The following is a 206,329-nucleotide window of genomic DNA, read 5'->3' as shown; positions in this document are numbered from 1 at the left end:
ATTCGTGAATACAGGACAGCTAGTTGAAAACAATACTACCTACGCCCGTTACAGTAGTTCTTCAGCTTTGTCTTGTTAAAAAGCCTTAGGTATTTCCAGTATTGCCTTGGTAGCTTTGTACAGGAGTCAATCCGTCTCTTTGGGGCCAGTATCTTCTGTATGTCTGCCAATAAGACTGCAAATATCCTGTGGAAGCGAGCTAGGTATACTGGAGAGAGTGAAGAACAGTTGGAAGATATGGGTTGTAGCAGAATTGAGCCCGATATTACGGATCCTATAATAACCATTAATTATGCATAATTGTCGTTAAGCTTACTCCTTAGTGCTGACAGGGTCATCCTTGCTAGTGTGGGGCGCGTTCTACTTTTAGGACAAGGTCTACTCTATACAGAGTCTGGATTAAGGCCGGCTCAAGTGCACCACCTTCCCAGCATCAAATACTTCTTTTCATTCAATACATTGCATATCCCTCTGGTCACTAGCCACCCTAGCTTCGCCGTTATCAGATTCAGTGGAGAACTGCGTGTGCCAAAACACCACATTTTGAGAGAGTTTTAAACTCACCCTTCGTCTGCCTCCTACTTACCAGTAGATGGGACGACAAGACGACAGTTCCTGCCAGTGTGCGGTCAGTGTGCTGTGCCAGATGTCCCGTTTGATATTGAGAATGATGTGTCGCATACAAACATTCTTCCACCTTCATCCTTTTTGGTCAGGCGTATTCGCTCTGAAGAAATGCAGGTCTTCCCAGTTAGCCTGGTTAGGCGCATGGGTTCTCTACCCCTGATCTTCCTTTGTCTTAAATCTCACGCCTGCTTGGTGTTTTCTGGAATAAAGTCCACAGCGAGTACCCAAGAACCGTTACTTTGTCTTGGGGACATTATCAACCACGGTTCAACAAGCTTGCCCAATCGCCTAGCGACGGCTCCTGGGCTAACTCTCTTGCTTCTTGCATTCCTTTAAGATATGATAACCCCTGAACTCGTGTTCTTGAGAACGCGAAAAATGTGCGGGAAGCGGTTGGTTTGAGGATGAAGGAAGGCAATCCGCGTAACCCACATAATCCAGGTATTCAGAGCAGCCGAGGCCACCGGCTAAGATTTCTCGCTACGCTGGGGACCGCGGTCGTTCTGTAAGACCTTGTAGCTTGTAGATGAAGATCAGCGAGTATTTGAAAAAACGTCGACGGTGTTTGGTCAGGTCGGGTGTGCGGTGCTGTGTTTGACTAAAGAAGGGTATATGCCATTTGGCATTGGATTAGGACATCTTGAGCGTTTAGCCATGTCAGTTGAGGTGGTGCCGAGCTTGTATAGGAGTTTGTACCTTGCTCGGCAGTCGGCAGAGCTACGTATCCGCCAGACTCCGAGGACGGGAAATAACCCCGCCTGCTTATCAATCACTTATCGGTCAACGACATCATAGCGCGGGCGTTTTTCTTTAACGCAGCGTCTTCCTACCTTCTCGGTCACCAAATTGGACTTCTTGACAATATCTCGACATAATTGACATCTCCAAGAATCATGCCCTCTCAGAAAACCATGCGGGCAGTCGGTACATTCCCCTCCCTTCCCACCTCCGCTATCACCAGACTTACGCCCTGCTCCTTCAGCCATAAAGAACGGCAAAGGCCCCGCCGACGCCCTCTACATCGACAACATCCCCGTTCCCGAGTATGGTCCCTCGCAGGCCCTCGTCAAAGTGAAAGCATTTGGTCTGAACCGCATGGACCTTCTCCAGCGCGAAGGCCAGTACCCGGTTCCCCCTCAAGCCCCCGCAACCCTGGGCGTCGAATTCTCCGGGACAATCGCGGAACTCGGTGACGGCGCAACGGAGGATTTCAAGGTTGGAGATGAGGTCTTTGGCTTGGCGTATGGTGGTGCCTACGCGGAGTATATTGCCGTTGCGACGGGGATGCTTATCCATAAGCCTAAAGAGCTGTCATGGGAGGAGGCTGCGGGTATTCCTGAGGTACTTATCAATCTGCATACCTACGCTGTCTAGGACTTTCGCTCCGTGCGTTAGGTACTGACAATGTGCTTAGACGTGGATTACGGCAACCCAAGCTCTGCACCTCGTTGGCGCCTTCAAACCCGGGAACTCCGTCCTCTGGCACGCAGGCGCCTCCTCCGTCTCAATAGCTGGAATACAGCTCGCCAAAGCCGCCGGTGCGTCCGCGATCTACGTCACAGCAGGCTCCGACGAAAAGATCTCCTTTTGCGTGAACCAGCTCGGCGCGACGGCGGGCTTCAACTACCGGACTCAAAACTGGGCCGAGGAACTTTCTAAAGCCACAAATGGCCGCGGTGTCGACGTCATTGTCGACTACATTGGTGCGGGCTATTTCCAGGATAACTTGAAGAGCGCGGCACTGGATGGCCGGATTGTGAACCTTGCGTTCTTGGGTGGAATCAAGGTTGAGAATGTGGATATCTCGTACTTTTTGAGGAAGAGGATTCGCTATGAGGGAAGTACGTTGAGGAGTCGGGACGAAGAGTATCAAAGGAAGTTGAGAAATATGGTCGTTGACAATGCGCTGGAGAGGTTGCGGAATAAAGAATTTAAGGTGTTTGTTGAGAAGGTGTTTAGGTTTGAGGATGTGGTTGAGGCGCATAAGTTGATGGAGAGTAACCAAACCAAGGGGAAGATTATTTGTACTATTTAGGTAGATCGCTAGTATACACACATATTATATATATATCTCATAGATTCTACGCGATGTCTCAGCCGATATCTCAGAAACGCGGTAAAGTTGGAGTCATCTATATTTTATATTCATCATATATACATCTCATAAGTGACCAGCACCATCCATCATCCATCTAAACGATAACCTTGTGTTTGGCAGGCTTCTCGTCCTCCTCGCCGAAGATGTTAATGTTCCAGCGAGGCTTGTTAGCCACATAAGGTGTGTTGTAGCGGCGGCGCCCCTCGCCAAGCTTGGAGACCTTGGCGAGCTCCTCCTTGGTGAGCTCGACCTCTTGGAAGTTCTCGGCGATGCGTGAGGCAGTGACCGACTTAGGAATGACCGAGTGGCCGCCCTCCTGAGACCAGTTGAGGATGACCTGGGCGGGGGTGACGGTCTTGCCGAGGCGCTTAGAGGCCTCTTCGGCGACGGCCTTGACGTCGGGGTGGGCGACGAGGAGAGGGATGTTGAACATGTTGTTACCGAAGGCCTAGTTTGTCCATTAGTTCAGGCTGCAAGAGCGGGGTACAACGCTTCCAGGGACGTACCGAGTAAGCAGTGATGTGGATGTTCTTCTTAGCGGCGTACTCGATCAGGTCGTTGCTCTGGAGAACGGGGTGACGCTCGATCTGGTTGACGGCAGGGACGACACCGGTGGCGTTGATGATCGCCTCGAGGTGCTCGACAGTGTGGTTGGAGACACCAATGGCGCGGGCCTTCTCCTTGGGGAGCTTGGTCATGGCCTTCCAGGTGTCAACGATAGAAATGTTGTCATCGATCAGGACGTCACCGTCGGGGTGGTCGCTGCTCTCATCCAGGGGGAAGTAGTTGTCGCCGGTCTTGAAGGCAACGGGCCAGTGGACGAGGTACAGGTCGAGGTAGTCGAGTTCGAGCTCCGCAAGGCAGTCATCCAGGGCCTTCTCAACAACGGCGGGGTCGTGCTGGGTGTTCCAGAGCTTGGATGTCTGCAGGCGGACTGTTAGTCTAGTCGTTCAAACTAGCTGTTCTGGGTACGAAAATAGACCTACGATGAAAATGTCCTCACGCTTGAGACCAGGGATGTCCTTGTAGGCGCGCTTGATGCCCTCGGCGACCTCGCGCTGGTTCTGGTAGATGGTGGCCAGGTCAAGGTGGCGGTAGCCGACCTTGAGGGCCTGGTAGACCGCCTCGCCGACCTGGCCGGGGGCGGACTGCCAGGTACCGAATCCCAGCTGACTGGGTCATGTTAGCGATTACCAAAACCTCCATACCGAGAATTCGAGGATACGTACGGGATCTGGGCACCGGTGCTAAGCGTAACCTTCTTGCCGAGAGACATTGTGTCTGTGGATGGATGGATGGTGGATGGATGACTGGACGAAATGAGAGGAAGCAAGGATGCAGAGAGTTGTAGGAGAGAAATTGGGAAGGGGGAGAAGGGGAATAATAAAAGGCTGCGCAGCTCCGGTGGGGTTAACATTACCTTGGAAGCCATCGATGCCACCGTGGACGCCGGACAGTCCTCGATCCAGGTCGAATCCTCGTTGCGTCTCGATCTTCCCCGCCAACCGATACTGTACCCCTCGGCGGGGTTCACCAGATGGCATCATAGGTAACAGCAACTTTACCCCTCAACCATCCCGTTACAATCTCAACCATCCTTCCCAACATGCAGCGTCTCTGTCAGTATCATTCTCTTGTACCCTTCAATGAATCTCTACTGACCCTCAGCAGTCCCATCTACATACTTTCCTGTCTTCCTACGATGTCAGTCGGTAGACACCACTCCGCGGGGAAACAAATATCCTTCCCGATGGGGAAATTCTCCACCAATATCCCGCACGGATAATTGTGTCTTGCTCGGCATCCAATCAATCCTTCGGTCTCTCGCTCGGAGTTATCCCGGTTCTTCTCTACAGGCGGTTAAATTGGTCGATTTCGGTCCCTCTCTGCGCTTGCACCTTCTGAGCCTGTGATGGCGATTCGGTTGATTTCCATTGCTCTCGACCCGAGTCGCGACATCCCACCCTGCGCCCACCCACTATCCCGGGGCAACTCCAAGCTGCCGTCGAAGAAGGTTCAGGAAGGTTTGTCGAGAGCTATTCGACCTACGCTGGAACGAGATTGTTAAGCTCAGTGCCATACGGCGCCGGACAGCGCCGTCGTAGGTCTTCCACGTGGCCATGCCTTGCCTCCCGCTGCGCCATTAGTGAGAAAGGTGCACGCCGTTGGTCCTTTGCACCGTCACGCCCCTCGGGTCGGCAGTGGTGGGTTACATTATTGATCACTGAACGCTCGGTCGATCTTGCCGTCGGCTTCGGGAGTAGTCCCCTCCTGGTCTTTTGGTACAAGTAGGCCGATGCTGTTCGGTTCATATGCAAGGTCCATTACGCTATGTAACACTTTTGTAATCGCGGTAGCCAATCACCCAGTGTGAGGAACTTTGGCTTGTCAGCTGCCTCAGGCTTCACTTCAGTCTTGACATAGTCCCAGTAGTGGGCAAAAGGACAGTTGCTATCTTCACGTTCTTCTAGTATACTTTAGCCGCGGCCTCCCCTCTACAACCATCAGGGCCATATCAGCTACCATATTACCCGATCTAAGGGCGTTGTGCGGATATCCTGGTTAGGACGTCAAAATTGGCCCTAATGATCAAGCAATCTCAGGAGAAGCTGAGAAGCTGGAGAAGCTGGAGAATTGACTCTCGTTACACTGAAGTCGGCTCTGCTGGGTACTATATTGTTTAAACTGAACTAAGTCTGGGCGATGATAAGGTTTAAGGGAACTACTCCGATGCACATGCACGGTCTGCCTTCAGAACTGCGTCGCTTTTCTCTTTCCCTGCCCGACAATAAGATTGTATAGCCCTTGACCTGAATTGCTCGTAGGTGGGAAGCAAGACTTCATGAGTTAGTTGAGCGTCAGAGCGCGGGTGTCCAAGAAGATCTAGAGGCCGTGAGGGTGACGCCGACTACTTCGCGTTCCGGTGGCTCGTCATCCGGCGCGGAAGCCTTACGAAAGGATGCCAGTGGGCGTACAGGACATCCCAAGCTTCTGTCTTTCTCAAGTCGTCCTGGTTTGAGTGGTTTATGGCTGTGATCTCACCCATCACAGTCGCAAACCATGCGAAGCCTTAAATTTCTGATTAGCTGAATGGGGTCAGATACCGGATCTGTATGGCAGTATCTTACAATTTGGTCAGTCACGGCTCTATATCAAGGGCTCGAAGAAAGGCGGTATTGACACCATAAATTTTCCCTTCACAAAGCCTTGACTAGTGCTATACGAACAGGGTATGCTCGAGCGCGTGGCTAGATAGTAGCATTATGTTGACGATGCTGCTGTATTTATTCGGCACGTTCCTGATCAGCTTGCACAGCCAGTAAATCAGTTGCGAATCATCGAGATGAGAACGATTTACTGAATTCACTCCTTGTCAGTTCTCGCCAAAAGCTGTGAGAATATTCACCTTCAGTATGACCTCAAGTCTCTAGCCAACCAGGAACCGACGCCAGTACGAATGCAAGAATAATGCAGGCATTCCATCCCATTCTTTGTAGAAATGGATTTGCGCGGGTACTCCCAACCGTCATTGTCCAGCTCAAAATCACTGTATGAGCAACTATGTCTGTAATGCTACACATTCCCAGTACGACCTAGAGTAAGCCGAGTATTGACGATGCGTACGAACACCATATTATGTCACAGGCTATTGCCTGGGTCTTGGTTATCGGCAATGCCCTCAACCAAAGGTCTAAACAAGGTTACATCTCTCTGAACCACGGTTTGGAAAAGTCAAAGTGTTGACGTATGTCCAGGGTTGATAAAAGGGAGGAGAGAGGGTACATGTTTCTGTCTTTTATTTGTTTCTCTAAGCTTGTGATATTCGTGAATACAGGACAGCTAGTTGAAAACAAACTACCTACGCCCGTTACATGTTTAATAAAAAAATTTAGCTGAATGAGGACATTAAGTTCTATGTTCGCAGGTCTAGTCGAGGTCAATGAATCAATATTGGTTAAATGAGTGCAGTGGGCTTATAGAATCTTCTCTCTACAATCACATAGCAAAGGTGTGTCGAGTTTCAAAGGCTCAGAAAAATGAGCATCACTTGATTATTATCACTTAATTATAGATGGCACTTGAAAGAGACAAATGGAGTATATCGCGTATGCTGGATTTAACAATAGTGTGCGCTCTTCTGGATTAGAACGAGCCTAGCTACTTTTCCAGTCAAGTACGTCAAAATATACATAGGAACCCACAGAGCACAAGTACAACACTAGAATTTAAGCTCATTCCTTGAACAAGCCACCAAACTGCCTAATCACCAATCAAAATGCAGAGCTGATGAATATCGCCATATGCCAATTTCTTGACACTTTCGGTATCTTCATCATCGCATTGCGTAGCCCCAATTTCCTATGAAACCGAACAGGAAAGTGAGCACGTGCCGGGCATTATCAGAGTATTTCAAAGCCGATAATTGTTATAAGGAAGAACAGAAAGATGGAATCAATCAGGTCGTCTAATTTGCATTCCGCAAGTTAAATCCATTGAATGCTGGCTTTGCTGTGCCCCAAATAGTGTCTGGTTGTGATACCGTTCCCGAACATTATGCGAACCACAATGCTGGTGAATCATCTGTTGCCTTGCGATTTTGCACTCATTGGGACTCATGCCGGAAGGAATTGCGGTCTATACCCAGTTCTCACACCTCTGGACACCAAGTCAGTAGATGATACATCGTATTAAGCTGTAAATAAGGAATATCTAATGTTTGTTGCCCATTTGAAGAAGTTCGTGTTCTAAATATAAAGAATGAGATTGAGCGCCCAGAGCCGAACCACACTATTACAAGAAAGGACAAGCTCAAGAAGATGAGCCAATAATTGCTCTTATACTGTGGGCCACAGAGAAAAAGAAAGTGCTTCCATTGGCTCTCAACCGCCAAGCACTCGCCATTCGCCCTTATTATTGCTCCATCCCTGCCGAGCGTCACAGATGCGCGTTCCAGCTGGCTGCTTACGTACGTGCGGCGCTGCCCAGCAGGCCAGGCGTCAAAGGTGGAACTCCCAAATGGGTTAGTGACACGGCGACCTGGACCTCGACTTCAGCCAATTTCATCCTCAACCCATGTATCATTTATTGTCATAAGGTCTTCTTCCCAGTCTCCATCCGAACGTTTTTCGCCAGTTCTCTTCTTTGCCGTCCATTGCGCCCGCCTCTCTGATCCGCGGAGAGGTTCGTCCTGATGGCCAAGCGGCGACTCTTCCGTTGGCCAGCCCCCCGGACCACTGGCTTGACGTTCCTCGCTCTGCTGCTGAGCAGTCTCACATTATTTCTGTACGGCGGGGGCTCATTTCCAATGACGCCAGTTCAGCGAGGTTCGTCTTTACAGAGTGCGCAGTCAGTCGACAGTACTGACGGCGTCATCGCAGCGCAAGAATCGCTTCACGACCAGGTCATCCGTGAACTTGCCGAAATCACAGCGACATACAGCAATACAAGTCGAGTCGGGCTCGTACTAGCAGCTACGCAATCTGAGGACTTGCAGTGGCTTCTCGATTACTGCAGGGAGCGGTTCGTCTACCCCTAGAATCCCAAGCAGAACAGCGAAGGACTGACTTGTGTTACTGTTTCACAGCGGCCCCGATACGATCCCTTTCATCTACAGCACCGACGAGAAACCGGACCCGCGCCTTCTCCTTCCACGCACAACCCGCGGCCGCGAAGCAACCGCCTATCTGTCCTATATCGTGGATCACTACGATAAACTCCCGCCGTACTCGCTCTTCATCCACTCTAACATCAACCAATGGCACAACGATCTTTTTGGCCCGTTCACCAGCAACGCCCTGCGCAATCTCCGTCTCGAGGCCGTGGATGCGATGGGATACGTCAATCTGCGCTGCCAGCATGACCCTGGGTGTCCGACGAGCGTGCACCCGTGGAGCCCGACGCAGATCGATATCGAAAAAAACGATATCCGCGCTTTTTTCCCGGAGGTATACCAGACGATCTTCAATGTCCCTGCTGAGCAGGTACCCGAGCATATTGGGAATGTATGCTGCGGGCAGTTTGCTGTAAGCCGCGAGCGCATCCTGCAGCGACCAAGGCATGACTACGAGCGGATGTTGAAGTGGGCGGCGGAGACGGAGCGCACAGACAGTTTTGGGGTTGGCTGGGTATACGAGAAGATCTGGCATATTATCTTTGGGATGGAAGTTATTTAGTATGTCCCGTTCGCATTCTTTCTCCATCCACTTGCTAACCAGCTTGATTGCAGCTGTCCCCGCTACGAGCAATGCCGCTGCGACGTTTACGGATGGTGCGGCCCACTGGCAGACACAGGCGAGACACTGCAGGCAGTGCGCGCCCCAGCTCCGGCCTCATAAAATCTACCTACGTAATATAGACGACTGACGGAACCCATTTTACCCCTTCACTTGCTTTTGCATTCTGAATAGTTCGAATTCCCACTTGCTTATTTCTTATCCCCTTTGCGTCGACTTGACCTAACTTTGTATATTAAGTACCTATCATGAGTGAGTCCGGACGCATACGCTGCATTACATTGAAACGGTGTCTGGCGAGTTCGGAATGAAAGAATGAGAATGTGCATGACTTGGATAGTGTTCGTGGTGGTTATACCCCTTGCCTTTACCTTATTTCTTCGCTTGGGTAGATAGCTAGATAGCTTGTTTAGCTCAGATAGGACACGAAAGATTGGACATTGACCGTCATTTTCATTGGCTCGTCATACTATTCCTTTTACTGTCTGGCATCCGCCTCAGGCTCCCCATTTATAGCCCTCTGATGTCTCGCCCCATCAAACCCCCCATCCAGCTCAAACACTTTTCCTTCCTCAACAACCCTTTCTGACCTCTTTTCTCCCCTGGCCGGTACCGCAACTCCCGAAACCTCATGCACATTCTCACTATCCAGCATTGGGACATCAGATTCAGATGGCTGAAATGCTGGACGCGGAGGCAGCCGCCCTGCAGAAGGCGTGGTGGTGAAGAAGAGTGTATCGCCTTCTCCGTCGCTCGGTCTACCGCCTGGGAAATTCGAAGACCCGTTAGTTCCTGGTATTAGTGCTGTTGGAAGAGGCAATGAGGACGGATTCGATGTGCCAGCTGTTAAGGAGGAGGGGAACGTTGACAATGGACGATAGGTACTTGGTGAGGACATGGACGTTGTGGCGGTTGAGACAGGGCGGCGTGGTATCGATCCTCTTCCTGTTCCAACTCCTCCTGCTCCTACTCCTCCTCCTACTGCTGCTGCTACTAACACCGGCGCAGAGCCCTCCGTTGGACTCGTGCTCGGGCTTGTGTTGTGGTTGAGGTCTTTTTCCTCGTCCTTCGACTTCGCCATGCCGGCAGCCGCTGCACCACTTGAGAAACCCCCGCCAATGACAACAGCATTAGCGTCTTGAATAACACGGTTCTTCCTCTGCTTGCGGAGAAGCAGCCAAATGAAAACGATAATTATGAGCACGCCGATTACCGCGCCGACAACGATACCTGCTATTGCGCCACCGCCGAGGCCCGAGCCGGCGCTGGAGTCTGTCACGGTATCTGATGAGGTTGATGTTGGGGTGCTGGTAGTTGTTGCGGTTGAGGTTGATGTAGATGTCGGCGAGACACTCGCGCAAGTATACGAGCCCCGAAAGACCTCGCCCTCAGCCTCTTCTGTACCAGCCTGATTCAACGCATCGATGCCCGCACAACCAGCCGAACCCGTGGAAACGATATCCGATTCCCCGCCAACGCGTTCAAGTTCTTCGAAGGATAATCTGCAGCAAGCATCAGCAACAAAACTTACAGAGCCGCAGAAATAGCAGAAAGAGACCCGAGTACCTGTTAAACCCGCCAGCCAGATGCACACCCCCCCGGACGACCTCCAAACTATCCATCACGAGATCCACGAGCGCATTGTTCCCCTGCACCTCTAGATCCCCGCCTATACTGGACAAACTACCTAGACTCAGACGATTCAGTTGTTCGTTCCCTGTGACAGTGACTGAGCCGCCGACATCCTTCATATCCGGTATAGAAATGCCGACGAGGTCCGTGGACTCGATAATCAGATCCTCGCTGATGCGCTCCAGTCCGTCGAGGGCTAGAGTCCCTGATGCAGAGGGAGCGATCGTCACGCTTCCGCTTATGCTGCTGCATCTGTCGAATGCCGAATCTGCGGATGCTTGTGAGGATATTGTTATAGAAGCGCCTGAAAACGTGGTTGTTAGCTGGGTCATTGAAGGGGAAGAGAGGGTTAGACGTCTGTACAGGATTGGGCTGAGACGGGCACGGGGCCCGTAAGCGCGTAGAGGACGAGTAGGGATAGCATTGGCATGGCCTGGGGAGACTGTCAAGGAAATGCATCATGAGCTCAGGACAAGATGTGATGCCTGAGGGGCTTGCTTTTAATTTGAATTCACTGCAGTCGACGGGACTAGGACTTTAGCTCGCTTGGCTGCACTTGGACATTGTTGATCTGTTCTTGTATTCTCCAGAAACTAATCTCGCATGAAATTTTAACCTGATACTCAAGCTTCCAGCTGAATGGTTACTGAGAAGGCGTGCATACGACCAAGGCTCACTTCAGAGGCCGACTGTCTAGGGCTACTGTTGTGGAACAGCGGTGCCTGATGGAACAGAGGAGCTTTGATGTAAAGATCAACAACCGCACTGCCTCGCTGGTTGACCCACCTACCTCTGCATCTGCCACTCTTATTCCAGGGTCCTGCTTAAGGACCAATGGTACTCCCACGGGGTAAAGCGTAATCCAGTTGCGATTGAGTCGCGACCTTCCCAATCCGATCTATTCTTGTCGGGACCCTGATTGCAACTCCGCACGGGTGCATTAAACCAGGCAACATCATTTCTGGGCCTCGGCTCTCGAGTCTACTAGTATTGGTCAAACCTACTCCTACAGTGCAGGTGACAGTCCTGTAGACAATGTCACTGTGCTGGTTCGGCTGGCGCTCTGCCGGTGCAGGATTGTGGCTTAGCCATCCAATGTCTAAGTCAGGTTCTATTTTAGCACACATACAAGGGCTTTTTCCGGATCGTGGGGTGGCGGTTATTAGTGTAACCAGCGCAGAGACGAAGCTATCTTTTAGGATTTTGCCGGGTGAATTGCCGCAGAGGGGAATATACGAGCGCGCGGACACGAGCGAACTGACGGGATTCGGTGTCTGGGTGGAGAGTAGAGTGGAATAGTGGACAACTCAGAGTTAAAATCCAGCAGAGAAGTTTTAACGGCTAGAAGGCGCGAACACTTTTAAGTTGGAATGGGGCTGCCGAGACGAAAACGCTGAGTGTTGCAAGGCTTGGAAACGCCACGCGTGATTGTCTAATTCGGTTATAACGGAGAAAACCCGGACATCAAGTGGCTTCGTTGTGTAGTCACTATATCCAAGTTGTATCCGAGCTCTGCAGTAATAATGGGAAGGCCCAGAAATTTCGAGAGAAAGAAATATATATATCTATAAGACACTTAGGAACCGAAGAGAATAGAGGGGCCGTCAGAAACGCGGGCTCCAGCTACTGTCGAGGGTATGAAGCTCATTCCACTCAGCTTCCAGCTGGCGGACAATCCAGGCTGTTGGCCAGCCGATTCGCTTTTCCACAGATTCGAGGAACTCAATTGATCCCAGATGCTCAGCTGGGTGTCGGAGGCAGAACCCATCTATGTGCTGTTAGCGTAGCATGGATTCGACGACCGCAATGCATACATCGATGTAGTAGATGGCAACCCATGAAATAGGCGTTGATAACTGTTTCGTTTGACTTTGACAATCCGATCACGTTGACAAGGTGGTACGCGATAGTTTGCTTTAACGGTCAGATAATGCCAAGTAAAGTCCAACTCAGAACGAACCTCTTCTATACGCCTAAGTCTAGCCCGTTCATAGTCCACCACAATCCTCTGGTGGTTATTTGAAGTCGCAAGGATAATGCGACAGGCGTGGTAGTATTGTAGGCCAACGACTAAACAGTCAGTATCCATCGGTCCAGAAACGCGAAAGGCGTACCTGCTGGCGGAGACACCAACCACAACTCCGGGAAAGGTTTATTTTCCCCGGCATTGGCCTCCTGGTGCTTCAACGGCTGCCAACTGATGGGCTTTTCTCGATACCACTGGTCAACGCAGTCGGATAAGTACTGCCAATCGCTCTCGGTGAAGATGTATCCGTTCGGTTCCGAGCGAAGCTGAATAATTCTCGCGCACAGGAAAATGATTCTGTTGGCATAAGCTGCATCATCCATTCGCTGGAACACCGAAGAGCGCTCATAGTTCTCTAAATTAAGCTGCATGGGCTGATATTCAACAAGACAAGCATATATAGCCTGCCGCAGAAATTGCCAGCTGACTGCCTCCGCCAGCCCCCCTGAAGACGCCGATTTGGACATCGTGTTCAAGAGACGGGTAGATCCCAGCCAGTGACACTTTTCGTCCGTGGCCCGCTCCAATTCCTCGTAGACACGCAGAATCACCACGGTGATCAATATGTTGTCGTCGTAAAACCCTTCGGCTTTGGAAAGCGCTCGGATGAGCATTTTAACGCATTGACTGTGGTACTCTGCGGCCTCCCAATCTTCTGACCCAGACATGATCGCCGCATGCCGCGCGGAAAACGCCAAAATCGCTTTCATGATCATTGGCACCTGGAGGGCTCTCCTAGGAATCTCAGTTGAGAAATGCGAGTTCTGATCGCAGACGTCAAACTTAACGGGTCAGTGTATATCCGACTCGCCAGGATACACAAACTTACTCTGGGAGCTAGGGTTTGGATGAACGAGCGGAGAAGAGAAGCCTCGCGCGTCGTCATGGACGAGATGGAGTTTTGGCGAGGACTGAGAGAGCTTAGAGACGGTGAAAAGTCGGCCCAGGTACTCACTGATGGCAACGGAGAGGGTCCGTTCGCGGGCTTTGGAGAAATACTGATGGACGATATCGTTCGCCGCTCATCTGGACTGGTACCGGCTAACTGAACTAATAGATGCTCATGATTGCCAGGCTGGGCCATATCCTCGCGCGGACTGGGTGTGTGAGGGATCTGTGCTTGTGACACCACCGACGCCCCATCAGAATGAAGTTGGTTATTCCTCACGACATCGGGTATAACATCGAAGTCGGGATCTTCCGCAGATTCCTCAACGAACATTACTAAACATATCAGTACCGATCGATAGAGCTGGAGACGAATTGAGAAAATACAGGATTGGGGAACCTTCACCCACGGCTGCCGGGAAGACCACGCAAGCTCGAATTTGGATGAGGACCCTTGACACTTCTGGTATACATGGCGGACAGTTTTGAAACGGAAGGGGGGGTCAAGACGACACGCCCGCGATAGCCGCGAGCATTCATTACATGACGAGGCACCTTCACCAATAGTGCATTTAATATGGCGGAGACGACAACGCTCGCATCCCCTACCGATTCGCATGGCAAGGAGGGAGCTGAGCGTCCAGCTAAGTGGAAAGTCGATGATGGCAGTTACATCGGCGGGTAGAGATACCCATCGATACAGCTGGACCGAAGATAAAGTTAATCAAAACGATACAAGGAAGATGGACGATAAGGCAGGGGATGAGCAGGAGAAGTCTAGGATGACGCTGAAAGCCGGCTCCTTCGTGTCTTTCGACTGCAGCGGTTCCCCGCAATCCCCCGGGTTGCTGAGTCAGCAAGCACCCACAGTCCTGATTGGTGCCCTCACCGACCCTCACCTACTCGGACAGCCTCCGAGACCTGATCGAGTCTTGTCGCTGACTCTCTGCAGCGCTACTGGACATAGCTGAGTTGGCAGGATGACTATTGTGGCGTCGATTGAGTCTGGCCGTTGGAACTCACTCAAACCGTCAGTTGCGATGTGGTAGTTAACGACCCAAAAGCATTGTCTCCAAGCGCACTGACTCGCAAACGTGTAGGTATCGAAACTGGAAATCTGTTTTACAACACAGGTAAGACCCGGCTTGACTCAGACAGAGGGCTGCACTGCGTTTGGCTCCCGTTCAGGCTTCAGAGCACGCGATATCTCGATAAGGGTAGAGCCTAGGAGATTTATCTCCTTGGAGCACCAGGATTTCCATTGTTTATATTTTGGATGCATGGGCTATCGCAAGCCCGTCGGTACGCTATACCGGGTTCATATCGTTCCAAGAAAATCATATTTCTGGAGGATTATGGGTTGGCGCCACGAAGGACCGCCCAGCTCTGTGACCGCAACTGGGTTGCAGTAGTCCGATGTCTGTTCCTTTCGTCCAAATTCAAACGGTGGGACGTGCTACCGTCCGTGGGATTGTTAAGAGGCTGACCGTCAAGGTAACCGAACCATATTCCATAAAGATAAAATCTGGGAACGCTGCTCATCTGCGTGCTGATTAGTGTGATTGCGTCGGGCGTCTAGACATATTAATGTACCTGAATGATACGCCATCAGGGACATCCTGAGGCGTCCGTTGCCGCACGGGTCCCAGCACTGCATCGTTACAGCTGTCGCCATTGAGACGCGGTCATAGACCACCAGAAGCCTTATCGACACCGTCGCCGTACGGAGGATACAATTATTGATTTTTGAGGCCGACTCTACCGGTTTGCTCCAATGTTGCTTTCAATGCGAGGGTGTTCTCGACTGTCGGCTGGGATCGTATGTCTTTTGCCAATCCATACTAGAATGTGAACGAAACGATAAAGGACAAAGAGAGATAGCGATGCTAGACTGCTGGTATATCATACTGCTTCTAATTCAGGGTCGAATGTGCCTGCAGAGGCCGATTGTCCCATCGACGAAGGACGTTGCGTTTAATCGCCGCGCCCGTTCAACATCACGATCTTTAGTCGTTATACAAGGCTTACATTAATATTGGGTCCTCAGATACTTAATATTAAAGCCTGGTATGCGCCTCGGAAAATGAAAACCGAAATCTAATGAGTCCCTGCGGTCAGTAAGGGTACTGAGGATCGTATGATGTCGCAACGCGGTGGAAGCGGAGACCGGGTTCCAGATCTGATGCCCCGACAACAGGCTGAGGACTCGGCGGAAAACATTCTTGCATGGACTATCGCTGTATCTACTCTAGATCCAGGTCCACGTAGAAAATCAAGCATGATCACAGTAATTAAGGACACGGGAGAGTCGAGGATCGTTGGGTGCGGCTCACGGCCCACTGATCGGCCATCTTAGGTACGCCTCCGCGTTTGCAGGCAAAGAATTCTCCCTCAACACCTCGACAGTGTTCAACTGTTAACAACTGGACTCCTGCGCCCCTCAGGATGCAGCGGTTCGAGCCGCCATGACGAACCGTGACCCCGATTTCCGCCATCAACTGGGCAGGTTCCGTCTCCAAGTCGATCCCCCTCCATCCTCGCAGCTGCCCCTCCCGACCTCGTCCTCAACGCCCGCGACTTCGCTTCCCTCGCCGTCAACACCGTCGACGGCCGCTCCTCCTCCGTCTCTACCGCATCGTCTCACATCCCGTCCCAAGCGCGTCTCAACCGCCTGCGATTTCTGCCGCAAACGGAAGAAGAAATGTGACTTTCGCTATCCTAATTGCTCCGCCTGTACTCGAGCCGGTGTGCGTTGCACCATCGCGCCGCCCGGCCCGCAAATCACAAACTCCGTTCCCCGCGACCAGCTTGAGCGGCTCCAGGACCGCGTACAATGGCTAGAAGAGATTGTCCGGCGCAAGACTGGTGTTGCCGTTGCGGACAGACCGACTGGCAGCGCGTTGGACGAGGATGGCGACCCGAATTCCTGGCACCAGCTGCCTGCCATCTTGATCAAGGTTGATCCTAGCAGTCCGCAAGACGCTTCCACAGTGGGAGGGTCTACAAGCGGTCTCGACTCAGGTGCGAGTCCAGCGTCAAACGATCCGTCGGCAGTGGGAACTGAGCTTCCCAATGTTGGTGAGATCTTTCGCGACAAACTCGAACACCGTCGCCCTTCCATGGCCCGACCGGTCGTTTGCGCTTCCCCATTGCACTTTCTCCGACTGGCATCGTTAGAGGAAGCTGAGCGGGTGGCTGGGCAGTACTTTGATAGCATGGGGTATCAGTATCCATTTCTCCACCGTGCCGAGTTCTTCGACAATCTTCGACGGATCTATGCTGGCGAAATCCTCAGCCCGGAGGTGCACCATAGCTATCACATCACCATCGGCATTTCCTTGCTTATCGGGTCTGCGGAGGATGCTGAGACGAGGGCTATGGAGTTTTATCGTGCAAGTAATAAAACACTTTCCATAGCTTTGCACAACGAAGATCTTACCGCGCTCCGCGCACTGCTCAGCCTGGCTCTTTATACCCTGTTCGCGACCACCGGTCCCAGCATCTGGCACGTCCTGGGCACCGCTCTACGACTAACTACCAGCTTAGGTTTACACAAAGCACGGCATCCCACCAATCTACACGATGACGAAATGACCAAGCGCGCCTTTTGGAGTCTTTACAACCTGGATCGACTGATCGCCAGCACATTAGGCAGGCCACTGGGAATTGCTGACGAAGATATCACCGTATCCCTACCACGAGAGTTGAACGACGACGGAACCGAAACGCCAGGAGCCAGCTCCATGACCATTCCAATACAGGTCATTAAGCTGCGCCGCATCTTCTCCCGAATCTACCGTTACCGTAAGCCCTCCTTGCCAAATGCTCCGAACAGCACAGCCTTACTAAAGAGTCTAATGCCTACAGTATACAGCACAAACCAGCCTCCACCAACCCCCACCGAGCTCTCCATCAACCTCCGGCACTTCCGCCAAGAACTTGATGAATGGCGCAGCACCAGCCCCGTCTACCCGCCAGCCCTCCTCTACTCAACCAGTTACTTCGACTATCTGCATGCCACAACCCTTCTTCTCCTTTACCGCCCCAGCCCACGCAACCCAACCCCGGACCAAGCGAGCATCATCAGCTGCGGCAACGCCAGCATCGCCGTGATCCGCTCCTACTGGGAAAGCTACTGTGCCGGTAAACTGAAATGGATTTGGCTCACGCTCAGCCAGCTCTATTTCGCTGGCATAACGATCCTCTGGTGCCTGAATCGAAACTTCCACAGCGTGAACGAGGGGCTCGGACCCGTTTGGGAGCCAGACGAGTTGATGATGCGAAGAGCGATTCAGGCCGTCGTTGTTATCCTCGAGGCTTTTGGGAAACGTAGAGCTGGAGTTGATAAACTGGCTGAGACGTTCCGCGCGCAAAGTACCACTATCTTCAGCCATCTGGCTTATCAGCGGCAGCAGCAGCAGGCTATGGTGCCTCCGCCGGTACCTCAACCGCAGCCGGTGGTAAATCCAGTGTATATGGCGCCGCCAGTACCGCTGGCTCCGGTTCTGGATGATGTGTTATTGGTTGATGCCTCTAGGACGATGCCCGTCATGGATCCCCAGATGGCAGAGCAGTTGTTTTACTCTTACGATTGGTTTCAGGAGGAAATGGCGACCTATTATACCTTATAGAAACTCCTGAATATGGAGCGTTGGATATGGCTGCTATGCCATGTGGTCTTGTTTCCCGAACAATGATGCGATATATACACAAGATTACCTTAGTTGGTCTAAATATTATATACAAATCTCTAGTTTAGATCGAAGCGTAATTAATTATTCCCAAGTGGTAGGCCCGAACCGTTCATGGGGTGGAACAGTCTTCCACGGCGTGCCGCGACCATCGGCCGTTCTCATGAAGACTTCGTTCCCCCACCACCTCAGCGGCCCAGCAGGTAGCATAATACAAAAAAAGATAACGACGGTGGAAACAGCGACGCCTGAATCTAAGGCTGCGCTGAGGACATAGTCTGGTTATTGTTAGCCGGCGTCCACATTTTTGAGGAAGAAAGCTTGAAGCAAGAGATGACGTACTATACTTCGACCACCAAGCTGGACGTTTTCGCTTGACAAGACCGTTGAAAATAACATTGACAACCCACCATGACGAAAAGTTGATCCCTGTAGCAGGCGGGACCATGCTCATTGCGCCGAATGCGACGGGCCAAGATATGTAGTTTACTGCCTTCCAGCGGCGCCCAAGAAGGTACGTGATAATGACAACCACAGGACCGGCTAGGAAGAACCAGAGAAGATTCCCGTAGATTTGGCCTGGGCTGAAGTTGCGGGCAGGACCCAAGGCGCCTGGTTTGGTAATGTCAGCTAGTTAAAGGTCTATAGATCAGGTTGTAGAATTCACTACGTACCCCATATCAGAGATGAGGAGAATGTGACTAGACCGTGCGGACAAGTGAAGCCGCCGTCAGCATGCGGGGTGCAGATGCCGTCGAAACGGGTGAGCATGAATACCGTGACGCCGCATTGCACGATTGCGCCAATGAGCGTAGCGAGACCCTGCGCGAAAAAGAGGGTGCGCGGTGCAATGTGGAGGTAATGCGCCAGTTTCATGTCTGCGACAAATCTGGAATTGCATTTAGAGAAATTGGGGACACATGATAATGGACTGTTGGTACTTACTCTAGTCCCTGCGAGACCGTCACATACCCGTAGAACTTGAAGGCCATGTTGGCGACAGGCTTCCCGAGAAAGGCATACCCACCGATGAACTCGGTGATTAGATTCAGTTGGTTACTCGTAATGTTCGTCAGGGCTTTAATGATGCCCACGGGGATGAAATATATTATCGGCAACACGAAGGCAAGAAGGATGCCCCAAGCCGGCAGGCGCGTTTCCCATACCTCATTGTTCACAATACTGAGTATGAACATCAGAAGGCTTACTGCGCCAAACCACCACCAGGGAACTGGGGTATATGATTGCATGAGCCGAGAATGAATATCTTTTTTGTGTCGCCCACTCCATTGCTGAAGTAGGTCCTTTCCATGGTATAGAGCCGTGTGAACGAATATCCCGGTGAGATTGGCAAATGCCACGCCATAGGTGACGGCAAACCCAGCGGGTATGAACATCGGTGAGTAATTTCGATAAGCCTCCACGTTGACGGTGCCATTGTTGATGTTCATCACACGACGCGTATCGTACATGCGACCAGTGTTATCGAAGGTGTTGGAGTCCAGGAGCGGCAGGTAAGCGGAATACCATGTGTTCGTATAATAGATGATGGGAACAAGAATCCAGAAAAAAAAGACAAACGATCCCATAACGTTTAAACCTGCCCAGAAAGGAACTAGGAGAGGGCTGTCGTTGGCGAAGACAACTTGAGACCAATCCAAGGTCAAAAGCGACATTCCCAATCCGGTTTTCTGCCCGAAAAGCTGATTGACCACAACATTCTTTGGTGCTATCCAGCACACGAAGCTGAACATACTAAGGGCGGTAAACAAATACCCCGGAAGGAAATACCAGAGGCCGCCGCCAACGAAGACAAGGAGGAAGAACTTCTGCCGCGTGATTGTCCATCCGTCGGCGACTTTGTTGGATTTTGAGTGCAAGGTAGAAAGAAGGGCTGCATTGGACAGAACCTGCGGCCAGATCATAGTCGCTGGTTCCACGAGCCAGCGTGAAACCATCCCAGCGACGCCGAACCCGAATAGTTGGGTCGTGATGCAAAAGAGTACCTGAAAGCCGCCTTGCGACGGCATATGGTAGAATTTGACCATTGCCTCAATGACCTGAGTGGCCGCAGCTGATCCAAAGGAGACATTGGCCATTATCGTGATCAGGGCATGCTCTTTGATGTTGAAGCGGCGGTCTGGATTGAGCCAGCCCAATGGCATCCATTTCGCCCACGCACAGCCGATTGGATATGCTACCAGCTGAGCGACCAGCGCGCTAATTCTGACGCTAGGTTGCCGTAGACTAAAAAACTGATTCAATCCACTTCCGATCTTAAGATAGCACTCTCAGTCAGCTTTGGAAAGTGAAAAAGTGAGAGGTCAAACCGCTGAAGGTGCGCATACAACTGTGAAAAGAATACCAATTATCCACATTCGGATCGTATTGAGAGGCAATTCTACGTCATCTACAGGCCGAACGACAGCTCGCACCTCCGGGAAGGGCGAATCGTCCGCCTCGTAGGGGAAGATCTTCTCCGCATCGTGGTCGTCAAGGACGGCATTTCTGTCGACTGCGTCATTGCTCTCCACGTTATTAATCGGCGATTCCTGTGAAACGTGACAATTGTATCAGTACTTGGCCTGCAGAAGGCGGACTCAGACCGCTGAGATATTACTCAATGTAGTAATATCATGAATCAGGCGTTGTCTCGCAGTTGACGAGAAGCCCAATGAAATCGCATTGAGAGGCAGGATGCAACCCACCTTGCACGAGCCTCCGCTAAGAGGCTTCGCTTCACTCTCCCGCATCATCCATGACACGCCGAAGCCGGCGGATGAGGTCCAGCGCTGGGAGCGCAGGATCGAGACCTCTGTTGTGGGTTATCCGAGAACGAGCCAGGTGGAGTCAATACCCCTGGGTTGATCGTTGATCACCGAGATCAACGGGGCCGTCGGTAATTGGGTATGGTAATTATCGGGTCGGAAGGATCATATAACGTTTTCGGGTTGTGTTGTTGCCGGTGAGACTGGGACGGTTGTCAACTCAGGAACGATTGGGGAGTGGAAAAAAGAGCCTGCGGAAGATGAGATGCCGTGCCTGAGGCCGCACATCCTCCACCGCTCTGGCTGTTACACAGTCGCTTGCGTTGTGGCCATTAAGAGTCGAGTTCTTCTTCTACGAAGATTTGTATCTATGCATACGAGGCTCCAGCCATGTAACACGAATACGGCTACTTCTAGCATACTGATAGTCCACATTGCACGCCATTGCAAGCGAGTCCCAGTCCGATTTGCGAGACCCGGTCCCAGTCGGAATGATCCGCCCGTCAATCTTTTCCTTCCAGTTTAAGCTGGCAGGCTGCTTGGATTGGAACCACAACCAGCCGGTCATTCGCCATTCATTGACCTCCCTTTGGCAGAGTGGACTGATGGCGGGCCAGAAATCCGACTAATCTAGCAAACGAAATGCAGAGGAGGGATGCTAATATGAGCCTTGACCATCAATCAGCGGATACAGCCGACCGTCTCCATCCGCATCGATAAACCCCACGGCGCGATGTCGGAACAGGAAACTGACAATCAAATAGGTTGGAGACTCTCTGTTGCAATGGCATTCCGGCGCTGTCCTCTTATTTCCACCAATCTACAAATCCCTTGCTGCTCGTTGACGGCTCATCTTTTCATTAAATCTCTATATCTTATTCGTCGAGCCTTGTTCCAGGCAATCCGGGATTCGTCATATTATCACTCCCTGAGGTATTCATACATATAGAGAGCATCGCGGCGTTCATTCTCGCTAGGTAACAAGAACACCAAACGCCATGGGAGACTGCACCCATCCTTCCAGCAGTGTCCCGTTCCCCCAACGGCCAATCGTTATCCTAGGTGCAGGAATTATAGGATGTGCGACGGCCAGACAGCTTCTTCTCGACGGCTTCTCTGTGACCTTAGTGGCTGAATTCCTTCCCGGTGACCAAAACATATTCTATGCCTCAGCTTGGGCTGGAGCAGCATGGCATGCAGCGTCTGGCATCAGTGCCGATCACCGCTATATCCAGGCTGTTACCCACCGGCATTTATTGAAGATGGCGCGAGACGAGCCTGACTCTGGGGTCTGTGTCGTTGACGGCCGTGAATACGTCGAGCAACCTCCTCCCGAGAACTCTTCCGCCTGGGGGAAGACAGTGCTTAATAAGGTAAGGAGCTCTGGCGAATATAGTTGTCCTTGTCTAAAAACGGCGTAGTTCCATGATCTCAATCCGGGTGAATATCCGCCAAATTTCAATTGCGGGTGGGCTTACGAAACTGTGGTTACTGATCCCTCACGACACATGCCCTGGCTCAGGGGAAAGATTATATCCCTCGGGGGCCAGTTCGTTCGCAAGCGAGTTGAGTCTTTGGAGGAATTATACGTCTTATTTCCCGAATCGAGGATATTCATCAATGCGAGCGGTATTGGAAGCAAGTATCTAAGGGACGTGCGTGATGACAGATGCTTTCCTGAACGTGGCCAGAATGTGTTCTTCCGTACGAGCAACTGCAGAAATCTCTACTTTCGAAACGGCAAGGAGTACACATACATTATTCCTCGACCGTTATCCCAGGGCGTGATCCTGGGAGGGGTCAAGCAAAGAGACACTCTGTAAGCTAGAAAACCTAGTATGTGACTCGTTTACTAATGACAGCAGGTCACCAGAAGTAGACATGGAGATTGCAAAGGATGAAATTGCCCGGGCGCATCGTCTTGCCCCTGAGATCGTACCCGCAGATCCACCGGAAGAGTCCCTCAGCTATATCATTGGAATCCGTCCTTCGCGAGAAGGAGGCTTTCGACTGGACTCTGAGAAAATCGGGGACCGCACTGTTTTGTCAGCATATGGGTTTGGGGGTGGAGGATACGCCTTTTCATACGGGATTGCTGACGCCTTGGTGAGGATGGTAGAAAAGGCAGAAAGAGACCACATTATTTGGTGATACTGCCGTTATGAAAAATGTCCCACGTCAAACCCGCTGCTGCCAACGCTGCGAGACACGTCGTTCGAAGTGGTTGTTGTCCCAAAGAAACTGATTAACCACACCCTCCTTGCTCTTCCCAGAAACTGCTGTTTCATGACAAGGCAGCACTGCCTCACATGCCCGCCATACCAGCTACTTATTCTCCGGCCTTTCTCTTTTTCCCAGCCACATCCCCTTGGCTGAACATTGCGTCCAGTTTTTTCTGTCCTTTCTCTTGTTTCTCGACTTTAACCTTCTCGGAAACAGGCGGCAGACCCTGAACACGCAGCTTTGCGTCTTCTAATAGTTCAACTTCCCGCTCTCGCTGTTTCTTCACAGTTGGCACGGACCACGAATTCGAAGTGGCCGACTTGTACGCCAGTTTATACTTGGACCCTTCAAGGACGGTCTCATATGTGTTGGCGTCGACCTTCTTAACATACTGGGACCATCATGAGATACAGTCCTTTCAAGCTGAAAAAAACAGGCCTCTTTGCCGCTCAGAAGTACCTGCGGGAAGGGATTTCATACCTGATGCCCAACAATAAGCCAGTGGTACTCTGTTCCAACGGGCGCACCGCTACCCTTTGGAGCCTTCCTCGCTCGTCTCTTATTAGTCCTATAGTCGATCCTCCACAGATCCGGCTCCTCCTTGGTCTCCTTCCAGATTCCCTGGTCATAGTTCCAAGTGTGCGAGCCCCCAACTGCCATTCCAGAATAGTATTTCCCATTGTATGACTTTAGCGCATTGTAACCACCAGCAAAGCCCCGTTTCTTCTCCGTGGCAGTCTCTTTATCAGCTGAATCGTCTTCATCTTCAACAGCAACACGTTCTGTTTCCTCAGGCATCTCTTCGTCTGTCTCTGGGAACGTCCCTGATGACTCGAATTCGCTAGGCTCCATTGGCTCCTCTGGATTGTCTGTTAGGTCGTCAGAGCCTTTGAAACTGTTTTGTTCCGCGTCATTTCGCTGCGGGGATTCCCCTTCCTGGTCTGGAGATAAGGGATAGGTTTGTTTTTCGGGTTGCGGTTTCGAAGCTCTAGTTCTGCGTTTCGGCGGCATTTTGTCGATTTCGTTCGGTTGTAAAGGTACAGAAATCTGGTTAATAGATAGCTTGGAATTTCATCTATAAGTGCTCACGAGAAAGCGTTCCTGTTCAAGTTAAGGGGGGTTTCTGCACATGACATGGCCCTGTTGTCGTCACTATGACATCCTTCATAAACAGCTTGAGAAAGACTTCAGTCAACTACTTTACTTCCCTATGAAGTCCTAAATATAAGAATACTATAGCTACCCAACACTGTATTCTATTGGAAAACAAAATTTGTACATATTATATTGGCCTTCGCTTTATCATAGGTCAGCAACTCTTTTGAAGGAGGAAGTAGACAAGAAGTAGTATGCCACTCGTCGATTATATTCCAACACACCGTATACGGTCGCGCTTTGATTGACTGCTTGCCCCTGACCTTTGATTCCAGCTGCATTATAATGCGAGATCCTGTTGTGATCATGGGAGTAAGGTATCTAGGGCAAGGCTCGATCTCAGCCTATTATCTGACTCTTTAACTTGCCCTACATAAGTCGACCGAGGACTGATCTAGCCCCTTCAGGGGATGAAGATCATTCCGATTCATACCAGCATGTTATTCGCTGTATTACAAGCCGGTTCGCTACCGTATTTGTCTAAAGGTGTCTTATCATATACCACTCTTTGGCTGTCTCAGACTGTAGCCTGGAGCCTGATTTTATGAGTGTATGCCAGCACTTACAATATGCATATTACCTGTCACGGACAGGTCGCTGACGGCCTTCTTCTCGAACAGAATATACTCTGATGCTTCCTACTCTGTCGTGTGTCATGGTAGGCCATGATTGCCTAGGTGGTGGCAGCATTGACCTTGAGTCTATGGCTGGGGTTGCGGAATATAAAGGTCCGAGCAGTTCCAATACCCAAGATACTCAGACAACCGAGCCATAGAGGAAGAGGAGGCAGCTAGACTGTATTATGAACGTCAATGCAACGTCCGAGGACGATTGGATGTATTGCCAATTATTCGGTACGTTTAAGCATTGCGCTTAAAGTCCTAGAATGAGGGTGGGATGCGCGGCGGCAAGATTTTATTTCTAGAAAAACGATTGTTCCAGCGCACAGTGCAATTTCGACATCTCAGGTTCACTACGCTTGTTGTCACGAAGCACAATCATTCGAATGGGTCGTTTGTAGAGATATATAACGTATGTTCTACTTCTTATAACCTCTTATATGATGATTCGGCAGGGTGAATAATTGAAAAAGATTGGGGCATGGATTGCTAGTCATTACGCAAAGGGGAATTGCACTGGAGAATCCCCAAGGTTTCTTTACGACCTGTTGAGGAGTGAATGCAGCCATTCTCACTGCGGACGCTGAGTGCCAACCTATGTATGTATGGAATGTCAAAGCGTATCCCAATGTCCCCGACTTCAGAAATAGCGGGGAGTGCCTCCGACGTATCAGACAAGGACCCGACATCGTACGTGGTACATGGGATCAGACGCTTAAGTCCACACAGAGAGTAGCACTATCTCCACGCCGGTTCTGTGGGAACTTGGCCATTGCCTAGTGCTAGTGATGTAATGCCACGCGCCGGACTGCAATACCACTGCTTGTGTCCTTTCGGAGGCATTGCAGCGATGAAATCCGAACACTCTGGGCGACAGAGCTGTACTCGGAGTAGTCCGTATAGTATGGTTACTATGTATATGCAATATTTTTCAATTAGCTCTGACATCGACTATTGAAGTTTTCTTGAGGTTTCCGCTGGTGGTCAGATAGGCGCCGGGCAGAGATGCGGGGGTACGAGTGTATATATTCCGACCGCTGAAATGTTATGTTCTTATACCCAGGTCAACTTTATCTCAACTCTCAATGCTAAGGTTTCTTCTAGAGATCGCCTTCATATGAGCTAAGTGGTGTGGTGGTTTTGCCACTTCGGTGTGCTGGGTGCTGCGCTGAGCATCATCTCTGCTTGCGGACATTCTCCATCGTCGATCTCGCATCTCTTCTTGTCAGTTGGAATCCAGAACTTGTGTTGACCTACTCCATGCGGAGTAATCTTAATCCTTGAGTCCTGTGTCTCTTGTCTTTGAATCTGGAGATTCCATCGTTTGCGTCATTCGCCTCTTCTGGGTCTTCCAACTCAATCTCTTCTCCCAGTATTTCCGCCCTTCTGACGCCTGGCACTCTCTGCTTTGTTTTGAGCTCTGCAGTCTTTTGTTCAAAAATTGTTGCTGTTTTTGTTATTCTTTCTGGTTGCGGGCGAACCCCTCAGCTTCGCACAACCCAAGCCGCTCCGCCGCCGCCAACCACCTCGACTCCCGCCTGCTTCTCAAGTTTCCTCGCTCCGCTGCGGTCTTGCCAGCCCAACAATCAGCCCCTCCTTCTCACATCCCACCATCTTATACTTCCTCCGCCCCTCGCGATCGGTTCATCTATCTTCGCCTGGAGCTATGGAAGGCGTCGATTTCCAATCTGTCCTTAATAAGGGCAAGCAGATGGCCTCCAACGTCGCAGCCACGGCCACCAACGGCAGTACCAATAAGAAGAGGAGAAAGGGTACCGACTTGAAGCCCATCGTCACCAGCGATTCCGCGACCCCGGCCGATCAAACAGGCCCGACAAGCGATAAGTATGTCGCCGTTCTTTGCTTTGTGTTCTTCTCTTCATCGTGTTACGTTCTAACGATGTCATGAATTAGTGTCCCGCCGTCACGATCTGGCTCCTCGTCCTCCGAAGAAGAGATCGAAACTACCGCCGAGGAAGAAGATTCAGAAGATTACTGCAAGGGCGGTTACCACCCGGTCCAGATCGGGGAACTCTACAATAATGGGCGGTATGTAGTCGTGCGCAAACTGGGATGGGGTCACTTTTCGACCGTCTGGCTCTCTCGCGACACAACAACGGGGAAACATGTCGCGCTCAAAGTCGTCCGATCGGCCGCTCATTATACCGAAACTGCCATCGACGAAATCAAATTGTTAAACCGCATCGTCCAGGCCAATCCATCTCACCCAGGACGAAAACATGTCGTCAGTCTGTTAGATTCTTTCGAGCACAAGGGGCCCCACGGTGTTCATGTTTGTATGGTATTTGAAGTGTTGGGCGAAAATCTTCTGGGCCTGATCAAAAAATGGAATCACAGGGGGATTCCCATGCCCCTAGTGAAGCAGATTACCAAACAGGTGCTTTTGGGTCTAGATTATCTGCACCGCGAATGCGGAATCATCCACACCGATCTGAAACCGGAGAACGTTTTGATCGAAATTGGCGACGTGGAACAAATCGTCAAGACCTATGTCAAAGAGGAAGCGAAGAAGGAGCAAAAAGAGGACAACCGCAACGGTCGGCGGAGGCGCAGGACGTTGATCACCGGGAGTCAGCCATTGCCTAGTCCTCTCAACACCACTTTCGAATTCAAACACAGCTCGCAAAATTCCCACAGCAGTCTTAGCCAGGTTATTAATGAGTCGCCAGGTCAGACCTTTCAAATTTCGGAAAACTGGACTATGCTGATTCAACAGGCACATCGGAAGCCCCTTCAATGCGACAGCTGCTTGGCATCAAGGATGAGGATGAGCAACAAAAGCAAAGAGAAAAAACTGCGTACGTAGAGCGGCTTCTGGAGGGAACTTCACTAACAGATGATAGCGACCTGTTGGAACGAGAGGTTTCTGGGATCTCGCTTGACAAGCCCTCAAGCGATGAAGATATCGACTGCGGCATTATTTCCGTGAAGATTGCGGATTTGGGTAATGCATGCTGGGTGGGCCACCACTTTACAAATGACATCCAGACACGCCAATATCGTTCGCCCGAAGTCATCTTGGGATCCAAATGGGGTGCCAGCACCGACATCTGGAGCATGGCTTGCATGGTAAGTTTGCCGCAATTTTCCGTGGCGACAACTAACTCGCCCAGGTTTTTGAACTAATCACCGGTGACTACCTGTTTGATCCTCAATCAGGTACTCGATACGGCAAGGATGACGACCACATAGCTCAAGTTATTGAGTTGCTCGGGCCATTTCCCAAATCCTTATGTCTCTCGGGTCGATGGTCACAAGAGATATTCAATCGCAAAGGCGAGCTGCGCAATATTCACCGACTCCGCCATTGGTCGTTACCCGATGTACTACGGGAGAAGTATCACTTCTCAGTGGCACAAGCCAAGGCCATTAGCGATTTCCTCCTGCCGATGCTGGAAGTGCTACCGGAACGACGGGCCAATGCCGGCGGAATGGCATCTCACGAATGGATGAAGGATACGCGAGGAATGCAAGAGGTCGACTTGGGCTTGACGCCCGGCAGTCGAGGCGAGGGTATCGAGGGATGGGCGACGGAGGTGAAGCGAAGATAGGCGTTACGCCCAGATTGACTCCGATATAACGACACTATATGTCTCGAGCGACGATTTTCCTTCATTTTGTGATGATCTCCTTGCGCATTTTACCACATCTTGGGCCGACGGCGAGTTGGTGCCTGTCTATGATCGCTCCGTACATTCTATAACATCCTCTATCCCCCTCCCCCACTCTGCTCATTCCTTGCCCATAGAATCTGCTTTCCCTTTCCTCTCCTCCCTATTTCGCCTGTCTAGACGCCCTACGATGGTTCATCTATTCCCCGCGATTTCACATTTACGGTTCGAAATAACTGCTGGTATGATAGCTGTTCTATGTACGGGATTTGAAATTTCTGAAGATAGGGCAGCAATCAATGATCTCGCTGAGATGCTGGATGATTTCTTTGCAGATAAGGTTTCACTTCATTAAACGTTTACATTTACCGTATCATCATCACCATCACCACCTTCTGAAACCTCACTAGGCAACTCGGCAGGAAACCACCCAAACCGGCCGAAATCTATATAGAACTCCCCCATGCTGTCGCTCGTTACCTCAACGCCCTCTTCGCGGAGAGCCTCCGCCTGTCTCTCTGCGCTCCCGGGCCCGCTAGCGGAGTAATAGTCAGCTATGTGGTCCTATTGTGGTGCCTTTCTCATGCATATTCTCTCACACGGATATGAACAGAGGTCAAACACACCGATGAGAAATCATCCCCTTGGAGTTTACTACTCGCTGCCACGGCACGTTCCCGCTGTGGAAGTACTCCCCGCTCTCCGGGGAAGGGAGGTGCTTGAGACAGATACCTACTTGACGGGGGCGTTTGGCTGCTCTATATATCAGTTCTCATCCTGACAGCTCCTGTCTATGCTCCCAGCCCTTTGAGGTGGGAGAGCGTACGTTCACCTAGTAAGAGAGCGATATGCCCGTAGGAGGTTACTTTTCCGGCGGGGATCTCGCGCACGGCTGCGTAAACGGCGTTGAACCAGTGCTCTGCTTCCTCTGTGCGAGCCATTTTTATCTTGAATTTGGCTGCGATGAGATTGATGACAGTTGTTTGAGCGGGCAAGCCTGTAATGGTGGATTGGTGATATCGTTGCCTTCGAGGAAGTAACACCACCACACGCACTTCACGAATGACCGATGTAAACAGCGGGCTTATAGACTTAATCAACCCATTCACCTTGGGGTGTCGTAAACATGCACTTGCTGATTTGTTGCTAAAATCCCGTATTGTGAAATTATATACTAACATACCATACCGGAGAATCGTTGTCCCGCCGTTGCTCGCCTCCGCCGCCAAGCCAAACCACCGGAGATCTTTCAGTCGAGCTCATTTCCAATATCAACTACCAGCTGAAAAGCGAAACACCAGCTACAATGCCATCCTCCTCATTAGCCGAATATCTGGCAAAGAATTACCTTACTGCGGACCCCGCGACCCCCACAGATCGCCCCAAAAAAAAGCGCAAGAAGACCAAAGCCACCGAAGTAGAATCACAAGGGCTCATAATTGCGGACGACGACCCACCCGATCTCCGGAGCACGGCTACGCTGAGTTCGAAAGATAATGATGAGTACGGACCTGTTGTGACAGGCGCGCGAAGCGCAGAGTTTCGCAAAACCAAGAAGAGTAACTGGAAGACTATTGGGTCCTCTACGAGCACGGGTACGAATACAACTGCAGCTACGGGGCAAAATGCTGGGCGGGACGAGGCAGACGCTATATTAGCGGGTGCGATGGCCGAGGAGGATGCGAGGCGGGCGGCGGGTGATGAAGACCCGATGATTGTGGACCAGGACGATAATGAAGACGATGGAGGGCTGCGAATGGAATCGGGCGCTCGCGCGGGTCTACAGACGGCGGAACAAACAGCGGCTATGGTAGCAGCGCAGCAGAAGAAGCGAAAGGCAGAAGAAGCGCAATATAAAGGGAAACACGGAGACGCACAAGAGACCATATACCGAGACGCCTCGGGACGGATTATCAACGTTGCGATGAAGCGGGCTGAAGCGCGGCGGTTGGAGGAGGAGAAGCGGATTAAGGAAGCGGAGGCGAAAGAGGCGCTCATGGGTGATGTGCAGCGGGCTGAGAGGGAGTCTAGGAGGGCGGCGCTGAAGGAGGCAAAGGTCATGCCGTTGGCGCGGACGGCGGACGATGAGGAGCTGAATGAGGAGCTGAAGGCGCAAACTCGGTGGAATGACCCCGCGGCGCAGTTCCTGACCAAGAGTACAGGGGGTGGCAGAAGCAAGACGGGGAAGCCGCTATATAAGGGGGCATTTCAGCCAAATCGATATGGAATCCGGCCCGGGCATCGGTGGGATGGTGTGGATCGGTCGAATGGGTTCGAGAAGGAGTGGTTTGCGGCGAGAAATAAGAAGGGGAGGTTGGAGGCTCTAGAGTATGAGTGGCAGATGGATGAATAGTTACCTACCTACTTGGACTTATACTGAACTGTCATTGTCGTGCTGGACACGACCCAAAACATAATAGAGAAACAAGCATGCAAGAACCTCGGCTATACTGACCAGACCTTTCACTGTATGGCCGCCTAAACGGCGACCTCAGGCCTGATGGTTGAAGTGGTTCAATTTTTATGGTTATACCAAAATGACGAGCTGCTGTCATCGGGCAGTGCAATATTAACCAAGGCTCGGGAAGGTGCAACCAGGAAGCGCGTGGTAAGTTTACAGACTACGCCAAACTTCAGTCCCAGATCTAGATTCGAGGAACGAGCAGACTAGAAGGTATGTGATTGCACGACGCAGGTGACAGTGATCAGCTGCAGTGAGAACGAGACAGACGCATGATAAGACAGGACAGTCCAGTCGGACGGGAATGCTAATCGCATCATCCCTTACCGCATGACATCACACAGCAAGTGACAAGGGGTAGCAGACAACGTGCCTGAGGCTATGGCGTCCAGTTGACACTCGTTGAAACAATAATCCTCGGTTCCCTCGGTTGAGTTGACGAAAATAAGAGTTCGACCAAATTCCCGAGAATAGGTGAGGGGAAGTAGAGGGCGGATTCCATTGGCAGTGGAAGGTGCTCGATTGATAGGCTACCGTTATCAGTATCATGGATGACTGCACCTGCCGCAATCAGCATCGCCTCCTCCTGCCTTGCCCGCCCGGACCTCCTGGCGATACGGGGGGGTGGGTGATGATAGATGATGGGCAAGGTCATGATGGCTAAATTCCGGGCTGACGTCTTTGACCCTGACCCTGACCTTGACTTGCCAAACAAGGTCCCCGACTTCAGATCTCTTTGACCCAGTGGTTCTTTCTTCTACCAAGTACCCCATTTCTCTCTTTGACGACAGGCTTGGTGACTGGTTCTTTGTGACTCACCCGATCTATAGGCGCAGTCCCAAGCGCCATCCCTACTGAGCCTCGCTTCATTACTCATTCGGCCTTCTGCTCTTCGCGCAGGCATCCTCTTCCTACTCTATCTTCTGGCTGTCACCTAATTCAAGGCGCATCCGACGGAGAACTTACGAAACCTACAAGAACTACGGCCCGCTTCTGTACCTCGCATACTGTCCTTCGAACCCAGCCAGCCCCAGTATACTCACGCCGCCATGTCTGGCTCGTTCAATAACAGCGACTTGCGCCAGGCTGGCACGGCGGCCAAGCGAGTCCACGACCACAAGGCCAAATGGGTTCATGGCGGCCGTTTCGCTCGCCCTGGTGCTGCCGCTCCTAATGGTGTCCTCCCAATAACTCGACCCGCAAAGCAACAGTCGTACGAGTCCCCCAAGTATACTTGAATGGCGTGTATTAGTCAGGCTAACGAGCGCAGAACGTCATGGACCCGACGGCAACGTCTACGCGACGCACAGCACAGCTCCACACTTGCGAAGGTCAATTTCCGGAACGATGTGCGCGAGGCTCTCGACGAGGCGACATCCGAATCGTCCGGCGTAGAGGATCATGACGTTCTCGCAGTTGCAGCGACCATTCCCGAAGTCTACAAGGCAGAAGGCCCGGTTGACCTTTACGAAGTATCGGGGGAGACACTGTTCAACGCCGTTGTCGACAAGGCGGTGGAGAAGTTCGAGATAAAGGAGACAGAGAAGTTGGTCAAGGAGTATGAAGTTATAACTCGTGATCATGAGCTTTCCATCGGTTACCTTGCGGATGAGGACGAGTTCGAGCTGGTTGACCATGTCAAGCTTTGACGATTTTTTCTTTCTCTTCCCCCCTGGCGTTTGTATTATCGGTGACGGGCACAGTGGCTTAGATATCTTGATTCGCATGGTATGATTTTGGTGTCTTTGGCGCTTCTGTCTTTTTCTCTCGGTCGATGCATGCTGCGTTGTTGATCTTTGCAGTCATTTGGCGGGCGGTACCAGCTGTTGCGATCTTGCCGGTGTGCTATTTAATTATACCGATCAGAATGAACCAAAGTAATAGCCACGTTTTCCAGTGCGGCGTTTGTAGACGGAGTAGTGAATAGTCGATTTGGAGAGAGGGGAACGTGAAATGAGGGGAAGGTGATGCGATCGCTGCCTCAGTCCCGACCGCGACATAGGGACCTTTGAACGATACTGTAGTTACGGTCACTGATAGCTAAGGTCGATGAAAGTTGGCAGTAGTATTATGATAAAATAAAGGCATCTTCGATTCTGATTCTGGAGTTGAGTTAAGCAGACCTGAATGCAGTTGCTAGGCTGTCCAGGATTGTTTACCGAAGACAACCAAAACAAAGGAACGGAAAAAGTCTCGATCCTGGAAATCCTCCGCAGATCAACCTCGACGTTCCGCACGTTCATCACCCATCCTTTGATGTGTATCGGTGCAATTTCGGTTTTCATCTGCTGTCGTAATGGATAAACGAACAGCTGAGAGTCCGATGGACTTCGAGTGGCAGTCCAGAGCTCCCGGTGATGTGACTTCGCCATTTTACCAGCTCAGTATGCAGCATGACAATCAGAAGAAGCGTGCGTTCCCATTAAGACTTCTCAATAGACTAAACTTACCATCACAGGTTCACATAATGTATTCGACTCCCCCGAGAAAAAACAGATGCCTGCCCTTCGCGAGCCCAACTCCCAGCCCTTCCTCTTCTCGCAAACGAAACCCACAGCACCCGGGACGCCGAAATCCGTATTCGCCCAGCCAGCGTTCATGACACCGCGGAAATTTGACCTCGACTTCTCCTCTGGCGCCGAAAATATGTCATCCCCGGAGAATGCAGACAATGACGATACACCCGAGCAGCCTACGAAGACAGGCCATCGGAATTCTCTTTTCGGCATGTATGGACGCTTTGCGCCGAGTCCGGGCAGAGGCGAGATTCCTCGATTGAGCCACTATTCTAACGCAGCAGCGCGACGGGTTCAGAAGAGGCGATTGCGGAATAAAGCGTTGGATCTACGGGTTCGCAGGGACAGTGATGATGAGAGCGACCGACCGAGTAGCAGCGAAGGGCAACAGAAGGTGAAGCATAAAGGCGGCCACAAAGACAAAGCGCCGTCGTCGCCGACGTCTACATTCAAGAAATTCTTTACCTTGGTGGAGGCTCATCCAAATGTCCCGAACATCCTCTCTTGGTGGGCACAGCTCGCCCTCAACTTTTTCATCTTTTCTATGGCTGGATACGTCCTTTGGGGAATAGTTTGGACTATACGGGCCGAATTCGACCAGGCCGCTGAGGCCGCGTCAGATACGATCCTAGCTGAGATGGCGACCTGCGCGAAGGACTACGTTGATAATAGGTGCGGCGGAGGAGATCGACTACCGGCTCTGGAGACCGTTTGTGCGAACTGGGAACGGTGCATGAACCGCGACCCGGCCAAGGTTGGGCGGGCTAAGGTGTCGGCGCAAACCATGGCGATCATCATAAACAGCTTCATCGACCCGATCAGCTGGAAAGCGATCGTAAGTTTCATTCCTTCACCGCAAGCCAAGCTAACATGTGCAGTTGTTCTTTCTTGCTACTATATCGACCGTCACCTTTGTCAGCAACTGGTCCTTCCGCTCGTTCAGAAACCGCTACAATCATGACTTCTCTCCTCAACCCCCCGACTACCAGCGCCAGCCATCTGGCCAGCATCATCCGCTACCGCCGCAGCTCCCGGGGCAGCATACTCAGTTTGGATATGGGACCCACCACCAGGACGATCCAACCGGGTTCGTAAAACAGGACGTCCCATTACTCCTCGAGAACCATCCCCAGGCTATGAATATCACCGACCGTAGCCGGGAAAGATCGAGGAACCCCCGCACACCAAGCCCTGTCAAGCGGGGAAGAAAGCTTCTTTAATTTCATCCATAACATTAAAGCATCAGCGACCGGACCGGGCGTTTAATTGTTACCTTCGGTGTATTTCTGTTTGATTTTTGGCGATAGAGTCGGGTTTCGGAACAGGGATTTATCATATCATGAGAGCACTTCATTTGTACATATTCAGCTGCATCGACTGATATTCTATTTTTCTTTCTCTTTCCGCGTGAGACATCCGGCAGTAAGGTCGGTTTGACAGGCTACACTAACCTTGTATGATGCTACCCAGCAACCAGGGCCGAGTGGATTGATCCCATCACGGACTACGATATACGGTGAAGGCGGGGCGATATGATTAACACGTGCCCAACCGTGAGCAAGTACTAGCTTTCGAGACGAATATTGACCCTTATGGCGGCTTTAATAGCTGGCGGAGAAGATACAGCTGGATGTATGATCATCCTCAGCGAGCCCTCATTCAAGAACTTCACGCAGACCTACTGCAGCCGTCACGGTTTAGCTATTGCTTCTGCTATGAGGTCGACAAAATTGTTGACGACAAAAAACCATATACAGATACGGTTTGCTGGAAGAAAGAAGGCCAACAGATTAATTTCGACATGGCGACTGTGTCTTGTGCGATCACTGTGGTTACATGGCTTAGGGCCAAGAAGCGCTGATCGCCCGATCAATATCGCAGCCCAGTCCATCGTCCAACCACGGCCCTGGCCGTCTTCTGCAGCATTGTAACCCAAGCCCTGCAAACTCTTGGACCGATCTCCTCCGCGAATCGTTCTCACGCCTCCAAATATTCCACCTGCAGCCAGAGGAGAGCTCCTCTGTTATCTCCTCGCCAGCGGGGAATATGCCTGATAAAGAATGACCTCCTTCCTATATCGCGATAGTCGAGGTAGTATGGCACGCGGCATAGTGCCTTGGCTGGCTCAATCACGGGGAGATGCTATATTGTCTCTGGCCGTGTCTAAAATCTATATAAGGCCGGTGAGACCCGTGAAAAACTTCAGCTATCATCATCGCCTTTCTCGATTGTCCTCAAGTCCCTCATTTCATAATGAAGCTCTCAGCCCTATCTCTTCTCTCCGTGGCCTGTGTGGCAACAGCGTCACGCCATGGCGCCGAGACAATGGAGTATCTCATGTCCCTGAAGCAGCAATCTCGAGAACGTGCCCGTGTACAGGGTCTGTTTGATATCAACCGCTACCCCGACGAGGGAGCCAAGAAATGCACGAACGGCAAGGCAGGAGAGTACTCTTGCGAGAACGTCGACCTCTTGTCCTTCCTCAGTCACCAGGCTCTGGGTAGTGCCAACCGTGAGGGTAATGATGTCTGGGGTGAGCACTCAACGTCCGTCGCCAAGAGCTGAGCTAACCGACGTAGGCTGGACTTCTGCTGAAGGTCGCGAGTTTGGTATTGTCGGTCAAACTGACGGTGTTGCCTTTGTTGAGATTCTTGAGGACGGTAGCCTCGAATATGTTGGACGCCTGGGGACTCAAACGGTCCCATCCACGTGGCGCGATATCAAGGTTATCGGTGACCATGCCTACATTGGCTCCGAGGCTGCAGGGCATGGGTTGCAAATTTTCGACCTCAACAAAGTATGTTAGCTTCCCATTTCACAACGAGCGCTTGCTGACAGCCATAGTTGACAACTGCGTCTAGCTCAAAGCCGACCGTCTTCTCCACAAAGAGGGACTTGACCGCGTGGTACAGAGGTTTCGGAAGCTCTCATAATATCGTTGCGCACGAGGAGACCAATATGATCTATGCTGTTGGAACAGCCCGCAACCTCAGCTGCGCCGGAGGCCTGTGGATGGTCGATGTGTCTGACCCAGCCAACCCTACCTCGCCGGGTTGTGCCAACGAAGATGGTTATGTGCATGATGGTAGGTTGAGGGATCTGCGCAGTTGAGAGCACGAGCTGACTTACTCAGCCCAATGCGTCATTTACAAGGGCCCGGATGAGAAATATATCGGTCAGGAGATCTGCTTCAACTTTAACGAGGACACACTCACCATTGCCGACGTAACCGACAAGAAGAACCCGATTCAGATCTCGAAGACCCCCTACGTCGGCGCCAGCTACACTCACCAGGGCTGGCTCGTTGATGAAAACGACCACTCCTACCTCCTCCTCGACGACGAGCTCGACGAAATGGACGGAACGGGCTCCGCCGCTAACGGCCACACCACCACCTACATCTTCGACATCAAGGATCTCTCCGCACCCAAGCACACAGGTACCTATCAGTCCCCCGTCCGCTCGATCGACCACAACCAGTATGTCGTCGCGGGTCTCTCTTACCAGTCCAACTACGGCAGCGGTCTGCGTGTCGTCGATGTCAGCTCTGTCTTTGAGGACCCGACGGCATCTGGCTTCAAGGAAGTCGGCTCTTTCGACGTCCACCCCGAGGATGATGCAGTTGGCGGTGAGGTGGAGTTTGTCGGGAGCTGGAGTGTTTACCCGTTCTTTGCGAGTGGGCATATCCTGCTCAACAGTATTGAGCGCGGTATTTACTCTCTCAAGTATACCGGCCCGGCCGCGGAGAACTAGGTAAACAACTGCCGAAGCCAGTGAGCCTGTGATCTCTACGCACGAGCCCGGCAGCCTACGAACTGTCCCTTGATCAGGTCCCTAGGTATGAAATTTAGGTAGCAAACTCCTCGGAGCAGACTACTGCTCCGGCAGTCCGGAAAATTCGGAAACATCTGAAACATTCGTGCCCTTACATGTCTTTTTCCAACCCTCATAAAGTTCGGACCCTGTTACAAATATAATCCTCACCTCGGTACCCCGGCACTTGTCGCATCGGTAGTCAGTTTGATCTCTCCGATTTGGATCGCAGATTCAACACTCTGACTGTGGTCGCCCAATCGTGTCCCTGTCGTGTCCCCGCACTTCTTATGGTTGCCGGACTAGGGCACACACAAAACTTAGTAGACCCTGCATGAGACTACAATGCCGTTGAAATACCCAAAATTGTATAGTCGAAGCAAGACTAACATCGCTAATAGCGTATCGTTGTTGTCCGGTCTCGGAGATCAGGGCTGACTTGGCTAGTTCCCGCTTGCCGAATTTTTGGACATGTCGCAGTCTAGTCCTACTTTGAGACACGAACGCCCGAGATGTACCCAGTTGCCTACTGAAGATGTATCGAGATCCTAGGGAAAAGTCAAATGGTACTTGTTGGAAGTTGTCCTTGCCTCGGTGATCCTTCGTCTGTGAGTGCGACAATGGGGTATAAATATCCCATCGACCCTGGCTAGGGTGGACTACACAGACAGCAGCAGAGGAAAGCCTCATCCTAGCTAGCCCAGTCCAGCCCAGATAGACTCTGCCCGGTGCATTGAGTTATTCATTCATTTGATTTGCTCCTTCATTCTTTGATCACAAATCACGCATTACTCGTTCGGTATGAGATTCCACGCCATTCTCCTCGCGGCTCTGGCCTCCCTCGCCATCGCCACGCCCCTCCCCAGCGATACCGATGTCTCCCTCGAGCGCCGCCAGAGCATGAACTCCAACGACCTCGAGAAGGGCGACTGCAAGTCTGTGGCATTCATCTTCGCCCGCGGCTCCACTGAAATGGGCAACATGGTACCTAGCGCCTTCCCCCCAGATTAGCAACCCTTTTCGGCAAACTACTAATAGTACAAAGGGCTTCGTCGTCGGCCCCGGTGTCTGCAGCAATCTAAAATCCACCCTTGGCTCCGACAAGGTCGCCTGCCAAGGCGTCGGCGGCGCCTACACAGCGGGTCTGATCCAAAACGCTCTCCCGGCAAATACTGACTCCGGCTCCATCAACGAGGCCGTCAAGATGTTCGAGCTCGCCGCTAAATGCCCGGATACTCAGATCGTGGCAGGAGGGTACAGTCAGGGCTCTGCTGTTATTGACAATGCAATCCAGAAGCTCGATGACAGTACTAGGGACCGGGTTAAGGGTGTTGTGCTGTTTGGCTTCACGCGGAATCTCCAGGATAAGGGCCAGATTCCCGGGTACCCGAAGGATCAGACGAAGGTATACTGTGCAGTGGGTGACTTGGTCTGCTCTGGCACGTTGGTTATAACCGCATCACATATGACGTATGGTCTGAATGCCGGAGATGCAGCGAAGTTTTTGGCGAGCCAGGTCTCGGTTTAGAGGCCATCTCCTCTCTTTCTGTGCTATGTGTTTGATGGATAGCTACTGGCTGGGAGCTAGTTGCTCGCTGTGAACCAGCAGCCTACCTATCTACCTTGGCTCAAGTCGCACTCTGAATGAATGATGACTGGCGGGTTAGCAGGTCTCGCTCGATCACCTCTCGTTCCTGTCTTTTGCTTTTTGGTTTACTTTCGATTCTACTGGCTGGCAAGCTATGCAGAGCATATCCATGCTGACTTTTACAACCAAATTATCACAGTTTTTCTTTTTTTACGTGTCATTTTACCATGAAAGCTATCGACATTTCCACCGGCGAGGCAAGACTATAAGTCAGTAAGATGAGAAGAGAACGAATGCTTTGTATGTTAAAAGACCGAATTGGACGCAGTAACCTATAATTTGACTTTGATCAACTAAGAATATCCAGTAAAGAGCTAATAATTGGCCTCCATTTTCAGGTCCAAAGCCTTGCTAGTAGAGTCAGTATAGTAACCAGCTTCTAAAAAGTTGAAGAGCCTATGGCCCAGACTTTGAGCTTCAGTCCATGCTTTATCCTACCCCAAATACTATACCGAAGTGGCGGGACTCCTAGCTTCATACCCTTTTCCCTTCCATTTTGACAGTGCTTCAAATCTTGGGCTTGGGCTCTAGGAACTGTGGCACAACAATTGCTCACCTCGAATTTCTGGATGGGTCTACGCTAATACTTGTCCTCTAGTATCCTGGCGTCTTAAATAGGAGGGCAGATGGGCAAGCTTTCTCTGCGGTTCAAGCTATATACGTGCTTGCTAGTGACTATATATCTGACCTAACCGCGTACCCGCGGACAGATGAACTAGCCTTGCTTGTCTCAAGCGGACTGAGAGGAAGGAACTCTACTAAGTGCCTCAGTTGGCCTTCACTTTGACTTCCTCGTGGCAAACTGGCCTGGACCGAGTCAGCCCTATCTCACCTACCAGACCGCATAGCTAGTCTAGGTATCTTGACAAACATCATCACTCTCCGCTACTGACATTATCTCAGAGGAGGATGTGAACATGCATCTACTGGCTTGACGTTCCAAATGCAGAAGGCACCGAGAGGTGGAGGGAGGCCTGGTGTTCGACGAAGATACGAGCCATCGGAGTAGGGAGCTTCTAGACATGTCTAATTAATCCTTGAATCTTGCCCACCAGATAGAATAGTTATCATTGCAGAAAGGAAAAGCTTAGACCTCGTATGGGAAAACAGCCTGTCTCATTCTCAATGTTGCGACTCTTCCCTTATAGACAATGGATGCCCAGGTACAACTACTACAGCCCACAAATCCAACCACAACCATCTAAAATAACGGGACATATTCCTCCTCAGCCAGCGGTAAAACCACAAGAGGATATAATAATTGGATCGCATACGCCGCCACCGTAGCCGCCGCGTATCCCCTCCATCGCCCGTCGTCGCGAGAATCAGCATAATCATCACCACATACAAAAAGCATCGGTATCTGCGTTTTATCCAGATCACCAGTGTCAGATATGGATATTATCCCCTTGATTCCAAAATTCTCGCTGCACCTATCACGAAGCCACGCATCCACCACCAGCTTGTCGGCGACGGCTATCGTCCCATTGCGCACTACTGGTCGTGTATAATCTGGCCTAACGGGCTGAGAAACAGCATTTTGCTTATTATAGTTGCGGGGAATCCGCACTTATATTCCGCCTGCACAAATACATCATCCGCGACACCTGGGTACGCATAAACCGCCCTTTCCTCTGGATACCACTCGAACATCTTGGATAGGTAACTGGTGATCTTGCTGGGAACGCCGAGGGCGGGGTCTGCAGCTAGTGCGGGCGGCTGCTGTGAGGAGACGAGAATATCCTTCCTGGGTGAGAGGAGGTTCATACGGTTTGGATCAAGGCCGGGTGACGCCGGCTCAAAGGCAGACCCAAGTGCAAAGCCAACCACCCCCGGAACCCCCGTTCGGGCATGCGGACTACCACATCACCGACTTTGATATTGTTTAAGCTACAAGGGATCCCGTTGCCTACCGCTACGAAGAGCCCGACTTTGAGGGAGACGAAGGTGGCTTTCAATTGCTTGTATGCCGTCTCAGCCGCATCATATTGCCCCCTTCGCGGGAGTCGGTGGCAGAGTCAGAATTGGGACAAGATAGTAACGACGTTATTCCGGCTTATTTTGTCCAATTCGTAGGTGTTGGTGTCAGAAGGTGTAGTGTTTACGGATGTTTGCCATACGCGTGGTCGAACATTTCGCGTGCTGCAACGAACTCCAGTCTTGAAGGACAGATCCAAGCAATGATAATGTCTGCATTCAGTGGCGGATTGGTCATTTTGGGCTCATATTATGGTTTGAGTCAAGGGTTAGGGAGAGGGGTGGGATAAGAGGAGATGCTGTCTCGCTGACGCTTGCTGATATTAGGTGTACAGCTAAAAAGCTACCGGGAGGGTTTAGAGGAAGACCAGCAAGAAAGCAGAAAGCAGATATGGCAGTTCGATGTAGCCTACACTCTTTATACACTTGTTTGCAGTGGGCGGTAGGGTTCGTGCCCATTATGAGATCTTTCAGTTCATGGCTTGGATGGCCGAACAAAGCAACGCAAGATGGAGAAAGCAAAGAAGCCGTCACTAAGAGTTAATTCACTACAGAACATAAGAAATTGGACCCATCCTAGTCTATCAGCGCACCTGCTATCTCAGGACGAGCGTATACCCTCTCCTAGCACAGCCACCTACCTCCTCCCCCGAGCCTGCACCAAGCTCTCCGTACTACTCCCGCCAACTTCATGATCATGCCATTTAACTTCCGTCTCGGTCGTCAACATAATCTTCCCCTTCCCCTCTCCATTGATATCACGCTTTCCAGCCCCTGAAGAACCACCCCCCTCGCCTGCCTCAACGGTCGTGGCGGTGTTGCTTCCGTCATGGTACATAGTGCGTCTCGACCGCGAGAGCGCATCAAGGTCGTATCCCCAACGACTGCTCGTTCCAGGGCGCGCATGGTTATTGTACTGCCCGCTGCGGCTGTTCGTATTGAAGAGCTTCGGCAAAAGACGCATGAAGAGCGGTTTCAGGGCTGGTGCGCAGGCGGCAACGAACGCAAGCCCGACTTCGATTGTTGAGAGGCAGAAGAGCACAGAGTAGGTGCTGTCAGCAGGGATGTGGCGGTCGAAGTTGTCAAGAAGAATGACGCGGATTATGCCTGCCAGGACGGTTCTGCAGTAGTGACTTATCAGTATACCAGAGATCCGGATAGAAGAGGAGGAAGAGAAGGGAATGGTTTACATCAGCCCGAATGACAGAATCCCAATGAGCATGATCTTCTGCTTCTTTGCTATATGCAGATTATACACGATCCACGTCGGCATGAGCAGGACGAGAAAGTCTGTAAAGATGGAGACAGACGCCGTCCCCGTGACGAAGTCGGCAAAGTTGATGCACCTTTTGTCCGGGTACGAGTCCGGGTCCCAGTTCGATGCCACAGGGAGGCAGTTGAACGTAGTGATCAGGAAGGTAGCCACGGCCGCGATGGCATTCAGCACGAGCAGGGCGATGATCGTTCGCCGCACAGCCTTCTTCTGCCCTGTCAGGCGGAGAAGAAAGAGCAGGATAGAGGTCTTGATGAGGGCGAGGATGGGGTTGTAGAGCAGCTCTGTCTGTACTTTGTCAGGCCTGATTCCTGATGTGCCCTTCGATGGGAATGGAAAACACCTACTGCATAGGAAAATTTTGCGCCTGGTGTCGAGTCCCAGTCCGACGGGACGTCCCAAATGTGGTAGCCGACGTAATTGTATTTAATCACTGCGATTTTCAGTTCGATAGTCCTGCCGGAGTGGCCGGGAGAGGGAGAGAGAGAGTACCAAAGTACGAAGTGACAGTCTCGCCCCAGTATAGAATCTGCAAACCCCTAAGTCATTTTCAGCTTCCTGGGGAGACAAAGACTCTTACCCCGGCCACGCATATTACCCAGTCGTCTGTCTCTATCAGCATGTGGGAAGGGCCACGTCGCTTGGATCTGTAGACGCTTACCTGCGGCAAACGAGCGCGTCCACAGACGGATATACGCCCGCAGCAGAACGGCGACAGTCGCAACGGCTGGAAAAGCAAAGATCATGCCAATCGCCTGCACCTGCAGGTTATCGTGGGGCAGATCGCCCGTAGCGGTTGTGGCCATGGCGAGAACTAAGTCCCTGATGGGTTCAAGCGGCAAGGATCAGCATGATATATACTGGCGGGTCAGGAAAGGGAAATCAAGAAATACACAAATGATCCAGACAATGTCCCGTTTATGCTTGAGATTGAGGACAGATACGATTTTCCTGTGCGGATTCGCCTCCGCACTAGGTTCTGGGGGCCATTAATAAGATGAATGACAGCGATATGGGAAAAAGCTGGCATTTTTGTCCTGCCGTTACAGAATCGCTATCCAGACCAACTATATCCGCTAATGCAAGCCCAAAGACAGGTCCGGGGTTGCTTCCTTATTCAGGTGCGCGATGGACTTGACTGACTAGGGCTTGCTTCTACAAACCCTCTATTACCCGGGTGCCAGGGTACGTTTGTCAATGCAATCCTGCTTATCTTGACTGTATTGAGGCGAACAGAGCTGAAGAGAAGTCCATAAATTAGGGACCTTGACGTCCCAAAAATTGCAGAGTAATGGCAAAATCTGGATTCCAGGGCTTACCTGATGCCAAAGCTTGTCCAAATCCACAGTCTAGGTTCGGGGGAAAGATTGGAGGACTAGAGAACGGATCCGTTAGGTGCATAAAATAAATTAATATACATAACTAGTGCCGGTCCGGTGCTTCATAAGTCGTTTAGCGCATGGCTTGACTAAGTGACAGCCCTAGTCTAAGCCCCAAGTGTCTAGGGCTCCGGGCAGCTGTTCCGATTTCAGTTCACCCTTGGCAGTTCTCATATCCAACTCCGTCGAGAACTCGATTTTACAGGCCGGTTGCGCCGGGATATGCTGCCTTGGCTATGCATAGCACGAGCAAACTTTGCACGTTGTGCAGACACCCACGTGGTGGTGCCATCACAAAGTGGAGGCAGGACTTAGATAGCGTCCACGCCGGCACTGACCATGAGCAGACCATCTGTTAGCACCTCGCGTAGCTCGCAACCTCAAATTTCCTAGGCGGCTCTGGCTCTACTTAAGCCGGTCTTTCTCCGGACCAGTGGTGTTTCTCTCCCCTTTCTTCCATCGCGCCGACAAGATGAAGAACGTAGTCTCGAAGCTGGCCATTCTGGCCGTGTCAGCTGCGGCAAACGCATCGTCCTCCACTCTCTTCCCCAGCGAGACGGTGCAGCTGACCGATGCTGTCTTGAACAAGGTTGCTTCAACCTACAACACCTCCGTCTCGGACCTGTTCAGGTTCAGCAATGCGTCGGCCAGTTCGAGTCTCTCCAGACAGAGCAGGCACAGTTGCAAGCTCATGCCGGGCGACGAAGAGTGGCCTAGCGCCCTGGCCTGGGAGATCTTTGACCTTCTGCTGGGAGGGAGTTTGATCAAGGCCACTCCGCTAGCTGCATACTGCTACCAGGACTGGCCCGAGTACGACGCAGACAAGTGCTCCGAGATAACCACCAACTGGATCATCTCAGACATCCAGTGAGTCTCTTCTTCAACTTCTTCTTCTTCTTGAGAGCGAGCACCATAATAACGACAACAGCATGGACGACCCAACCTCTATCATGCTGCCGCTCTACGAAGGCCGCACCTGTTTGCCTCCAGGCTATAACTACACAGACACCTGCACGCAGGGCGGGTACCCAACTTACGTGGTCAACGCCACGACCGTAGCCCAGATCCAGATGGCCGTCAACTTCGCGCGTAACCTGAACCTGCGGCTGGTGGTCAAGAACACTGGGCACGACTTCAACGGCAAGGCTGCCGGGAAGGGTGCCCTATCCATCTGGACTCACTGGTTGAAAGACAAGGCCTTCTATCCCGAGTATCATGCTGACAACGGCTACATCGGCCCTGCAATCAAGTTCGGTGCTGGTGCGCAGGTCTGGGAGGCGTACGAGTTCGCCAACGAGAACGGAGTCACTGTCGTTGGTGGCGAGGCTGTGACTGTTGGTCTGGGAGGTGGCTACACTGCTTCTGGTGGCCATTCGCCCTTGAGCAGTTTGTACGGCATGGCTGCTGACCAGGTTTTGTCTATGGAGGGTACCTCCCCGCCTTTTCTGAGCCTATATCTACCCACTCCCTACGCAACACGAGATAGCTAACGAGATGACAGTTGTCCTCGCTGACGGCCGCTTCATCACGGCTTCCTCTACCCAAAACCCCGACGTTTTCTGGATGCTCCGCGGCGGCGGCGGCAGCACAATCGGTGTAGTCACCTCCTTGACCGTCATCGCCCACCCGCAGATCCAAACCACTTCAGTGACTTTCAACTTCACCATCAATGACTGCCCCAGCGCCGCGGCCTTCTGGAGCGGTGTGTCTGCGTACTTTGACAACTTTGAGACCTTCGTCGACGCCGGCACATACGGGTACTACTACCTCGGAGCGTCCGCTATCGAGCTCGGCACCGACTACGCCGGGTCAACAGATTACTACTTTCGCATGGAGTCGTTTATTGCGCCGAACATGACCCTTGCGCAGACGAAGGCACTGCTCAAGCCTTGGTTTGAGGTGCTCGATGGGTTAAATATCTCGTACACGCCGTGGTATAACCATGCTGATAACTTGTGCGCCACGCTCCTCATTGTCCTTGTTCAGAATATATGCTAAAGAATCCATGTACTCTTACAGCCACGATGTCTGGGAAGTCGCCTTCCCCCAAGAATACGTCGGCACTGCACTCGTCAAGACCGCATCTCGTTTGATGCCCCGAGATATCTTCACGAACGACACTTCCCGCGCCAGCCTTTTCGCCGCCCACAAGGACGCCATCGATAAGGTAGCTCATCCTCTCCCCCTTTTTTGTCTCTGTCTCTTCCCTTCTAGTGACACATGACAGGGCCTTTTCATTGCCGGCTTCCATCTTTCAGGCACCGGCATCGCCATGACACCCCCAACCGACAACAGTGTCCTTCCCGCCTGGCGTGACGCGCTCGCCCACGTCATCGTTGGAATCCAATGGACCTCCGATGCCGACTGGGCTACGGTCTACAACGCCTCCACGGCCGTGACATCATGGATGGACGTGATGCGGGCTATTGCGCCGGACTCTGGGGCGTACATGAGCGAGGGTGATCTGCTGGAGCCAAACCAGACGGAGGCCTTTTACGGCGCAAACTATGAGCGTCTATATGCCCTGAAGCAGAAGTATGATCCAACAGGACTGTTCTTCGCACTTACGGCTGTGGGCGCCGAGGACTGGGAGGTGCAAACGACAGATCCGGTGCCGGACTCGTGGAATAATAATGGGCGGTTGTGCCCTGTCTCGTAGGGGTTTTTCTGAAAGAAATCGATGTTGCAATGTATATTTTTGTATATTGTCTGCAAACAGGAGCTGATTTACGGTATCATTTCATTTGCTTGTATATTATCAACTTAAATTGCCTCGGGCAGCTTAGGCACTAGTTCGGAAGCAGAATCAACATGCTTCTTCAAGATCTCAAATAGAAGTCGGAGGAATAACACGTTGGAGGCTAGAACTTATTTTAGGCCGAAACCAGATCTGTCAAGTACATGCATATCAGTACTGCTGCCGATAATGGAATGGAGGGAATAGAGGCGAATGAATGCATCGACAGAATAATAAAGCAAGAGAAAAGGGGCATTCTTGTAGTCCTTGGACTTTCAATCAGGATGCAGATTATACTGCTTTGGACGACATCTAGCGTCTCTTCTTTCCAACCCAGCATGAGCACGAAAGTGTCCTTGATCAGTCTCCAACCTATCTACAAGCCTTACACCCAGTTTGCAGGCCTCGCTTCTTATATGGCCCTAAACGCAAACATAAGATCTCATTAATTCTAGTAAATAGACCTTGCTGTTCTAGCACAAACGAGGACAAACTCAGTACAGCACATATTTTATAGCTCCTTAGTCTACCGAGTATTCCATCACCCGTTCTTTTCGGGTCAAAGAGAGATTTCTGTGAACAGAGAGAGAATTAAGTCTTTCTCTTTACCCACCTTTCAGCAGCACAAATTAAATGAACCCAGGCTCCATGGAGTTGTAGAGGGCCACTGTCTTGCGTTGGCATTTGCGTTTCTGAATACCTAAACAGCCATTTCCCTCCTTAGATTGACCTCTTGGTGTATGGTGTAGTACCCTCTTCCTCTTATGAGTCAGATTATCTGCAACGACTCTTGCCATACTCCAATATCTGCTTTCATATCTGCTTTCAGTGTGGAGTTCCAGGTGTATACGTAGCCACGGCGGTACCCGCTCCTCCTATTCATGCCCCGCGACAGGGAATGAGAGTCTCCGCAATATAAGCACCCCTTGAAGATTAGAACAGAACTGAAACAGCCCGTTATCGATGTCCAACAAGGGCACGAGTCTGCACTATCTTGTCTACCAGAGAGGACCTCCTCTTACTAATCAATATCCAGCACCTCGCTCGTCCAATCATATGAGGCAATCACACCGCCATAGGCGGATTGCAACTATCTATATATTAACTGAATTATCTACTGATATCGAGAACATTCTTTCTTGAAGCCTTTGAAAAGGCATAAATAGCCTATACAGATTGTAGTTAGAAGAGGAGGACCCTCAAGACCTTCAATGCAATCGCTCGTTACATATATCAATCACATGACCAAATCGACGCTAGCAACCACCTCCAGAGCCGACATATCTATACTAAACACTGCATGCCAACATAGGCAACCGGATGGACATACAGGCAATTTACGCGGCTGGCAACGGGTAATTTCGAACATTCTGACTTTCAGAGTATCACGCGGTGGAGGATAAGGAAGCTGTCAAGCTCTGACATTATATACAGCGCCAATGTCGACGGATATAAACAGGATCTTCCACCGATTCACAGAAATGTTATCCCCATAGTACGAGTTATTAAACCAAAGGTCATGCTCATTAGTAATTCATAACCTCTCCGCACCTCCCAACAGGCCGATATGGTGACTTCTCTGTTCGGAAAATAGCTGGACCGAGTCAGACAATCCCCGTCAACCTCTAGTCAACAGTTTAGAGAGCAGTAAATTGGATGTGGCCAGCAAAAACAAGTCATAGTCCGCTGCCGGAACACAGCCACTCGATAACTTCCACGTGGCTGATGTTAAATGCCTCAAGAGTCAGGGATGGATCTTCAGGTCTATGACTCTCCGAGTGGGATGCCCCATATATCTGATACGTGGCGGTGTTGCGGGAGAAGCGTGGCTAGTGAGGGGTTAGAGCGATTTGATTGGACGGTATCTGCGAAACAACTCGCGCCAAGCCCAACTTGCAGCCTGAGGCTAGGTATAGCAGTAATAGACTATACCCAGGGCTTGCCTTAACGCCTTGACCACAACCAGGCAGTCAGAGCCAACTTGTAAGGATTCAAAGAAAATCAAATGATTAGAATAGAATACAAATATGAATAAACCTCTGCTGCTTCTTTTTAAAGTGATTGCTTAGTATCCACTATCCTGCAGTTCGTCCCACCAGACGAAGCAAAGCCACAGGGTGCTGTTAGGGCCGTTTATGCTGCTGCCTATTCTGCTGCATTTGATAGCGAACACTAGCCACTGCACTATTGACAGAGCCCCATAACAGGTGGATGCATCCGTTATTAGCGCCGCGTCTGGCTCCTGACGTTGTCCCGCGGTGAATGGCTGTGCTCGCCCTGTAAGGCCGCGGACAGTGGTGATTCTCCAATGTTCTATGCAAAATTCTGTATGGAACCGGCGCGTGCACAAATATCAGAACAGGGGTAAGGAGTTTGGAGACGAGGTGTCCAACCTAGTTGTCATGGTGTGGGACTGCGCGTTTTCGGGAGCCTGATGCCCCTCTCTGTAGCTGTCCCTCCGTGTTGGAGAAGATTATTTAAAGCGCGTAGCCCTCCTCTTGTTTCCTCTCTCAATTGATATCCTATCATCTCCTACCCATCAGTTGGTACAATCTCCTTGCACAGAAACATGTCCTACTACGGCGAAGCCCGCGACTACTACGGCGAACGCCCACCGGCGCCCTACGAGCGACCCCCCTATGACCGCCCTCCCTACGATGGAGCACCACCCACAGAACGCCCTCACTACGAGCGCCCCCCTTACGAGCGCCCTCCGTATGAGGAACACCGCTCCTATGAATCCCGGCCTCCCTACGAGGAATCCCGCTCCTATGACTCCCGCCCGCCATACTCCAGCCCTCCCTCTGCCCGACCCCCTTCATACCCCCCGCCCCCTCTCCCCATAGGCTGGATCCAAGAATGGGAGCCTAGGGCTCGCCGGGCCTTCTACGTTGAGACCGCGACGGGTCGCTCAGAGTGGACGCTCCCTGATGACGTTAGCTACGGCGAGGCGTCCCGTTCTGGCCCCGGGGAGTACTACGCCCCTCCACCTCCTGCTCCAGCATACCCGCCTCAGGAGTATGGCGCCCCGGCGTACCCGCCCCAGGACCAGGGATATGGCGGAGAGTACCAGAAGGAAGAGAAGAAGCACAGTGATACCGGAAAGATCCTAGCAGCGGGTGCAGCGGGTCTGGCAATTGGAGCCGTTGGGGGTGCTATTCTGGGGCATGAGCTTAGTATGTCTTCCCTTTTCCTTCCTCCCCTTTTCACTCCTTCGTTCGGAATCTGAGGTTGGATGTACGCACGGTGCTAACAGTTTGTCACAGCTGAGAACAGCGACGAGGAGCACTCGCACCATTCCGATGACGAGCCGCACTACTCAGACGACGGTGATGACTGAGGGCAGATTTAGCTACGCAGATCTGTGGCATTCGAGGACTGAGGTTGTAATATTTTAACTTCTATATTCTATCTAGAAATATTGTACCCTCATCTTTTGCAAGGCAAAATCCGCTGGATTTGAAAAGAACATCTTCCATTCCAGAAGACTATGTAGTGGTTTGCCTAGGCTTCATCACCATCCTCTTTACCCATGAGAGTACTTCCAGCGCAAGCGCTTATCCTTGATCCGTCCGTAGTCGGATCTATATATCCAAGGCGTTAAGGAGACCTGTTAAACCCCTAAAAGATATTTGCAAAGTATCACAGTGTTTCTTGCTTCAAGTTATCCACGAAGGGGTCTCACAGGTCAACCTCATTCTAGACTCCTCATAGACTGGTAAAACGACTTCCAGCGATAGTATTCAGAGTGCCTATCTTGTGAAGTATCCCGTGAGGTGTACTGGCATGTTACTCATATTTTTACTGAACCGCGTTAAATGTCATCTATCCGAGCCATCTATCATAGCGTTTAACACTGCCTTGAGGGAATCCTGATAACTTCGCGGACCTGTTTGAGTCAAGGCTGCATGCAAATATTGCCATACGGCCTCACCTATATTCCAGTGTTCTGTGGACGTGGCCGCTGCAGTATATCCTATTGAAGAATAGTCCTATATTTACCGGTTCAACGCTTTGGGCACTCCGTTTATATGGTGAGGGCCGGCGCAGAGCAGTCCGGAGAAGATTTAAGGTTTCCAGAATTGGTATTATAATGGACCAGAGAAAAATCCGCGGGCCTCATCAATAAATTGAGACTGCACGCAGTTGTGATATGAATCGACGAGAAGTCAGTTGTGACCTGCGCCTATCTACGTTCAGTGCTATAGTTGCTTTATAGTATCTGGCAAGGAGTCGATATCCAGTACGTCTTATCAGTCGAGGGCTTGATCTGTATTAAGTAAAGTAACAGAGAGAATATGTATTACTACTGGTATAGCTGACCTCGATGACGAGTATACTTGTTTAGACGTCTTGAGCTTGCGTGGAGAGAATCAATTCAGAATAGTAGATATTGTCCCGACAAATGAGTTGACTACTACGATTCCCGATCAATTGGTATCTCAGCACGCAGTATCTCGTTTTGGTTGCGGTGCTTGTCGCCTGTGTCAGTCAACCATGATAGCCCGCTGTGGAAAGCGCTCGGAATGTCTGTTCTGGGACACCCAACTGAGCTGCGGATCAACACCTTTGATATAGATCCAACTGTAAGGTAGAGCTGAGCCAAATTGGTCTTATATTGACGAAGTATAGAACTGTATATCTCCAGACTCGGCCGAGTCATTACGAAGATGTCAGGTCCAACCTCAACTTCGACATCAGGGCATTAGCGAGAACTAGCCGCCTCTGCAAGGATACTTAGTGCTTGCCATCTACCGTACGTACTCGTATAAGACGATGACGCGGCAGCAGCTCTCAAGCGGCTGACGGCGCTCTAGTGACAGACTGCTCAATACTGAATCTGCTGTAGTTGAGGGCGAAGTAGTTCGGAAGATGCTGCAGCAGGCTGTGCAGGAGGATCGTAGTAGGGAGGGGACTCTGTGGAAGAAGTCCAACGACATGTAGGCCTACATGACTCATAATGCAGACGCAGAACGAGCTACATATAGTAGTTACGAATGCCGAACCTTCCAGCTCACATATCTTGAACCAATAATTGACTAGACCGAGCTTGCCGTCAAGGTTGAGGAGTACGCCGACTCGGTGCTGAACGGGAAGAACCCCTGGGCACGGGCATATCCTGGATAGTCCCTTTGATGCGTACTGTATGCCATAAAGCTGAACTGGTTTGATCAGTGGGAAATATACGAAAACGACTTCCTGAGAAATCGGATGATGATGATTTTAGAAGAGAACAATACACAACAAGATCGTCGTTAGCCAGGTCCACCTGAATATACTTTTCAATCTGCCTTAAGGTCTATGCCAAGTTGAATGGTGGCTGCCTTGTAGAGGGCACTTTGTGGGACAAATATAGTTGGAGCCTAGCTATGCTCCTATATAAGGGAGACTGTCTGATCTGGATGATGTCATCTATCCCGTCCCTGTCTCCCAGCGTACCCCGCAACTAGAGCCCCTCCCCCTTTTATCTTTCCACTGGATACACTGGTCAGAAACAGCTACCTCTGAATAACTATTGAGATGCCCAAATACGTAAGCCATTGGCTCCCATCGTACACTCTCACTTTGCAGAACTGACTCTTAATAGACCGCGATCATCAAATACGACAGCCGCGAGGCCTACCAGCAACATGGAAGCCAGATTGAACAGATGTATTGCCTTAATCCTCTCACAAAGTATTTTTTTTTCCAATGAGCGCTAATATCTCCTGTCAGAACAAAAGACTTTTTCGCAGCAAAAGGAGCCACTGAGCAGACCCCGTTCTTCTCGACGAGGAGCATGCCGCCTACGCATCGGACGTCGTATGTACCAGACACCCACGTTTCTGAAAAGCAAAGCTCTGCTAATATCGTGCCGGTAGATTCGTTGTTCCTGATGGTGTTTCGGCGGATGAGTTGAAGAGCGCTGGACTGCCAGAGGGTGTGCACTGCGAGATCAGCCAGGCGTAGGTAGTGGTGGCAGGTGGAAGCCGATGAATATGATTACTTTCTATTTTAGTCAAATATTATATGAAAACCATTTAGCAGACCATGGGTATCCTGCCGTGGCTCATATCTAACATTCCGTCCGTCAACCCGTAGCTACTTCCAACATAAAATCTGGCCATGCAACAGCCCAAACCACCCATCCTCATGCGCAACCCACTCCCTCCACCCTTTCGCAATGGCGAGCAGCTCCTCCTGACTTGCAAACCCGTCGCGGACGGCCCCCTCGCTGAACCCCGAGCTCTCCATCCGCCTCGCCATGCTCTCGCCCCAATACTCCCGCTCACCAGGAGTGCTAAAGCACCAGGTTCCCGCGCTCCTCTCGATCCGCTCCCTCTCAAAGCCCGCCTCCACGGCCCATACATGGATCTTCCGTCCAGGATGCGGATTCCCGCCGTTTGCGCTCGCCATTCGCCCTGTTAGATTTAGCCAGTCCTGGATCCCTTGATTGCGCGGATACCAAGACATGGTGTCCGACTCGCGCACGCTCACGATCCCGCCTTGTTTAACGACACGCCGCATCTCGCGGAGTGCTTGCACCGGGTCTCTGATGTGCTGCAGAACCTGGTGCACATGTACGACGTCAAAGGTATCGTCATCGAACTGCAGCGCGTGAATATCGCCGACCTGGAAAGTGACGTTGGTGATCCCGCTTGAGGCAGCGAGGGCCCGCGCAGAGTCTAGCGGGTCGGAAACGTACTCGATCCCGGTGACGTGGCCCGTAGGCGCGACAAGTCGAGCGAGGTCGACGGTTATGGAGCCCGGGCCGCAGCCGATATCGAGGATCTTCAGGCCCGGCTGGAGGTGCGGCAGGAGATGCGGGGCGGAGTTCTGGGCTGTGCGCCAGCTGTGGGTTTGCAGGACAGAGGGCGCGTGATTCGTTGTGTAGGTTGTCATTCTGCGTGCGGTAAATAGGATCAATTGCTAAATCGGCACTTCTCGGGACAGGAAGGGACAGCGTCCAGGACGAGAGGTGCAGAGGTGGGCGGTGTTCTGTCTAGTGGGGAGCTAGGTACAGCTACGGGGGCAGCGGGGCCTAGGCCTCGCCGCCCATGACGTTCCATGCCCGGCGAGCAGTATTCCTCTTGAATACTACAAGTTGTAAAACCGATCGAACTGTTCAAATCCAGACTTCTCGGATCTGCATGGCTTCTAGTGACAATTGACCATATTCCAAGATGTAGAGCTAGAAAAGTTCGGCTATCATTATCTCCATGATCAGCGTTGTTAACCGGATAACGTAGGCACCTCGAAGAACCGCGCCCAACTGTCATGTAATGGGACGTACTTAGATGGATCTTCCGATGTAGACGTGCCGTACGTACAAGAAGGAATCGCTGGAAAGGAGAAAGGAAAAAGGGATTGCTGTCATGAGGAAGTCTTACAGATGGCTCACCGCCTTCAGGACAACGTAGGCCTTGGCCGAGTCACTAAGGTCTTAAGGTCCTTGCATAGGCAAAAAGGACCCATAATATGTCACGAAAAAAAAAAAGAAGAGCGAAACGAGGGAAAAAGAGAAAAAATCATAATAAAATAGAAAATCTTACCAACAGCAATTGACATGAAGACCACTGAGATCCAGCTGCGATCCTGGGCGCCCTGCATCGCTCAGTAAAACTCCATTGGCTGCCCGGCAGATCATCCACTCCGAGATAGGCAAGAAATCACTAGACTGCAGAGCAAACTGCAGAAGAACATCACGTCTGGTTCTAATCGGCAGGGAGGCGTCTTATTATTCAGCAATCAGGTATCTCTGACGAACTGCAACAGCGGAGATAATACCCGCGGGCTAATCGAAGGCTTGCAGTTTCACGTTCAGCTACTGGAGGCTGAGACCGGAGGGTAGTGTTTCAGAAGCATGAGATAAGATTAAATCCATGGGAGTTTGCATGTGTCTTTAGATTTAATGATCTTGATAACCCAATTGAATGAGAGCTTACACCGTCTGCATCCCATGGTCGGTTTTTTCGGCCTGCCCGACCGCGCTGTACCTACCGTCAGCGCTGGCCTTGTCGTGTAACGGCCCGACCACAAAACCAGCTCCCATGGGAGACGTGCGACCTCAGTCCTTGTAGTCTCCATCGCCGGCAAACGTACCGAGTCTGGACGGGCGGCCGCCCGTCCAGATCGTGGTATCGGGGATAGAGCCCGCTAATCCATGGATGGTGGTGACGCTTATTAGAGGACGATTATAGTTGGTTAGCAGGACGCCTAATATAGGTGAAATCTGTCTCGGGAGCCTCTGCGTCTCGGCGCCAAACGATTTTCTTCCTCAATTGGGATATCGTGTGATTGGCTTGGAGATAGTGTTTGATCGACCGCCCCGGCGGATACGAGATTCCTTCTTTAGTCGGTATCGCCAAGCAATAGACGGTCAAGCGAGGGAACGAGGAGCCGTCATCGCCCGCCAATACTATCCGAGCAGGACGGCTCGCTGGCTGCCTCGTACGAAGCGCATCGGGGACCATTTCGAGGGCTTCGCCGTGCTAATTTTGCTAATTTCCAGGTAGAAAAAAATTCCAGGTAAAAGAAATGATGGAGTCCCCATATAACATACCCCGGTTGTGCTAACCAGGTGCGAACTAGGTGCAACTAGGTGCTAGCCAGGACGAGCACAGCAGCACAGGCCAGAGGCCAAGACAAGATGAAGCCTCCATTCATGACGCCCCCAATCAAGGACGATCATCCAAGCCGGATGATTCTCGAAGGATTGGGCGCTGAACGCCTTGTACGACCTTCTGAATGCCGAAGAGGGGTTCTGTCTCGGTCTGACTGCACCGCACATTCCACCCTGAAACAAGCTGACCGACCACGTTGTCCACGTTGCACGGTTATCTTCTTCTGCGCCATGCATCTCACGTTTTATTTTTATCGGGCTCGAGAATGTCGTCAATGTCGCCAGTCTTTCAAGACCGGCCCGAGTGAGACAGAGACCCCCTCTCCTTCACTGGCGCTGCCCTCCCACTCCTTTCGAACCGGGAATTCAGGCAATTCCACTCGAGCGACGTGAGCAGCGCAACTCAACTCAAACCGCCCAGCTGCATCTGCAGGGGCTTAGCGAGCCCGGTCGTAACGGCACGAGGGGAACGGCGAAACCAACTGCGCCGGACGCAGCCCTCCTCGCTTCTTCGAGCCTATCTTGTCGTTGCCCTCGACACCCCTTGCTTGCCTGAGAGCTGAATCTGAGATGCGCCAGCCAACCGAATCTGATAAACCCTGGCAGATTCAATGCCAGACGACAGGGATAGAAACATGTGCACCGTAAACCACGCAGGGACGCACCCCTCCCCCGGGCTCGTTCCCCCGGTCGTGCCCGGCTCCGTCCAGTCCTCGTGCATTCCCCATCTCCATCGCCCATTCCCGCCCCCAGATCCCACGTTTCTCGCACGCGGCCGCGCGTGCTGAGAGAAGTTGCGATGGGATTCTGCAAGGACGCCTGCTCCCAGACCGACCTATCGGAGAACATACCTAAACGAAGCGGCCCGTTACACAGCGCAAACCTAACCAGTCTTACACTTACCCTCCGCCCTGACTCACTGGACTGACTGGTTTCCTCTTTTACCAACCAGTCGTATTACGTGAGGATTTTGCTAGGCTCGGCTGTTGCGGCTGATTGAGGCCAGACCTGCATGCGGTGTATGCATCCATGGATAGAAGGCCTGCATCGCAGGCCCCGGTCGTGGGCGCTCGCTGGGTATGGCCCCGATGTGTAGCTAGCTAGCTGAAGAGCTGGACCATCAACGCTGCTTATTGGCTCCACTCGGACCGTGGGAATGCGAGGAATGCGAGTGAGAGATGTCAGGGTCCACTTTGGGAATTTGGTAGAAGCCCTCCTGTCTTGTCATCCCATTTTTACCTTAAGGAAACCGTTGGCGGGGGGGTGGGGGCTTCTCATCTAAGCTCGGTTGAACCAAACGGTGGAATGTACCGTACCCGTAGTCAGCGCCCCCTGTCAGGTTAGGCGGGCGTAAAGCACTGGTCTAGGTAGGCAGAAGAGCTGGGGCTGGGAGGAAGGATTCCACCGGTGATCATCGATGTTAATGATCCTGGCTCGGTCGATTGGGAGGCGCAGCCGTGCATTCGTCGTATGTCTCATTTCGTCAGTCTGGGTTTGGTTTAAAGGTTCGTCTTATCCCGAGTTTCTACGTCTGAAACCATACACCATTCATATCCGCCGGTAGCAACAAGTCAACACAAGACATCGCAAGAGAAAAAAAAATAACAAAGATAATTATCTTCTCACAATGACAGAACCTCGCCGGCGCTGGACGGCTGCTGAGGACGCGCTCCTCTGGGATCTATACCAGGTCCAGGAAAAAGGTATGCTTGCACGTTCCTGCCAGTCTGCCTTCTGCAGGCCAAACTGACTAGTCTCACCGTACTGACGGTCTGCTAGCACCTACCGGTAAATGCCAGAAAATCAACTGGAACGAGATCGCGCGACACATCCCCGGCCGCACGAACAAGGACTGTCGGAAGCGGTACTATAATCGCTTTACGGGGGGTCTGCGAAAGGTATACTCGCCCGTCCTTCCCTCTTTACCGTGGAATCAAGTCAGCTGAGCAATATCAGGGCTCATGGACGCAAGAAGAAGACGAACGGCTCTTCCGGCTGGTAGAGCGGTATCAGTACCGATGGGCGACGATTGCGCAGAAGATGGAGACGAGGAATGCAGACCGTACGTACTTAGGCCTCTGCCTAGCGGCCTTGCTAATCTAGGAGATGTAGAATGTTCGAAGCGCTGGCATCACTGCCTGAACCCAGAGCTGGAGCGCAGTCCATGGACGGTGGATGAGGTACGTTATATTTCATATACTGGCTGCATTCTTAAACTGCGACGAGACAAGACCTGACATGCGAGCCAGAATATGGTCCTGTTATCGGCTGTCAACACCCATGGCAGCAGCTGGAAGGATATCCAAAAATGCCACTTTCCGACGAGGTCGGCGAACAATATCAAGAACCAGTGCGTGCAGTCAATTTTTCCCTCCAGCGAGACTTTTATTGACCAAGGTGCTTGACTTCAAGATACACCATCCTTTCCCGAAAGAATATCAGCCTTGCCCCGGCACATCTACACCCTTGCTGCGATTCACCATCGCCGAGCAAGTCTTCGCGCCGTCCTCCTTCAACGCCAACATCAACACCGCAGGTACCCGGCAGCAGACAGGGAAGCAGCTACGATCCTTACGACTACGGCTCGCTCTCGTCCACGCCGCAGCTCTCGGCGACCGACTACCTGCCCGCGACGCCTGAAGCCCCCGCCGTGAGTTTCGACATGGCCATGGGTGCCTTTGGTGATTCGTGCGGGTACATGCCACAATACCAGCCCTCACCGTCGTTCTACGCGAACTCACCAGACGGCTCAGAGCTGATGATGCCCGAGACGATGGGGATGAGAATGAGATACGATTTCCGCGATGGATTGGAGCAGGAGGGCGTTCGGTATCCTGGGCAGGAGACGTTTGGGTATTGAGATTTCTGTAATCATTGGCAGCTTTGACAGCTTCGTACAATCATTATTCGTTCATTAATAGAAACGGCTAGGTAGACTGAAGGCGTTCCTGACAAGTTTGCTCTCAACAACACCGATCCATGTAGATTGTGGAATGTAGGAGATACCACGACACCGACGCGCTGCAGCCTTATCCAGGCCAGGGAAGCACCGGCGTGCTAGATATGCACCCGTTGATCTTGGTACTAAGAGGCATACAGCAGCCGACACTCTGACCATTCAGTGCAGACAGTCGTCGCTGGGGTATAGTACCACACTATTCTATTCTGGAGAAAGGAAGAAAAAGGGCGCGGCCGGTTCGCGGCGCTGAGTTTTATAGCAGCAAGCTGTGGGTCGGTCTAGCCTGTTATAGTTAGTCTGCTTTAGCCGAGAACAGGCCTTTGTGTTAGCCTCAGGCGTAAACGAGTATACACTTGTCCTGCCATGTTGACCACTCTGCTACAGCCATTATCTATTTTGCTCTTGCCTGGTGTTACAACGACCTCTATGTAAAAAATTCCGATTGTCTAATTGGTTAGTATTCAACAGCTGGCGACACGAGAGCACTATCTACAAGTGCTTACAACCCGAATGAGCTGCAGCAACGCTTCTTTCTAATTGTCGTGCCTACCGACGTCAGTACACAGTACAAAGCGCGCGATGATAGCCATATGTATCACTTTGCCGTTGCTTAGGCAAGCCTGTGTGCTGTCTGCTCTGTGGCAGCAACGTCTGTTATACCTATTCCTGATCCTACCAACCAAGACTGCCGCGAGAACAAAACATTGCCTTCACCAGCCTTCACCAGCCTTAGCGCAAGAGGCCAGATATGCCGGTGGGCAGCTACTAGAGAGCGGAAGTTGAATTTGTGGGCTCTGATTTTGCTCTATACAGGATACTGCGAATGCAGCAAAAACCTGACGCCCTTTGTTACTTCCTTGACCAGTCAGCGGCATCTCCATTGAGTTCTCTTGTGAACTAGGGCTATTCTTCCGCTGGACATAGGTACTAGGAGGCCCCTCATATCCAAAGCCCTTTATGATTTTGGCAGTATTCCCGAAGTATAGAACATTACAAGTCCTTGCAGCAAAAGTCATGTACGCTGCTAACCTCACATCCATAACATCTCACTCTCCATCCTTCGCGACTATTTACTAATGGAGAGATGGCAGCCTATATCCTAACCTGCGCCTTTAGGTCAGACCTCTTGCCAGTGCTGACCGAGGACACATTCCGCCGCATCTGCGCCAAATTCGCCGTCAACCTTCACATCCTGGGCTTTGGGGCCTACGACGTCAGAACGGGGTATATTGCTACCACCAACGAGTGGCGCATCTGTAATTGTTATCTCTGGTTGGGATCAAATGTTGAGCTCTGTGGGACTGTACGACCTTCGTGCCCTGTTCGACAGTTACGTTCTATCCGAGACCGTTTTGGCTCGGTAGGTGGTGGAGTTGTCCGAATGCCGTCAGGCTATTCCGGGCTGGGAAGTATGGGCTATTCATGGGACACTCGAGTGCGAGACGCGCTTAGCCAGGGATCACGTTCTGGGCGAGATCTATTGAGTGATCGCTTGGTTATAGGGGTTGTCGATGAGAAGGAAAAAAAAAAAGAGCCCGAGGCACTGGGGTTGAAGCTGCATTGGTCAATCTTCCAGTTCCGTCGCTGTATGCAGCACGTTCATACCATACCTAAACACAGGCTTGGTCTCTCTGCTGAGCCGTCAAGTGCACATAGTATTTAATGCTCTCCCTTATTCTTGTCCTGCTCTAGACCTATTCTGCAGCTACATAGTCTTTACCCTTTTCTTACGGGAAGAACAAAGAGCCCACGTCAGATTCTTTTCTCTCGAGTGGCTTGTATTGGAAATAGAGCTCTGGTGTTAACCTAATTCCGCAGCTATGTTGGAGTTTACCTCCACCAGAGACAGAGGGCTTTCCATCTCAGGATATTTCTGTACTCTTTTGAGTATCAAGCCTTCTTCTCAAGTTTTCTTTGAAGAGCATAACCGCTTTCCCGTCTATCATTACAAATGGTATCCTCATTCTTCAGAATAGATTCATTGACTTTAAACCCCAGACAGTCCACTAGGAAAATGGACAGGACTCCGAAGAGCCCTGACAGGATCTATCTTTATTTCTTGCCGGTAACCCAGGAGGGTAATCGAGTTGACGAAAGCACGACAAGTTGGGACAGTTATAAAGACAATTGCAAGGAATCCACTGGTCTATATTGCATAGGACGGTTGTCTTGAGCCCTTTGAGGATTTAGAGAGCTCTGAGCTAGTGGTACGCTCGTATGACTATAGCGAGCCCAGAGTCTGGAGTTCTAGAGAGACCCTTGGCCAGACTTTGGTGAGACCTATAGCCGGTTTGGATGATAAGGATATGCGTGTTGTGCTCCACTGTGTTGATTTTAATTCTTGTTCTTTTTTTTTTTTGGCAGCTGTCGTGCTCTTATACAGGCGCACGACGAACAGTCGCCGAGTCCAGCGCATCCAGCAGGCCCATCAACGCTCAATTCTTGATTCTGCGTTCGCTTTCACGAGGCAATAGATATCAGCCCGGAAGGCATTGTGCGCTTCCTTAGATTTTGACTTTTGAAGCTGAGAGGTCGATTATCGGGGAGATCCACTTCGACACTTAAATGACAAGACGATACATCTAGATCTTACAATGATTTACAATGGTTTAAGGAAAAGATGAGTGTTATGATTTATTCAGGTGTAGATATAAAACTATTGAGATCGATGGTGACGCACTTGAGGTTAAGGGAATTGACAATTTGGTTATTTTGTACCCATAATCGCAATGCATCAATCGATGGTGAAGGAGTTTGTATTTAGGGGTAATCGCTGTACAAATGGGGATTTCAGCTGCAGCCAGACCGAGCATTCGTCCATGTTCACCGCGACACCCATCATTTCGTCTAGCTCGCGGAACCTGCCTGCCCAAGCGCGCTGGACTGGTCGTTATCCGGGTAGAAGAAGGCCGCAACAGCGATAATCACGTACGCGGCACAAAGGAGAGCTCCTTCAAGATAGTTGCTTCGGCCGTCGAGGACAAGAAAGTTGACGACAAAACAGGTCACGAAGAGCGAGATCGTCTCGAAGAGAGTGAAGTACAGAGTCATTTCTTTGTCCATGATCCAGCCGAGAATCACAACCAGGGGTGTCACAAAGATTGCTAGAACCAGTTAGTATCATATTTGAGGGATTTGTGCGGATGTGCTTACCGATTTGAATACTACTACCGACAGATACACCGATGGAGAGATCCATTTTATTCTTCGTGGCGACAGTCACAGCAGTTACGTGCTCTGCAGCATTACCAACGATGGGTAGGATAATCAGACCAATGAAGGCTTCACTGACGTGAGAGCTTTCAACCATCGCCGGGATGGCGTCGACAAGGAATTCAGCACAAACTGCCACAAGTCCTGTGGAAAGAAGCAACATGACGACCGCGGCAGTGCGAGACATTCCGGGCTCTTCATGTTCCTGAGGCTGCTGTTGACTGGTGGGGCTTCCTGCAGGCGGCATACGTGCAGCCACTCTGGCGAACTGGACAGCGTTGCCGACTGGAGGTGGGCGTTGCACACGTTGGGGAGGAGGACGCTGGCTGAGCGAAGGCAGAGAGTGCGTACGACGCAAGCCGTTGAAGTTGCCCCAAGGGTCATTTGATGTGGTTGGTGGTGGAGTGGCAAATACAGTGTTCGACAATAGAGACGGAAGATTCGGGCGGAAAGGGGACCATTTGCGCGGAATGTCGCCAGTCTCACCTTGACCAACAGATAAAGCGGAAACACGAGGGTTGGCGGCTGGCTGAGCCAAGTCTGGAGCAGTAGACTGCTTTGCTTCCTCCTTGGCAGCCTTTCTCTTTTTCTTCCGTTCACGCTTTGGTCCTCTGCGGCCTTTCTCGGCGAGCTGGATGCTAGGCGCTTGGCCGAAGTCCCTCAATTGCGGGCCCTCAGATCGGCTGGCGATTGTGATGGCGTCCATATTTAGGCCATCATCGCCGAAATCCCTCGATCGAGGTCCGTTCTTTTCCTGGCCTTGCTCTACCGCTGCAATATATGAACCAGTCTCGTCGCGCTGTTCCTCACTCGAGGCACTAGTAGCACTCAATTGTCGCGGCGGTAAAGACGAGACATCGATAACGGACGACTTCTGCGTCAGTTCTGGGGAGTTTGTGCCCCGCGAACTGGTGCTAGCCTTTCGATGCCTTCTGTATTTCATGGCACGCTTGATACGCTTTGCCGTTGTCCAGGAGGTCGTCGTATCGTCTGACTCATCCGAGGATGAACTGCTTGACGAGTCTGATGACGAATCCATGAGATCGGCCAACACACCTGGGTGAGATTCTTCATCGATGATCTGCTGAGGAATACTGGCGTAAAGATAAGCGTGCGATTTTAGCTGGAAAACGATGTAGAGGACGTAAACGAGGAGAAGCACGACACTGGTACCCCGGGAAACTTCAAGGGTCTTGTCCATGGCAACATCCGAGTCCTTGAATGAGGCATGAAAAGCAGTCGGTAGCAGCAAACTGGTGACTGCCAAACTGAGCAGACAAGCGCTCATCTGGGTCACAGTGCTGTTGTAGATTTGTTCCTGGAAACGGAGACCTCCAAGGAGGAATGCCATTCCAAGAATCAATAGAAGATTAGCTAGGATAGAGCCTAGCAAAGATGCCTGAACGATGCGAATTTCATTCTTAACGAGGGCAATAATGAAGATGATCAGTTCGACTGCGTTGCCGAAGGTGACATTGAGCAAGGCTCCAATAGCGTCGCCCATTCGGCTGGCGACACACTCAGTAGCGTGACTCAGAAGTCCAGCCAGAGGAATAATAGCCACCGCATTCATGGCGAAAATCACCGATGGATTGAGTCCAGCAGCCTCAGCGGCAATGCCGACCGGTACGAAGACCAGGAGCACGTTGACCCAGCTGTGGCATATTGCGGTCTTCGTGTGGCGAAAGAATCGGATGCTGCCATTTTTCATACGAGGGACGAGTCCCTTCTTCTGAGAGTTGTCATCGGTCGGTGAGCCCGAAGCCGGGTCACCAACTGGTTTATTCACTTGATCATTTTGGGTACGTATATCGGGATCATCGGGGCGTTCCGTAGATTCTGGCGAGGCGCCCTGGGACTGGGAGTTGGGGGAGATAGATGCGTGAGCTTTCGCCCACGAACGGATACGGTCTAGAGTCAAAACAGGTCAGCTGGGTTGAGAACTTGTAGAAGAGCGATTTGGTCCTCCGCGCCCCTGGTCTGCCAAGGAGGCTGCCCAGAAAGGAACGAGCTGATAAGAAGGCAAACGCCAGAGACGGGTGTTACCGGGGAAGGAAGACAAGAGAAGAGCACGCTTACGCATAAATTCAAGACCAAGAGTGATGGTCGAGGGCGGATGGACAGTGAGGGAAAGCCAAGACGGCAGAGACAGATGGATGAAGGAGTGAACAAGCAGACGGGGAGATGGAGAGATAGAAGAGAGCGAAGCTTCAAGGCACAGCGAGGGAGAGGCTTGGCCGCCTGATACGTATGCCAAGCCCGGCGATCACGCCTCACCCCTGGGCCTGGAATCCTGACAGCTGGATATGACAATTGTGTAAGAATACGGTGGATGTGCTTTGGCACTATGAAGAATTTGTTTGACTGCGCTTTGCTAGTGGACACAGATAAGGAGATAAATTGCAGGAGGACAACTGATCCAGTCAAGTGGGATTTATAGCGGTCCGGTGTTTGTTTTTTGTCGTATTATCTTACCTCCTTTATAATAACCCTTGCACCCAAGAAGAACAGGCACCTCAACCTTACGCGTCCTGCTACATCCATGGTTATGCTCCTCATCAATTATTGTCCTACACTGGCCCTTCCGCTTGACGCTTGCATCAACTCTCTTTTTGTCATTTGCTACATTTTCCAAGGAGACATCTCGCGACTGACTGGCAATCTGGAATCTTCCTTTCGAACTCAATGTCAATGTTCTGACAGTTGACTGGCCACTTCCTGGTAAGGCCACCAATCATGGAGAGCAGCACCGCCACACGGGGCTGAGCAGTGCAGCGGTGATTGGTCGTATTCTCGGAGCTTATCGCCGAGATTCCGGTACTTCCTCGAACGGTAACTTACCGAGTGCTCTCTCTGCATCTCGTCATCCCCGCTCATTTCTGCTGAAAGGCAAGGGATAATGCAACGAAGGAGGGGTCGATGATCCTCTCCTACCTTTACAGACTCGTCAATAATGTCGAGCAGTGTCTACCCATACTGTCAACTTGGCCATGTATCAAATCCCCGTTGAGTGGGCCTCGCTCATCACCCGGACTGCGTTCCACCTTTTCTCCGTGACAAGGCGTGCGCCTCACCGGCTGCCGACCCAGGCTGCCTAGCCCAATTTATTCGCCTCGGCTCTGTCCTTGGATTGCCACTGCTGGAGAGACGCTGAGTCAACTTTGTGCCGAATACAGTCAGGGTCAATACTGAAATCAGCGTCGAAGGGATATTGTGCTGCCTAGACGCAGCCCTAGGATGACGTCCGTCATTACACAGGACGTAGCGTTGCAACAACCATGCTTGTCCTTGCAGAGAGTGTCATTTGCGCATTCTAGAGCCACCCAAATAGCGTCAGAAAGCTGTTATTGCGTTGGACACAAGAAGCCTACTGTACGGGAAAGACTTTATCCGCCGTGGTTAACCGTATCGCTGAGCGACAAGCACAAGGGCTTGAGGAGTCGAAGCGGTACAATATCATAATCTGATTCTACAAGGACAACTCATTGGCGGTCTCTATCAGTGATTGAATAGGGCAATTGTCTCAACATACCAAATACATTACTCTTATAGCCGAGTTCGCTTCTGGGTGCTGACGTTGCTTAGTAGAGGAACGAGATCCTGAGCCGTTAGCAATGATGCGAATCTAAAGTAGCTGTGATGGTCAAGAACAAACACCATAATGATTATGAGAAATACATGGCTGATACGGGACCCGATCCCATCAATGCCGGCTCCCGTCCCGGGGGCGATCCACGTCAAGATTGCGGAAGCTGCTCACGGAACTCTGTCTGGGGTAGTTTATATCAACCCATGGCCGCTGTACCACAAATCCCAACACACTCTCATGCCCGAGTAGGGCAGCCGCAATGTTCCCAGTATCTCAATGGCTCCGGTAGCATATCCCTTCAAAGTACACAATACAGCCTAAATAAGTACTGACTTTCTAGGGATTTCGGCCCAGCAAAATGGCTCCGGACGCTCCACCTCGACACCCGCACATGCCTCATGATGCTCAAAGGGGCTCTCCCACCAACCATTGTCATCGCGATCTACCAGAGCAGCGCCATCTCTAATATTACATTAACGATTGGCTACCTGTCCGCCCTGATTTCCGTCCTTTCGCAGGCTTTACTGCCTCGAGCAAAGTTCACGAAGATTATCTTCTTTGACCTACTGTCAACCTGCGTCGCGGCCTCTCTGTGCTGCCTTGCTGTTTTTTGTGCTATCAAAGCACGAGAACATCATGCACCACCAGTTCCCCCGCAAGACGCGTACAGCTCCGACGCTTGTGCCGTTTCCGCACTATGGCTAATTGTCATGATCTGGGCTGCGAACGCCATCCGTGCGTGGAAGCCGGCGGAGCTGCAGGACCCGATGGTTGCATTCTCAGTTTTCTCGTGTGTGACTCTGACGCGGGCGGGGACGTTTGTGAGCCTGTCCGACGGACTGGAGTTCATCTCGAGACTGCTGAAGGGGTTCATGCTGGGGTTTGCCATTGCAACAGGGGTCTCGCTTTTGGTTTATCCCATTACCAGTCGGGAAAACGTATTTCAGGATGTAAGAGAATATGCGGCGCAGATTGAGACTGTGCTAAAAGCTCAGGGTGGCTTTATCGGAGACGGTTTTGCGCTTTGCGCTGGCCAAGCGCTATCTAGCTCCGGTAGGGACGGCACGCCTGCAATTAGCGATTTACCCCAGGAGTTGAGAAAGAAACTACAAGCAGCGGTTGCAGGCCTTGATGCAATTCATGCGATGCTACAGTCTGACCTCTTCTACTCGAAAGATGAGATTGCATGGGGCAAGCTATCCGCGAGTGACCTCACCCACTTTGGCGGTCTTTTCCGAAACCTCTTCCTACCCCTTTCGGGATTGGCCATGCTTCCAGACATACTAGACATGGTCTCGAGCCAAGAAGCGCAGGGACCCCTCGATATCGCGATGAACCATCCTGGAGAGGTGTTTTCTCGGCTTCAGACTGAACACGTCGCAGCATTTCTGCATAGCCGTTTTGAGGAATGCTCTGAGCTGGTCAATGCTGGGCTGCAGTATGCGTTGATGAAGTTGGAAATCATAAAACCGAAACAACCTGATAGGCACAGGGATGAGGAGACAGGGCAGCGCCTGAACCCGTTGAGCCCACACTTTCCTGCACAATTCGAGAAGCGTGAATTAGAATATCATTCGAGACGAAGACAGCTTCCTCAGGCCTTTGTTCCGCTTGGGGCACTTTCCTACGAAAAGCCAACGGATGAAGTATCAGATGACGAAACAGCTGCTCCCGACGTTGACTTTGAACAGGACTTTTTCCTCGTGCTGTATATATTGCAACTCCAAGATAATCTGCTCAAGGCAACCCAGGACTTCGTAGAATTCGCAAACTCGAGGGTCATGGATGGTACTATGGCTCGAAAGCGGATAATACTGCCTGCCTTTACCATCTGCGAATGGCTTTCAATCACATCTAAACACAGGAACAGTCAACCTTCTCACCCCGACCCCGAACACCTGCCCCCCACAACAACCTGGGAAAAGGCAAGCAGCGTCCTCCCCCTAATCTCCCCCGTCCTCCATTCTCCAGAAAGCGTTTTCGGCTTCCGCGTTGCAGCAGCTTCATTCTGTGTCGGGATTCTTGCGTATCTCCACCAGACGCAAGGCTTCTTCATCCACCAGAGATGTATTTGGGCCATGATTGTGATTGTTATAGGCATGAGCCCTACGAGTGGACAGACGCTGCTAGGCTTCGTAACGCGCATTGTGGCTACGGTTGTTTCACTGGCGCTGAGTCTGATGGTTTGGTACATACCGAACCAACATACAGCGGGAGTAATAGTCTTCCTTTACTTGGCCAATGTCTTTGAGGTGAGCACACCCTTAATAGATCAGCAGGTGTCTGCGCAGGCAAGCTAACAATGATATCTTATGTTAGTATTACTTCTACATAACCAGACCCACCCTCTTCGGCCCGTCCGTGATCGCCATCGTCACCTTGAATGTGATTGTTGGCTACGAGTTACAGGTGACATTGTCCCGTTGTCTTAGTTAATACTCCCTAACATTCCGCCGTACAGATGCGCAAGCTCGGCACAGACGTCGGCACCTCGAATGGTCAACCCTACTATCCAATCTACCTGTTCGCTCCTTACAAGCTTCTCGCCGTCGCAGCAGGCTGTGCGGTCTCCTTTATTTGGGTCGTCCTCCCCTACCCCGTAACGTCAAAGAGCACACTGCGCAAATCCCTTGGGGAAGGGCTATATCTCCTCGCGCGGTTCTACAGCTGCATGCACGCGGCCATTGAGCTGTGGATGAAAAGCGAGCTGGGTACGGGCTCTGTACAGGCTACACACTCTGCGACTGCACAGGATCTGCAGAAAACTAGACAGCGAGTCTTCAAGGAGGGGATGATACTTCTGACGAAACTACGGACGCTCAGTCATTTTAGTACCTTCGAGCCGCGTATCGGGGGTAAGTTCCCAAAACCGACATACGATGCGATCATCCGTGAGATCCAGCGAATGTTCATCAGCATGGCCCTGATGGCCCAGACTGTTCAATCTTTCCAAAATCCATCTTTACCTTCAACGCGAGGGAATATCAGGATGGAAGATAAATTCGCGAATAAATGGTCCTCCCGCCTAGCCACTATTGCACTACAATCTGCAGACTTTAAATCCCACGCTACAACCTCTCTCCTCTGCCACCTCGGCTCAGCTGTTATCAACGCCCAGCCGTTACCCCCGTATCTGTCTACCGGGGCCACTTTCCCGCTTGCGCGCTCCGCGCGTCAGACAGACAAGGACTTGATGAGTATTCGGCACATTCGAGATCCCGCGTTCTCAGCGTTTGCCACGTTGGAGGTGCTAAGGTCTGTTGTGGGAGCTGGACTGGGGGAGTTGCTTAGGTATGGCATCCAATATAACCCCAATATCTAGACTGTTTTGACTCTGTGGTAATGCTAACAATGCATAGCAATGTAAAGTCCTTGGTTGGGGAGCTCTCGTTCGACGTTCGGGATCAAGGCGGAGACGAGGGAGCTGAATTAAGGGCGTTGATGGACGATCTTTAAGTGTTGCAGTTCGTGGTGAGCAGCCACTGAACTGAATCTGAAGCTGCATTTATATGCCCATTGTCAGTTGATACCTCTGTTATAGTGGGCTACATTTAATTGTCATAGACCTGTCTTCCTGTCTTCTACCCCAGCTAACGACACTGAGAAATATCTAGATATCTCAGTGGTAAAACTAGGTGACTGAGGGATGAAGCATTCAGGAAAACATAGCATAACTGTATGTAGACAAGGGATTACTGCGGTGATAAATTTGCTCGATCGCGTAATCAAACAAGAAGAAATATGTGAGATTCATCATCACGCGATGGGTCTGGTCTAGCTCTAGTTCATAGCTGCCTAGATTTAAGAATATTACGCTGGGTACAGAGCATGGCATGCAGCCAAACTCAGCTAACTAAATAATCTACAGACCCAGGTTCAAGAGGATCTCGACTTCAATGCCGCGCGGCTCCAGCGGACACAGCGGAACTCACTTGACAAGGCGCGTCCCTTGAGCAACCTCCCCTAACCTACAACCATCCCATTCCATCCGCCAAAATGACCTCAAACACAACCCCCAGCACATTGAAACTATCCCCCGTCCTACCAGCTGACATCCCAGCTCTAACAACCGTCTGGTTCGCCGCATTCACCGACCCCGCGATCCGCCAGCTCTTTCCTGACACCCCGGGCGTGCGCTGGTGGCTGACTGCAGCAAACCAGCACGATCTGCACTCCAAGCCCTTTCAGAAATACGTTAAGATCGTCGATTCGAGCGCACGAGACGAACACGGCCAGGAGCACGAGCGCATAATCGGGTATGCAAAATGGGACCTTTCAACGCCTGAGGAACGAGGGAGCCGGTATCCACTTTGGCACCACGACATGCCAGCAGCCGAATGTGAGGTGTTCTTTGAGAGGGAGGACAGAGAGAGGAGGAGAGTTATGGAAGGGCTCGAGCATTATTGTATGTTTCTTGCCTAGCTGCGTCCTAATCAGGGCCTTAGACTGACTGATGGGTGTAGACCTTGATACTTTGGTAGTACACCCCGATTACCAGCGGCGCGGCGCGGGCTCGATGCTTGTGCAGTGGGGTTGTGACCTGGCGGACGAAGAGGGAGTCGCACTGTATGTGGATGCGAGCAGGGCTGGAGCGCCGCTGTATGAGCGGTTTGGGTTTGTGGATGAGAGTGAAGGTGATTCTGGAAGGCGGGAGGTTGCGTCTATGATTAGAAGGGCACGTAAGCACTAGGTAGAGGATTCTGCCCTCTGTATACGTCCCTGTTATTTCTCTTATGCTGCGGAAAAGGAGAAAGGAGTGAGTGGAGGCATCAAAGGGTTGATAGTAACAACCTTGAAGCATGGTATCGAATATGGAATACAGCATAAAATTCGTTGCTACGTCTGCACTCTTGACATTCAGGACTAGGTAGTAATCAGACCTGGAAGCGAAGTGGTGGGTGTATGGCAACTTGGATATCTATCAGTTCTGACTGCTCAGAGCTACAACATGACATTGGGTAACTACCAGCGTCTTAATACAGCATTCCCACTACAGCTGGGCTACAAACCACAAATCTTCTTTATAAACCTGACATTAAAGCAATTAACAGCAGCTTCCCCTCATTCCCAAGCTACTCTCGTTGTTTTAACCATTATTCACATGAAAATAAATCCAATCATACACTATCCCATCAGACAACATACCCAGCAAACGCTACCTTTAAGGCGTTCAAATCGTATAGCTAACGCCATCCAGCGGTCGAGGGATCGTCGCAGAGATCGAGTTCCCATTGTGCATTATGAAGACACAAACATTCAGGCAGCTGATGATAAGTCTGCTGCTGCATGGCCTTGAGGAATGTAGAGCTCTTCAATTGATGAGCGCTCCGGTTCTCGTAACCTTCTTTGTGCACGTATGCGGTGAAGACGGTTGTACTGGCCTGGTGTCGTTCCAGTGAGCCACTCAAGTGACTCGGTGGTCCATCTTAAGAAGGTAGAAAGTAAGGAAGGCCAGGACATGACATACACCACCCGCGACCTATTTTCCTGCACCTGCATGTTGAACCACGTCAATTAGCCCGCGAGTGGGTTGGGGTGAGCCCCTGGAGGTCGATTCGGAGGTCATAGTCGTTTGAGCTGTGGATATTGGCGGGCCCGTTCGTGATATAGATTGTTTTGTCCTGCATTTCATTGATATAATGATTATATCTGCCCATATTCCTTGACTGTAGTTGTTCCGGATTAGGTTCGGGGTATTCCTGAGGTTGGACATTGCTGTTCATAGGGGAAGTAGATGCTAGGACTGGGTTTGTATCGGCAGTGGAAGGAACGGGTGAGTTAGGAAGCAGCTGTAAATCAGACTTCAATAGAGAAATGGAACTGATATACAGAAAACCTCCACCTCCCTCCTCTTCCACGGCTCGCTATCTTGGAGGGTAAGGTTGATGTCTATTGTTCGTAAAATTGTCAGCCATGTCAGCTATGTCAGCCTTCTCGGGCTCCAGTCTTGTTATATGAACGTGCCCTTCAGCTCTGGATCCAGAGCAGATTTGTTAGAGCTATCATGTATGGACGTCTATTTCAGGGTTGCCATTGGAGTTACCTTTTATCATATTTTCGCGTCTGCGCGCGCGATTTTAGGCAATCTGGGACTACGACGAGACTATGATTACGCTTCTATTGTCCGGGGACAAGAATACTGTATATGATATCTAAGGATCCGGCTTTTGTCAATACCGAGCATCGCGGCTATGACAGACCATGGGCCATGAGACTTTCAATGAAAAAATGCAAAGGATGACAAAGCACCAAACTACTGGCAGAAACATATGGCATTATGGTACAAACTTGGCTTGAGGGAAGGGTGAATTAGCAGTCTTATGTCTGCTAGGAGGTTAGAATTTTGTTGTCTATGCTGCACCCGTAGGCTTCTGTATGGCGGTCGAACAGGCTGTCATGGGTGATGGCAAGGAGAGAATGCAGCCATGGCGGTAAGCAAAAAAAGCCTGAGAAAAGGGCTCGTGCAAAAATCAAAAAAAGGCTCTTATTATAGGGAGTAGACATCGACGAAAGATAAGGGTCAAGGACAAAAGATTGTAATAAATTTATACGTCTGTATAACAGGTGCAATACTTCACAGAAGGTAAAATAAGGGTCCAAGCAGCCATTTCTCCAATTGCTGATAGGACTAGAGCACTTTTATGTCTGGGAGAAGGCTTGTGAGGCATGTTGTCTGCCCCGGCACGGGAGAAATGGGGAGCGCCTTGACAGCCTAGCGGACTATGTGGTGACTACTTGGTGGGTACTCATGGTAGTATGAGGCCCTGTTTTTGAGTGCTAGCTGGTGGTATAAGAAATCTGTAAGCGGATGCCGTGGAAAGTTAGAGAGCGCAGCCGCAATCTTTCAAGATAGGAAAGGGGTTGAAGAGGGAGGGCGTTCTGGAGTAGATAAGGTAATGTGTCGCGATTGGGGTGCGTGTAGATCATAGGATGTAGATTATATGAGAGGGCTGAGGAGAAAGAAGAATTATGAGAAGAGGGTCCGGTTAGCAAGGACAGTCCTTATATACTCGCAGGAGCCAGCAAATACCGTTGTGACAACAATATAGCGTGTCGGGGCAGCTATCCCAGAAGAGGCAGAGCTCACCACAACAAGGAGCCCACAGGCCCTCGCTTCACAGGATCAATTCTTACTACGTTTGGTATATTTAGTATGTTCGCTATAGTTGCTTATCGAAAAGACAGAGATCGGGCATTATGAACCAGTGCCGCCAACAAGTGAGCAGATCTGACTATCAAGTATCCTTAAGGCGCCAAAAAGGAAAAAGACATGCTCCCTCGTGTTCATAATGCACAGGATTGAGATATCGTACACTTCTCTATCCTTTTCAGGCTCGGCTACCAGGAATTTCGCTTTGGCTAGAGAGCAGATCGACAAACCCCAGAAGCAGACACCATAGGGTAGACGAGCGACATAGTATTGGACAGGGCCGAGGTGTGATGAAATTGCAGTGGGTAAATGAATTCGTACATACTGAATATCGCCCGAAAACTAATATCATATATCAAATAAAAGCTAGCAGAGGGTACCAGCGGCAGCGCGATATCCCCCCTCCCAAAACGACGAGTGATGCAATGAGGGCGAGATTAATCCAACAAAGCCGGTAGGACTTGAGGACTCTAGACAAAAGCTCCGTACGTCCTTCGTAGTCGCCAGGAAATCTTTACAAAACTACGCTATTCTATCCCCAAGTCGCAGCATGCCGACCACGACTCCGCGGCCGAAGGGAGCCTACAGTATAACGGGCCCTAGTAATCTGCAGTGCAACGGTTACGCCTCACATCCCTGACAAAAGCATACTAATTAAAGTAGGAGCAAGGGCAGTGCATCACCAACAAGGACCGCAGGATCTAGACTGCCTAGCCGACACTATCACTCAATAGGCGTCCGTAACCGCGATGCGGATAGGCAAGGCCTCACCATTTTTTGCCAGGGCCTCCATCTGAGATCCCAGCTTATGCTTCGCTTGTCGTTCTAGACGTTTTCCAGCCTGGAAAGATCGGCCAATGACTGGGGACCGGGCCTTCATCCTGGTACAGTACTCGGCCCCCATGGTGCCAACTAAAGATAATATGCACATGGATTAGGGCTGGGGCAATAAAATGTACTCCGGAGCAGCTTCCTGCGGCATTTTGGGCGTTCAAGCCCACCATTAGTTAACTTATTCGCTCGCGTAGTGAGTAATAGTGGCTTCCAGGCTAGCCTGAAACCAAGGCTGGATCAATCCTGAAAGTGGGCCGTCATTTATTGGACCTCATCCTCCGCCATGCCTATCCAGGCCTCGCGCGTCGAGTCGCCTTGGGATTGGGGTTTTCGAAGACGCCCCTGACGCCCGACCAGTCGCCAGAACAAGGCTGGGGGCGGGGTCCTGGGCCTGGGCCTGATTTGTTTCAGCGGTGTGCTCGCTTGCTGGCTCAGTATTATGATGTGCCGCACAGCAGATTTTTGCCCCTCGTCCGTCTAGAGGTCGACTCTCTAAGAACCCGTTTGCCCGGGTACCTTTGGGATCCTGTTAGCACGATGAAACTGGCGGCCCCGCCCGTCGAAATGAATTGAAATGGCCACTTATCGGAAATCATTCGGGGTTTTACAGTCCTTGGTCGGCTGTGGACGTTTGACGTGGTCTGGAAGTGCCCAAATATGTAGAGACCCTACGAGGTACGTAGGCCAGATATCTCGCCCCGTCCCGTCCCGCTTGACGTAAGCGGTTCCAACATTACAAAGACTTTTGTGTGAAAGATGAAATCATACACCCAATGGCCTGTCTGAGTCTGTAGGGTTAAGGTGAACTGTACGACTCCGCTCTCAGCAGCATCTCTTGTATACAATTGGGCTTGGCAGTACCATAATACCATGAATACATCAATTACATCAATTACCTCAATCAACATCAATTATGTCAGCTACTACTTGTATCATTTGTTGCTCTATTTACGGTGATAATTGTCAAATTGTCATCTTAGAGAAGTGATTATCGATGGCAAGTGTGATGCTATATGTGCAGTCTGACAATTATTAACTGACACCCATTGTCCTGCTTTTCTAGGGTGGCTTTCGTAGTTTTAAAGAAAAATTGTCATTTAGAACATGAAAAAAAAAATTAAATAAAATAAATAATTGATTAATTAAAATAAAATAAAATAAAATAAGACTGTTCATAAGAGCATGCATTAGGTAGAATGATAATCCAAGGCGTTGGAAAGTTGGATCTACGTAGGTTGACGGCTATCATGTACAAAAAGGGTATCGTTTGGTGGAAATCATTAAGACGGCGTTTAATAACCACGTTGGACCAATCACAAAGCTGGCAAATAGCAAGCATTATCTGGCGGATGATACATCCACCGCGGATGAAGCTGCAACGAGCATGGAGTAATATGGCCAGGATGCCGTGAGGTAATGACAAGAGTAGTTGACTGGGGGAATATGGCAATAGAGACTTTTGAAGGATTAGGCCAGATGTAGAGTAGATCGAGTGTCTGTGAAGAGAAGTAGTGGTAAATGGAGCACTTCCTGACATCGCAGCGGATCACACCTATTAAAGACGAGATGGGGATTCTTGGAAGGAGCAGTAGATGCTGCCAGATATCCTCTAGAAAACTACTGCCGGCTACTTTTTCAAACTGTTCAGATACTTTAATCTTATTGAAAGAGAAGAAATTATACTCTCTTATCCGAGACCAACTTTTCCGGGTATCGTAGCCCATGCATGCACACCCAAACGAAAACCTCAAACGCCAGACAGGAGAAGGTCTAAACCTCATCTTGGTGCAAAGAAAAGGAGAAGATATATAGTACAGTAATCCACAACCACCGACACAACTGATACCCAGATAGTCAGTCCAGCAAAGAGCAGAAAAGCAAAAAATCTCCGAAGAACACCATCACCCATAAGATGCGAGATTTAACAGTATGCATTTGCTCTCCTCTCCCGAGTCAGGGCGGCGACCTCCTTGCGTAGCCGCTCATTCATTTCCTGCAGCTCCTGCATGTATGTGATCGCATTGCTCAGGATCTCGGATTTTTTCAGCGACGCCGGGGACTTGACGCCATTACTGTTTGAATTTGTCGACGAGACGGCCTTCGACACACCGGACGTCTTGACGGACATGGCCTTCTCCAGAGCAACGAACTTGGCGTTCATGTTTGTGCGGTAGCGCTTCTCGATGATGTTGTGAGCGGCGCGCTTGGCGGCGTTGCGGCCACGGGCGGTGTTTTCATCACCGTTTGTCGCGTTTGCGGTTCGGGACCTGCGGCCGGTCGTTGTCGTTGTTGGTCGTGGTGGTGGAGAGGGCTGCTGTGGTGAGAGTTCGGGAGAGGAGTAGCGACTCGACGAGTCCGAGATCATAGAGGCTTTGCGTTTGGGTTGCTGAGACTGGGTGGAGCACGGGTTGATCGTGGTCTGCGGCTCGGTCTTGATGTTCATGGGCATGGCCATTGGCGAGCGAAGGTCGAGTGTGGAGGCAGACGGAGGCGTCGAGGCCATGAAGTTGTTGGGCGAGAAAGACTGGTCGTCGCTTTCTTGGTCCTATCCATATCCCGTATTAGCATACGACGAGACACAAGTATTCTTCCAATATAGGAAAATATACGAAGACATAGTAAGACATAGGAAGATGGAAGACTTACAGAAGAGAGCGACTCGTCATGCGAGACGGTGAACCCGTTGATGTCCGTCGGGGCAGCAAAGAAATCGGCCGGCAGCTCCTTTGCATCCCAGAGCATGTCGTTGGGGATATCCAGAGGGAACGGCTCGGGGATCATAGTGTTGAGGGAGAAGAGGTCGATGGCGCTGTCGTAGGACCAATTGGCCGACAGGGGATCAGGAGACATGTACGCCATGAGCTGATAGCTGGTTGGGTCGCGGATGGCAGGCGACAGCAACTGTGGGCGGGAGCCAGAGAGTTAGGCCGGGTCAGGTCGTCGAGTAATCTGGTCGTCCAATCTAGTCGTCTAAATGGCAAGACAAGCTAAGACAACCTTGAGATGATGGAATGATGAGATGTTGAGATGTGAGTTGATAAGATGAGATGCGATGCGATGCTGTGGCGATGTATGAAGACGGCGGATGGAAAGACTCTTTGTTTATATAGCAGATTCGTTCCCGACACAGCACCCGAGCGACCAGGAAGGAGCCGTGATGGCCATTGGCAGCAGATGACAATCTCTGCGCGGTGACTTGCTCGGTGCAGGGCAGCCGAAGTCACCCCAGCCGGATGCTGGACATCCAGATGGCGTCTGCTAGTGCTAGCAGATTCGAAGTGGGCATCGGCCGGGTCCGAATGGGGACGTAGTTCGAACAATGGGAAAAAAAATTGGGAAAAATAGGGAAAAATAGGAAGCCCTGCCCATTTGGGACCAGCCTGCCTATTGACAGGAGTGGAGCGGCGGACCGATCGTGGATCCCTCGATTCGTGTAACGGCCAGACTCTAGAGTGTCGACTCGCAGCCTGACTGGTCTCGGCCGGGTCTCGGGCCCGATACAACTCTGGCTTTACTCATGGCCCGGGGTGCGCTCACACTGAGAGAAGTGGGATCAGTGGGATCAGTGTTGTGTAATCGCCAAATCCTGGCTGGTCGATGACCGACGGTGGTCTCGTCTGGTTACACAACTGCGAACATTTCGAACATTTCGAACATTTCGTCTTCGAAGGCTGGCTCGCCCATCTTCCTTGCCGCATTCTGACATCAACAGGAACCCGTTTTTGCAAGCACATCGGCGCCCTCCGTCGCCAACGTGGTCGTGGCCTGACGGATACAGAGTCTCCCGCATCACCTCACCGGTCATCTGCCACGCTCAACTCGTCATTTCTGGACGGAAGGCGGTTCCAGTCGCGGTGGAGCTGGACCCTGACTGGCCGGATATAATCATATCCGGTCGCAGCCGTTGCAGGTCTCGGCGTCTCAGCCTGTTTGCTACCGCATACCGCGTCAGTTTGCCTCAGTATGCCTGTTGTGTCTGTTATGCCTCATATGCCTAGTTAGCCCCAGTTGCCTCATCTGTCTTCATCCTATGCTCAGCCATGCCAGCCATGCCGGCAAATACCAGCCATTGTTCAGCAAGACAGGAACCAGGACAACGGATGAGCAGTCTAGAATCACTGGTAGGCGCTTGCAGGTTACGTAAATCGCATCCTGTCTATTTTTCGGCCACTCAGAGGTTCCGAAAAACAGAGGTCGCACTCTGGAAACCACATCCCGCCGTTAGACTAGTGGTAGTTACTGCGGAGACGACGATCTGCCGTCGAGAGCCCCGTTGACACCTGCACGGGTAAATTACTGCAGAAGCTGCTGCACCAGTGCCTCATCTGCCGCTCCTAAAAAAATACCAAAAAAGAAAGGGGACAACACGGGAATTCTTCACGCATCGCCTGCCGAGCTCTTCGGTTGCAGACGGTGAGTCTAAAAGATACTGCAGATCGCGCAGAAGCTGACCCCTCTGACCTTTCTAGGGGTACCTGCGCCGTGAAGGCTGCAGCGTCCCATCGGAGCGAAGCGACCGGAGCTTTCCCCGCGCTAGACATTCTCTCAACGTTGAATTCCGATCCAACCCTAGTCTCGCGTACGCGCGGGCCATGGGTTGCCGCCGGATGGGCGAACCGAGCCGAGCGTCTCCATCAGGGTCAGGCGTATCCGGGTGATCCGATCGTCGATTCGAATAGAGGTCCGTCGATGGAGGTCACCTGGTCGCGATTCTTGGTCTCCGTGGCTGGTGTTGGCAGTCGAACTCGGTCGTCCATTCTCCGGTACAGAACCGACCTACACCCCGCGCAGAGGAACAGATCAGAGCTCAGAGGGATCAAAGAGATCAGAAAGATCAGAAAGATCAGTCCATGCGATCGAACATAGAGCGATTCGGTCAGTCCAAGTTGATCGGTCGATTCCAGTCCACGCAGAGGTCGCGATGGCTCTTCCCGTCGAGAATGATCAGTTGGCCGGCCTAGGTAGTCGGACTGGTGATTCCAGTTGAGATGAACAATTGACTATGCTAGAGCAGTCGAGCTGATCATCCACTCCAGAGTACCTGGCCAGAGGCCCTTTCTCTCGCTCCGCCCGACGATCGCGGGGCTGGCGGTCGCAAACAAGTTGTGTCATGCGTATCGGCCCGTCTGGGCGACAACGCGTTGTTCGATCTCGCCGGTTGAGACTTGACGGCCAGGATACGGCCAGAATAAGAGGGACCGACTCCTAAATATATGGCCAAGGCGACCAACCGGTCGGGGTTTGTTGCGGGGAACGGGCTTTGCTATTCATCGTATGTTCGACAGCCTTATAGATTTGATCTGACTTGCTATGCTTGGTCAGCATCGTCTGGCTAGACTGGATGCAGACTGGATGCAGATGGACGCAGATGAATGCACTAGATGGATCCGATATGTTGGTCATCGCCATGTCGTGAGGGCGCGTCTGTTGACAGACGGGTAGGAGGTATTTTGAAACAGAGTGGAATAAAATAATGAATAAAATAATGCAGGAATTTTCATATGATGATTAATTATGCAATTATGTCATCGGGAAGATTCGGCCCACTCCCAGACTGGCCCGGTGTGTTTCGGCCAATCAGCAAGTTCCAAAGCTCAGCTCGGCCGAAAGTTCCGGATGAGCTCAATTCGGCGTCAACGGGGCACGTTCGGAGATTCGCGCTCCTTCAAGCCATTGAGCCTTTGACTCGTGAAACCAAATTCAAGAGGAGAGAGTATTATTCATTGGCTGGGCAAAATTCTAATTACATAAGAGAGTCGGGATTGGGATATCATTACGGGAAAACACAGTCAAATCAGAAGAATCGCTCTCGTCACACGTCGCCCTGCCTCACACAGTATCGGCCGCAGCCTCCACTGTTCGACGAATTGAGGTCTGGCCTGGCCTCGAAAGTTTTGAAGCCCGCCATGGGCAGTCATTTCAACCTCTAAGCCGCCGGCACGCCACCCGTGCCGAAAAGTTCCATGTGCACACGGCTCTGGTCCACGCCCCTGGCCACAAGCGCCTTCTGTGTATCGAGCATGAACGCCGTCGGGCCACAGATGTAGTACTCGGTCTGCTTGTCGCCAAGGAAGAGATCCTCGTCGGCGATCTTGGATAGATCAACGCGACCCTTGTATGTGTAGTTCTCGCCCTGCTTGTCAGACTCGGTTGGCGCGGTCAGGAAGTACGTTGTTTTGAGGTTGGGGAGGGACTGCAGGTGTGCTTGGAAGGCACGCGATGCGGAGGTGTGTGCGCCGTGGATGAAATGTACAGGGCGGGTGCTGGATTCGGCGGTGCGCAGCGTGTTCACCATGGATGTCATCGGGGTGAGACCGACGCCAGCGGAGATCAGGACAAGCGGGCTTGAGGCGGCGGGATCGGCGAGGTGGAAGTCGCCGTAGGGGTGGGTGAGCTTGACAATGTCGCCGACATTGATACTGTCATGGAGGATGTTGGAGACGTAGCCGGGGTGTGCGGGCGCGGACGGATCAGAGGTGTCCAGACCAGAGTCCTTGCGCACACTGATTCGGTAGTAGGTTGGCTTCGGCTGGTCGCTGAGCGAGTACTGGCGGCATTGCGCGTGGTTGAGTTGCGGCACCGGCACCTGGATAGAGACGTACTGGCCCGGCAGGAAAGACGGTAGGGGCTTGCCGTCCACGGGCTCGAGGTAGAACGAGGTGATGACGTCCGACTCGGGCTCTTTACGAGCGACACGGAAGTCACGGAAATCAGTCCAGCCGTCAGCGGCCTTGTACAACTCGGCCTCCTTGCCGATCATGATGTTGGCGAGCTGCCAGTACGCAGCCGCCCAGGCTTCGAGCAGCGGAGGCGTGAGCGCGTCACCGAGCACCTGGCCCATTGCTTCGATAAGGAACTTGCCGACGATCTGGTACCCGTCGGGCTGGATGGCAAGCGAGGCGTGCTTGTGGCAGATGCGCTCGACCGCCGGTGAGAGGACCCCGAGGTTGTCGATATAGCTCGCGTACGCGAAGAGCGCGCCCGCAAGCGCCTGCGGCTGGTGGCCGTGGACCTTGTTGGAGACATTGAACACGGTTTTGAGCTCGGGGTGGGCATTGAGCATGTTGTCGTAGAAGACCTTAGTAATGGTGGTGCCATGCTCCTGCAGCACAGGCACAGTGGCCTTGATGAGCTGGATTTGTTCGGGAGAAAGGGACATGATGACGGTTGTCTGTCTTGTCAGATGAAGTCTGAAGATATTCTTAGGAAGAACAAGTATCGTCAGACCAGAGGCAACCGGCCGTATTTATACTGCTGTCCTGCTGTCAATGTCGGGAGTATAGAATTTTCTGCAGGGCGGACTTATCCCGGCATTCGCCATTTGGTGGGAGCATTTCCGCGGGTGATTCGATGATCGATGGCGTGGTCCCCGCGAGATTTCTCCGCGGAGTGCAGAGCCCAGGGCCAATAGGCTATTTGCCATTATTGAGCCTGGCAAGATCTTCACAAACTGTCGAGTGTCAACATCAACAACATCAACAACAACGACGACGACAACGAACCAGCGGGGCCTCCAGAAGGTGATAATGCACGACCCCTGCTAGAAGCGGGGAGCTTGAGCGCGATAGAGTTGGCTCGATAGTGGTTATGCACGCCAACTGGCTGCTGCAACAACCTTATCAGCGGGCACCGACGAATCGCAGGACGGCAGTTATCTATATCGACGCGCTGCTGTTGGAGGCGATGCTACGGTATACCGGGGTCGTCGCCAATGTACGACCAGGGCTCACGGCGCATGCCATCCGCGGTCTCAACGCTCACGTCAGCCGAACTGAAGCCGCAGAGCCATGGCGAAGAGTTGGCAGGCCCGACCGATGAAAGAGCCTCAAGACCAGCTCTTGACACCTAGACCGTCGGTCATGACGTCGCAGACAGCTCCAGCGTCGAGCGCGGGGTATAAGATGGCAGCGGAAACGGGAGCCTGCCTCGTTGGACCGTCGCAACGATAGACGGCCTCCAGTGATTCTTAGATGACTATCCATTGAATCTGAGCTCTACAATTGGCCTCTACATTGAACTATACATTGAACTATACATTGAATCTACATTGAACTCTACATTGAATCTACATTGGACTCTACATTGGACTCTGCATTGGACTCTACATTGAACTCTACATTGAACTCTACAATTGAGCTCTACATCTGAACTCAACAATGCGCGCCCGTATCCCAAGCATCTTCAAGCCCTGGGGAAGGCAGGAGACCCAGGGCGATACGCCCGTCGTGCGGCGCAACCGAAACCAGCTGCCGATGCTGCATCTCGCCGACACGACGCGCAACAATTTTATCGCCACGACTGGCGAGTTCGTCGGCACGTTTTTGTTCCTGTTCTTCTCCTTTGCTGGCACCCAGGTCGCCAATACGCCGAAACCGGTCGAAGGGGCGCCGCCGAATACCGATGCGCTGCTGTACTCAGCGCTGGCGTTTGGGTTCTCGCTCATGGTGAACATCTGGGCGTTTTACCGGGTGACGGGCGGGCTGTTCAATCCTGCTGTACGCTTGCCGTCTGCTACCGGGTGAACGGGCCGCCGGTGCTAACGTTCGATCGCGTCCAGGTAACCCTAGCCCTCTGTCTCGTCGGCGGGATGCCTGCCTACCGCGGGCTGTTCGTCTTCGCCGCGCAGATCGTCGCGGGCATCGCGGCGGCCGGCGTAGTCAGCGCCTTATTCCCAGGGGATCTCAATGTCTCGACGAGACTTGGAGGAGGCGCATCCATATCGCAGGGTTTGTTTATCGAAATGTTCCTGACCGCGCAGCTCGTCTTTGTCATCATCATGCTGGCGGTCGTCAAGCACAAAGGGACGTTTCTTGCACCGGTGGCGATCGGAATCGCTTTCTTCGTGACCGAGATGATTGGTACGCTTCCCCCTGATACCGTTCCCAGCGCATTTCGGCTAATGCATTCGGCAGGCGACTACTACACCGGGGGCTCCCTGAACCCGGCGCGGTCTCTCGGACCGGACGTGATCAACCGCAGCTTCCCGGGATATCATTGGATCTACTGGGTCGGCCCGCTGCTCGGATCGCTGCTGGCCTGTGGTTTTTATTACTTCCTCACCTTCTTCTCGTATGAGAGCGTCAACCCGGGCCAGGACTTCAACGAGTGGGAGGCGAAATGGGGTCCGGGACCGACCTCATGGAATTCGTCCATGCGCCAGCCTTCGTACTCGGACACGGCCACGCTGAATCGCGGGATGTCGCCACGAGACGGTCGGGCTGCTAGAAACGGGAATGGGAATTGGAACAATGCCCATGGTGCGCACGTTCCTCCGCCGCCGCCAGGAGAAGAGCAGGTGTAGCAGGTGTAGCTGCTGTATGGTCGTGACTTTTGGCTAGGAATCTGGCTGGGTCGGGAATATTGCTTTCTATGGTGCGCTTGCTTCTGTGAATGCTTGCTGTGGTAATGCTGCTTGATATGGTTCTGGTGATAATGCATGTAATCCCTGACATGTTGATCCTGCCCATATTCGTGATACTCCGTAGACGCTCCGACTCGCTCCTGAAGGCATTCCCGCCCCATCCCCCACTCCCCGGCGCCCAATAATGAGGCCTCGCCGTCACTTAGTCTCACAGCCCTACCAATCTCCTTCGCCCATGAGACACCAGGTTACAAACCGTGGCTCGATCAGCGCCGATCCCTGGAGCTCCTGGCTTGGCATCTCCTTAATCGTGGAGTTGGAGTTCCGACCCATCGCGAGACCCGTCGCGCCTCCTTGACTCCTTCCCTCCTCTCCTCCCCTTCGCCATCTTCATCTCCGTTCACGCTGCTCATTTGAGCATCGTATCGACAATGGGCAAGCAAACAGACGTTCGCCCGCCCTCGCCGGGCTTGGGCGACACCTACGACCAGCAACTCCTCGCCAAATTGGGGTACAAGCAGGAACTGCGCCGGTCGTACTCGACGCTGCAGATCTTCGCCATCGCATTCAGCATCATGGGCCTGGTGCCATCAATTGCGTCCACGATCCCGTTTTCGTTGCCTGCCGGGCCGGCGGGCATGGTTTGGGTACGCCCTCGACCTGTCTATCTCTATTGCTGCACTATTCGCTGTCTGTCCTTGCGCAATATGCTAAGTCTCTGTTTTTTATAGGGCTGGCTCACTGCCAGCATCCTCATCTTCACCGTCGGGCTGGCCATGTCGGATATGGCGTCATCTATGCCGACGGCCGGCGGGTTTTACTGGTGGACGCACTACTTTGCAGGCAAGAAATTCAAGCGACCGCTGAGCTTTCTGGTGGGATATAGCAATACGCTCGGATTGATTGGGGGCATTTGCTCGGTTGATTGTATTCCTTCCCCGTCCGAATTCTCGTTTCCCTGCCATTTTGGGGCTCGGAGGGTCATGTACAGGTGCTGACAAGTGACTGACGAATAGACACGCTCTCGCTGCTTATTCTCGCCTGCATCTCGATCGCGCGCGACGGCTCCTGGTCTGCCAGCAACGGGACAATCTACGGCCTTTACGCCGGCCTGATCCTCGTCCACTCCGTCGCCACGATCGTCACGAGCAACATCATGCCGCGCATCCAGACCGCCTGCATCTTCATCAACGTTGCCCTCATCATCGCGACCGTGGTCGCATTGCCCGTCGGCAAGGTCACTCGCGGCGGGACTCTTAACTCCGGCTCTTTCGTCTTTGGTCACGTCGACAACCTCTCCAACTGGCCGACAGGCTGGAACTTCGTGCTGGCATTCATGTCCCCCATCTGGGCGATTGGCTTCTTCGATTCCTGCGTGCATATGAGCGAAGAGGCGAGGGATGCGCCCAAGGCCGTGCCCCGCGGGATCCTGTTCAGCGCGGGGAGTGCGTGCTTGTTGGGCTTTCTGGTACTGAGCGTCCTGGCCGCGGTCATGGATCCGAATGTCGCCAATACGGCGGGGACTGTCTTTGGGCAGCCGATGGCTCAGGTACACTTCCTTTTCAGTGATGGTTTGGATGTGACAAGTGTGCTGATGATGGGCAGATCTACTATGATTCTCTCGGCAAACGTGGCGCGCTAGGCTTCATGGCCGTGCTGATCCTTATCCAGTTCCTGATCGGGCTGAGCTTGGTACGTCGCGTGCGCTGCTGCTTTTCCAAGCTCCATATACCCGTTTATCTTGCCTAACAAGTCGAATACAGATCGTAGCAGCCTCCCGCCAAGTCTTCGCCTTCAGCCGCGACTACGCGCTCCCCTTCTCCCCCATTCTACGCAAAATCACCTCGCTGAACGGGCAACCCCAACCGATCAATGCGATCGTCTTTCTAGGCGGGATCTGCGTGATATTCGGCCTGCTGGCGCTGATCAACAGCGTCGCAGCGAACGCGCTGTTCTCGCTCTTTGTCGCCTCAAACTACGTGGCTTGGGGCACGCCGATTCTGTGCCGGCTCGTCTGGAGTAAGAGGTTTATCCCGGGGGCGTTCTATACTGGCCCGAAAATCAGTGGCATTATTGCCGGTATCGCGGTGGCATGGCTGAGCTTTGGCTTGTTGTTGAGCATGTTTCCAACGGTCAAGAATCCTGGACGTAAGTGCCGATCCATTTCATTTCTCTCTTTTCAGCGACTGGGCTGCGGGCTATGATGCTAATGGATCTTGGGCTGGATACAGCCGCAGAAATGAATTACACCATTGTGATTAATGGGTTCGTCTGGATTGCTAGCATGCTGTATTATGCGGTTTACGCCCGCAAGGTCTTTACTGGGCCGAGGGTAACCCTTGCCGAAGGAGAGGGTGTCTCTTCGTCATTTATTGGCACGCAGGCGGAGGCAGAAAGGGAGGTGAACAACGAGAAAGAGGTCGGTACAGATACATCCCCGGCTGGAGGATGGGATACAGCGCAGCAACAGACCGTGCAGACAGAAACGGAGGCTGTCTAATGACCGAAAACCGAGACTGTACATCTGATAGAGTGAAGATAGTTAAACCGACCCTGTGATAACGCACTGGAATGGAATAGAGATACTCTCACGCGAGGCGGCTCTAGAAGTAGCAAGCCATCTCGAACTCATCAACATCATTGCCCATCGTCCAGGGAGGAAGGTCCTGCAGTATAGGTTCAGGTGGGAGGAGCTGCGAGGGTAGGACTGTGTCTATGTTGTGACATTATTGACCGGCAGTGGCTGGTCTTCATGTACGCTTAAAGCAATGAGTACGCACACCGGTCAACATGGCAAGCATACTCTGCCCGGTTGGAACGTCCATGCCACGCAGGCCATCGACAGCCGGTCCGCAGTAGACTCATTTGCCCGGCCAACATACGAGGCGCTCTTTACTGGCGCTCCATTCGTCTTGATATATTTCCATGGCGCCACCGAAACAGGTAACGGTAACCCTCCAACACATGCCTCCCTCCTTATGGTCTCTCCCCAGCATCCAGATTGGAAATCTCTTGAGGATACGTAGATTATCCGGTGTATACTGCTTCCTCTTTAAAGTCAATCTACTTTGACATCCTTATCTCGAGAAACCGCCGCAGCACGAGCCTTATGGCCATTGGAGGTTCGAGGAGTAATCGCAAATAAGGCTCTCGATCACGTTTCTCTCATTGACTGGGCTTGACCAGAGTAAATCAGCCCCAACAGAATGAACGGAGTAGGTATCAAGACCCTTATGCCATACTGGACGTTCGTACGCCAATCAAGCCAGGCACTACACATAATTGCTGGGTGCGGTATCTGAGAATCCCATCCATCATGCCCGTCGACTTTACTAGCAATCAATCCATAGACGTCTTCATGAACCCTTATGGGCTAGTCTACCAGCTTTGCATCTAATCTCGGCGGCTGCAAGTCTTGATCAAGTTGATGTTTTAGGTGACTTGTGATTGATATGTATTCGTGAGACATTAGACATGGAGATATGCATTTATTCTATTACAGCGGAGTACCTGACTCCTAAATGCCTCCAATACACAGACTAGATATCTTCCTTCTCACTCGTTCGCATCGCCTTTCTCAACCTCCATCTTGGTCCGCGTACATACACAAGACCAACCAACGGCATAACGACGGCCATGTTCAACCCAAGAAGCGTAAAGGACCATCCCCAGCCCATGCTCTCCAGCATGGAGTCAATAACCGCCGCAAAGAGCGCCCCCAGCCAACATCTCACTAGATCAGCCGCTCCCTGTGTTGCCACAGCCTGAGTCGGATAGAGATCAATGAGGAGCGTGTATATGATTCCCAACAGCGGAGTTCCGCTCAAACCGATGAGCGCTTGCAGTGCCAATGCGGCCGCAAGGGACTGGCGGGTTTGGACGATCCAACCGTACGTGATTAGCGACAAGGAAGCCAAGAGCGCAAACGGCGCTGCGACTTGGAGCCTGGCGACTTCGTACGGAAATTCCGCGTCTGCCGCTTTATGTAGATCGGCGTCTTTTAGTGCCTGGGCCTGATGTCTCTGGATCCTGCGGTAGTTGATATCGAGCAGCCTTCCGCCAATTATTGACCCAATGCAACCGGCAATCCCGTAAGGGCTATGGAAGAGCGATGCCGTCAGCAATCTTCCATGAATATTTTCTCAGAAGATAGAAACGAGGGGTTGCTTACAGGAATGAGAACCCGACCGATAGCGTATCAAGGCCGTACAGACTGCTATAATAACTCCCGGTGGTTGCCCACATGGCTGTGACGCCCGAGTAGAACAGACTGGTGAATACGACGAGGATCAGGGCGTCCTTTTCAGCGAGGATGGTAAATGCCCTTAGTACCTCCGCAGCACCAATGCGTCTCTGCGGCGAGGCCGCTGAGCGGCCTTGCTGTGTGCGTGAGCGCTTGTAATCAGAAACGTGTTGCAAAGATCGCTGGATGTTCTGCACCACAGTCCGCCTCCACCAGCCTGCTGGCTCAATAGAACCATTTCCAACGATACTGCGAGCAGTCTCAGGGATAATAAAAATGTACGCAAGCAAAGCCGCACCGCTGCCGATGGCCAGGAACCAAAAGATGCTCCTCCACCCAAAACTCGGCTCCAAGAGGCCCCCGATCACCGGGCCGAATGCAAACGCGCCCATCACACTTCCCTGCAACGGACCGATATATCGGCCTCTTTCCGCGGGCGATGAGATATCCGCTGCGACAGCGAATCCGAATGGAATTGCGCAGCTGCTGCCCAGACTCTGTAAGCATCGGAGGACGATGAGGGCGATGTAGCTGTCCTGGGCCGCGAGCCCGATATTGGCCACCGTATAGAGCGCGAGGGTGAACATCCACGCTATGCGGCGTCCTTGGAGATCAGAAAGCGAGGACATCAGCGCTGGCGTGATACCCTGGACGAGCGAGAAGACGGTGACGAGCAGGTTCATCTGCGTCGTGGTCACGCCGTACTCGGCCTGCAGGATGGGCAGGACGGGGAGCACGATGTTCGTTGCAATCATGGTAATGACCATGGCGATGCTTGTCAGACTGATGATGAAGATTTTCCCATGGGTGCTTGTAACGCAGTAAGGCTCAGACACCGCAGTCACAGTGGCTGACGCTGCAGCCTTGGTGCTGGATTGGTGGCCATGAACAGCCGGCTGGCTGGACAGGTTGTCATGATCGAGCACATGCATATTGATGTGGATATTGGTGTTTATAGATGGTTCCTGGCGTCCCGCTGGGGAGCTGGGTTTCCTGCATTTCTTTCAAATGCATAAGGGGCCAGGCTGCTTGCTGATATAAGTACTTGAAAGCATTTTTTGCTGACGATCCATGCCCCTGGGAATTGGGCGCGAAAAAAAAAAATATAAAAAATTTTTTTTTCATTCCTATAACTTAGCCATTGGATAGACGTTCCATGGATGCGATCGGATTAGTCTCGGGGTACCTGATATTGCCGTTTCCGGTTGGAAGATATACGGTTCCAAAGCATATTGCTTGGATCTGTCGCATGGTCGCCACTCATTAAGCTCAAACTTGTGGACACAATCGGGATGTGCGAGCTTTTCCCGCGCAGGCCAACGGACCCTTGGGAGACTCCCGTCCAGAAATGAAGCCATCCATGGGTAGCGATACCTTGTGGTGTCTAGGTATACGACAGTGCGTCCTGAATGTCGGCCTGACGCGAGATAGCTTGCTGATAGAGCATTAGACCATTTGAGTTTCTTAAAAATTCTCACCATACGCCCACTTTAACAATATTGGACAGCTACAGAAGCCTGCCATCAAGGAACCTCAGGGCAGATAGTAAACTGCCATCAGCATTTAGGGTTAGCGCCATACAGCGTAAGAATTAGCACTCATTGGGCTGTCTCTGACCTACTTTCAGCGTGCACTGTTCTTAGTATAATCTTTCTCAGGTCTCCTAATATCCATAATATATGCTATGACTGTCTTCTTAATGCCCCTTGAAGCTCGGTAACAATATAGTATCAAAGCAGGTTTACCTAACTATATCGGTATTGGGGTACGGGAGCTACCTTGTTTGTACCGAGCTTATACCGACGGCTAGGATATATAAGAGTCTGGGAGCGGTACCACGAGATCAACCACCAGGAATCCTGAAGAATAAAGTCTGATACTGATAATCTTGGTAAAATTGGTATATGTTTAGAGAATAAGAGCAACTAGCCGAAGGCAACTCAGTGAGACAACTATATCGGCGGAACATTGAAGTCTCTCATAACCTAGGCAATCGTAACCGGTAACTGTAAAGCAGGAACTTGGATAGGAAAGCGTTATATGACTCTGAAAATAACGACAATACGACCCATCATGATGCAAAAATATGCAGAAATACCAATTGAGTCATGTAGAGTTGACGGCAGGACAGGCGCAAGTATTGCGCTTTGCGCAATGTTTGAGTGGTTCAAAGATGGAAAAGTATAAGGGAAAGAAGAGTATATCCTGGCATGATACTAGCTTAGATATCAAGCTAGGCCTGTTATTATATTAATTATAGTATTATTCTCTCTCAGGCGGTTGAATGAATGGTGTTGGTACGAAAGGGGTATTGTGGTTATAGTTACCTATCTGGGTGAGGCTCAGGTTCATAATGCCTCTTCGTTAGCATAGCCAATCCTTGGGATTTCGTAGGCTTTCGAGCATTCAGACTTCCATTATCTTTGCCGAATGGCCGTCAAGCCAGAGATCCTGGAGCTATCCATAGAGATTGTATTATAATGCATAGCCGCGACGCGGCATCAAGGCAGCCCTGAGTAGGGTAATTATATATAGTCAAGCAAAAGCTGCAAGACTTGCGACTACGTCATCTATAGTGTGGGATTGACCGAACCAGTATCTCAAGCAATGTGCCTACCTAACACTGCCTCGTTGCAGTATGACAGCAGACGAGGTCGGGGCAATGACATCGACGAGCATCGATCACTACAAATATAATTACGAATCAGAAAGACCGAATTGAGGTAAGGATCGTTAATTCATACTCGTGCCCAACCGGACTGGAAAATAGATTGTATGTATACATCGCACGAACGGGGTTGTGTAGTATGCAATTTACATCAAAGATAGGCGACATCAATCATTATGTACCAGTGTACCCGTATCAATGCTCACTCATGATCTCCGTCCTCCAGACATTAGATTCATCTTTTATCGCGGTATGTGCTAGAAATAACATGCTGTGGCTGTCGTGCACTCAGACTCGCTTTACAGGGCAGCAACAACGCCCATGACGCCCATGATCCCGGCAACACCCATGAACGGGGTCGCGTAGGCGGCGACATCGTCGGAATCGGTCGGCTCAGAGTCATCGCCGCTCTGCGTGGCGCTCGCATCGTCCGTCGCAGAGGTGGTGACTTCCGTGGTGGTCGTGGTGGCCGAGCCATCGCTGCCGGTAGTGGTTGTCTCAACAGTGGTCGTCACGCTGTCAGTGGCCGAAGTGAGCGCATCGCTGACAGACGACGAGATACTGTCGAGAGCCGACGAGACGTCCGAAGTCGCCGTGGAGAAGAGACTCTCACCGACGGAGGTGGCAGAGCTCCAGGCAGACTCAGCGTCCGTCGAGGCCCCGGTCGCCCACGAGGAGGCGTCGGAGGCGACCGACTCAGCCCACGAAGAGACGTCAGTCGGAAGGTCGGTGAGGGAGTCGGTGGCGGACGCAAGGTCGGTCGAGATGGCGGTGCCGATATCCTCGGCGCCCGAGGTGATGTTGTCAACAATGTCGCCGACGTTGTCACCGATCGAGTTGTCGTCGTTGTTGTTGTTGTCCTGGGCGCGTGCCAGCGCGGCCAGGAGAAGGGTGGAGAGGAGGAGCTTCATTTTGTATGTGATGTGTTGTTGTAGTGGGTGTTTTGGTTATAAACGGGTGATGTGAATTCGATATATGAATTCGATCTTGGACTTTTGACTTAGATATGCGATTGGTAAAGAGATAACGATATGATACAGGCGAAGAGAGAAGGGGACCGGCTTATAAAGAGAAGGAAACACTGCGCCACTGCCCTGCCTGCCCTGGCCGGGGGCCCTGACCCAGTGCTGCCATCCTGAACAGCCCCAGTGGACCCTGGCAACGTCAGCCCAGCCGAATCTCAGTCGATCGGCAGGACTAATTTTAGTGTCGAATTTGCTGGAATCGCGCATTCTGACATTAAATGACGTGGTGCTCGCAAGCGACAGGGCTGGCCGAGCTCGCGATGGCGTCTATCCCTCCTTTTCCTCGCCATCTTCCTGCCAAATGAATGGTATACCGGTGAGTTTCGTAATAATACCGCGGTATTTTTAGACGGTCGCCTGCCAAGCGTAGGCGTTGGGGCACCCTGCGTGAACCATGGGACGTTGTGTAATGCACGTTTGCCATCTGTTGGTTGGGCCAGGAAGAGCCAGGAATCTGGCTGCCTAGTTATGCTGTGGTGCACTGCTGCGCTATGCAGCGCTGTGCAGTGCATGTGTTTGTGCGCCAAAGGCGGTCGGGTGCATCCGCCACAAACACTGCTCTTAATCCACACCCAAGCCACGATGACCCTTCATTTACACAAGCCAAGCCTGGCAGGCTACCAGTTTTCCAGGCCAGCCGAGCTGCCGAGATCGGGAATCCTGCCGCGAGATCATCTGAATCCTTTGTCAGATGCTGATGCTGATACATGGTTATGACGCGTCCTTGCTCGGCAGCCCTACGCCCAGACTAGTACTTTGCAACGAAAAAAAAGTAAGAGAAATAAAGGAAATAAGAAAAGACGAGAAAAGAAAAAAGATAAAATAAAAAAATAAAGTAAAGAAAAATAAAGGAAAAAGGAAAAAAAAAAAGAAAAAATAAAGAAAAAATAAAAAAAAAAAAAGAGTACCAACTCAATACTCGCTGCGCCTTTGTATAGATTTATTTGAGTATCATAGCGATAGTTACATCTCCTTCTCCCCCTTCCGTCTGGCCAGCGCCTTGATGATGCGCACCCCGTCCTCCACGGCCGTCCCAGCCCAAAACCTCCTTTCTGAATCCATCGTCGCCTCATGCAGCACATCGTCCGACTGTGGAGACGGCGGGTCGGTCGCACTAGTGTACACGCTGACTCGGTCGCGGAAGCGCACCCGGTGCTTCCCCCGCGGCGGGCTGCCGCCAGTGGACGCCTGGAGGTAGCCCTTGCGCATCGCATACCGCTTGGCTGACTCGCGCCGCAGCGTCGTGCTGAGGATCGTGCGCAGCCCGGTGCGTACCGCAAACCGCAGGCCCAGATACGCCCATTCGGCTACCAGGACGGTCAGCAGCAGCGACGAGACACGGACCTCGGCCATGTCGCCGCGGTACAGGTAGACGATGGCCGCTGTCGACAGCGTGCCCAGCCAGCTGAGCACCTCGAGGCCCTGCAGCGACGGGCCGATTGAGTCGGCGCGGATGGGCGGCGGCCGCTGGCACTCGAGGCTGAGCTTGAAGAAGTCTCCTCGCAGCTCCAGCCAGTTGTTCAGCAGGAAGCCCAATGCCACCAGCGGCCACGACGCTCCAAAGAGCGTGAGGTAGCCGAACTGCACGCACATCTCCAGGGTGTCCTCGTGCACGTTGTACTCGTCCGCATCAGCCTCGTTGCGGACCCGCGACAGGAACTCTCTTTCCTCGGGACTGTCAAGCAGCACCTGGTTCGTCGCCGACGAGACGCGCCGACGGCCCTGGACTGCCTCTTTTCTGCTCTGGTAGTCGCGCCATTTCTGCCAGACGACGCGCTGGACGTACGGGAGCACCACCTCCGTGCCGAAATCCACCACCTGGCCGGTCATGGACAGGTAGATCACTTCCTGCTGCAGCCGCGCAGCATCGACGTGGAAGTCCTGCTTCTCTGTACGGCGGGTGAAGTCCAGATAGGGCACGATGGTTGCGCCAAAGGGGACGTACACGAACGCCGTCAGGATCGTCGGCAGGAATGCGGTGATGAAGTGCATCACAAACTGCTTCGCCGTCTGCGCGAGGTCGTACTGATCTTGCGTCCGGTAATTCTCATACTTGGTCAGTCTCGTCGCGATCGAGGTCAGCAGCCCCGTGATGGAGGGCAGGCACAGCGAAAACACGATCGTAGGAAGGAACTCAAGGTACCCCTTCAGGGAGCCGGTATAGACCTCTGAAATGAATACTTCCATCGCAAAGGTGACGACGATCAGCCCTCCCAGCGCCAGACTGGCAACCGACGCGAACGGGATCAGCAGCAGCTGCCGCAGAAACTGCTTATACGGCGAGAACATCTGCACCATCTCGCCCGTGATCGGGTCTCGCACCTCCTTGTCCCACACATACTTGTTCCTCGTCACCTTCAGCACGCCAACCCCCTTGACCTGCCACCGCAGACTCAGATCCGTCTCGCGGATCTTCCAGTACTCTACAAACACCATCGCCCAAAGGCAGTTCCCAACGGCGAACGTGATCGAGTATGGTCCCATATACCACCACGTGACGGCGCCCCAGATGGCCGGGAACACGAGGAAGGACGAATACGACTGGATAAACGCAAAGTAAAAGGCCACCTTCTCCCCGAACAGCGACCGGATCGCATCCAGATCCTCCGCCGTCAAGAGCACCGTCCGGCTCCATTTGCGCAGTAACTCGGCATTCGCCGCCTGGTCGTGCAGCGGGAACGCCGAGGCGACGTGCTTCCATTTCCCGTGCTTCGGCGTGATATGGGCCCCGCCCAGTGTCTTCTTCCAGGTGACGGCGTGGTAGACCGATCGGAGGGCTTCGGCGGGCGTTTCGGCGTCGGCGATCGTCTCGTCGTCGCCGGCAGGGAGCTCGTGGATGATCCCGTATAGCCAGTCTTTGACTCGAGACTGATGCACCATTCGGCCCAGGTGCATCCGGGGAACACGGATGAAGACCAGGAGCGAGGCACCGTGGCCAGGACGGACCTGGGTTTCGAGATGGGCTCCTTCGAGGTCGCGGATGAGCGCTTCGAATTCTGCGAGTGCAGTGGACGTATCTTGTCCTGTTAGCGGCCATATCTTGGAGGGGATCGATCCGGAGACGTGTAGCTACCGAGATCCTCGAACTGGTAATGAACGACCCAGTCGACGCCGAAATTGTCCAGTTGGGCCTGCTCGGGCGGCCGGTAGTTCGGTGTGAGACTCATTGCATGGATGAACACTGATAAGACTGAACAACGGAAACAAAATAAATCATCAGCCTTTAATAGACGGTAAATGAGCGACTAATTCATCCAGGCACCCGTCAGTTTCATTAACCGCCGGATTTTGTTCCAGGCGCGCGGGCGTGTTGGAGAGAGTAGAGACGACAGACGACGGGGAAGGAGCGGCTGCGAGCAGGTTGGAGACAAGTGGGGTGTAGTCCTATTAATGCCCTTTCGGATTCAATAGTAGTCGGGAGAGGTGATTGTCGTTGGTTTATTCTTGGAAACCTGACATGGTGATTGCCCTGAATAGTCGTGCTACTCTGGCCAAACATCCCAATCCCCATCCACTCCATCCTGCTCGCTCTGCAGCCGGGAACCGGGGGCCAAGCTTGTCAGCCCTACAGGGCTCAGCCAATGCGAGCGAGCTGTCATGCGGTAGGTGGGTTCTCGGTTGTACGAGAGAGTACGGAGTAGAAGGACTGGCGCGAGGAATGTGGACTGCAGCTGATTTATTTTGTTGCCTGCGGAGCTATCGGATGCTCTGCTCAATAGTCAAGACAGATGGAGTACTGCCTGGGTTATGACTATATTGGCAGGTAACAGCTGGTCTTCTGCTCTTAGCCCTAAAAATTGTCCCATACCGTTGAAATCATTGCCCTCTGGATGAGAAACTTTGGGTCAGCTATGACTGCTCTATATGGAATGGTATCCCTCACAGACAATAGTTGCTTCCATTCAACCATTTTGAGAATCCTGCTGCCTACGCCTTGCATTTGGAGCTATACAAGGCTGTTCGCCGCATCTAGGTGGACCCTGGCTGTGGAGATGGGCATTTTTCCATCCAGTCAGAGGCCATATTGTCAATCAAGAATGGGGATCCTCACAGGCATCCATTTTGATACCCTCGATTGGCCCAGATTCAAAGCCTGGGATGAATTTAAGCATTCATGCGTTCCTGCAAAGAATATCACAATCAGGGTCCTTGATCCAGGCGGCTATAGGAGTAGGTCGGTTGCTGGTCTGCTTGAATAGCGCTCACTCAGCACCTACAAACCAAGCTTGTCCCGTCATACTACTCCAAAACCCTAATCCACACTCACTCTGTTTGACCTAACGCCAATGCCCTTGCTCACCACTCTCGCCGAACATATGGTCCGCCGGCTCTTTCCCGGCCAGAGCCTCGCCTTTGGGCTGAGTCTGTTCCTGTTCACATTCATGTTCATTCCGACGCTGGTTGTCCTCCTTGCTGTCGTCGTGTTCTTCCTCTTCTACTATCCACAACTGCGAAAGGGGTTATGACACTATTGACTGTAGGTCTATCTCGCTTCACCGTTTGCAAGGAGCCACTGACTCTGGTAGACTCTGAGCGTCGAAACGAGGACGTAAAAAGCGTGACGGTTACGACATTGCCTTGATTTGATCCGTCGACGTTAACGTCGAGCGACTGTATTATATTCCGCCTACCTGCACTCGTTACTTTCCTATGTCTATCATCTATTTATTTCCTATATTTATGAGCACTGCCGAAGTGTTCCAGGTTGGTTTGAGTCTTGTAATGATGACAAGAAAGGACGATGTATTATAGCACGATATTCGCCTCGTGAATAGCTAGGGGTTGGACTCATAGTAGAGCGAGTCACTGCGACATACAACAGCGAAGGCCATGGTAGTTAAGTTTTTGGTAGTTAAAAGTTTCACATGTACTACCACATCTATCCATCAAACTTATCTATAGTACATGTAAATAGGACAACGCTATGAATGAGCAGAGAGCAAATATTCTACACAAAGAGAGCCACCGTCTATCCTTTAGCCAATCTCGATACCGGTACTTCTCTATCCAACCGCCGTCCAACCGCCGTGCGCAAGTGCGAGACCTACTCTAACCTCCCAAACCCCAGTCTCTCCCACTTCCCCAGCACCTTCGACTTCACGTCCTCCGGATACGATTCGTTGAAATCTGCAGCCTCCCAATTTCTCCGTCCGTGGGTGTATTCGATGTCCATCAGCGCATCCGACACAACCTTGCCCCCGCGAACAGCCGACCTCTCTTCGCTTTTCTTTCCCCCGTGCCCATTGTATGGGATAAGCGGGAACGCACGCACGTCGTCATAGAACACTTCATCCACACCAGGCTTGCACCTCGTGCTGAACGCCCACATTACAGCCCAGTCGTCGTAGACGTCAATGTCCTCGCCCACAAGCACGAGCCGGTGGATTGTGTACCCCGCTTTATGATTGAAGATGAGGTCGCCGATTTTCCGGCAGAGCTCGCGGGACGTTGTCTGCATCGACGGGAGTTTTGAGGTGTCGATTCGCAGCGCCACCCAGGTCACCTGGGAGATGAAGGGGGCGAACGCATCCAGGACGGGCAGGTTGGCTTTCTGACAGATCTTGCGGATCTCAGCAGCGGCAAGGGAGCCGATCATTGTATGCTGGCCAAGTGTTAGTACAGATAAAGAGTCTGAGGAGGGGGAGAGGGTCGTTAGGCCATACCGTTTCATCGGTGAGTTTGCCGCACGAGCTCATTGGAAGGATGGCATTATTGCGGTAGGTGATCTTGTTGACTTTGTACTTAGGACAGATGTGCACGTCACCAGGGAAGATGTACCTGTTTCGATTAGTATGAATGACGCTCTACCTACCGGCTGCGATCAAGGAGGGTCTGACTCACCCATGCATCTCCCCAAACGGTCCCTCCGGTCCGGTCTCCATGATGGATAGAGTTCCCTCGAGAACGATCTCCGAGTTCGTGGGAACGTAAAGATCATTCGTGTCGCACTTCGTCAGCTCAATCGGCTGGCCGACCATGGCGCCTACATACTCGGCCTCCGTGACCCCGTCGGGAATCGGCATGCTGGACGCCATGATAGCCGCTGGGGGAACGCCGAACGCTAGAGCCCAGGGGACATCGCGATTTTCCTTCTTCCACATCTGGTGGATCTGCCAGATGTGCTGAGGCTCGATAACCAGGCCGGTTAAGTGATTCTCATCGTGCACCATGGCACGCGCAATGGACCAGTTTGTCCACTTGCCGTCGGGGGACTGGACGATGTGCATGCCTTTGCGTGTCAGCAGGGGACAACCTTGCACCAGCCCGAGTGCAGGACTGGGAATGGGAAGATCTTACCAAACGTCTGGATGTAAGCCCCGCCATCAGACTTGTGGATCATGGGCACAGGAAGCTTCGTGAGGTCGATCTGGTCTCCTTCAAGGACATTCTCCTTGCACGGCCCAGTCGGGACAATCTTAGGCGGGATCGGAGGCAACTTATCAGCCTCAAGCATCTTGTCTAGGATCTCCCTCATACTAGCCGTTGGAGGCAGAGCCAGATGACGCGCCAGACGGCCATATCGTTCTGACTGAGACTTTCTGAGTGAGGCCGGCGCACCGAGGATGCGAAAGAAGCCGTCCTTGGCGCCGATGAGGTTGTTGAACAGCGGCGCTTTTTCGTCGTTCTCGCAGACCAGACGAGTGATGGCGGCGGCTTCCAGATTCGGGTCAATGGGGTCGTTTATCTCGACGAGGTCGTTGTCCGCCTTGAGGGCTTCGACGAAGGAGCGGAAGCAGAGATGGGGTTCGTTGGAGGACATCTTGTTTTGTTGATTCGGTTGACTTTGGATTTGACTCTGTCTTCTTGAGGAAACGGATTTCAAGTAGTTTTATATACAGCAACTCGGCAAATCGGTTCTGGTTATGGCCAGTCTTCCGGGTGAGGCCATCCATGCTCTTCACTCGGATCTCGGGGGCTCGGGGATATCACGGCGAGGGGTCATATCATCATTGGATCCACTGCGGGATTCTGAAAAGCTTCGCAAAAGACTCAATGGTTCGGAACCGACGCTAGACTAGTCTTGAAACAAGATTTTGTCCTGTGGATCTGGTAAGAACGAATGTTCCGAAAATGTAGACAGTACGTAGGTGACTGGAGCAGCTATCGCGCCACGTGACCCTGGCCCATATTCCGAATCGGGATCGCAACGTCGCCTTCAGACTGCATCCACGTCACTCAAAGACGCCGTGTACTCCGAACAGTGAACATTGACCCCTGGTCAGCCATCTGGATTGTGCTCTGGCCCTAATTGGATCTACGACTGCGGTGACCATGAACTGGTAAATGGACTAGAGATGGACCGGTCTCCTAGTACGGTGGAACGCCACGAGATTGACCAGGTACTTCGCCTGAAGCGCAAGCAGCGCGAGTCAAAAGCATGCTATCCATGTCGTCAGCGAAAGGTCAAGTGTGATGGGAGCCGTCCCTGCCGAACCTGTGTCAAGCGAGATCATCCCGAGATCTGTGCCTACAATGTTGAGAAAGACACGCCCCGGAGAAGGACGCAATCCCGACAGGCCGAACAGAGGGCGAAGTCTCGGAATGAGGATGCAAGGCCTCGCTCACCAGCCAGCGCTGATGCCGACTTCCAGGTGCTATCCACTTCCCCACTGAGCAGCCCTCGGAGCTCGGCGCAGGCGAACGAGGCTTCATCGTATGTCTTCTCTGGAGACAACTCGCTTGTTTCTATGCTCCGCCAGCATGACCCTGACGGGGCTATGGCCCGCGAGGCAACCTCCGTCCTTGGACTGCATAACACGTATCTGAGCTATCCGTTCATCGAGTCGAAGACTCCGCAGGATCGATGGGTGGCTCTTGTAGACATCCTTCCTCACCGGGATGAGGTTCTAAAGTAATGCCGTCTCTCTAGAGCGACAGCCTTGGCTAACTAGACAGGTTCTTCCATTTCTACCGTATCTGCGCTTATCCCTTCAACCCCGTTCTCGTCGACGTAGACAAGTTCGAGTCGGACATATGCATTTACCTCGGTGCGTATGCGTCGGGTGACTTGAGCGACCGGAACAAGATATCTGAGCAGTGGTCATCAGGAAAGGCTCTCGGCCATATCAGCCTTCTTCTAGCGACACTGGCTGCTGGCGCTCACTTTTCTGACCTGGAGAATCCGCAGCGCTCAGAGCTCTGCCAGGACTTCGGTGAGTCTAGGCCATACTCTACCACTAGCGCGAGATACTGACTCCGGAAGCCCGCCGCTCTTTTCAAGCCCTCCGTCTGGCTAATTTTCTCTTTCGCCCGTCGCTTGATATAGTCCAGTCTCTCCTCATCCTCGGCAACACGCTCCAGAATAACGGCCAATCTGACGCTGCCTGGGCTTTGTTAGGAACGACGGTCAGATTGGCTCAAACCTTGGGTCTACATACAGAAAGGGGCATTTCGCATTGGCCTGAGCACGCAAAGCAAAAGGCCAAATCATTATGGTATTTTTTTACTTATTCATTTTTTTCTACGTCTAACATGCCCAGGTCAATGACGGTGTGGCAGGATAGCCTGCTAAGCCTTTGCTACGACCGCCCGCCCATTGCTTCGACGAGAGGCTGGACGCCGGACTCCCATTCATTGTCTGAACTGTCATACACCAACTTAATGCACTACCTTTGCTGGACAGCACTAGGAATCATCGGAATGCAAGAAACCGCGGCAGCTGAACCAAACCACAACCTCACCTTACTAGCCGAGCTAGATACCACATATGCTCGAGCACAGCCGCATCTCCTGCGACGAGAAAATTGCCGTAATCTGCAGCAACACCTCGAGCACCTTGCCTTGCGCATGCACGTCTCGTTCTGCGTTTCCGCGCTCTGCCGACCGGCCATCAAGACTTCTCCGCAGTTCAGTGAAGACTCTCGCTACGCAACACTCAGAACTCGCGCTAGAGAAAGCCTTATCATTGCATCAAAAGCCTTTCTCGACTTTCAGGCTCTCAGCATAGTTCCATTACGCACCTGGTCAATGGTGCATACAGTCCTCAGCTCCACCTTGCTCCTTTGCACATGGCAGGAAACGAGAGACGATCCTGAATGTAGGGACCTGCAGCGACGAGTCATTGGCGTTTTCTCTGGCGCCAACGGACGAGATACTGGGACCTCGGAATATAGTCAATGGTTATCAGCGCGACACATCCGGGCGCTGATCACGTTGCAACAGACTCTGAAGCAACGCAGCTCAGTAGGGGGCCTGAATCAAGGCCATGGCCAGAGACCTGCAGGCGAGTTAAATGGCCCTTCAGCTACTGGCATACCTCCGGAGATGATGCTTGGTGATATCTCATCATATAATGATATGTATCCCGGACTAGGATACGGGTGAGTCTTGCCTTAGAGTCCACGTAGATATGACCAAGCACTGACCTTCACAGCTTTCCCAGCGAAATGGATTTCTCGCCCGTAACTTACCTCGATTCCATCATGAATGGTAGGCAATCAAGGCCGTACATGCGAGTTCCGCTAACAGTAGCAGTTCCACTGTTCAATTATCCCGAAGCTTGACTCCATTCAACTATCGACAATACGATTTGGCTTTACTCACTTTAGCGGTGAGTTTGACCGTCGTCTCCGAGCTATCCGAGCGTCCCAGTAATCGTGACGAGGATGGCCCACCTCGGGCCTCGGGGATACTTCGGTTCTCGCCCTACAGTGTATGGTCTCGGGACTCGGACGCTCGCACTAGACGTTAAACCAAGCTTTGCCAAACGCCTCTTACAAAGTAAAATCCGTAAGCTTGGCTCGTCTCATGGCCCATAGACAGACAGGCTATTTATTGAGGATCCTCCACCAATCCATACTACCAACATGTCAAGCAAACGAGATATCCCTATCCATCATCGACTGTCAAGTCACATTGGATTTCCAAGATACAGGTCAGAATGCTATCTAATTTCCTCCACGGCAACGGCAACGTCACACCACACTCAATGCAGCAGTCTCCCGAGGCCTCAGATTCCGAGCCGAGCAACCACAACACAACAACCCGCACAACCACCAAACCGTGGGGCCGGCGCAAGAGAATCGTAATCGGTATGACCGGTGCAACGGGCGCCCTGATGGGCATAAAGCTCCTCATCGCGCTTCGCCGCCTCAACATCGAAACCCACTTGATCATCAGCAAATGGGCCGAAGCAACAATAAAGTACGAAACAGACTACCATCCGTCTAATGTCAAGGCTCTCGCCGACTACACCTATAACATCAACGACATGGCGGCGCCGGTGTCAAGCGGGTCCTTTAAGACAGACGGGATGATCATCGTCCCGTGTAGCATGAAGACCTTGGCAGCTATCCATTCTGGCTTCTGCGACGACCTCATCTCGCGGACGGCAGACGTTATGCTCAAGGAAAGACGGAAATTGGTCCTCGTGGCCCGAGAGACGCCGCTCAGCGAGATTCACTTGAGGAATATGCTGGAGGTGACGAGAGCGGGCGCGATTATCTTCCCACCCGTTCCGGCATATTATATACGGCCAAGTAGTGTTGAGGACTTGGTGGATCAGAGCGTGGGTAGGGTGTTGGATCTATTTGATCTTGATACGGGCGATTTCGAGCGGTGGCAGGGGTGGAAGAAGGAGTGACCTTGAGCCCTTGCTGTATATCCACTCATGCTTAATGAAAACCCACTATGCACTTCACCGCATTATGTCGAATGTCGGCTTCGGTCATACTTCGGAGGTGTGGAGTCCTCGGGGAGTTCGGCAGTGGGCTTGCCTGCGGTGGTCTTACCCCTCACTCATGACCCCTGCGGAATCTATTCCGGTGGGGTATATTAGCCTCATGCTCCTAGGAGACTCAATCTTGCAGTTTTATATTGAGACCCTCACCCACAGCCTCCATCAGCATGTTCTACAAACCCGGCGTCACCGACCATGGCCTCCCGCATGATCCATTCAAGGTAGCGCACCAATTCTGCTCAGAAACTACTTTACAGCCACCCACATCATCCCCTGCTCTCCGGCGGCAACCCCGCAAAATCCACCTCATATTATCATTAATCTGTCAATAGATCACGGTAGCACTAACTGCAATGGCCATTGCCTCCACATAACAGGCCTGCGTGATCCCCCGCCCAATCGGCTGGATAAGCACCAAATCACCCGGCCCCAGCGGGACCGCAAACCTGGCCCCCTACTCCCAGTTCAACAACCTTACTTTCGATCCGCCCTATGTAATGTTCAGCTCGAACCAGACCCCGTCAAATGAACGCAAAGACACGGCCCGCAACGTCGAATCCACGGGCCAGTTCGTCTGGAATCTTGCAACGTACCCGCTCCGTGAAGCGGTGAACATCACCGCTGAGCAGGTCCCGTATGGCATTGACGAGTTCGAGCGCGCAGGACTTAGCAAGGAAGATGCGAGTCTGGTTGACGTGCCCATGGTGAAGGAGTCGCCTGTGAAATTCGAGTGCGTGTATCATTCGACGATCCGCTTGCCGGGGAATCCGCCTATGGGGACGGTGGACATTATCATTGGACGGGTAGTGGGGGTGCATATTGCAGATGGAGTGATCAATGAGAAGGGGCTGTTGGATGTGAGCAGGACGCAGCCTATTGCGCGATGCGGGTATTATCAGTATGCGGTCATTCGGGAGACATTTGATATGGTGATTCCGGGCATGAGTGAGGATATCCTCAAGGGGCTCGAGGGGAGTGTGAAGGGGAATACGGAAATGGAATTGAGAGGAAGGCGTGGAGAGGGGGTACGGAACGAGAAAGAGAGATAAAACGAGATGGAGCTTAATGGTATTGGGGCAAAGGATGTTATGCATCGAGTAGAAACATTCGGCGAGCCTTGCATTAGAGGGATATGTAAATATAGAACTGCACATAAGGGCAACCGCTTATCATGACATTCATCAATGGCTAAGCTCATCTTCATATTCCACTCCACCTATGCATGATATATGGGCTTTGGTGCCTTTAGTAGCTAGCACGTGAGTATACATGAGCAAGGTGGACGTCCATTTTCAGAAGTAGTCACTAGACAATACAGATGTTCTATAGACTGCCTACAAAGGTCTACCAGACTCCCACTTCTGCAGCTCGACATCAAAATTGGCCTGCTTCGGATACCACGGTGTGTTAATACAACTATATATTTCAGGGACCTGCCATTCCTTGTGCGGAGAGTCAAACCCACCTTCGTTAATGCCGCACTCACCATTATTATAGTTGATTCACTACGGTTTACCGAGAGAATTTGGACATAAAGATTATGAATAAGTTTGACAGGAATGACAGAAATGGCAGAAATGAAGTCGGCAGCCCTGACTACCTTTTGTGGATGCAAATCTTTAGAGTCTTACTGAGCTAGCTACTCGTCTAAGGCCATGTTGGTGGCTTTCCCGGGAAGTACTGGATCACAAAGCTGTCACGATGGCTTCGTTGTTAGGTTCTTCTTGATGCGACCCTTGTTGCCCGTCAGTGTACTCTGATATACTCTTTACACGGTCTACAAATAGGAACATTAGGGCAGCTCGACTCATTCCAGACGTCTGCACCTTTGACGGAAGCACGTTGATGAGAGACTAAGACAATAATCCTTCTGTATGTAAGGTGGCCCTCGCTCTTCAGCCGGCCTACACCATTCAATGACTAGCTTGAAATAGTCACGGTCATTATTGTTGAGTTCATCGCTTCACCGATTCTGATGGCAATGTATGCGTGATCACGTCCACCGCTTAAGCTGCCCTTCAGCATTAGAGACGCAGTATTGAGTGTGGCAGCACCGAAAATGAATGAAGGCCTCCGGACTGTTTTAGAAGAGGAAATCCAACACGAGTGGCGCAGAAGCCGTCCAGCCACTATCCAGTCTTTTTAAAAGCGGAGGGACCGAGCCGGGGCCGGATCCTGCAGGAGCAGGCGACGCGTCCCCGGTGGAAGAGCCGGATCAGCACCATATCGTGGAGGAGACGACGGGGATGTTGCTCGAATTCCACTAGTCGCGTCTTCCCTTTATTATATTGTCAAGATATTTCCAGTACGGTACGGAGGCCGGACACGGAGCAGCCGGCACCTAGCCTACGGAAGGCGCACCAACGCGCGCCACAGCTTTTGTCCTCCCACAGGAGTCTCAAATAAAGCCCGGTGGAGGTGGGATAGGTCCCAGGATCCCCTGTCCAGTGAATTCTCTCTTGCCTGCGGTCATTGGTGGGAGCTGTCTAGCGTGACTCTAGGAGCCCCTGGAGACTCCATGCACTGAGTAAAGGGCTCAGCAGCCTTTTGTCATGGACTGCTTTAAGGGATACTGCTTAAGCGACGTCCATGCATTTAATCCAGGATTCGCTTAGAGATAGGGACCAATCTGTCTCCGGTTGTGTTTGCTCTCTGCTCTGGGTACTGTAGATTATCCTGACTCGCCGGCTTTATTTATGCCATTTCGAAGTTACGCTCACCGAAATTCATATAGCGGAACAAAATACGTAACTAGGTCCAAATCCTTTGCTCATTTGATCCCATATCCTTTGCCGCTCGCTGCAAATCCCCACCGGGCAAGATCCGAGCAAAGATGATATACATTATCCCTCATATACTTGGGCTGGGCTGAGACTACGGTTTCATTTCGTCCAGAGGAAAGTCCGTTTAAGCACTGTACGACAGACCTAACCCTGAAGGACCACGCATCGTATCCACAATTCTACCCGCAGCTCGCGTCTGGGACTATTCTGGGACTAGCAACTGCAGACCCACAATCCCAGCATTCGCAGATGAGTGCAGTAGGTGAGAACGTCTTCTACCTGAGTGGGCTGTCCTTGAGCTCGATGACTGCTCTCCCTCTAGTCAAGTAACGGCCGGCCGGGGGCTGCATGTATTGGTGGAGTATGCTGAGGCGTCATGCTGGCAGGGCCGGAGACGACACGTATATCCACTACTAATGCAAACAGGGACGAAGAAATGTCCGCATTACCAGTAACCAGCCGACTCTGCGAGCTCTGGGTGTGGCTTTGTTCCGTTCAGTTCCAGATACGGTTTGTCCTCCGTTCAGGTCCTGTATACTGGAGCGTTCCGGAGTGTTCTGGAGTATCTGCTGGTCCAGAAATTAATAAACAACACCCAAAACTCGCACTACTGGTAAAATATAGACCTTGCTTATGCCGTCGTGAGTGACGTATATCTCCGTAGTTATTGCACAAGTATGGTGTCTTTTTTCTTTATTTTTAGAGTGCTTTGTAATGGCCCTATGATCGAATTTTCTCAGTAATACTCAGTAGGGAAATTTGTCAGTAAATACTCAGAGTGAATTTGAAGATCCGGAGCCAGATCGGAATTCTCCAGATCGTAGATCCGAGACTGGAAAATCCGACATTCCATCTACGAAAAGACCTATTGGGTCCACATGGAGGCAACAACTCCTAACCGGTTCACAAGGACAGACTACAGCCCTGCCAGGCAAGTTCGTCTATGCAGAAAACTTGTAAGGTATAAAATGCCTAGGACAAGCAACCTCGGCGCTCGGCATGTACAGAGAACCCCCAGAGCCGATTCTTATCGCATTTGCAACCCAAGCACCTTCGTTGGCTGTTCGTTATGGGAGATCGTCAATTCGTCACGCACCAGGGATAGGAACAAGCCCGAATCGGCAAGCTTAATGGACCTGCCAAGCGGTCTTCCTACGCGGCCAAGGCAGGTGGACTCGACTATCTGGGCAAGCAGCTGTCGATCCGGAGCCTTGGCGGGCTGTTAGGGCTTGCTATAATTCCGAGTCTTCCGAGCTTCTAATTCCGATATGGCCAATTGTGCGAATCACCAGCGGCGGAAACCGGGGCAGACGACGAGACTGCCAAGCAGGATGCGCGTACTGTGGACTATGCTGTCTGTGCCCGTCTTAGGTGCTCGTTAGTGAGGCCGTGACGCCAGGGGCATAGCAAATGGGGGACGGGCAATTACTACGCGCCAGTAAATTGACGTTTCATCGTAGTGTCTCCCCGGTGGCTAATGCAGCGCAATGATACTGATAACGATACTATTTGTCAAGATGTGTGCATGTGACGGGGAGTTGACTGCCCGTCTGGATCTGAACTTGGTCTCCCAAGAGCATATCCAACCGTGCAACGGTCTGACTGTGTAGCTGTGCTTCGTCTCTTTGACTACAAATGAAAGGGCGAAAGACCAGCCAGTGGACACAGAGAGAGTCGTCAGTGGAGAGATCGACAGGACATACTCTATCTTCCAAACAAGCATGTTTTTAGCGTGCATGTGGCTGAGGCCACTCAGACGCTGGCCGTTCTACGGTGCGTCTCGCGTCCCCTAGGGAGTGTTCCTGAACGTCCGTGGCTGAACGGTGCGACAGTGGGGTCCGTCGTTGATTAATTCCGGTCCGATATTGCAATAGATTGAATAGACGCTGTCTACGGTGGTATTGTTGGTGCCTTGCTCTGTTTGTCCATCGGAAAGAAGCCCTCGAGACATATAAAGGAGGTCATCCTTCGCCCTCTGGACGACTCGAACAATCATCCAACAAACCTCAACACACTCTCCCTTGCCTATCAATCGATCAAGATGGTCTACCTCTCTACTCTTCTCACCGGCGCCGTTGGTCTTGCCACCGTCGTCTCTGCCCACCCCGGTCACGATGTCAAGGCCGAAGCCGCTGAGCGTGCTGCTGCCCTGAAGTCTGTCCGTGCTCGTGGTCTGTCCCAGTGCGCAACCCAGCTGCAGGCCCGCGGCGTCGAGGCTGCGAGCGTTGCTCGCCGTGACGCCTCGCTGCAGAAGATCCGCAAGGCCCGTGGCCTCTCGGGCCCTCTGCTCAAGGCCCGCGACACCACCCCCTTGACCACCAGCCACGAGTCCAACCTGACGGTCGACCTCTCCACCGACCCGTCCGTCCTCTTCGCTTCGGGTGGCTCCTGCGTCCTTGCTGAGGATGTCACCCAGGGCCCCTACTGTATGCTTTCCACAAAGGATCAGCTAAAACCCATGCTAATAACGGTGCAGACGTCAGTGGTGAACTGATCCGCCAGAACCTCGTCGAGGACCAGCAGGGTGTGCCTCTTTACCTGGACATCCAGCTCATCGACTCCGAGACCTGCGGTAAGACGTCTCTCTGTAGCTTTCCCACGCTATACTAACAGGTTTAGAACCCGTCCCGGATGTCTACCTCGACTTTTGGCACTGCAATGCCACCGGCGTCTACTCGGGCGTCGTGGCCAGCGGCAACGGCGACTCCTCCGATGAGACCAACCTAGACGCGACTTTCCTCCGTGGAATCCAGCAGACCGACGACTCCGGTGTCGCTGAATTCGAGACCATTTTCCCCGGCCACTACACGGGCCGCGCAACCCACATCCACGTGCTTTCTCACCCAGCCGACGCAACGGCCAACGCCAACGACACCCTCGCGGGCCTGTACACGACCACCTCGTCTCACGTCGGCCAGATCTTCTTCGACCAGGACCTCATTTCGCTCGTTGAGGCCACGGACGTCTACAGCTCCAACACCCAGGAGCTCACCCTCAACGCGGACGACAGCATCCTCTCCCAGGAGCTCTCCGATGATATCGACCCTTTTGTCGAGTATGTCCTTCTCGGTGAGGACGTTACTGATGGTATCTTTGCCTGGATCAACGTGGTCATTGACTCGAGCCAGAGCACCTCTGTCACCCCTGCTGCTTACTTGACTGAGGATGGTGGTGTCGAGAACGAGAACTCTGGCGGCTTTGGCGGCGGTTCCGGCGGCCCTGGTGGCTCCGCTCCTGGTGGCTCCGCTCCTAGCGGCTCCGCTCCTACCGGTGCTCCTCCTTCCTAGATGACTGCTGGTGCTATTGCCGCTGCGCTTTAGTGGCAAGTGGATTGGGTGTTGAATAGCAAGGAGAGAAGACGCAGATAGTTTGAAATTGGAAAATCCAGTCTCTTTTTTTGAGCTTCTTGCCCACATTATTTAGATCTTCGCCAATAGATAAGCCAAGTACCGAAATAAACTGTTGCACCCGACAACCAGTATAGAAACTCAGGCAGGGTAGGCCTATGCAGAGTTTTAAGTGAGGACTCGTGGTAGCAGCAATGTTACTACACAGCCGTAGCGCAAGCTCGCTGGACTGTCTCTATTGACTAAGAGCCATCGGCCGGTCCTCATGCCCCTGTCTTAAGTCTATGGTAGGTAAATAGTCAGGCGAGCCTTCTATGTATCAGCGCAATACTGCGAAATCAGAGCCAGACACCTAGTCAGACCGTTGCAGTGTTGGAAGATAGATCGGGCACAGTCACTTAGATATCCGGAGCGAACGCGATTAGTCGTGTCTCTATCTGTATCGAGACCTGTTACTACCTACTCTAGCTGCTGCTCCCTGCATTCCGTGGCGGATTTCTTCACTCCATTACTATGAGCTGAGAGCAGAGTTGATATCTGCAGCCATGCAGTGATAGTGAAAATCTGCAAAGAGCGTCAAGAAATGCGTCTTGTCACAGTTAGAGGTGGAAGCAAGCCATTGATATTGCAATATGGTGTCTCGCATCCGTAATTATGCTCCATGTTCTGACCGGTGCTCGTGTTGTCAGAAATTCGACTTCAGACCAAGCTTCTACATTACCGGTATAGCATATTGTGCGGTGGCAGGATCACTACGGCGCAGAGTTTTGGCCCTTGAATGATGGACAGGATTCTGTACTACCGAATCGAGCTAATAGTGCGTCACACACTAACTGTCTCTATGGTAGTCCCCACGGCCTAGCAGTGCATATATAACATGCTGGCGGGCTATAAGCCTGGATCAACTGCATAAACCAGTTTTATTTTTTCTTAGCGCCCACCGATGAGGTAGTTATAGTCGGTTGCTGGCTGATACCCTGGGGAATATATTATAGCCAGCTCAAGACAGCTAAGCTGCTAGTACATTTGAGGTATACAGACACTATGGTTATGTTGGGTCACATAACAATTAGCCTAACCTCAGGCTAGTTTTATGTACCAGCTTTTATCAAAACACGATTACGGTCATCTCGTAGGACGGTGCCAGTAAGACAACTTGGCTCAATCTGCGAACATCACCGCGCGCGCAAAAGCATCCATGCCTTTGAGCGCTTGATTAACAGTACTAAAAAAGAGTGGAGACAGATCAGAATACGCTTGTGCTGAAGCCCGCGCCAACTATCAGGGAGTGAGAACTGTGGCGAATCTGATACCCAGGTATAGCATCCCGTTCGTCCTACCAAATGGCGGGAGAAGAACCGACCTGCTAGCGGGTAAAGAGAAGCAACATAGGCTACAAAGTGATCTCATCGCACTGAAATGCATGCGCATGAATTTGTGACTCAGGGACTAGAGAAGGCTTATGTCGAAGTTGTCAAGCTGTTGTGAATGGCTTCGTAGGTAGGGCTTTCATTCAGCTTGATCGCATATAGAATTACGCGGTGCAACTTCGCTATCCAAATTTGTCTTTACCTAGGCCCGCAGAGTTACAAATTCACAGCTTGATCATTAGCATACGAAGTAGAGTCGGGTCCCTTCTATAATGAGGCAGACTGTATGAGCTGGGTGCATCCATGCCCAAAGCGCAAAGTCCTCGCCTTTGTTGCCCAAATCCTATACTATATTACTGCTTTGCTCAAAATCGAGTAATCATTCTCGACCCTACCTGTATTCTTACTGCACTGAAACATCCCAGGGCGTTATTCTCGCGAATTGAGATCGAACAGCCACCGGCCTACCGAAGCGAGGTACGTAGCTAGGTAGAATTTCAGTACCATACTTCAAGATGAGAAGCAGGCACGACGGGGTCAGGATCTCGGAAAAGAATATGTAAAGGTAAATTCTTAGTGGACCTGCGAGTGGAATTCTCGCTGCGACGCTGCCACTGACTGGCAGCATGGAGACGTGACGGGATACTTTCGGCCGATACCTCTGACGATCGAAATTATGATTCGTGCTCTTGAAGATGCCTAGACCAGCGATATCATACTTACCGAAATAGTCTTATTAGGTGAGGTGTTCATGGTCGTGGTGCTCTTGTAGGTAGCTGGACGGTTCTGACAGATTGCGAGCGCATATGCTTGGGCAGCGCCGGCGACATTATGAAGGAATGGACACTCACCGTACATATCGTGAAGCGACCTAGGAAAGGATGTTATCTCAGACTAAGTCATTACGATGGCAGAGGTAAGGAGTATCATAAGTTCGTGTCGCGAGGACTTTGAGAGCCTTATTTTAAACGTGAACTGGATTAGAGAAGCAAGCAACCTTGCTGATATTGTACCCTTTTAACAGAAGGTGGGTCGAGAAGGGCAGCGAGAAAGGTAGCCAGCGATTGCAGCCCATGTCAGTGAATGCGGCTATCAGTTGTGACGGAAGCAGCAGTAAGGCCTCTTTGCACCATGAGCACGTTCTTCGTAAGTCATCTCCCAAGGAGACATCTATACGCGTGAGCATACCCAGCTTGAGCTGCGTGTAGAAGCTGAGCTCCAGTGTAGATAATTTGAGACTACTGCTGGTACTTGGGTGATATCTTCATCCTCCCATGTCCTCGCAATACAGGCGAGCAATCGCGCTAGTACACCTGGACTTCCGTATCGTTCTCAGCCACAAATTTCTGGCTGAGTGCTCTATTTCTAGTAATCGACAGATGTTATGTAGGACAGGTACACATTGAGTCTCAGGCGATGAATAAGGGTTATACTTTAGGCAATTCGAGCTGATATGGGGTGGAGCAACGCCGTAAGAGAAAGCGAAGTAACGGCCTGCATAACTAGGACACCAAACGTTCTCCCAACAGAACTTACAGGGGCATTGGGCAGGGTTTCAAACGGCCAGGGTGTCTAATGTGAAAAGCAATTTACTGGCTTTCTGACACGGACGGACGGCTTAGTCAACCACTTCATCTCTTTCGCTGATGCGCCGTCTTCGAGAGAAAGGACCCGCTGGGTTGCCTCCATCTGCATCGACCGGACGTGGGCAACGCTTCAATCCAGAGCGATTCCGTATCTTACGTCAGGAGCAGCATGAGACCCTCAATCTGCAGCGAGCTGTAGATAAGCTTAGCGATTTCAATTCTTAACGCTCAACCCGTGCATCTGGCTTATAAAAGAGCTTCAAAGCCTGTACGGCGGGATATAATGGACTAGTCCATCAACTACATTGGATAGGTACTGAACCATGCGCGACGTTTCATGGGGCAGCGCTCACGAGTAGACGGTGTCAAGGCTGTTCCGGGTATTGCCCGTTCTAGTTTCTCAGGGTCTAAGACTGGCTCTAGATATTCCCGCGCGCGGTCGACGAGCTGCGTAGCAGAAGTGATGACCGTGCTTTGCAATTCTCTGCCAGTAAAATAGTCGATGCCTTCCACTCCCAAGCAAGATAGAGCCAAGGAGAAGCTTGAGAAAGACTGTATTGGTTGCCGGCCAGCTGACACAGGCGTCGAGTCCGCAATATAGATAACGAGCGGTGCCGCCAGCATTAAAACATTAGATTAGTGCTCGAGACGGGCTCTGACTGTAGAATACAAGGCTCTGATTAAGATTCGTGTAAGGAAAAATATAGCCTGAATCTGGCCCCCAGCATCTTCTAACGCAGGAGATTTGGCGTCCGCTACCTGTCTCATATTGAAACAGGGTTTTCTGCCTGTCAAAACCTTCAGCAATGCTGATCCTTGGGAAGGCAATTTGTCCATAACAAAACATTCGCTTATACTCCAATCCAATGCTTTAAAGAAAGCGTATGATGGATAGTCAAGTATCCGCTCCCTGAACCCGACAATAACCGTCGTTGCTCGTCCTCGTATTATGCAATTGTCCATAAAGTCAATGGCAACCTGGCAGATCCCTATCCTGATGACGGCCATTGAGGGCATATAGTGCAGCTCCCCTTGTTCGGATTGGGATAAGCACTGAGTCCTTGGCCCTTTTACAACCATGCAGGATAGCGTACCGGCGGATTTGGCCATGTTTTTTTTTTTTTTTTTTTTTTTTTTTTTTTTTTTTTTTTTTTTTTTTTTTTTTTTTTTTTTTTTTTTTTTTTTTTTTTAATTTTCAATTTCTAATATTATTGTGGTATTATCTTTTGATTTTGCGACCGAAGGCGTCATACCCTTATGCTGGTCAGCCGGTGTAGTGATCGGGCAGCATGACTAGGAAGGATATACTGTTGGACAACTTTAGTATTTTATTGGAAAAAGTACCGCACTGTCTGACATGGTCTAGTACCTGAAATTCTTCTCCTTCTTCTTCTTCTCCTCGCATTCTCATTTTTCATTAAGTGGCGATTGAACCATACCCCAATAATTGGCGCGTAAGAACCTTGGACGGAACCCTAATGCCGAGACAGAACGAGGCGACAATGATATTGTCTACTATCACGACACCACGGCACATGCAAGCAGGCTGAAGCAATAAACGATGTTACATTGCGATGCAAGTTCCCCTCAGTTTATCGGGCAAGTCCGCAAGAAATCAGGCCAGCCGGGCATTTGCCTGCGGCCCCTGCCCAGCCACCAGCCAAGCGGGCCCCTGACGATCACTGAGAGATGCGCCAATGACAGGGTCATACCAAGCTTATTGGTCGCGGCTTGTTTCTGATCCATCGCTATCGCCCACTAACATTAGTGCTGCGACACTGCAATCTTGGCGCTAGCACCAGGATGGCAGGTGATATGCTGTCAGTTCATCAACTGTGGGGATGATAGCGACTGGACGATTCACTGTCTTCTGGAATGTCGCGAGCGTGCCCGCCTTGATTGGCATTCTCCCCCTTGCTGGATCTCATTTAAGAGCTGTCCTCCGCCCTGCCTGTATCTGGCGTCACTCGAAGGTCGTTCGTGCACCAGACACTTTGCAAGCCATGCGCGCCTTCACCCGTGTAACCGCCATCTCCCTGGCCGGTTTCTCCTGTGTCTCTGCTGCGGCGGCTGCGGCCTTTGAGAGCCTGCGATCTGTCCCTGACGGTAGTCTCACCCGGCCCCTTCACGTCTCCTGCGAGAGAAAGACGCCTTTCTGATACTGACCAGACTAGGCTGGACCTACGAGAGCACCCCCGACCCTGACCAACCGCTGCGTCTACGCATCGCGCTGAAGCAGCACAATGTCGCCGGCTTCGAGCAGGCGCTGCTGGATATGTCTACGCCCGGTCACTCCAGCTACGGGCAGCATTTCGCCTCCTACGAGGAGATGAAGCAGCTGCTTCTCCCTACCGAGGAGGCCTCCTCCTCGGTGCGAGACTGGCTCTCAGCGGCGGGCGTCGAGTTCGAGCAGGATGCCGACTGGATCAACTTCCGCACCACCGTCGACCAGGCCAACGCCCTCCTCGACGCCGATTTTCTCTGGTACACGACGACCGGCTCGACCGGCAACCGGACGCGGATCCTCCGAACCCTCTCCTACAGCGTTCCCAGCGAGCTCGCTGGGTACGTCAACATGATCCAGCCGACTACGCGTTTTGGCGGCACGCACGCCAACCGGGCCACCGTCCGCGCGAAGCCGATCTTCCTCGAGACGAATCGGCAGCTCATCAACGCAGTCTCCTCGGGCTCGCTCGAGCACTGCGAGAAGGCCATCACCCCGTCGTGCCTGGCGGATCTGTACAACACTGAAGGGTACAAGGCATCCAACCGCAGCGGGAGCAAGGTGGCCTTTGCCTCCTTCCTCGAAGAGTACGCGCGCTACGACGACCTCGCCGAGTTCGAGGAGACCTACGCTCCCTACGCGATCGGGCAGAACTTCTCGGTTATCTCCATCAACGGCGGCCTCAACGACCAGGACTCCACGGCCGACAGCGGCGAGGCGAACCTCGACCTGCAGTACATCATCGGCGTCTCGTCGCCGCTGCCTGTGACCGAGTTCACGACCGCCGGCCGCGGCAAGCTCATTCCCGACCTCTCCTCCCCCGACCCAAATGATAATTCCAACGAGCCTTTCCTTGACTTCCTCGAGGCCGTCCTCAAGCTCGACCAGAAAGACCTGCCCCAGGTCATCTCGACCTCCTACGGCGAGGACGAGCAGACAATCCCTGAGCCGTACGCCCGCTCCGTCTGCAACATGTATGCCCAACTCGGCTCCCGCGGCGTGTCCGTGCTCTTCTCCTCGGGCGACTCCGGCGTCGGCGCCGCCTGCCAGACCAACGATGGCAAAAACACGACGCACTTCCCGCCGCAATTCCCGGCCTCTTGCCCCTGGGTGACCGCCGTTGGCGGCACGAACGGCACGGCACCCGAATCCGGTGTATACTTCTCCAGCGGCGGGTTCTCCGACTACTGGGCGCGCCCTGCGTACCAGAACGCCGCGGTTGAGTCATACCTGCGCAATCTCGGCAGCACGCAGGCGCAGTACTTTAACCGCAGCGGACGCGCCTTCCCGGATGTCGCAGCGCAGGCGCAAAACTTCGCTGTCGTCGACAAGGGCCGCGTCGGTCTCTTCGACGGGACGAGCTGCAGCTCGCCTGTATTTGCGGGCATCGTGGCGCTGCTCAACGACGTGCGTCTGAAGGCAGGCCTGCCCGTGCTGGGATTCCTCAACCCTTGGCTCTACCAGGATGGCCTGAGCGGGCTCAACGATATCGTGGACGGCGGGAGCACCGGCTGCGACGGGAACAACCGGTTTGGCGGCTCGCCAAATGGAAGCCCCGTCATCCCATATGCGGGGTGGAACGCGACGGAGGGGTGGGATCCTGTGACGGGGCTGGGGACGCCGGATTTCGCGAAGCTGAAAGTGCTCGTGCTTGATGCTTAGAGTTGGTTAGGATTTGGCTGGTCTATCTGATAGAGACCAGCCTGGTATATACTATCGTATTGCATTGCATTGCATGGATGGCCTTGCTAGCATTGAACTTAATTCATATTATGTGCATTCTGTCCATTCATCTATCTTTTTCTTTATGCAAGTCATAAGTCATCCGGGTGTTTGTCCGTCTATGCCTTGTACATGTAGGTGCAGGGTGACAGGGTAGGTATGCGCACCTTATTCCAGCAGGCCCGTCACTGTCAAGGTCAGCCGGCGCCCCTGAAACTCAGACCAATGGATCAGAGAAACTTACAAACAATCCATAACCCTACCAGCCCCCATCCCAGCTTGCCTCGTAGCCCATATCCCAGCGCCACCGCACCCCCCTCGCCACCGCTTCCCCCAGGCTGCCCCGGCGCGTTATACTCCGGCAACTGCGGATCCTCAACGGGCCCGTCATCCAGTCCCTTCCCTTCGGTCTGCGCGGTCCCATTTACCCCCACCAGATCCTTCAGCACGCTCTTCGTCACGATATTCGGTGCGCTCAGTTTCCCCTCCTCCTCCGCCGTTTGGATCGCAGACCACCAGACAGCCGCCATCATTTTGTACCCGGTATCGCTCGGGTGTGTTCCATCGGCGAGCTGGTCGTCCGTGATGAAGTAGCTCATCTCCGCCAGGACCAGCCGGTCGCCTCGTGACCGCCGCCGCGCGACGAGGTTTCGGTATTCTTGGCTCACGCGTCGCACGGCGCGCGAGGCGAACTCATTAGGGAGCAGGGTAGAGAGAATGATCGTGGTGTTGGGGATCGAGGCGAAGAGGTGCGTGATTAGGGAATCGAGACGGGTGTCGGCGTCGGTGATTTCGATATCCTGGATGCAGTCATTTGTGCCGGCGCTGCCGCGCGTAAGCACTGGAAGAAGTGAGGGAGAGTAGGGGTTGAATACTTGATCAGGATGACATTGGGCTGCAACCGTGTAGAATTTACCGCCGCCTCGGCGATATGGTCGATTGTGTCGCCAAAATGGCCTTCGTTTTGCTGCTCTCACCGTCAATCTCTCTTTCTTTCTTCTTGCGTTTATTTTTGCGTAACGCGGCAAGGGAGAGAGAGACTTACATTATCCTTCATCGTCCCGTTCGCCAGACTCCCCACCATGTCTACCCCCCACCCTGCATACCGCAGCTGCTCACGGAGGTACTTGCGATAGCCGTTCCCATCACTGGACCTGTACCCGACGGTGATCGAGGCGCCGAGCGGCATTACCCGGAGGAGGAATGGTTTTGTCGCGCGTGGTCGAAGATCTTGTTCATCCTCATATTGCTGCTGTGTAACTTCAGCCAACGACGCGGTGGAGAGCGCGGGGGCGGCAGAGGCGGCAGAGGCTGTGGTAAGGAATGTAAGGAGGAGAAGAATGCCGATACATACTCTGCATAGAAATGCCGGCCTAAGTGGTGTCGACACCGTCATTGGGGTTCTCATGGCCCTCAGGCTGTACCTAGACAACGTTAGCGCTGCCAACTCAGAGAGGGGTCGTTGCTTGTTATATCTCCACGCCCGGCAGGGTCCAGTCTGGTCAGAAGCTGTGCTGCGCTGGCTGGGGCTGTGTAGTGTGACTGGATGCGCCCCAGTTACTGATTTTCGGTTGCCTGACGATAGGCACTGCCTGGTGATAGGCGGGCGAGTTATTTCCGGCTTCGTTCCTGAATAAAATGAGGACCTGGATGGGTTACTTCTCTGTCAAATTCTGCCGATATGTCATCAACGATTGTGAGCAATGCAACCTGGAACATGCAACATGCTTACCAGCGATGTCTGACCAGAGCGATCGTCCTGGACGATGACAGCATAATGAGAGATGGAAGCCTCCACTGTTTGGGTCCAGACTCGGGTCGGTTGCTCGGGCAAGGCGCAAAACCTGCTTTTTGATTGGCTAATGCAAGAGCCTCGACTGCATTGGGACTAGCGCCCGTCACCTTATCTAAGTCTGATTGTGATACCTGGTAATTTAAGGCATCAATACACACGATTAACATTAGTACCTTAGTTCTTATTGCAGCGGCATGGGCGGTACTGCTTCCTGCTCGAACCAAGGCAGAAGACACGGGAAAGGAGGCCAGCCACAAGGGGATGGTGAGACAGGTCCAGCATAAACAGGACAGTATAGCCGAGTCTAGTGTCAGTCTACTATGACCTAGTTCTAAGTCTAGTGCTGAGCCTAATGCCCAGGTCCTCCTGGCAACTTTTGCTATGGCGTGTCTGTGGAGGTCTATCGCATCACCATCAATAGACTAGCATCCAGTTACCCTCATCAGAAGGCCCAGAATGATTAGCCTGGTCCCGCAGCTGACAGGAGTAGAAGGGATTGACGGCGTAACTCGGCTGCCTGGAACTTTTTTGTCCCTGGACACCTGAAGTTGACCTGAAGTTGAAAAAGGCAGTGGGCTTGCCCTCGAAGACAATAGGTGCACTTAGCAGTAGGTGCACTTTGAATTACTATCATTTATGCACTGCATGGGTCTGTGGGTACGGACTATGACTCTAAATATCACATTCTCCGCATGCACCAGGCAAGGTCATCCACTAAGTGATGGCATAAGCTTGATGTGCAGATGCGCTATCTTGGACGGACTATCCCTCATCACGCGGTCGGATTCTCTCAATTATGGGGTATAATGCAGGCCGCTGGTAGGCGGCTCTGTTAAGCTTATGTTAATTTGGAGGGTGCAGATACTGTAGATACCTATGCTGGTGTCATCCCGTTGATGGCACTTGGGACGGGGAAGGAAAATACGAAATAGTCAAACGGCTACCTTATCAAGACGGGCAGGGAGAAAATTGGCTCTGCTGAAGGACTGTAAATTCCCAGTCATATATTGTTGGTGAATGCCCCTTGAATTGCGTGATTGGGCTCTCGATGGCGCAGCACCACGAAATCGATCTTCAGCCAACGGCGAGTGGCATAAATTACTCCATTTAATCTATGATTATTAGCACCTGGAATAGTCAAGGCTGGACCGCGCGCTGTCTCTCCTACCTCAGGGGTTCGGGAGGTTTGAAAGAATCGTAGTGAGTCAGAAGGACATGCATCCCCTATCTTAGTATACATAGATAAAGTCCTCGTTCTTCAGGTCCGTTGTGTCCAGGAAACCCTTGTCCACAACACTCGCCTCCGTCTTTTGCTCTTCACCTGCACCGTCTTCCACTGCAGCACTCTTACTTTGCTGGATCTTGGCCTTCCCCAGCATACTCTCATCCACGACCCTTGCATTCTTGCCCAGCTCTTGGCGTCTTTTGGCATGCCGCTTGTTGAGCCAGTAGAGGTACAGATCCGCAATACTACAGCAGACATAATTAGCATTTGCATGGGCTGTGGGATTGAACCCATCCAGTATGGCTGCGGGGAAGGGACTTACACAGCGATAACGGCAACCAGGATAAACATGACCAAATTCGAGATCAGGCCGGGCCGGTACTCGGGTGCTTGTTCTAGGGAGTAGAGCTGAGGGCCGATGACCTATACCATTACTGAGTCAAAGACTGCAACCTCGCGGAGGATCTGCTGTTGATAATAGGAAAGGTGTAGACGACATACATTCCCCGTACACATCCCAATCAGCACCACAGCAGAAGTACACTTCCTCTTCGTATCACCGGCAGTGTTCTGCGCTTCCCATGCGTACACGAGGGGCGTTATGCCGGCGAGGCAAGACACCTACCATCAATTGTCAACTCCGGCTCAGTAGGGGTTGAGGTGGTGGCATACCAGGTAATACCCGAACAACAACACTCCCTTTTGATCCCTCGGGACCGTCAGCATTAGGATTGTTCCAACTGCAGCGATCAGTGCAATTCCCGCGATCACAATCCCTTTTGTGCGGAACTTTGTCGCCAGCCAGCCGCCTAACAGGATGACCACGATTTGGATGGCCCCAAAGGGCAGGTTGAACAGGATAGCCGTGAAGTTGGTATATCCAAAGGAGGTGATAATTAAGCTGCCGAATGTGCTGATCCCGCCGCTGGGGATGCTACATGGCAAGTCTCATTAGCACGCCGCAGTCTCTAAAAGAAGAAGAGAAAAAGAAAAAAAAAAAAAATATAGAGAAAGAGAGATAGGCGCATCAAGGACACGTACGAGATAGCGATAATCAGCAGGAACCAAATCCAAGTCTTCACATCCAACAGTGTCTCCCAAACATGGTCCCAACGCCACTCTCTCGAGATAACGCCCATCTGATTCGCACGAAGACGCTCGACGGCAATGACCTTTTCGCGCTCAGGAAGGAATTTCGCTTCCATGGGAGAGTCTGGCATAAATATGAGCACGACCACAGAGTACGCCACTGTCAGCAGGCCGCAGAGGAGGAAGATTATCTGGTACGAGAACAGAGTTTCACTATGGATGTGACCGAGGCCATAGGTAAACAGGGAGCCGATTATAGAGGTGACCCCGTTCATCGCGTTCCAGAGAGCTGCTCGCCTGTCTGCCGTCAACAGGGGCTTCCCCGGCATACGGGACGAATGTGGGCTGAGCGTACCAAGTCTGTTCTCCTCTCCGCCACCACATTTGCGTGACGGCGATGCACGATGGTGCTGGACGATCAGAGTCAGCCTCGTTTCTGCAATGAAGTGTATCCACTCACCAATCATCGCCTCAAAAGCTCCCAAGCAAAACCTCAGGCCCATGAGACTGGGGAAGTTTGTACAGGCCGCCATGATCGTCAACGAAGATCCCCAAAGAAAGATTGCGCTGGCGATGACTTTGCCTGTCGGGAGCTTGACCAGCACCAGTGCAGCAAGGGGCTGCATAACCAGCTGCGCGAGGTAGAGGATCGAGCCGAGCCACGAGTACTGCTGGCCAACGAGATTGGCATCTTCGACGAGCCCAAAAATGGAGACGTACGAAAGACTGGACTTGTCGAGTTGCTGGAAGAAGTAGGCGCCCAAAAGCAAAGGGAGGACTCGGAGATCGATTCGGCGCCGCACAGCCTTCTCTTCTTCAGGTGTGAAGCTGCGGTCTACGGTGGTCGTCGCCAGGAACTGGGCTGCTTTCTCGGCGGTTGCGGTGGGTTTGGGGGCCGTCTCAACGGCGGGAGTGATGGAGTCTGCAGACTCGATTTGTTCTGCTGAGGGATTCTGTTTGGACGTCATTTTGGGCCGTCTAGCTGCGAAAGGTGCAAGGGCCTGCAACGAGCCCTGGGGCCCATCTCCAACCTTATATACCCGCCCCGGGCATATATTACCCGATCACCTACTCAGTCTTGGAGACTCAAGCTCCTTCCCAGACTTTTCTCATCTGATTCGAGACAGTAGAGCTTGCACTGAAACTGATATGGCCCCAGGATTTGCCCAGGCCTGCCGCTGTCATCCATGCTGCCCCAGGACTGCCCATGCCAGAATGCGGGGTGGGCTTGTACTGTCCGGTGATTGATGGAAAATCCACGACGATCTCTCGATCTGCCCGTTCAGCCTATTTGACCCTCCCCGGCCGACACACCACACCGTCCGCTTTGAGCTTAGCAGGCGCCTCCTCATGCGTTTGTTGGAGTGGTTGCGGGGTTGCCTCGGTCTTGTTCACCCCGAGTACAACTCTCCCCTCTTTATATCCCAGCAGCTAGCTGGCTCGATATCTCACAGGCAGGGACAGAACACATTATCAACCAAGGGTAAGAAAAGAAAAGAGAGCATAGAAGAAAAGAAAGAAAATGGTCAAGAAATACGCCCTCATCGGCACCGGCGGCCGGGCCATCTTCTTCTACACCGCAATCGTGAAAGACTTCCCTCAAACAGCCCAGCTCGTCGCCTTTTGCGACACGAACCAGACGCGCCTAGACTATGCCAATTCACGCCTTGAAGCACTCGGCCACGCCCGAATCCCAACCTTCCTGGCCTCTGATTTTGACCACATGATCGCAGAGACACAGCCCGACGAAGTCATTGTCACGACAATCGACCGCACGCACAATATCTACATCGTGCGCGCGCTGGAACTCGGATGCAACGTCATCACTGAGAAGCCCATGACCATCGACGCGCCTCGGTGCCGGCAGATCTTCGACGCAGTCGAGCGAACAGGCAACAGAGTGAGAGTAACCTTCAACTACCGCTACGCGCCTCACAACACCAAGATCTACAAACTGTTGTCATCCGGCGCAATCGGTCAAGTGAACTCGGTGCATTTCGAATGGCTGCTCAATACTCAGCATGGCGCCGACTATTACCGGCGCTGGCACCGCGATAAGCGGAACAGTGGGGGCTTGCTCGTGCACAAGTCGACTCACCATTTTGACTTGGTCAACTTCTGGCTGCAGTCCAGGCCCGAGACAGTGGTTGCAATGGGCGACCTCAGGTTCTACGGAAGGGAGAATGCAGAAAGGCGTGGTGAGACAAAGTTCTACTCTCGTGCGTATGGGAGCGAGAATGCGAAGGATGACCATTTTGCGCTGCATCTTGATCGAAACCCGCAGCTGAAGGCGATGTACTTGGATGCAGAGAAGGAAGACGCCTACTTCCGGGACCAGTCTGTTTTCAGCGACGGAATCAGCATCGAGGATACGATGGGCGTGATGGTGCGGTATCGCTCCGGTGCCGTCCTCACCTACTCTCTTACGTCCTACGCGCCCTGGGAAGGGTTCCGAGTTATGTTCAATGGCAGTAAAGGCCGGCTGGAGGTGGAAGTCGTCGAGCAGTCGTATGTCAATTCTGGTGGCGAACAGGCCCTAGAAGGGGCATTGGAAAGCCAGTCGATTCTGTTGCGGCCGCTGTTTGGCAAGCCTGTGCAGATTGAGATTCCCAAGGGGAGTGGTGGTCATGGAGGGGGCGATCCGCAGCTGCTGAATGATCTATTTGGAGAGGTTACTGGCGGTGATCCGTACAGGAGGGCTGCGTCGCATGTGGATGGGGCGCTGTCGATCCTGACGGGCATCTGTGCGAATCAGTCCATGACCACGGGGCAGACGGTGAGGGTTGATGATGTCTTCAAAGTGTAGTGCGATGGAGGAGTTTTGTGTTTTTTGATAGAGTCACGACTTCAGAATGCATGATAGAGCTAGAATTCTAGGCTGTTTCAAGCTGTTTCAGGTCTTGGTTAGGAGAAATGCGGCTCTTGTATTCTTGAGCCTTACCATTGAGACTCGCTAGTGCAAACGAACTGTGCGAGGCTTAATAGCTTGCCGCATAGGCCACGGCTAGTCTCTTCATCAGTCTGGATTCCGATTCTGCCCTTTGAAGTCGACAAGCAGTTGCAGGGACCCCAAGTTCTCTGCCAAACTGTGCATAAATATTCATATTCAGAAGAAAAAGACTATTATTTAGTCTACCACCGCACAAATTGCCTTATATTGGGTCTTCCCCATGTACCAAATCAATTTCCAATGACATCTTGCTTTGTCGAACAATGTCGGCTTTGTAACTAATGTAAGACCATGTTAATTATAGAATTCAATTCTAGCTCCCTCGGGAATATTATTCAATTATCTAGGAGTTCAGTCTTCTTTAAACGTCATGAGGTCATGCTCAAACATGGCGAAGCCTACATTATTAGGTCTTCTTGGAGAGCTTGTCCTACTCTGTGAATACCTGCAAAAAGCCTTGTTGCGGCATCCTCGAGGACTTTCAGAGCAGCACAGGAGTCGCTGATTCAGTACGCTCTGACCACCCAGATGCGGCCACAACCGTGAGTTTCAACGTTTTATAATGGGCCAGCGATAGACGACGCGGATAGCCATGACTAACGCTCTGTCCCGGCGTATTCGAGCCATGGAGGCAGACCCCAACGACTTTGGTGCTCTAACATCCGCCTCGACCGCGGCATTCATGGACACGTCCAGATCAGAAAAGGGAGTATCGACTAAGTCACCTGAGCAAGGCCTCGGTAAGTGCTATATGCACAGGCGGTGATATTCTGCGTCCCTCTAACAGCGGCAATATAGGATAGCCAAGCCAAATTATCAGCACTTTACTAGCAGCCCGAGCTCACATCAGCCCTGTCGACTTTTGGGCAGCTGGGAATTCACGCCATTAATGAAAACACGTTATTGGTCGATCATTCATAATCAAGGCTTTGATTGATTGACGTAAATGTAGACCTAACGCCCAGTTACCAGCAGGCAAATGGCGCTTATACTCGCCGCTGCGGGCACACGTTGGTGCTCAATACTCCCGGGAGGCAGAAGCAGAAGAAGGGACAGAAAAAGGCACTCAGGCCACACGACGTGAAATGAACTTCTAAGTTTTGCAGCAACCCACGGGTGCGTCGGTCTGCTCATCCGGTGGATATCCAATATGGCGTCCTGCGGTAGAGTGGCCTTTGGGTGAGCTCTTCCTTTGGCTGCAGCCAACACGCAACAGGATGCTTGCCTTGCGCTGTCATGCCACGGTACAGTTATCAACTACCGCGACGGAGGCGGGCATACTCCGATCTCACGCTGTATACTTGGTTTGCTGCAAGATCGCCCACGTTATTTCTATGGTGGCTGTGACTTTTCGCGTTCTAATGACTATGGTAAGATGCGCTTCGGTATACTTCGAATAGTTTGTTTAGGTTTTATACCACGATGAAATGAATAGGTCATGGTTAGCGTCTTTCCAGATTCAGCTGTTTTGTGCTGTTCTAAATTGCCTTCAAAAATCTAGGGTAATGAATTATTTGGTTACTTTTGCTAACACTCGGTGAATACAGGCGATGCGCTAATAGGTATGGGTTATTATACAGCATAGTAACCTTATGGATATAAAGTTGCTTTGAATATTGGTGTTCATTCATCATGATCAAAGACCATGCAGATTATATATATTCGCATCAAAATGCCAAAATCCTGGGTTCTATCACTAGATATCATGCAGATTCATATTTAGTGGAAAGCAGACGCAGTCCTCCAATCACAGGCCGGCTGGCCCAATTGGCAAGGCGTCTGACTACGAATCAGGAGATTGCAGGTTCGAGCCCTGCGTCGGTCATCCTTTTGCTTTTTCTCTTATCCCTAAGGGCCGATTTTTTAGGAACCAATTTTTGGTGCCGGTGGAGTATGGATGGGGATGAACGGGGCTGAGGTGGACCTGGTAGGGCTGCAATCGCACGTGACTTAACCTATGTAGTATCAGCTACAGTTTGGGTGCAGTCCCTGCGTATCAGGCGAAGAGACCAAAATATCTGAGAGGTTGTTGTCATTTCCGATTTTCTTTGCTTAACGCGACTCGTATCCTTTTACTCCGTGTTCTATGATTTCTTTACTTGTTTCGAGCTAGCCTTTATACCGAGATGAGACCATTCGTCTTCTTTATATTAGCTCATCTTTCAGTCTCATCGAATTGAAAAATATGCAACTCGTAGCACTAATTGTACTTGAATAGCCAGTGATATTTATATAGTTGTAGTGTCGACGCGCTCGAGTCGACGTTTTTGTGTGCATGGTATACTGTAGAACCAACACAATACGCTTCTAGATATCCGACAAGTACTACAGTCCGCAATCCAATGTCCTTCCACTTCACAAAAATGTCCTTCAACAACTTCGACATCACAGCCAACGAATTCGAGTACGCCTGCGAAACCGGTGATGCCGCCTTCATAGCTGACGTCCTTGACTCCGGCACCAGTCCACGAATCGGCCAGCGCAAGCCGCTCATGGCTGCTATACTCAACAACCACGTCGAGATCGTCAGGCTCCTACTAAGCCGCGGAGCACCAGACGAGTGTTTTGCTTTCATAGCAGACGAACGAGCATTATCGCCGGAGGCGTCTGATATCACTGGCAGTCTGCAGTTTGCGGCGATGCATGGGAGGGTAGATGTTGTTGAAGAGCTGTTAAGGATGGGAATTGCCGTTGATTGTGTTGACAGGGCTGGACGGACCGCGTTGGGTTTCGCGGCGAGGGCCGGCGAAATCAACGTTGTCAGATTGCTTGTTGAGGCTGGGGCTAGTTTGACCAAAGTCGATAAGGAGGGGATGACGGCATTAGATCATGCTGCGGCTGCGGTGGAGATTGAGGTTATTGAGTTTCTAAGGGGGGAAATGAGAAAGGGCAAGGCTAAGGTCTAGGATTGTGGTGTTGATTCTTTACTGTTGATGAGTTGGCTTTACTCAGTTCCGGGTTCACACACCGAACCTCTCTTATAGGTATTCCATATTAACACCAGCATGTAGTTCAATAAGTAGAGCGTATATGATTCTTCCATCTTGCTTGTGGCTGTCGTGGCATATAGTAGAAGGTCTATTTACTCTCGTTATTGTGGAATCTACGCCTTGTATAGCTGAAGTTTGAAGTTGGCGCAATCACAGCGCGAGTGGGCATCACGCATTTGCTATATCCATTATACTAAGAAGCTTGTTCTTCGCGATATTTAGCTGTGAGTTCCAGCCTTGCCGTGCTCGGAAATATCTGCACCCTCGTGACCGCAACCATTGAGACGACTATGTCTCCCGGTACAAGAACAGGCCAATAAATATGGTTAACGCATATCGCCGGAGTGCTCGTAAGAAACTATATTGGGAATCTCAATGCTGCTGGATTTGCGCTACGTTGGAACATATGGTTGCCACAGAATAGGTAGGACTGAGTTGGAATCCCGCGGGGCTGCAGGTGCTTGGACAAAGTGGCAGGAATTCTGACAATTATTTAGTAATCAAGTATGGCATTATTCGGTACATCGAATCGAGATTACTGATTATGCTAACATGATCCAAGGCGTGCAGCTGCATTCTGATTAGTGATCCTGCGGGATTGGTCATATATCGGGATTTGCACTCTGTAGAAGAGGTATATAAGCCACTAGATACCATATCATACTCAAATCTACATTCAGTTCGTTGTCCATCAAATCAAGCCTGACCAGAAGATTCGGGAAACTAATGGCCGCGCATAGCTACAGAAACATCGTCCTCATTGGTGTGCGTTGAATGCCCCCAATCGTTTAACATGCCTGGGCGAAACTCTAACCTGACCGATCACCAGGCCACCGGCTCCCTGGGAGACATCCTTCTGAAATCTCTCCTCTCAGAACCAGCCTTCAAAGTGACCGTCCTCACTCGGGAGTCCTCAAGGGGCCGCACCAGAATCACGTCAGCAGCGAGAGTAATCACCACCGCAGATTCCTACCCGCAAGAAGACCTAATCAGAGCCTTCCAAGGCCAAGATGCGGTCGTGAACGCGATCACCAGCTTCTCTGTCGCAGAGCAGCTAAAGTTCATTGACGCGGCTGTAGCAGCTGGGGTCAAGCGGTATATCCCGTCCGAGTATGGGCTTGACAACAACAACTCTGCTGCGCGAGAGCTCTCGCCTGTCTTCCGAGACAAGGGCCGAGTGCAGGATTATCTGCGGCTGAAGGAGGACACTGGTTTAACCTGGACGGCGATTGCGTGTGGGATGTGGATTGGATGGTACTATTACCCATTTATCTCCATATCCCGATTCATTTCATCTCTTCAAACTCTCTAGTCAACTTCATTCTATCCGATTTAGTTCCAACATTTGGACTGACCTCCAGCTGACAGGTCCATTCGCAACAACTTCCTCGGCCTTGACTACGGCACCCGCACCATAACTCTGACCGATGACGGACGAGGCCGCTTCTCGACAACCACGCTCGCCAACACCGCGCTTGCCCTGAACCGTATCCTACTCAGTCCTAGCTCGACGGCAAACCAGATTGTTTTCCTGAGCGACTTTGCCACGACGCAGGTCGAGCTCGTCGAGACGATCGAGAGGCTTACCGGTGAAACGTGGCGACGCGAGTCTGTCAATACCACAGAGGCAATCCCTGCGCTGACTGAGGCCTGGAGCAAGGGCAGTACTGAGGCTGGGTATGGATTGATCAATATCGGATTTACAAAGGGGACGTATAGTGGGCATTTTGAGCCGCTTTACCAACTGAGAAATCGGGAACTGGCACTACCAACAAGGGATCTTGAGGAAGTGGTCAGAGAGGCGCTGGGGGAGGTTGGGCATCCGGGCTTTGAAGGGTATGTTCATAGATAGATATCCGCTGGTCCAAATATCAGGCGTGGTAGTGTAGAGGAGCTATAAGGACTGTTCCATGGCAGCAAGTTCCCATCACATCTAACATTTAGGGTTGACCGCCTTGCTGGAAATGGGGCTAGATTATGATCTAGACTTCGACGGGCCTTTGGCTAAACTGGGCATCTTGATCGCGTGAACTCTTGACACGCGATTAAGATCCGGCAAGATCATAGAATGAACCTACTCACCTAACCATGCGAGTCTGGCCTACACTTATCAATAAAAGTGGAAACAGGTATGAAGTACAAACTTCCGACAAGTCGTAATTAACTGTGTTATGAATTTGGCTTAGCGCTTGGAGTTGGAGTAAGTGCTTGGAGTTGGAGTAGCTGATACTCCAATATTGAGGGGCTATATAAGATGACACGTGTATCTCCCATCTTTCTGTTCTGTAACTAAGTCCATGAGCTCGCTCTCTCAGACAACAATCACTTAGTTCTCTCTATTCTGTGCCAAGTTCTTCTGACCAACCGTGGATTTCACTACAAACTGAGCGCTGGTAATGCTCTGTGTTGTGGATGCTCAGAGGGGAAAGGGCAGGAGGAAACTGTATCAACTACACGAACGTAGCCTACTAAGGATCGGATGCCATATGACGATTGATTATCTATCTCGTTGACGAGAGATAGCTTCTTCAATATCTCTCAATCAATCTGTACAATACGTAGAGGGGTCAGATAAGGGGTCAGAGATTAGGCCGTGACAACCAGAATAAAAAGCCTCTACTAATAAGGGTTGACCCTTTTTGGTGTAGTGGCAAAATCTCTCAGGCCGCTAAAATAACGTGGTGTAAGCCAGCCACAGAGGCTCATCGTGTACACGATGAAGGTCATATGATATTTCCGTATCACTCTGGAACAATTCAACCTATCAACTTTAGGCACAACAGAAAAGGGGGCAAGGCAAATCAAGAATGATTCATTTATTCTCGCTCAGAGAAGTACTGTCCCTTAATTACGTGAGGAGATTAACTCCTAGCGACTTGATTCAGGATGGGTTGGAATTAGACTAATTAGACTAGTCTTTTATAAGATAAAAGTGAAAATTATCTAGGCATTTACCGCGCCCCAAAATCGACTAGTTGGCGAAGAGATGGTACGCAATTCTCTAAGAAAAGCTGCTGGCCTTGCTGTTGTCGGGCCATATATGCCGATTGAAGCCATTTCCTAGAGCGAGCTGGCTATTGAACGATGAAACAAAAAGTCATCTGTCAGTGGTTTTTGTCAAAGCATGGCCGTGCTGCGAAAATAAAGAAGTTTGTATGCGCCTGTCATGCAAAGCTCCGTGGTTTAGGCGTCTCCAGGTAAGGCAAGAAACTAGGACTCAGGATTAAGTGTACAAATCACCATCTGTTAATACCAGGGCTATGCATAGAATACTAAATTTCTTACAGTTTATCAACAGTTCTTATTAGAACTTGCAGTTTTATGTACATGATGTAGCATCCCTTTAGCCATCGACGCACGAAACTGACGCTGATGCTGATGCCAATATAACCACCATTAATGAAGCACAAATACAAGCGATCCAGAGATTGGCTTTGTGGCAAGTTTCTGAAAGTTGACTAAGAGCAGAAGCGGGATGAATGAACAGAATAAGGCTGGAACTGTGGGTATAGACATCCGACTGGAAACGGTTCAGTCCTCTATTTCAACCTCGCCTGAGTACGACGTCCATATACATTTCATGTGCCTCGGAAAAGACACTAAGTATAAAGGTAGAAATACTCTGGACCAGGATAAATAGATTCAGGGTGTTGGTCAACAACGGTTGGCGCGCTGGATAGACATATAGTGGCTATTGGATCGTTGCCCGAGTGTGCTTTTCCCCAGGGGTATCTCAGGACTGCGGGATAATGGCAGACTTGATGGGGCCCTTTTTATGACTGAAACCGAGAGCATAGGCTCGCTAATCACTAATGGTCATTCTGGCGTTGGTGCACTAGATAATGGTAGCGGGTCTCACGTAATAACAGCTAGAATAGAACGTGGACAACTCTTCTGATGGATCGATGACGTTCTGCACTTCTTACGGATAGGAGTACCGTGATATATAATATGGACTGTACCAGAAAATTCGTGAATATGTAGTAAGGTAAGAATCAAATATAGCTATCCGGTCATATTCTGCAATTGAGCCGGAGTAAACCTGGAAGTAAAACCAGTAGGATCCTGGACCTGACGCCCGCGGGCCCGAGTACGGCATGCTCACGAAATAATGGGCATAATAAGCTGGGCTGTGCCGTCTCTGACAGTTTCATAATTAATATTTTCTTATTGCGAGGCTGAATCTAATTCCAGCAGCAGGTCGGGGCGAGTACGGTGGAGGGGCCGCTTGCTTTATAACCAAAGTTGTGGACGCCGACAGCCCAGCGTTTCTATAAGTGCAATTAACAGATTCCATCTCAAGCAGCATGTCTCGCCACTATCTGCTTACTACATGTGGCTTGCTAGCTGTGCTTTTAGCCGTTGCTGCAGCGCCAGGCCGTCCCACGATCAATAGTACCTGCCGCTACCTCCCAAACGACCCCCAATGGCCCAGTACCGAACAGTGGCAACAACTAAACAACTCGGTCGGTGGCCGTCTAATTCGAGGCATCCCACTGGCTAGTCCATGTCACGGGGAAGAATATAACAATATCACATGCGGCGCACTCCAGGAACGATGGGCAAGTCCGCCTCCCTAGTAAGTTATGCCTCAATGCGCCTCGTATGTTTGGAAAGCAAGCCAGCCAGTCTGGTTTCCTGCTAACGACCGCTACTAGCTTCATGGACCCCGTCAATGTGATGTCCTTATACTGGCAAAATAACAGCTGCAGCCCGTTCATGTCCAGAGACTCTCCATGCAGCCTCGGAAACATTGCTCCCTACGCGGTAAACGTCTCCTCCGCGCAGGATGTAATCGCCGGGCTAGCCTTCGCGCAGAAGAACAATATCCGTCTGTCTGTAAAGAACACAGGTCATGACTTTCTTGGACGGTCTGCCGGTGCAGGGTCCCTGGCACTGTGGATGCATAATCTGAATGGGATACAGGTAGTCAACCACACCGGTCCGGTCTATTCAGGGCCAGCGCTCAGGCTGGGCGCAGGTGTCCAGGGATTCGAGGTCTACAAGTTCGCAGCAAGGTACGGTCTCAGAGTTACTGGCCCCTTTAATCCGACTGTCGGGGTGGTCGGTGGGTACGTCCAAGGGGGCGGGCACGGTGCGCTGCAGGGTGCATACGGTCTGGCCGCTGATAATGTGCTGGAATATGAAGTCATCACTGCAGATGGACGACATCTTATCGTCTCACCTGCCGAGTACGAGGACCTCTTTTGGGCGCTTAACGGTGGGGGAGGGGGGACCTACGCAGTCGTTCTTTCGGCCACGATGAGGGCATATCAAGACGGAGTAGTCGCAGGGGCTTCGCTCTCATTTTCTGTTGGTGGCAACGAGACTAACGCAGACGCAGAGATGGAGGCATACTGGGCAGCCATCTCAGCCTGGCACATCCAACTCCTGATCCACGACGAGACACCGAAAATGACCACTCTATTCAGCTTCACAAACACCTCTTTTAGCCTAGTTGCCGCTACGCTTCTGGATAATCCTGCATCTACACTCTCTTCAGTATTAGCGCCCTTTATCCAGTCCCTAGATGATTTAGGGCTGAACTACACCTACGAAACAAACACCCAGTCGTCATTTTACGACCACTTTGCACTCTACACGCCCGCCTTACCCTACGGCATCACGGTCACAAATTCGACCGTCGGTGGCCGACTGATCCCCCGTCGGACGGTCACTGAGAGGCTCCCCGAATTAGTCTCCGCACTGCGCAATATAACCTCTCACCCAAATATCCGGATCAACGGGATTGCGGCCAACATTACGCATACCCGGGTCGGGAATACACCTGCCTCAAATGCCGTTCTTCCTGCCTGGCGTGATGCGCTCTACACTCTGAACATGGACGCTTATTTTGAGCCGGGGGCGTCGACGGACATCATTCTGGGCCGTCAGGCCTTGACGAATGCAAATCAGGATCTTCTCAAACAAGTTACAGGGGGTGCAGGATATGGCGCGTATACGAACGAGGCAACCTTCGATAACCCAGATTGGAAAACGGATTATTTTGGAACTAACTACGACACGCTTTTGCGGGTCAAGCAGAGGTACGATCCGGGTCATGCGCTCTATGGAGCTGCGACGGTAGGCAGCGACTATTGGAGCATGCAAGGGGATGGGAGACTTTGTGTTGCTGCAGGCGCCTTTAGTTGAACCGTTCGAGGATGATATACAACCCCGGACACTCTTCCCCGGCGTGCCAGTTCTCTGTCGTGTATGGACCGGCTAGAGACGAGCTCGCGCAAATGAGCATTAGCATCTGAGCAAACAACTGTAAGGTATGTGAATAATGGTGCTAGGTACAAGTCGGACATAGTATAGCCTATTCTCAGCAAGAGTATTTAGCCTAATCTGACAGATTTAGTGTCGTGCGTGCTAACTTGATCTTCATATTTGTGGTTAGCCGCTATAAGCCGGTACCTGGAGTTCAATTTCCTTGACCGGGGTTCAGGGGGTCAATCAGAGCATACGTACTGCTCGTCTGTGAGACTATGGCATTGGATGACAGCATGATAAAAACAGCATAATATGACAAGACATTGAGGATCGTGCAGGAAACTTTAGGGCTCTGCTAGCGGCCGTCCATGTATCGGAACAGGCAAAAGGTGTGGCAACTCCTTCCAGCGCGATGTACTCAATGCAGGGCGAGATTGAGTCTTGGACAAAAGCAACACTTGAAAGGCTATAGCACAGCAGTATTATTATTCATTGTAGTATTCCCCGCACTGTGCGAGCTGCGAATATTAACCGCGACCATAACCGCGTTCTTGGAGCTGCATGATCTGCATCTCGAATAGGAAATTTCCCGGCAGCTGTCTTTGTAGCAATCTATAAATTTCCATGGTCTGATCTGGGGCAGACATGGAAAAATCAGAGTACACTCATACCCAGCCAGTCAGTGCTTGATCGCAGGCATGAGAGCCCTCGTTCCACTGGTCCTTGCCACCACGGCACTGGCATCCCCAGCGCCAGCCCTCAAGCCCCGTCTCGATGACGGGCTAGCACGCACTCCTCAGATGGGGTCAGCTAATTCTTCCTTTCCTTGCGGGTCCCAGATCGTTTCACTAATACCGATGTAGATGGAACACCTACAATCAATATAACTGCTTTCCCAACGAGAGCATCGTGCACGAGAACGCGCAAGCTCTAGTCGACACCGGCCTCGCCGACCTCGGCTATCGCTATGTGACTATCGATTGCGGCTGGGGCGTCGAGGACAGATTGCCCAATGGCACGATCACTTGGAATCCCGAGCTCTTTCCGCAGGGCTTCCCAGCGATGGGTCGGTATCTGCATGATCTGGGTCTACTGTTTGGAGTCTACGGCGACTCCGGGATTCTGCTGTGTGGGAGTCCACCCAACAGTACAGGGAATCTGTGTATGTCTTCTTTTCTCTGCCTTCTTCCGCTTGTTGCCGGGTGAAAATATGCTGATTGCCTTGCGATGACAGACTACGAGGATATCGATGCGAGGACCTTTGCCGAATGGGGGGCTGATTCACTGAAATGTACTCTATACTATATTCTTATTCTCTCTAGTCTTAGAATGCTAACAAGTCAGACGACAACTGCTACTCTGACGCCGCAACCAACTATCCAAACGTCAACTACGCGCCCTCAACATCCCCGCACCCCCGTTTCGCAAACATGTCTCGCTACATCCAAGCCCAAGACCGGGATATCCTATTCCAAGTATGCGAATGGGGTATCGACTTCCCCGCCCTCTGGGCCCCGGAAATTGGCCACTCGTGGCGCATCGGGAACGACATTATACCTCACTGGCGCTCCATCTTCCGCACGCTCAACCAGGCCGTTCCGCAAACCGACTTCGCCGGACCAGGCCAGTGGCCAGATCTAGACATGTTGCTTGTCGGACTCGATGGGGTGTTGACTGTGCCAGAGGAGCAAACGCATTTCTCGCTGTGGAGTATCCTCAAGAGCCCCTTGACGATTGGGGCTGCCATCCCGAGTATGAGGGCGAAATCGTTGGAGATTCTGAGTAATGCAGATGTTATTGCATTCAACCAGGACGCTCTTGGTGTCAGCGCGGTCTTGAGAAGGAGGTGGAGTGACGAAGGGTATGAGGTATGGAGTGGGCCGTTGGAAGGGTGGAGGACTATTGCGGCTGTGATCAACTGGAGGGATGAGGATCGGGAGATCACGCTTGATTTGCCGGATATTGGGCTGCAGTATGCTGGGACACTGCAGAATGTCTGGGCAGATGAGACCGTGAAGGGCGTCAAGACAAGCTACAGTAGTGTTGTCGAGGCGCATGGAGTGATACTGGTGCAGCTTGCTGAGACAGTAGAGGAGGGGGTGTATCCGGCGGATGTGTTTGCGGCCACGACTGGGTGAGTTTCGCTTTCCTATGATCAATGCCCTGGTGAATGTTGACATGTATGGCTAGTGATGTGACAACATTCTCCGACATCTATGCCGTCACCTCGAGCCCTAATTTTGTCCTCAATATCACCCTCACCGAGGTCGCTGAAGCTGCAACAAATATAGCTATCATCACAGACAGCAGCAGGAGGCCAATCTCAGCTTCTATCCCAGCTGGGTCTTCCTCGATATCAGCATCCGTCAGCCTAACCGCCGGCTCCAATAACACCATCACCTTCCGCAACGCGCCCCCCCTCTCTTTCATTACCCTCAGTCCCCCAGAACCAACCTACTATACCGGCACGCAAGACTTCACCCTGACATCCCCAGCAGGTGCATATACCTGCCCTGACACATACTGTCTTCCCGCTGGCTCCAAGATCGTCGATCTCAGCACAGGAAGCGCCGCAACGGCCCACATCAACTCTTCAACGTCCGGTTCCAAGTACCTCGAGATCGACTACATAAACAACGAGGTCGCATTTGACTCTTCCTGGGGATGGGGCTCAAACTCGCGCAACCTCACAATCAGAGTCAATGATAACGATCCAGTCAGACTGGAGGTTCCGCTGTCGGGACGCCATAGTGAGCTCTTTGGCCCAGGACTTGGGTGGTGGGATTCTAGCCGACTTGGGGTCCTGACAGATGGGTGGGTAAAGGGAACTAACGAGCTTGTGCTCGGCAATGAGGGGGGCGAAGGGGGATTTACGAAGTATGCTCCTGATGTTGTGGGCATTGCTGTGTATGACTGAGACGGGATGAAGAAAGATGAGAAGGCGAGTTGATAGCTTGAGAGTCCACCTCAGAAAACTAGGTACTTAGGATCTGCCGTTATGACTTTTGGGTCAGTAAGTCAACGGCTTATGTTCTTAGGAAGCAGGAAACAGCATGACCTGACAGATACTGAAGGACGTGTGCTTGTGGATCAAATCCTAGCTATAACCTCACTAACTCAGTGCAAACATCGTTAATGAGGCACCACCTCCTAGAGCCGCACACGATATGCGAATACACTTGACCTATGTGATCCAAAATCTCAATTCACGGCACAAGGGCCCTGCCAACCAACCCGACTACTTATCCCCATCCCCTCCATTCCTAGCCAGAAGCGCTTCTTGCACCGCTCCACTTCATGGTCTTCAAGCAAACTTGCCAATCTCACGGAGTCAGGCCAATAGTCAAGATGTTTGGCCACAATCAATCTTAGTAGGCATCCCGTTGTGCTGATAGAGCTGGCAAGTGTGTTTTTGTATACCTCTCGCCTCACAGCAGCTCTGCTGTGTACTCCAGTATTTCTCATAAGCCCTCTAAAATCTGCCAGAATGGCTCATTGGGCGAGCTCTAGGCATTATCTAAGCCATGGTATGTCCCGTATATCCACAGCAGAAAGGTGTCTTCAGCAAGAGCTATATCACCCGGCTTGGAACAGGCCAGTCCGCTGTTCAGTTCAGTTTAACAGCCGTACCGGTACGAGAATCTGAGGAATGTCCTCACCGTTTGACTATGGCTAGGAATTTCCGCGTCTCCCTTTACTTAAGGAACAAAGTTAGTTTCCTGATAACCAGGGCATTGTTGTCCGACTCTTGACTCTCTTGACTCTTCTGTCCCGGATGGAACAGTAGATCAACTTCCCACCTTGATCCAGTTCCGGCCTTAAGCTTAGAGGGAAGACACTATGCCGTCAGTTAGGCCACCTCATACACGCAAGATACCATTCGCACGCTCGGCAAACACCTTCCGCCTGGTACGCCTCTTGCATTATATAAGTACTTCTCAATGCAGACCCTTAAGCACCCAATATTGACCATATAACCCTCGCAACTCAGATACTCTTCCCGTCCACTTTCTTCAGCTTCAGCTTGTCAATCTCGATGCCTTCAATTGTTCTTGCCTGCCCAATATCAGCTCACAAGCTGAAAAATGCAACGGGTTCCGTCATACATTTACAGCCATCATATCACTCCCCTCAGGCCCCCTCGCATAGAGGCTGGTCCCGCATGTCTTGCAGAAGTAGTGCGGGTATTGCTTAGAAGCAAAGCGATATTCCTTAGTGTAATTTGTTAGCCTCTAGAAGATCTTCAACGGGATCAGAAGTGGCAAGTATAAAGGCGAAGTAACTGCAATAATCCGTGATCCAGATGCAAGCGCAACGGGGTTAGCGAACCACAACAACATCCTCAGAATGCTCATTTTTCAACTCTGAGGCTTTCGGGTATAGCATCAGGTAGCCATTCTTTGTGCAGATCGAGCCTGGGCTAGCCATTAACTTTGATCTCTGAATCTTGGCTGGGGTTCGTTCTGTGATCAGCGTACAGTTGCAGTTGACAACCTCCAACTCCTCCAAGGGTGTTGGCAGCTCAAAGGTAAATCTCGCCGCGCCACAGTGGCAGCATCCTCGGTAAGAGACTGGCATTAAGATTCCACAGCTAAGCTGACAGACGGTGAATGAAAGCAGGGAAATGGTTGCAGCTCCCCAGATACTCGCGGTCTTATAGGCACCCGCCAGAATGGCTGAGTGAGCTCTTGGCTCTCGTATTCTGACGCTTGAAGGATTCTTAGCTAGGCAGAAGCTGCTATTTTGGGACGCTTAATGCGACGCTGAATTCAAATGCAACAGTCAGCTCAGATTTTATTCTGTTAACTGGTCTGTCAACAACCATACTGCGAATCTATTGGTGGGTAAGTATTCTGCTGGTTCGTCGCAGCCATTCGTCTATCTGACCACGTACTGGCTCAGCTAACCTCGGCTCAAATTCTAAAGATCAGCTGTGCCTTATATTAGTGGAGTACGTTAATGGCTAGGCGCGGCCAGTCTCTACTACCGTAAGCACTCAGGGCACACTTGAAGGCAGTGCTACGGCGGGGACGGACCTATGACAGCCCGCTCTGCCCGCCGAGATATTGGACTGCACATTATTAGTCCTATTTATGCTTGACATCTTGCCCTTCGTATTCGTGTTCGGAATTGCCGATTTCCCTGCTCTGTTCGGGGTGGTTCATGCCGAACTTCCCAGCCAGGAACCCTAATGGCTCTAGGGCTGCAGATCAGCAGGACGATGCGGGGTGAGTCCAGCCTAGTGAGAGAAGTGCCTACTTCGTATAGTATAGTATGTACGGGGAATCCCCGGGACAAGATCAGCTTCCCCCGCAATTTACCAGACCCAGGATTAGTATTGGCCCCAGATATCCTGCTGTGGACTGCCTGCAAGACGCTGACTGACCCACCTGTGACGAAATGCAGTCCTCGGGGTATCATTGTCCCACCCTCAACCTCCTTTCTCGCATGCCGAGATGCGGAGGCTCCAGCGTGGGGAGTAGGGTTTTCAAGATCATGGTATGACGGTAGGAGACGGCCCTATAAAGCCAAGGAGAGGATAGACGTCCTCTCAGTGCAACCAGACACAGACAGACACTATGTCTCTGTCAATCTCTGGCGTCACCTTTGAGCATCACCGCTCCGCGCTGGGGATTGGAGAGCCCTCTCCGCGTATCTCCTGGCGTTTTGACGGCACTGTCTCGAACTGGACGCAATCTGCGTACGAGGTCGAGATCAACCGTGCTGGACAATCGAACACCTTCCGCGTCAATTCGTCCGACTCTGTTCTCGTGCCCTGGCCAAGCGACCCGCTTCAGTCTGGCGAGGAGGCCACCGTCCGCGTGCGTTCATTTGGACGCGCCAACCAGCTCAACGCGCCCTGGTCGGACCCTGTTACTGTAGAGCCGGGGCTGCTGGGCGAAGAGGATTGGCAGAGCGCTGTAGCGATTGTCTCTGATCGGGAGACGGAGGTCAATGCTACCCATCGACCGATCTACTTCCGCAAGGACTTCGACGTAGATGAGGAGATCCTCTCCGCCAGACTCTATATCACGGCCTTGGGTGTCTATGAGGCTGAGATCAATGGCCAGCCCGTTGGCGACCATGTCCTGGCGCCTGGATGGCAAGCATATAACCATCGTCACGAATACAACACTTACGACGTCACGGATCTGCTGCAAACCGGCGACAACACGATCGGAGTCACCGTGGGCGAGGGCTGGTACGCCGGCGCGCTGACCTGGTCTATGACGAGGAATATCTACGGGGACACTCTCGGTTTCCTCTCACTGCTCTCTATAACCACCGCCGATGGCGAAACGATCTACGTGCCCAGCGATGAGAGCTGGCAGTCTTCTACAGGCCCGATCATTGCGTCCGAGATCTATAACGGCGAGACGTACGACTCCACACTGGAAATCGAGGGATGGTCTCAGCCGGGATTCGATGCGTCTGGCTGGCTGGGATCACACGAGGTTGCCTTCGACAAGAGCGTCCTTGCTGCGCCAGATGCACCCCCCGTGCGCCGGGTCGGAGAGCGGCGGCTGGAGAGTGTGTTCAAGAGCGCATCGGGCAAGACGGTCCTTGACTTTGGCCAGAACCTCGTCGGCTGGCTGCGTGTGCGTGTCAAGGGGCCGAGGGGAAGCACAATCAGCTTCGTTCATACCGAAGGTCTGGTATTCCATCGTCCTTCTGCAGTCTGGGCATGCAGATGCTAACGTGAGCAGTGATGGAAAACGGCGAAGTCGCAACGCGCCCTCTTCGCAATGCCAAAGCAACCGACAACTTGACCCTCTCTGGCGAAGAGCAAGAATGGGAGCCCTCCTTCACCTTCCACGGCTTCCGCTACGTGCAGGTGACCGGCTGGCCCGAGGAAACCGAGCTCAACGCCGACAGCGTCACAGCCATCGTAATCAACAGCGACATGGAACAGACCGGGTTCTTCAGCTGCTCGAACCCTCTTCTGAACAAGCTCCACGAGAACATCATCTGGTCGATGCGCGGAAATTTCCTCTCCATTCCGACAGATTGTCCCCAGCGAGACGAGCGACTCGGCTGGACGGGCGATATCCATGCCTTTGCGCGGACCGCAAACTTCATCTACGATACTTCAGGCTTCTTGCGTGGGTGGTTGAGGGATGCATATTCTGAGCAGCTGGAGAATAACCGTACGGCTTCCCTTCTTCCTTCCCCTTCCCTAGTCATCCGAATGCTAACCAGAGCAGACGCACCCCCCTATGTTATCCCCAACGTGCTCGGCCCCAGCTCACCGACCTCCATCTGGGGCGACGCCATCGTCAGCGTCCCATGGGACCTGTTCCAAACCTACGGCGACAAAGCCATGCTGTCCGAGCAATACGCTGGCGCCACAGCCTGGCTAGATAAAGGCATTCTGCGCAACGAAGCTGGGCTCTGGAACCGTTCGACCTTCCAGTATGCAGACTGGCTAGACCCCCTCGCACCACCGGACGACCCGGGCGCCGCCACAACAAACAAGTATCTCGTTTCGGACGCATACTTAATCCACAGCACCGAGCTAGTCGCCAACATCTCGGCGTATCTGGACCGCCCCGACGACGCAGAGAGGTATGCTGCGGACAGGGCGAATCTCACGCGCGCCTTCCAGAGAGCCTGGATCTCGGCCAATGGGACAGTCGCAAACGAGACGCAAACGGGGCTCACGCTGCCGCTGTACTTCAAGCTCTTCGAGCGACCAGAGCATTATACGGCTGCGGCATCGAGGCTCGTCGATATCGTCACAGAGAACGATTACAAAGTCGGCACCGGCTTTGCTGGAACACATCTCCTCGGCCATACATTATCCGCCTACAACGCCTCGTCAACATTCTACAGCACCCTCCTGCAGGAGGATGTCCCCGGATGGCTGTTTCAAGTTCTAATGAACGGGACCACAACCTGGGAGCGCTGGGATAGCATGCTGGCCAACGGATCCGTGAATCCCGGCGAGATGACGAGCTTCAATCACTATGCTGTCGGAAGCGTCGGGGCCTGGATGCACGAGAACATTGGCGGACTGAGACCGATAGAGCCAGGCTGGAGGCGGTTCGCGGTGGATGTAAAGGTTGGTGGGGGGTTGAGCAGTGCGCAGGAGAGGTTTCTGAGTCCGTACGGGGCTGTCGAGAGTAGCTGGAAGGTCAGCGGTGGCAGGTTCGTGCTGGGTGTGAAAGTTCCTCCGAATAGTGAGGCTGTTGTCAGTCTTCCTGGAGTCCCTATCCGTGGAAAGAAGGAGGTTATTGTAGGTTCAGGGGTGCATCGATTTGAGAGTGCGCTGGGTTGACCAGACTCAATTGTGATGTCTGTCAGAGTGTGGATGATATATCATTCGAGGGATATAAGCTTGTAAATAGGGAGGTATTTCCACCGTCTTAAAGACTACGAGCGCTTGTTACTACGTTGTATAAAACCCAGCTGTGTATCTTGGCCCTGCTTTTTGCCAGCTTAACCCTACTTAACCCTAAGGTCATGACTAGTCTTTATGCTAGTTGAAATAGCTTCTGAAACTGCATAATAGGTAGTTATCATGATTCCAGGGCTTACAACGGAGTCAAGGGTTAGGAAGGCCTGAAGAGGTCAAATAACAACCACTTCCTCTCATTCAAGTAATGACTGCTCCCTGGCCTCCGCGCTCCAGGATTCATACTATATAAAAAACAGGTCTGGGTACGTTAAAGGTAAGACTCTTCAAGCCATCCCATTCTCCTTGAGGACGGTTAATTCTATATGGACTGGACGTGTTTGAGAGAGCCTTCAAGAGGCATGTCGGCCTATACCCTAAAAACATCTATGCCGCACCGTGTAAGTAGTGTATGGGCATATGGATTGTATAGAATTATTTACATTTGTTCACATGTCCTGAGAAATTCTAAATCGGAGCCATGTTATTCACGTCTGAACTGGTGTAAAATAAAATAACTCGGCGTGGCCATATTTTGACCCTTATATTAGTGAACCACCTAGCGTAGTGCAGTTTCCACTCGAGTTTGTTTCCCCTGGGGCTTGTGCCGCTGGAGAATATGCTCCGCTCTTGGAGTCGTGATTGGCTTGTAGATGTTGATTATATTGATTCAAGCTTGCACCTAGGCCCTTGCGTGCTATGGGACGGTTTAGAAGACCAGAGTGGTCGTTGCTAGCATTTGCCGCAGCATCCTCAGTCCCATGTTTGGGAAATAATCTATCTGTCAGTAATTCACTACCAAGTTGAATTTTGCGTAGTTGGGTATCCAAGCTGCCACACTGATGGACTCAGATTTTAAGTGAAAATATCTAAGAGCAAAGCTGAGAATCATCTATTCTTCTCTGCCGGACCAACGCCAACGCCAACACCATCCCCCTCCAACCTCCTCGCAAAAATCATCTGCGCCATTGCATCCTCTGTCCGCAGGTACATCTTCTTCCCCTGCACCCACCAGAACCCAATAGCGACAACCAGCATTACGCCAAACACCGCAATGGCGTAGTTCATATCCGCGGGCTCCGGGTCCGGACTTCCCGGGAAGAAGAAAAACACAGTCGTAACAGCACAATAGACGACGCTTATCCAGTTGACTAGTGCACCCCAGCGACCTAGCCTGAATGGGCCCGGCGGAAGCGTGTCTCGGCCGACATATAGAAGAGCCGCGATGGGAATGCCGTAGGAAACCGTGAGAGCGATAGTACTGACACTGAGAATAGCATCGAGGACGGTGCTGGCGAAGAGGTAGAGAACTCCCACTAGCGCGATCAGGAAGCCTTGCATCCAGAGAGCGCGGACGGGAGCTTTCCAAGTCGTGTCGATGTGCGCGAGATACGGACTGAAAGGGAGGCCGCCGTCTCTAGCAAACCCCCACGTCAACCGTGAGGCCGTGGTAAGAATACTGATCCCCTGGCCCAGGCCGTTGAAGATAAACAGCGCGAGCAAGGCAGCTGCGCCCTGGAGACCGACGGTCTCCTGCATCAGTTCGATGAATGGCAGGTTTGCGTCGACGACGGTATTAACGTCTTGTATGCAGAAGAGACAGATCAGCATGAAGATGAAGCCAGTTATTGCGCCGAGGAGGACAGCAAGCCAGATCACGCGCGGGGCGTTGCGGCGCGGAGACGGCATTTCCTCGACCATGTGGATGACAGCGTCGAAGGCTGTGAGGCCGTATGCGGCCTGCACGAGCCCTGTGAACCAGACGACGCCGTCCGGCCAGCCGGTACGGTTCATCCATTGCCCGAAAACGAAGGTGGCGGGCTGGAAGGATAAATCCGATCTGATGCCGACTGAGATCAGCAGGGCAAGAGAGAGGATGACGAAAAGCGCCGTGAACCAGACGCCGACGAAATTGTTCAGCCAGGGAAGCACCTGTTCCGATCGGCAGCTGACGACATTGGTCAATGTCAAGACGAAGACGACAGCTACGTAGACAATAAATTGAAGCCAGCCCTTGTCCGCACCGTCCCAGTCTGGGTCAAACATGATTTTCATGCCTAGCAAGAACTCGGTCATGAAGGCGACTTGCGACGCTGTCAAGGTCCACCACCCAAAGGTGTTGATCCATGCCGTCATGTACGAGAGAAAGCGGCCGAAGGGCGTGTCCCAGAGCCGGCATACCCAATATGCTTGTCCGAGGGCAGTTGGCATGCTGCTCGTGAGCTCTCCGAGCGAAACGGCGACACAGAGATTACAGACGGTAACCAGGACTAGACCCCACAGGATGGTGATGGAGGCGCCATTCGTGAGGCCGCTGCTGAGGCCTTGAGCAAAGGTTGAGTAGGTGCCAAGAACACAAAAGGCCAAGGCGAGCATGCTCCAGAGGTTAAATTTGCGCGACAGAGCCTGGACGTGGCCCATGGCGGCCAGGTCTTGCTCCTCGACGCTGGTGTCGCCCTTGGGGGGCTTGACGTGGGCTTTGTCCATGGCGTTCTGTGAATAGATAATCTCAGGTCATCTCTGAGGGCCGATGGAGAGCTGATATAGAAGTCACGCAGCGAAGTCAAGCTGTCTTGGTGCGGAAATTTTCAGATTTTGCGGGGAATCGGGCGAGGCCCTCATGTGGGTCTCGGCCATATCAGCATATCTAAAAGCAACCATGCCAATGATAACATCCTTCAAATCACAAACAGACATCTTCCTGCTTTTGATTGGAGGCATGCATATGGTGCTGGAGGTAAATGTGCAGCCTAAACTCTGGTCCTGTGCAAGGCCAAAGCTGGAGATCGTCGCCTTTTCCCCTTCCGGCAGGTCTATGCGTTGGAGACATACTAACCTTCCATTAGACGCGGTCGCCAACATGTTTTATCGCTTTCTTGATCGTAACTCGATCGTTCTTCGAAAGGATTTGCGGGGAAATGTTGCAGCGGTTACAAACCAGCGGACGATTATCCCGGCCAAGTGGGCAAGGCGTTTCCGTCACGTTGCTTCCAGCCTCTCTTTACGCAGAGTCAGTGTGGCAATGTCGGGATCCCAGCGAGTATCAAGCGCACTCTCGCCTATTGAGGAAATTCAGGGCTGGAATAGAACGTCTCTACTATGTGCTCAAAACTGCATTGACAGGGCCGTCCTGAGCGTCCTGGTCAGGAGCTTGGATTGTCCGAGGGTTCGCGAGAAGCTTGCTCGATTACTGCTAGAAGCTTGCAGGTCATCAGGTCAAACAAAGGACAGGTCTGTCGGATACGTGGTGTAACGTAAACCAAGAGGATTCGAAAATGAGGAAAGGAGCTTAAACGGCTTTTGGAAGAGACATCCTCGACGATAGGGGATCGACCACCCTCGCCAAATGTCTATACGCGCAGTTTGCTTGTCATCTCGCTTTTCTTTTCTCCCCTAAGTCTGAATTGTTCTCAGAAGCTAGGCGCATATCAAGCTCAATAGGTACTAGTCTCTGGGAACCATGACGAGAATGAGAGTAGAATTGGCGGTCAAGACCAGATCAATCGCGTCATCATCTGAGCGCTCTCAAGTCAAGATGTCTGTGGGATTAGAGCTGCAGCTTGACAGCAGACAACCGTTGACCCTTCGCAGAGAGAAGCGGCCTCAGCAACGCAGCATTTTGCTGAGGTAGTAGCACTCATGCATCCACAGCCAGCAAAATTCTCGAAAGAAGCTCTGGGTGAGGGCAATTCACCAGTTTTAGTTCACCTGTCTTCCCATCAGCATTCCTTCCACCTATAGTGGTTTTTCGTACAAGGAGACTCCAATCTCAAGTCCGCGCTGTCTCAGGGTTGCCTTACTCAGGCGAGCCCGAATATCATTCGCAAGTACCGCCCGGTAGAAGTTCGATCGCGCCCGAGAAGCTACCTATGGCGGATGCTCTTGCTCTGACGGTTCCCGAGGCAGCCCCTGCTCAAATAGCATAATCTAGCGTATAGCGGCCTCTATTATCATCCTTTAAGTAGCCACCGAATGTTCGATATCGTCACAATCAACTGTCTGCTCAGTATAGCCGGCAATTGCCTATCTTCATCGTCCGGTCTCAATGGCTCGAGTCTCGGTCGCTGCTCAATCAGCCAAAACCCGAATTTCTCAAGAATTCAATGTCTGACAGTCCCAAATTATGAGTTCGAGCAGTATCATGCCAATTATACCAATCCAGAGGGCTACTCTTTACCTGACAGCGAGATCCTGATGTCGAAATCCTCCAATTGTCACGGATCCGGTCAGACGGGCTGGGAGACAAACTCCAAGAACGATCGCAGGGCGCCACAACTAGGGCAGGTATGCATTTGATAGCCCTGCATCAAATCTTCTGGCAGAAAGCGACACGAACAAATCACTGCGGGGTCGAGGGCAGCAACGCATAAAAGGGAGATATACTGGATTCAATGAGAGATATGGGATGGTCGACATTGTGTGAGCATGCTAGCGGAAGAAAATAGACATCGTCATTCGTTGTAGAATTGCATAGCGATGTAGAAGCACCTCGATTCTTCTTCCTTGAGGTCATATTGGCATACTGAAGAACGATGCGATGAGAGTACAATCCGGCTAAACGGCAGCGCGTAATCTGATCGATAAGCAACGCCAAGGAAAGGGCCTGACCGCATTGGTAATCCGACCTCCGCCCGGATCCATTCCGTCTTCAACGCTCAAGGCTTTGGGGCCATGGACTCAACTCATGGGGCCATTGGCCATAGGGAGGTCCGAATGCGGCCGAACTTGGCCGGGCCTTAAATGGCGCATTGTCCCAGCCTAATTTTCATTTTTTGAGGACTCCCGCGTATCCCGTCCAGTCGCAGTTGCAGTCGCACCCAGAATGGCCGACTCTGAGGCCGGAGAGAAGCCCTCCCCCAAGCCCGCTGTCGGCTTCTGGGACCCTTCCCTGGAGCCGGTACGACGTCAGGTATTTACCAAATGGGCCCGCACAGGTACGGCTACTGTTTTTGTTTTGTTTTCAGCGAGTAAGAGCTGACTGTTGCCAGTGGTGCTGCTCTGTACGTTCATCCTCTGCGTCCTGTCCCTGTACTGGGCCGTCCAGTTCCGCTCCGATGACAAACTGTCGAACCTCAAGGTATGGGTGGTGGATTTCGACAACTCGCAAGATGGCGATGCGCTCATCGGGCCTGCGGTTACAAATTTGGCAGCGCAGCTGGGGACGGAGAGCCAGAACTTGGGCTATACCATCAAATCCGCGGCCGATTTCGAGGACCCCGTCGCGGTCGTGCAAGCCGTTTATGACGAGCACTGCTGGGCCGCAATCATCGTCAACCCGGACGCAACCAACCTTCTTCGCGGCGCAGTCAACGGAAACACCTCGTACAACCCGTCCGACGCCGCGCAATTCGTCATCATCTCGGCGCGAGACGAGACCACCTTCTCAAGCTACATAACACCCAGCTTTAACGCCTTTGAACTCCAGCTGCGCGCACACTTCGGCCCTGAATGGGTGCGCAATCTCACCCAGCAGTCCACGAACCTAAGCTCAGTCCCGCCCCAGGCGATCAACCCGGCCGTTGCATTCAGCACCCTCGACCTTCGTCCGTTTGCTCCCGCCGCGGCAACCCCCTCCGTCACCATCGGCCTTATCTACCTCATCATCCTGTCCTTCTTCAATTTCCCATTCATGATGCCGGTGCACGCGCTCTTCATGAAAGGCGAGACGACACTGAAAATTCCGCAATGGCTTATCTGGCGTGTCTGCTCCAGCATATGCACCTACTTCTTCCTCTCGCTCTTCTACTCGTTTGTCTCGCTCGCCTTCCAAATCCCGTTCTCAAACGATCCAGCACCCGACACCGTGTCCGCCAATAATCCCAATGCCTACGGAAAAGGCTCGTTCGTGGTCTTCTGGATGCTCAATTGGGTAGGAATGGGCGCGCTGGGATTCCCGCTCGAAAACATGTCGATGATCCTGGGGTTCCCGTACAGCTCCCTGTTTCTGATTTTCTGGGTTATCACGAATGTCTCGTCGGGATTCTACGCTCTAGATGTCGCCCCTGGCTTTTTCAAGTGGGGCTATGCGTGGCCGTTGCACAGGAGTATGTTCCTTCCGCTGCATTCGATTTAGTTAAATGCTAACAATGCTCGCAGTTGTCAATGCTTTACGGACAATCCTTTTCGGCACGCATTCGAAGATCGGTCTCGATTTCGGGGTCCTTTTTGCTTGGATTGGGGTTTCTCTTGCGCTGTTCCCCGTCGCGACCTTCATCATGCGGTGGAAAATGCAGAGGGGTTTGTAAGCAGGCAATCGGAACCAAACAATACATAATACCAGTGTATATATTAGAAATATAGAATATAGATCGATAGAGTAATCCAGATAAGCTAATATTCGAATCTGACTGCATGTGCAACCAAACCACTGAGCCGCACGAAACATCATCGCGATACTCAATCTTGACACAATCTTTCAATCAGTCAATCGAAGACTACCGGCAGCCATGACCATGGCAAGATAAGAAAACGCACTCAAGATGGAGGTAAGAAAATTTGGGTGGCTTACAAATATGTAAATAACCGATTAATTAAACCACCTCACCGTACCGTAATTACAAATGAAGTATATATCCAGCCCATGCAAATGCAGACTCAATACTATATTACAACAAAAGACCGAGCGAGTTCCGCCTGAGGCAAGTTCATTCCACCCCATTCAAGTGATATTCCCTTCCCCTTTCTTCCAACCTCGTTCTCATCCCGACAGCCAGGTCCTGGACGCGACACTAGCAAGAGGCCTCCGCATCACGCCACAACCCCCAAAAGCGCGGAGCAGAACAACATGCCCAAGATCCCCAGCCCGGCCTTGTTCACGACCTGCTGAGCAGGCGCCGCATTGTCCGTGTTCGTCGGCTCGGCCGCGTCCCCTGTCGCGGTCGCATCACTATCATCATCGTCATTGTCACTGCCAGATGTCGAGCTGGGCACCGCCGCCGTAGCCGTCTCTGTCAAGTTACCGCCGCAGAAGACATCACTGTCGCTGGCGCCGTTGCTCTGAATGCAGTCTAGCAGGTCCTGGCCGGACTGTTCTTGCGCGAGACAGTAAAGGCCGCAGTCATCGTTGTAGCCTTCCACCTCCGCTACACCACAGCATTTCTCCATGATGGAAGAGTAGTTTCCGGAAGTCGAGCGGACGGCGCACGCGACATCTTGCACGGGGAGGACCCAGGCGTTGCCCGTGCAGGTCGGTGTCGCCGCGGTCGAGGCGGAAGTAGCAGTGCTGGTTGTGGCGGACATTTTGTTTGGTTGGTGAATCTGATAGATCGGTAGAAAGAGCGAGTGTGGAGCGAGTGTGGTGGTCAAGATATGAGCGAGAAACGATAGTGGATTGACGAGGTCTTCGTAGAGGTAGATGGGATAAAAGACTGATTTAAAATTCAGCGAAGGAACGGTTGAGATTTATGGGAAAAGCAAGTCTGGCACAGGACGTGTCTCACGATTCTGCCCTGGCCCAGTCCCAGCCGGTTCTATAATTATCCAAGACTCTTGACCGCAGAGCCAATAACATTCAACCAAGACTTAATTCTGCCGAACCATGAAATCATAATCAGGATTTTGTTGGCCCAGCTGTGGTCGTAGCACAGCTGCGTGGCTGAGCGTCTATGGTTCGCCTAAGCTATACGAGCAGTCTCCATACCAAGGTAAACAAGGATACTCCGGGGTATTACCGACAGCCTTGTAACTGGAGCCTTCTAGATTACTCGGGGATCCACTCTGCATCAAACTTGGACTCGTCTTTATTTCGAATTATTATATGGCGTAGTCATGACAAAAGTCAGGATGAGTCGGGCAGTTAGATATAATTTTCTGCTGAAATTATATGAAGTTGGGCAAGAAATATAAATACAGCCACTATAAAGTTTCCCCCTCGCAGCCCAAACCCAAACCGAGCTGTGGCGCAGGCCTCAAGTCGCACAACTATAGGACGCCTGAAGCTTAGACAGATCACCGCCATTCATCTAAGGGCCCTAAATCAGTTGAATCCCAAATTAGGAAACTCGCTATAGTACTTCAATACTTGTGCTACTGCGTACTTGGGCACTCCGTGGGGTATATACAATTGTACTCGTTGTACTCGTTATACTCGGAGTATATTTATTTACTTATTGCCTGGCTGGAAGTGCTCCCGTCTTCGTCCTACCCAGCATGTTTCCAAGCACAGGACCTCTCCTCTACAGGTGCCTATCCACGTTTCAGGAAAGTGCCCTAGCGGGAACCCGATAGCCACTTCAGCAATCGATGACTCATATGGGTTAACACCACAGTAGCTACCGCTTGCCCATCCTTGGCAGCGCACACCAGAGCAGCAGAATGCCCCCAGACAAGGCAATCGCAAATGGCGGAAGCACCTCGACCCCTTTCGCTTGCGCGACGGCGCCAACAGCGAAGGGCAAAACAGCAGCACCGCTGGCTCCAAACGCGGCAGCAAAGCCAATTGCACTAACGTGCAGCGCACGAGGCAGGAGACGCGTAGCCACCACGACCGCACCAGGAAACATCGGGCCCAGCCAGAACCCTTGGAAGGAGACGGCGATAATCGAGGCATAAAAGTTCGGCACGAGGTAGAAGATCAGCGCGAAGGCGATAGAGATGACTAAGTATATCGCTATGCCGAATTTCTCGCCAATCCTGGGCGTCACGAACCCCAGGAGGACGCGGCCGACTGTGATCCCGAGCCAGTACCCCGTGGAGCCCATCCCGCTCGCGAACTCTGCGCCGTCTCGCACGCGCATGAGGAAAGTGACCACCCATCCGCCAATCGCGACTTCGGCGCCGACGTACCCGAGCAGGAAGAATGAGAGGAGCCAAGTTACCCTTGCGTATTTAGGGACAAAGAGCGCGCGCCGCACGCCGCCTTGTTCGTCTGATGCTTCGGTCGCTTGGGAACGTTCGGTTTCTGCTCTGAAGGCGGCGGCGTCCGAATCCCAGAAAGCCCAGAGGCAGGAGGCTAACTCGACAGCGGCACATGCAACCTGGCAGATTCCATCAGTCCGCTTGTCGATAGACAAAACTAATAGCATTACTTACCATAATATAATAAAAATAAAACCAGCCCACACCGGCCTCGGTAATCAGACTCGTCGCAACAAGCGGCGCCATCACCGCGCCGAGTCCATAGAGTCCATGCAGGAGCCCTAATATTTGGTTCGAGTCCGCCATGTTCCCTAGCCAGGCGTTCCACGCCGAGTCTGCCAGTCCATTCCCCAGTCCAGCGAATATGAATGAGACCACGAGGACTGGATAGGGAGGATGCACGCAGTTGACAATGTAAGCAAGCAGGTGGCAGCCTGGCGAGAGCCATGCGATGCCGCGCTGGCCGAGATGCCGGTGGAGTGTGTTGTTTGTGACGGCCGCTAGTGTGTACCCGCCTATTGGGGAGAGGAATACGAGAGATACCGTCGTGTAGGAGAGGTTGTAGTATTCTTCGAGCTGGACATTGTTAGAAATGGGCGGATGCAGTGAGTCAACACCGGTATACTCACATATGGGAGAAGAGGCTGAGGTTGTTAGTAGAGTTCATCAAGAATAGAGAAAGAAGATCTCACGCCATATGCTGCATCATTCGCGCCCATTACCAGAAACGCCCAGAAGGTTGCGACCGTCTTGACAATGTTCGAACGAGGATAGTTCCAACGCTCTACTTGGCGGTCATGTCCATTCGCATCGCTATCACTTCCCCGCAAGTCGGGCTGCGAGGGCACGGCCTTCTCAGCGTCTCTGGCATCGCGAGGTGGGTGTAGCTGTGACAGTGGTTGCGGTTGGGGCTGTATCTCTGCGCTTGCTGCCATTTCAACTAGGCCGCAGACCAAGTTAATCTAACGTTAAAGAAACAGAAACAGAGCCGACTTTATAGCTTGGAGATCTGATTTCCAGTTGGCCGTTTTGCCTAAATGGGCAAGTCTCTCAGCTCCCCGCTGAACCAAGAGTCCAAGGCCCTAGGCTGGTTAGTCTCCGCTGTATACTTGGTTAGACTGTGGGCTTCCTGACCGAACGGGAAAGCCGACGAGTCGCTGTCCTATCGGGTCCAGGTACGCTCCGTACGGAATGGACAAGCGCACCTGAAGGGAAAGTTTTGATCTATTAATCTAGATATACATCATAACCATAGCGCATGCTCCGGTTCGTAGGACAAATCATCGGGCGGTACAATGAAACAAAGGAAATAAAACCACAAGAAGATACTGAGACGATTATTAAATATGATAGACCGCCTGCACAAAAGAAATGCTGGTCATTGTACATTAGTGCCTTACTCAGGCTTGCGTGCAACCATCAGGTACATCGGAGTGAAGAGCTTCTTCTCACCACCGGCGACAAGGCAGTCCGCGGCCAACGCCAGGCTGTCGGCGGTCTTCTGTGTTCCCTTGGGGATGAGCTTAATGGTCTCCATGGCGCCGACAAAGCGGTGGACCAAGCCACGTCCCCACCATGTCATCCGAGCAATAGTGAAGAAATCCCACGGCGAAGTCATATGCTTGAAGGAACCCGCAAGAGGGTAGTACCACGGAATCTCATCTGGTCGGTCAGCCAGATCCTCGTGGTGCAGGAGCTCAAGACCGGCTTCCTTGATGGCAGCCAGACCCTCGGACACCTTGACCATGTTGGAGATACCGTCACCCTGCTCGATACCGAGACGGATCTTGCGGTGTTCAGGGTTGTCGTTGTCGTAAGCGTCGGTCATGAGCCATTCGTAAACACCAAAGATGCCGCCAGGCTTGAGAACTCGCATGATCTCCTTGTAGACACCGGCAAGTTCAGGAGCGTGGACAGTAGCCTCAATGGCATAGACAGCGTCGAATGAGTTGTCGGGGAACTGCATCTGCATGAAATCACCCTTGACGAAGTTCAACTTGTGGCTCAGTCCCTCACGTTCAGCATAGCGAGTCGCACGCTGGATCTGGTAGTCGTTGTTGTTGAGACCAGTAACATTGGCATCGGTGAACTTGACAATCTCTCGGGCGGGACCGCCGACACCGCAACCAACATCGAGCACCTTCATGCCAGGTTTGATGCCCATCTGGTGAGCGAGGTAGTGTTCGTGACGAGCGATGGCCTGGTAGAAGGGCTCTCCGTACGCAAAGCGGCAGAAGTGGAATGATGTACCCCATCCGTATTCGTAGAGATCGGTAGCAAGGTTGTAGTAGCTGTGTCGGTTAGCAATGCTGTTTCCAACTCATTTTCTTATCTTGTGAACGTACTGTCGGGTCAACGTGGCATATTCAGCGCGACGAGCCTATTCGCACTAAGCGTTAGCGAAAGGCCTTATCTCAGTTGATTCAGCAGTGAACTTACCTCACGAATCTCTTCTGTTTCAGTCTCAGCAGACTTGTTGTCCCAGTGCTTGAAGTACTCGTCAACGGCGGCCTTCTGAGCGGCGGCGCTCTTCTGGCGCATGGCAGCGAAACCTCCTTTAGCCTGAGCAGAGTCTCTGTGCATGGCAGCGTTGAACTCAGCATCGCGCTGGTGGTTCTCCTTCTCTAAAGCAGTGGGAGCCATTGTGAATTGATTGACAAAGAATTGAAAAGTAGGAGGTTGAAAAGGGGGAGGCGAAAGGATCTTGAAGATCTCAGTAAGTCGAGGGAAACAAGAACAAATGCTTGTACAATCACGACACCGCAAAGCTTGCAGATTGACGGTCTTTATAACACCAGAGGAATTGGGAACAGCCCGAGGCCTCTCGGAGAGAATGACAAGAAGAAATGGAAGATTGGAAATACGCGATGAATACGATGGCCAGAAGAAAGTGCAGAAAGGAGGTGACCGGCTTTTTTAGTCGCTTAGCCAATCACAGCTGGTCTTGCCGGTAGAGCCTACGCAGTGTGCTAACTGCATCGGGGCTAGTATGGGGTTGATCCAGAGTCCCTGACAGCGGAGGTCGAGGAACTCAGAGCTTTCAGTGTTCCGAAGCCCAGTGCGGAGTGCTCCTTACGCGATACGACTTGAGTTGCGCGGAAAGGATCTATTGGAATGCGCTTGGTTTGTCGTAAAAAGATTATTATCCTGCAGCCTGCGGTTGAGCATGATATAATGTTGCGTATTCGATACGATGGATCGGCTGAAGGAGCCACTGTCACGCCACTGTACTCGAAGAGCCACTACTATCACGTGTAAGCTTATCTAATTTGCTTCCAGCCACTGTCACCGCCACAGCTCAGCATATCGATAATCTGCGAGTTCAAGTCATATTCCGTCTCATTGTCCTAGCTTCCCAACAACACGAACATGCCACCTCAAATCAAACAGGATCTCAATCGGTCAGGATGGGAGACCACCGACTTCCCATCAGTCTGCGAAAACTGCCTCCCTGAGAACCCATACGTGCAGATGCTCAAGGAAGACTACGGCGCCGAATGCAAGATCTGCACCCGCCCTTTCACCATCTTCCGCTGGAAAGCCGACCGGACGGCCCGCACCAAGCGCACAAACATTTGCCTTACCTGCGCCAGGTTAAAAAACTGCTGCCAATGCTGCATGCTCGATCTGTCGTTCGGTCTACCCATTGTGGTCCGCGATGCCGCGCTGAAGATGGTGGCGCCTGGTCCGCAGAGCTCAATCAACCGTGAATACTACGCGCAGGGCCACGAGAAGGAGATTGAGGAAGGACGGGGTGCTGTGGAGGAATACGAAAAGACAGATGAGAAAGCTCGCGAGTTGCTGCGAAGGCTCGCCAATAGCGAACCTTACTATAGGAAGCCGAGGCAGCTGGAGGCGCCAAACGAAGATGGAGAGACGCAACGCCCATCAGATGCTCCGGTGGTCAGGAGCCGTTATGGTAACGGGCCGGGGCCGGTACGAACAAGTGAGAGCAGAAGAGGTACACCATTACCTGGGCGGGGCCGAGGAGCTGTGCGCGGCGGCCGACCATTCCCTGGTACCGCGCAGCTTCCGCCATCGCAGGCAGATATACTCCCACCCGCTGACCCCAACATCACTTCTCTTTTCGTTACCGGTGTTGAGGACGACCTCCCCGAGCACGCTTTACGATCATTCTTTGTGCAGTTTGGTCAGCTCCGGTCTCTCGTCTGTTCGCATCGTGCTCATTGCGCCTTTATCAACTATGCCGCCCGTGAATCCGCCGAAGCGGCCGCTAAACATTGCCAAGGCAAAGCTGTTGTCCAGGGTTGTCCTCTTCGGGTTCGGTGGGGTAAGCCTAAGGCGTTGGATAACATGGATCGGGAGGAGCGATTAAAGTATGCTCGTGAGGGTCGGCAAGCCGTGGGGACTTTGGGGAGCGCCGATCAAGGGACGAAGGCCATCACTGCAGGTACTGAAAAGGAACAAGTACCCCGTCAAGTGGCTGTTGCTCCTCCTCCCGGCAGTGGGGAAGTTCAGTACTCAAGTATGTCTGGTGATTAGATATTTCTATGTTGGGACGTTATGGTCCAGGCTCTTGGGGCTTCATGTCATTCGAAGCGGGCGTTTGTATTGTATTTATGCAGTTTCAAATTAGTACGATTATAAATACCCAAAAGTGGAGAGAATCAGATGCTGTCTATATCAAAAGACACTTCGTTTCGTTGCTGCCCGTATTCACGTCTACGTGAGAGCGCTCAATATATATTGTCGTTGCACCGGCGGAAACATGTTTGTCACATTCGAAATTGCTTCGCTTCTACTACTTTAAGACTCGCAAAACAATACCGAAAGCTGCTGGCATTTATTACCTGCACATAATCTTCTCATTTCGTAGCGAAAAGTCTATTTACGCCGGACATTGATACCTTTACTATGCCTGAACTACCTCAGACTAAGCTCACCCCTCTGCGCTGCTTTGAGTCGGGTATATTCAAAATAATTCAATGCCCATTATAGTAGAATCACATCTATCGCTATATGGATACCCAGAACGCCGAAGGAGAGAGAACCTGGGAAGTTGGGTATACTATACAATCACCCAATGCAGTCTGCAACCAAACCTATAATACACATCACAAAACATGCTTCAATATCCAGATAGATACTATGACGAGCACGGCTTGTCGACCTTCACCTTCTTCCCTCCGACCTTGATCGAGTCGTTATCGCCACGCTCAATTTCGTCGTGTATCCGCAGTTCTAAGTAGATGCAGTTGTTAGCCTTCCATTCCATACGGCCAATACAAAACCAACTCCCAAGGAGTTAGGGTAAATACGCACCCCATTTCGCATTCTCATCCTCCGCATCTCTCGCACCCTGCACGATGTTGTGGCGCAAAATGCTTGCAACTTCCAGAGCGTGGTTAATTTGCATGGGTGTGTCTACGCCATTTCGACGGTGCTTCTCAAAGTTCTGGCGCGCTTCTTGACGGGCAGCAAGGAGGACTCGAGTATCATCTAAAACAAGAAAGAATTAGTGGGCTGTCGACAGATGTTGACTGTGCCTGGGACTTACTCTGGAAGGCAACGCGGGTGGCGCGGAGAAGTTGTCGGTAAGCACTGATTGCTGATACAGCAGGTTGTGAGGCCATTTTAGTCTGACAGGTATAAACAGGCGCAAATGATTGATAGAATATAATAACAGAAGAAGCGAACGTGGGAGAATCTAGAAGTTGTTTCGTCCTTATGTCCTGCGGCCCCGGCACCTCGATGACCTCCGAAACACGCACTTACTGATTGGTAGATGGCAAGGCGGCGGGTTGGGGCAGAAAAAATATCGTCGCCCACTCTTGATTTTCGATGTTGTTCGAGACCGTCTTCTATCATCCCACCTTCGTTTTCCATCCCTATTAGAAGCGCGAGACAATTCATCGCGTCGTTGCAAGATGTCTTCCGCACAAGCTGTCGAGTTAACTCTTCCGGCTCTTCCTGCCGGCTGGTCTGCCGACAAGGACTTCAAGGCCGTTGGCAAGCTTTCTGCAGCTACCCAGAGGAACCTGGAGCCCGTTGGGCCTCACTTCCTGGCCCACGCCCGCAGAGTGCGTCCTTCCCTCTGACGTCGTGCTTCTTATTACACAGAACCGTCGCTCTGGGCAATGCTAACGGCGAGCAGAAGCGCCACCACCGCACTTTCTCTGAGGACGAGCGCATCCAGGCACAGCAGAACGTCAAGAAGACTGAAGAGGAGGAGGATGATGAGATCTCCGAGGACGAGGACCCCATGATGCTCCAGAGAGATGCCAAGGACTGGAAGGTATGTTTGTGTCTTCGATTTCGATAAACACGATAAGCAGACTGTTAACTATGGATATAGAGCCAAGACCACTACGCCGTCCTCGGCCTGAGCAAGTACCGCTGGCGCGCAACCCCCGACCAGATCAAGCGTGCTCACCGCAAGAAGGTCCTCCGTCACCACCCCGACAAGAAGGCTGCTCTCGGCGACCGCGATGAGAACGATAGCTTCTTCAAGTGTATCCAGAAGGCTACCGAGATCCTGTCAGATCCCGTCAAGCGCCGCCAGTTCGACTCCGTGGACGAGGCTGCCGATGTTGAACCCCCCAGCAAGAAGGAGACTCAGAAGGGCAACTTCTACAAGCTGTGGCGCCCTGTATTTGAGAGCGAGGCCCGCTTCTCTAAGATCCAGCCTGTCCCCCAACTAGGTGACGAGAACAGCACCTTCGAGGAAGTTAACGAGTTCTACAACTTCTGGTACAACTTCGACAGCTGGCGTACTTTCGAGTACCTCGACGAGGATGTTCCCGACGACAACGAGAACCGTGACCAGAAGCGTCATGTCGAAAAGAAGAACGCCAACGCCCGCCGCAAGCGCAAGACCGAGGACACTGCCCGTCTCCGCCGCCTTGTCGACGACTGCGCTGCTCTAGACGAGCGTATCAAGAAGTTCCGCAAGGCCGCTCGTGCCGATAAGGACAAGAAGCGTCTCGAGAAGGAGGCCGAGGCCAAGCGGATTGCCGAGGAGAAGGAGAAGGCCCGCCTCGAGGAAGAGCAGCGCAAGAAGGAGGCCGAGGAGGCTGCCAAGGCCGACCGTGAGAAGGCGAAGAAGGCCAAGGAGGCCGCTAAGAACGCCGCTAAGAAGAACAAGCGTGTGCTCAAGGGTGCCGTCAAGGATGTTAACTACTTCGCTGAATCTGGCGAGCCTTCTGCCGCCCAGGTCGACTCCGTCCTGACTGATGTTGACCTCATCAACAGCAAGATCGACAACGAGGAGCTTGCTTCCCTCGCTGAGCGTCTCACTGCTGCGGGCAAGGATGCTGCAGCTGTGAAGAACGTCTACACTGAAGAGATCAAGCGCCTTGTTGCCGCTGGCAAAGCTAAGGAGGGTGAGGCCAAGTTCTTTGTTTAGGTGTGACGGCATATTGCGCTTGGGTACATAAAACCACCTACACGGTGGATAGAAATAGAGTAGATTGTCATGAGTGGTATGAAATTTACGATTCATAATAATACATTGCTTTTTATTGTAATTTATGAGCGTCCTATGCCTCCAAACCATGGACAAACCATGGATAATCGGCATTTTGGGTTTGGCCTAGGACAAGCATCGCCAACCCGCCTTAACTGCGTATGCTTGGGAAGCTTGTCAGTGCGCCCTGGTGCCGGAGGGTCAGAAAGCGTGGGTAGAGACTCGAGTCGAAGCTCAGCAGCCTGCCAGACCCGCACGTGCTCAGCTGCCCCCACACTCCACTTCCTGTTCCTCTATCATACTACACTGCCTTGTCCACTCACGGCCGATTGATATGCAACGTGCGAGCATACAAGCTACGCGAGGTGGAGCCTCGATATTTCGCGAAGCCCATCTCGATGCTCGAACGCCGCGATGTAACCAATTGCGATGGAAATATTAGATGGATCTCGAGCTGCCTGCCTCGACAGCGGCGATGAGCGACGATGGCACAAAGCTGCAGCTTTTAGGCTATCTGCCGTGACCGGCAAGCTATATAAGAGAGAAAAGCCCACGACGATCTCTGTCCTCGCTCAGCTCACAGGTCCTGACTGCCACCGAACATCACCTTAATCAATAGTTGTCAGCTTTGCCGGTGCCAGCCATGTATATCAAGACCTTCACTGCCCTTCTTGGAGGCCTGTCTCTGGCCTTAGCCCAGACTTCGTCCGAGCAGACCCCGTCGGCACCTGAGATTGCAGCTGCCCGGGCTACCGTCAAGCCGTATTCCCCTGTCAGCAATGTCCAGGGAAAGTCCTTTCAGCGCTTCGTGAACATCTGGCTCGAGAACACTGTACGTCTGTTCTGCTGTTATCCCTCAAATCTGACAAAGTACTAACCACTCCACCAGGACTACGACGTCGCCGCCAGCGAGAAGCACTTGGCCCGGCTCGCAAAGAAGGGCCTCACCCTCACCAACTTTTGGGCCGTCACTCATCCCTCCGAGCCAAACTACTGCGCTTCCCAAGGAGGCGATACGTTCGGTATGGATAATGACGACTTCAACCAGATTCCGGCCAACGTCTCCACCATTGCGGATATGTTCGACACAAAGAACATCTCCTGGGGCGAGTATCAAGAACACATGCCCTATCCCGGCTACCAGGGCTTCCGTTATCCCACTTCGGGAGACAACGACTACGTGCGTAAGCACAATCCCGCTATCCTCTACGACTCAATAACGGAGGACCCCACGCGCCTGCGCCAAATCAAGAACTTCACCTCGTTCTACGAGGACCTTAAGAACCACCGTCTGCCTCAGTACAGTTTCATTACACCAAACATGACGAACGATGGACACGACACGGACATCTCTTTCTCCGGTACGTGGACGTGGGAGTTCCTGATCGACCTGCTGGACAACGAGTACTTTACCAACGACACGCTGATCCTATTAACTTTCGACGAGAACGACACCTACGAGCTAGGCAATAAAATTTTCTCTTTCCTGCTTGGTGGTGCTGTGCCTAAGCACCTCATCGGGAAGGAAGACGACACCTTCTACACTCACTACAGTATTATCTCGTCTTTGTCTGCAAACTTCGGCCTTCCCAGTCTAGGACGCTGGGACTGCGGCGCAAACCTGCTTTCTTTCCTTGCTGAGAAGGTCGGATACACGAACTACGAAGTTGAAACGAGCAATCTGTACCTGAATGTCTCGTACAACGGACCTATGGCTGCGGGTGAATACTCTCAGAAGACCTATGAGTGGCCTATTCCTGCGACCGAGGGTCAGTGTTCCGGTGGCTATGGGATCCTGGACGTGGTCAAGAAGACCTACGCCGGGTTGACCGCTACGCATGACTACACCAGTCCCGTACCTTTTGATGTGAAGACCGGTAACAGTGTGGGCATCGAGTACAGTCGCACACTTAAGGGTGGAAAGCGCGAGAGGTATGTCACAGGGTCCGGAAAGATGAACGAGACCACTGGCGCACGCAAGTCCTCGTAAAAGATATCTTGTTTTAACAGGAGATTAAATTTAAAAACTGCGACGTGAGAATTAATGTATGTTTATGTATATATCTATGAGATCAACGGAATAACTATATTCAACCGTGAGTCGTACGGATGTGGAAGCTCTTCAGCTTGTAGAATGCGTCAAACGCTTGCGGACCGAGCGAGCAGCCCAAGCCAGAGTTCTTCCAGCCAATCCATGCGAGGTCCTGATTTGCAGTTAGTATCATATTCGATGCATAGTGGGTTTTGCCACGAACCGGAGAAGGATAATCACAACGATTGATGAAGACGGTTCCCGCCTCGATACGCTCGATCAAGTCCTCTCCTGCCTTGATATCCTTGGTCCACACGCTAGCAGTCAGACCATAGTCACTGTCGTTCATAAGCGCCACTGCTTCATCGTCGCTCTGCACCTTCATAATAGGAACAACGGGGCCAAAAGTCTCTTCGCGCATGACGCGCATGTCGTGCGATACATTAGTAAGGACGCGTGGGGCGATGAAGCTTCCTTCACTGGGAATTTTCGCGAAAGTAGGATTCTCGGGGGTCGAGTCCACAGCACCACGTGACAATGCGTCGTCGATGTGGGCTTGAATATTCTTGACAGCTTGATGGGAGATCACGGGGCCAGTAGTAGTAGCCTTGTCGAGAGGGTCGCCGAGTTTGTATCTACACTCGTTAATGATGTTCTTGATTCAGGTGAGAGACGTACGTTGCCAGCTCCTTTTGAACCTCGGCCACGAAAGCGTCGTGCACATCTGCATGCACATAAATCCGCTCGATTGAGCAGCAGCTCTGGCCGGAGTTAAAGACTGCGCCGTCCACAACCTGGGCGGCAGTGTACGCGAGATCCGCATCGGCGCGGACATAAGCCGGGTCGTTGCCTCCAAGCTCCAAGTTCAGTGGCAAGATTCGGCCGGCGGTGGCCTGGCGGAGACGGAGACCACCCTGAGTAGAACCGACGAAGGAAACAAGCTTGATCTGGGGAATCTTGACGACCTCATCTAGAACGTCCCACGCACCCAGATGGACCACCTGCAGCACATTCTTGGGAAGGCCAGCCTTCTCAAAGTATTCAGAGAGGCGATCGCCAACAAGAGGAGTCTGAGGTGAAGGACGAAGGATCACGGTGTTTCCGGCGAGGAGCGCGGGGACGAGGGCGTTGATTGTAATCAGGTAAGGATACTGACCGGTTAGCTTTTTACCCTTCAAAAGCCTGAAGACAACTTACGTTCCATGCGGTTGCAAGGAGGACAGGTCCGACTGGTGCCTTCTTGACGAACCTTTTGAAACCGTTTTCCTCTTGTCCCGGGATAGTCTTGAGGGCATCCTCCGCCTGATCGAGGAGGTAGTTGGCTCGCTTGCGCATGGTATCCACCTCACCGGCAGTATATGAAATCGGACGACCCATCTGTGTAGACAACTCATGCGCAAGAGTCTCTTTGTTGGCATCGATAATTTCCAGCGCCTTAACGACGATAGCTTTGCGCTGATCGAGGGACAGTTCCCTATAAGTGCGGAAGGCATCTTCGGAGGCTTGGGCGATCTGTCTCACTTGTTCGACAGTGGCGCCGGGGTGTTCGAAAAGGACTTTGCCCGTGGAAGGAGAGAGTGTGCGGACTTGGTTTGACATTTTGACGGTTGTAACGTAAACGAGAAGGCCAGTTGTCGAGAGAGATGGAGTGACGACGGTGTCGATTATAAGGCGATAAGAAGTGGGGTACCGAAGCCTAAGGTATCAGCGGATCAGCAGTAGCATGCAGCGAAGATTTGAATTTACCTGAAGCAATTGAGTACTATTATGGTCGCTGGAGGGATATGGAAAGCTTTTCTCAAGCAATTTCTCTGGAGGCGAATTACAGAGTCTGGTTGAGTTCCTGGATGACTTCAGTTTGGCACCCCTCCTTCCCCGCACCGCCACTCTACATATCCACCTCATCTAAAGCTGTCAACGATCAATAATACGGATTCTCCAGGTTTGCGATTGGAGTCCTATCGTCTATCTCATGGTCGATCGAGTGTCCCGGCTCTTATTTTCGCAGGAATATATTTTTTTCTTTTTTCTTTAGATCCTGTCGTAAGGGCCAGCTGACCAGCGACTTAGCGTGTCCATGACTTTAGCGAGAGCCTTCTCGCAACACATATGGCGAGGTCTGGATTCTAAAGGGCATATGCAAATTACTCTGAAAAGACTAACCTGAAGTACTCTGCACCTGCGACCTTAATCAACCAATTTGCGGTTGAACGTTCTGCCGAACACAGGTACGGTGTTGGGATCCTATCTGGAACTCTGTAATGCCCATGGACGGGCTACGCTCTGTCTTTACCACTATAGACTATACCCAATATCTCTACGGTGTACGAAAGACCGTGGACCATCAACTTTCTGCGGCCTGGAATGCTCCAGCACCCCTTGCGGAGACCTCAGAATAGATAAGGACATATAAAACCCCACTGCCCCTCGCATCGCCAGTCTCCAATTCTCCAACTCAAAATTATCTCGACAGAAACCCAACATGGATGCCTATGATTCATACATTGGAAAACCGGTCACAGACCTACCGACTCCGGCTCTAGTTCTGAGCAAATCGACCATTGAGCGAAACATCAAGCAGCTTCTTCAGGATGTTGAGAGGCTGGGGATTGCGTTTCGGCCGCACGTCAAGACGCTCAAGGTACAGAACGATTCAATCAAAGCGCAGTTCGCAAGCTAACATCAGTAGTCTCTTGAAGTAACAAGGTTGATGCTCGGCAATGGCCAGCACCGGCGCATCGTCGCCTCAACGCTCCCCGAGATCGAGGGTGCCATTCCCCTGGCAAAAGAGGGAGTTCTTGACGAGGTCTGTCTCGGCTCTTCAATCATGAGAAACAGAAGACTAACAGTCGCATAGTGCCTTTACAGCATGCCGATCTACCCAACCGTCCTCCCGCGCCTCCTTAAAATTTCGAAGTCTCTCAAAATTCTCCTCATGATTGATAATGAGCAGCATATTGACGTGCTGGAGAAGTTTAGTGGCTCTACAGAACCATGGCCAGTCTTCATTAAAATTGATGTTGGAACCCGCAGAGCTGGGATTGTCAACTCCTCGTCTGCTCTCCCGAATCTCGTGAAGCGCGTTGAGGAATCGCCCGCCGTAGAGCTTTATGGATTCTACTGTCATGCGGGACATTCCTATGCTTGTCGGACTGAGGAAAGCGCGGTTGCCGTGCTGAAGGACGAGGTTGACGGGGTTGTTAGTGCGTCGAAGCTCCTGAAAACTGGGCGGAAGGTTGTTGTGTCGATAGGCTCGACCCCGACGGCGCATGTGGTTAGAGAGCTGCGAGAAGTTCTGCCTGAGGGGCTGGAGCTAGAGTTACATGCTGGTATGTCTGCCCCCAATTCTTATGTCTTGAAAACAGTACTGAGGGAAGCAAAGGAAACTACCCCTGCAACGACCTTCAACAAGTCTCAACCGGCCTCGTCCCTCACACTGCACAATCCGTCCGTGTCCTAGCAGAAATTTGCAGCGTCTATCCTGAGCGCAATGAAGCTCTGATCAATGCAGGCACAATCGCGCTCTCAAAAGAGACGAGCGAGTTCCCCGGTTATGGCCGAGTCACTGAGCGCCCGCAGTGGGCTGTTTTGCGAACGAGCCAGGAACACGGCATCCTAGGACTTTCGCCGGCGCCGGCTTTATCGTTGTTGGGGTTGAATGAGGTTAAGGATGAGAAGGCTATGGACGTCTTCAAGGTGGGCGATAAGGTGCTTCTTTATTGCCAGCATGCTTGTATTACAGCAGCGGCGTACCCAGTTTACTATGTTGTTGATGAAGAAGACGTTGTTCGGGAGACTTGGGTGCCGTGGAAGGGGTGGTAGTACCCGTAAATAGTGAATGAATTTGAAATCAATGCAAATACTAAGATGCGGATACTAAATCAGGCTAAAGGCAACATAGGCTCATGTCAGAAAAGTGTCAGACATCATTAAAAGGGTATATAAAATCACGAGGAAGTGTTTTGATGTGTGCAGTCACTGATTGGATTCAGAGTTGAACTCGTTCTTATCCTTCTCCTTGTCCTCCTTGTTTTCAGCTCCGTCTCGCTCTTCAACATGGCTGTTGTGGGCATCACCATCCTCTTGACCATCCTTCACCCCTTCACCATCGTCCCCAGCCAGAATGCCACTCTTCTCCCCATTTTGCTCTCCATTTTGAGGACCGGCCTTCTTCCCCTTCTTCGGCCCAGACCCCTCCGCCTCGGACTGCACAATGGGCGACTGCGGCACCGAGCTGTCGGCGACCCTACCACTTTCCCTCCTCTGCTTCGACCTTCTAATCAACCGATTATGAAACTCTGGCTCCTCGACCTCCGGGTCCTCATCCAAGATCCTCCTCGCCGCCTCGCGCCCAATAACAGGCAACCGATCAACACCCTTCTCCTGCGTCTCTTTCGGCACAAGCTTCGGGTCAAGCAGGCCCACCTGCACTAGAACACTAGCCTGGTCCCAGTAGATATGCTCCGAGTAAAGCTGTTTCGCGCGCATGCTGACGATGCTGACGAGAACAATCTCGACTTTGCGGTTTGTGGGAGGAACGCCGGGGAGCATCCAGGGAATCTCTTGCGTATGTTCAAAGGAGACGTACAGCTCGTCGACGACGCGATCAGCACCGACGGTGCGCGATATTAGGCGGAGATGCATTGAAGGAGGCAGTTTGTGGAGGAAGTACTGATCGTAGAAACGGCGGAGGGCGCGGGCACCCGTGCCGCCGCTTAGGGTTGGGACATAGGTAACAGTGGGGGTGAGGTTCTTGGTATAGTGGGACATTGTATCGCTAAGATTCATGGAGAAGAACTTGCCTGTCCGCAGAGTTAGCCAGGGACTGCATTCGAAGCGGGAAGATTATAAACGTACCCTGCAAATGCTCCTCCCACGGCTGCTCCAGATCACCCTCCCGACCGTACGCTTTGCGCAGTACCTCGAGCGTGCGTGTAAAGGCAAGGTCTGCATCTAGCCGGTGGTACTCATCCAGGTCTACTTCCGCAAAACCCGGCTGGGCGTCTGAGTAAGTGTACGCGCGGTGTCCGATGTCGAGGAGTTCTCCCGTCCCGATTCCAGGGTTGATGCGCCTGGTCGATCTCTTCTTCTTGCCCTGCAGTCCCAGAAGGGTCGGCGTAGTGACGACGTCAATAGTATCGCCAGCGAGGTGCGTTAGTATCTGCACCGACGGCGGGTATCGCGACCGAATATCGGGAATGCTGGTAGGATAGTAGCAGACGAGCGCGCACAGGCGACTGACGTTGTTCGGTTTGAGATAATAATCGAGGCAGAATGCGGCGGCGTCACCGAATGCTACGATCGTCAGAGCGGTTGATAATACGGGACGGTTTCTAGCTCACCGATAACACCGTAGTTGTCGCCAACACTGAGCCCCTCTTTGACAGCCGTCAGACGACGAACATACTCCTTTTCATCTTCATGATAGGGGATGTAAATTGTGTTGAATCCCTCCTTCGACCATGCCTGGACGAACTCGGTATCGAAGTCTGGGGTTTCAGCAGTGATGATGAGACGGGCGTTTCGCGAGTTAGAGTAGAGGAACCCGCCCCCGGGCGCATTGATAGTGATTGAAGCCATCTCAGTAGTTTGTTTTCATGGGGGTTTTCTTATTCTTTCTCTTGTGGAGAGAGAAAATAGTGTTCCTGAATGGGAGTTTGGATAAACCAGATTTTTAAAAGTATGGTATAGCATACGTCATGGCTGCTATACCTACGTCATGTCATCTGACAGCTGCTCTGTAGGATTAAAGGGCGGTGTTATAAGTGGGAATCAGGGCTTGAAGCTTTAAACCATGACTGGAGCTAGTCTACTCTGTAGTATATTAATGTTCAATCATCTCGTCGCCTAGTCCCATTCGTCTAACTTGGTATAGTATAGTGAATAAATTGCTTTGTGTATAGATCGATGCTGTCATGCCACCCTGCAAGCCAGCTAACCGCGACTGCTACAGTAATTCCAGAAATAGGGCGCATTTTGAACAAGTTTCAATATTAGAGAATCAACTGCTTATCGATACCACTAGTCAGTGGTCTATATATATACTGTTACCGTAGTATTCTTATCGTAGAAGCGGCTTATCGTGCATGCACTCTGCCTTGGAAGGTGGCCCAGTGGGCACTCTAGAAGAGTCTCCGCACTGGAACTTTCGAGACCCACGACACAACCTATTTATCCATGGGCTTCTTCCCTACCCAAATTGCTTAGGCCTCATCATCCAAGGGCTGACATCTATACCTGAGGATTAATTCTCCCATTGCCATACTATGTCCCTCGTGCAGCATGTGTCGTCACTCGAGGGTGTGGATGCTGTGCCAGGATCTCAAGATGAGCGCGAGTCCGCCGACGGCACCTACAACACCTTGAGGTCGATTAAGCGAAAAATAAGCTATGATTTCTTCCCACAGTCCGTCTCAGCTATTGAGGATATCTCGACGACGGCCCCTTACAAAGTGTCAACCGCGAAGCGACTGGGTGCGCACCCAGAATCTGTTTGCCACTCGAGGTGAAGCCGTGTGCTAACGTCCCCAGCCCAGGTATTCGCCACGATATTAGCCTGCTGGCTCGGGTCCGGAATAATCTTTGGATACGCAGCGTTGAAACCTGTGCTTATCGCTCAAGGAGTGTATCGGGATTTATGTTCTGCAGATGAGCTGAACGGGGAGTTCGATACCTGCTATGATCAGGAGCTGAGGTAGGTGGCACAACGTATCGCATACCGGACTAGGCTGATCTCCGTTTATTGCAGGTTGAACCTGTTTTTCACTGTCGGCTCTATAACGGCTAACGTGTGCTCGCTGCCGGTTGGTAGTATTCTCGATCGGTACGGGTCGCGGGTTTGCGGGTTTGCAAGCTGCTTTTTTCTGGCTGCTGGCAGCTTGCTGATGTCTTTCTCGTTCTCGTCGCAGTTCGACGGCTTCATTGTTGCAAATTTTCTTCTCGCGCTCGGCGGCACGTTCTTGTTCGTCCCGTCTTTTCAGATCGCCAATGCGTTTCCAAAGCACACTGGAACAATTGTCGCTCTTGTGACGGGCGCTTTTGACGCATCGGCCGCGGTCTATCTGTTTTATAGACTTGAGTTCGAAGCGACCAATGGTACTTTCACCCCGGAAAAATTCTTCCTCGCCTATACCGTTGTTCCGGTTTTGATCCTCGTCACTTGGATTGTTTTAATGCCAGCGCGCGATTATCAGACGACCCACCAGTTAGAGGTTCGGATCGAGGAGGCAGAGGATGCGACGGAGGATGTTCACGATTCAGACGACGAGATCGACAGCTTGACCGAGCTCCATCGAGTACGAAGCGAGAGGGCTGAGCGCCGTCGCTTGAAAATCCAAGAACTGGATCAGGTTCTGGGAGACGAAGACGAGCGGAAGCATCGCGAGCAGCAGGAAGAGGAGCGCCAGCAGACTAGCGCTGTCTGGGGTGTTCTTCATGGCTTGCCCGCTCACAAGCAAATGGCGACCCCCTGGTTCATACTCATCACCATTATGACAGTGTTGCAGATGCTCCGGATGAACTATTTTATCGCGACCATTCGTAACCAGTACGAATATATGCTCGACGAGGAGAAAGGAATCGAGATCAACAACTTCTTCGACGTTGCCTTGCCCGTTGGTGGTGTCCTTTCCACCCCCTTTATCGGACTGCTGCTCGACCATCTCAGCGTCCCATCTACACTGGGTCTTATAGTTTTCCTCACCACGCTGATTGGTGTCCTCAATTCCATCCCTGCTCTCTGGACGGGCTACCTCACCGTCCTCCTCTTCGTCCTTCTCCGCCCACTATACTATTCCGCCATGTCGTAAGTTCCCCAATCCAAGTCTTCTATCACATCCAGAGAATACTAACATCTGCCCTTACCAGCGACTACGCCACCAAGGTCTTTGGCTTCGCGACGTTTGGCCGCGTCTACGGGACAATCGTCTGCCTGTCTGGTCTGATTAACTTCTCTCAAACGGGTCTCGACGCCCTAACCAATGGCCCATTTGATGGCAACCCTATCCCGATAAATATCATCCTCGCAGGCGCAGGATTTGTTGTCGGCTTTATTCTCGTGGCTTTTGTGGCGACTGCAGGACACCGGCTTAGGAAACAGCGGGAAGAAGCGGAGGATGGCGAACGGCAGAGGTTGATTCCTGTGCGGGAGGAGAGCCCGCTTAGCTACACGTAAATAAAGGTGAAGTGAAGCATGAGACGCGAACATGGAACCGAGGGACCTGAGTACACCCTTCGGCATTACATGGGGTTTTAGACTGGTGCTGGGGTGGTGGGAGTGTATATTATTTATTGTCTTATTATATTTCCTTAGTTCAAGGATAATATGATATAGCCACCAGGATCATCCGACCGTCTAGTAACACCCAGCTATTATCTCACTGCCCATTCCCAACTGTGACAAGTCGAACACGAACGAACAACAGGCCCGGCCTTCAGCTCTGGAAGTCTTGTCCCTAGGATGATCGAAACCGATTCCAAAGCTGATTGGAGCGGCAGTTGATGATTAAGGTTCTCAAGTCAGCTGTTATGCTCGTGTATCTCGCTAAGCAAAGTCAAACCAGGCATGAACCTTCCCAGTCCAATCGAGCTCCCTAGAATCCAGACAAAGGAATCGAGTTTGCGTCGCCAAGTCGCCAAGATACGGGTATTCCGAGGCATCTTTCTCTGCTCTACCTGGAGTCGTACGCAGCGAACTAGCCCACGGAGTAGTACGTGTTCAAGAACAATATTCGGGCTGTGGTAATGGTGTCCCAGTGGTGGTGGAGATTCCACACCCCGCATTAACCCAAGCCCAGTCCGGGGAAACCCGCAAATTGAAGCCCGACTCTGGGGTCTAGGCTACGGCATTCATACTGAATCGAGTCCTCGCCGAGGCACTTTTCCACCCAAGCCGGCTATTAGAGATCGGCAGTAGGAAAGCTCAGAGGTTATTGGTTCGGTTGACGGTCGATGCGGCGCTGTCTGGGCCATGCTATACCACACCATCGTTGGGAAATGACACATAGCTGGATCTAAGCTAGACCCCCTAGCTTATCCTAGACTGTGTGGTAATATGGAGGGGCAATCAACCCAGTGGGTTGTCACTTGTCGGTGTGGACGCGCTGTTCATGTTCCATATTGGTCTGGGCGTGGAGGAGGTATATATAGACCTCTTCGCGTCCTGGTGCGAACGATAGACACCTTGTTCAATTTCAATCGCATTTGCGCCCCACTCACCAAGCCCTTCTGCTCTGTATTTACCAAGCCAGTCATGTCGGTCAGCAATCCACTCGACCGCGATGAGAAATACTCCCCAACGGTAGAGAAAGTCGAGGATGCAGGGCACGCTGCGCTCAACAACATCGACTACGACGAGGAATTTTCGCCGGAGGAGCAGAAGAAAATCATTCGGCGGATTGATCTGCGTCTTGTCACGATCACTGGACTGGCGTACTGCGTTTCGCTGATGGATAGGACGAATCTGAGTATGGCCGCTGTTGCGGGGTATGTCCTTTGTTGCAACCCGACTGTTGAACGTGCTGACTGAATGCATATAGTATGGTGGTTGATCTAGAGCTGTATGTTGGGTATAGATATGTGCGTGCTGTGTATGGCTCTTTTGCGTTCGATGCTGATATGATATAGTCCATTGTCGTCCTTATGTTCTTCGTGCCGTATGTGATCTTCCAGCCGCCGATGACAGTCATAACGAGGAAGCTGGGACCTACTGTGTTCCTGGGAAGCATTGTGATTTCGTGGGGGGCCATTTTGATCGTGAGTTAGCTTCCGCTCTCTGCAAACCAGCGTTCTTGCGCAGCTGCTGACGCTGGCGATCTAGGGTATGGGATTCACAAAGAACTGGCAGCAGATGACGGCTTGCCGCGTGCTTCTGGGTCTGCTCGAGGCAGGTAAGAGACTTGCCCCGGATGAATAGTTATTTGGCGTTTAGTACCACAGAGCTGATTCAACTAGGGTACTTCCCCGGCTGCGTCTACCTGCTGTCTAGTTGGTATGCTCGATGTATGTATCTACTCATAAAAAATGGCCTTTCTAATGTGACCAGATGATGTCCAGAAGAGGTTCTCAGTCTTCTACCTTATCGGCTGCGTGGCCTCGGCCCTGGCCGGGATCCTGGCATTCGGGTTGATGCAGTTGGATGGGTCTCAAGGACTGGCAGGCTGGAGATGGATTTTCATCCTTGAAGGAGTCATCACCGGTGCCATTGGCATTCTAGCCATTATCTTCCTCGTCGACTTCCCCGACCGAGCCCACAAGTCCTGGAAGTTCCTAAGCGAAAGAGAATGCGCGTTTGTTGTGCGCCGGATCAACCGTGACCGGTCGGACGGAGACGCCGAGCCATTCACCCTGAAGCGGTTTCTGAAGCCAGCGCTTGATATGAAGATCTGGGGCTTTGCAGTGATTTTCTTGTGAGTAAGTCCGAGAGATGTTACAGTAAATATGGCTAACCGGACCAGCTGCGTCACGACCGTCAGCTATGCCATTGCATACTTTCTCCCGATAATCCTCTCCGAGGGAATGGGCTTCGACACCGGCACCTCGCAATGCCTCGTCGCGCCTCCCTACGCGGCAGCAGGATTCGTGATGTACGGTACAAGCTGGGTAGGCGACAAATACCGTATGCGCGGACCAGTCCTCATTTTCAACGCGCTCCTCTGCATCATCGGACTGCCGATGATGGGCTTCGCATCATCCCATGCCGTACAATATGTAGGCGTCTTCTTTACTGTCGCCGGCTCCAATTCCAACATCCCCGCCGTCATGGCGTACCAGGCCAACAATGTCCGTGGGCAGTGGACTCGCGCGCTGTCCAGCGCGACTCTCGTTGGATTTGGAGGCATTGGTGGCATTGCAGGGAGCTTGGTATTCCGGGAGCAGGATAAGCCGCATTATCGGCCGGGAATCTGGTGTGCCATTGCTTGCAACTTGCTCCTCATGCTTATCGTTGTGGTGCAGAGTATTTGGTTCAAGATTGCCAATAAGCGAGCGGAGAGGGGGGAGAAGCTCATTGAGGGAGTCCCGGGATTCCGGTACACGATTTAGTTGTCTAAGGCCAAGTCTAAGGCCAAGAAAAGAACTGAGTGAATGTACTGAGCAACTAGTCTATATCTTAACGTTGAGTTGATCACTCACTGCTCGCTACCAAACCTCATAAACCCCATTGCCCGATAAGCGCCTTATTGCCTCAGGTTTTCCGCGGAAAGTCGCCGTTATCAGCCGATTCGCCTCCTCTGATTGGCCACCGAGTGACGTTATCGGGAGCTTGGGGCAGTTTCCCGTTTGGCCGCGGTCTTCCATACAGCACTCATTCTCGACATTTTTCTTCGGCTTCACCTCTTTTCTTCTTCTTCTCCTTCTTCTTTCCTTTATTCTTCCTATCCATAATCAGGCATTCCATCCATCATCTGTACCCTCCCGAATTGCTTGTGTTTTTGCCGCTTATGCTGTTACGATAAGACCTAGAATCATCCCTACATCGATTCGATACCACTGACGGCGAGGATGGCCGCGTCCTTGTGCCTGCGTGGCTCTCGCCAGCTCGCCCTGCGCTCTCAATTGCGCTCAATTCACCCCTCCATTACGCGCAGCAGACTCCTGCCTACATACCGTGCCGTGCACAGCTCATCACAACAATCGCACTCCGCTCGGCGGCCCATCTACACCAGCTCAGTAGCGGACCACGGAGTCCCTCATCCTCGCGATGTCTTTCAGCCCCTAGATACGTTCCCTCGGCGCCACATCGGCCCTTCGCCAGAAGCCGCTGAGGAGATGCTCGCCGTTCTTGACCCTCCGGTCAAATCTCTCGACGAGTTCGTCAAACAGGTGCTCCCGGCTGATATCCTCTCGAAGAAGGATTTGGCCGTCACGGCTCCAAGTGCCGACAATGGCCTGCCCCGGAGCAAGGTTCATGGTGGGTTGGGAGAGACGGACATGCTGAAGCTGTTGGACAAATACCGGGAGCAGATTGACGTCAGCGGGAAGACATACATTGGTGCTGGGTACTACCCCACAATTGTGCCTCCAGTGATCCTTCGAAACATCCTCGAGAACCCGGCGTGGTATACTAGCTACACTCCTTACCAACCGGAGATCAGTCAAGGGCGTCTGGAGTCGCTCTTGAACTTCCAGACCTTGACTGCGGACTTAACCGGTCTCCCGTTCGCCAATGCCTCGGTTTTGGACGAGGCCACTGCTGCGGCCGAGGCCATGACCATGTCGTTGGCTACTCAGCCCCTCGCGAAGCAGAGGAAGGCCGGTAAGACCTACGTTGTCTCTCATCTGTGCCACCCTCAGACCGTTGCGGTGATGCGCTCGCGCGCGGAAGGATTCGGGATCAACCTGGTCATTGGGGACATTCTGGCCGACGACTTCAAGATCGTTAAGGACCAAGGCGATAACCTGATCGGTGTTCTGGCCCAGTATCCTGACACCGAGGGTGGAATCTATGATTTCCAGGGCTTGAGCGACGCCATTCACACTGCTGGCGGTACCTTTAGCGTCGCCACCGATCTGCTCGCTTTGACCGTCCTGAAAGCGCCCGGCGAGTTCGGCGCCGACATTGCTTTTGGTAACGCTCAGCGATTTGGTGTTCCTATGGGCTACGGTGGTCCTCATGCCGCCTTCTTTGCCTGCGCTGACAAGTACAAGCGCAAGGTTCCCGGCCGTGTTGTCGGTGTGTCCAAGGACAGGCTCGGTAACCGTGCGCTGAGACTGGCGCTCCAAACCCGAGAGCAGCACATTCGTCGCGAAAAGGCAACCAGCAACATCTGTACGGCCCAGGCCCTCCTTGCCAACATGAGCGCCATGTACGCTGTTTACCACGGCCCCTCTGGGCTGAAGACCATCGCCCAGCGTATCATGTCGATGACTGCCGCTTTGCGAGAGAAGCTTGCGGCCTTGGGCTACAATGTCCCTGCTAAATCTAACGTCTCCGACGGTGCTGCGGTTTTTGACACTATCACGGTGGAATTCTCGAACAGTGAAGAGGCCGATGCTATTATTGCTGCTGCTCGTCAGAACTCGATCTTCCTCCGGCGCGTCTCTGCTACCAAGGTTGGAATTTCTCTCGATGAGACTGCAGGCCGCGAAGAGGTCAAGGCCATTCTGCAGGTCTTTGCCGCTCACGCCAAAGCCGAGGCTGCTCTTGACCAGGAACTCGGCCTTGCTTCTATCCCAGCGAGCCTAGAGCGTACTTCCGCTTACCTCACCCACCCCGTCTTCAACACCCATCACTCGGAAACGGAGATGCTGCGGTACATCCGCCACCTGGAGTCCAAGGACTTGTCTCTCGCCCACTCTATGATCCCTCTTGGCTCCTGTACCATGAAGCTCAATGCCACGACCGAGATGATTCCTATCTCATGGCCCGAATTCTCTCAGATGCACCCGTTCCTTCCTGCGGATGTCGCCAAAGGATACACTCAGATGATTGATGACCTGGAGCAGCAGTTGGCCGACATTACTGGAATGGCCGAGGTTACGGTCCAGCCGAACTCTGGCGCTCAGGGCGAATTCGCAGGTCTGCGTGTTATCAAAAAGTACCAGGAAGCGACCGGCAGCTCTAAGCGCAACATCTGTCTGATCCCGGTTTCTGCGCACGGTACCAACCCTGCCAGTGCTGCCATGGCCGGTATGAAGGTTGTAACGATCAAGTGCGACACCAAGACGGGCAATCTTGATCTGGACGACCTGAAGGCCAAGTGCGAGAAGCACAAGGATGAGCTAGCTGCTATCATGATTACCTACCCCAGCACATTCGGAGTGTATGAGCCCGGTGTTAAGAAGGCTTGCGACCTAGTGCACCAGTACGGTGGCCAGGTGTATATGGACGGTGCCAACATGAACGCTCAGATTGGCCTCTGCTCTCCGGGCGAAATTGGTGCCGATGTCTGCCATCTGAACCTGCACAAGACTTTCTGCATCCCCCACGGTGGCGGTGGCCCCGGTGTTGGTCCTATTGGTGTTGCAGAGCATCTTCGCCCCTACCTTCCCTCTCACCCAAACAGCGAATACCTCCAGTCCAAACGAACTGAATACTCCTCGCCGCCGATCAGCGCTGCGCCTTGGGGTAGCGCCAGCATCCTTCCTATCACATTCAACTACATCAACATGATGGGCTCCAGAGGCTTGACCCACGCCACCAAGATCACCCTCCTCAACGCTAACTACATCCTCTCACGCCTCAAAGACCACTACCCCATTCTCTACACCAACGACAACGGCCGCTGTGCGCACGAGTTCATCCTCGATGTCCGCAAGTTCAAGGACACCTGCGGTATTGAAGCCATTGATATCGCCAAGCGTCTACAGGACTATGGCTTCCACGCCCCGACCATGTCCTGGCCTGTGGCCAACACTCTCATGATCGAGCCCACGGAGTCGGAGAACAAGGCCGAGCTCGACCGCTTCTGTGATGCTCTCATCTCGATCCGCAAGGAGATCGCCGCCGTGGAGAGCGGCGAGCAGCCCCGTGACGGCAACGTACTCCGAATGGCACCTCACACCCAGCGCGACCTCTTGGCGACAGAGTGGGATCGCCCGTATACCCGCGAGCAGGCGGCCTACCCTCTTCCTTACCTTCTCGAGAAGAAGTTCTGGCCTTCCGTGACGCGAGTCGATGATGGTAAGCTTCAACCCAAACCTTCCCGCGTGGACATCGCTAACTTTGCTTCCAGCCCACGGAGACCAGAATTTGTTCTGTACATGCCCGCCGGTGGAGGACAGTGAATAGTTATGATACCCATGTAGAGTTTTGACGTTTATACACTTTCAACATCCGGGGTGGCTGTTGTGGCATTGCGCGATTCAACATGACTATGATAGATGGCGTTGGGGTTTGTTCTAGCCTTGGTTAGCTGTGAATATTTATAAAAGTTTAATATCCAGTAAACTATCAGCGCCGTACATGTGCCATCGTTCCCTTATCTTATCCTTATCGATAGAGTAGTATCGGTGGGCCCTGCTGGAGCGAATCACACGCGATCGGAGGCAGCCGTCGCCTGCCAGGAACTCACGAAGCCAATGCGGAGTTCGCCATCCGCGCTGCTCCACCCTCTCGATATAAAGGCCTCGACCTCTCTGGTAGCCTGGAAAGTCACCGAAGTGCTGCCCGAAGCCGCCCAGGTCCCAGGTGAGTTCACCGCTTGCGGCATCCCATCGCACAGCATGCTGACCGCATGACGCAGATAAGCCACCCGCGTACGCATAGAGAGTAGCCCAGATCTCTGCCAGGACATGGACTCTAAGATCACTTTGTTCTATGGAACATTCGTGGACCTCCCTCGAACCAGGTCAGGCGAGAAGCATGAGCTCGCAATCAGACATGGTGCGATCTGGGTATCATCGTCTACCGGCCGGATCCAGGGATGCGACTGGAGCATCGCAAACGAAGCTAAGCTGCAATCCCTGATCAGGAAGAATGGCTGGACCGGAGTCCCGATCGTACGCGCACTAGAGGAAGAGAATGAGTTCTTTTTCCCCGGTTTCATCGGTATGTCTATGTCCTGTTCCGCCAACAGTACGCAAAGCCTTGTTAAAGAGGAAGACAGATACACACATTCACGCGCCTCAATACCCCAATTCGGGCCTTTTCGGCTCGTCAACCCTCCTCGACTGGTTGGAGACATATACATTTCCCCTCGAGAGCTCCATGAGCAATCTTGATAAAGCCCGCACCGCATACAACGCTGTCATCTCCCGCACTCTCGCCAACGGGACTACCTGCGCCTCCTACTATGCGACCATACATGTCCCCGCCACAAACCTGCTGGCGAGCCTCTGTCACACCCGCGGGCAGCGAGCCCTCATCGGCCGCGTCTGCATGGATAATCCAGCCTTTTGTCCGGACTACTATCGTGATGAATCCGCCGAGGCGTCTATTGAGCTTACAAAGGAGACGATAGCACATATCCACTCTCTTCCAGATAGTGATAAGGAAAGTGAGAGACTAGTCAAGCCGATTATCACACCGCGCTTCGCACCAACCTGTTCCACCTCGGCACTTACCTCGCTCGGCCAGCTCGCCGCATCCCACACTCCAGCCCTGCACATCCAAACACACATCTCCGAGAACCCGAACGAAGTCAGCCTTGTCCGGTCCTTGTTCCCAGCGCACCCGTCCTACGCCGCTGTCTACGATGCATGTTCCCTTCTAACCCCGCGCACGATCCTCGCGCACGCGGTCCATCTCACCGAACCCGAAAAAGAACTCATTGCGTCGCGAAACGCCAAAATCAGCCACTGCCCGGCTTCTAACTCTGCCCTTGGATCTGGGTTAGCGCCAGTAAGGGATCTGATTGATAATGGGATTACCGTAGGCCTGGGAACGGATGTTTCGGGCGGGTATAGCCCTAGTATCCTTGAGGCTGTAAGGCAGGCTTGTCTCGTTAGTAGGCTGCTCAGGCACAGCACGGTATTGACATCGTCCTCGGGCAATAGCACCCAAACTGAGACAGAAGGGAGGGAGGTCCTCTCCGTCGAGGAGGCGCTGTACCTTGCGACGCGCGGCGGGGCTGCAGTTATCGACATGCCCAATGAGCTAGGAGGATTCGAGGTGGGAATGTTCTGGGATGTGCAGCTTATCCGACTTGGAGCAACAGTCCAGGAAACGCCGCAAACTTGTTCTCGTTCCGACTCCCGCTCCGTTGTTGATATCTTCGGCTGGGAGTCCTGGGTTGAGAAGGTTCATAAGTGGGTTTGGACCGGGAATGATCGGAACGTGAGGCGGGTATGGGTGAGGGGTGCGATTGTTCATGATCTTGATGATCGTAGCTGTGTTGGTGAGGAGACCATGCTTGGAAGCTGGCTTGGGAAGGGGCTTCAGCGAGATTGGGCGCGGTGGGCTGTTGCAAGTGTTGGGGTGGCAATACTAGGGGTTGCTTTGGGGAGGAGAAGCCTAGGTTCACGGTGAGGATGAGGCGCGCATGGACGAGCCTTTTACCTCTGTAATTCTGCGCTTGTATACTTGTTTGGGCTATGTTCCGTTTCTCTTCATTTCTTCTTTGGCCTGGGAGGTTGGGCTTCTTGGCGGAGTTTAGATGACTACTCTTACGGCCTACCTGTACTTATGTGGAGTTGTGATAGAAGGCATAGAGTCCACCACAATTTTACTGTCGTCTACGACTTACGAGTAGAGCTGGAGGAAGCCATTCCAGCGTACGGCGCTACCTCTCGGACAGTTGAGCCACATAAACAACGTACGTATACGGCAGTAAACACAATACGACACAATACAACACGGACGGAAGGTCCTAGTACAGAGAACATACTGCGCGGTTCTTCCTGTCCTTTGAACTCGAACCGGCAAACGCCTCAGTGTCAAGGACATGAGTGTCTACTGGAAAAGTTCAATGCAATCAAAAACCTATACCAGTGAACCAGTCAGTAAACTAACAAAGTCTGCGTAATGTAGAAGAACATGAATGATACGTACCACGTTAGGGCTCAAGAAGGCGTCACCCGAGCTTCCGGAGATAACGCTTATAGTGATCTGTATACACGGTCAGTCAGCCGTGCGCGGACACTAGAATGTATCAACAATGGGACGAACCGTATTCTCGCCAGCAACAATTGTTCCAGCGGGCACGCTAACATCATACACCTCCCCAAGGCCACGGTATGCACCTCGCGTGACACCTCGGGAATTGAGATTAGTAGGCGCTGAGGGAGCCGGGCCTGTATAGCTGTTGATCTGGATTTCATTGACTGTCAGTTACACTGCATGCCGTTTTGCTTTATTGGCCAGAGACGACTGAGTCGCTTACCGTTGCCTGCGGCCGACCACCGGCGAAAGAAAGGGTTGTGCCGATGCGGAGAGTTGCAGCACCTGTCTGCGCAGAAGTAGCGGTGAACTTGATTGTCACAGGGTTATTGACGCTCTTGAAGACAGCCATGGGGAAGTCGGAGAGCGAAGAAGAGCCAACTGTGTAGGTGGAGGACCAGGAGTCCATCCGGGAGTCGGAGGGGTGCATGCGGAGTTGTTTATCTGCGTTGCGGAAGCCGGTTGGTCTGGAAAATGACAAAGCTCGGGTCAGTCCGCTGTCCTTTACTGGCAATAAAGGATAGGTAGTGCTCACTGGCCATCCCATTCTCCAATCTTGAAGATCGTCGTGCCCGTTTAAATGAGCCCGAGATGTTTTTGGTGGTCGATGATCCAGCCGATACAGTCACGGTGGTTTCCGCCACTGGGAATTCGCCTTGATAGTATTTCATTGTGTACGTGCCGGGTTTCATGGCAGGAGAGGTGAAGCTGCCGTCGGAGGCTGTGTAGGTCCAGTACTGGGCATCATTGTTGTACCTGGAAAAGTACACAGGTCAGTTATATTATTATTTGCTCAGTATTCTGGTCATACCAGTGAACAACCCAGTCCATGCTCGAGTCTGCGCCGGAGGCTTTTCCGGTGACAGTTCCGCGTCCGCTGGCAGCAACATAACCCTTAATACCAAGGTTGGCGAAGAAGGATGTGTCGATGTTGGTGCTGGGGGTTCCGCTTCGACTGAAGTACATCGAGTAGGGCCCGTGGAGGCCCGTACGGAATGATTCGGTTTGGACGTGGCCAGAGTTCTAACGTAGTTAGTAGGAAGACGATTGACTGATATATTAAGACGTACCATGTACCAGTAGAGGGCATTGTAATCACCGCCATTGTTGGAGTTGATGTCGCTGAGTTTGTTAGCATTAGTACGCCTTGATAAACTTAGACATACCGGAAGAAAGGACCACCAGAGGAAGACTCGTATTGGTTCAAGATCATGCAGACACGGTGCGCGCTTCCAGAAATGCCTGCCAACAATTAGGCGAGTCCAGAAAGAGCTTGAAATCACTTACAGTGCCTGTGGTCGTCGATAAACCGTTCGCTGGAGTAGAATTTGCTACGGGTTTCGCCGTTGACCAGGAATACATCAGAGCCCTCGATAGCTGACCCGCCGGATGTCGTAGATACATCCCCAAATGGCTCTTCATTTGGCAGGAGGTTTGAGTTAAGACGAGCAATAAATCGCAGCTCACCAATATCAGGCTCTGTACAGGTTAAATGGTGTTGACATGAAAAACGGGTATATTACCTGCAGTAATATAGGTCGCCATATGGATAATGGGGTCACCATTGTGCACAACGAAATAGTGCGTCAAGGTTGATGTGTCGCAAGTAACCTTGATATAGTCGCCTGTAGGCGTCAGCACACTTCAAGTACTTTTCACTCAGGGCACATACCGCTCTGAGTCGCGGAGACTGTGGCCGAGCCGAGACCGGAGCCAATATGACTCCCTTTTCCGGAATACTGAAACTCGGAGCCATAGTAAACGATGGACGTGATGTCGCAGCTGGACTTATTGACAGTGAATTTCAGCGGGTTGGGCGAGTTGGCGTCGATCGTGTAGGAACTGCCGTTGTCGGTAATGCCAAAGGCCGCATTGGCCACCCTCGCCCACAAGACGGCAGAGGAAAGAAGGAATGTCTTGGACAACATGGTAAAAGTGATTGTCGCTCGAGGCTGACGACGATCTCCGAGGCAAGCGTAGAGCTTAAATCATTTTCAACCGTTCCCACGGCCTCAGCGGACCTCTGCCCCTGTCGCTAAGGACTCTTCATAACCCTTCATGAAGAGGTTCCACCAATCTGGATGAGACGGCTCGAGAGAGGCCATACCTCCGTGTCAAGATGGTCAGTGCTAGCCCAATAAGGCGAGTGAAAGCGGCTGTATCCCACGCTCTTATACGTTCGAACGAGGGCTTTTGCCGGGATTTGTGCAGAATTGCGGAGATGCGCTCGAAAGTGGGCTGTTGGCTCCGGTGGATAGTCTATTCCTGACAAGACCCTTTTTATATTTGGACATCAATCTGGAACCCTTGGCGAGTCATCCATTGTTATATCAACCTCCGCAGGAGCTCAATTTAGTTTTACGAACGCTCAATGGCGGACGGACATTCATACGCTTAACAAGCCCTGCCGAAATGTCTCCTTCTACCGCGGACATCCGGATGGGGTCGGGTCGCTTGAGGTCTGGTGACCCAGGTTCAGGTTTTAGTCGGTCCGGGGGTGGCTGATGGTGAACCCTGTTTAATCTGCTGAAAGTTCGATTTTCGCCCCTGAAAGATATATGTCGGTGTGTTGTGCGGTCTGTGGAGCGGCAGGCCATCTATATGAGACAGCCCAAACCGCCAAGAGACCCGAACGATATCTTACACGCTTTTTCCTAACTAGAAATAGCGTCACGCTTTGTGAAACCATAATGAGAAAAGGGTCCAGACGACTGGGGCAAACAAGTCGAATGGGCGACCGGTGAACATGTTTTCTTCCGCCCAATCATGATCTTAGTCGCCTGGATCTGGCGTTTTGTTTGTGAAAGGAAACAACCTGTTGCCTTCCGCTGAGGATCCTCAAATGGCATTCAGTAGAAGCTCTTTACAAGCCTTTGCTAGAAGGCGTCCTGCACGATCCTTGCAGAGCTTGGCTGGGCTCTAGTCGGGAACAGCCACGAGAAACCACCAGCTCGTGTGCAAGGGCAAAACTTTCACTCCACCTTCGAAGCAGCCAACCGTCGAGCGCAGCATGCGCTGCTGACGATCGATGTCCATGGACTTGCATGATTCAGGGGTCAACATCGATTGTCTCACTGGGCTGCTGCTTCCTTGTTTTGTCATTGGCCAACGGAACATTCCAAATGATTCAACGCATTCCAATCTTCAGCTTCGCAACGTGTTCGGAAACAACAGTCTTACCTTTCGGCACCAATAAGAGGTCGCGGTATTCATGTCCATATTAAACGTCCTGCGACTAGTCGATGAATTCAGGCTTTCGGCCGTAGGCGTGGTCAATGTTTGTTTTACGTGCCATTTGGTAGAGATGTCGGGAGGCTCCATATCCTATACGAACCATGGTGCGTCTCGTCTAGATCAGGAGAGCGTTGTGTCTCACTCGAATTTTGATTGCTTTATCTTTTCCGAACAAATGCTGGGGCCGAAAGAAGAGCCATGGAAAGGCCTAAGTCGATCTGCTTCCGGACTACTGCCGCAGATCAGGAATCTTAGGGTTGTTCTCGAAGGCCAAGATTGTTCTTTTCACATTCCACCACGAGGTTGGGCCACGGATAACCCACGAACCGACTCCTTTTGCTCAATACCAGCCCTCTGTGTCCGAAGGCATCAAGGCCAAGTTTTGAACTTGTTCAAAACCCAACTTCCTTGTGCCGCACACGATGTGTGTAGCCGGCTGACGTGCGTATCCTTGCTTTTATTTGTGTAGTCTGAATTAAGACAGCCATGACGACGATGAGGGCGGCTCTCGCTGCAGCCGTCGATGTCCAGTATAGAAAACACCGTACTGTCCATGATGACTCCTCGTAGGACAACCTTCTTGCTCCGTGTGTCACCTTTCAGTCTGCGGTCGCTTTCTTCCCGTTGCACATGAGACTATTATATCTTTTCCGTTCGCCCCATCCCACGGTTGACGTACAAGATGCGATTCAGCCCGTCAATTTCAACCGCATTTGCGGCCTCGCTTGCCAGTTTTGCCTCCGGATTTGGGTTGCGATCTGACTTGGCAAAGAGTTTGCAGCTGGCTGCTGAGTTGGGTTTGGATTCAGATCTTTTACTGAAGGATCCCCAGTCGTTCCGGACAGCCGTCACGCAGGCCAACCCTGCAGCTGAATATGTTCTGGTAGACTCTCACTTTTTGATGGCCATGTGTACGGGTTCTAATGCTCTGCAGCTTCCTATCGATCACGATAACCCCGCTATCGGAACCTTTCGAAATCGCTACTGGGTGAACGATGCGTACTATGTGCCGGGAGGGCCAGTAATTTTGTATGATGTGGGTGAGGCTAATGGAGAGCCGAGCGTTGCTCATCTCAGATCAAATGCTTCATTCTTACCACCTATACTTCAAGAGTTCGGCGCGATAGGAATTGTCTGGGAGCATCGGTCAGTTGTCTCCACCAAAGTCGATGTGAGGATACAGATCTGACGGAAACAGGTATTATGGAGATTCGTTACCATATCCCGTCAATAATAACACCCCGCCAGAGCATTTGATATATCTCACTACGAGACAGGCACTCGCAGATATCCCTACCTTCGCGGAGAATTTCACCCGTCTTGGTCTCCAGGAATACGACTTGACCCCGGGCTCAACTCCCTGGGTTATGATAGGAGGCTCGTATCCCGGCGCACGCGCTGCGTTTGCTCGCAATGAATATCCAGATACGATATTTGCTTCGTTCGCTGCCTCGGCGCCGGTTCAGGCGCAGATCAATATGAGCATCTATTACGAGCAAATCTATCGATCAATGGTCGCCAACGGATTCCGCAACTGTGCTTCAAATATTCACGCGGCTCTTGAATATATCGACGATCAGCTTTCTCAGGACGATACAGCAGCGTCGGTCAAGCAGCTCTTTTTCGGCCCCGGCGCCGAGAAGAACTCAAACGAGGACTTCACACACGCCCTCGCGGTGATATACGGCTCCTTCCAAGCTTATGGTATGGACGGTTCTGCTGGATCGCTAGGCGAGTTTTGTCGTTACCTCAAGTCGGATCCGGTGGCGAGGCAGACCACGGGAGCCGAAGGCCTGGCATTAAGACACAGATATAGGTACCTAGCGGAGCGTTGGGCTGCGTGGCCGATATTCACACAATTAATCAACGTCAATTACGAGACAAACTGCAAGGGTCTGGACAAGTCGGCTGCACCGTCTTGCGAGCTGAACAAGCCCGCAACGAATCCATCCGCCATCGCCTGGACCTGGCAGTACTGCACGGAGTGGGGTTTTTACCAGAGCAACAACGAGGGAGTCCACTCCCTGCTTTCTCGATACCAGACCTTGGAATTCCAACAGGTCATGTGTAACCGGCAATTCCCCGACGCCGTGAAGAACGGTCTTCTCCCTCCGCAGCCACAGGTAGATGCCCTTAATGCGGAGTTCGGCGGTTGGAACATCCGGCCATCGAACGTATACTTCAGTGCAGGGGAGTTCGATCCCTGGAGGACACTGACGTTATTATCGGCCGAGCAATTCTCCCTGCAGCTTAACGTTACGTCGGACGCCCCTCGGTGCGGGGTGCGGACCGGCCCAGACACGGTGTTTGGGTATGTCGGGGCTAACCAAGTCCACTGCTTCGATTTCCAAACCGGTCCGGAGGCCGGAGAAGTGTCTCGAGGATACTTCCGGCAGGCGTTGAAGGAATGGCTCCCTTGTTTCGAGAAGCAGCAGTAGGGAAACACATAACCTCATTGCAAAGATGGGCACCTTGTGGGAGAATGAGCAGTCAGCATAGCATTCTGTAAGTTATTATAACGCACATAGTTAAGCCATCCACATACTTTGCTTGGACAGATACTGCTCCGTTCTCTCTCTTTGGTCGTCTCTTCGTAGATCTGGATCCGCTTACGAGAGGCGTACTGTTAGAGGCGGACGGAGAATGTTAGTCGCTGGGCAAAAATCCACGCTAACCCAATCCGGGACCGCTTGCGATGGGCGGAGTCCCGAGGTCGAGTCTCGAGTCCGGCGGGTCTGTCCGAAGTCCGCTCTCCACATCCAACGCTCCCATGGTCATCGTCATGGACTCGCAGGCCTTCTATTGGGGTACTACCATGGCCATGAAATGCCGGCCCGTGTTTAATCTCCTAGAGCTGTCTGGGCTCACATGTGTTCTATTCGAAAACTCTTATACCTAGGCCCTCTCCCAATCGTGTATCTTTGAACCTACCTCTCTCTCACACCTTGAATAATATCAAGCATACTGCAGATTTTGACCCAGTTAACGAGGCACATCATGCTATCACTTCCAACTCTCTTGCTGAGTGCGCTCTGTCTTGCCTTTCTGATTCTACGAAGCCTCCAGTCCCGCCTACAACACCGCAGAAACGCCAAAAAGTGGGGTTGTCAACCGCCAGCCAGAGCTCCATCGGGCTTCTTTGGCATTCCGCCGTTCCTCGAGCTCGCCAAAGCACTCCGAGAGGGCCATGTGGTGGAATTTATTACTCAGAAATACAACGAATATGGATGGACCTTTGAGCAAAGTATGCTGGGCCGCTCGGGGATTTCGACCATCGAGCCGGAGAACTTGAAGGCTCTGTTGGCCACCCAATTCAATGACTTTTGTCTGGGGACTCGAGAGCGCGAGTTCGGCCCATTACTTGGTCAAGGCATATTCACCCTTGATGGCACAGGATGGTCCCATTCGCGGGCTTTGCTTCGACCGCAGTTTACGCGTGACCAGGTAGGTCGCCCCTTGCCGTGCGATTGTTCCATTTTGGCTGATATTCCCAGGTTGCCGATCTAGATCTGATGGAATCTCATATTTCCCGCCTGATCGAGCTTGTGCCCAAGGACGGTTCAGTCTTTGATATCCAGCGACTCTTTTTCCTCATGACTCTGGACTCGTCCACTCATTTTCTATTTGGCGAGTCCGTGCACTGTATGGATGAAGGTAATGTACTTGCTCGATCGACCGTCAGCAATGCACAAGGCTTCGCCAATTCCTTCAACACCGCACTAGATTACCTCAACTGGCGGAGCGTGGCCGGAAACTTCTATTGGATGATAACAAGCAAAGAATTTCGTGACGCCAACAAGCGCGTCCACGAGGTCGTCGACTACTACGTACATCAAGCAATCGAGGCCAGAAGACACCCTGAGAAGAAGGAGCCCGGGAGATATATTTTCGCCGAGGCTCTTGCCGCCGACAATGACGACCCGAAAGTTCTCCGAGACAACATGCTCAACATTCTCCTAGCAGGCCGTGACACGACCGCCAGTCTCCTCAGCTCCGCTTTTTTCTACCTCTCTCGCCATCCTGCTGTCTGGGAGAAACTGCGTCGAAAGATCATCGAAGAGTTTGGTGACGTCCAACACCCAAAGGGAGAAATTACCCACGCCAAATTGAAAGATCTTCCGTACTTACGATACGTCCTGAATGAAGGTAGGTGGAATACTATCAACTTTGGCACTTTACAAGCCTGGCCGATTTGGATGTGAACACCAAAGATATTGCCACGACCGAGGACAAAGCGTTCCAAGGCATGATCATTACCTTTAGTGAACCTTCTTATCCGATCAAATCAAGCTTATCAACTAAGCTACCTTTGCTGACGGACTCACTAACTACACAGTACTCCGCCTCCAACCGCCAGTCCCACTGAACCTCCGCGTCGCAGTCAACGACACCTCCCTTCCGGTTGGCGGTGGTCCTGACGGCAAGAGCCCTGTCTTCGTCGAGAAGGGTCAACCAGTCCTCTACAGCGTCTACGCCATGCACCGCCGCAAGGATCTTTGGGGTCCCGATGCTGACTCTTTCCGACCCGAACGTTGGGAAGAGAACGCCAAACGCGGCTGGGAATATCTTCCCTTCAACGGGGGTCCCCGTATTTGTCTTGGCCGTGAGTGTCCTACCCCAGTTCTGCGCGTCCAGGATGCACTCTGATTGTAATTTTCAGAGCAATACGCCCTTACAGAAGCGAGCTACACCATGGTCCGGCTAATGCAGCGCTTTTCGAAGGTCGAAAACGGCGAGCCGGGCCTTGAAGAGCCTCTCATCAGGGCGACTCTGACCATGTCCCACGAGAATGGGGTAAAGGTCCGATTGTATTAACCGCTCTCAGTGCTTTACCGGCTTTTTGCATCAAGTAGATTCCAGCATGTTCAAAGAAAGGTAAGAATTTGGCTGCTGTGAGGCTAACGTAGCGGCTTTTCACGACTAGCTGGGGCTCGTTATTACATTTTGTTTATGTTGAAAGTAGTATATATAGCTATTGGCCATCGCCCCTCCAAACATGGACACGTTAATAGTGCACGAAATCTCCAAGACCATCCTTATCTACGTACCAGCACAGACTGCGTTGCGCCCAGCAATATGGAACTGATACTTTTCCTCGGGGACCAGAATTGAGCGCAAACTGCTGATTGCCATTGCGTCCAATTTGCCAGAACGTTTTTTTCCAGCCTACTGCAACGCCAAGTGAATCAGAAAATAAGGCGAGAAACTACGCACTGTGTACCATGCAGCTCATCCCCGCGGTCTTGCAATGGGTCCTCCTACTCCTTTCCGCCGTCGCTAGAGGAATGAATACAGCCCACGGCCAGGCAGCTATCTCGCTCACCTCGGATTACATCTGCAGTAGCCGCTCGATGGCCCTTTGTAGAGTCTGCCACATCGACCCTCGCGATCTCTTAGATTGATGCCTATAGCAGGGTTCCAGTGCCGTACTGGTACTCGTATTCAATGCTTAAGCCTGCACAGAGTCAAAACATTGCGAAGTTAGCGTCGTAGGAAAAACAGCAGACTTGAGAAAGTGACTGTAATATGTAGCCGCAAACTGTGCATTTCCTTCTGGACCTAAAATGAGAGAGTCTTAGTAGCGGTTAGTTCGTTAAGGATGGCATAAAGTCCTTGCTTTGGTGCCTGTGTAGGACCGCTAGTACGGCGAAAGCCGGGTAATCTGGATCCTAGAGGGATGAGAGAGCGGAATTGTAGACTGACGTAACTGGATTAAGATATTAAAGCGGTAGCGCTGCGTGAAGTGTTTTCGAATATAGAAAAAGAACGTTTTTGCTTAGTGCTACAGAGGAGAAGTGGGAGGATCAGCGTGTATATACTGTAGATTAGTGCAGGCATTAGTTAGGCTGTATAGAAAGACTCTGTCTCTATGGCTCCATGTATTATTTCTTGCGGTTTCTCAACTAAAAAGTGGCTCCAGTTTCTGAGGATTTGTGGAGGAAGGGCGAGCTAGACTTGAATGGCTGCTCAAAAAAGAGGCTGAACTGATTTCTTACTCTGATAGGGGCAAGCTGGGTCTGGGATAGCATCTTTTTACTGGGCTGGCTGACAAGAGATATGGCTTTGACATTGTATTGGGGCTGCTTATGTGGGAGATTGGGACAAATATCCAGTTTGAAAGGCAGTGCTTCAAGATGCTCCTCCTTTATATCTCTTCTGAAACTTGAATTCCGGACCACTGCCTGTATTGGATGCATCACGAAAATGCCTGTTTTCTGGCCCTTGACAAGCAGAAACAATACTCTCCGCATACATGCCTCTTGTCCCTCGCCTGAAGAACAGGGGGCAGCGGAGAGAGACATATCCAGTGAGCAAAGCTAATATAGCAGTACCCAATTAATCTTGTATAAGCTTTCGTATTCTCCCATGGTATAATTTTAGCCTTCCCACTGGCTTGACCTACACAAGGCTAAGCATTAAATGCCAATTTTCCTCGTTTCGTGCACAGGGTCCAATATCAGGATAATAAATCAAGGGAGCCTAACTGCAACTCGGCTACGCAGTCTCCAGCGCCATAAGCCACGTATTAAGATATCTTCAGCGCCATCAACCTGATTCCTGTCGCCTAGAGAGGTCTTACCATGGCCTGTCCTGTCTTTGCCCTTCTAGTCTTCAGTTAGCCGTGGATCAGGTGTTAGTCAGTCGAAAATCTAGAATGCTCTTCCGTAGGCCCAGAGAGCCTTTGCAAACTCTTGAGTGGCCGTACTTACGTACGGCGACTTTGGGGCAGTTCCCGGAGGAATTCAAGGGCAATCTATTGTCATTCTTTTTGTAATGGTGTGATAGGAACTTTGAATCTCTGGCGATGAGTTTGTGGGACTATTTGATGATACACTCCAGAGATTAGAGGAGTATGACTCAAGCTAAGCAATAAGAAATTAGGGCTAGGGTGCGCTGCAGGTACGTAGAATTGACCCATTGGATACGCTGACGCCGGCGCCGTTCAAGTTATTGAAGCGGCTTACTTTGATCGCTATATATCCGACCACAACTGCCAAAATAAATTATTGAGTTATGGATAAAGGGAAGCTACCATTATTGGCATGGGATCCATTCCATATACAAGATATGGTCTTCTGTACATTGATGCCGGCGCCGGACTCGAACTCACGCCATGCTTCGCTGCAGAAAAGCAGCCACAGGAGCCGGATCAACCAGCCACGGCGAATGACCGGTGGCGATGGTCTCCGTGGTAATCTGAGCGCCCCTTCCGCGGGCTTTCTCCACCATCAGCTGCTGGACAAAGAGGGGAATGGCACGGTCGTTCTCGCACAGGAGATAGGCGCTCGGAATACGTGTGTAGGCGGCGCCGGTGGCGGGCGAGACCTTGGTCGCCCAGGCGTGCGGACGAAGGGCCTGGGCCCATTGTTCGCCGTCGGGGACATCGTGGAAGAAGAGGCTGTAGGGGTTGACGGCGCTGACGGTGCCGTTGGCTTCCTGCGGTCGAGTGAGATGGCGATAACAGGAGGGAGGAGAAATATCTTTGGAGGACTCACATCGCGATCATACCAGTCGGGAGGAACCCCGCCAAAGGCCCCGATCAGGCTCTCGCCGCAGTCGGGAATGAAGGCTGAGATGAATATCAATTTGGCCACCCCCCCGATCTCACCAGCCGCTTGTCGCTCGGTCTTGCTGAGACCGTCGAGGGCGCTGTTCACGGGCAGCCCGGACCAGCTATGAGAAATGATTACGACGTCCTTGCCTGCGCTGACTTCCTGCTCAACCAGGGTCCGGAGCGCCTCGATATCGGGCTGCAGGTCTTGGACGCTGGTGGCCTGGTGGATCGAGGGGAAGGCGACGGTATGGGTGGTGTGCTCGGGGAGGTGGGCCGCCAGGGGCTCAAAGGCCGTGCGAGGGTACCAGGCGCCAGGGCAGAAGATCAGGGTGGGCTTGGAGGAGGTCATCTGGGGCACTGATGGTAGGGTGGATAACGATGGCGATGGAAGACGGCTGTGAGGCGGCATTAAGTACTCAGGAGTAGGGCTAGTTCTCGGCCGCTGGCAAGCACGCTGTCAGCTTGGTGCCATATGCCGATCCATCCGAGCTGATTGCGGTTAATCTATTGCCGGCCGATAACAAGGCCCGCAATTGAGGCTGAGGGCTATAATAGATGCTTCGATTGGGGCAGAGCCAGACCCCCGCCCAAGTCCGCCATTCGACGGAACAATGGAAGCTGCGCGCTTCCATTCTTCCCCCTTCCCACCGTTGCACTCTGGAGTAACGAAGCAAAATGTTCGTAAGTGCTCGGCTGGGAAGGGGAAACTATTAAGAACTACCCGTCAGTCTGGCAGGCATCAATCCTTCGAGAGGGAATTCGCAATTACAGGTTGTATCCAGCATTCACAAGCCATTGCGCTTAAGTATGGCATAGTTTGAATCTGCGTATCCGCTATGACAATTATATAATTAGCTGTTGTTGTAAGTTTGTTCCAGTCTCTGTAATTGTTATGCCCTGAAAGTTGAATCATAGAGTACTGCGCGGGATGGCGCATGATTCCTAACGATTACGGATAACAGACCATAGCTCTTCCATTGACGCCTACAAGGGGTTAGTGGAGATTGCATAAAATCTTCGGTTTGTACTGGAGTCGAGATGGTGATACCTGGACGTGCAGGGAAGGACATGGTTACGACGTGGTTGCCTTGGCTTGCTATGATATTGAAAGCGGTGAAGAGTAAACTGAGTTATGCAGGTATCAGGCATAGCAAGTAAGGAAGTCGGAAGCAGGATCGAAATAATGTATATTCAGGTTTCAGACGCCAAAGTGGATATAGAAAACCCACAGCGCTTGCCTCTTTCCACTCCGGTCACCGGCGAGATCGATATCGTTTGTCATAATGTCCTTTGATCGGCTTGCTGCGGTAGGATCTATACTGTTCTTTATGTTCTCGTGATGTTCTGTTACCTTTATGGTTAGTTTTGACTGACGCTCGATCTCTGATAATGCTTCAAGCCAACGGTCTCGCATCTCCCTGGCAGCGTAATGAAGCCCTCGACACGCAGGTTCATCCTTCATATTTCCATTGGCGATTTCTGTGTATGTAATTCTTGCCATATCGACACAGATTTCATCATTAACACTCCATAAAGTGCCAATAACATATCGAAACCCCGCAAGCTGGAAGGCGCTGGTCAAGTGAATACTCTCATCCATAAATTTATCGTCTTTGATCTGGCCGGTCCCGCAAGCTGAGAGGTACGCAAGAAACGGCGGATTCTATGGAGATTCATCTTGAAAACACTGCCCACTGTGAGCGAATCGTCTTCACCGCCCCATAAAATTAATCGACTTTGAGATGGATCGGTATGACTTGTATAGCCATGGCCAGCAAAGTGGAAGATCTGGCATACTCGCATGTGGCCTAGAATATCATGTTCGCGCCGCCTTGGTTGGATTGAGTGAAGTGCCATTAACTCGCACATTGTCACAGAGTATTTGTACTTCCTCAGCTGCAAATGGAAGGTATCCATTCCCTGGCGTATCCTGCATGGACAATAGAAGTGCAAATGATAAAGGCTCTGTTGCGTGACGTTGGCGGCCACGTATGATGGCTTTAATAGATGAGCTATAAGACGACATGACCCGATCAAGTACGGTTTGGATTTGCCTTGGTTGTGATATCCAGCTGCATGCAGAGGAAATTTGGCTAAAGAACCCGTAGGGATCCATCATACATGGCCATTCGCGGTTAAATGGTGACTGGATAAATCCTAGTACTAGAATCGGCTCCATTGTCGTATCCCACAGCCATTCAAGAACTCGAGGGCTTCCTAAATCATCCCACCTTGCTTTTTCTGTAATATCGGTACTGATGAGCTTGGGTAGGGGCAAAGAATGTATCTTGTGATGCTCAACAATGATGGCATCACAGCGATACTGGCTGATATTTATAGTAACAATAGGACCTTTCTGCGCAGCATGTAATATCTCTTCTTCACTTGGTGCTTTAAGAAGTTGTGAAACCCAGGCTGACTTTGGTTACTCATGATGATTAGATTGTCCAGCTCCCTTTCAGCCTCAATACCCTGACGTGCTTGAGCCTGCAGCTGTACAAACCTCTCAGCCATGACAGGGTGCTTATGCTGAAGATCCTGAGTATCTGCCCGGATCTCGTCGAGAGATGCTGCAAGCACACCACGGCCTATTCAAGTAAATCCAACGCAACAACGGCTCCTTTTCGTGCGTTGAGCGCCACGGCTGCAGCATCAGATGCAAAGCCCACCATAGCACCAAGCAAATATTGCGTATCAGAGTTCTCAAGCAATCGCATTGTTAGCCGAGATATTAGATGAACAGCAATATCAGCAGATTCATAAGCCTGCTGCCAGCTGGAGAGGATAGCAAGATTCTGCAGGACATTTTGCCAGCTAGAATCCGAGTGCTAAGAATAGCATTCTCTTGACGTAAAGCAGTCTCCTGATATGAAATAGCCTTATAAAGATCTGCTGTCGCCCCTGCAATTGAATATCGGTGCCGTAGTTGGTCTGCAAGGCTTTTCAACCAACTAGCCTTGCGCGGGTGATCTTCTTGCGCTGCTTTAATAACCTGTCGTCCAATATTGATAGATTCTTCAATGTCAGCCATTGCTCCTATCCTTGCAAATAGGTCCCCGAAATGGGTGCCAAGATTATTCAATTACATGGTGTAGTTAGGGTGGCTTTCTGGTGTTGTCTGAACAGCTTCGCGTCCAAGTTGGATGGCCTCTTCAAGGTCAGCAATTGCACCAAATTTTGAATATCGGTCTGACAGCCGGACTCCAAGGTTGTTCAGATGCATTGCGCGACTATGGTGATCTCCTGGTAATGTGTCAACAGCCTCCCGTCCAAGTTGGATAGACTCTTCAGGTTAGCCAACGTCCCTGTTCTTCAATATCGTCCCTAAGCTGACATGCCAGGTTACCTAAAAGGAGGGGGCGGTCAGGGTCATCTTCTGTTGCTGCATTGACTGCTTCACGCCAAACCTGGATGGCCTCTTCAAGGTCAGCCATTGCCCCTATTCTGGAATATCGGTCTGAGAGCCAAATTCCAATGTTATTAAAAAACATAGCACAATCAGGGTGATCTTTGGTGTTGTATTGGCAGCTTCCCGTCCAAGTTGAATAGACTCTTCAAGGTCAGCCAACGCCCCTGTTCTTGAACATCGGAACGCTAGGTTGCTCAGAATAAGGGCACGGTCAGGGTCATCTCCACGTTGCTACATTGACTGCTTCCTGCCAAACCTAGACGGACTCTTCAAGGTCAGTCATTGAACCTGTCCTTAAGTATTGGTTTCTAAGCCGAACTCCAAGATTGTTCAAAAACATGGCACGGTCAGGGTGATCTTTTGATGTTGTGTTAACAACTTCCTGCCCAAGTTGGATGGACTCTTCAAGGTCAGCTAATGCCCCTGTCCTTGATTATCGGGCCCTAAGCTGAATTCTTAGATTGTCCAAGAACATGGCGCGGTCAGGGTGATCTTCTGGTGTTGTGTTGACAGCTTCTCGTTCGAGTTGGATAGACTCTTCAAGGTCAGCCAATGCCCTTGTCCTTGAGTATCGTTCTTCAAGCTGACTTCCAAGGTCATTCAAATATTCAGCGCGGTCAGGGTGATCTTCTGCTGCTTGCTCAATAGCCTCCCATAGGTGTTTTATGGACGCTTCAAGGTCAGCCATTGCTCCTAACTCTGAACGTCTGTTGCGAAGTTAAGTACTAGGAGAGAGAAACCGTTTGTCCAGAAGTTAAGGCCAAAACTTAGAAGGGAAGTTATAACTGAGATGCGGTAATATCTTCATGCAATCCTCGCCATACACTTTCTGACTAGTTGGGAATCACCTGCGTTTTGTGATTAGGATTTGAGAGCCCTCTAGATGAGGCTGCGTTATGACCCTGGTTGCCGCATTTCCTTCGTGTTTGAAATGGGTGATATCGAAACTAATATATCCTTAGCTCGCGTAAGCTTTCCTGTTCCGTTCAGATCTAGGAAAGAGGGGGTGGACTGATTATTAGGTGCCAATCGCATTAGTTGGTAATCGCATTTACATAGGTCTCCATTTCATGGGCTTTCACTACCCATTCATGGTGAAAAATTGGTCCATTCAGCTTATTATCTTATCGACTGGCCCTGAATCACTCCGCTCGTGCTCAATGCATGATATGAGGCTGAACTCATTGGATTTCTAAACCGAGCAAGCAAGAAGTTTGTATGTGCAAATGCTGTAATCTGGGATACATTCTGATCAAAAACCCCACACGCCAAGCAAGATGATCTTACGTGAGACCACGTCATTGTGCGTCTGCATGGGAGGGGCTGGATTTGCTAATGATCTAGACTGTAAGACTTCTCCATATTGTCTGGATTCTCTAGCTACAGCGAAGCGATGCCCATAAGTATTCAACTAACGAAAGGACAAGCGTTGATACTGCATGGGTTGCTTGAAAAGCCCTACATACATGACAGTCAGGGTGGTATTTATATAGTCGCCGGGGTTGCTGGCTTGACTTCTCCAATCTATGTCGCCGATGCCCCGCGCTGGTTCAGAGCGGAGCGAGATTGGCCTGCCTCCAAGCTGGGGTAAACCCAGAACAGCTCAAATTTCCAGCTTTGTATTGGCTAGCGAGACGGCGTCGGCTTGACTCGGGGTGCACTGATCGTTGTCCTAAGCATGCAAAGATGAATGACAAGGCCAAGATAGACGTTGCTGCTCTGAAGTCTGCTTTCTCCTTACTGATCATACAGCACCTCGATCGACCTTCCTGTCATCCGTCGGTTATAGAGAGATCAACATCTCTCCTGGCAATCAAAAGAAACCTCTTAATGGCTATAAAATCTCTATACAGACTGCAGATATAATATTGACAACCAGTATATTAGTCAGAACTTAGCTCTCCAAGGAGGGTTAGCCCTTTTTGGCTGAGTGGGAAGTTCGATAAATATCAAGACCTTCAATTTAATGATCAGAAGTTGGTCACATGACCAAAATCGGCGCTCGTAACCACCTCACACGTCGGTTCATGACAGGGAGCCGGGAGCTTCTTATATATCTGCTAATGCAGCTAGCCTACTTCTCCATGAAATATTTCGGCGCTCCAGGCTAGTTCCATGAAGGGGTGACTATTCTTAGATGTCCAATGCGTACAACTATTGTGGGAGTTTCCATCCATTACCGAATGAATCTTGCCAATTATGGTCTAATGCGTATTGATAGAGATAGATAATCCTGAATCGAATGAAGGGGATATATTTTTGAGATAATGGAGGCTGCCACCAATCTGTTTATGGTTGTCGTTGTGCAGCAATCTGGATGTCAAGCTTGTGAAGGGAAAAACATAAAAATAGAAAAGAATACAGTAAAAGAACAGACCTGCTTTGGGGCGGAGATGAATATGATATAGCCAATTTCGTCCTCAGACATGGATATTTATAAATGCTTTATATACTAGAAGCTTTTGTACGCATCAGTGCTGCCACGCCCACTGTGTGATGTATGCTGAATCACACGGAGAATCTCCGATATCAACCCCGCCCCGGCTATATAAAAAGCATGCCGTCATCATGTCTTTTCGCTACACGATCTATTTTCAAACATAAACTTCAGGCCCAGAACAAGCTTAGCCAAGTATGCCGTTCACGCCGCCCGCGATCTACCCTAGCCTGTACGACAAAACTGTGGTCGTAACTGGCGGCGCAAGCGGCATCGGCGCCGCAACCGTGCTCCTCTTCGCGCTACAGGGCAGCAAAGTCATATTCCTTGATATCGCCGATGATACAGCTCAGAAGACAATTGACCATGTCACTACTCGAGCCAACACCAACGCCCAAACTAGCCCATTCAAGATCAGCGTGAGGCCACCTATCTTCTATCACTGCGACATAACAGACCTCGACGAATTGAAAGCTACTGCATCGAAAATCCTAGAGGAGCACGGTCCCGTGCACGTGCTCATTAACAACGCCGCCGCAACAGGCTCTATAGCACGACAGGCCAGTCTAGATGTCACAACTGAAACCTGGGATTTCAATGTGAACGCAAACCTCCGACACATCTTCTTCCTCACGCAATCCTTCATCCCATCCATGAAAAGCGCTGGTGGCGGAAGCATCGTGAATCTCGGCTCAATTAGCTGGCGGATTCCTGAAGCAACGACGCCCATATATGGGACATGCAAGGCGGCTATTAACGGCTTGACGCGTATCCACAGCAGGGAGTTCGGTACTCACAATATCCGCGTTAATTGTGTTATGCCGGGCGCTATTGCGACGGTTAGACAGAGGGCAGAAGTACTCACGGATGAGTACCGGACGCATGTCTTTGCGCAGCAGAGTCTGAAGAGAGACTTGGAGCCGGAGGATGTGGCTAAGGTCATTGTCTTCCTCGGGAGTGAAGAGGCGAGTGGAGTTACGGGGAGTTGCTATGTCGTTGACGGGGGGTGGATGGGAAATCCGTGAACAGTTTAATGAATGGGAATGCTCAGTCACTGCCTATATTCTGTTCTGTTGGTCCTAGTCTTAGCCAATTCGCATGTTGATAGCGTAGGTACTGTCCAAGTCCGAATGTCTTTCATTTTGCAACGCACTGCTAGTTCTAGTTGTTCTATTTTACATAGTGTAGTATGAAGCAGACTGACCATCCTCTATTTTGCTGTTCTGCCCTAGAACTCGCTCCCTCCCCGAATCATCGCGGCGAGCTTTTTCTGCCACGAAATTTCTACATAAAATAATCAACCACCGAGTTAAAAAAAAATGAATAGCAGGCGTTGTGCCTTGAACTAACTATCCAAGCTTGTTCAGTGCCAATACGGACCCAGCAGTTCGTGCAATACCTACATGTTTCCCTGAACTGCAAAGTATCCGACAGTAGGCAAAAGCACCTCTCATAAATGAGCAAGGCCTACCACGCACTTGATAGGTGAATCAGTAAATATAGATCTTTACCAGATCTATTACCAAAGTTACTGCATAGTTGCTGGAGACGCAGCTGTGTCAGTGGTTGAATGAATCTGAATGCAAATCCACTTATGGCGAGCATGCGATAGTAACATTTTCGAAACTACAGCAAAGCCTACAATCCCATAAAGGTTTCAAGGGGGATACTTTATTCAACTAACATCAGCAAGCAGGGGTTAGAGCCATCAAGATGTTGTGAGATTGCCTTCCAGCGGCTCTAGCGGTATATGACCTGCCATTTAGTGTGTAAAAGTCTCCACTTAGAAGAATGAAAGACCCTGCGGAGAAGGAAAGACCCTGCACTGTAAATCTGAAGCTATAGATTGAGATGGCCTCGGCCCCCCTTGTAGATGCTTCTCTAAAATTTATCAAACAACAGGTTTACCTACCTATATCAGTCTCGAGGTACGCTACCTGACCTGTTGATGCCGGCTTTTTATCTAATAAAGGACTAATATATATGAGTGTACCAGTAGGCGTAATTATTCGACGTCACAAACTAGAAATCAGATAAATGAAGGTATGATTCTGTCAATCTACTTGCAAAGGATAGCTCATCCATAGAACATAATAAGCAATCTAGTCCCCAAGGCAGTTAAAACAGAAATTTCACATGAATGGTCGCAATAGCAGATATCTCCGCAGAGGCCTTCCTAGTCAAACTCGGCAACTGTAGAAGCCGACGTCCAGATTAGTATTCACGTATAGTTGACAATAATTAAGTTGCAAGGAATGCATTTTGCACAGCATTTAAATGGTTCAGGAGGCGGGGGAGTAAAAGTGAAGGAGAAGGACTTACTAGTACCATCCTCTCTGTGTCAGCTTTACAGCTAGCTAGGCTGTTCCAATTCCGTGTTGCTGCATCATGACATCCCTGGTGAAGTAACTAAGTAAATGGTGTCAGTATGAAGTTGAGACAGGGTGACCAGGTGAGTGTAGGGTGAGTATAGCTATCTACCAAGCAAAACTACAGATGCCTCCTGGGAAGGAGAAGTTGCTGCTCAAGTAAAGTTATTCGACACCCTCAAAGTTGCAATCTGAATGACTAGGAGCTGAATGGAAGCCTAGCATTAATGAGGGTACTCAAGAATCACAAGTCTTGCTTGCAACTGCTCAATTTTGTTGAAAAGACGAATAATTGAAGATACCGTGATTTCATTTTTAGGTTTTTTTTTTTTTTTTTTTTTTTTTTTTTTTTTTTTTTTTTTTTTTTTTTTTTTTTTTTTTTTTTTTTTTTTCCTTGAAAATCTGGGTCGCCTCGATGTAATAATACGCACTACTTACTGCTGCCACTGAATCTCCAGAACATGGCCCTTGAACTGAGCATTAAACCACTCAATCAGGTCTATCCTGCCCGTACATGTCTCCGCATTATCCAAGGCATCACTCTCCACCACTCTAGCTACCGTTGTAAACAATTGTTGGTTCGCCAAATCACGCCCCAGACACGCCCTTGATCCGACGCCGTACGGGAAAATATTGCTCTCTTTTAGCCGCCGCACTCCGGTCTCTACGCCGCTAGCCAGCCACTGCTCGGGGAAGAACTCAAAGCGCTGAGGAAATACATTTAGATTATGGTGGAAAACATATGCAGCCGCGCCTACGACGGCACCTGGCAGCAAGAAAACTCCACTGACAGTGCATCCACTGCCTTTAGAGGGCACGATGCGCGTCAGACGTGCTGGGTTGGCCATACTGAGCCTTAGACCCTCGCGGATAACTGCCTGTAGGTAAGGGAGGAACTGATAGTCCATACCAGCCTGGTGTTCTCGGATCTCCTCTTTCAGCCTTCTGTGCACGGCCGGTTGGTGAGCAAGATGAAAGAGAATAGTGGACAACATGACAGCGGTTGAGTCAGCGCCCGCAAACATTGCTGCCTTGCGTTGGATGAGGTTTTCTTGGTGCGAGATACCGGCTCTCAAAGCCTAGATTGGTAGGTATCACTGTCAGAGGCAGTCGTGCGCTCAGTGACCGCGATACTGTCTACAAACCGAGAGGCAGTTGCGAGCGAGGCAGCAATATCTGGCTTGGACAGAGCTGGGCCCATTATTGAGGATAAGATCAGGGTAAATAACCGGTTGGGAAAGAGGAGAATTGACCGAGTGTGACAATGGCAAGAACAAATAGAGTGGCTGATAGTTTCTCTCTCCCTCCGTGGCCCTGATGGTCTCTATTGCTGGCTGTGGCAGAAGTATTGCAATCTTCCCCTTTCTTGTCCAGACCCCCATACATCTCTCCAAAGAGATATCCAGTCAGGACGTCAATCGACAACCAGGACAAGAGATCAAGGATGTTGATCTTTTATTTTGTGACCAAGCTAGCAGTCAAAGCTCCCTCACACTGGCACCAAAAAATATTAATAAATTTCTTAATTAGCTGCCTGCAAATGCTGCTTTTGTACAATGCTTAGATATGGCTAGGATTAAGGAGTGGAAGAACAGCTTTGGCTCTTGCATCGCAATTGTAACGGGCGTAGGTAGTATTGTTTTCAACTAGCTGTCCTGTATAAACGAGTATCACAAGCTTAGAGAAAGAAACAAAAGATAGAAGGGCAGATATCTTCCTCCCCCCTTTTATCAAGCCTTCCCAATCATACGTCAAGACTCCCGACTTCCCGGACTTGCATGTCGACGGATCTCTTTCCCGAAGTTATGAAAACGGATCTCTTTTCCTACGAGGCCGCAATTCCGAGGCTGTACATTGATGTTGCAGAAACCTTATTTAGGACCAGGTTGAGGGCATGGCCGACAACCAAGATCCAGGCCATAGCCTGTGACACTTGTAGATTACGTTACTATAATCTTCCAAGCTGAACATAAATAGAGCGGGCTTCCTGACTTTTATCTGATTTTTTAAAGCTGTTTATTAGATACTTTTACTTCATCCTTTTACCTTTCTTCTATCCTTATTACTTACATGACCTGATGGGCCTGTCCAAGGAAGACTTGAGACTGAAAAGACTTGAGCAGCTTCAGAAGTTTGCAGAATTATTTAGATTTACTGAATACTAACAGATTCAGATTCATAAAGAAAATATTGTTAGTTGCAAGAAAAGTTCCCTAGCTACTGATAAGAGGTACTAGTATGCTTGTAAGGCACCTATTACCTCTTCGTCTCCTTCCGTGCATACATCAGAGATATATATCTGTTGTTAAAGCCGCGTAGACTGGACAACCCACAGTCCACACTGCGGAACACCTTAGAGCGCGTTCTTCGAATCCTCTCCGGATGACTAGTGCAACAATACAGCTGTTACTTCCTCAAGACAGGCCCAGCACTATCGAGAATGTCCGACAATACCCCCTCCGCCGAGACTGTTTATTGAACTCGAATCTGGCTGGTACGATGAATGTGAAGTAAGGCTAGCAGTGGGGGGCTAGAAACACTTTTCCCCACAGGATATGAAACTCTCTATGGCCTTCTATGCACTTAGTTTCCAAGTCAAGGCTACAGCTTACACATCTTGCCAAGTATAGCCTGCACATGCCATCCCCATTCTCAAAGAACTTCCCCAGCGACGCAATCTTACCCGTGGACATCCCCCTGGGATAACTAGCCACATCCTTTAGCCCCTTCGCGTCGCGCAACACCTTCGTGAAGGCCCCCGCGCCGAACAGCATGCCCAGCATATTAACAACCGCCGCATCCGGGTTATTGACCGTATCATAGGTCGCCAGGGCAACATTGCCCAGTTCACCCGCGATGGCAATAACCCTCCCCAGATTCGCAAGCCCCATGCTGGCTGCAATGCCCTCGCCGACTATTGGCACAAACAGGAAGGCAACGCCCAGGATTAGTAGAATTAGACTCTCCATCCGCTTCCGTTCTTCCTCTTCCTCAGCTTCTTCTTCCTGCGCCCCGATCTCCTTCGCTTGCACCATGCTGTCCACCGCTTGCTCGAGCATGAAGATTGCAGGCGCATACGCGACCACCGCGTCGCGTGGATCTCCACCAGACCAGCTTCCGCCCATGATCTCCAGCGCCGTAATCTGCATCTCTGAGATCATCGTGGGGATGTTGGGCAAGCCCTTGGTGACGATATCCTTCGGGTTGTCCACGACCATGGACTCGTTTTTGCTCGGCCACCTGGTGAAGCTAAGCGTGACGCTTTCCACGGGGTGCACGTTGTAGTTGTACCTTGTGATGGAGTAGTCGCCGAAGGTGACCCATTCGTCTAACAGGCCTGCTTTTGACTAGGCCCTCGGAGAAATAGTCTGCGTCGGGGACGGTGAAGTCGGTGGCGTCGATATAGCGCAAGAGCGGGTCGAGGTTGTCCCCCCACGCGTCCCCCCACGAGACGGCGCAGGGGACAACCTCTTCTTGTTCGGGGAAGACAGTCGAAGTCTGTTGGGCCGATAGCAGGTCAAGTTAGCCAGCATTGAAGTCCCGTTCCACCTAGCTTACCCCGAATGAATTAGAAAGGGGCCGAGGAAGAAAAAAAACACTCCATCCCATATCCAATCTCCGGTATAAGCTGATTCTGCCCGGTGATACTCCAGTTTTACATGAAGGAATACGTCAAAAACGACGGCACCACCTTTTCGATATACTTGACGTAATACTCGAACATCTCATCGTATCCATTGTTCACGTCCGTGTAGTTGTCATACGCCGTCTGCAACCGGCTCAACAGCGTATTCATTGTCAACGGCGCAAGGCAGTAATCAGGGAAACGCTACCGCCGCCTCTAGTGCATCTAGAGATGGGAACCAGATGTTCGGGCAAGGCACGTACTCGGCCCACTCGTCGCCGATCTCCTCGAGGTCGCCGGTGCCGTTATTGCCGTACGTGCGATTCAGGTCCACTGCCCAGTCGACGCTTCCGCCGAAGTTGAGCGAGTCTTACCAGTCTCGTCGTGATTCGTAGCTCGCGGGTGAGAGCCAGGAGACCCCTTGGTTGTCTTTGTAGATCTGTACAACGGGGCCTTTGGGTTAGTGGTACTTTCCCAGTCAATATTCGGAGAAAAAACGTACTAAGGCATCGCCTTCATCCTGGTATTGGCTGACAGTGACATTATCGTAGTTGTCATCGCTATTGGCCAGTCCGAGAAAGCTGAAGATCTCAACATTTGAGAGGTAGCCGGCGCTGCATCACAGAACAGTTAAGAAACGGCGAGTCTGACATGATTTCGGAAAGAAGGGAAAGAGTCAAGGCGGCGAGTTTACTTACGTATCAGTGCAAGCCCCCTTGGCGGCACCAGTATCCTTCCCGGTAAAGGTGCACTCAAAACCCCTGCAAAACGGGTCCGTCATCTCGAAACTGCGGCCGTAGAGAGCAAGACCGGGCACCACTTTGTTGTACGGAAACCCGGCCTTGATCATGGCCAACGTATACTCAATCTCGGTCTTGTGGACATGGCTGCGGAGACAGTTGCCGTTTGGACAGCCCGGGCTAGGTGGTTAGATTAGTTGAGTCGGTCATGGTGACTGGCAAGACAGATGGGTATGGCGATGAATCTTGACTTACTTGACGAATTCGTTGTCGTAGTCCCACTGTCCGTGCAGATCGTATGTCATATAACTATTTGCGGGTCAGCGAGGAATTGCTTCGGATGACATGGCGGAGTGCTCACAATGTAATCCTCATACTGAGTGGCCGGGTCAAACCCCTTGAGATACCAGTATGAGGCCGGTAGGGCCATGGACATGAATTTATCGTCTGGCAGCTGCTCACGCACAAGCTTGAGGAATTCGGCATAGTTCTCACCCGACTCAGGACTGTCAGGGTTGATGTCTGGGAGATCTTGGGCCTATATGTTTTAAGCAATCAGTCTCCAGCCATAGTGAAAAAGAGCACTCACACCAGGATACTCCCAATCAAAGTCCACCCCATCCAAAGCATGCTCAACGATAAAATCCACGACGTTAGCAGCTAGAATCTGGCGATTACCATCAAGCACCCCATTCCGGAAGATCTGGTGCGTGTAAGGATCCGTCGAGAAACCCCATCCGCCAGAGCTCATGATGCGCTGGATGCCCTCCAGTTCAAGCAGCCCGTCAAATTGCTCCTGAAGGCCGCTGACATCGACTTTCCAGTCCTCGGTGATGTTGCCAAAGGCCCAGTGCACGTGCGTGTAATAGTTGCCCTCTGTCATCTTGGAGACGTCCATGTTGGCACAGCTGCGGCCGATGTTCCAGGCCTCGAAATACCCGATGCGCCGTGGGAACTCGTAAGGGGCGTCGTTGTTTGTGATCTCGGTGCCGCAGTTAGAGATGCATCCGTTTGTGTCGGTTCTGGCGGTACCGGGGGCTCTGTTGTAGATGTGGTCAGTAAAGTATCATCCATGAGATTCATTGGGGCTGAATGCAGAGTGCAATTAGTATCCGCCATCTTCTGTGGTGTTGGTGCAGAACTCGGGAGTGATGCCGCATTGGCCCCAGACGTCGCAGCAGGCGTCGAGAGGACAAGGGTTCAGCTCTGCCGAGTCCCACGTCGAGCCCTCCTTTGGCATTTCTGTTCCAGGAACCTTCAATACCGGTCAGATACATGAGCTCCTACATTCAAATGAAGAAAAACCAACCTGCGGCCCGCAAACAGTCCCATCCACCGCCGAAGGAAACGGCGGCCGGCCCTCACTTGACAGATACGCTGCGCGAGCTGGAGGTTATTACACCCCCTCCACCGCAGGTCAGGGAATTATAGTCCGGGATATCGCTGGCGAGCATCCTATTTGCTTTGGCGATTGTGTCGCACAAGTCGTCCGTCTGGACTATGTGCACATAGCAATTGCCGTCATCATCAGGCTGGGGCGCAAGGGAGCCCTCAGTACAGCAGACATACTGATCTATTTGAAGGATGTCGCAGAAGTAGTCAGCCGGGTTGTGCGTAATGAGCTCGTCCTGTGTGATGCCACATCTGTTGGCTATTGTCCAGCAGCCCTCGCCCCCTTGGACTTGAATGTAGGAGCATACGCCGCTCATTATGGGCAACGGATGCAGAGAAAGAATGATACGATGGTTGCGCCCTTGGATAGAAAGGCAGAAGTGGGCTGTGGGTGATTTATGTGACTGTCTCTGCTGGATTTGTCCGTCGTCGACAGAAGTCCAGTCGACTAGTGGCTAGGACGTTCTGACTCGGGCTAGATTCCCAGACCTCTGCATGGATTTGATTACAGGACTTCAGACTACATCCTATAACCCACAATCTGGCAGTCCTAGATAGAAGGATCATAGGTCCAAGCTTGGCTGCCTCATAAGCTTCGGTTACAATCCCCACGTAGCCTCCCGGGAGATTCTCAGCTGCAATTATTGTATTGTAGAGCCCCATAGGGAAAACTCCGGCGGCACAGCGGCGGTAATCTCTGCGTGAGACAAACCAACGCGCCGTCTGCGCGTGCATATGCGAATCCCTGCAATGTGATAGTTCGTTTAGTTCGTCCGCGTAGCCCTCGGTCCAATCCTGGCGCTTAGAGTCGAATCTTCCTGGTTGGCCTGGACGTGATTTTCAGGGCGAGGCTGTGGGTTCGTGACTCCGCTAGCCCAAAGCGTTGTTTGATCTTCTTATCCGATGCTGTTAGCGCCGCTACTGCAGCTTTAGCTTGCCTGCTAAGCTTCTACGCGGACGGCTAGAGACGTAGCATGAGGCAACTGGCTAGGGGTTTTCGTTGATGCAGTGGTCTGTCAAGAGCTGTTCGTATATTTGTGCATGTGCCTGGCAAATTGTGCTCCACCACTTAGTGTAGGCGCCGGTCCTTTTAACAGGGTTGCGAAATTTTGTTACAGTGATATCGCCACGAGAAGAGACTCCGCGGGGGTACGCTTCATCTAACTATCTCTTTCTGTTTCTAGAGACCCTGTCATTTGCGGTATTTGCCCCAAAGGACTTAGTTGGGATGAACGGTATAAGTCCAGTCCGAGTTACGAGTGATAGTTAAGGGGAGTAGAACGGCCTAGTCATTGCTGAGAAGAAAATATTTTCACGACACCTGCGTGTCCTTAGTTCTGTTTACACATCCAAAACCATGTACCACACAAAAAGTCCATTTCTGTTGTTCCTCTTTCTGCTAACCTGCCTGGTCCCCCATGTCTCTGCCAGCAGGTTAGCTGGACGGTACCAGGTACGTTGACATAACCCAATATTCCCTTTCCTGCCTCAATCCAAGCCGATCACTCTTTATCTTGAACAAATCAAGACAATGTACATGTGCTACGCCTACCGCATGGACAGCCAAGCCTTCGGCGTGCGCGAAGACATGATCGCCCCGAACTGTTTCGGCACCGTCCCAGACGGCACCTGCTACTTCGACGAATTCATCGACTTCCTGCAGCGAGACGATTACACGCTAGACCAGGGGAAAAGCACCTCTGTGGGGAAATACTTCTGGCCCGACGCCGTCGAAGCCGCAGCCGAGCTCCAGAAACTGACCGTGGCCGGGAAGGAATACGTGCCGAATGCAGATCAGATCATATCTTCTTACCAGGCACCTTCACCGCCACGAACCCGCGCAACGATGATATCCTCGGTCTGATTACGAAGCGGTTCCAGGCGGCGCGTGCGGAGCTGGGGGATGAGGCGTTAGCGGAGAGGGTGGAAGAGTCGCGCGTGGCGATGACGGCGGCGCACCAGGCTCGGCTGTCGGAGAACGCGGCGGAGTTGATTGATGTTGTTAATGACTATCTGCGTGATGTGGCAGGGTTGGATTTGACAGTGGAAAAGAAGACGGCGACGGGGGTGGATGGGTTATCGTATACGGATATTGATATCGAGAAGGCAGTGCAGCAAAACTCAGCGTTTACGCAGCATTGGGGGGGAGGCTTTCAACAGTGGCTATCGAAGCAGAAGAGGACTAAGAAGACGATTGAGGGGAGAACTAGGATGCATTTAGATGCCATCCAGGGTGTTCAGCCTCTGAGCGTGCGAATCCACGGGGATAGTTCATGCTAGGGTAGATTGAAGTGAAATGTCTATTTACAGAATCTCGTACAAAGTCGAAACATGACAAAAGGTTGCATGATGGGGGTTCTCTCCTCAGACTCAAAGACAGCCTTGACTGCATCGCGCAACTCCTTCTTTGCCACGAGCAGCTGCTCCCGGAATTCCGGGGTGACTGTAGCATCCGTTCTCCCACCCAAGGCCAGAAATCTGTCGATTCCAGCCTCGTCATCTGCTGCAACAAGCTGCAGGCGAGCGTCGGATAAAAGGCCAAAGAACCCCGCCGCGGTCTCTACATTGGTATGTATAATCATTGGCGGTAAAACCACAACCCTCCAGCAAGGCCATGTGCGCATTAGATCAGCAAGCTCAGACCGCGTCCACCGGAAGTGATGGGGGTTCGTAGGATTGTCCCCAAGGTTCTGAAACACCTTCAAGAGACTGATCATGATTGAAGCCTGTTGCGGTTTTGTTCGTGCCGCATGCCACATGATGCAGCGGATCGGATCCCCCCAATCGTAGGTCTCCCACTCGATATCAGCCCAGGGCTCCCAGTTCACGTGGACTGCGTCACGCTTTTTATCTAGCCATGGGCGAGGAAGCATGTACTTGCTGAAATCCAGGATATCCTTCATTCCCGCAATTCTTGGATCTGGTGATGGCTGGCGACTGCCGCTTTCAAAAGCAACGGCTCTTGACTCGCGGCAAATAAGCGTGATTAGGGGTGGAGCGTTGTTCGTTCTGGAGATCTTCCAGTTGAACATACATGGTGGGTCGTCGTCCTCGTCCCAGAGAAGCTCGTCTTGTTGATGATCAAGTTCCATGACTCGGTTTGGGAGGCATTCGCGCCAGATCATCAACCGAATTTCGATAGGGAGCTTGGGGAACAGGTGGAATGTAGTGTTGGGGGTTGACATGTTGACTCTGGACTGGAAATGCTGAATTGAGACTGAAATGAAACCGCATTTCTAGGTCAACACTGGCTGAAGCTAGTGGATCATTATTTCTTCCAACACCGAGCGCTTACCCAGTTTTGTACCAGCTTCATTTGACCTTTTCCTATGCACCTCGCTGCCAATTACTTTGGAGGGAGGCCAGATGTCTAGCTGTTTAAATAGAGAATTCTTTGTGGGTAGTGACAGAGCTCTCCAGCCTTCCAAGATCGCCATTTAATCTACAACCGTTTTACCTGATTCTTCACTGCAAAGATATCTGAACCCTGAGTTGATGTCTGAATCTTGAGGCCATCAACTTCTTGAGCAGAAAATAATAACCTATTCCACACAAAGGGGGGTTTTGTAGTTAAGGAGCCAGATGACAAATGTTACAAAGTCTGCAAGATGATGGCAGGCCTGGGATTTATCAAAGCCCCGGATTTTGACAGCAAGTCGGGCAATGCAAAGGCAGAAGCTGAAGCAGTCTGACAAGGTTGCTTCGTGCCTGATTAAGGTGGCTTGAAAGGGAGAATCACAACTTACTGGACTCTCAGGCCTTCAAACGTCTCAATGGTAATCTCGGGCACGGGCTCGGGAGTGGGATTGGGAAAAGATGATGCTGTCTTTGTATGCCCTAGTTTTATGGACGACCATATCCGCTCTGCCACCGTAGCCTGGATTGGCGGATTTACAGATTCATTTATGTAGATGTGTTGGTACTACCGGTCAATCTAAGAATGGTAGACGGCTCCTGGACGCAATCAGTATAACTACCAGTGATGGCAAAGGAGCGACGATATAAGATATCGTATCGTATCAAGTCACTTACCGGCGTACTTGCAGAATACATAACTCACATCTCCCTCACAACGCCCAGGCTTCACGAGATAGGGGAAGTGTGGATCATTGATCGGCTTCGCTCCACCCTAAATCGTCGAGCTCTGTGTCTGGGTTTAAGCAAACAGCTGCAGTCTTCTGAATTAACCGGCGTTTCTTCATTTGCTAGTAGGTTAACCTGTACCTTTGAATTTGGATTTTCTTAAGGAGGTGATAATAAGTCCAGCTGCTGTACTCAATAGAGCTTGAGCAGGCGATCCCCAAACCATTCAGGGAAGGCATTATCAAATTTCTGACCATATTTATGTGATGAGCGTGCGAAAACTAAGTCTCTACGAGACACCGCTTGGGTAGCTTTCGGCACCTGTGGCAGCTTCTGGGCCCTCATCTCGTCGCTCAAACGATCCGACCTACTATCAACGACGGCGGCAGCTCAGTAACACCATACAACGCCCCGACACCTTCGACCTATATATCACCAGGTGTGCCACGAGAATATATGCCGGATAGCGATGGGCTGGAATGGAACTTTAAGGACCATGGTTCTGTCTCACAAGGGGATCAAGCTCCCACTAAGACGATATTTCCAGCAACCAGTGCAGAATATCCTGAGTCCAGCTCTCACGTGTTTACACTGCAGGGACAGGGAGATAATGGAGCTCTTAGTATGGCGCCTGCAGAAAGTTCGCTGTTATCTCCAGTGTACGGCATAGAAGAAACCGTTACGGACTATACCAGCCAAATTTCCCTTTGGGAGAGTGACTACGGGATCATATCCACAGCAGGTAGTCCGGCTTGACTGTTTCAGCCAATATCCAGTTCTTCTGCCTTCGAGGTTGCTACAGGTGCTATCGCGACAGGGGACAATCTCCGTGGAATGCGGCGAGTCATGAATAAACACGTAGAGGAGCTTGAAGGACATGCACATCTTGAGTCTGGATATTATGTTGTGGTGTTAGCGATCTATGAAAGCACTATTTTACTCAGCCGCGTCCGCAGGGTACCGATGTCAACTAGTGAGCGTGGCAGATCTTTCCATATTCCTTGGGAAACTCTTGTTCCTCGATATCGTGTTGTGGGCTAGTCCATTGATCTTTTCAGCCATGTTCTTGAGGGCGCGCCATCTAAGCCGGAACTCTGCATCCTGATTCTCTACCAGCAATGGGATCGCTTCGCTCTCAAACCCAGCAACAAGGCATCAGAGTCTGTTATGATGCTCAGTGTCTGCTTGCCAGATGGTCAGCATCTCTAGCCAGCATGGGGACAATCTGGTTGGCAAAGTCATTTTTTACGGACACAACACCCAGAATGTTACTGCATGGCCTTTCTGGTCACATTCTTGGGCTGGACACCTATCGCGGACTGTTGCTCGATTTTCGAACGGATAAGCCCAGAGAGGTAAATAATAGTCAGATGCGGATAATCAGGACGTGACGCCTTGACCCAGAGAAGATCCTTTTTGGGATGGCTTTTCCACGCGTTGATTTACCATGGCTTCTTTAGCTTTTACGATCAGAAATAAAGGCCTTCAAAGCTATCCAAACTGTTCACAGAAACTGCCCGAGTGAACATTACTCGACATCACTGCGTGCTTAGCGAGGCATGATAGATACGCCAATGCCCATTGAGTGCTCTCAGAGAACAAGTTCTATGGGAAATTGGGTACACAGGCAGCTTTTATCATCGAGAGATGCAGCGCCCGATATCGCCTCCAGAACGGAGCTCTCCCAAGGCAAGTGGCCGCCCAGACTACTATCTGCGGAAAGACATATAGTGCCGATATCTTAAGAGCGGAGTGTCTCAATCGAGTTCAGCTGATCCAGCTGCTCCTCAGATATCTGAGCGGACGGGATGTCTGTTCCACACATCCTAATCGTATGTGTTTTATATAACCTAAGTACGTTGAATATGAAGCGTGGTAGACGTGCGGTAACCGAACAAGCCTTGAGCGGTAGGGAGGTGCTCAGTATATATGTCGCATTAAATTACGCTATAACTAGAATCATTATCAAACTCTGAAACCTCTGACAAGCGGGTCGTCTCAGCATGTATGAAATTGACTGCATGGGAACAGCGCGCTCAGGAGAAAAATGTGAAACAGCAACCGTATCCGATGGTGCTTTCTTTCAGTCGCATTCGGAAGAGTCAGAAGGTATTTTTGGCTGTTGATAGTGTAACATCAATTCGCAGGGATACCGTGCCACTCTCCTAGAGTACAAAATAGTTGGGCCTGGGCAACCTAACAGATATAGAACCGCAGCAGAGCATCAATACGGCATAGTGTTTGATCAAATACCAGCGAGAGCATATATTTGACTATTGCGGCTTTCCGACTTTCAACGTACTTTATCTATCACAACGGAGAGTCCAGCTCGATTCGGAGACCGTCGATTGGCAGACGTCGCGCGGACCCGATTGGTTCAGACGCAGCAACGGCTTTGGGATTTGCAACCCCTACCTAAATTATATGCAGAATGCATATGGCGCATGGGACCAAAGGACGAAGTTATGTTTGCTTTTTGGTTTGGTGTTTCGATCTTATCTCAACGTCGTTTGCGTCTCAGGTTTCGGTTGCGGTCAATGACCTGTTCAAGGTGAGGTATGCTTGAAGCGTTACAGACGTGCTTTTGCTAATCGCCGGTCTCAATATCGCCCCAGCATCTGTACATATATTTCAAGATCCTATTCTTGGACGCGTAGTCAGCACGTCTGGCAGCGCCAGAGTGGGAAGGGGTTAGAGAGATCGAACGATGAGCAACGTGAGCCTACCCCTTTATTTTTGCAACATAAACACTCCGTATGCAATCGACTGGGCAAAAGCACTATACGGCTGATACTGCTGCACCAGCTCTTGTACGCAGGGTCTTGTTGGGTCTCCGGATTTCAAATTCATCCTAGGATCAGGTACGTGATGACTCGTTGCAGCAGTGAGTTCCTGAAGGATATCAAGAGATTAGGCTAACGATGCCATATAGTCAATGAGCACAACTTTCCTTGTTGATGCACGAAGTCAACTGTCGATTGCGTGACAAAGTCCTTGAAGCGTGTATAGGGGGAAATTGTCGATGTGCGGCTGTGTCACAAGATGTTTCACGTGATATCCCTCAACGTCTCCGTCCTCTGACTCGAGATTTTCATCAGTTCTCGTATTTGCTCATCCGGTGTTCATTCGTAGAGCTGTATACGGTTGGCCGGTTGGCCGGTTTATCAGGTTTAGACCGGAAATAATAACGGACCGGCGCACTTTTTCCCTATCCGGTTTCTAAT

General features: G+C 51.7%; 74 protein-coding genes and 1 non-coding gene across 75 annotated transcripts; 45 read left to right on the top strand and 30 right to left on the bottom strand.

Annotated features, from left to right (window-relative positions):
- The first annotated feature begins 449 nt into the window (after positions 1 to 449).
- BDW70DRAFT_134444 (uncharacterized protein) lies at positions 450 to 1,304 on the top strand. The gene has a single exon (XM_073736509.1). The coding sequence runs from the start codon at positions 736 to 738 to the stop codon at positions 961 to 963; it is 228 nt and encodes a 75-aa protein (XP_073596918.1). The 5' UTR covers positions 450 to 735; the 3' UTR covers positions 964 to 1,304.
- Positions 1,305 to 1,432: 128 nt separating this feature from the next.
- On the top strand, positions 1,433 to 2,673 carry BDW70DRAFT_134443 (NAD(P)H-quinone oxidoreductase). The gene is made up of 3 exons (XM_073736508.1): positions 1,433 to 1,551; positions 1,610 to 1,968; positions 2,042 to 2,673. Exons 1-3 carry the CDS (start codon positions 1,521 to 1,523, stop codon positions 2,660 to 2,662), a joined length of 1,011 nt encoding a protein of 336 aa, XP_073596917.1. The 5' UTR covers positions 1,433 to 1,520; the 3' UTR covers positions 2,663 to 2,673.
- Positions 2,674 to 2,744: 71 nt separating this feature from the next.
- Positions 2,745 to 4,065, bottom strand: akr1 (putative aldehyde reductase (AKR1)). The gene is made up of 4 exons (XM_073736507.1): positions 3,955 to 4,065; positions 3,712 to 3,898; positions 3,232 to 3,648; positions 2,745 to 3,173 (listed from the first exon to the last, which is right to left on the bottom strand). Exons 1-4 carry the CDS (start codon positions 3,999 to 4,001, stop codon positions 2,820 to 2,822), a joined length of 1,005 nt encoding a protein of 334 aa, XP_073596916.1. The 5' UTR covers positions 4,002 to 4,065; the 3' UTR covers positions 2,745 to 2,819.
- Positions 4,066 to 7,822: 3,757 nt separating this feature from the next.
- BDW70DRAFT_32862 (DUF3431 domain-containing protein) lies at positions 7,823 to 9,390 on the top strand. Its single transcript, XM_073743770.1, has 3 exons — positions 7,823 to 8,245; positions 8,310 to 8,897; positions 8,952 to 9,390. Exons 1-3 carry the CDS (start codon positions 7,917 to 7,919, stop codon positions 9,058 to 9,060), a joined length of 1,026 nt encoding a protein of 341 aa, XP_073596915.1. The 5' UTR covers positions 7,823 to 7,916; the 3' UTR covers positions 9,061 to 9,390.
- A 2-nt stretch (positions 9,391 to 9,392) lies between these two features.
- BDW70DRAFT_134438 (putative GPI-anchored cell wall protein Pst1) lies at positions 9,393 to 9,888 on the bottom strand. Its single transcript, XM_073736506.1, has one exon. The coding sequence runs from the start codon at positions 9,854 to 9,856 to the stop codon at positions 9,437 to 9,439; it is 420 nt and encodes a 139-aa protein (XP_073596914.1). The 5' UTR covers positions 9,857 to 9,888; the 3' UTR covers positions 9,393 to 9,436.
- Positions 9,889 to 9,974: 86 nt separating this feature from the next.
- BDW70DRAFT_134437 (uncharacterized protein) lies at positions 9,975 to 11,238 on the top strand. Its single transcript, XM_073736505.1, has one exon. It carries the CDS (start codon positions 10,297 to 10,299, stop codon positions 10,984 to 10,986), a length of 690 nt encoding a protein of 229 aa, XP_073596913.1. The 5' UTR covers positions 9,975 to 10,296; the 3' UTR covers positions 10,987 to 11,238.
- A 956-nt stretch (positions 11,239 to 12,194) lies between these two features.
- BDW70DRAFT_149554 (uncharacterized protein) lies at positions 12,195 to 14,123 on the bottom strand (the record flags this gene model as incomplete). Its single annotated transcript, XM_073739028.1, has 5 exons — positions 12,195 to 12,358; positions 12,405 to 12,504; positions 12,551 to 12,660; positions 12,705 to 13,398; positions 13,446 to 14,123. 5 exons carry the CDS (start codon positions 14,121 to 14,123, stop codon positions 12,195 to 12,197), a joined length of 1,746 nt encoding a protein of 581 aa, XP_073596912.1.
- Positions 14,124 to 15,742: 1,619 nt separating this feature from the next.
- Positions 15,743 to 18,177, top strand: BDW70DRAFT_134431 (putative C6 transcription factor). The gene is made up of 3 exons (XM_073736504.1): positions 15,743 to 15,860; positions 15,911 to 17,308; positions 17,372 to 18,177. The coding sequence occupies exons 2-3, from the start codon at positions 15,970 to 15,972 to the stop codon at positions 18,133 to 18,135; spliced, it is 2,103 nt and encodes a 700-aa protein (XP_073596911.1). The 5' UTR covers positions 15,743 to 15,860; positions 15,911 to 15,969; the 3' UTR covers positions 18,136 to 18,177.
- Positions 18,178 to 18,240: 63 nt separating this feature from the next.
- optF (small oligopeptide transporter, OPT family) lies at positions 18,241 to 21,233 on the bottom strand. Its single transcript, XM_073736503.1, has 6 exons — positions 20,904 to 21,233; positions 20,544 to 20,747; positions 19,141 to 20,471; positions 18,870 to 19,084; positions 18,538 to 18,807; positions 18,241 to 18,473 (listed from the first exon to the last, which is right to left on the bottom strand). Exons 1-6 carry the CDS (start codon positions 20,949 to 20,951, stop codon positions 18,280 to 18,282), a joined length of 2,262 nt encoding a protein of 753 aa, XP_073596910.1. The 5' UTR covers positions 20,952 to 21,233; the 3' UTR covers positions 18,241 to 18,279.
- A 614-nt stretch (positions 21,234 to 21,847) lies between these two features.
- On the top strand, positions 21,848 to 23,387 carry BDW70DRAFT_32825 (FAD-dependent oxidoreductase). Its single transcript, XM_073743769.1, has 3 exons — positions 21,848 to 22,336; positions 22,385 to 22,782; positions 22,829 to 23,387. Exons 1-3 carry the CDS (start codon positions 21,962 to 21,964, stop codon positions 23,112 to 23,114), a joined length of 1,059 nt encoding a protein of 352 aa, XP_073596909.1. The 5' UTR covers positions 21,848 to 21,961; the 3' UTR covers positions 23,115 to 23,387.
- BDW70DRAFT_32821 (uncharacterized protein) lies at positions 23,204 to 24,213 on the bottom strand. Its single transcript, XM_073743768.1, has 2 exons — positions 23,667 to 24,213; positions 23,204 to 23,577 (listed from the first exon to the last, which is right to left on the bottom strand). The coding sequence occupies exons 1-2, from the start codon at positions 24,195 to 24,197 to the stop codon at positions 23,293 to 23,295; spliced, it is 816 nt and encodes a 271-aa protein (XP_073596908.1). The 5' UTR covers positions 24,198 to 24,213; the 3' UTR covers positions 23,204 to 23,292.
- A 2,189-nt stretch (positions 24,214 to 26,402) lies between these two features.
- Positions 26,403 to 28,658, top strand: BDW70DRAFT_32784 (serine/threonine-protein kinase). Its single transcript, XM_073743765.1, has 5 exons — positions 26,403 to 26,806; positions 26,876 to 27,651; positions 27,699 to 27,780; positions 27,826 to 28,051; positions 28,096 to 28,658. The coding sequence occupies exons 1-5, from the start codon at positions 26,628 to 26,630 to the stop codon at positions 28,531 to 28,533; spliced, it is 1,701 nt and encodes a 566-aa protein (XP_073596907.1). The 5' UTR covers positions 26,403 to 26,627; the 3' UTR covers positions 28,534 to 28,658.
- Positions 28,659 to 28,944: 286 nt separating this feature from the next.
- BDW70DRAFT_159096 (MGMT family protein) lies at positions 28,945 to 29,534 on the bottom strand (the record flags this gene model as incomplete). The annotated part of the gene is made up of 3 exons (XM_073740638.1): positions 28,945 to 29,128; positions 29,220 to 29,346; positions 29,420 to 29,534. The coding sequence occupies 3 exons, from the start codon at positions 29,532 to 29,534 to the stop codon at positions 28,945 to 28,947; spliced, it is 426 nt and encodes a 141-aa protein (XP_073596906.1).
- Positions 29,535 to 29,786: 252 nt separating this feature from the next.
- On the top strand, positions 29,787 to 30,962 carry cwc26 (putative cell cycle control protein (Cwf26)). The gene has a single exon (XM_073743766.1). The coding sequence runs from the start codon at positions 29,900 to 29,902 to the stop codon at positions 30,944 to 30,946; it is 1,047 nt and encodes a 348-aa protein (XP_073596905.1). The 5' UTR covers positions 29,787 to 29,899; the 3' UTR covers positions 30,947 to 30,962.
- A 1,141-nt stretch (positions 30,963 to 32,103) lies between these two features.
- Positions 32,104 to 32,703, top strand: BDW70DRAFT_159094 (uncharacterized protein; the record flags this gene model as incomplete). Its single annotated transcript, XM_073740637.1, has 2 exons — positions 32,104 to 32,267; positions 32,325 to 32,703. The coding sequence occupies 2 exons, from the start codon at positions 32,104 to 32,106 to the stop codon at positions 32,701 to 32,703; spliced, it is 543 nt and encodes a 180-aa protein (XP_073596904.1).
- A 572-nt stretch (positions 32,704 to 33,275) lies between these two features.
- Positions 33,276 to 35,044, top strand: BDW70DRAFT_134415 (putative nuclear envelope protein Brr6). The gene is made up of 3 exons (XM_073736502.1): positions 33,276 to 33,465; positions 33,513 to 34,405; positions 34,449 to 35,044. The coding sequence occupies exons 1-3, from the start codon at positions 33,351 to 33,353 to the stop codon at positions 34,788 to 34,790; spliced, it is 1,350 nt and encodes a 449-aa protein (XP_073596903.1). The 5' UTR covers positions 33,276 to 33,350; the 3' UTR covers positions 34,791 to 35,044.
- A 779-nt stretch (positions 35,045 to 35,823) lies between these two features.
- BDW70DRAFT_159092 (uncharacterized protein) lies at positions 35,824 to 37,323 on the top strand (the record flags this gene model as incomplete). Its single annotated transcript, XM_073740636.1, has 4 exons — positions 35,824 to 36,103; positions 36,150 to 36,367; positions 36,415 to 36,655; positions 36,704 to 37,323. 4 exons carry the CDS (start codon positions 35,824 to 35,826, stop codon positions 37,321 to 37,323), a joined length of 1,359 nt encoding a protein of 452 aa, XP_073596902.1.
- Positions 37,324 to 37,551: 228 nt separating this feature from the next.
- BDW70DRAFT_134412 (uncharacterized protein) lies at positions 37,552 to 38,266 on the bottom strand. Its single transcript, XM_073736501.1, has one exon. It carries the CDS (start codon positions 38,071 to 38,073, stop codon positions 37,672 to 37,674), a length of 402 nt encoding a protein of 133 aa, XP_073596901.1. The 5' UTR covers positions 38,074 to 38,266; the 3' UTR covers positions 37,552 to 37,671.
- BDW70DRAFT_167260 (cutinase family protein) lies at positions 38,185 to 39,255 on the top strand (the record flags this gene model as incomplete). The annotated part of the gene is made up of 2 exons (XM_073742182.1): positions 38,185 to 38,367; positions 38,429 to 39,255. 2 exons carry the CDS (start codon positions 38,185 to 38,187, stop codon positions 38,909 to 38,911), a joined length of 666 nt encoding a protein of 221 aa, XP_073596900.1. The 3' UTR covers positions 38,912 to 39,255.
- A 2,390-nt stretch (positions 39,256 to 41,645) lies between these two features.
- Positions 41,646 to 43,087, bottom strand: BDW70DRAFT_149544 (uncharacterized protein; the record flags this gene model as incomplete). The annotated part of the gene is made up of 6 exons (XM_073739027.1): positions 41,646 to 42,129; positions 42,199 to 42,569; positions 42,629 to 42,714; positions 42,774 to 42,810; positions 42,862 to 42,887; positions 42,943 to 43,087. The coding sequence occupies 6 exons, from the start codon at positions 43,085 to 43,087 to the stop codon at positions 41,646 to 41,648; spliced, it is 1,149 nt and encodes a 382-aa protein (XP_073596899.1).
- An 802-nt stretch (positions 43,088 to 43,889) lies between these two features.
- On the top strand, positions 43,890 to 46,447 carry BDW70DRAFT_134409 (FAD-binding oxidoreductase). The gene is made up of 5 exons (XM_073736500.1): positions 43,890 to 44,527; positions 44,589 to 45,088; positions 45,162 to 45,615; positions 45,680 to 45,827; positions 45,888 to 46,447. Exons 1-5 carry the CDS (start codon positions 44,133 to 44,135, stop codon positions 46,317 to 46,319), a joined length of 1,929 nt encoding a protein of 642 aa, XP_073596898.1. The 5' UTR covers positions 43,890 to 44,132; the 3' UTR covers positions 46,320 to 46,447.
- Positions 46,448 to 48,736: 2,289 nt separating this feature from the next.
- Positions 48,737 to 49,837, top strand: BDW70DRAFT_32752 (WW domain protein). Its single transcript, XM_073743764.1, has 2 exons — positions 48,737 to 49,573; positions 49,664 to 49,837. The coding sequence occupies exons 1-2, from the start codon at positions 48,967 to 48,969 to the stop codon at positions 49,735 to 49,737; spliced, it is 681 nt and encodes a 226-aa protein (XP_073596897.1). The 5' UTR covers positions 48,737 to 48,966; the 3' UTR covers positions 49,738 to 49,837.
- A 1,984-nt stretch (positions 49,838 to 51,821) lies between these two features.
- BDW70DRAFT_32729 (uncharacterized protein) lies at positions 51,822 to 52,422 on the top strand. The gene is made up of 4 exons (XM_073743763.1): positions 51,822 to 51,929; positions 51,985 to 52,049; positions 52,113 to 52,199; positions 52,259 to 52,422. The coding sequence occupies exons 1-4, from the start codon at positions 51,918 to 51,920 to the stop codon at positions 52,344 to 52,346; spliced, it is 252 nt and encodes an 83-aa protein (XP_073596896.1). The 5' UTR covers positions 51,822 to 51,917; the 3' UTR covers positions 52,347 to 52,422.
- A 43-nt stretch (positions 52,423 to 52,465) lies between these two features.
- On the bottom strand, positions 52,466 to 53,710 carry BDW70DRAFT_134404 (class I SAM-dependent methyltransferase). Its single transcript, XM_073736499.1, has 2 exons — positions 53,671 to 53,710; positions 52,466 to 53,582 (listed from the first exon to the last, which is right to left on the bottom strand). Exon 2 carries the CDS (start codon positions 53,277 to 53,279, stop codon positions 52,479 to 52,481), a length of 801 nt encoding a protein of 266 aa, XP_073596895.1. The 5' UTR covers positions 53,280 to 53,582; positions 53,671 to 53,710; the 3' UTR covers positions 52,466 to 52,478.
- A 2,527-nt stretch (positions 53,711 to 56,237) lies between these two features.
- On the top strand, positions 56,238 to 57,944 carry BDW70DRAFT_32699 (SANT/Myb-like DNA-binding domain-containing protein). The gene is made up of 6 exons (XM_073743762.1): positions 56,238 to 56,702; positions 56,779 to 56,897; positions 56,956 to 57,061; positions 57,112 to 57,179; positions 57,249 to 57,349; positions 57,412 to 57,944. Exons 1-6 carry the CDS (start codon positions 56,627 to 56,629, stop codon positions 57,857 to 57,859), a joined length of 918 nt encoding a protein of 305 aa, XP_073596894.1. The 5' UTR covers positions 56,238 to 56,626; the 3' UTR covers positions 57,860 to 57,944.
- Positions 57,945 to 60,805: 2,861 nt separating this feature from the next.
- BDW70DRAFT_149539 (putative membrane bound cation transporter) lies at positions 60,806 to 62,744 on the bottom strand (the record flags this gene model as incomplete). Its single annotated transcript, XM_073739026.1, has 2 exons — positions 60,806 to 61,062; positions 61,112 to 62,744. The coding sequence occupies 2 exons, from the start codon at positions 62,742 to 62,744 to the stop codon at positions 60,806 to 60,808; spliced, it is 1,890 nt and encodes a 629-aa protein (XP_073596893.1).
- Positions 62,745 to 64,965: 2,221 nt separating this feature from the next.
- Positions 64,966 to 68,530, top strand: BDW70DRAFT_32679 (uncharacterized protein). Its single transcript, XM_073743761.1, has 5 exons — positions 64,966 to 65,045; positions 65,101 to 67,012; positions 67,080 to 67,169; positions 67,222 to 68,051; positions 68,120 to 68,530. Exons 1-5 carry the CDS (start codon positions 65,020 to 65,022, stop codon positions 68,214 to 68,216), a joined length of 2,955 nt encoding a protein of 984 aa, XP_073596892.1. The 5' UTR covers positions 64,966 to 65,019; the 3' UTR covers positions 68,217 to 68,530.
- A 37-nt stretch (positions 68,531 to 68,567) lies between these two features.
- On the top strand, positions 68,568 to 69,749 carry BDW70DRAFT_134395 (GNAT family N-acetyltransferase). The gene is made up of 2 exons (XM_073736498.1): positions 68,568 to 69,165; positions 69,224 to 69,749. The coding sequence occupies exons 1-2, from the start codon at positions 68,757 to 68,759 to the stop codon at positions 69,448 to 69,450; spliced, it is 636 nt and encodes a 211-aa protein (XP_073596891.1). The 5' UTR covers positions 68,568 to 68,756; the 3' UTR covers positions 69,451 to 69,749.
- A 4,815-nt stretch (positions 69,750 to 74,564) lies between these two features.
- BDW70DRAFT_32455 (uncharacterized protein) lies at positions 74,565 to 75,972 on the bottom strand. Its single transcript, XM_073743757.1, has 2 exons — positions 75,391 to 75,972; positions 74,565 to 75,289 (listed from the first exon to the last, which is right to left on the bottom strand). Exons 1-2 carry the CDS (start codon positions 75,601 to 75,603, stop codon positions 74,666 to 74,668), a joined length of 837 nt encoding a protein of 278 aa, XP_073596890.1. The 5' UTR covers positions 75,604 to 75,972; the 3' UTR covers positions 74,565 to 74,665.
- A 2,439-nt stretch (positions 75,973 to 78,411) lies between these two features.
- fhpA (flavohemoprotein) lies at positions 78,412 to 80,117 on the bottom strand. Its single transcript, XM_073743756.1, has one exon. It carries the CDS (start codon positions 79,901 to 79,903, stop codon positions 78,671 to 78,673), a length of 1,233 nt encoding a protein of 410 aa, XP_073596889.1. The 5' UTR covers positions 79,904 to 80,117; the 3' UTR covers positions 78,412 to 78,670.
- Positions 80,118 to 80,731: 614 nt separating this feature from the next.
- Positions 80,732 to 82,291, top strand: BDW70DRAFT_32515 (aquaporin). The gene is made up of 3 exons (XM_073743758.1): positions 80,732 to 81,239; positions 81,302 to 81,602; positions 81,657 to 82,291. Exons 1-3 carry the CDS (start codon positions 80,901 to 80,903, stop codon positions 82,043 to 82,045), a joined length of 1,029 nt encoding a protein of 342 aa, XP_073596888.1. The 5' UTR covers positions 80,732 to 80,900; the 3' UTR covers positions 82,046 to 82,291.
- On the top strand, positions 82,292 to 84,786 carry BDW70DRAFT_32516 (putative GABA permease (Uga4)). The gene is made up of 6 exons (XM_073743759.1): positions 82,292 to 82,752; positions 82,837 to 83,032; positions 83,122 to 83,654; positions 83,711 to 83,797; positions 83,869 to 84,253; positions 84,337 to 84,786. Exons 1-6 carry the CDS (start codon positions 82,537 to 82,539, stop codon positions 84,603 to 84,605), a joined length of 1,686 nt encoding a protein of 561 aa, XP_073596887.1. The 5' UTR covers positions 82,292 to 82,536; the 3' UTR covers positions 84,606 to 84,786.
- Positions 84,787 to 85,644: 858 nt separating this feature from the next.
- On the bottom strand, positions 85,645 to 87,327 carry BDW70DRAFT_167253 (major facilitator superfamily domain-containing protein; the record flags this gene model as incomplete). The annotated part of the gene is made up of 2 exons (XM_073742181.1): positions 86,277 to 87,327; positions 85,645 to 86,203 (listed from the first exon to the last, which is right to left on the bottom strand). Exons 1-2 carry the CDS (start codon positions 87,278 to 87,280, stop codon positions 85,645 to 85,647), a joined length of 1,563 nt encoding a protein of 520 aa, XP_073596886.1. The 5' UTR covers positions 87,281 to 87,327.
- Positions 87,328 to 88,929: 1,602 nt separating this feature from the next.
- BDW70DRAFT_32438 (putative GPI anchored protein) lies at positions 88,930 to 90,077 on the bottom strand. The gene is made up of 2 exons (XM_073743755.1): positions 89,093 to 90,077; positions 88,930 to 89,033 (listed from the first exon to the last, which is right to left on the bottom strand). The coding sequence occupies exon 1, from the start codon at positions 89,925 to 89,927 to the stop codon at positions 89,316 to 89,318; it is 612 nt and encodes a 203-aa protein (XP_073596885.1). The 5' UTR covers positions 89,928 to 90,077; the 3' UTR covers positions 88,930 to 89,033; positions 89,093 to 89,315.
- An 877-nt stretch (positions 90,078 to 90,954) lies between these two features.
- BDW70DRAFT_32409 (anoctamin family protein) lies at positions 90,955 to 93,539 on the bottom strand. Its single transcript, XM_073743754.1, has 2 exons — positions 93,115 to 93,539; positions 90,955 to 93,058 (listed from the first exon to the last, which is right to left on the bottom strand). Exons 1-2 carry the CDS (start codon positions 93,206 to 93,208, stop codon positions 91,005 to 91,007), a joined length of 2,148 nt encoding a protein of 715 aa, XP_073596884.1. The 5' UTR covers positions 93,209 to 93,539; the 3' UTR covers positions 90,955 to 91,004.
- A 1,515-nt stretch (positions 93,540 to 95,054) lies between these two features.
- Positions 95,055 to 96,890, bottom strand: BDW70DRAFT_134380 (UbiD family decarboxylase). Its single transcript, XM_073736497.1, has 4 exons — positions 96,339 to 96,890; positions 95,883 to 96,270; positions 95,705 to 95,819; positions 95,055 to 95,643 (listed from the first exon to the last, which is right to left on the bottom strand). Exons 1-4 carry the CDS (start codon positions 96,799 to 96,801, stop codon positions 95,086 to 95,088), a joined length of 1,524 nt encoding a protein of 507 aa, XP_073596883.1. The 5' UTR covers positions 96,802 to 96,890; the 3' UTR covers positions 95,055 to 95,085.
- A 42-nt stretch (positions 96,891 to 96,932) lies between these two features.
- BDW70DRAFT_159073 (Zn(II)2Cys6 transcription factor) lies at positions 96,933 to 99,544 on the top strand (the record flags this gene model as incomplete). The annotated part of the gene is made up of 7 exons (XM_073740635.1): positions 96,933 to 97,037; positions 97,265 to 97,893; positions 97,938 to 98,194; positions 98,245 to 98,476; positions 98,522 to 99,361; positions 99,415 to 99,470; positions 99,516 to 99,544. 7 exons carry the CDS (start codon positions 96,933 to 96,935, stop codon positions 99,542 to 99,544), a joined length of 2,148 nt encoding a protein of 715 aa, XP_073596882.1.
- BDW70DRAFT_32399 (UbiX family flavin prenyltransferase) lies at positions 99,301 to 100,711 on the top strand. The gene is made up of 3 exons (XM_073743753.1): positions 99,301 to 99,361; positions 99,415 to 99,470; positions 99,516 to 100,711. The coding sequence occupies exon 3, from the start codon at positions 99,922 to 99,924 to the stop codon at positions 100,621 to 100,623; it is 702 nt and encodes a 233-aa protein (XP_073596881.1). The 5' UTR covers positions 99,301 to 99,361; positions 99,415 to 99,470; positions 99,516 to 99,921; the 3' UTR covers positions 100,624 to 100,711.
- A 27-nt stretch (positions 100,712 to 100,738) lies between these two features.
- Positions 100,739 to 101,840, top strand: BDW70DRAFT_134375 (flavin reductase family protein). Its single transcript, XM_073736496.1, has 2 exons — positions 100,739 to 100,940; positions 101,097 to 101,840. The coding sequence occupies exons 1-2, from the start codon at positions 100,887 to 100,889 to the stop codon at positions 101,766 to 101,768; spliced, it is 726 nt and encodes a 241-aa protein (XP_073596880.1). The 5' UTR covers positions 100,739 to 100,886; the 3' UTR covers positions 101,769 to 101,840.
- Positions 101,841 to 105,543: 3,703 nt separating this feature from the next.
- Positions 105,544 to 106,789, top strand: BDW70DRAFT_167249 (intradiol ring-cleavage dioxygenase; the record flags this gene model as incomplete). Its single annotated transcript, XM_073742180.1, has 3 exons — positions 105,544 to 105,928; positions 105,979 to 106,074; positions 106,122 to 106,789. 3 exons carry the CDS (start codon positions 105,544 to 105,546, stop codon positions 106,787 to 106,789), a joined length of 1,149 nt encoding a protein of 382 aa, XP_073596879.1.
- A 4,939-nt stretch (positions 106,790 to 111,728) lies between these two features.
- BDW70DRAFT_134373 (S53 family peptidase) lies at positions 111,729 to 113,818 on the top strand. The gene is made up of 2 exons (XM_073736495.1): positions 111,729 to 111,911; positions 111,980 to 113,818. The coding sequence occupies exons 1-2, from the start codon at positions 111,809 to 111,811 to the stop codon at positions 113,689 to 113,691; spliced, it is 1,815 nt and encodes a 604-aa protein (XP_073596878.1). The 5' UTR covers positions 111,729 to 111,808; the 3' UTR covers positions 113,692 to 113,818.
- A 1-nt stretch (position 113,819) lies between these two features.
- On the bottom strand, positions 113,820 to 115,412 carry BDW70DRAFT_134369 (SGNH/GDSL hydrolase family protein). The gene is made up of 4 exons (XM_073736494.1): positions 114,797 to 115,412; positions 114,627 to 114,718; positions 113,996 to 114,576; positions 113,820 to 113,939 (listed from the first exon to the last, which is right to left on the bottom strand). Exons 1-4 carry the CDS (start codon positions 115,157 to 115,159, stop codon positions 113,920 to 113,922), a joined length of 1,056 nt encoding a protein of 351 aa, XP_073596877.1. The 5' UTR covers positions 115,160 to 115,412; the 3' UTR covers positions 113,820 to 113,919.
- Positions 115,413 to 116,775: 1,363 nt separating this feature from the next.
- On the bottom strand, positions 116,776 to 118,828 carry BDW70DRAFT_159067 (putative MFS transporter; the record flags this gene model as incomplete). The annotated part of the gene is made up of 7 exons (XM_073740634.1): positions 116,776 to 117,016; positions 117,094 to 117,194; positions 117,273 to 117,392; positions 117,444 to 117,705; positions 117,813 to 118,157; positions 118,216 to 118,270; positions 118,321 to 118,828. 7 exons carry the CDS (start codon positions 118,826 to 118,828, stop codon positions 116,776 to 116,778), a joined length of 1,632 nt encoding a protein of 543 aa, XP_073596876.1.
- A 448-nt stretch (positions 118,829 to 119,276) lies between these two features.
- BDW70DRAFT_167247 (Gfo/Idh/MocA family protein) lies at positions 119,277 to 120,666 on the top strand (the record flags this gene model as incomplete). The annotated part of the gene is made up of 1 exon (XM_073742179.1): positions 119,277 to 120,666. Exon 1 carries the CDS (start codon positions 119,383 to 119,385, stop codon positions 120,664 to 120,666), a length of 1,284 nt encoding a protein of 427 aa, XP_073596875.1. The 5' UTR covers positions 119,277 to 119,382.
- A 1,896-nt stretch (positions 120,667 to 122,562) lies between these two features.
- BDW70DRAFT_t87 lies at positions 122,563 to 122,635 on the top strand. Its single transcript has one exon. It is a non-coding gene; the product is annotated as a tRNA-Arg (tRNA).
- Positions 122,636 to 123,173: 538 nt separating this feature from the next.
- On the top strand, positions 123,174 to 123,716 carry BDW70DRAFT_159064 (ankyrin repeat domain-containing protein; the record flags this gene model as incomplete). Its single annotated transcript, XM_073740633.1, has 1 exon — positions 123,174 to 123,716. One exon carries the CDS (start codon positions 123,174 to 123,176, stop codon positions 123,714 to 123,716), a length of 543 nt encoding a protein of 180 aa, XP_073596874.1.
- Positions 123,717 to 124,593: 877 nt separating this feature from the next.
- Positions 124,594 to 125,652, top strand: BDW70DRAFT_149522 (aromatic alcohol reductase; the record flags this gene model as incomplete). The annotated part of the gene is made up of 2 exons (XM_073739025.1): positions 124,594 to 125,054; positions 125,169 to 125,652. 2 exons carry the CDS (start codon positions 124,594 to 124,596, stop codon positions 125,650 to 125,652), a joined length of 945 nt encoding a protein of 314 aa, XP_073596873.1.
- A 2,455-nt stretch (positions 125,653 to 128,107) lies between these two features.
- On the top strand, positions 128,108 to 129,953 carry BDW70DRAFT_167241 (uncharacterized protein; the record flags this gene model as incomplete). Its single annotated transcript, XM_073742178.1, has 2 exons — positions 128,108 to 128,379; positions 128,507 to 129,953. 2 exons carry the CDS (start codon positions 128,108 to 128,110, stop codon positions 129,951 to 129,953), a joined length of 1,719 nt encoding a protein of 572 aa, XP_073596872.1.
- Positions 129,954 to 130,714: 761 nt separating this feature from the next.
- Positions 130,715 to 132,933, top strand: BDW70DRAFT_149520 (alpha-galactosidase D; the record flags this gene model as incomplete). The annotated part of the gene is made up of 5 exons (XM_073739024.1): positions 130,715 to 130,821; positions 130,880 to 131,178; positions 131,251 to 131,307; positions 131,361 to 132,150; positions 132,207 to 132,933. The coding sequence occupies 5 exons, from the start codon at positions 130,715 to 130,717 to the stop codon at positions 132,931 to 132,933; spliced, it is 1,980 nt and encodes a 659-aa protein (XP_073596871.1).
- Positions 132,934 to 133,831: 898 nt separating this feature from the next.
- On the bottom strand, positions 133,832 to 134,663 carry BDW70DRAFT_134368 (GFA family protein). Its single transcript, XM_073736493.1, has 4 exons — positions 134,495 to 134,663; positions 134,346 to 134,431; positions 134,123 to 134,227; positions 133,832 to 134,072 (listed from the first exon to the last, which is right to left on the bottom strand). The coding sequence occupies exons 1-4, from the start codon at positions 134,592 to 134,594 to the stop codon at positions 134,004 to 134,006; spliced, it is 360 nt and encodes a 119-aa protein (XP_073596870.1). The 5' UTR covers positions 134,595 to 134,663; the 3' UTR covers positions 133,832 to 134,003.
- A 932-nt stretch (positions 134,664 to 135,595) lies between these two features.
- On the top strand, positions 135,596 to 138,294 carry BDW70DRAFT_167240 (bacterial alpha-L-rhamnosidase-domain-containing protein; the record flags this gene model as incomplete). The annotated part of the gene is made up of 2 exons (XM_073742177.1): positions 135,596 to 136,667; positions 136,724 to 138,294. The coding sequence occupies 2 exons, from the start codon at positions 135,596 to 135,598 to the stop codon at positions 138,292 to 138,294; spliced, it is 2,643 nt and encodes an 880-aa protein (XP_073596869.1).
- A 705-nt stretch (positions 138,295 to 138,999) lies between these two features.
- BDW70DRAFT_134364 (putative amino acid permease family protein) lies at positions 139,000 to 140,996 on the bottom strand. Its single transcript, XM_073736492.1, has one exon. It carries the CDS (start codon positions 140,896 to 140,898, stop codon positions 139,300 to 139,302), a length of 1,599 nt encoding a protein of 532 aa, XP_073596868.1. The 5' UTR covers positions 140,899 to 140,996; the 3' UTR covers positions 139,000 to 139,299.
- Positions 140,997 to 143,029: 2,033 nt separating this feature from the next.
- BDW70DRAFT_32318 (SNG1 family protein) lies at positions 143,030 to 144,677 on the top strand. Its single transcript, XM_073743751.1, has 3 exons — positions 143,030 to 143,345; positions 143,400 to 144,455; positions 144,508 to 144,677. The coding sequence occupies exons 1-3, from the start codon at positions 143,234 to 143,236 to the stop codon at positions 144,654 to 144,656; spliced, it is 1,317 nt and encodes a 438-aa protein (XP_073596867.1). The 5' UTR covers positions 143,030 to 143,233; the 3' UTR covers positions 144,657 to 144,677.
- A 481-nt stretch (positions 144,678 to 145,158) lies between these two features.
- Positions 145,159 to 145,650, bottom strand: BDW70DRAFT_159058 (uncharacterized protein; the record flags this gene model as incomplete). Its single annotated transcript, XM_073740632.1, has 1 exon — positions 145,159 to 145,650. One exon carries the CDS (start codon positions 145,648 to 145,650, stop codon positions 145,159 to 145,161), a length of 492 nt encoding a protein of 163 aa, XP_073596866.1.
- Positions 145,651 to 146,485: 835 nt separating this feature from the next.
- BDW70DRAFT_134359 (putative MFS transporter) lies at positions 146,486 to 148,279 on the bottom strand. The gene is made up of 3 exons (XM_073736491.1): positions 147,925 to 148,279; positions 147,443 to 147,872; positions 146,486 to 147,387 (listed from the first exon to the last, which is right to left on the bottom strand). Exons 1-3 carry the CDS (start codon positions 147,932 to 147,934, stop codon positions 146,682 to 146,684), a joined length of 1,146 nt encoding a protein of 381 aa, XP_073596865.1. The 5' UTR covers positions 147,935 to 148,279; the 3' UTR covers positions 146,486 to 146,681.
- A 17-nt stretch (positions 148,280 to 148,296) lies between these two features.
- erg6 (sterol 24-C-methyltransferase) lies at positions 148,297 to 150,391 on the bottom strand. The gene is made up of 3 exons (XM_073736490.1): positions 149,707 to 150,391; positions 149,613 to 149,647; positions 148,297 to 149,558 (listed from the first exon to the last, which is right to left on the bottom strand). Exons 1-3 carry the CDS (start codon positions 149,908 to 149,910, stop codon positions 148,664 to 148,666), a joined length of 1,134 nt encoding a protein of 377 aa, XP_073596864.1. The 5' UTR covers positions 149,911 to 150,391; the 3' UTR covers positions 148,297 to 148,663.
- On the top strand, positions 150,238 to 151,937 carry slt11 (Pre-mRNA-splicing factor ECM2). The gene is made up of 2 exons (XM_073743749.1): positions 150,238 to 150,521; positions 150,595 to 151,937. Exon 2 carries the CDS (start codon positions 150,637 to 150,639, stop codon positions 151,768 to 151,770), a length of 1,134 nt encoding a protein of 377 aa, XP_073596863.1. The 5' UTR covers positions 150,238 to 150,521; positions 150,595 to 150,636; the 3' UTR covers positions 151,771 to 151,937.
- Positions 151,938 to 152,198: 261 nt separating this feature from the next.
- On the bottom strand, positions 152,199 to 152,934 carry BDW70DRAFT_134354 (LYR motif-containing protein). Its single transcript, XM_073736489.1, has 3 exons — positions 152,786 to 152,934; positions 152,551 to 152,727; positions 152,199 to 152,469 (listed from the first exon to the last, which is right to left on the bottom strand). Exons 1-3 carry the CDS (start codon positions 152,859 to 152,861, stop codon positions 152,375 to 152,377), a joined length of 348 nt encoding a protein of 115 aa, XP_073596862.1. The 5' UTR covers positions 152,862 to 152,934; the 3' UTR covers positions 152,199 to 152,374.
- Positions 152,935 to 153,091: 157 nt separating this feature from the next.
- On the top strand, positions 153,092 to 154,754 carry BDW70DRAFT_134352 (putative ribosome associated DnaJ chaperone Zuotin). Its single transcript, XM_073736488.1, has 3 exons — positions 153,092 to 153,308; positions 153,383 to 153,523; positions 153,584 to 154,754. Exons 1-3 carry the CDS (start codon positions 153,156 to 153,158, stop codon positions 154,631 to 154,633), a joined length of 1,344 nt encoding a protein of 447 aa, XP_073596861.1. The 5' UTR covers positions 153,092 to 153,155; the 3' UTR covers positions 154,634 to 154,754.
- A 271-nt stretch (positions 154,755 to 155,025) lies between these two features.
- Positions 155,026 to 156,869, top strand: BDW70DRAFT_32272 (putative acid phosphatase). The gene is made up of 2 exons (XM_073743748.1): positions 155,026 to 155,525; positions 155,583 to 156,869. Exons 1-2 carry the CDS (start codon positions 155,337 to 155,339, stop codon positions 156,681 to 156,683), a joined length of 1,290 nt encoding a protein of 429 aa, XP_073596860.1. The 5' UTR covers positions 155,026 to 155,336; the 3' UTR covers positions 156,684 to 156,869.
- Positions 156,770 to 158,414, bottom strand: BDW70DRAFT_134350 (aldehyde dehydrogenase family protein). Its single transcript, XM_073736487.1, has 4 exons — positions 157,923 to 158,414; positions 157,404 to 157,876; positions 156,949 to 157,360; positions 156,770 to 156,897 (listed from the first exon to the last, which is right to left on the bottom strand). The coding sequence occupies exons 1-4, from the start codon at positions 158,322 to 158,324 to the stop codon at positions 156,784 to 156,786; spliced, it is 1,401 nt and encodes a 466-aa protein (XP_073596859.1). The 5' UTR covers positions 158,325 to 158,414; the 3' UTR covers positions 156,770 to 156,783.
- Positions 158,415 to 158,768: 354 nt separating this feature from the next.
- BDW70DRAFT_134347 (D-serine ammonia-lyase DSD1) lies at positions 158,769 to 160,619 on the top strand. The gene is made up of 4 exons (XM_073736486.1): positions 158,769 to 159,366; positions 159,415 to 159,531; positions 159,583 to 160,054; positions 160,108 to 160,619. Exons 1-4 carry the CDS (start codon positions 159,208 to 159,210, stop codon positions 160,545 to 160,547), a joined length of 1,188 nt encoding a protein of 395 aa, XP_073596858.1. The 5' UTR covers positions 158,769 to 159,207; the 3' UTR covers positions 160,548 to 160,619.
- On the bottom strand, positions 160,548 to 162,361 carry BDW70DRAFT_134345 (dienelactone hydrolase). The gene is made up of 3 exons (XM_073736485.1): positions 162,068 to 162,361; positions 161,583 to 162,020; positions 160,548 to 161,527 (listed from the first exon to the last, which is right to left on the bottom strand). Exons 1-3 carry the CDS (start codon positions 162,303 to 162,305, stop codon positions 160,701 to 160,703), a joined length of 1,503 nt encoding a protein of 500 aa, XP_073596857.1. The 5' UTR covers positions 162,306 to 162,361; the 3' UTR covers positions 160,548 to 160,700.
- A 438-nt stretch (positions 162,362 to 162,799) lies between these two features.
- On the top strand, positions 162,800 to 165,066 carry BDW70DRAFT_134338 (putative MFS transporter). Its single transcript, XM_073736484.1, has 4 exons — positions 162,800 to 163,199; positions 163,257 to 163,419; positions 163,474 to 164,529; positions 164,592 to 165,066. The coding sequence occupies exons 1-4, from the start codon at positions 162,992 to 162,994 to the stop codon at positions 164,896 to 164,898; spliced, it is 1,734 nt and encodes a 577-aa protein (XP_073596856.1). The 5' UTR covers positions 162,800 to 162,991; the 3' UTR covers positions 164,899 to 165,066.
- Positions 165,067 to 165,975: 909 nt separating this feature from the next.
- On the top strand, positions 165,976 to 167,765 carry BDW70DRAFT_149506 (putative phthalate transporter; the record flags this gene model as incomplete). The annotated part of the gene is made up of 6 exons (XM_073739023.1): positions 165,976 to 166,212; positions 166,350 to 166,478; positions 166,573 to 166,612; positions 166,677 to 166,724; positions 166,768 to 167,131; positions 167,180 to 167,765. 6 exons carry the CDS (start codon positions 165,976 to 165,978, stop codon positions 167,763 to 167,765), a joined length of 1,404 nt encoding a protein of 467 aa, XP_073596855.1.
- Positions 167,766 to 168,099: 334 nt separating this feature from the next.
- On the top strand, positions 168,100 to 171,608 carry BDW70DRAFT_32237 (glycine decarboxylase subunit P). Its single transcript, XM_073743747.1, has 2 exons — positions 168,100 to 171,345; positions 171,398 to 171,608. Exons 1-2 carry the CDS (start codon positions 168,225 to 168,227, stop codon positions 171,451 to 171,453), a joined length of 3,177 nt encoding a protein of 1,058 aa, XP_073596854.1. The 5' UTR covers positions 168,100 to 168,224; the 3' UTR covers positions 171,454 to 171,608.
- Positions 171,609 to 171,803: 195 nt separating this feature from the next.
- BDW70DRAFT_32206 (chlorohydrolase family protein) lies at positions 171,804 to 173,818 on the top strand. Its single transcript, XM_073743746.1, has 3 exons — positions 171,804 to 171,852; positions 171,908 to 172,212; positions 172,271 to 173,818. Exons 2-3 carry the CDS (start codon positions 171,957 to 171,959, stop codon positions 173,629 to 173,631), a joined length of 1,617 nt encoding a protein of 538 aa, XP_073596853.1. The 5' UTR covers positions 171,804 to 171,852; positions 171,908 to 171,956; the 3' UTR covers positions 173,632 to 173,818.
- Positions 173,819 to 174,054: 236 nt separating this feature from the next.
- rglA (putative rhamnogalacturonase B) lies at positions 174,055 to 176,189 on the bottom strand (the record flags this gene model as incomplete). Its single annotated transcript, XM_073740631.1, has 11 exons — positions 174,055 to 174,084; positions 174,154 to 174,210; positions 174,271 to 174,411; positions 174,485 to 174,705; positions 174,770 to 175,017; positions 175,073 to 175,284; positions 175,332 to 175,383; positions 175,428 to 175,503; positions 175,549 to 175,740; positions 175,785 to 175,886; positions 175,934 to 176,189. 11 exons carry the CDS (start codon positions 176,187 to 176,189, stop codon positions 174,055 to 174,057), a joined length of 1,587 nt encoding a protein of 528 aa, XP_073596852.1.
- A 1,988-nt stretch (positions 176,190 to 178,177) lies between these two features.
- BDW70DRAFT_159045 (putative serine peptidase, family S28) lies at positions 178,178 to 179,933 on the top strand (the record flags this gene model as incomplete). The annotated part of the gene is made up of 2 exons (XM_073740630.1): positions 178,178 to 178,641; positions 178,694 to 179,933. The coding sequence occupies 2 exons, from the start codon at positions 178,178 to 178,180 to the stop codon at positions 179,931 to 179,933; spliced, it is 1,704 nt and encodes a 567-aa protein (XP_073596851.1).
- A 330-nt stretch (positions 179,934 to 180,263) lies between these two features.
- BDW70DRAFT_134328 (cytochrome P450) lies at positions 180,264 to 182,410 on the top strand. Its single transcript, XM_073736483.1, has 4 exons — positions 180,264 to 180,939; positions 180,990 to 181,641; positions 181,832 to 182,098; positions 182,156 to 182,410. The coding sequence occupies exons 1-4, from the start codon at positions 180,493 to 180,495 to the stop codon at positions 182,308 to 182,310; spliced, it is 1,521 nt and encodes a 506-aa protein (XP_073596850.1). The 5' UTR covers positions 180,264 to 180,492; the 3' UTR covers positions 182,311 to 182,410.
- Positions 182,411 to 184,447: 2,037 nt separating this feature from the next.
- On the bottom strand, positions 184,448 to 185,444 carry BDW70DRAFT_134326 (alpha/beta hydrolase). Its single transcript, XM_073736482.1, has 2 exons — positions 184,992 to 185,444; positions 184,448 to 184,932 (listed from the first exon to the last, which is right to left on the bottom strand). The coding sequence occupies exons 1-2, from the start codon at positions 185,397 to 185,399 to the stop codon at positions 184,603 to 184,605; spliced, it is 738 nt and encodes a 245-aa protein (XP_073596849.1). The 5' UTR covers positions 185,400 to 185,444; the 3' UTR covers positions 184,448 to 184,602.
- Positions 185,445 to 191,064: 5,620 nt separating this feature from the next.
- Positions 191,065 to 192,169, top strand: BDW70DRAFT_134311 (SDR family NAD(P)-dependent oxidoreductase). The gene has a single exon (XM_073736481.1). It carries the CDS (start codon positions 191,094 to 191,096, stop codon positions 191,919 to 191,921), a length of 828 nt encoding a protein of 275 aa, XP_073596848.1. The 5' UTR covers positions 191,065 to 191,093; the 3' UTR covers positions 191,922 to 192,169.
- Positions 192,170 to 193,699: 1,530 nt separating this feature from the next.
- Positions 193,700 to 199,339, bottom strand: BDW70DRAFT_159041 (uncharacterized protein; the record flags this gene model as incomplete). The annotated part of the gene is made up of 11 exons (XM_073740629.1): positions 193,700 to 194,344; positions 195,878 to 196,612; positions 196,954 to 197,034; positions 197,099 to 197,237; positions 197,265 to 197,329; positions 197,393 to 197,504; positions 197,589 to 197,810; positions 197,886 to 197,939; positions 198,008 to 198,168; positions 198,220 to 198,670; positions 198,996 to 199,339. 11 exons carry the CDS (start codon positions 199,337 to 199,339, stop codon positions 193,700 to 193,702), a joined length of 3,009 nt encoding a protein of 1,002 aa, XP_073596847.1.
- Positions 199,340 to 200,559: 1,220 nt separating this feature from the next.
- On the top strand, positions 200,560 to 200,886 carry BDW70DRAFT_159040 (uncharacterized protein; the record flags this gene model as incomplete). The annotated part of the gene is made up of 1 exon (XM_073740628.1): positions 200,560 to 200,886. One exon carries the CDS (start codon positions 200,560 to 200,562, stop codon positions 200,884 to 200,886), a length of 327 nt encoding a protein of 108 aa, XP_073596846.1.
- A 388-nt stretch (positions 200,887 to 201,274) lies between these two features.
- Positions 201,275 to 202,208, bottom strand: BDW70DRAFT_134308 (2EXR domain-containing protein; the record flags this gene model as incomplete). Its single annotated transcript, XM_073736480.1, has 1 exon — positions 201,275 to 202,208. A coding segment is annotated over one exon (886 nt), but the record flags the coding sequence as incomplete, so codon positions are not given.
- Between the last annotated feature and the right edge of the window lie 4,121 nt (positions 202,209 to 206,329).

The sequence above is a fragment of the Aspergillus foveolatus genome, assembly GCF_047715535.1.
Source record: "Aspergillus foveolatus strain CBS 279.81 unplaced genomic scaffold BDW70scaffold_18, whole genome shotgun sequence".
NCBI classification, from domain to species: Eukaryota; Fungi; Ascomycota; class Eurotiomycetes; order Eurotiales; family Aspergillaceae; genus Aspergillus; species Aspergillus foveolatus.
The sequence above is the reverse complement of the archived record's forward strand: the minus strand, read 5'-3'. Positions and strand labels throughout refer to the sequence as shown.

Coding starts and splice junctions, on each gene's coding strand:
- BDW70DRAFT_134368 (XM_073736493.1), bottom strand. CDS start 134,594: ATGCCAGTCTCTTACCGAGGATGCTGCCACTGTGGCGCGGCGAGATTT. Junction 134,432..134,494: donor GGAGGTTGTCAACTGCAACT/GTACGCTGATCA, acceptor TGGCTAGCCCAG/GCTCGATCTGCACAAAGAAT. Junction 134,228..134,345: donor ATTCTGAGGATGTTGTTGTG/GTTCGCTAACCC, acceptor AATTACACTAAG/GAATATCGCTTTGCTTCTAA.
- fhpA (XM_073743756.1), bottom strand. CDS start 79,903: ATGTCCCTTTCTCCCGAACAAATCCAGCTCATCAAGGCCACTGTGCCT.
- BDW70DRAFT_134415 (XM_073736502.1), top strand. CDS start 33,351: ATGGATAAACGAACAGCTGAGAGTCCGATGGACTTCGAGTGGCAGTCC. Junction 33,466..33,512: donor GCATGACAATCAGAAGAAGC/GTGCGTTCCCAT, acceptor TTACCATCACAG/GTTCACATAATGTATTCGAC. Junction 34,406..34,448: donor CGATCAGCTGGAAAGCGATC/GTAAGTTTCATT, acceptor TAACATGTGCAG/TTGTTCTTTCTTGCTACTAT.
- BDW70DRAFT_134437 (XM_073736505.1), top strand. CDS start 10,297: ATGTCGGCGAGACACTCGCGCAAGTATACGAGCCCCGAAAGACCTCGC.
- BDW70DRAFT_32752 (XM_073743764.1), top strand. CDS start 48,967: ATGTCCTACTACGGCGAAGCCCGCGACTACTACGGCGAACGCCCACCG. Junction 49,574..49,663: donor TATTCTGGGGCATGAGCTTA/GTATGTCTTCCC, acceptor AGTTTGTCACAG/CTGAGAACAGCGACGAGGAG.
- BDW70DRAFT_32515 (XM_073743758.1), top strand. CDS start 80,901: ATGCGCGCCCGTATCCCAAGCATCTTCAAGCCCTGGGGAAGGCAGGAG. Junction 81,240..81,301: donor GCGGGCTGTTCAATCCTGCT/GTACGCTTGCCG, acceptor GATCGCGTCCAG/GTAACCCTAGCCCTCTGTCT. Junction 81,603..81,656: donor CTTCGTGACCGAGATGATTG/GTACGCTTCCCC, acceptor TGCATTCGGCAG/GCGACTACTACACCGGGGGC.
- optF (XM_073736503.1), bottom strand. CDS start 20,951: ATGATGCGGGAGAGTGAAGCGAAGCCTCTTAGCGGAGGCTCGTGCAAG. Junction 18,808..18,869: donor CTCCTCATCTCTGATATGGG/GTACGTAGTGAA, acceptor TTACCAAACCAG/GCGCCTTGGGTCCTGCCCGC. Junction 18,474..18,537: donor AGCTTGGTGGTCGAAGTATA/GTACGTCATCTC, acceptor AACAATAACCAG/ACTATGTCCTCAGCGCAGCC.
- BDW70DRAFT_134404 (XM_073736499.1), bottom strand. CDS start 53,279: ATGACAACCTACACAACGAATCACGCGCCCTCTGTCCTGCAAACCCAC.
- cwc26 (XM_073743766.1), top strand. CDS start 29,900: ATGCCATCCTCCTCATTAGCCGAATATCTGGCAAAGAATTACCTTACT.
- BDW70DRAFT_32206 (XM_073743746.1), top strand. CDS start 171,957: ATGGACTCTAAGATCACTTTGTTCTATGGAACATTCGTGGACCTCCCT. Junction 172,213..172,270: donor CTTTTTCCCCGGTTTCATCG/GTATGTCTATGT, acceptor AGAGGAAGACAG/ATACACACATTCACGCGCCT.
- BDW70DRAFT_134431 (XM_073736504.1), top strand. CDS start 15,970: ATGACGAACCGTGACCCCGATTTCCGCCATCAACTGGGCAGGTTCCGT. Junction 17,309..17,371: donor CTCCCGAATCTACCGTTACC/GTAAGCCCTCCT, acceptor TAATGCCTACAG/TATACAGCACAAACCAGCCT.
- BDW70DRAFT_32679 (XM_073743761.1), top strand. CDS start 65,020: ATGTTCCCAGTATCTCAATGGCTCCG. Junction 65,046..65,100: donor CCAGTATCTCAATGGCTCCG/GTAGCATATCCC, acceptor CTGACTTTCTAG/GGATTTCGGCCCAGCAAAAT. Junction 68,052..68,119: donor GGACTGGGGGAGTTGCTTAG/GTATGGCATCCA, acceptor AACAATGCATAG/CAATGTAAAGTCCTTGGTTG.
- BDW70DRAFT_134347 (XM_073736486.1), top strand. CDS start 159,208: ATGGATGCCTATGATTCATACATTGGAAAACCGGTCACAGACCTACCG. Junction 159,367..159,414: donor CGCACGTCAAGACGCTCAAG/GTACAGAACGAT, acceptor TAACATCAGTAG/TCTCTTGAAGTAACAAGGTT. Junction 160,055..160,107: donor GGAGCTAGAGTTACATGCTG/GTATGTCTGCCC, acceptor AGGGAAGCAAAG/GAAACTACCCCTGCAACGAC.
- BDW70DRAFT_134373 (XM_073736495.1), top strand. CDS start 111,809: ATGCGCGCCTTCACCCGTGTAACCGCCATCTCCCTGGCCGGTTTCTCC. Junction 111,912..111,979: donor CCTGCGATCTGTCCCTGACG/GTAGTCTCACCC, acceptor TGACCAGACTAG/GCTGGACCTACGAGAGCACC.
- BDW70DRAFT_32455 (XM_073743757.1), bottom strand. CDS start 75,603: ATGGCGTACATGTCTCCTGATCCCCTGTCGGCCAATTGGTCCTACGAC. Junction 75,290..75,390: donor ATGACGAGTCGCTCTCTTCT/GTAAGTCTTCCA, acceptor GGATATGGATAG/GACCAAGAAAGCGACGACCA.
- BDW70DRAFT_134352 (XM_073736488.1), top strand. CDS start 153,156: ATGTCTTCCGCACAAGCTGTCGAGTTAACTCTTCCGGCTCTTCCTGCC. Junction 153,309..153,382: donor TCCTGGCCCACGCCCGCAGA/GTGCGTCCTTCC, acceptor AACGGCGAGCAG/AAGCGCCACCACCGCACTTT. Junction 153,524..153,583: donor GAGATGCCAAGGACTGGAAG/GTATGTTTGTGT, acceptor CTATGGATATAG/AGCCAAGACCACTACGCCGT.
- BDW70DRAFT_134364 (XM_073736492.1), bottom strand. CDS start 140,898: ATGGACAAAGCCCACGTCAAGCCCCCCAAGGGCGACACCAGCGTCGAG.
- BDW70DRAFT_32862 (XM_073743770.1), top strand. CDS start 7,917: ATGGCCAAGCGGCGACTCTTCCGTTGGCCAGCCCCCCGGACCACTGGC. Junction 8,246..8,309: donor CTCGATTACTGCAGGGAGCG/GTTCGTCTACCC, acceptor ACTGTTTCACAG/CGGCCCCGATACGATCCCTT. Junction 8,898..8,951: donor TTTGGGATGGAAGTTATTTA/GTATGTCCCGTT, acceptor GCTTGATTGCAG/CTGTCCCCGCTACGAGCAAT.
- slt11 (XM_073743749.1), top strand. CDS start 150,637: ATGCCACCTCAAATCAAACAGGATCTCAATCGGTCAGGATGGGAGACC.
- BDW70DRAFT_134369 (XM_073736494.1), bottom strand. CDS start 115,159: ATGAGAACCCCAATGACGGTGTCGACACCACTTAGGCCGGCATTTCTA. Junction 114,719..114,796: donor ACGGGACGATGAAGGATAAT/GTAAGTCTCTCT, acceptor CGGTGAGAGCAG/CAAAACGAAGGCCATTTTGG. Junction 113,940..113,995: donor GGTAGGGTTATGGATTGTTT/GTAAGTTTCTCT, acceptor TGACCTTGACAG/TGACGGGCCTGCTGGAATAA.
- BDW70DRAFT_134311 (XM_073736481.1), top strand. CDS start 191,094: ATGCCGTTCACGCCGCCCGCGATCTACCCTAGCCTGTACGACAAAACT.
- BDW70DRAFT_134443 (XM_073736508.1), top strand. CDS start 1,521: ATGCCCTCTCAGAAAACCATGCGGGCAGTCG. Junction 1,552..1,609: donor GAAAACCATGCGGGCAGTCG/GTACATTCCCCT, acceptor CTGCTCCTTCAG/CCATAAAGAACGGCAAAGGC. Junction 1,969..2,041: donor AGGCTGCGGGTATTCCTGAG/GTACTTATCAAT, acceptor CAATGTGCTTAG/ACGTGGATTACGGCAACCCA.
- BDW70DRAFT_32399 (XM_073743753.1), top strand. CDS start 99,922: ATGCTATCTAATTTCCTCCACGGCAACGGCAACGTCACACCACACTCA.
- BDW70DRAFT_134409 (XM_073736500.1), top strand. CDS start 44,133: ATGAAGAACGTAGTCTCGAAGCTGGCCATTCTGGCCGTGTCAGCTGCG. Junction 45,089..45,161: donor CCAGGTTTTGTCTATGGAGG/GTACCTCCCCGC, acceptor ACGAGATGACAG/TTGTCCTCGCTGACGGCCGC. Junction 45,828..45,887: donor ACAAGGACGCCATCGATAAG/GTAGCTCATCCT, acceptor GACACATGACAG/GGCCTTTTCATTGCCGGCTT.
- BDW70DRAFT_134375 (XM_073736496.1), top strand. CDS start 100,887: ATGTTCTACAAACCCGGCGTCACCGACCATGGCCTCCCGCATGATCCA. Junction 100,941..101,096: donor TCCCGCATGATCCATTCAAG/GTAGCGCACCAA, acceptor TCCACATAACAG/GCCTGCGTGATCCCCCGCCC.
- BDW70DRAFT_134345 (XM_073736485.1), bottom strand. CDS start 162,305: ATGGCTTCAATCACTATCAATGCGCCCGGGGGCGGGTTCCTCTACTCT. Junction 162,021..162,067: donor CGACAACTACGGTGTTATCG/GTGAGCTAGAAA, acceptor TGACGATCGTAG/CATTCGGTGACGCCGCCGCA. Junction 161,528..161,582: donor GTGGGAGGAGCATTTGCAGG/GTACGTTTATAA, acceptor CTCTGCGGACAG/GCAAGTTCTTCTCCATGAAT.
- BDW70DRAFT_134350 (XM_073736487.1), bottom strand. CDS start 158,324: ATGTCAAACCAAGTCCGCACACTCTCTCCTTCCACGGGCAAAGTCCTT. Junction 157,877..157,922: donor TCCTTGCAACCGCATGGAAC/GTAAGTTGTCTT, acceptor CTAACCGGTCAG/TATCCTTACCTGATTACAAT. Junction 156,898..156,948: donor GTTGTGATTATCCTTCTCCG/GTTCGTGGCAAA, acceptor ACTGCAAATCAG/GACCTCGCATGGATTGGCTG.
- BDW70DRAFT_32272 (XM_073743748.1), top strand. CDS start 155,337: ATGTATATCAAGACCTTCACTGCCCTTCTTGGAGGCCTGTCTCTGGCC. Junction 155,526..155,582: donor ACATCTGGCTCGAGAACACT/GTACGTCTGTTC, acceptor CCACTCCACCAG/GACTACGACGTCGCCGCCAG.
- BDW70DRAFT_32821 (XM_073743768.1), bottom strand. CDS start 24,197: ATGCCGCCGAAACGCAGAACTAGAGCTTCGAAACCGCAACCCGAAAAA. Junction 23,578..23,666: donor GGCTTATTGTTGGGCATCAG/GTATGAAATCCC, acceptor TGATGGTCCCAG/TATGTTAAGAAGGTCGACGC.
- BDW70DRAFT_32516 (XM_073743759.1), top strand. CDS start 82,537: ATGGGCAAGCAAACAGACGTTCGCCCGCCCTCGCCGGGCTTGGGCGAC. Junction 83,798..83,868: donor TCCTGATCGGGCTGAGCTTG/GTACGTCGCGTG, acceptor AGTCGAATACAG/ATCGTAGCAGCCTCCCGCCA. Junction 84,254..84,336: donor AACGGTCAAGAATCCTGGAC/GTAAGTGCCGAT, acceptor GGCTGGATACAG/CCGCAGAAATGAATTACACC.
- BDW70DRAFT_32784 (XM_073743765.1), top strand. CDS start 26,628: ATGGAAGGCGTCGATTTCCAATCTGTCCTTAATAAGGGCAAGCAGATG. Junction 26,807..26,875: donor ACAGGCCCGACAAGCGATAA/GTATGTCGCCGT, acceptor GTCATGAATTAG/TGTCCCGCCGTCACGATCTG. Junction 28,052..28,095: donor TCTGGAGCATGGCTTGCATG/GTAAGTTTGCCG, acceptor TAACTCGCCCAG/GTTTTTGAACTAATCACCGG.
- BDW70DRAFT_32409 (XM_073743754.1), bottom strand. CDS start 93,208: ATGAGTCTCACACCGAACTACCGGCCGCCCGAGCAGGCCCAACTGGAC. Junction 93,059..93,114: donor TTACCAGTTCGAGGATCTCG/GTAGCTACACGT, acceptor TAACAGGACAAG/ATACGTCCACTGCACTCGCA.
- BDW70DRAFT_32729 (XM_073743763.1), top strand. Junction 52,050..52,112: donor GGAAGCCAGATTGAACAGAT/GTATTGCCTTAA, acceptor ATCTCCTGTCAG/AACAAAAGACTTTTTCGCAG. Junction 52,200..52,258: donor CCGCCTACGCATCGGACGTC/GTATGTACCAGA, acceptor TCGTGCCGGTAG/ATTCGTTGTTCCTGATGGTG.
- erg6 (XM_073736490.1), bottom strand. CDS start 149,910: ATGGCTCCCACTGCTTTAGAGAAGGAGAACCACCAGCGCGATGCTGAG. Junction 149,648..149,706: donor AAACAGAAGAGATTCGTGAG/GTAAGTTCACTG, acceptor TAGTGCGAATAG/GCTCGTCGCGCTGAATATGC. Junction 149,559..149,612: donor TATGCCACGTTGACCCGACA/GTACGTTCACAA, acceptor TAACCGACACAG/CTACTACAACCTTGCTACCG.
- BDW70DRAFT_134338 (XM_073736484.1), top strand. CDS start 162,992: ATGTCCCTCGTGCAGCATGTGTCGTCACTCGAGGGTGTGGATGCTGTG. Junction 163,420..163,473: donor TGCTATGATCAGGAGCTGAG/GTAGGTGGCACA, acceptor CGTTTATTGCAG/GTTGAACCTGTTTTTCACTG. Junction 164,530..164,591: donor CTATACTATTCCGCCATGTC/GTAAGTTCCCCA, acceptor TGCCCTTACCAG/CGACTACGCCACCAAGGTCT.
- BDW70DRAFT_134359 (XM_073736491.1), bottom strand. Junction 147,388..147,442: donor TTTTATTTTTATTATATTAT/GGTAAGTAATGC, acceptor TGGAATCTGCCA/GGTTGCATGTGCCGCTGTCG.
- BDW70DRAFT_32438 (XM_073743755.1), bottom strand. CDS start 89,927: ATGAAGCTCCTCCTCTCCACCCTTCTCCTGGCCGCGCTGGCACGCGCC.
- BDW70DRAFT_134328 (XM_073736483.1), top strand. CDS start 180,493: ATGCTATCACTTCCAACTCTCTTGCTGAGTGCGCTCTGTCTTGCCTTT. Junction 180,940..180,989: donor CGCAGTTTACGCGTGACCAG/GTAGGTCGCCCC, acceptor TGATATTCCCAG/GTTGCCGATCTAGATCTGAT. Junction 181,642..181,831: donor ACGATACGTCCTGAATGAAG/GTAGGTGGAATA, acceptor CTAACTACACAG/TACTCCGCCTCCAACCGCCA.
- BDW70DRAFT_134444 (XM_073736509.1), top strand. CDS start 736: ATGCAGGTCTTCCCAGTTAGCCTGGTTAGGCGCATGGGTTCTCTACCC.
- BDW70DRAFT_134395 (XM_073736498.1), top strand. CDS start 68,757: ATGACCTCAAACACAACCCCCAGCACATTGAAACTATCCCCCGTCCTA. Junction 69,166..69,223: donor GGAAGGGCTCGAGCATTATT/GTATGTTTCTTG, acceptor TGATGGGTGTAG/ACCTTGATACTTTGGTAGTA.
- BDW70DRAFT_32318 (XM_073743751.1), top strand. CDS start 143,234: ATGGCCGACTCTGAGGCCGGAGAGAAGCCCTCCCCCAAGCCCGCTGTC. Junction 143,346..143,399: donor TACCAAATGGGCCCGCACAG/GTACGGCTACTG, acceptor GACTGTTGCCAG/TGGTGCTGCTCTGTACGTTC. Junction 144,456..144,507: donor TGCGTGGCCGTTGCACAGGA/GTATGTTCCTTC, acceptor CAATGCTCGCAG/TTGTCAATGCTTTACGGACA.
- BDW70DRAFT_134380 (XM_073736497.1), bottom strand. CDS start 96,801: ATGTCCTCCAACGAACCCCATCTCTGCTTCCGCTCCTTCGTCGAAGCC. Junction 95,820..95,882: donor CCGTTTGGGGAGATGCATGG/GTGAGTCAGACC, acceptor TAATCGAAACAG/GTACATCTTCCCTGGTGACG. Junction 95,644..95,704: donor GCAAACTCACCGATGAAACG/GTATGGCCTAAC, acceptor ACACTTGGCCAG/CATACAATGATCGGCTCCCT.
- BDW70DRAFT_134412 (XM_073736501.1), bottom strand. CDS start 38,073: ATGAGGCTTTCCTCTGCTGCTGTCTGTGTAGTCCACCCTAGCCAGGGT.
- BDW70DRAFT_134354 (XM_073736489.1), bottom strand. CDS start 152,861: ATGGCCTCACAACCTGCTGTATCAGCAATCAGTGCTTACCGACAACTT. Junction 152,728..152,785: donor CACCCGCGTTGCCTTCCAGA/GTAAGTCCCAGG, acceptor TTCTTGTTTTAG/ATGATACTCGAGTCCTCCTT. Junction 152,470..152,550: donor GGATGAGAATGCGAAATGGG/GTGCGTATTTAC, acceptor GCATCTACTTAG/AACTGCGGATACACGACGAA.
- BDW70DRAFT_32825 (XM_073743769.1), top strand. CDS start 21,962: ATGGGAGACTGCACCCATCCTTCCAGCAGTGTCCCGTTCCCCCAACGG. Junction 22,337..22,384: donor GGAAGACAGTGCTTAATAAG/GTAAGGAGCTCT, acceptor AAAACGGCGTAG/TTCCATGATCTCAATCCGGG. Junction 22,783..22,828: donor GTCAAGCAAAGAGACACTCT/GTAAGCTAGAAA, acceptor TAATGACAGCAG/GTCACCAGAAGTAGACATGG.
- BDW70DRAFT_32699 (XM_073743762.1), top strand. CDS start 56,627: ATGACAGAACCTCGCCGGCGCTGGACGGCTGCTGAGGACGCGCTCCTC. Junction 56,703..56,778: donor ATACCAGGTCCAGGAAAAAG/GTATGCTTGCAC, acceptor ACGGTCTGCTAG/CACCTACCGGTAAATGCCAG. Junction 57,350..57,411: donor GCGAACAATATCAAGAACCA/GTGCGTGCAGTC, acceptor CTTGACTTCAAG/ATACACCATCCTTTCCCGAA.
- BDW70DRAFT_134326 (XM_073736482.1), bottom strand. CDS start 185,399: ATGACCTCCTCCAAGCCCACCCTGATCTTCTGCCCTGGCGCCTGGTAC. Junction 184,933..184,991: donor CCGACTGGTATGATCGCGAT/GTGAGTCCTCCA, acceptor ACTCGACCGCAG/GAAGCCAACGGCACCGTCAG.
- BDW70DRAFT_134438 (XM_073736506.1), bottom strand. CDS start 9,856: ATGTCCTCACCAAGTACCTATCGTCCATTGTCAACGTTCCCCTCCTCC.
- BDW70DRAFT_32237 (XM_073743747.1), top strand. CDS start 168,225: ATGGCCGCGTCCTTGTGCCTGCGTGGCTCTCGCCAGCTCGCCCTGCGC. Junction 171,346..171,397: donor CGTGACGCGAGTCGATGATG/GTAAGCTTCAAC, acceptor CTTTGCTTCCAG/CCCACGGAGACCAGAATTTG.
- akr1 (XM_073736507.1), bottom strand. CDS start 4,001: ATGTCTCTCGGCAAGAAGGTTACGCTTAGCACCGGTGCCCAGATCCC. Junction 3,649..3,711: donor AGCGTGAGGACATTTTCATC/GTAGGTCTATTT, acceptor GTCCGCCTGCAG/ACATCCAAGCTCTGGAACAC. Junction 3,174..3,231: donor TCCACATCACTGCTTACTCG/GTACGTCCCTGG, acceptor TGGACAAACTAG/GCCTTCGGTAACAACATGTT.